The sequence below is a fragment of the Rhipicephalus microplus genome, chromosome X (assembly GCF_043290135.1).
Source record: "Rhipicephalus microplus isolate Deutch F79 chromosome X, USDA_Rmic, whole genome shotgun sequence".
Taxonomy (NCBI): Eukaryota; Metazoa; Arthropoda; class Arachnida; order Ixodida; family Ixodidae; genus Rhipicephalus; species Rhipicephalus microplus.
Window position 1 is genome coordinate 110619047 of NC_134710.1, and position 288358 is coordinate 110907404.

Here is a 288358-nt window from a genome sequence, read left to right on the forward strand (position 1 = left end):
TAATAGGTTGTATATGTGACTCCAGAAACTCGCTTACTCTTTCTACGTGTTTTTTTCTATTGTATAGGTGTCAATCAACGCCATACCTCTCAGTCGGTGGCCCGACTAGTGCAAATGTTTTTGAAAGTTGTGGAGATTTATTGTGTTGAAAACAATGAATTTCTACACAGAGAGAAAAAAAGCTTGGTCACGTGAGATAATTCAAAATGTTGCAGAATGCCATCAGAGTCCTGTTTGTCAGACTTGCAGTTTTTCTATAATAAAGGCAGATGTGAACATATAGGCTTAATTGTTTTTTGCTTCGGCGTTATGTTCGGTTGAACTTTACGCTGCAGGTTACTGCTTGCACTACTGTAATGTGGCGCGCGCGTGTATGTGTGTGTGTGTGTGTGTGTGTGTGTGTGTGTGTGTGTGTGTGTGTGTGTGTGTGTGTGTGTGTGTGTGTGTGTGTGTGTGTGTGTGTGTGTGTGTGTGTGTGTGTGTGTGTGTGCGTGTGCGTGTGTGTGTGTGTGTGCGTGTGTGCGTGTGTGCGTGTAAGTGCCTGCCGCGTCCTACTTTGTTATTTTTGGCGCAGTCTACCTACACACTGGTCTAATGCAGCTCATTCAAGACCACGGCACCTTTGTTTATCAGCTGCATGCATGCAGGTACAAGTGCAGTGGGTGACAACAGTATCTTAATTCTTCCCTGTCAGCCGCAGAGAAGGTTCATATATGCTTCTCACTGAGAACTATTGAGGCTTGAGCCAGTTGGGGATGCATATTTGATGGAATGAAGTGCTATGAACGGCTCTCCTCAACACACAAGACTAAGCGGCACCTCCTGTGTCTCTGCTTCTGTTGTCCCGTTAATTGCGCTTCATTTGATCAAGTATGCTTATTCATATAACTGTCATCGTTTCAAGGGAGTTTTTAGTGTTACACCTCACTCGCATGGGTGTAGTTTCATCCCACATCCATAGTTTAGGGGTGTTCATAAACACCTATTAAAGTAGGGTGTAACGTTTCTTTACGCCTACGGTTTCAGCGTGTTTCTGAACACCTTATTGTTTAGGGTAGTCCTAGACACCCTAAATTGGTGTTGCCCATGGAACAAAACAAATACACCACGGGTGTAAAAATTTTTAGAGTGATGTGTGGGGGGGGGGGGATAAGTGTGTACTTAAGGGCTCGTTTTTCCGTGTTTGACAAATTAATAATGCGATCTAACAGACAATAATGCCACGGTAGTTATTAAACCGAATTGTAAAGTACATGTGAAAAAATAAAAGTGGGCGAGAGATAACTAGCCGCGGGCAAGAACTGAACCTGCGACCTTCGAATAACGCGTTCGATGTTTACCACTGAGCTACAAAGGCGGCTATCCCCCCAGCCCTAATATTGGGTATATGTGAATTGGAACGCGGGAGTGTCAGTAAACGCAACCAGTAGCCATGGCGGCGAGTGTGGCACACCCTTTATGATCCTGTTTGGCGTCACTTAGCACGTGAACTTATGGCAGCTGACTAATAGTCTCTCGTATACAACCTAAAGACACCACGTCTGCCAGTACGAGACCATCGTTAATTCATTATGGAAAGAAGTGTTTAATTAAGGGCTCGTTTTTCCGCGTTTAACACAATAATAACGCTTTCTAAGAGACAATAATGCCAAGGAATGTATAAGGGTAGTTATTAGACCGAATTGTAATGTAAATGTGAAGAAAGAAATGTGGGTGAAAAAATAACTTGCCGTGGACAGGAACCAAACCTGCGACCTTCCAATAACGCATTCGATGCCCTACCATTGATCTACCATAGCGGCTATCCCTCCAGCCACATTATTGGGTATATATGTGAATTGAAACGTGGAAGTGTCAGTCAGCGCCACCAGTAGCCATGGCGGCGAGTGTGGCACACTCTTTATGAGCCTGTTTGACGTGACGGGGCAGTGAACTTATTACCAGCTGGCAGCTGACCAATAGTCCCTCATGTACAACCTACAGACACCAGGTCCAAAAGTACGAGACCCTCGTTAATGAATTAGGGAAAAAAGTGTAGATTTAAGGGCTCGTTTTTTCGGGTTTTACAAGTAATAATGACTCCTAACAAACAATAATGCCAAGGGTAGATATTAGACCGAATTTTATTGTAGATATGAAAAAAAAAGTGGGCGAAAAGTTAGCTTGCCGTGGGCAGCAACCGAACCGGTGACCTTCGAATAACTCGTCCGATGCTCTACCACTGAGCTACCACTGAGGCTGTCCCTCCCCCCTCCCCCCGCGACATTATCGGGCAAATATGTGAATTGGAAGCAGTGATGTGATGGCGTAAAGGTGACAGCATCATCCTCGCATGCAAGAAGTCCGTGGTTTTGAATCCCGGTGTCGCGCAGTTCCCAACCGGGTTTTTTTTTAAATCCCCGTGGTAACAGAACTGCATTATGAGGCCTGGAGTGCGGCCTCACCGGCGACCCGGCCGCCGGTAACGCACTCCCAAACCAGCGAAAAATTGGCCACCCTGGTGCAGTATCTTGCCACTACCTCCCACATGCATACGTCAATTAACGCACGGCTCTCAACCCCCAGTGTCTTCGAAGCAACTGACCACGGCGATGCTCAGATCTGCAACGTAGCAGAGGGTACTAAGAATCTCTGGGCCCGGAGAGGCCGCCATTGGAACCTCAACTTGGCAGCGTTTAACGCTAGAATCTCATCTAGTGAGGCAAGTCAAGCGGGGCTATTCGAGGAGCAAGAGGATGTTAAATGAGATGTAATGGGCTCAGTGAGGTTGAGAGGACAGATGAGGCCTATACAGTGCTACAGAATGGGCACGTCCTGTGCTATCTCTTCTTGACTGACAGGAGAGTACTGGGAGTGGGATTCGTTATCCACAGAAACATAGCTGTAAACATTGAAAAATACTATAGCATTATTCAAAGGGTGGTAGGTATCGTAAATAAACTCAATAAAAGATGCGAGATGAACGTGATACAGACTTACGTGCCTACATCCAGCCATGATGACGCGTCAGTTGAAAGCATTGATGAAGACGTGGAATAATTGATTGATATAACCCAAAACCACCATATGATTATCAGAGACGCCATAGTGGAGGGCTCCAGAAATTTCGACCACCCGGGGTTCTTTAACGTGCACCCTAATTTGAGCACACGGGCCTACAACATTTCTGCCTCCAGCGGAAATGCAGCCGCCGCAGCCTGGATTCGATCCCGCGACGTGCGGGTCAGCAGCCGAGAACCTAAGCCACTAAACCACCGCGGCGGGGCGAAGACGTGGAATTGAAGTCTTCTATCAGTATAGTATACTCTGTTTTTACTTCCCTCATTGAAGACCTGGATTTGGCAATGCGGAAAGTACTAATGGAGTATACTATATTGATGGGAGACTTCAATGCCAAGGTAACGAAGAAGCAGGTTGGAGGCCAGACAGTAGGAGAGTATGGCATAAGTACAAGAAATTTCAGAGGGAAGCTATTAGTAGAATTCACACAACGATATAATTAACGCATCTTGAATACCTTCTACCGTAAGCGAGAGAACCATAAGTGGACATGGAGGAGCCCTAATGTTGAAATAGGAACGAAATAGATTTTATACTGAATGCACACCCAGGCATCGTGCAAGATGTGAAATGCTTGGCAAGGTACGAAGCAGTGACCACAAAATGGTGTCGCCTAAAATTCACCTAAATTACAAGAAGGAACGACAGAAACTGTTACCCAAGGACTAATCAATGACCTAGCACTGTGAGGTAAAGTACAGGAATTCAGAGTCTCACTTCACAACAGTTACTCGGCTTCTCTCGAGGAAACAAGCCTTAGCGTTGACACAATGAATGATAATCTGACGAGTATCATTACGGAGTGTGTAGTGGAAGCTAGACAGGACAGTAGTTAGACAGAACAACGGCAAGCTGTCCCAGGAAACAAAGAACCACCTTAAGAACCAGCAACGCATTAAAGCCTCAAGTACAATGCACAAAATAGAGTTGACAGAGCTTTCGCACTTGATTAATAGGCGCATAAGCTATCCGCTGTAAGAAGCTATAACATGGGGAGAATTGAACACGCTCTGAAGAACGGAGGAAGCGTCAAATCAGTGAAGACGAAACTTGGGATAGGCAACAATCAGATACACGCACTAAGGAACAAAGAAAGAAAAATAACTACCAATATGGATAGGATAATTAAAATAGCAACGGAGCTACACAACATGTGCGCTGCAGCCGGGACAAGCATGACCAGAATGTAAGAACTAGCAGACCCTATGTGACTTCCCCCCAGTATTGACAGAAGTCACAAAAGCCTTGAAAGGAATGCAAAGAGGCAAAGCTGCTGGTGAGGATCGGGTAACATTAGATCTGCTGAAAGACAGGGGACTGATTTTGTAATAAAAACTAGCCACCATGTTGTCTCCTGATGGCCGCGGAGGGTATCCTGAAGTGTCTCCTGATGGCCGGGGAGGGTATCAGAATCTTGCAACATTGCTAACATCCTCTTGATGTTAGCATTGTTGAATGAGATGTCATGGACTTGAAAAATTCAGGCCGATCAACTTGCTCTCCGTCGTGTACAAGCTATTTACAAAGGTACATGCTAACAGATTTAAGAAAATATTATAATTCCATCAACCAAAGGAACAAGCAGGATTTCAAACAGGCTACTCAACAATCGACAACAATCATACTATCAATCAGTAATAAAGAAATGTGCAGAATACAGCTAACCACTATACATAGTCATCATAGATTACGAGAAGGCATTTGATTCAGAAGAAATTTGCGATATTTGCGTTTTCTTAGTATTAATGTCTCTTGGGTACGCATGCAGTTGCCGCTCAGTTTCATGCAGCTGCCGCTCATCTGGGAATGAGAGACGCGCTAGGTGGTGCACTCTGTTATGAACCTAAATACTTTTTCACGATCGTGACATTGCAAATACTACGTGGAATAGTTTATTTTCGTCACCAGACAGGGTCCTGAAAAAGCCTATTGTGGCGCAATGTAGCCACCAACGCAACCCTGATGTTTCGTATTTCGACGGTTTCGCAATTGTTTGTTTGTTTCCCTGGATAAATGGCACGGACCCACTTTGACCGATTGCCCAAGAATGCAACGTTGATACTGTTAAATGTTAGTTTAGGTAAGCTATCAAATCAAAAACCAGAAATAAAGAAATGAAATGGCAATAATGCGTAAAATATTCAATTTAACTACAAGTAATATCCTTTTGAGTTTGTATTCCGAACTGCCATGTTAACCTGATAGGAACAATTTTGAAAACTTAGATGTTAGCTTAATGAAAGGACGAATTGGAAGATTATTTATTCTTTTATAGATATATTTCTTCTTCTCTCTTCTGTTTGTTCTTGTGCTTTTTTTACCTCTGTACCTTTTTATTTATTCCTCTCTTTCATTTTCTAGCTCTCTAACTTTCTAAAGCTCGTACTTGAGCATTTTAAAATATTTTCGGCAGTCGATTCATGAAGAAAGAAACTACAAGAAGTCATTCGTTGATTACTTGGATAAATGTTGCAGTTGCCCTTTCAGAGATGACTGCTCAATCAACGCATTAAGCAACACAGCCTACGGAAAATAATCGGGTTTTTACCGTACCACCGATATTTATCTCTAATTCTATGAAGATTGGAGGATAAAACCAGATATTTACAGGAATGAAAGACCCACGATGAGAACAATCATTCAGCAATCTTTGATGGATCCTTCGCCAAAAGTTATGTAAAAAAACACTACCAATACGGCAGAGGACAGCACAGTAAAATGAAAAAGTAAGATGATGTGGCTGCATACGGCACTAATCATTCACGGACACGTAGTCTTTGTATTCTGCGCACCACCGTATTTCTATCAACTCTGGTTGCATGGTATTCAATACTGTCGTGAAGAAGAAAATTTTTTCTGGAACGTTTCCCTGTTTCTCCCAGACAGGTGTTTACCAATAGCTGTAACGATCTACGCCTCTCCATAGTACTCATGTAATTTGACTGCTACGATGAACCACTCGCATGTGCACTCTTTCAACCAAAAGAGCTTCCCATATGGAAGGCATTGCTCGTACAACCATTGCAGCTTCCTGACTGCCTTTATTCAGACGAATTTCATTTTAAGAGAGACAAGGGCTGAAACGCAAAAATTTAATTTTTGCATGTCCATTGTTCTTATAATAAAGCACTGTTTGGTGGGAGATCAGAACTTTTCTTTCTCCTTCTTGTGTTCTGACCCTGTTATAAGCCGGCAGAATGACAAGCGAAACCTTTTTTTGCATTCTAGTGATACAAGCGAAGCCGCTCGAGCAGACTGCAAAAATGAACGAACACCAATTTTTTTTGCGAACGTATGTAATTATGTACATGCATATGCAATAACGCTTATATGATATTAGCATATTTTTGATAAGTGCAGACGACAAATAGACGAAGATACTGCTGCACGAAAGAAACTTGCTCTTCCTCAAACTGACTCCTCTGTAGGAAACGAATGACGGAATACTGCGATTTGTCGTTATAGTCTTTGTTGGCGCGTTCGAATGCAACATCTCCACCGCTACAGTCTTAAAATCCTCATCCTAACTATCCTTAATCTTGGCAGAGCACTCCAGGTGCAGCCTTGGCATGTCTTGTCTTCGCCCACCATTTGCGCATGGCACCCGGCGCATTGGATGCCGGCGACGCATTGGCGTGCTCCGAGAACGTGCGAGGGTTGTTCCAAAAAACATTTTCGAATCCCGACAAGGACAGGTACGCTGCCGCAGAAACGGCGCAGCTGCCGCCTTTCTGACCCCATGATGTTGACACAGGAGTCGGAAGAGTCGATTCTCAAGCACATCAAGATGACGTCGATGGCCGGGTGCGAAGGTGGCCACGACCGGTCATGGTCCAGGCACTGCTTCCGTGCCCTGCCGATGCCGGAAGCTGCTCCGTCGCCGATAACGAAGGGCGAGCTTCGGCAGAAATAGCACAGCTCCAGCCTCTCCGAGTCTATGTAGCGGTCACTGGAGTTGGAAGAGTCGATGCTGAAGCGCATCAAGAAGACGCCGATGGACGGGTACCGAGTGGTCGCGGCCCGTCGTGTCCTCGCACTGCTTCAATGCCTTGCTGATTCTGTCAGCTGCTTCGTCCAAAAAACACGGCACACTTCGGTACAAATAGCGCAGCTCCAGCCTCTCCGAGTCCATGTAGTTCTCCTGAGAGCCGGGAGAGCCGATGCTGGAAAGGACGGCTACACATGTGGCTTCGTACGACAGCAGCCGCACCGATCGTAGTTTGCGCTGCTCCCTTGCCTTGCTTATTCCGGCAGCTGCTTCATCCACAAGACAGGGCACGCTTCGGCAGAAACAGCGCAGCTCCAGCCTCTCCGAGTCCATGTCGGTCTCTCGGCAGTGTGTAGAATTGATGCTGAAGGACAGGAGAGCTACGTTTTTTGCTGGGTACGACAGTGGCGGCAACCGCTCGTAGTCCCTGCGCTGCTTTCTTGGCTTGTCCATTCCAGAAGGTGACGTGTTTAACGTGTACCCTGGCCTCTGAATACGCAGCCTTGTCAGAGGCGATCAGAAGACATGTCTTCCACGGGCGTTTTTGTTCTTCTTTTTTTAGTTCGTGCACATTGCTTCATCCTTCTTCCACAGAAATCAGTAACTCTATATTTGTCTCACATAAAAGCGGTCTTTATGTCCGAAACTAAGCTATCGGCTAATAAAAACAATGCAGTGAGTGCCAGACATTCATTTTGACGAGCTTAGAATATTCACTCTTTTAATGAGGAAACAAAAGTGCGAAAAAGAAGCAGACGAGCAAAGAGAACGATGAAAAATGTGCGTTTATGATGATGATTATCAGAATGGTGGTGGGCGTTTTATTGCTGTTTCATCACCTGCGTTTCGCCTTGCTTAGCAGGGGTGCATTTTCGGTTATTTTTAGAAGTTTTATCGTTTGATGCATAAAAACTGAACCAAATCTAGCGTTTCATTTATTGAATTACACATATATACATTACGATTCCAGAGGACATTTTATAATAAAAAGAACCATGAGATAACAAAGAGTTCAAGCACTGACTTACGAATAGACAGCCACTGTCTGTATAAGCCATCCTCTCCGAGAAGTTAATTACTTTCCATATATATATATATATATATATATATATATATATATATATATATATATATATATATATCACGCTTTTTGAAAAAGAAATCAAGAGGCAAGCGGACGTGATTCTATCAATTTTAAAATTGAACTGGTAATCCTTTAGCATAAGTGAAAAAAATAAAACAATTCGAAAGATCACATGTACCGGAGTATCGACGTTATGCAAAGCATGCAGAGTACAGGGGACCGTGTTGCGATTTTCGTATTGAGTGACAGGTCATGAAATGACGCTAATTATATGTACAAATGTTGTACGCACAGGCATATTTTGAAGCGCTGTAGATATTTATACAACCAGTTGTTTGCAATTGCGCAACGGTGCCAACTGGAACATGCGTATGAGCAACACCAGACGCTGATATGAAGCGGCGCTGATGCTCGCGAGGATGCTGGCCCTGGACACTGCTACACAAATCAATTTCGGAGCATGGCAATTAACCACAATTGACGCTAAGCCGACGTGACGGCTGTAACAACAGAGTACATATGTAATGTTTATAAAATTGGGTGCAGCACTGCAACCACTATTGACGTTTCACGAAGATTAGCGTCTATTTTAAAAGTAGTTCCGAATCCTGGCATAGCTATGTGGTAAAACGATTCATTGCCACACAGAATGCTTGGGTTTGATTCCAGCTGGGACCCTGACATTTATTATTTGCATTCATCAGGTCGATGATACCGACGTAGGGTATTTCTTAACGCTCGTGCGTTCAAATTGTTCATGAGCATTCTCGTCGTTCCTGGGTAAATACTAAGTGTCAATCACCTTTGGCACATACCCGCATACCAGCGTCAAATACCCTACCTGGTGTATGTGCTACTGTCTGGCGGGAAGTGTTTGACGACGTGCGCGATTGGATTGTGGCATTATTCAAGCCTCGACCAGCGCGTCATATTCGTCCAACCATCTTACCCTCCCATGCTAATTTTGGTTTCCACCAAGTTAGGGGGGTGACCATGAGAGCGCCCAGAAGTAAGCGGCTAGATAGATAGATAGATAGATAGATAGATAGATAGATAGATAGATAGATAGATAGATAGATAGATAGATAGATAGATAGATAGATAGATAGATAGATAGATAGATAGATAGATAGATAGATAGATAGATAGATAGATAGATAGATAGATAGATAGATAGATAGATAGATAGATAGATAGATAGATAGATAGATAGATAGATAGATAGATAGATAGATAGATAGATAGATAGATAGATAGATAGATAGATAGATAGATAGATAGATAGATAGATAGATAGATAGATAGATAGATAGATAGATAGATAGATAGATAGATAGATAGATAGATAGATAGATAGATAGATAGATAGATAGATAGATAGATAGATAGATAGATAGATAGATAGATAGATACGCTCACAGTCGCCGAAGTTTGCTAAGAAATGCTTCGCATTTAAAAAAGGCACGAGAAACATTTCAGCTAGACAAGGAAAGTGCTTGCTGCTGAAGGTGTGATTCAAATTGCGATAGTGAGTCCTGTGTAACAGTTTTATCGGAGAGTTTGACTATAACATGAAACCACTACGCTTCGAGTGAACTTGGGCTGTCGCATGGCCGGTCTAGAGGCGAGCGCAAGAAGCGACCGGGTGCCTCCACACTGGCCGTATTGCCTTTAGGAGACTCTCACCGGCCGACAAAGGCAAGCCTCGAGCTCGTGTTTATGCACACCTTAGGTGACAGTGTTGCGCGTAGGTCCGCCTAGACACCACAGCTACTATCTTGAGCAATAAGAGCTCCTACACGCGAACGAACGGCAAGTAGCCTGCAAAACCGAGATAACTTAATACCGAGATGGCAAACCGAAACCGAAATGGAAAGGAGGGCGCTCATCCGCTGATTGCTGGCAGTCTAGCAGGATCGTTGCTGTCAATCAGCAGCTGATCACGTGCCATCAGCCGCTAGCAATGATAACATGAAAACAAAAATGCACCAAAAACAACTTAAGCGAATGATGCGTATCAAAATGCTCAGCGATCACCACTTATATCAATTAAAAACACAGCCTGTGCATCACGGCAGTACGCCACAGCCGATATCATAGAAGCTGCGTAGCCTGCTGAGCGATTGGTTATGGCTGTCCGCGTCGAGGTGAGCTCGTACCACTGCTACCAGCCACTGTTTTGCAGCAATGTTATCGAGGCGAGAATGTCAACAGCTATAGCGGAAGCGCACCACCCTTCTAGCTCTTCTCATTCCGGCAATGTGGGGTTCGAGGCTATTCGCCACGCGTTCGCGTATTCAAACTCATATTGCTCATGATAGTAGGTGGTCAAGCCGCACTTCCTTTTTGCCGGCGACATCCTTAGCTTGTCGTTGCTTGGCACCCATTTCTTGTCGCAAACCGGCAATAACTGGACCCGCCTTTACTAGTGTAAGTACAGCTGCATTTAAGTACGATGTCTAATACCAGTACGGTTGTTTTTCTATTTCGCCCAGCAGTGGGAAAGAACTATTCCTGAGCATCAGCTTCACCGTAATGCAAGGGTGGTGATCGGAACACAGACGCCCAAATCTGTTACCTAAATGATGATGATATGTGGGGTTTAACGTCCTAAAACCACCATACGATTGCCCCGCCGCGGTGGTCTAGTTGCTAAGGTACTCGGCTGCTGAAGCGCAGGTCGCGGGATCGAATCCCGGCTGCGGCGGCTGCATTTCCGATGGAGGCGGAAATGTTGTAGGCCCGTGTGCTCAGATTTGGGTTCACGTTAAAGAACGCCAGCTGGTCGAAATTTCCGGAGCCCTCCACTACGGCATCTCTCGTAATCATGTCGTGGTTTTGGGACGTTAAACCGCATATAATCAAATCAAATCACCACCATATTATTGTTACCTAAATGTGGCATACGTATTAGCTCTTGGCAAGTCTGGTGACCCTGCACATCCTACCGTCGGTAGTATACGTTGTGACACGAGCATATGCAGGAACACTACGCAAGTTGACGCTCGCATGGCACGTACTAAAGAATCGGCTGAGTCGGCCTTCATAGCCTTAGTATTTTACTTAGTTACATTGACGCTTTGCTGCCGATACCATAATTTTATTAGCTCCAGTATAAAATTTTAAGTGCCACAACGACTAAGCTCCTCCTTTATGAGAAGATTGTGGTTAAATAAACCGAAAGCCTCAGTGTAATCAACAAGCAATTCAGCCCATGTATATTTTCCAATCTATTTTAAAGAATTTGTTTTAATATTACCACTCTGCAGACTTTGCGAAAACCAAATTTACACTGTGTGAGTAGCTTGCATTCTTTCTTCCAACAATTTCTCATCTGTTGATACATGCTACCTTCTGAAAGACTTTAAAAAATATTCACAGTACAGGTACAGTTACATCATTTTCTTGTTCATTATACTCATCATTTCAATGCAGTTAACAAGTCAGTTCGTTGAATTTTATTCGAGGAGACAGAAATAGTTAAAGGGCAAGCGTATATATGTACACAAATTGGCACTATATTATTGTCAAAATATCTACAGCCTCATCTATATACCATCAACGTCACTATTGATATCACTAATCAAGCATCTACTTGATATTAAAATCACAGTTGACCACACAATATGAAAGATCAAAGCTTTCAAACTGGTAAATAAACGGTAATATAGAATGATACTTTCTATGTTGAAAAATATTGTTGGAAGGGTTACACTGATGCTTAAAAAATTATTTATATTATCATCAGCACTATTAAGGTTCGGGCTCAATATGTCCATCTGTGTGTGGTCTGGAATAAATAAAGCGTTTGATATGCTTGAAAAGCTTGTGTATTCTCATTTTAACATGTGAAGAACTTGTTATCGTCAGAACTTGTGCTTAGATCCGGATGATTCCGGTGGCATCTTGGAACAACATTTTCTTCATTCCCCTAAGTTAGTAAAAACCAAACGAAAGGGAACTTTTCAAAACAAAGCATGTTTGCTATTAGTCCAACATGTGCGCAGTGATCTTACCCACACACACACGCACACGCGCGCACGCATAAATAGCAACGCATTTCAAATAAACACGCAGACATACAGACACACACACAAACGAATCCCAAAGAATGAACCTCGCGAAATACTCCGCTCGTGCACGTCAACCTGCTCTTTTCTGAGAACCTAATCAGTTTATTACTTGCACTTCCAAGCCACACTCATTAGATTTTACCCTTTTGATTTCCTTTGTTCAAGGAATGGACCTTTTTAAAAATTTTCTTAGGGACATTTCCCCTCTTTATTAATGTTAGATTGGCTTGAGCCCGTTCGACCTCCTGATGGTGTGGGCCACCCTCATTTTCTTTTTAGTTATATTTATTGCGGCAGTGATCAAGCGATATAGCAGGTTCTCTGTCACTGCCCTCCTAACAGCGTGCAGACACGGAAGCTAGCTGCTGCGTTAGCTTGCCTTAGTGACAGAGCTTTTTCAGAATAATCAGCGCTTGAAAGGAGACATGATCTGTCTTCGCAAAGAAAATCAGTGAAGCCCTCTTGAACATTTTTAAGGTGATGGTCTATTATATTGACTATATAGCACACCAGACACAATTTTGTTTCGTTTTCGCGCGTCTATTTTGTTTTTCGCTTTATTTCCCATCATTCTTCCCTATTCTCCCTTCCCTTAGTGCAGGGTAGCATACCCGATGCTCCAATTTGTAGTTAACCTCCCTGCCTTTCCCTCATTTTATTCTCACTCTCTTCATTTATAGGAGGCCGAAAAGCTTGCGCATAGACACACACGCACACACACACACGCTCACAAACACGCACGCACGCAACCACTGGGTGTTTCAAGGAACGTGTCAAATTTATCATAAACCAGTAATATGCGTGATTTGTTTGATGCCTTCACGATTACTTTTTCTGCGGTCGCAGTGATCTCAAGATGGCTAGAAGCATCAATAAGGAGGGTAAATATGAATTTAAATAATTACTTTTTAATACTGCTGTTGGTAATGTCAAATGTTATAGTGTTAGGTCTTCATGCCAATAACCCTAATACAGCTTTTGAGATTTTTAATTAGCGGCATCTAGCAAGAATTGCGAAGTAATGGAAGTCATCCAAATCCCGCGGCGAATTCGCCACCGAAACGAGGAAGAGCGCAACTGCCACATTCTTCTGAAACATCCAGATTGGGTGAGTGTCGTTATATCAGCCATCAACCGACTTCACTGAGTGACTGATTTGGGCACGCTTGAAATTACAGCATGCGTGGCTAACATGTTAACGAACGCGCATGAACTAAACCTCTGAAATCGTGCTCGCGAACAATGACGCAACTCCGTTCTTCTGGTTGCCGCCGTTATCGGTGTTTCGGTTTCGTTCTCGCCGTTGAATATGGTGGAATATATTTACACCACAATAGTTTCTTGAGGCCAGTTTTTCTGTGTCTCATAGTGCGATGAATTCATCGCATATAAAACTTCAATTATGACGTTTCACATAATTGCTAAGCTCCATGAATTGAAAACATGCATTTCAACTTACACACTGCTGACCTAAAGAATATATTTAACCATCTCAATATATATATATATATATATATATATATATATATATATATATATATATATATATATATTTATATTTATATTTATATATATATACATATATATATATATAGAGAGAGAGAGTATGCGCACAGACACACACGCACAAACACATACGCTCACAAACATGCACGCACGCCCTAATAACATCTATATATATATATATATATATATATATATATATATATATATATATATATATATATATATATATATATATATATATATATATTGTTATGCCTGCGAGTCCACAGCGAACGGCCGTGCCTCTGAAAAAGGCAATCTGTGTCAAGGCCAGCCGCGAGCCCGCCTGACGCGATCAACAACTCAACGGCGTCAGCACGCCACGGCGCCTTTCTGTCGGCGCCTCTCTGGCGCCCACGTGCAGTGAGTCAGCGCACGTGCCAGCGAGCCCGTCGAGTAAACAACGGGCGTCTTCATGTCTGGGGGTCTGACGCATTGCGCCGCGACCCCATTGGAGGAGTCTGCCCTGACGACCAGCGGCGCTTCTGGTTGGACATTTGCGTTGGATTCGGTGCATATAAAAGAAGCCCTGCGGCGCGTCGCGATCGAGCGGTCCTAGGTGAAAGCTGACGTGTGTCAGAGCGGACCCGTTTGAGAGCACACCTTTGTGTTAGAGAGGAGAGCTCGGCTCTTCGAGTCTCTGTCGGCCCCAGTGCCGAATTTTTAACGCCTCTGTATATATGCTGTACATAAACCTTGTTTAACTCACCGTCGTTTCGTCCGCTCGTCTATCAGCTCTGCGCAGAAGCAGTCGCGAGCTGAGAAACCTACGCTACCAAACGGCTGGTGACCTTCCCTGCGGAGTTCGAAGCCGTGGCGCCTTCGGGACCGTATTGGCGTCGCCGTCTTTCGCAACAGTGGTTGGCAGCTGCGGGATCGGCCGGCGTCAGCGACATCGATGCGGTGAGTGCCTGATGTTTTCCCCTCAGTTCACCAGACTACTCTAGCTCAGGTTGTAGTGGTTTAGAGAAGGGCTGTGTGAAGCATTGAAGTGAGCTTTGATCGTTTCAAGCCAAGTCGAAGCGCTTTGAAACCAAAGTTAATGCAGAAGGGGTAAACACGGGAGTGTGAAAAATTGCTTGCGCGTCTTGCTAGTAGGCTTATAGTGGGTACGGCAAGTAGATTCTTAACAGGGGCAACCAGCGAGAGGCTAGTGTGAACGATGGAGAACCTTAAAGTGAAGGAACTCATCGAAATTTGTGAGGAACTCGGCATTACTTTGGGCCGTGCGAAACGAAAGCAAGCGATCCTTGAGATCATGAAGCATGAGGGAGTGTCGGCTGAGGAAGTCGATGAGGCCTGGGTGGATATCAAAGCACGCCGCGAGGAGGCTGAAGGGCGAGAAGCTCGTGAAGAAGCTGAAAGGCGAGAAGCTCGCGAAAAAGCTGAAAGGCGCGAAGCTCGCGAACGTGAAGAAGCTGTAAGGCGCGAAGCTCGCGAACGTGAAGAAGCTGAAAGGCGCGAACGTCGCGAGGAGGCCGAGAGACAGGAGCGCCTCGAGTTGAAACGAATAGAATTGGCAATCCTACAGTGTTCGCAGGCGCCTAGCGTAGCTTCTCCGACGATTCAGGTCAGCGGTTTTAGAATTCGGGACCAACTGCCACCGTTCGTAGTAGGCGAGGACATGGCGAAGTATCTCGTCAAGTTTGAACACGTCTGTGAGCGAAACGCTTTGGAGCGGTCTCTTTGGGCGCAGAACCTGTTAGCTCTTCTTCCCGTCGAAGTGTCCGACGCGATAACTTGCTTGTCGAGGGAAGCGTTTGAGAGCTATGACGAGGTTAATAAGAAGTGCTCTTGAGACGTTATAAGTTGTCACCCGAGGCTTTCAGGCAAAGGTTTCGGTATGCTAAAAAGGGGAATGAGTCACACGTCGACTTCGCGTTTCGTCTTAAAGCCGATTTAATTGAATGGCTCAAGGGCGAAGGTGTTTATGACGACCGCGATACAGTGGTGGAATGCGTTGCATTGGAGCAATTCTACCGCTGCATCGAGGAGGATGTCAAACTTTGGCTGCAGGACAAAATTGGTGAAGTACAGCTAAACAAGGCAGCAGAGTTAGCTGAGGAGTATTATACTCGCCGAAAGTTGCATAGCAGGGCAGTGCGCATTGAAAAAGATGAAAGAAAAGAGGGCTTTTTAAAGAAACCTGATCAACAAAAACCCGCTCTGCACCGTAATTTCAAGGACCCGTCTCTTACAAAGGACACTGTAGGGGAAGGGCAAACGCAAGCGAAGAAATCGAGTGTGGTTCCTAAACAACGCACTGATACCACACGGGCGTTTGAATCGCGGAAGCCGCTAATCTGCCACAACTGCAAAAAGAAAGGGCACATCGCGAGAAACTGTAAGCAAAAGTTTGCTTTCGCAACGATCCGAGAATCAGAAAAAAACATGCGGTTGTTTGAGCCGTATCTCTAAGAAATTAGGGTGAATGAGAAAACGTGCCGAGCACTTAGAGACTCAGCGGCAACCATGGACGTTGTCCATCCTTCATTGGTGTCTCCGGTTGACTTTACAGGAGAATGCGCGTGGATCAGGCAAGTCGCCGAGGAGTAGAGTGTTCGCTTACCAATCGCCACGGTTGTCATTGAAGGCCCATTCGGTAAGCTTGGCACCGAAGCGGCTGTGTCTGCCGCGCTAAATGATCGTTTTCCTTATCTTTTCTCCAACAACTCAGAGCAGCTTCTCAAAGAGCAGGGCAAATCGTTCTTCCCCAACTTAGCGTGCATGGCCCTCACGCGATCGCAAGCGCGGAAGCTTTTGCGGAAACTTGACCTTGTTCAATGCGGTGAACTCTCAAGTGACCTTGTCGGCGGGTCGACGGAACCCCAGAAAGGAAATTTTCCGCGTGAGTCATGTGAGCAGTCACGCGAGCGGCCCGTCGCGGAAGCGACCGGCGCGGTATGCGTAGGGGGAGACGACATGGCGCCACTGAGTCAGAGCGAGAGGGTTGCAACGCTCTCGCCTGTAGCGAAAAGTTGGAGCGAGCTGCCGAGAGTTGATCGAGAGACGCTCATTCGAGAGCAGCGTGAGGACCTCTCGATTGAAGCGCTAGTGGAAAGCCACAAAAACGCGGCACAAGTGCTGTCGAAGGAGCACTACGAGAAATCGGCGAAGAAGCATGCTTTTGAAGTAGGAAGTCAGGTAAAGCTGCTGCAGCCGTCCAAAAGGAACAAGTTTGAGGTTGATTGGGAAGGGCCTGCCAATGTAATATCGAAGCTCCCCGATACGAATTATGAAGTGAAATTAGGAAGGCGGCAGAACAAAATTTACAACTTGATGAAACCCAAAGTTCAACATCAAACGGTCGTAAATCAGCTGTTGAATGCTTCAGAGGAAGAGGAAGCAGAAATTTTTAGTTCTTGTGAGGTAATCGAAGGGGGATCGAAAGTAATCTGGGAGCAGATAAACCTAGAGCCTAGGTCAAGTGAAGTCCAGAAGGAGGACCTGAGAAAAATTGTTTCCGAGTTTGGAGACGTGGTTTCAGACCGTCCCGGAAACACGAGGTTGATCGAACACGATATCGAGCTAAGCGGTGAGGAGTCAATCCATAGCAAGCCGTATCGTTGTTCCCCTGTGCAACGTCGCAAGTGTGAGCCGCTCTTGGTACCGCATAGGTATCGTCGCCTAAAAGTGGCCGGTTACTGAGATGGAGCATGTTGCTCCACAGCGCAACTTTGACGTTCGCTAAAAAAAAGGAAAGCTAAACGCTAATGCAGGTGCATTGAGCAGTGCGTTCTAGCTAGTACCTTCTCAACCTTTCGGTTTCTCGCTGGCGATTCGGGGCAAAATTTTGACCTCATCATGACCTGGGCTGAGCGCTCTCGTTCAGAGTGATCTCAAGGGGCCAACTTTATGTTGTATTCTAATTCGTTACGTTGTTGTACGTGAGAAAAATTTGAGTTGTCATTTTAAGAGTCTTGTGTCCCACATGTGCCTCTTGATGTAGAGGGAACGAAATTCAGATCGACACGTAGCTAGGTATATGTTGAACTATACTTTGTCTGGTGTTCTGTCGGGTGACCGAGGGCACTTGCGTGTGTCGTGTGTTGTCTGTTGTCGACCCGTTCTTGGCAAGTTGCAGAACCATCGACCAGTGCTGAATCCGAAGGTGGTCAGAAGAGACGAGCGAAGCTGGTCGACAAGTTGTGGCGACAAGCCAGTGGAGCTGGGATCAGTCGTCAAGAATGGGATGTGTTCCCGGAACAGAGTCTCGAGCTGCATTCTCCCCATGGCCCTGGAGGCGAACCTGGAGGGACCTGGCGAACGAGCGCGCCTGTCATCCGAGCCCCGTGGAAGCAGCTCGTCTTTTCGGCGCATTGTCTGGCGGCGGGGGTGCTGTTATGCCTGCGAGTCCTCAGCGAACGGCCGTGCCTCTGAAAAAGGCAATCTGTGTCAAGGCCAGCCGCGAGCCCGCCTGACGCGATCAACAACTCAACGGCGTCAGCACGCCACGGCGCCTTTCTGTCGGCGCCTCTCTGGCGCCCACGTGCAGTGAGTCAGCGCACATGCCAGCGAGCCCGTCGAGTAAACAACGGGCGTCTTCATGTCTGGGGGTCTGACGCATTGCGCCGCGACCCCATTGGAGGAGTCTGCCCTGACGACCAGCGGCGCTTCTGGTTGGACATTTGCGTTGGACCCGGTGCATATAAAAGAAGCCCTGCGGCGCGTCGCGATCGAGCGGTCCTAGGTGAAAGCTGACGTGTGTCAGAGCGGACCCGTTTGAGAGCACACCTTTGTGTTAGAGAGGAGAGCTCGGCTCTTCGAGTCTCTGTCGGCCCCAGTGCCGAATTTGTAACGCCTCTGTATATATGCTGTACATAAACCTTGTTTAACTCACCGTCGTCTCGTCCGCTCGTCTATCAGCTCTGCGCAGAAGCAGTCGCGAGCTGAGAAACTTACGCTACCAAACGGCTGGTGACCTTCCCTGCGGAGTTCGAAGCCGTGGTGGCGCCTTCGGGACCGTGTTTTGGCGTCGCCGTCTTTCGCAACAATATATATATATATATATATATATAAGTCAAGTAGATCCTCCAAGAGAACGGTAACAACGGAAGTGTTTAATTCGACAGTTTCGGCCAGAGTCTGGCCTTCATCAGGAGTCATGGTACATTCTGTTTGCGCTCACATTTATAGTATTTTGGGTAAAAAATGAGAGGGAAGGAACGAAAAAAAAAAAAAAAAAAAAAAAAACAGAAAGAAAGAAAGAGTTTGAAAAACGAGAGAGGAAAGGATATCCAGAAAGTTCCAGGTTCCACTGTGCTTCGCGAGTGGCGTCGTCAGTGTGTATTTTCTTAGTATTGCGTTCAGTGCAGTTTGGTGGCGGTCCCTTTATTGTAGACGGGGCCTGGCTAAGGTAAGGGCTTGCGTGTCGCGAAAAATGCTTTTTTTATTATTATTTTTTATTTTTTATTTTTTAAAGACCGTCACTAATTCGGCGTCGGGGACAGCGTTCCGAGGCTCCAGGAAGTCGGCGCGGGAGAAAATGTTTCTTAAGGCGCTGTCTGTCGTTTTGAATGCTATTTTGCTCTGCGAATCCGCGTTTGGGGGTTTTAATTGTGTATGGGGTGGCCCTTCTATATGTCGGGCTTTGTTGTCGAAATGCGGGAAGGGTTTCCAAACTGCGAGAAAGGACGTTTGAAGTGATTGCTATTTTGTACTGGGAAACCGCGTTCGGGGCGTTTAGTTGTGTATGTGGATGTCGGGCTTTGTTGCCAAAATCGGGGAAGGGTTGCCAAAAGGCGAGAAGGGGCGTTTGAAGTGATTGCATTTTGTTCTGGGAATCCACGTTCGGGGCTTTTAGTTGTGCATGCGGTGACCCTTCGACAAGTCGGGCTTACAACTATTGTTCGGTTATTCAGAGAAATAGAAATAGACGACAGTGGTTCACTGAAACACGCAAAGATATTTGTAGTTGTCCAGTCCTCGTCGCCGCCACAGTGCCGCGAAATCTTGAACTGTTATGATTACAATTATAAACTTACATATACACACATACACCCCCATACATATGCGCATATGCATAAGTACATATACACATATAAATGCATATGTATATATTATAGTGCTTTGATTGCTGCAAGTGTACCCGGACTTTCATTTATGCCTTTTTCGAGGGTGTTAAATCGGTGTATGAGGTATGATTCACGTTGTTCACGTTCCCGGTTTGATTTAAATCCTGTTTCTAAAAGTGTGACTGACAATTTGTCGAAGGAGTGGCCGGGAAGGTTAAGGTGTTTTGATAGAGGTAGATTCGGCGCTGATTTCGCGTGGGCTCTGTGATTATTGAAACGAATCCTAAAGGGTGTTTCCGTTTGTCCGATGTATTGCATGCCGCACACGTTGCATTCAAGTAGATATACCACATTAGGGGAATCGCATGTTAGATTTCCTCGTATGTTAATTGAAAAGTTGGATTGTGTGCTGCTTGCCTTGCTTGTATCTCGCATCGCTTTGCATACAAAACATCGAGGCTTCAGACAAGGTCGGCATGAACTGTCGGAAGTTGAAGTATTGATTTGGGAGTTTACAAGTGTGTCTTTGAGGTTGCGTGTTCGTCGGTAAACGACGCCAGGAGCCGATGGGAATGCACGTTTTAGACGTTCACTTTGTTCCAGTATGTTGTAATGTCGTTTAAGGATTTTGTTAACGTTGGGGAAATTCGTGCTGTATGTTAAACATAGGTGTGTCTGTTGCAGGTTGTGTTGTGGTGGCCGCTTCATCAGAAGGTCATCACGCTGAAGTTTTCTAGCTTTTTGAATAGCGTCATCAATTACATGTGGAGGATATTTCTGTTTTTCGAGCACGAGTTTAAGCTTTTGTGAGCTCGCGTGGAAGTCAGTGTCTTTTGAGCAAATTCGCTTAAAACGGTGGGCCTGGCCGTATGGAATGCTGTTTTTACAATGGCGTGGATGATCACTTTGGTAATGGAGGTACTGTTGTCGATCTGTTGGTTTGCGGTAGAGGGTTGTGGAAAGTTTATCATCTTCTATTATTATGGTAACGTCAAGGAAATTTACGGTTACTTGTGAGTAGGTGTGTGTGAAGTGTATGTTTGGATGCACAGTATTGTAAGTATCGATAAAGTTTAGCAGTTCATCCTCGCTGTGAGTCCAAATAAGAAAAATATCGTCAATGTACCGCCTGTATAGGAGTGGTTTCAAGGGAGTTTGGGACAAAAATTCGGTTTCTAGTTCTCCCATAAAAATGTTAGCATAGTTTGGTGCGAGTTTGGTACCCATGGCGGTGCCGCTGATTTGTCGAAAGTACTCTTGGTTGAACTCGAATGAGTTCAGTTCTAATACAAGTCTTGTGAGGCTTGCGATGGCAGAGAAATCTGGGGTGTCAGGTTGTCTATGGTTTGTGTATGTGTTTTTTAATGCCGCTATGCCATCATCGTGGGGAATATTTGTATAAAGTGAAGACACATCAAGGGTAACTAAGTATGAGTGTTTCGGAATGCGCAGGTCTGCAATATCTCGAAGAAAATGTGAGGTGTCTTTTACGTACGACCCGAGAGTGCACGGAATGTGGCCTATTAATTTGTCTACGTACCCTGATATGGGCTCGGTTACTGTGCCTATACCTGAAATGATTGGTCGGCCTGGATTACCGGGTTTATGAATTTTTGGGAGTATGTAGAAGCGCCCTGGACGAGGGTGTACTGGCCGCATTAATTTGTGCTCACTGCGTGTTATTCTTCCCTCGTCCAACAGCTTCTTCAGTTCTGTTGCTACAATACGCGTGTATTTCTCTGTCGGGTCCCCTGGGAGGCGTTCGTAGAATTTTAAGTCGTTTAGTTGACGGTATGCTTCTTGTAGGTAGTCGGTTGTATTTAGGACTACAATTGCCCCTCCTTTGTCAGCGGGCTTTATTATTATATCAGTCCTAGATGTTAGGTTTTGCATACTCTTTTTCTCGGATTTTGTCATGTTTTCCCGCTTTCCCTTCTGTCTGTGATACTCCTGTAATATATCTTTCTGGACCGCGTTAATATATAAGTCCAGACACTTGTCTCGATGACTATTTGGTGTCCAATCGCTTGTTTGGTGGCGGGGAGTCTTTGGAATGTTAGACGGCTTGTCCAAGAAATATTCGTGCAGCCTCAATTTTCTAGCGAAGTTGTCGAGGTCTCGGAGTAAGTGAAACTCATCGAAAGATTTTCTAGTTGGGCAGAAGTTTAGTCCTTTAGATAATAGTTTTACTTCATCAGTTGATAAACTCGTGTCTGATAGGTTTATAATCGCAGCGTCGTAGTGAGTGTTGATAGGTGTTTTCTTGTTTGTGCCGTGAGTTTCCTCGTGGGTGAATGTGTTGTAGTCATACAGTGTAGCGTCTGGTAGTGTGGGGTTGGAAACATTGTCTCTTTTAAGTTTCTGTATTTTAGTTTTCTTGACCTCTTGGTATTTATTCTGTTCGAACTCTGTTAGTAGGGTGATTTCCTCGTTTGATAAGTGGTTGTTGTCGCGCAGAATGGCGTTGGTCATGTTGGTCAGTTTCTTTACTTGTTTTTCACTGTGGTTGATTGCAATTTCTGTTAGCTTGAGTGATGCTTCTAGAAGGACGTTTTGCCATGCGGCCTGGTTGTTTTCGTCGAGATTTGTGGCGGCAGGGGTGATGGAGAGTGTCATTCCTTTGGGGGCTATTCTAGCATTTAGGTATACTTGCAGCGTCGATCTATGCATTGCATGTCTGATTCGTTTATCCGTGAGTTTTCTTACTTTAAGAAAAGTGGCACTGTAACCGGAGAGCAGAGAGCTGGACTTACAGATTGGAAGTCAGTCTTCTTTTGGGCGCGGGGACGGCACTGCAGAAGTCCGCAGGTTGTAGGTGTGTTGTGTAGGCCTTCGTCGTTGAAAGGATGATCCGGGCGTCGAGCTGCTGGCAGGCGTTGAGCTCCGAGCGAGCGTTGAGGGCAGGATGTCCGTGTTGCTCGATGTTTCTTTGGGTGGGGTCGGCAATAGAGCAACACGCCTCTGTTGGTCGGCAGGTTTCACCTCTTGGGAAGGTGCGGTACTGCTGTCGATGACGGTGGGCTGTATCGGGCGTCGAGGTGTTATACTTTCAACGATCGTTGGGAACTCTGTCGTGGTGTCAGAGGTCTGCAGTGCTCCGGGAACGTGTTGGTGACTTCTGGTTCCCTGGTGATATTCTTCTGTTCGCATTTGGATGGGAGTGGTAGGTTGGGATGACCACCCCGCGGCAGGCTCGAGGTTCCCGCGATATATTGCCCCTTTCAGCGTTTGAGCAATGAGTGCTACCCCCATGAAGCTCGGATGTAGTCCGTCCGCAGCAAGGAAACGTCTGGCTGGCAGTTGGTCGAATTCATAGTCGATGTATGACACCTTGCCCGGTTTCCGGCAGTACGTCTTGATTGTCTCATTAAAGTGACGAGCTTCCCTGTTGAAGCGGTGGACGAATTTCTCGTTGGAACGTTGTAGGCGCCTGTTGGTGGATCGTGGTGGCACACATGAGACAATTAGTCTGTCAAGTTCCGGGCGTCTTTGAAGAGTGTTATTTACCAGGCGGCGACTGCCAGCCAGACGTTTCCTTGCTGCGGACGGACTACATCCGAGCTTCATGGGGGTAGCACTCATTGCTCAAACGCTGAAAGGGGCAATATATCGCGGGAACCTCGAGCCTGCCGCGGGGTGGTCATCCCAACCTACCACTCCCATCCAAATGCGAACAGAAGAATATCACCAGGGAACCAGAAGTCACCAACACGTTCCCGGAGCACTGCAGACCTCTGACACCACGACAGAGTTCCCAACGATCGTTGAAAGTATAACACCTCGACGCCCGATACAGCCCACCGTCATCGACAGCAGTACCGCACCTTCCCAAGAGGTGAAACCTGCCGACCAACAGAGGCGTGTTGCTCTATTGCCGACCCCACCCAAAGAAACATCGAGCAACACGGACATCCTGCCCTCAACGCTCGCTCGGAGCTCAACGCCTGCCAGCAGCTCGACGCCCGGATCATCCTTTCAACGACGAAGGCCTACACAACACACCTACAACCTGCGGACTTCTGCAGTGCCGTCCCCGCGCCCAAAAGAAGACTGACTTCCAATCTGTAAGTCCAGCTCTCTGCTCTCCGGTTACAGTGCCACTTTTCTTAAAGTAAGAAAACTCACGGATAAACGAATCAGACATGCAATGCATAGATCGACGCTGCAAGTATACCTAAATGCTAGAATAGCCCCCAAAGGAATGACACTCTCCATCACCCCTGCCGCCACAAATCTCGACGAAAACAACCAGGCCGCATGGCAAAACGTCCTTCTAGAAGCATCACTCAAGCTAACAGAAATTGCAATCAACCACAGTGAAAAACAAGTAAAGAAACTGACCAACATGACCAACGCCATTCTGCGCGACAACAACCACTTATCAAACGAGGAAATCACCCTACTAACAGAGTTCGAACAGAATAAATACCAAGAGGTCAAGAAAACTAAAATACAGAAACTTAAAAGAGACAATGTTTCCAACCCCACACTACCAGACGCTACACTGTATGACTACAACACATTCACCCACGAGGAAACTCACGGCACAAACAAGAAAACACCTATCAACACTCACTACGACGCTGCGATTATAAACCTATCAGACACGAGTTTATCAACTGATGAAGTAAAACTATTATCTAAAGGACTAAACTTCTGCCCAACTAGAAAATCTTTCGATGAGTTTCACTTACTCCGAGACCTCGACAACTTCGCTAGAAAATTGAGGCTGCACGAATATTTCTTGGACAAGCCGTCTAACATTCCAAAGACTCCCCGCCACCAAACAAGCGATTGGACACCAAATAGTCATCGAGACAAGTGTCTGGACTTATATATTAACGCGGTCCAGAAAGATATATTACAGGAGTATCACAGACAGAAGGGAAAGCGGGAAAACATGACAAAATCCGAGAAAAAGAGTATGCAAAACCTAACATCTAGGACTGATATAATAATAAAGCCCGCTGACAAAGGAGGGGCAATTGTAGTCCTAAATACAACCGACTACCTACAAGAAGCATACCGTCAACTAAACGACTTAAAATTCTACGAACGCCTCCCAGGGGACCCGACAGAGAAATACACGCGTATTGTAGCAACAGAACTGAAGAAGCTGTTGGACGAGGGAAGAATAACACGCAGTGAGCACAAATTAATGCGGCCAGTACACCCTCGTCCAGGGCGCTTCTACATACTCCCAAAAATTCATAAACCCGGTAATCCAGGCCGACCAATCATTTCAGGTATAGGCACAGTAACCGAGCCCATATCAGGGTACGTAGACAAATTAATAGGCCACATTCCGTGCACTCTCGGGTCGTACGTAAAAGACACCTCACATTTTCTTCGAGATATTGCAGACCTGCGCATTCCGAAACACTCATACTTAGTTACCCTTGATGTGTCTTCACTTTATACAAATATTCCCCACGATGATGGCATAGCGGCATTAAAAAACACATACACAAACCATAGACAACCTGACACCCCAGATTTCTCTGCCATCGCAAGCCTCACAAGACTTGTATTAGAACTGAACTCATTCGAGTTCAACCAAGAGTACTTTCGACAAATCAGCGGCACCGCCATGGGTACCAAACTCGCACCAAACTATGCTAACATTTTTATGGGAGAACTAGAAACCGAATTTTTGTCCCAAACTCCCTTGAAACCACTCCTATACAGGCGGTACATTGACGATATTTTTCTTATTTGGACTCACAGCGAGGATGAACTGCTAAACTTTATCGATACTTACAATACTGTGCATCCAAACATACACTTCACACACACCTACTCACAAGTAACCGTAAATTTCCTTGACGTTACCATAATAATAGAAGATGATAAACTTTCCACAACCCTCTACCGCAAACCAACAGATCGACAACAGTACCTCCATTACCAAAGTGATCATCCACGCCATTGTAAAAACAGCATTCCATACGGCCAGGCCCACCGTTTTAAGCGAATTTGCTCAAAAGACACTGACTTCCACGCGAGCTCACAAAAGCTTAAACTCGTGCTCGAAAAACAGAAATATCCTCCACATGTAATTGATGACGCTATTCAAAAAGCTAGAAAACTTCAGCGTGATGACCTTCTGATGAAGCGGCCACCACAACACAACCTGCAACAGACACACCTATGTTTAACATACAGCACGAATTTCCCCAACGTTAACAAAATCCTTAAACGACATTACAACATACTGGAACAAAGTGAACGTCTAAAACGTGCATTCCCATCGGCTCCTGGCGTCGTTTACCGACGAACACGCAACCTCAAAGACACACTTGTAAACTCCCAAATCAATACTTCAACTTCCGACAGTTCATGCCGACCTTGTCTGAAGCCTCGATGTTTTGTATGCAAAGCGATGCGAGATACAAGCAAGGCAAGCAGCACACAATCCAACTTTTCAATTAACATACGAGGAAATCTAACATGCGATTCCCCTAATGTGGTATATCTACTTGAATGCAACGTGTGCGGCATGCAATACATCGGACAAACGGAAACACCCTTTAGGATTCGTTTCAATAATCACAGAGCCCACGCGAAATCAGCGCCGAATCTACCTCTATCAAAACACCTTAACCTTCCCGGCCACTCCTTCGACAAATTGTCAGTCACACTTTTAGAAACAGGATTTAAATCAAACCGGGAACGTGAACAACGTGAATCATACCTCATACACCGATTTAACACCCTCGAAAAAGGCATAAATGAAAGTCCGGGTACACTTGCAGCAATCAAAGCACTATAATATATACATATGCATTTATATGTGTATATGTACTTATGCATATGCGCATATGTATGGGGGTGTATGTGTGTATATGTAAGTTTATAATTGTAATCATAACAGTTCAAGATTTCGCGGCACTGTGGCGGCGACGAGGACTGGACAACTACAAATATCTTTGCGTGTTTCAGTGAACCACTGTCGTCTATTTCTATTTCTCTGAATAACCGAACAATAGTTGTAAGCCCGACTTGTCGAAGGGTCACCGCATGCACAACTAAAAGCCCCGAACGTGGATTCCCAGAACAAAATGCAATCACTTCAAACGCCCCTTCTCGCCTTTTGGCAACCCTTCCCCGATTTTGGCAACAAAGCCCGACATCCACATACACAACTAAACGCCCCGAACGCGGTTTCCCAGTACAAAATAGCAATCACTTCAAACGTCCTTTCTCGCAGTTTGGAAACCCTTCCCGCATTTCGACAACAAAGCCCGACATATAGAAGGGCCACCCCATACACAATTAAAACCCCCAAACGCGGATTCGCAGAGCAAAATAGCATTCAAAACGACAGACAGCGCCTTAAGAAACATTTTCTCCCGCGCCGACTTCCTGGAGCCTCGGAACGCTGTCCCCGACGCCGAATTAGTGACGGTCTTTAAAAAATAAAAAATAAAAAATAATAATAAAAAAAGCATTTTTCGCGACACGCAAGCCCTTACCTTAGCCAGGCCCCGTCTACAATAAAGGGACCGCCACCAAACTGCACTGAACGCAATACTAAGAAAATACACACTGACGACGCCACTCGCGAAGCACAGTGGAACCTGGAACTTTCTGGATATCCTTTCCTCTCTCGTTTTTCAAACTCTTTCTTTCTTTCTGTTTTTTTTTTTTTTTTTTTTTTTTTTCGTTCCTTCCCTCTCATTTTTTACCCAAAATACTATAAATGTGAGCGCAAACAGAATGTACCATGACTCCTGATGAAGGCCAGACTCTGGCCGAAACTGTCGAATTAAACACTTCCGTTGTTACCGTTCTCTTGGAGGATCTACTTGACTTATTGCAACGCTACGGCCATTTTCGCCACCATGCCTGCCTATATATATATATATATATATATATATATATATATATATATATATATATATATATATATATATATATATATATATATATATATATATATATATATAGCATCGAACGCGTGGTCTATATAGCCCCGCCGCGGTGGTCTAGTGGCTAAGGTACTCGGCTGCTGACCCGCAGGGCGCGGGTTCGAATCCCGGCTGCGGCGGCTGCATTTCCGATGGAGGCGGTAATGTTGTAGGCCCGTGTGCTCAGATTTGGGTGCACGTTAAAGAACCCCAGGTGGTCTAAATTTCCGGAGCCCTCCACTACGGCGTCTCTCATAATCATATAGTGGTTTTGGGACGTTAAACCCCGCATATCAGGCATACCCCCCTTACACCTTGTGATACTTTCCCCCTGGGTGGCGCCTAAGTCCCCTGCTGTCTCCCCCTCCTTCGCTTTGTTTTTGCTTCTGCCGCCATCGGCGACTCGGACGCATATTCGAAAAAGTGTTTCTCTAAGTTGTGATTCGTATTGACACCGGTATGATGCTTGTGTTTACTTCAAGCCTTCGTGCTTGCACTCATATAACCGACGTCACATATAACCCGCCTCCCTTTCTTTTTCTTCATATAATGCCCCCCCCTGCATAATCACATGGTTGCTTTTGCTTGAAACTCTATCGCAAAAGTCTGTACTACGTAAGCGCAGCACGCATTCGTACACGATGAACTGTGTGCTGTCACATGCTGTTTGAACTTGGTGTGCGATGAACTGTTCTACTTGATGCACCGCACAGACAGATAGAATGGACTTTTGAAACTATTGGTTCGGGTAGCCAGCCTAAGCAGGCTTACCCCCGTAACCAAGGTGGCGCATGCCTAAATCCCTACGTGACGACTCGCTGAATTCTCATTTTAACATTGACAAATTTAAGCCTAAACAATATTAAAACATCATTAGTTTAAACGCGCACTCTTATAAAAAAAGCCTGCTTATTAAGCAATGTGCGATTGTCCAAGAAGATTAGTTAGCAGCCACTAATTACTTCATGCGAATATTTAGACACGTACGCATCACAGCAACATACATAGAAGCATGAACGAATCACAACGAAAGACACACGCAAACGCACACATAGCACATCAAGACTTAGCTTGTATCGTATACTGCATGCGGCCGCCGGTTCAAGGCTATTTATGCTCTTACTTTGAAATAGCACACCGTGTACTGGTTAGAAATTTAGAAAAATAATCGAAGTTCTGTACACATCATCTTCTGCCCTTCTATATATGTGTGTCATGAATTAGCACAGAATTCTCATTCCAAGGTAATCGACAAAACTAGGATTGGTGAAATTTTTTCACAAGAAGGTGATGATTACTCAAAGATAATCGGTGGTGTTTACTTGAAATCTGGCAACGTGTGTGACTTATTATAGTCAGCTGGTTCACAAGACAAAGAAATCATTCCTGGTTAGTAACGGCAAAAGTATCAAAATTCACCAGCTGCTGGTTGTTGTAAACTGCGAAAACATTAAACAAAAAAGACGAAGCACATGCGCTGGAAAGCATTGAAACACGTGCCCTCATACTGATAATCATCATAAACAACGCATACTTCTGGTCCTTCTTTTTGCTCATCTCCTTCTTTTTCGCAAATTTGATTTCTCTTTAAAAATGTGGATATTCTAAGCTGGTCACAACGATTGTCTAGCACTCACTGCATTGTTTTCATTAGCCTATAGCTTAGGTTTGGATGTTAAGACCATTATTCGGTGACACAAGTGCAGAATTACAGATTTTTGTGGAACGGGGTTGAAAAAAATGTGAAAGAGGTAGAAGAATAACAACAACGCCCATGAAAGACGTGTCTTCTAATCGCATCCGCCAAAGTCACGAATTCAGAGTCCCGTATACCTGCTGCCTTCATGAAACACGGCCCCCTCCGGAATTTTCAAGGGAAGGGTTGCAGTGCAAAGGCTATGATCAGTTCCGGCCACTGCCGTGTAGACCTCATGTCCTTCAGCATCGACTCTCCCGACTCGCGGGAGAACTACGTGGACTCGGAGAGGCTGGAGCTGCGCTATTACTTCTGAAGCGTGCCCTGTCTTGTGGACGAAGCAGCTGTCGGAAATGGCAAGACAATGAAGCAGCGCGAGGACTGTGATCCGGCGCGGCTGATATGGTACCCGTCCATCGGCGTCTTCTTGATGTGCTTCAGCATCGACTCTTCCGACTCCAGTGACCGCTACATGGACTCGGAGAGGCTGGAGCTGTGCTATTTCTGCCGAAGCTCGCCCTTAGTTCGCGGGGACGATGCAGCTGCCGGCATTGGCAAGGCAAGGGAGCAGTTCCTGGACCACGACCGGTCGGGGCCACTGTCGCACCGGGCCATCGACGTCATCTCAATGTGCTTCAGCATCGTCTCTTCCCACTCCCATGACAACGAAATGGTGTCGGATAGGCGGTAGCTGCGCCGTTGCTGCGGCAGTCCACCTGTCCTTTTTGGGATACGAAAATGTTTTTTGGAACAACCCTGGCACGTTTCCGGAGAACTCTAATGCGTCGCAAGTACCCATTGCCCTTGGTTCCATGCGCATTGGTTGGGTGAAGAGAAGACATGCGAAGGCTCCGCCTGAAGTGCTCTGCGAAGACTGAGGATTCTCATGATGAAGATTTCGAGTGTGTAGCGGTGTTGATCTTGCACTCGAACACAATGACGAATACTGTAACAACAAATTGCAGTATTCCGTCGTCTATTACTAGAGAGGAGCCAGTTTGAAGAAGAGCAAGTTTCTCTCGCGCAGACGTGTCTTCGACTATTTGTCGTCTGCACTTATTCAAAATATGTTAACATCATATAGTCGTTATTTTATATGGTTATAAATAATTAAATACGTTCGAAAAAATTGGTGTTCGCACGTTGTTGCTGTCTGCTCGTCCAATATGGGCTTTGCTTGTATTACTGGAGTGCAGGAAAAGGGTTGGCGGGCACTTTTATTTACATAAGGCGAAGGCAACAACGGAAGGAGGAGATGAGAAAGTTCTGATCTCCCACCTAAAATTAGTCTGTTTTAAGAACAGTGAGTCTGCGGGAAATAGCTTTTTGCGATTCAGCGTTTATACCCATAAAATAAAATATGTCTTAATAAATTGATTGATATATGAGGTTTAACATCCTACAACCACCATACGATAATGAAATACGCCGTAGTGGAGGGCTTCGGAAATTTAGACCACCCGGAGTTCTTTAACGTGCACCCAAATCTGACCACACGTGCCTACAATGTTTCCGCCTCCATCAGAAATGCAGCCACCGCAGCCGGGATTCGATCCCGCTACCTTCGGGTCTGCAGCCATTATACCACCGCGGTGGGGCGATGTCTTAATAAAGCCAGTGGGGAAGCTACAATGTGCCTGTAGAGCCAATGGCGGCGTGATAGTTAGCTCTGTTGGTCCACCGAGTGCACCTATAGTTGTCCATCGTGTGGTCGATTTACATGAATATTAAGCACAGATGGACATGGGCCGGGCATGTAGCGCGTAGACAGGATAACCGCTGGTCGTTAAGGGTAACTAACTGGATTCCAAGAGAAGGCAAGCGGGTTAGGGGGAGACAGTAGGTCAGGTGGGCAGATGAGATTAAGAAGTTTGCGGGTATAAATTGGCAGCAGCAAGCACAGGACCGGGTTAACTGGCGGAACATGGGAGAGGCCTTTGTCCTGCAGTGGACGTAGTTAGGATGATGATGATGATGATGGTGATGATGATGATGAGGAGGAGCAGGAGGAGGAGGAAGAGGAGGAGGAGCACAGATGTAGATTTTTTTTATCTATTGGCAAACACCCTCCCTAGGGAAGCGGTAAAACGTTCCATAAAAAAATTTTTGTCCCAACTGTATTCAACACTATGATCCGAAGCTGAGCTTGGAATCAATCTGCTACGGATGTGCGTAGAATGCAAACATCGGATGTGTCCGTGAATCATCATTCACCGTATGCAGCCACACAGTCTTATTTTTTTATGTTACTGTCCTGCCCTCTACCGTTTTGGCTGTGTTTATTTTATGTAGTTATTGGTGAAGCCTCAAATCAAGGTGGCTTTTGTATATTGCCACCAACATGTAGATAACCTCTTTGTAAAGACTATTTATAAAGACTATTTATTCAGGGGGACCTTGAGCCCATGAACATAAGAAAACAAATTTACACACAAAATTTTCCTCGCTATCCACACGACCATCTTTCCCTTTTTCTTCTATCACGCAACCACGCACGAGTGACAACATGAACCGTTAGTCGTCCTCTTTTAGCGTGTGGTGTGGAGGTACGCGCGGTCCGCCGGTACATTGCATGCTTTGCCTATTTGTTTGGCGGCTTTTACAAACGCAGGAAGCAGGATGTGTCGTTCGAAGATGATGAGCAACTTGTTGCACCATTCAGGAAACTCTATGCCTTTCACGTCAATGCTGCCGTGCACAACATTGCCCGGTTTTACTACGCGGTCACCGTCGTGCAGGAAAGCCACTCTTCTGTCAGCAGCACTCGCGTTCACACGGCCGAGTTCTCCTGCAGCATCTCGGCGTCCGTACAAGAAACACCACACGAGCCCAGAGCGCGTCCGCTCGCTCTGTTGCCATGCGGCGTTGATTCGGCGACCATTAAAAAAGAACAAACGTGAGCTCGTGAGCCGGGAACGCGTAGCAAGGCATCGCCTGAGAGAGGAGAGCGAGCCGAGACACGAGGGGCGACGTCGGACGCATCCGAGCGAACTCCTGCACAGAACCGAGTTTCCTCCTACATGTAGCGACCGCGAATTCACTTGTAACTTCGATATATTAAAGTTTACTTTTTTAAATCTAACCTTGCCTCAACCTATCATTTCAGACATCGCTGACACTTTCCGAATGTTGGAGTCGACGCAGCTCAGCAGCACGCTGCCTTTTCTCGCTCGTTCATAACCTGTCGCTGGAGCAATGACTTTCATTTCGAAGGAAAAAATGTAAATCTCTAATCAATATTGGTCTTAGATATTACGAGTGCTGTGGCTTGTTCGATGGAAGTCACCATAGGGAGATATTTTTTTTTTTTTTGAAATAGGAAACAAGAAAGCTGTGACATAATTTGTTTTGAATCGTGTACCCTATTGGTGACAACTTAAGTTCCACAAATCGCTCGTTTTAAGCAGGTGGCTCAATAAAACAATTGCTAGAGCTGTCCTTCGATGTTTTAGAAATAGCACAAGCAAACGATAATTTTGAGCTTATCTATACGTAGTTGTGGCATTACTGTGATCGCGGCAACTACGCAGCGCTGAGTCACGGCGCTGCACAGACACCTCCAACACTGACGTCCACTAAAAACGGAACACACAAAGCCCAATCACAACACCATTGAAGTAGTATTCAGCGGGATCTCCTCGCTGAACTGCTCACATTTCCGATGGAGGCGGAAATGTTGTAGGCCCGTGCACTCAGATTTGGGTGCACGTTAAAGAATCCCAGGTGGTCGAAATTTTCGGAGCCCTCCACTACGGCGTCTCTCATAATCATATAGTGGTTTTGGGACGTTAAACCCCACAAATCAATCAATCAATCAATCGCTGAACTGCTCGGGCAGTGGTAGGGGTGGCGCCAGTTGCGCGGTGGTCGCTAGAACCCGCGTGGCCATAAAGTTGGCTTTCCCTAAATGGACGCTTTTTGCGCACGTGAACACGCTGTGCGAATGGGGGCGTGGGCGGCAAGTTCTATCAGTGGCGCAACACTGCTACCTAAAGGTAGCATACAGAGTAACTCTAAGTTCAACCAGACAAAAATGGAACTTTTGAAACACTTGGGCACTTCCCCATAGTAACATCCGGCGGTTATTTTTTTTATGCCTGGTGTAATATCGGCAACACCACTGCTATCAGCCATGACTTACTTAATGGATGCAAGTTAATTGCAAAATATTATTACATTCCTCAATAAGACGACAAGTTTGCACCGATTGATTCAGGACACCTGCTGTTTTTTTTTAATCGATGGGAAGGGAGCATGAGAGTCCATCACAACCAGGAAATAAATTTCAACTTCACCCACTGCAATCATTGTATCACCCAGAGAAACATGTTGTGCAGGCCCCATTCAATGGCATTAGCTAATTTCAGTGAGTTCAAGAAGCTGTCGCGCATTTGATGAAGGGGAGATTCCCTTCATTTGCCTCGTTTTAGATGCACAAACTTACTTCCGGGAATTTCAGCAGAGATTTCCATATGACTGTTCAGGGAAACGTAATAATTTTAGTAGTTACGACGAAGTTTTAATTACTGCTACATGTAATACTTGCAATTTTTAGCTAAAGTATGCTTACGTTCGTAACAGGTACCACCTGTCCCGGCTCTTTTGCGCAGATTAGTGGCATGTATGCACTTCAAGCGCGAAGCTCGTATTTATTTTAAAGTTTTAACCGGCTATACGAGACGAAATTTGAGGATAAAGATGCGGTTACTAACCTAAATGAAAATGAAAACAGAAAAAGAAGGCAAGGTATTTGATCAAGGAACAAGCTTGTAGTCTTCTTTTTTCAGCAATTTTTCATGTCATGGTATGTATTACCTCCTGAAAACGTTCTTGGAAAAGGTAGAGATATATAACTTCTTAAGTCACAACGCTCACCACTTTCATACAAACTTTTACCACTTTTGGTATTTGAATTTTATTCGAGAAGACTGCAATATTTAATGCGGAAAGGTATATGTGGACAAGAATTCTTGCGAACAAATGTCAACAGCCGCATCAATACACGATCGATGTCACTACTATTTTTGTTATTCAAACATATACTTGTGGTTAAGATCTCAGTCTACGCCACAGGATGAAAGATCGGAGCCTTCACACTGCTAAATAAAGGGCCATATCGAATGATGCTTTGTCAGTTGAAAAATATTGTTTAAAGCGCCACACTGATCACAAAGGTGTTACTTACCAACAGCAGCATTAAGATTCAGACTTAAGATCTTCCTTTGTATTCGGTCTGGATTCAAGAGAGCGTTCTATATGCTCTCAAAAGCTCGCGCCTTCCCAGGGTACATCTAAAGAGCTTGCTATCGTCACAACGTTCGTTTAGATGCGAACTCTTCCGGTGACATCTTGGCACAACCTTTTCTTTATTCCCCAAACTTCGTAAAAGCAAACAAAAGGGAGAATTTTCATTCAAGGCATGTTTGCTATCATTCTAACAGGTATGCAGTGATCTTGCACACACACACACACACACACACACACACACACACACACAGACACACACACACACACACACACACGAACAGCAACGCATTTTTAATAAACACAGAGACATACAGACACACGCGCGCAAACCCCAAAGGCTGAGCATCGGGAAATACCCCACTGATGCACGTCGACCTGCTCCTTACTGAGAACCTAATCGGTTTATTTCTTGAGCTTCCAAAGCGCACTCCTTAGGTTTTACCTATGTCATTTTTTTGTTCAAGAAATTGGCTATTTTTTAATACCTTTGGACAATGCCCCTCTTTATTTATGTTAGATTGGCTTGTGCCCGTTCTACCCCTTAGTGATGAGGGGCACCCTCATTTTATTTTAAGTATTTTCATTAGTAGCAGGCCAAAAAGCTAGCGCACACAGACAGACACACACACATGCATGCACGCATGCAACCACCAAGTGTTTCAGGGAATGTGTTCAAATTTCTAATAAACCAGGAAAATACGAGATGTGTTCCATGCCTTAAAAATAACTTTTTCTGCAGTCACTGTCCTCTGAGGCTTGTCAAAAACATAAATGGGGACAGTAATTGTGAAATTTAAATAAATAACTTTTCATTACTGCTGGCATGCATTTATGTCAAACGTCGTAATGGAAGACCTTTATGCGAATAACCCTAATACAGCTTTTGAGATTTTAATTAGCTACATCTAGCGAAAATTGCGAAGTAATGTCATTTACCCAAATCCCGCGGCGACACCGCAGCTCAAACGCGGAGCAGCGCAACTTCCACATTCTTCTGAGATGTCCAGATTGAGTGAGCCTCGTTATATCAACCATCAACCGACTTCGTTTAGTTAATGTGTTGGCTGCGCTTGAAATTACAGCCTGCATGGCTAACATGGTCATGAACGCGCAAGAACTATACACCTCTGAAATCGTTCTTTCGAACAGTGATGCAACTCTTTTCTTCTATATTTGTTGCGCTCATCGGTGTTTCGGTTTCGTTTTCGCCGTTCAATACGATGGAATATTGTTACACTGCAATTATTACTTGAGGCCAGTTTTTCTGTATCTCAAAGTGCGATAAGTTCATCGCATGGAAAACTTCAATTAATACGTTTCACATAACTGTCTAGCTCTACTAATTGAAAATACACATTTTAACTTACTTATACCACATAAAATGATATATTTAATCATCTCAATATGCCTTCAAAAGAGTTGACTGTTGGCCGAGTTGATACTTTTGCCGCTTCGGTTCCTGCCCCCGGCAAGTTAACTTTTCACCTAGTTTTCTTTCTTCGCATTTACATTACAATTCGGTCTGGTAACTTCCCCTATACTTTCCTTGGAATTATTGTCTGTTAGAGCTGTCACACGTCACTACGTCTACGTGGGCAGAACGTGCGGCTTTGCGTGGCGCCCTGGAGTACATCAAATCTCAGAGACCGAATAATTGGGCTGTGTTTTCCGACAAGAAACCGGCCCTACAGAGCATGCAGTCAGTCCTTCGACGAGGTTGCCATTAACAGTTAACTTACGAAGTTATCCAACTTCACCACGTCTCAGAAACAGGCCACGAGGTCAAGTTTCAGTGGCCTCCAGGCCATTGTGGGATCCGTGGCAATTATTCTGCAGAAAACGTGGCTCACACATCGCACCAAGAAGAGCACATCCTTTCGATTCCTTTGTCAAGGACTGACGCTGCAAAGCGACTTCGTCACCTGGCACGTAGTCTGTGTCTGCAGGAGTGGAACACCCCAAATATAAGACATGCGAGACTCTACCAATTAAACCCTCGACGGACCTCCATCCGGACTTCGTCGACGTGAAGCTTCGCTTCTTTGTCGCCTTAGGTTGGGGGTTGCCTTCACAAAAGCGTATAGAACCCTCATCGGATATACCGACAATGCGGAATGCGACGTCTGCTGCACCAAAGAAGACATCGACCATCTGATATGCCATTGCCCTCGATTTGCCTCCGAAAGACAGAAGCTTTCGGACATATTGCGACAATTGGACAATCGGCCACTCAGATGCTACTGGAACACCGTCCTCGCCTTTCGTCCGCTCAAAAAGTATTCAAGGCTGTCGTGTGCTTTTTGAGGACTACAGGCCTACGTGACAGCCTTTAACTTTTGTGTAGTGCCACCACTGCATACGCGCCAGCCGTTTGACTGACAATCCTTTTTCTCTCTCTCTTTTTCTCTTCTCTTTACCCTCTCTCTCATCTGTATGCCCCCTTCCCATTCCCCCAGCGTAAGGTAGCAAATCGGGCATGTGCCTGATTAACCTCCCTGCCTTCTCTCTTGTTGTTCATTTCCTCCCTCCCCCCACCTCATTGTCTGTTAGATCTCATTATTATAGTGTCAAAACACGGGAAAACGAGCCCTTAAGTATACACCGCTTTCCCTTATTCTTTAACGAGGGTCTCGTACTGGCAGACCTGGTGCCCTATTTTCTATACGAGGGACTATTGGTCAGCTGCTGGCTCGTATTAAGTTCACATGCTACGTGACGCCATACAGGCTCATAAAGAGTGCGCCACACTTGCCGCCTTTGCTACAGATGGCGCTGACTGACTCTCCCGCACTTAAGTTCACTTATAAACCCAATAAAGTGACTGGGAGGATAGCGGCCGTGGTAGCTCAGTGGTAGAGCATCGAACGCGTTATTCGAAGGTCGCAGGTTTAGTTCCTGCTCACAAAACCTACTTTTCTTTCTTCGCATTTACATTACAATTCGGTCTAATAACTTCCCCTATATTTTCCTTGGCATTAGTGTCTGATAGATCTCAATATATATATATATATATATATATATATATATATATATATATATATATATATATATATATATATATATATATATATATATATATATATATATATATATATATATATATATATATATATATATATATATATGTGTGTGTGTGTGTGTGTGTGTGTGTGTGTGTGTGTGTGTGTGTGTGTGTGTGTGTGTGTGTGTGTGTGTGTGTGTGTGTGTGTGTGTGTGTGTGTGTGTAAGGAAATAAGTATGTACTTAAGGGCTCGTTTTTCCGTGTTTGACAATTTAATATTGCGATCTAACAGACAATAATGCCAAGGAATATCTATAGGGTAGTTATTAAACCGAATTGTAAATTACTTGTGAAGAAAGAAAAGTGGGCGAAAAGATAGCTAGCCACGGGCAAGAACTGAACCTGCAACCTTCGAGTAACGTGTTCGATGCTTACCACTGAGCTACAAAGGCGGCTATCCCCACAGCTACAATGTTGGGTATATGTCAAGTGGAACGTGGGAGTTTCAGTAAACGCCACCAGTAGCCATGGCGACGAGTGTGGCACACTCTTTATGATCCTGTTTGGCGTCACGTAGCACGTGAACTTACGGCAGCTGACCAATAGTCCCTCGTATACAACCTAAAGACATACTTGTCTACCTATACAGGGGAAATAGTATGTCTATACAGGGGACATACTTTCGTTTCTCGCGTCTGTACATTGCAAACAAATTGGCGTCCGCCGCGACAGGACAAAGTCGTTTGTTTTTCATCTGGATTTTCGGACGCGGTGCGAACCATGACCAGCACGTGGGAGATATTAGAATTGGCTGAACGCAAGGGTCTGAGGGGAAAGGAGTTCAAAGCGTGGCATAAAGAGCGGATGGAGAGAGAGCGTGAGCAACGGGCTGCATGGCGAAAGGCGGCGAAAGAAAAGCTTGAATTAGAGATGCTAGAACTCGAGTGGCGACTCGAGCTTGCGATGGCAAAAAGGGGAGAGGAGTAAGCCAGTGGCTGAGGTGTGCTCTGACAGCAGTTACATCACGAACTATTTGAATTTATGTCAGGCTGACCCTGTACCTCGTCATGACCTTTCGCTAGAGAATGAAACTAGGGAAGATGGCAGAGAGGTGGGTAGCCAAGAAACTAGGAAACTCGAGGAGCTTATTGAAGCACGGGCATGCTTCGTGGGCATGGAACAAGAACGTTCCATTCAAAGTAAAGGGTTTGTTGAAACCTGCGAGAAGTCAAGCACACTTCATGCAGAGGTAGGATTGTCTCTGAAGAGCTCCACTGAAGGAGCAGTAAAGGCCTCCTAGCTAACGCCGGCGAATGCCGTAATAAAAGCTCCGATCTATTTGCTGCCTATTGTTTTGGGCCATTTGATGTAGCAACAGTGCTACGTACACAGCTTTTAACAATGAATATAACTCACCCATACAGAAAGAGGGCTTGAGTTCTCAAGAAATTGTAGATGATGCTTCCATGAGAAAACTGGAACAAAATACAGAAACACTTGTTCAAGATCAGACAGTAGAGTTGCAATGTAGGTCAGCTCTACGTGGTAATGAGCGTAGTCACGATGACCCAGGCAAAAGGGTTGAAAGTTTTGATGAACAAGCAAGACAAAAAGCTGAAATGATGGAAAGAGAACCCGAATGCAGTAATGGTCCAGCAGGTCATTGTACGAGGAAGGATGCCACCTGGTGCGCTCTGGCATGTTCGGTTGAAGAGGTTACTTCTCTAAAAGTGTCTGAACGATTGTCCGCTTACGAGCTCAAGCAAGGCGTTCTGAGGAAGAATGAAGTCATTCAGACGTGGTTTTACTGGCATGCCTGGAGGCAAGGCTTCCGACTGGCGCACAGCAATTACAGCGTGTATGCTTGTGATTTAGAGGTTGTGCGTCTGGTTATACACAGCTTTAAGTTCGGACGAGCTTACGGTCGACAATTCTTCCACCGGCGTCAAATTTCTCACTCTTCTCAATTGTTTAGGGTCATAAAACGCCTTGTTTGGGACGCTATAACTTAAGCGTCAAGTTCGATTTCCTGTTGGTTTCTCTTGGATCTTGATTGCGGACCGCGGAAGGGTGTTTCATGTGAACAGTTGAAGACGTTACATGCAATGCAACATTGACTTGATGTGTAGTTCTTTTTTTTACCTAATAGGGTATATTTGAAAAAAAAGGTGGTGTACTAAACAGGCTAACTTGGGTATTGTCATTAAAAGCTAGATGAGTTCATACTTCTTGCTTCGTGTGTATATGGTGGTTAGTGAATGTGGACCTTTGGACGATGTAGTGAACTGTGTGAGTGTGTTTTGAGTGACTTCATCCAAGAATCGAGCAGCAGTTTTTTGTGCAGAAAAACTTTCCCAAAAGGGGGCCAATTGTGGTGTAGTGTAGTGACGTGGTGGTGTTTGTGAAGTGAGAAGGCACCGTGGTGTTATGTACAACGTGCTCGGAAGCGAAGGCAGCGGTGCTTCTCGATTGAGCGGCGGAAAGACGATGACGTTGGCGCAAAACGTCACGCATGAAACTGCGGCCCGCCAAAAGGAAGAGGAAGTTTGCGCGAAAGGTTGCACTGCCAATGCACGAGAGGGAAGAAGAGGAAGACCAGTCGGGGGGGGGGGGGGCAGAACGAGATCGAGCTGGCTGGAGTGCAGATCCTGGGTGTAGCGCGACTTCGGTGTCGGGTTCCGGACCTGACCGCGCGAAGTCAGGCAAGGTGACGTGTTCTCGACGTGTTCCGACCGCGTTCGTGCCTGCGCCTGCGTTCCTTGTTCCATCCTCAGGGTTGCGGTCAAGTAGCCGGCGGTTACTTTTATTTTATTAGATCTACCTCTTGTTCCACAGCTGTTTTAGTGCATTGATAAGTGAAAGTTCTTCTTATTTCATGTCTGTTTTTTCTCCGGGCCAGAGGCCTGCCCTCTGGTCAGCCTCTGTTCCCCCTCAAGATCTTCCTCTGGAGTTGTTTCTCCGCAATGGAACCCGTAGCGTTCCTGTCGCTTTGGTGCCGACCACCGGTGGGTTCATCCGCATGAAAAACCCCAAGACAATCCAAACGGAACTTCGTGCGATCACTCCCCACTCTCTACTGATAACAGAGGTTCGTCAGTTTGGACGCAGGGGGATACTATGCTGCTCACCAGACAAGGCCTGCATCCAAGACCTTCTGAAGTGCACTACTTTTGCATCACATCCGGTGAGCTCTTTTATCCCACCTCATCTAGCTTGCTGCAAAGGATTGGTTCGGGGGGTAGACGCAAGTCTAAGCCCAGTAGAAGTCTTGGACATCTTTTCCCCAGCAGGTGTTATTTCTGTTTACCGCTGTACCAAACAGGAAAACCAGCAGAAAGTTCCCACTGAAACTGTAATTGCCGCATTCGCTGGAACAGATCACCCTTCGGAGATCAAGGCATGGCCGCTTATCTATAAGGTCGAAGCTTTGGCTCCCCGTCCCCTGCATTGTACTAAATGTTGGCGCTTTGGGCACAGTACTAAAGGTTGTCGATCGGAGACTCGATGCCACATATGCGGGGCCATAAACGGGGCTGGTCATAGTACTGCTGAGTGTCAATTAGACAATAAGACATGCTGTTTGTGCAAGGCACATCATGCTGCAGACGATTTTAACTGCCCTGAAAGATCAAAGGAACTTCAGGTGATTGAAATCATTGAAAGGAGACGATGCTCTCGTAGAGAAGCAATTGCAGAAATTCAAAGCAGTAGTCAGGGTTATGCCGGCAAAGCAGCTCGTACACCTCTTTCTATGGATGCATCACTTTCTCAGTCCATTTCTGCTATGGTAGAAAAGGCCTTAGAAAAAGTATTAGAAAAACGTTTACTCAATCTGTTCGACTCACTTAAAATTATTATTGATTCACAGATGTCGGGCGCATCTGATCGAATAGCTAAGCGTATCCAACCTCCTAGTGCCTCAAATAATAAACCTGCCGTACATCAGTCAGATGTCTCTATCGATAATGAGGCAATGCTTTCCAGTCCTAACACAACTGAGCAGGAAGGCATATCTTAATCAGAATCAATAATTAATCGGGATGTAGATATCGATGCTCGCCTTTTGAAACGCACCAGATCACCCACTAGCAAACTTAATAATTCTTCTCATCCAAAAACAAAAAAGAGTGTGAAGGAACCTAGGACTAAAGCGGACTTCTTAAAAGATAGTATCTTAGATGAAGCAGTTGCTACTGTTTGCTTATCATCATAGGATACCTTAGAGTACTTCAGTGAAAATGCCGTTCAATTCTCTCTGCAACTACAGACTTATTATACCTAATTTCTCAACAATCTCCAGACGTCATAATTTTACAAGAAACTTGGCTGTCTGCTGATCAAAACTTCTATCTAAAAAACTATCAGTGCTTTCGACTGGACCGAGACTCACGTGGTGGAGGATTAATGTTTTTCATTTCATTCAAAATTTGCCATAAAGCACACTTAATTTACCAACAAATATCACACGATTATGAAGTATTGGTTCTGGAAATTCACTTTCCCGGATGCGCGCCACTATCTATAGTCAACAACTACTTTCCGGCTGGAATACAAGATGAAAGACCCCTTGATGTGACTGTGAGTTTTTGACAAAACAGTATACTATTTGCGGGAGACTTTAATTCCCATCAGGTTTCATTGGGATTCCGCACTCATTCATCAGGAAAACGGTTGTGTGACTGGACTAATCGGAATAACCTTATTTGTTGGAACTCCAGAGTTCCGACATTCCTTCGATGTAATTCGAGGTCCGTCTTAGATTTCACATTTGCTAGCTCAAGTGTGACAATATCGTTTTGGACTGTTCTTGATACTGCTACAAGTAGTGATCACTGCCCCCTGGTATTTGAAGTCAGCATTCCTTTAGTGACGGTAGATCGCCAGGTGCAAAGTTTCGTAAACTACTCTAAATTTAAAATGAACGTACAGTCAACGCTGTCTTCCTTGCCCAATATGGAAGCCTTTGTTCCATCCTAAAGTGTACAATTAAACAATCACAGTTCACTATATCTTCAACAAAGGGAAAATTCAAATCTGCCTGGTGGAATGCGGATTGCGCCAGAGATTATAGACGCCGCAACGCTGCATGGAAAAAACTCTTCACCAAGCGATGTCCGACTAATTGGAGAAATTATTTATTTGCTAAAGCTACCTTTAGGAGAACAGTTTCATTAGCGAAGGACGATTATGAAGAAAAACGGCACAGCTACCTATCCAAGATTGGCAACAAGAAAGCTCTATTCAGATTTCTCCGTAATCGTAAAGCTATTACAGCACACGTAAATATTGACTCAGTTATTTTTTCTCCAACTGATTTGGAAGATACATTAACGGAAATTGCAATAGGATTGGAGAAGAGATTTACATAACAAATCAAAATAAAGTGTGCAAAACCGTAATTCGGAAATGATTTTATTGAAGTAAGTAGGGATGAACTTGCGCACGTCGTTCGTATTCTGCCAAACACAGGTCCTGGACCAGATGGCGTCACTTCAGAAATGTTAAAAATATTATTCGACATCTCTCCTGAAGACCTCCTTAACGTTGTCAACTATTCACTTGAAAATAGTTGGATACCTCCTGACTGGAGACTTGCAAAAATAATACCGCTTCCTAAAAAACAGGGACTAGGAATGCAGATAGATAACATTAGGCCAATCGCTTTAACATCACAGGTAGTTAAGTTAATAGAAAGAATACTTTACATTAGAGTTACGAAGTTCATAACAGATAATGCGATACTCAGTGCGTGCCAGATTGGATTTAGACCAGGTTACTCTATATGGTGGGCGCATGTTGATTTAAAGGCTCGTATAAAGCTTGCTCGGCACAGACGACAATATGCGGCCCTAGTAACCCTTGATTTAGCCAAGGCATATGACAGTGCTGAACATCCTATTCTTATCAATATCCTGAAAAAGCTTACGTTCCCGCAGTACATAACAAATTGGATATACGAATTTTTAAAAGACATAAAATTTTATTGCTTCCAACGAGGTGTTTCCACGCCGAAGTATAGCCAAACGAGAGATGTTCCTCAAGGCTGTGTTCTATCGCCTGTGCTATTTAACATTTTGTTAAGTTCAATACCACTGAGTGATAAGGTACAAGTATATGTACATGCAGATGATATCGCGTTCTTTGCATCTGACAACGATATTTATTCACTACATTCGACTTTACAGTGTTATTTGGCAACATTGGAAACCTGGTTTCAGAAAATTCATATGAACCTGAACGTAACTAAAAGTGCTATAATAGTTTTTCCGTTGGACGCACCAGTTACTATTTCTCTTCAGTACCATCAAGAAATAATACCCCAGGTTAATTGTATTAAATATCTGGGTGTACTGTACGATCAAAAACTGAGCTGGCGTGACCACATTGAATATATTAAAATTAAGGCTACACGCGCTGTTCGAATGATAGGTAGGCTTGGCCACCTCCATTCCGGTCTTCGCAGAGATACGCTGATCATGATTCATCGCATGTACGTTCGTCCGATTCTTGAATTCGGATGTGTACTATTCTCTGGTGAACCAGCATACAAAATAAACCACCTCATTCTCTTAGAGCGGGAAGCCCTACGTAGTTGTTTAGGTGTGCCAAAATTCACAGCTAACAATGTTTTGTATCAAGAAGCTTGAATATCCACCCTTGCTTGCAGATTTCGTATTTTAACAGTAAACACCTATTTAAAATTTTCTGAATCCACTTTAAAAAGGCGACAATTTGTATTTGCCGAACCTGGTGTCTTTTTCAATGAGCATTGGTCCCGTGTATATAAACCCCAAGTGCTCTTTGTTCAAACACTTCTAGATGCTTTATATGTTAATATATTCGAGATCACACCATCTGTCAAACCAATTGGCCAAGTGCAAATAAAATTTGACGATATCATCCCCATGAACGCTAAACACTTGCCCTGTAAATATTTGATTGGTTTATTAAAACAACACCTGTCTCAATTAGGTACTAATATAGTAATTGTAACGGATGCATCTATGAGTAGCGAGAAGGCAGGTGTGCGTATTTTTTCTCTCTCATTATTCTAGTCATTTTCATTAAGCCTCCCAGATACACCAATATTTGAAGCGGAATTAATGGCCGTTATACTAGCTATTCGTAAACTTCCTGCGACTCATTCGACAGCTGTGATAGTGTCTCACTCGTATTCCGTGTGTTCATTCTTATCATCGTCGTCGACATCAGCAGTACTAGAAACTTTTAAAAAATTAATCCCAGCAAACATTCGTCTAGTGCGAATGATATGGGTGCCAGGCCATCGTAGTATATTTATAAACGAGATGGCTGTCACACTTGCGCGAACATCTCTTGATCTTCCGATTGTGCCAATCATGCCTCCTACAGCTTATGTAACAGCAGCGAGGTTTAGAAAACTTTCCCTTCTTGAAGACTCATCAAACATCATGAAACCGAATCCAGATTTCTCGCACCTGCACTTCACATGGAATAATAAATGGTGTCCCACGCGTAAATTGGAAGTCTTGATAACAAAATTACGTTTCCGTGTACCACCTCTTAATTTCTACTTAAACAGGTCTGGTCTGGTGCCATCTCCTCTGTGCTCAAGCTGTAACGAACCTGAACATATCGACCATTTTCTTATCACATGTCACCGTTTCAAAAATCAAAGAAAAAACTGCTTCGAAATTTTATTCAGAAAATTAGGAATATCACTTAATACTCCCAATATTTTGTCTTTTGGGGCCACTTCATTGGGACACAGCGACCGGAACATCTGCGGGCCTCTCTGCGAATTCATATATAACACAAGAAGATTACCTTGCTGAGTCAGCGATCAGCTCTCGAATTTTACTAGCCACACTATTACTTATTATTTAGCTGATACACTGCAACGATTCAACTTTCAGGAGAATTTCATATAACGATTCCACCTCAGATATTCAACAAATTCTATTATTTCTCTCCCCCTTTTTTTCTTTTTTTACATTGCGCCAAATTAATTTCACAGTCAAAACACAGTAATCATAGTCCCCTTGTCTAAAAATTCTATAGGTATTGACTTGCATTAACCACCGTCTTCTTGGCCAATCCCTCTTAGTGGGTGAGAGCCACAAAAGAAAGGAACAAGCAAGCAAGCAAGAGATCGAGCTGGCTGGAGTGCAGATCCTGGGTGTAGCGCGACTGCGGTGTCGGGTTCCGGACCTGACTGCGTGAAGTCAGGCAAGGCCAGGACGCTCCAGCTGCCCACGGTGTACTCAGAGCTACGCGGCCTTCCAGAGTTCTGGCCGTGACAGTTCAAGGTCACGTACCAGGTGTTCGTTCCCGCCGTGACTGTTCAAGGTCACGTCCCAGGTGTCCGGGCTTCAACTGCACTCCCGAACCACCCGAGGAGGGTGGAATCTTCCGCGTGGTGATCAGCTACTTGAAACGAGCCAGCATCGGCAAGCGGCCACAGTTCTTGCTAAGGCAAGGGCTACCTCGTCTGCTGCCAAGCGTCGCCGTGCTGGTCAGTGCGTGACTCCAGCTGCTGAGACATCGCCAGCGTCCGCCGCCCCTGTAAAGTATGTCCCCTGTATAGACATAGTAGGTCCCCTATACATACTATGTGTGTCTATACGAGACCGTCGTTAATTCATTAGGGTAAGAAGTGTATACTTAAGGGCTCGTTTTTCCGCGTTTGACACAATAATAACGACTTCTAAGAGACAATAATGCCAAGGAATGTATAAGGATAGTTATTAGACCGAATTGTAATGTAAATGTGAAGAAAGAAATGTGGGTGAAAAAATAACTTGCCGTGGAAAGGAACCAAACCTGCGACCTTCCAATAACGCATTCGATGCCCTATCATTGATCTACCATGGCGGCTATCCCTCCAGCCACTTTATTGGGTATATATATGAATTGAAACGTGGAAGTGTCAGTCAGTGCCACGAGTAGCCATGGCGGCGAGTGTGGCACACTCTTTATGAGCCTGTTTGGCGAGACGTAGCACGCGAACGTATTACCAGCTGGCAGCTGACCTAATAGTCCCTTGTATACAATTTAAAGACACCAAGATCACCAGTACGAGACCCTCGTTAATGAATTAGAGAAAGAAGTGTAGATTTAAGGGCTTGTTTTTTGGGGGGGGGTTTCACAAATAATAACGACTCCTAACAAACAATAATGCCAAGGGTAGTTATTAGACCGAATATTAATGTAAATATGAAGAAATAAAATTGGGTGAAAAGGTAACTTGCCTTGGCCGGAACCAAACCTGCAACCTTCGAATAACTCGTTCGATGCTCTACCACTGAGCTACCACTGAGGCTGTCCCTCCCCCCCAGCCACTTTAATGGGCAAATATGTGAATTGGAAGCAGTGATGTGATGGCGTAAAGGTGACAGCATCATCCTCGCATGCAAGAAGTCCGTGGTTTTGAATCCCGGTGTCGCGCAGTTCCCAACCGGGTTTTTTTTTCAAATCCCCGTGGTAACAGAACTGCATTATGAGGCCTGGAGTGCGGCCTCACCGGCGACCCGGCCGCCAGTAACGCGCTCCCTAACCAGCGAAGAATTGGCCACCCTGGTGCAGTATCTTGCCACTACCTCCCACATGCATACGTCGATTAACTCACGGCTCTCAACCCCCAGTGGCTTCGCAGCAACTGACCGCGGCGATGCTCAGATCTGCAACGTAGCAGAGGGTACTAAGAATGTCTGGTCCCGGAGAGGCCGCCATTGGAACCTCAACTTGGCAGCGTTTAACGCTAGAATCTCATCTAGTGAGGCAAGTCAAGTGGTGCTATTCGAGGAGCAAGAGTATGTTAAATGAGATGTAATGGGCTCAGTGAGGTTGAGAGGACAGATGAGGCCTATACAGTGCTACAGAATGGGCACGTCCTGTGCTATCTCGGCTTGACTGACAGAAGAGTACTGGGAGTGGGATTCGTTATCCACAGAAACATAGCTGTAAACATTGAGAAATACTATAGCATTATTCAAATGTGGTAGGTATCGTAAATAAACTCAATAAAAGATGCGAGATGAACGTGATACAGACTTACGCGCCTAGACCAGCTATGATGACGCGCCAGTTGAAAGCATTGATGAAGACGTGGAATAATTGACTGATATGTCCCAAAACCACCATATGATTATGAGAGACGCCGTAGTGGAGGGCTCCGGAAATTTCGACCACCCGGGGTTCTTTAACGTGTACCCAAATTTGAGCACACGGGCCTACATTTCCGCCTCCATCGGAAATGCAGCCGCCGCAGCCGGGATTCGATCCCGCAACCTGCGGGTCAGCAGCCGAGAACCTTAGCCACTAGACCACAGCGGCGGGGCGAAGACGTGGAATTGAAGTCTCCCATCAGTATAGTATACTCTGTTTTTACTTTCCTCATTGAAAACGTGGAATCAGCAATGAGGAAAGTTAAAACAGAGTATACTATACTGATGGGAAACTTCAATTCCAAGGTTTGGAAGAAGCAGGCTGGAGGCCAGGCAGTAGGAGAGTACGGCATAAGTACTAGAAGTTCCAAAGGGAAGCTATTAGTAGAATTCACACAACGCAATAATTAACGGATCTTGAATACCTTCTACCGAAAACGAGAGAACCTTAAAAGGACATGAAGGAGCCCTAATGGCGAAAATAGGAACGAAATAGATTTTATACTGAATCCACACCCAGGCATCGTGCAAGATGTGGAATGCTTGGCAAAGTACGAAGCAGTGACCAAAAAATGGTGCCGCCTCAAATTCACCTAAATTTCAAGAAGGAACGACAGGAACTGATACGCAAGAAGCCAATCAATGACATAGCACTGAAAAAGAACGTACAGTAATTCAGAGTCTCGCTTCACAACAGGTACTTGGCTTTTATCGAGAAAACAAGCCTTATTGTTGACGCAATGAATGATAATCTGACGAGTATCATTACAAAGTGTGCAGTGGAAGCTAGAGGTGCGGTAGTTAGACAGGACAACGGCAAGCTGTCCCAGGAAACAAAGAACCCCATTAAGAACCGTCAACGCAAGAAAGCCTCAAGTACAATGGGCAAAATAAAGTTCGCAGAGCTTTCGAACTTGATTAATAGGTGTATAAGCTATCTGATGTAAGGAGGTATACCATGGGGAGAATTGAACACTCTCTGAAGAACGGAGGAAGCGTCAAATCAGTGAAGACGAAACTTGGGATAGACAGAAATCACATACACGCACTAAGAAACAAGGAAAGCAAAATATTTACCAATATGGATAGGATAGTTAAAATGGTAGCGGAGCTACACAACATCTGCACTGTAGCTGGGACAAGAAGACCAGATTGTAAGAATTAGCAGACCCCATGTGATTTCCCGCCGGTATTGACAGAAGTCACAAAAGCCTTGAAGGGAATGCAAAGAGGCAAAGCTGCTGGTGAGTATCGGGTAACATTAGATCTACTGAAAGACGGAGGACAGATTGTGTAATAAAAACTAGCCACCCTGTTGACGAAGTGTCTCCTGATTGCCGGGGAGGGTATCAGAATCTTGCAAGATTGCTAACATCATCTTGGTGTTATCATTGTTAGATGAGATGTCATGGACTTGAAGAATTGCAGGCCGATCAACTTGTTCTTCATCGTATAAAAGGTAAATGCTAACAGATTTAAGGAAACATAACTCCATCAACCAAAGGAACAAGCAGGATTTCAAACAGGCTACTCAACAATCGACAACAATCATACTATCAATCAGGTAATAGAGAAATTTGCAGAATACAGCTAACAACTATACATAGTCATCATAGATTACGAGAAGGCATTTGATTCAGTAGAAATTTGTGATATTTACTTTTTCTTAGTATTAATGTCTCTTGGGTACGCATGCAGTTTTCCGCTCAGTTGCATGCAGCTGCCGATCATCTGGGAATGAGAGACGTGCTAGGTGGTGCACTCTGTTATGAACCTAAGTACTTTTTCGCGATCGTGACATCGCAAATACTGCGTGGAATAGTTTATTTTCGTCACCAGACAGGGTCCTGAAATAGCCTATTGTGGCGCAATGTAGCCACCAACGCAACCCTGGTGTTTCGTATTTCGGCTGTTTCACTATTGTTTGTTTGTTTGTTTACCTAGATAAATGGCACGGAGTCACTTTGGGCGATTCGTCAAGAATGCAACGTTGATACTGTTAAATGTTAGTTCAGATAAGCTATCAAATCAGAAACCAGAAATAAAGAAATTAAATGGCAATAATACGTAAAATATTCAATTTACCTACAAGTAATATGCTTTTGAGCTTGTATTCCGAAGTACCGTGTTAACCTGTTAGGAACAACTTTGAAAAATTGTTGGCTTAATGAAAGGACGAATCGGAAGATATTTTCTTCCTTTATTGATATACTTCTCCTCTCTTCTGTTTGTTTTTTCCTTTTTTTCTCTGTACCTTTCTATTTATTTCTTTCTTTCATTTTCTAGCTTTCTAACTTTCTAAAGCTCGTACTTGAGCATTCTAAAAATTTTTTTCGGTGGTCAATTCATGAAGCAAGAAACTACAAGAAGTCATTCGTTGATTACTTGGATAAGTGTTGCAGTTGCCCTTTAAGAGATGACTGCTCGATCAATGCATTAGGCAGCACAGCCTATACGGTAAAAAATTGCGTTTTCACCGTACCACCGCTATTCATCTCTAATTCTAGAAAGATTGGAGGATAAAACAAGATATTTACAGGAATGAAAGACCCACGATGAGAACAATCTTTCAGCCATCTTTATTGGATCCTTCGCCAACAGTCATTGTAAAAAAAACACTACCAATTCGGCAGAGGACAGCACAGTAAAATGAAAAAGTAAGATGATGTGGCTGCATACGGCACTAATCATTCACGGACACGTAGTCTTTGTATTCTGCGCACCACCGTATTTCTATCAACTCTGGTTGCATGGTATTGAATACTGTCGTGAAAAATAAAATTTTTTTCTGGAACGTTTCCCTGTTTCTCCCAGACAGGTGTTTACCAATAGCTGTAACGATCTACGCCTATGCATAGTACTCATGTGATTTGACTGCTACGATGAACCACTCGCATGTGCACTCTTTCAACCAAAAGAGCTTCCCATATGGAAGGCATTGCTCGTACAACCATTGCAGCTTCCTGACTGCCTTTATTCAGACGAATTTCATTTTAAGAGAGACAAGGGCTGAAACGCAAAAATTTAATTTTTGCATATCTATTGTTCTTATAATGAAGCACTGTTTGGTGGGAGATCAGAACTTTTCTTTCTCCTTCTTGCGTTCTGACCCTGTTATAAGCCGGTAGAATGACGAGCAAAGCCTTTTTTTTTTCATTCTAGTGATACAAGCGAGGCCGCTCGAGCAGACTGCAAAAATGAACGAACACCAAATTTTTTTCGAACGTGTGTAATTATGTACATGCATATGAAATAACGATTATATGATATTAGCATATTTTTGATGAGTGCAGACGACAAATAGACGAAGATACTGCTGCACGAAAGAAACTTGCTCTTCCTCAAACTGACTCCTCTGTAGGAAACGAATGACGGAATACTGCGATTTGTCGTTATAGTCTTTGTTGGCGCGTTCGAATGCAACATCTCCACCGCTACAGTCTTAAAATCCCCATCATAACTATCCTTGGTCTTGGCAGAGCACTCCAGGTGCAGCCTTGGCACGCCTTGCCTTCGCCCACCATTTGCGCATGGCACCCGGCGCATTGGATGCCGGTGACGCATTGGCGTGCTCCGAGAACGTGCGAGGGTTGTTCTAAAAAACATTGTCGAATCCCGACAAGGACAGGTACGCTGCCGCAGAAACGGTGCAGCTGCCGCCTTTCTGACCCCATGATGTTGACACAGGAGTCGGAAGAGTCGATTCTCAAGCACATCAAGATGACGTCGATGGCCGGGTGCGAAGGTGGCCACGACCGGTCATGGTCCAGGCACTGCTTCCGTGCCCTGCCGATGCCGGAAGCTGCTCCGTCGCCGATAACGAAGGGCGAGCTTCGGCAGAAATAGCACAGCTCCAGCCTCTCCGAGTCCATGTAGCGGTCACTGGAGTTGGAAGAGTCGATGCTGAAGCGCATCAAGAAGACGCCGATGGACGGGTACCGAGTGGTCGCGGCCCGTCGTGTCCTCGCACTGCTTCAATGCCTTGCTGATTATGGCAGCTGCTTCGTCCAAAAAACACGGCACACTTCGGTACAAATAGCGCAGCTCCAGCCTCTCCGAGTCCATGTAGTTCTCCTGAGAGTCAGGAGAGCCGATGCTGGAAAGGACGGCTACACATGTGGCTTCGTACGACAGCAGCCGCACCGATCGTAGTTTGCGCTGCTCCCTTGCCTTGCTGATTCCGGCAGCTGCTTCGTCCACAAGACAGGGCACGCTTCGGCAGAAACAGCGCAGCTCCAGCCTCTCCGAGTCCATGTAGGTCTCTCGGCAGTGTGTAGAATTTATGCTGAAGGACAGGATAGCTACGTTTTTTGCTGGGTACGACAGTGGCGGCAACCGCTCGTAGTCCCCGCGCTGAATTCTTGGCTTGTCCATTCCAGAAGGAGACGTGTTTCACGTGTACCCTGGCCACTCAATACGCTGCCTTGTCAGAGGCGATCAGAAGACACGTTTTGCTTGCTTGCTTGTTCCTTTCTTTTGTGGCTCTCACCCACTAAGGGGGATTGGCCAAGAAGCCGGTGGTCAATGCAAGTCAATACCTATAGATTTTCTAGGCTAGGGGAATATGATTACTGTGTTTTGACTGTGAAATTAATTTGGCGCAATGTAAAAAAAGAAGAAAAGGGGGGAGAGAAATAATAGAATTTGTTGAATATCTGAGGTGGAATCGCTATATGACATTCTCCTGAAAGTTGAATGATTGCAGTGAATATTTAGCTGATACACTTTTCTTATCACATGTCACAACCACACACATGATACACATTTTCTTACCACATGTCACCGTTTCAAAAATCAAAGAAAAAACTGATTCGAAATTTTCATAAAAAAACTAGGAATATCACTTAGTACTTCCAATATTTTGTCTTTTGGAGCCACTTCATTGGGACACAGCGACAGGACCATCTGCGGAGCTCTCTGCGAATTCATATATAACACAAAAAGATTACCTTGCTGAGTCAGCGATCAGCTCTGGAATTTTCCTAGCCACACTACCACTTAATATTTAGCTGATAAAGTGGTAGTGTGGCTATTTGTTATGTACTGCGGGAACGTAAGCTTTTTTAGGATATTGATAAGAATAGGATGTTCAGCACTGTCATATGCCTTGGCTAAATCAAGAGTTACTAAGGCCACATATTGTCGTCTGTGCCGAGCAAGCTTTATACGAGCCTTTAAATCAACATGCGCCCACCATATAGATTAACCTGGTCTAAATCCAATCTGGCACGCACTGAATATCGCATTATCTGTTATGGACTTTGTAACTCTAATGTAAAGTATTCTTTCTATTAACTACGTGTGATGTTAAAGCGATTGGCCTAATGTTATCTATCTGCATTCCTACTCCCTGTTTTTTTAAGAAGCGGTATTATTTTTGCAAGTCTCCAGTCAGGAGGTATCCAACTATTTTCAAGTGAATAGTTGACAACGTTAAGGAGGTCTTCAAGAGAGATGTCGAATAATATTTTTAACATTTCTGAAGTGACGCCATCTGGTCCAGGACCTGTGTTTGGCAGAATATGAACGACGTGCGCAAGTTCATCCCTACTTACTTCAATAAAATCATTTCTGAGTGACGGTTTTGCACACTTTATTTTGATTTGTTATGTAAATCTCTTCTCCAATCCTAATGCAATTTCAGTTAATGTATCTTCCAACTCAGTTGGAGAAAAAATAACTGAGTCAATATTTACGTGTGCTTTAATAGCTTTACGATTACGGAGAAATCTGAATAGAGCTTTCTTGTTGCCGCTCTTGGATAGCTAGCTGTACCGTTTTTCTTCATAATCATCCTTCGCTAATGAAACTGTTCTCTTTAAGGTAGCTTCAGCAAATAAATAATTTCTCCAAATAGTCGGACATTGGTTGGTAAGGAGTTTTTTTCCATGCAGCGTTGTGGCGTCTATAACCTCTGGCGCAATCCACATACCACCAGGCAGTTATGAATTTTTCCTTTGTTGAAGATATAGTGAACTGTGATTTTTTTTATTGTACACTTTAGGGTGGAACAAAGGCTCATAGCTTTCATATTTGCTTTCATATTAGGCAAGGAAGACAGCGTTGACTGTAAGTTCTTTTTGAATTTAGAGTACTTTACGAAACTTTGCACCTGGCGATCTACCGTCACTCAAGGAATACTGACTTCAAATACCAGGGGGCAGTGATCACTACTTGTAGCGGTATCAAGAACAGTCCAAGATGATATTGTCACACTTGAGCTAGCAAATGTCAAATCTAAGACGGACCTCGAATTACATCGAACGAATGTCGGAACTCTGGAGTTCCAACAAATAAGGTTCTTCCGATTAGTCCAGTCCCACAACCGTTTTCCTGATGAATCAGTGCGGAATCCCCATGAAACGTGATGGGAATTGAAGTCTCCCGCAAATAGTATACTGTTTTTGCAAAAACTCACAGTCACATCAAGAGCTCTTTCATCTTGTATTCCAGCCGGAAAGTAGTTGTTTACTATAGATAGAGGCGCGCATCCGGGAAAGTGAATTTCCAGAACCAATACTTCATAATCGTGTGATATTTGTTGGTAAACTAAGTGTGCTTTATGGCAAATTTTGGATGAAATGAAAAACATTAATCCTCCACCACGTGAGTCTCGGTCCAGTCGAAAGCACTGATAGTTTGTTAGATAGAAGTTTTGATCAGCAGACAGCCAAGTTTCTTGTAAAATTATGACTTCTGGAGATTGTTGAGAAATTAGGTATAATAAGTCTGTAGTTGCAGAGAGAATTGAACGGCAGTTCCACTGAAGTACTCTAAGGCACCCTATGATGATAAGCAAGCAGTAGCAACTGCTTGATCTAAGATACTATCTTTTAAGAAGTCCACTTTAGTTCTAGGTTCCTTCACACTCTTTTTTGTCTTTGGATGAGAAGAATTATTAAGTTTGCTAGTAGGTGATCTGGTGCGTTTCAAAAGGCGAGCATCCATACCTACATCCCGATTACTTATTGAATCTGAATCAGATATACCTTCCTGCTCAGTTGTGTGAGATCTGGAAGGCATTGCCTGATTATCGATAGAGACATCTTACTGATGTTCGGCAGGTTTATTAATTGAGGCACTAGGAGGTTGGATACGCTTAATTATTCGATCAGATGCGCCCGCCATCTGTGAATCCATAATATTATTGAGTGAGTCGGACAGATTGAGTAAAAATTTTTTCTAATACTTTTTCTACGGCCTTTTCTACCATAGCAGAAATGGACTGAGAAAGTGATGCATCCATAAAAAGAGGTGGACGAGCTGCTATGCCGGCCTAACCCTGATTCCTGCTTTGAATTTCTGCAATTGCTTCTCTACGAGAGCATCGTCTCCTTTCAATGATTTCAATCACCTGAAGTTCCTTTGATCTTTCGGGGCAGTTAGGATCGTCTGCAGCATGATGTGCCTTGCACAAACAGCATGTCTTATTGTCTGATTGACACTCAGCAGTACTATGACCAGCCCCGTTTATGGCCCCGCATATGCGGCATCGAGTCTCCGATCGATAACCTTTAGTACTGTGCCCAAAGCGTCAACATTTAGCACAATGCAGCGGACGGGGAGCTAAAGCTTCGACCTTATAGATAAGCGGCCATGCCTTGATCTCCGAAGGGCGATCTGTTCCAGCGAATGTGGCAATTACAGTTTCAATGGAAACTTTCTGTTGGTTTTCCTGTTTGGTACAGCGGTAAACAGAAATAACACCTGCTGGGGAAGAGATGTCCAAGACTTCTGCTGGGCTTAGACTTGCGTCTACCCCCCGAACCAATCCTTTGCAGCAAGCTAGATGAGGTGGGATAAAAGAGCTCACCGGATTTGATGCAAAAGTAGTGCACTTCAGAAGGTCTTGGATGCAAGCCTTGTCTGGTGAGCAGCATAGTATCCCCCCGCGTCCAAACTGACGAACCTCTGTTATCAGTAGAGAGTGGGGAGTGATCGCACGAAGTTCCGTTTGGATTGTTTTGGGATTTTTCATGCGGATGAACCCAGCGGTGGTCGGCACCAAAGCGACAGGAACGCTACGGGTTCCATTGTGGAGAGACAACTCCAGGGGAAGATCTTGAGGGGGAACAGAGGCTGACCAGAGGGCAGGCCTCTGGCCCGGAGAAGAAACAGACATGAAATAAGAAGAAATTACACTTATCAATGCACTAAAACAGATGCGGAACAAGAGGTAGATCTAATAAAATAAAAGTAACCACCGGCTATCTACCGCAACCCTGAGGATGGAACAAGGAACGCAGGCGCAGGCACGAACGCAGTCCCCGGGCACGAACCCGGTCACGCAAGCCAATCGTATCTTTTCCGCCCGTGGAAGACACGTCTTCCACGGGCGTTTTTGTTCTTCTTCGTTTATTCCGTGCACATACCTTCATCCTTCTTCCACAAAAATTGGTAACTCTACATTTGTCTCACGGAAAAACGGTCTTTATGTCCGAAACTAAGCTATCGGCTAATAAAAACAATACAGCGAGTGCTAGACATTCATTTTGACCAGCTTAGAATATTTATTTTCAAGAGAAAACAAAAGTGCGAAAGCAAAGAGAACGATGAAAATTGTGCGTTTAATATGATGATGATTATCAGAACGGTGGTGCGTGTTTTACTGCTGTTTCATCACCTGCGTTTCGTCTTTCTTTGCAGGGGTGCATTTTTGGTTATCTTTAGCAGTTTTATCGTTCAGTTTGTTACATAAAAACTAAACCAGATCTCGCTTTTCGTATATTGAATTGCAAATATATAGACTACAATGCCATAGGACATTTTATAATAAAAGGGACCATGAAATAACAAAATTGGGTAGGCAGCACTGCAACCGCTATCCACATTTCACGAAGATTAGCGTCTATTTGAAAAGTAGTTCCGAAACCTGGCATAGCTGTGTGGTAAAACGATTCATTGCCACGCAGAATGCTTGGATTCGATTCCAGCTGGGACCCTGATTTATTCTTTGCATTCGCCAGGTCGATGCTACCGACGTCGGGTATTTCTTAACACTCATGCGTTCAAATTTTTCGCCTTCGTCACACGCTGTACGTCTATCACTCAATTCACTTGAACACAGACGTACTTGTGAGCGTATCGGCACATTACATAAAATCGTGAACAAGATAATCACCCTTGACATGCCCTTTTCCTTTGCCAACTCCGTTGCAAACACTCGCAGGTCAAACCCCATTAACATCACACCCTTCATGCCATTTCTAGATTGTTTTAAGTTTTCATTTTTTCCTTTCACAGTGGAATTGTGGAATAATCTGGATGTTTCTCTCCGAAAGTTGCCTACCAATAGTTTTTTGAATGAACTACCAAACCATGTGTTTTGTTAGTTTAGTGTATATTCACTGTTATGGACCCACCCCTGCAATGTCTCGAACTGTGAGACAGCAGTATTTGTAAATAAAAAAAATTGTCCATGTGTATTCTCGTCATTCCTGGGTAGATGCTGTGTCAATCACCTTTGGCACATACCCGCATACCAGCGTCACATACCCACCCTGGCGTATGTGCCACTGTCTGGCGGGAAGTGTTTGACGACGTACGCGATGGGATTGTGACATTATTCATGCCGCGACCACACTCTAAAAGAATATCGAGTAAAAATGGTGTCTTTTTGTCCCGCAACAATAATCGTCATCAGGCTTGCGTGCGCTTCCTTTCTTGAAAACTCGGCGCTGGCCACTTTCCTATCGAGAATGCAATGTAACCCTGATAATGGGCATGTCGATCGTGACCGGAATGTACCAGGCGCGGGGCGATAGCGCAAGGATGGAACGCAATATAGATGACGATTATGGTTATAGGACCAAAATACACCCTTTTTACTCGCTCTTTTTTTTAGAGTGCAGCGCGTCATATTCGTTAACCATCTTGCCCTCCCATGCTAATTTTGGTTCCCGCCAAGTTATGGAGGTGACCATGAGAGCGCCCAGACGTAAGCGGATAGATAGATAGATAGATAGATAGATAGATAGATAGATAGATAGATAGATAGATAGATAGATAGATAGATAGATAGATAGATAGATAGATAGATAGATAGATAGATAGATAGATAGATAGATAGATAGATAGATAGATAGATAGATAGATAGATAGATAGATAGATAGATAGATAGATAGATAGATAGATAGATAGATAGATAGATAGATAGATAGATAGATAGATAGATAGATAGATAGATAGATAGATAGATAGATAGATAGATAGATAGATAGATAGATAGATAGATAGATAGATAGATAGATAGATAGATAGATAGATAGATAGATAGATAGATAGATAGATAGATAGATAGATAGATACGCTCACAGTCGCCGAAGTTTGCTAAGAAATGCTTCGCATTTAAAAAAGGCACGAGAAACATTTCAGCTAGACAAGGAAAGTGCTTGCTGCTGAAGGTGTGATTCCAATTGCGATAGTGAGTCCTGTGTAACAGTTTTATCGGAGAGTTTGACTATAACATGAAACCACTACGCTTCGAGTGAACTTGGGCTGTCGCATGGCCTGTCTAGAGGCACGCGCAAGAAGCGACCGGGTGCCTCCACACTGGCCGTATTGCCTTTAGGAGACTCTCACCGGCCGACAAAGGCAAGCCTCGAGCTCCTGTTTATGCAAACCTTAGGTGACAGTGTTGCGCGTAGGTCCGCCTAGCCACCACAGCTACTATCTTGAGCAATAGGAGCTCCTACACGCGAGCGAACGGCAAGTAGCCTGCAAAACCGAGATAACTGGATACCGAGATGGCAAACCGAAACCGAAATGAAAAGGAGGGCGCTCATCCGCTGATTGCTGGCAGTCTAGCAGAATCGTTGCTGTCAATCAGCAGCTGATCACGTGCCATCAGCCGCTAGCAATGTCAACACGAAAACGAAAATGCACCAAAAACAACTTAAGCAAATGATGAGCATCAAAATGCTCAGCGATCACCACCTAGATCAATTAAAAACACAGCCTGTGCATCGCGGCACTCTACGTCACAGCCGATATCATAGAAGCAGCGTAGCCTGCTGAGCGATTGGTTATGGCTATCCGTGTCGATGTGAGCTCGTACCACCGGTTCCAGCCAGTGTTTTGCAGCAATGTTATCGAGGCGGGAATGTCAACAGCTATAGTGGAAGCGCGCCACCCTTCTAGCTCTTCTCATTCCGGCGATGAGGAGTTTGAGGCTGTTCGCCACGCGTTCGTGTGTTCGAACTCATATTGTTCACGATGGTAGGTGGCTAAGGCGCACTTCGTTTTTGCCGGCGACATGCCTAGCTTGTCGTTGACTGACATCCATTTCGTTTCGCGAACCGGAAATAACTTGACCCGCTTGACAAGTGTCAGTATAGCTGTATTTCAGTACGATTTCTAATCTCAGTACAGTTGTTTTTGTATTTCCCCCGACAGTGGGAAAGAAAAATTTCTGAGCATCAGTATCGTCGTAATTCACGGGTGGAGTACGGAAGACAGACACGCAGCCCTCTTACTAGTACATGCAGTAGCTCTTGGCAAGTCTGGTGACACTACATATGCTACCGTCGGTAGCCAACGCTGTGACACGAGCATATGCAGGAACACTACGCAAGTTGACGCTCGCATAGCACGTACTATAAAATTGGTTGAGTCTATACCTTCATAGCTTTCGTATTTTACTTAGTTACATTGACGCTTTGCTGCCGATAGCATGATTTTATTAGCTCCAGCATAAAATCCCGGGTTCCACAACGACTAAGCTCCTCTATGACAAGATTTTTGCTAAATAAACCAAATTAGTGTAATCCACGATCAAATCAACCCATGAACAATTTTCTATCTATTTTAAAGAATTTTTTTTTAAATAATACCACTCTGTACACTTTGCGAGAACGAAATTTACACTGTGTGAGTAGCTTGCGTTCTTTTTTTTCAATAATTTCTCATCTCTTGACACATGCTACCTTTTCAAAGACTTCCAAAAATATAACAGTACAGGTACAGTTATATCAGTTCTTAAGTCATTACACTCACCATCTTCTTACAAAATTACAAATTTAGTTAGTGGAATTTTATTGCATACCATAACAACCATAGCAGGTGGTGCAAGCGGAGTAGCAGAAAGTGAGTGGTGAGGAGGAGCAAACTCTGGCGTGCACGGAGGAAGGAAAAAGGTAAGGAGATGCCCAGCCGGTGCAGGGCGTAAAAAGTGTGGCGGAAATGACATCATGGCAGCCATTATCAGTAGGCACAATGGCGGCGTTGTTATGGTTGCGTGTTGCGCAGTGAAGCTGGTCTAGTAGTGAGCGGCCGCGGCTGGCGGCGGAATGTGTGCCTCCCCAGGTTTCGTGCTGAGCCGTGGCGGACAATATCTGTGCTCTGCGCCGCGTTATTGGTTACGCAGTGTTCGTCTGGCTGTTACATTACTCTTAGCAACGTTTACAAATCTCTTTGTCCATCACGGGGTTTCAACAGTGCGTAGAACAAGTGCATATCCATGTGTCGTGCGGCGGATGACGCGGATGAAGCAGTTAGTGTTCAGCGTTGTCAGCGAGCTTCGTTGTCAGCGAGCTGTTACTCTTTGTTATTACTCGGACGAAGCGATTTCGCTGAAGGTGTCTCGCTGGCTCTGAGTGATGAGCCCAGTTCCATTAGTTTCGGATCGTCACGACACACGCGCTGCGCAGCCCACGTGCTTTCCGAGCCGGAGAGGGAGTCGCGCCTTCTGCTTCGCATTCATATGTAAACAAGAGAGGAGAATTTGCCTACTCAATATGGCCGACTTCCGGCTTCATCGCGCCTTCACAACGAGTGACGTCAGGGCCTCTCCTTACCTTTTCCTTCCTCCGTGGGCGTGTGAGGGCGCTCGCATCGCGGGAGCTCGGCGGAACTCCTACGTGCGTGCAGATAGTAAAGAAGAGGGTAGGTGCAGTGCTTAGCAGCTCCTTCTCTCGCCATTTCCTCCCTCTCCTATCGGCGCCTCACTCTCCCGTCCACTCACTCATACGTATATATAAATGTAGTTAACTGCGCAACTCACTCTCAACAATTCACTGGCTGATGAATGTGTAAATGAATGGTTACGGTACAAATTCTCGTCTCGTCATCATTTACGCCATTAAGATTACTACCCTGAGTAATCTCGGCGCAAGAAATGCATTCATGTTTGCTCCCGATTCCCTTCGAGGAGGTGGAGACAATTTTGTTGCTTAATCGCTTGTGGGTTCAGTCAGTTGCCTTAAATTTGTTCTTGCTGTGCACCAGCCTCGAAATTTATAGATGTTACGTGCATTTTATTACCTTGTAAAAGTGCATATTACATGTAGTCGCTCGGTTGCTGTACGAGTCATCATGAAGTGTTCGGCTTCGCAAATTATAGCGTCGTCACTTTATCTTGCCACCCATGTATCCACACATTGATTTGGAAATGCTTCAATCACTTCACTGTGAGTAAGTAAGCTTACGTAGTAAATACACACCGTGGCTGTATTTAGCTGCTTCGCCACTAGGGTAAATGTTGGAGAGGCTAACTTTCAAGCGATTCAGTATTTTCACCATGTACCGAGTTGCATATGCGTCCTCTCCCTCTTCTCCTGTTCATGTCTTTCCTTCACCTTCCAATTTTTGTAGCTGGAGGGATTCCATTAGAATCCCTCAGCCACAATCACAGTGTGATGACAGCTTATTGCGTGGTAGCAGCGGCACAGTTTTGCGTCACCCCTAATAAACAGACTACTCCACAAAAAAGGTCAGTACGCGCAGTATTATATGCTAAAATTTCTTAGTGAATTTCTATCTATCTATCTATCTATCTATCTATCTATCTATCTATCTATTTATCCAGCCGCCTAGGACTTCCAGCTCTCCCGGCCCTCTCGATAATGGTATCGATGGCATAACATGAGTGTATTACGAGCATAAGAGACTAGTCATAACATGAAAATTATGACATGTATCTCATGAAAGTTATGATTTACATTTCATGGTCTTGCTGCTCTTGCGGTGATCTGGTTCACATGACATGTTGCAATACTGGTATGGATTGACATGATTGCATGGAGAGCATAAGAGACAGGCCCTAAGGCGTAAATCATGACATGTTTGTGATGTAAATCATGACTACAAGATACGCTCATAGTGCGCTCACGGTCATTTCTCTAGCTTTACATATAACAAATTCGCTGTTACGTAGCGTCAATCGATGGCGAAGGTTTATGACTGGTGCAAACATGATAATCATGACATGCATGTCATTTAGGAACAAGATAACATACCACGCTCAAATTCACTCGCAGTCCTTTCGCTAGCTTCACATATATCAAATTTGATATTACGTAATGGGAATGGACGGTGTCTAAACATGATAGTCATGACATGCGTGTCATGTAAAACATGACTACATGCTACGCTCATAGCGCGCTGGCGGTCGTTCCGCTAGCTCCACATATACCAAACTTGGTATATGTGGAGGCAGCAGCTGTGGCAAGTGGTTCTTGGATCCCATTCTCATTGCTTCCTACTTGCTCTGCAGCTATCTGGATACAGCTATCTTCAGGGCACGTGTGCGGCTCATCAACTGTCAAGTCCAGTGGCCTGTGAATCGCCTACATCCACGACGTCATCATCCGAAAGAGGGCACCTACTACCGTGACGTCACAAGGATAAATAACGACGCTTCCCGTGGAAGTGCATCATTTTTTAGGCAGCAGCTGTGGCAAGTGGTTCTTGGATCCCATTCTGATTGCTTCCTACTTGCTCTGCAGCTATCTGGATACAGCTATCTTCAGGGCACGTGTGCGGCTCATCAACTGTCAAGTCCAGTGGCCTGTGAATCGCCTACATCCACGACGTCATCATCCGAATTAGGGCGCCTACTACCGTGACGTCACAAGGATAAATAACGACGCTTCCCGTGGAAGTGCATCATTTTTGAGGCAGCAGCTGTGGCAAGTGGTTCTTGGATCCCATTCTGATTGCTTCCTACTTGCTCTGCAGGTTGGTGTCCTTGTTTTCTGCTCACGTTAGTGTGTTCTCTTTTACCGCAGCTGCTGCCTCCCAGTGCGCGTTTATCTTAGTTTGTGTATTCGCTATCGTTTGTGTATTTGCTGTGATGCCATACAACGCAGAATTGGCCAAAAAAAATTGGAGCACTTGAGTCTTTGGTTCGCTCTAGTCTTGATACCCTTGCAAATGAACTAACAGCTAAAATTAAAGAAAAGCTAGCACAGGAAGGTCTCGGGGAACATGCGTCCCTCAGTGATAGTGTTCAGTTTCTGTGTGATTGTTTCGACTCTATCAAAAAAAGCAGGATGAATTGAAACTAGCTAACAAGGAACTAGTTGCGCAAAATGGGGCACTGACTAGAAGGGTTGCGGAGTTAGAGCAATACTCGAGGCTCAATAATGTTGAAATCAAGGGCGTTCCGGTCACTCAGGGTGAGGACTGTGCGGCCATTGTGATGCAGATTGGCGAAGCTATTCAGTGTCCTGTCACGCCCAGCGACTTTGACACAGTTCATCGCGTTTCAACGAAATCAGATGAAAAGAACATTGTTGCACGGTTCTGCTGCCGTGAAAAGAAAAACGACTTTGTTCGTAAAGCGCGTAAGACCCGTCCGAACACTTCTGATGTTGGCTTCTCCGGTAGCTCAAGTAAGGCAATCTATGCCAATGATCACCTGTCTCCAGAGAACAAAAGATTGTTTGCTAAGGCCCTAACTCTGAAAAAAGCACACAAATGGCAATTTCTGTGGACAGACAATTGCCAGATCAAGGCGCGGAAGTCTGCTGATGGCAGAGTATATCGCATTATCAAAGACAGTGATCTTAGCATCTCTTCATAGCCACTGAGTCCTACGCCCATTTTCGTGCTGAACACTCGTTCACTTTCATCTTATCATCATGCCTTTGCTATCCCCTGACGAGGCTAAACATATGCTAAATAATAGTAATCGCTCTTTGGTTCATTTCAACGCGCGTAGCCTCCGCAAAAATTTGGATAATATTTATAACTTTATAGATTCACTCGCGCATTCTTTCTCCATCATTTGCATCTCTGAAACATGGCTCTGCACTTATGACATCAATCTGTTCGGCCCGTCATCGTACGAAGCTGAGTACTGTCACCGTTGTTCAGACAGCTATGGCGGCTCAGCAATATTTATCGCCCCAGATCTGTCCTACACCCGCCGACAAGATCTTTCCTTAGGCATTTCGCATTGCGAATCCGTGTGGATTGAATTAGATCATTCTTTTTTAAACGATAATAACAACGTTATTCTGGGGTGTACTTACCGTTCCCCTTCTTCGAATATGAGAAATTTCATATCTCGCCTGGATACCATTCTGCATCAGTTATCATCTGAAGGCAAGCGCGTTGTGCTAGTTGGCGACATCAACATCAACTTGCTTAACACAGACAATCATGCATGCAGAGAATATGACTGCTTCAGTGGATACGGTTTTGAGTCTCTCATTTCATCTCCTACTAGATGTCCTATTTCTGGTGCTGCTTCATTGCTTGATCATGCCATCTGTAATTTCTCGCCCTCTCCCTCTACTGGAGTAATTGATGTGAACATCACTGATCATTATCTCATATTCCTTGCTTTCGATGTCATGAAGCCAGTTGATCCACCCACGCGTGTTACTTCCGTACTGGACCAGGAATTGTTTTTCAATGCCATTATTAAAACTGATTGGTCCAGTGTTACGTCCTTATGCAATGTAGACCAGGCATTCAACAAGTTTTCTTTTCTTTTCCTTAAAGCCGTAGAAGAATGTACTAAAACTGTCAAATGTAAAAAGAGGTACAAATATTCTAAGAACCCATGGTTATCTGAGCGACTGCTAAAATGTATGCGTAAAAAAGATAACCTGTACAGAAAAGTCAAAAAAACAACTATTTAACACTGCTATAGCTTCCCGCTATAAAAAATACTCAAATGTTTTTTCGTGTCTCTTGAAAAATGCCAAGAAAAAATATTATGATGACCAAATATCTAGTGAAAAAAACAACTCTAAAAGACAATGACAACTCTTAAACGAATTTCTAAATCGATCAATACATAGTTCACCTTTGCAAACAGTTATATATAAAGGCGTTACACATGATAACCCTGAAAGTGTTGCTGATGCTTTTAGTAATTATTTTTTCGGAATTTTTAGTGAAAAACATAGCAGTTCTTGCTGTAATCTACAACGTTGTAATCATTCTTTTTTTTTCTTTTCCCCGTGAGCCCTGATGATGTTTCTACAGCAATCAAGTCTTAAAGAAACCGGCCCTGGTATAGATAAAATCTCAGCACAACACTTAAAACTTGCAGTAGACATTATTTCTGAACCACTTTCTATAATTATAAACCTTGCGTTCAAGCATGGCAGTTTCCCTACTTCTCTAAAAATAGCTAAAGTCCTTCCGATTTTTAAAAAGGGTGACAAGCAATCTATTTCTAACTATCGCCCCATCTGTATTCTTTATTCCCTGAGCAAAGTCATCGAAAAACTGTTAACTCGGCTAAACAAGTACCTTAATAAATTTAATATACTGAAGCCCTGTCAATTTGGCTTTCGCGCTGGACGTTCTACTAACCTTGCTATTCTTTCCCTATCAGACTTCATCAAACACTCCATAGACGCAGGATTTGTAGTAGGGTCAGTTTTCTTAGACTTCACAAAGGCATTCGATACCATCAATCATCTCATTTCATCCAAGAAACTCAAATCATACGGTATTACAGGTCCATCCCTCAAATTTTTAAACAGTTACCTCCTTAACCGAAAGCATACTGTTTACATATCGGGCTCATTTTCTTCTACTAAAACAATAAATCAAGGGGTTCCTCAAGGGTCATTACTGGGTCCGTTACTTTTTTTTACTTTCCATTAATGACCTTCCTGACATTATACACATGGCTCACTGCGTTTTATATGCTGATGATACTACCATTTCCATTGCTGATAGATATATTGACAACGTCACTAATAAATTAAATGCTGTACTTTGTAGCGTGTCAAAATGGTGCCAGGAAAATTTCTTTATTAATCCAAATATATCTATGTTTATGGTTTTTAGATCAGCTCAACGCAAGTTAACTTCCTCACCACAGCTCACAGTTGACTCTCATTTGATTAATATCGGCGACAGTGTATCTTTTCTTGGCGTTCACCTCGACGCTAACCTTAACTTCGCTCTCCATATTGCTCACATTAGAAAAAACGGCAGCATTCGGCATTCGTGCATTACTCAAAGCTCGCTCATATTTTTCTCATAAAGCACTCCTTTCACTTTACTTCGCATTCATTCATTCTCATATCACTTATGGCATCGCATCATGGGGAAATACTTACCAGTGTCATGCGTACATCTACAAAATCGAGCTATTCACGCTATTTTTAACTGTTCTCGCGACAGTAGCGCCGCTCCCCTTCTTCAATGCAATAAAATCTTAACTGTTAGCTATCTATTCAGGTTTAATCTAATTATGTTTCTGCATAAACAAATAAGAAATCAACTTTCTGCTAATTTCATTGATCCTAAGATGTTGGTTAATACTCACACAACCAGGTTTGCGGCTAAAAATAACTTTTTACTTCCTAATGTTCGTACTAACTATGGTAAATCATCTTCTCTCTTCTGTCCCATCACCATATGGAATAATTTGCCCACTTCGCTAAAATGCAAAGTTTCTTTATTTTCATTTAAAAACTCGTTAAAAGAGTACCTGTTAAAAGTTGATCTATCTTCTTTGTGTTGTGTTATGCTGTATTATTTGTTTTTTGATTCCATGCCTTCTTGTTTTCATTCTTCTTTATATATTTTTGCTTCTACCATTCTAACAGCTGCTTGTGCTTTTATTATTTGTAATGATCACCGAGGGTCCCGTTGCAGTCTTGTACTTTGGGACCCTCTTCTGTATATTTTACTCCCTGTAACATCCTTTTATGACATAATAAACTGATTGATTGATTGGTACCACGTGATGACACGTCCAAACATAATAATCATGACATGGAAGTCATGTACGGCGTAATTTACGTCCACTTCGTAACATTGTGCTGATTTTAAAGAGACATATCAACCTTCTTCATCCGTGTTTCGCATATCATCGATTCCCCCTATACGTGGGATCTGCCAATTTTTTTTATACTCGTCATGATCGAAAATAGCAGGTAAACCACACCCTGGGAGACCAGCGCTGGATAGGTGGCGCGCCAACAAAGAGCCTCTAGCGGTGAATCGCGACACAACTCATCCGCTCGCGCCCAGACTGCCAGCCGCTGTGTACCGTGACAAAAGAATGCACGTGCACTGCTGCTGTGCTTCGTTTTAAAACGAACAGTTAGACAAGCCATTGCGCCAGTACTACTGCACTGTGGCTTAGAAAAATAACTTTTTGGAGGCTACTCTCACATAAAAAACACTAAAAAACGAAAAGAAGCCCTGCAAAGCAGGGCTTCTTTTCGTTTTTTGTTGTTTTTTTTTCTCTTCTTTTTTTTCTTTTTTCTTTTCGCTTCTTTTTTTTTTCTTGTTAAGTATACGGCGCTTGGGCCGAAAAGGGGAACGAAATTCCGGGCACTGTGAACGAGTCACTGAGGGGCTCCTTGCCTGCGGAAAGCCGTTCCAGCCCGGGCATTGTCAGTCCAAGCCACCAAGCAAGGCGCCCTGCAATCCTGCGTCGCAAAAATCAACCACAATAGGTGTCGGTCGCGACACCTTTCTTCGAAGGAACAGCAGCGTCGCTGCAGTCCCTTTGATGCTTTGGTCTGAGCATGTGACCGATCGTCACAACGACCTTGGCACGCCAGCCAGGGGACACCGTGGTGCTACAGTAGAAGTGTGGTGGCTCGTCCCCCAACCAATGACGCAGACGTGGGCGAGTGCGGGTGGCCCCGTCGAAAGAGGTGTATGTCTTTGGATTGGACAGTACAATTGTGTGCCCTTTCCCTGATCCATGATCGGGAAAACGAGACTGTTTATAATCAACCCACGCGGGCTGCTTCGAGTGCTTTTCATGCTGTTGATGCCTTTTCGGTGCAGAGCCTCCGACGAGAGCGTCACGATGTACGATGGCATCGTCTAAATGTTCGTCATGTGGCGAGAAACGTTCGCTTGTAAATAATGTAAAATAAGCCTCTGTAAATATCTCCCGAAGAATGCACCTTCCTCCCTGCAAGATGAGCTAAACGGGTCCGGTGGCGGCGGCCAGCTACCCACGATGAGACCCGCTGGACTCGAGCCGTTACAACTGGCAGCAGAGATGGTATGCTGTCGGACCCCCGGTCATAACAACTGCAGTGGCAGTGGTGGGATGCTGTCAGATCCCAGTCCTAACAATCTGCATATGGCATCGAAAGCACAGTGCTGTGCCATGATGGCGACTCCTTCGTCATCATTTTCTGTTTGCGTGCTGGGTTTTGTGTTAACCTGGTGCAGGCTGACATACCCCATTGATAAGTTCATGCTGCGACAATACCACACTGCGCACATCTGTAACAAAAAAACAAAGGAAGTGGTAGCTGCGTCAATTTCTTTTTCTGGCATCGTATGTACGCCCTGCTCGTGGTATGTATGCACGGAGACACTGATGAAGCAAACCACCGTGGCAGCATAGCGCACGTGGTAGCGCACGTGGTACCACGGCGGCCGCACTTCGATGGGGGTGAAATACAGAGAACACCCGTGAGCCAAGATATATGAGCGCACTGGACAAACCAAACGGTGACAATTAATTTTGATACCCGTGCTAGAGAATGCCTGAAAATGGTATATTGTTTGGCACATGAAAGCCTAACAATTATCAACGTTTAACAGCCACAAGGTGACACAGGCAAGCGGAAAAACGGAAACTCTGCGTTAGGCGAACTAAACGACGTGTAAACACCGAAGACACAAGATAATTCTCTAGCAAGGCATAAATTTCGATGTTACTTAGCCACAGCAGCCACTGAAAAATAAGCTCACCGCATCGGCTTACTCCAGAAAGCTAAGCCTAGAGAAGTCGGCTGCTTTGTTCATAACAAGAACCCGCCTTTAACACAAATTAAGTTAAAAAAGAGGCATCTCAGCATCAGCTATTCACCGCGAGAGTATCTCTCATAAAAGCTCTCGGGCGTAGGAAAACGTGCGAGCAAGGCAGCTTTCCTTTATATACGTAAGTGTTTACTAATAATATAGATTACCTTCCTTGTATCATTCACTTGACACGGTGTCATTCGATGGAGTTTGATGATGGTGCTCAGATACATTCGTTCGTTCTCAGGTTCAAGCCTCAACGCTCAGCTGGCCGGATGAAAATTATTACATATGCTGTATGCTGCATAAAGCGCTATTTTTATTTCCGGCAAAATGGCTTTTAAATTCGACTGTTTGGTCCTTGTTTCCACTAATGGCTTTCTCCACTATCAAATAAATCTACTAGACACGTGCAATTGGGTTTAGAAACCAGCCTGACACTACTGGACAGGATAGCGAGAGCAGAACACACTTTGCTCACCTGACCGATTGGATGCAACGTCGCCTCTTCTTTTATTCAAATGAGTAAGAAATAAAAATGTACAAAGATACGTCCTCCCTCATTTCTACATATTGTGGCACTTCTACATCAGCGCTACCACCAAAGCGCCCTTTAGTTCTGTTACAGCGATGTGCGCCCGCACAGCCTCTACCAGCCACCACTCTTGTTTGCAAGAACAGCTGAGAAGTGCGCGCTTTGACCGCCGGGGTGGCGATGGAAACTCAAGCACTGTTTCAGAACAAGCTGGTGTGCTTTACAAAATAAATGATTCAACACCAAGGAACTAGTGAGAGCGAGCTGGACTGTTGCCATGCAGTCAAAATTACGCACGGTATAGATTTTCTGCAAAAATCAAATGCTATCCCCTATAATTGAAAACATATCTAATAAGGTCAGCATGCAGAGGAAAGTATTGACAATATCGGCAACACAAATTAACATGCCTCGTACACATAACACAAATTATCCTAAGAAGGCCGCTTTTCAAGCAAACAGTTTAATTTAAGGCTTACGTGCGCACAAATATTTTATCTGGCTCTTTTTTTTTTTCACAATAAGTAGCTACCGACGCTGTTATCATGGCTGCTAACGTAGTTTGCTCGAGCCCCCGATGCCAATTATTCGAAGGCGTTCTCGCCGCTCTCATAAATCTAAATCCGTATCAGAACTTTGATTTCAGAGAGCGGCGGGAGACATAAATGCATTTTTTAACGCAGCTGGCCACGTGAGCATGCAAAATAGTGAGACGTGCACCGCTCCAGCATCGCTTATATATTAGAACTGGGGGCGCTGAGAGGGCACTCACCACGTTACCCAAAGCATGTGACTCGTGAAATCTCTAACGCCATTTTGGAGCTAACCCTAAGACTGCCGTGGAAGTTTGACATTAAAATGTGAGCTTACGGTCACGTATTGTGTTATTGCATGCTCGTGAAGAGCAACGTGAGTATTCGGGTGTCCGCTGAACATGGCGCAAAGTGAAGAGCATACTAAAACCACACTGCAAAAAATATTTTCCCTTGATTATGTAAAAGACGTAAGTAACATGCTGCCAACCACTTCCATAAAAAGAAAATAGTACACCTGCAATCCCGTACAACCCATAGAAGGTACAACCCATTCAACTTTCACGGAGATCTCCGCAACAAAGAAATAAAGTAACCACTGTTACGGCACAACATCTGCTCTGTAGGGCCATTTCTCATACATTATTCATAATACTATTGCTACATGTCCATAAATAATTAACGTGTTTCCATTAGATTCAACATGAGGCATACGTAGTCGGCAGATCTTTCTTCTGCAAATACAGGGTCATTTAAAATTTCCCAGGCCACTATTCCAACTAATCCTGTGGCAGCGTCACCTGGGAACTTTTGACTGTACCTGCACATACTAAAAAATTTATGAAGTGAATTTAAATGTTTAAAAACCAACAAGGACAAGTTTCCTATTCAATGAAATCAAATTTTATTTTTCAATGATTATAAAACAGAATACAGCACACACATGCTACAAATTGTGTGAACGAAAATATTCAAAAATTTTATTTTATTTTGGCAGCTTTGTAACTGGAATTTAAAATACGAAAAAGGAATATCATAACTTCCAGATACCCAAAGCACCTGTGTTGTTTTCCTATTGTAAAAGTATTGTGCAGACTTCTTTTCTGAAAAAGAGGAAAAACATTTTGTCAGCACAACCACACCAGGCGAGTACAGAGCAAAAGACAGTGCGAGCACAATTAATTTATTCATTTCAAGACTCCTAATAGGCCTTGTTAGAGGCACTGGCTTGCAGCACAAAAATAAATGATCACACATAATAAATAATAATACATATCATACAGAATGAAATTGCTGAAAGCACAAACAACTCCATAAACACACCAAAATATTGGCTAACAATATCAGTTGAGGCAAAAGAAGCAAAGCAGTAATTCAATGTGTCAAACGATACAACAATTAGGGTTATGCCATGCAAGATCACCCAGCATTTTTTTGACCATCACAAATATGGCGGAAAAAATTTTCACATTTCTCGAAGTTCGAAACTCATTCTGGTCATTTATTCCATTGCCAAAAATTTTGCTCCCTAGTTATGAGTCTGTATTATGGCACCAACTGAGTTAAAAGACGTCAAACAACAATTTTTTTCAAAAGTCGTTTTAGAATCCACTCAATAAATGGCATTTCCAACAAGGTAATGATGTGATCTAACTAAAAATAATGACTTACTTATGTATATCAATTCTTCGAGAGCTTTTCCCGCGAGCAATATTGAATATAGTTGCCAGGTTTGGGATTTTTTTCTGGTAACATGGCAAATTCCTAGGACACAAATAAAATATGTGCTGGTGACCTTTCTGACATACTACAAATTAAAAATAATTTACGCACTAAGTTTAGCAGATAGTCTAAAAAAAATTGTGAATTTCACTTTTTTGGGGAAAAGCTCTGTATTCGGCATCAAAAAGCTTGCTTTGGTGGTCGGACAAAAATATGCACAACATTTCATTTTGAAGCTTTGTGTACTACCTCAATATAGGTGAAGTTACTAAAGGGTATTATTTTTAAACTCGAGAAGTACTTTTTTGAAATTATGTATCTCCAACAGCTTTACCCCTACATTACTCAAGAGCCATGAAGCACTCGCAAGGGCAATCTTCAACAGACTTCCACAGACCTGAGGTACACACAGCAAGCTTGATGCGGAGCAATTGAAATTGGAATGGGGCTATCATCTGCATTCCAATGCCAACAGAGGTGCACTACAATGAATGTCGTTAAAGTGTGGAGACCAGTAGCGTAGCAAAAAAATACTTTTTGCATGGGGGTGGTGTGTGAAGGGAAGGTCACTTTGGACATACTTTATGTACATTCTTGTGTGTTTGCATGTGTGAATGTAGGTATGCACATGCAGAACCAAAAAAATCACAGCATATCTACGAAGTGAATGATGATGTGTGGGGCGAAGCTTCAGAGGGTTTCATCGGTAACCATGAATCTGTCTGTCTGTCTCTCACTCACACTAGCACCTTCTGCTTAGAATTTGATAAACTAGGCGGTCATGAACCGGTCACATTAGAAGTACAATCTACGGCTTTACGATAAAAAATACCTAGACTGTGCTGGGGGTGGGGAGAGTTAAGCAGCTGCTCCTGCCTTCCCAGCTACGCCACTGGTGATGACTCCCAGATGAGCTATCAAGCCGTTAAAAAGTATGCAGTACACAATTGTCCCTTACGCACAACATAAACAAGACTATCGCCTTGGCTACCAGTTCTTAATTTAAAGTTTTTTTCGCTTCTGCATTCATATGACAGGCTTTGGGTCTCAGGAACCAGGGTGCTCTCCTGAAAGCCAGAAAAATAAGAAACGGTTGTTTTATGATGGCGTTTATCAGTGTACTACATCAATGCTACTAGCATGCTATAAGACATATCTACTTAATATGACTAAATATTTTTATCAAGTGTATAAAACACACCTACTGCATTTGCAAAACTCTCCAGGTAAGCAGGATGTCTGACTTTATATCTATAAAGCTGCATGGCTCACCTAAAAGTCACCACACTGAACCCAGTCCTTGTAGCACCCCTTCATTAGCAATGGAATGCAGATGATAACCCTAATCCCCTTTCAATTACTCTGTATAGAGCACCAAATTCACTCTCTGTATTCCAGATCAGTGGGATTCTGCTGAAGATTGCCCTTTTGAGTATGTCATGTCGCTTGAGTTACGTAGACAAAAAGCTAGTGCAGATACATATGTAAAAAAAATATTTTTCGAATTTAAAAATAATACCCTCTAGTAATTCCACCTATAATTAGCTTGTCTATAGAGCTTTAAAATGAGATTTTGTGCATAATTATAGTTTGACCACCAAGGCATGTTTTTGATGCTGAATACCGAGGTTTTCCCAAACAAAGTGACACTCACAATTTTTTTCAGAGTATCTGCTATAACATCAGTGCCTAATTTATTTTCAATTTGCAGCATGTTGACAGGTCACCAGCACATATTTTATTTGTGTCCTTGGAACTTGCCATGTTCCCGAAAAAAAAAATCGCAAATGTGGAAACTTCATTCAATATTGCTCGTGTGAAAAGCCTGCAAAGAATGAATATACATATAGAAATCATTATTTTAAAGTTAGATAACTTCCTTACCTTGCCAGAAATGTCTTTTATTGAGTGCATTCCAAAAAATTCTTTTGAAAAATTTGTTGTTTGACACCTTTTACCTTACAAGGTGCTAAACAATAGGCTCTCATAAATAGGGAACCAAATTTTTGGCAAAAAAAAATAAATGACCAGGACGACTTTCGCACTTCAAGAAATATGTGGAAGTTTAATCAGCCATATTCGTGATGGTCGGAAAAACGTTGGATGATTTGGCATGGAATGACTCATTAGAGATAACATTAACAGATGATTCAAGAAATGTGTCTAATATTTTTAGAAGTTAGAGAAAAGAAGCATTTGCGTGCTAGATGCGACATTGCCCCTCATGTGGTAGAAGGCATCTTCAGATAGGTACAAACATTTTTTATGGCAGTAATTATAGAAATGAACACAATTACCTATTTATTCAGTGGTAATAGCTGGTTGGATTTAATGGGCGAATTGAACCCCATCCTACAAATAGTCCATAGCCAGTTTAAAATTTAGGAAAAGCGGCCACTGGTAATCACTGCAGAGCGATGCATTCTGCTCAATTTAGCTGGCGAAACGGAAACCACCGCACCAAACAGTGCATCTACTATTCACTTCGACAATGCCCTCCACGGCGACACTGTTTCTCTTGCACTGGGGGAGAAGATTAAGTGAGCGTCGATAAGTAGGCACAAATCGAAGTGTCTAAATTGACGGTTGATAACGGCTAGAGAAGCAGTGTCATCATTGAGGGCGTTGTCGAAATGAATGGTAGATGTGCTGTCTGGTGCATCGGTTTTCGTTTCGACAGCTAAATTAGGCAGATTGCATCACTCCACGGTGATTATCAGTGGCTGCTTTTCCAGAATTTAAAATTGGCTATAGACTTTTCATAGAAAGGACTTGAATTTGCTTACTTGACTCGACCAGCTACTACCACTGGTAAAAAAAGGTAATCGTCTTATTTGCTATAATTACTGCTGCAATTAATGTTTCTGCCTATCTAAAGATTTTTTCTGTCACACAAAAGGCAATGCCGCAACTAGCACGTACCTCCTTTCTCTAATTTTTGAAGAATATTGGACACATTTCTTCAAACACCCTGTATTTCATACACATGCAGACAATTTGAGGTAAAAACAAATGATGAAGAACGAGCAAGAAGAAATAACGAGCTGATAAAGAGACAGCCCGATGGCCAGGAATGTTTTTTTGGGGGGGGGGGGGGGGGGAGGGCATATGAAATGCTCAGTAGGACAACCCACAACATGTGAATTTGGGGGGGGGGGGGGGGTACAAACTTTTGGGGCACCCCTCTGGCTACAGGCCTCCACTGAGCACACTTCCTTGGAATACAGGTGATGTCACATGAGCAGAAGGAAAGTTGTCATTATTAACAGATGTAAACGGAGGTCTGCACAAAAGAAAGTCTTTCACCCAAGTGAGCAGATTCAGAGGAATGTTTTGCTGCGTTAGTAAAATATGTAGCGAGAAACCCTATCAAGAGCTGTAGAAAAATATGAATACAATGCATCAACCTGAGAGCCCATGTCAAGTAACCAATGTATACAGTCAAAAAGGCTAGCAAGTCTAGTGTCACATTACAAGACTTACGAAAACCGCACTCATATTTGAAAATTATATTAGGAACTTCCAGCTAAAGCCTTGCCTTGCAACTGGAAAGTTGCTTCTCATCACAGAATAAATTTCTTAATTGTTATACAAGTTGGCAATGATGGGTCTGATCTTACTAGCTTAAAGGTGGCCTGAGCATGCGCTCTCAAAACAAAGGTATAGTTGATGACTTTTTATACAAACTCCTTCATGGCACTGCCACAAATCCCACTGAAATAATTTAAACTTACGAACAAAATTTGGATGCCCTAGTGAGTGCTGTTTAGACTTTTTGTACTCTAGCTGACTAATTTGGTGTGATGTCAAACACAGAAACAATGTGCCAACGATGTTTACAATACTCTTGTTAGGTTGCCAGCACTAAATGTTTGCACTCACTATGGCTCGAAGTTGCCAGTGTAAAATTCAACGCAGAAATTACAACTGGGGCTCTTGAAGGTCTCCTTTCGAAGGCTATGTTTTGAATGTGCGATGTTGAAAGCAAATTTCAAACTGGATAATGACAACAAAGTAAACATCACTACGTGGTACAGGTTTCTTTCACACTCACTAACATGGAAGAACATTAACAATGAGTATGAAATCTTGACTGCAGTGCTATGGCCTCATGCAATGAAGATATGGATATGCTTATGAGCAGCTTGATCACCTGTCACTGTTCCATGCTGCTGGACTGAACGCTGAACCATCCAGAATTGGCAGTGGAGGATGCAGCAAAAATGATGGCGCTTCATAATTTGCTGGTGGTGCAAAGACACAAATTTCTGCAACATCAGGTAACCAAGGTGCTTGTGGCATGAACAGTCATAGTGGCGCTGGCATGAGAGGCGACAGCTGGCCCAAGAACAATAGAAGCAGCACCTGAAAGAGAATAAATAGTGAGTGTGACATTGTAACTGCTGTGTCATGACCCCGTGACATGAATAATGTGACATGCTTGTCTAACACAATGTCAAACCTTTTTCATCAGTCACGTGTGTGCATACCTGCACACTACTGTCTGCGGGATGTGGGTATGACCCACATGTGATTCACTGCCTATGTTAACTCAGAAACAGCAAGAATGCACTTTGGAAATCTCTTAGTAAGCATTAAGGAGACAGTACAACAGTACATCTGTTGCCAACAATAGCGGCTTCACAACGAGTGAAAATTTCAATGAAAAGATACAGTAAATATCAGTTGCGGCTGCATTTGAACCTTATAATTCCAGGTGGTGTACATAGCTACACTAGTGGTTTTAAATTTTCCAGAAAAGACTAATCAGGCATCGTATTGAAGCAATGTCGAGTGTGTTTGCAATGTTGGCTATCCTTCTTTAAAACAATGTTATAAACAATAAATATGTACTCATATATGACTCAACAAGCTAAGCACTGTTTTACCTGGCAGAAATTATGATATGCGCATCATGGCACCATGGCATGCACCTGATTTTGATAAACCCGAAGTCTGATAAACCTGATTCTGATAAACCTGAAGGCATATTATTGTACCATCAGCTACTCCCGAGACATCAGTGCGATTGACATATCTGATAAGCCGTTCATATGTTAGCAGCTCCTAAGTTTACACAAAAATATATATCAACTTAGTAACAGTAGACTCAAGGAGTGGAAGAATACAGCCAGGACAGCTTGCCTTGAATCTTTCACATGAAATCGATCTCCACAAATCATGAGATTCACTGTATTGCATTTAGATTCAGTCCAAGAGAATGTTTAAACCACACTTTTTAAAGTTCTTTTTTTGGCCTCTGCTGCACTGTGAATAATAATTATATCCCAGGTATAACACAAACAAAACTTGAAAAAAACAGTACATCTATAACGAGTGTGTTAAATCAAATATATGTAACAAAATATCAAAGTAAGTTTATATGAGCTTTAAAAACATCTTGGCACTAATCACCTGAGCCAATTATTTGCCCTGTAATATTTCAGTTCTCCCTGAAAAGAATAACAACTTTCCAACTTAGTATACAAAAGTTGACACTATCGCCACCCATCATGTAAACCATTTTACTATTTATAAGCTAGTAATGACCAAAGCACATAGACTTGAAAGTGTGCAAGAAAGGCATACCTTTTGTGAATGTAAAAGATTCTGCTGAAATAAATTGTAAGGTTTGTTTCTAATTGAAAAAAATAATTGATTCTGTTTCAGTCACAATATTGAGGTATCAACTCTGTTTCCAGGTGAACAAATGAATTGATTCTACTTCATTAACAACATTAAGATATCAACTCTGTTCCTTTTAAGGTGGAAGTGACATCAAAGATATTAAGTAACTCTCACCCTACAAACTTCAAACAGAACTGAAGAGAAAGAACACAACGTTTTAATGAAGCTTCACCTTAAAAGAATCAACTACCTTCATGATAAGTGCCCCACTATGGTTGAAATATTTTTTTCACTTTTCTAATCTTTGACCAGCAGTCTTTAACTGGAGATAATGCCAGCCATTTAATCTGTAGATAATTTGATAAACGCCAGTAGTTAGCAGTGTCTTCAAATATTTTTTTTTCATCCGGGCGTCTAAATTTTGCTGCAAATACTCAACAGCAAGTAGCACCGCATTGTCACTTTATTAGCAGGCATCGTCACTTTAATACAGCTGTATTGGTCCATGACAAAAACATATCCTTTTTTTTCTGAGTTCAATAGATCCTTTTCTTAATTGTGGTGTTCTTGCCACTTCCAAATCTTATCGCACAGGTAATAAGTTCTTGCATGTATCAGTGTCACTTACTAGTGTTGCATAAGCACACTATTTGAACTGTCAGAAGATAGCTGCATGTGGCTAAATGCACCCTAGCACGGTTTGAATGTCTCATTTACTCATGCAGGCTAGTACTAGATAGCAAACTATTAAATTAAGCATGGACGAAATTGATACGTTGTCTAAATGTTCCTCATGCCTGTGCAGCTAGTACTCCCCACTAGGACGCATTGCTTCAAGGTATAAACACGGGCAAGCACAGAGTTTAGCAACCACATCAAAAAAGTTTTTATCTCTGGCAATAAAAAGCAATTTGATTACTTTCTCTAATAGTAACCAATGAAGGTTAATACTAAATGTGTTATTTACCATAATTGGTCACTAGGACCACCTCAATGCTAAATTTACAAGCAAACATGTATGAAAACCTACAACTTTCTAACTTTTTCACCAGCTATAGAAATTATTTCGTGCTGTACACATATCGAATTACTCTTTGCCTACAGAAAGAAAACTCTGATAATCAGCTAATACAAACTATCGTATTTCACTAAATGTTATCTCTCTATGAAAAAAATCCCCAATATGGACTATATTCTTCATGTACTGAAAATTCTACGATTGTTCTATACAGCAAATTTTGTACTAACCAAATTGAAGATTAACAAATTTTTAAAATAATTCCTGGCTTTTTACGTCCCAAAATCACGATATCATTATGAAGGACGCATTACGGAGGGGCCCGGAAATTTTTACCATGTGGTCATCTTTACTTGCAAGTTCCGTAGACTGTCACGCCACCCCGCGGCTATCAGCGAAATTTTTTCAGAGAGTATCCGAGTAGCGGCGCTCCAAAGGTGTGTTTTCTTTTTTCTTCTTCGAGCCGTTATTATCTCCCCCCCCTTCCTCCTAATTGCAGCAGTTGGCATGAAATCACCAAATTTAAAGGCTTCAAAAGCAATCGAACGTGCCGCGTGCCTCATTCGCGTCGAGAAGAGTCAGCCTCCACGCCTTGCCAAGAGACGCAGCGAGGAAAAAAAGAATGAATGGTGAAGTTGAGATTCGGCAAGACACGCACGACGCCATTAAAGGGTTTTGTCAACACCAACAAATTCTGTAGCAATAGGTAAGAAAATGACAATAACTGATTTGTGTGCATGCTATCATTATTTTTATGAGTACAATTGAGGCGTTCATTAAAAAAAATGAAGTAGAGCTTGCGACAGCCTGTTGCAGTAGCACTAACATTGCGGTGGTCGTTACATATCATTTATGGTTTTGCTTGTGTCAAACCCTAGTTTATGGTCGCCGTTACATCGCCCCTCGTTTAAACCCGGCACCCGTATGCCATCACTTGAATGAGCTCGAGCTGCATAGTTGTGGTCAGCGTAGCGGGAACGAGCTGCTTAGATTATACTTTAGAAATACGTAACAGTTTGTGAATGAAGCACTTAGCATGTTGTGCTGTGAAAGATAATTATACACTTAAAGCCATTTCTTAAATATTCGTTGGTGAAGTTACAATTAGTTTTTTTTTTATGCAGACCCACAGATAAAGAATCCTGCAAGGAAGCAACTGAAATCATCAGCTGATCCTTCTGAAGGTTTGCCTAGGCGGTCTTACAAGAACTTGTCACGAACGCAAACCGCAGCGGAACGTAGTGTTCGGGCATCTGTGAGGCGTTCTCAAGGTTTATATCATTTGAAAATATGTGCATATGATAGTGGCATTACTGTGTAATATTTAGTTCATCTGGTGGCACATGCTCAATAAAGGCTGGTTTTTTTGTTTTTTTTTCGGACATTCCGAGCTCTGATTATTGCATGAAACTTACAAAACAGTTAAGAGCTTCACATGCGAAACCACCATGCATTCATGATGCATGGTGCAGGGGAAGATCCACGTTTAGTACGCGAAAAAAAAAAATGCAGCACCTTTGACTTGGGCCTAAACAAACTGATTTAGATTTTGCCTGGGCATGCATATGGGCACAGTTTTACTACATGCAGCAACCAAGAAATATTATTTTAACAAAATAATATTATATTTAAAAATGCAAAAGCCTTTGAGCTTGCCTGTTTAAGAGAAGCCGCTGCATGCACATTGCAACCATGTGCTTTCAGCGTCGTGAATTGCCTGCTCTGTAGCTATAATGGCCCTGAAAACTAAAGTGCCACAGCATAAAGAACTAGCACTGAATTCATCTCTGGACTTTTCATCTCTGGACAAGAATTCATCTCTGGAATTCATCTCTGGCAAGCAGCTGCACTAGCGAATATAAATAAGTGCTATAGTATTGTGGCATATATTCTTTAATGTGTCAAAAATATTGGCATTGCGATAACTTAGTGAAATCTTACATCGGTAAGTATTCGCTCAAAACAGAGGACGTAGAAGGAAATGCAGAATGTTGTAACACTATCTGGGTTTTTGCGTGACAAACCACGCAATGCCTTTAGTGGAGGGCAACGTGCACGGACATCGCGTGGTACTCGGCCTCTAGCATTCCACCTACATCGCAAAGCAACCGCCGCGGCCGGGATCGAACACGCGACGCTCGTGTGAGAGCAGAACATCGTAACCACCACTTTACCGTGGCACACACGTATGAAGCATTGAAGAACAGTAAGATTACTTGTGTCACCGAACGTCAGTGCACGAAAGGCACGTCTTGCAGACCGGCTTTGATTAGCACGAAGACGAAAAGTAAGCTAACATTGCTATACAGAATCTTCCAAGTCATATGTGAATTCCACTTTGTGTGGCTTCTGGCGGACATGAGACGTCTGCAGAACCACAGATGCCTTGCACAATGACAGATGGGCTACAGGCTTTCACGCCACAAGTGATGTGTTTGGCATTCAGGATCTCTTCGCCTTCAGTGAGGCATCGTATCCGAGTTTGTGAAACGTTTGGGTGGCGCATAATATCCGAGTGCAAAAAGGGCAGAGCCATCGCGAAGAAAAAAAAAAGCACTTCAGTGCAGGCCGCACATGTACTCAGCGACTGCGATACTGTCTGTGGGCGCCATATTGAACCACCCTATGCAACCCCTATAGGCGATGAAACTTGCGAATAGTGCACTGACAGTGTACAGTACACGGGCCTTCACCACTACCCGTCCATCACAACGCGGCTACCACAGCCAATTCGCACGCTGTTTTAGATTTCTTGAGTTGAAAGTTCTCTCTGGCTGTTGGCACCTCGGTGCTACCTGCCACCAGCCACCTTTTATTAAACACCGTAGAGGAGATGAACTTCGGCCCGACGGGGAGAACACGCCGGTAGGCTGCAGCGCGCCAAGATTTCACGGTAGATATCATCTCGTCTTATGCCACAGCGGCGTACCGGTACCATAAACAGAGGCTCACCTAACGCCGCCAGCATAAAGGGAGGCGCACACATTACACGGCTGCACTACGGTGCTAACAAGCCCGAACCACAGAACACCTACCAGTTTAGAGAACGGAAACTGTACCATTGGGCTGTTGTATCGAAATAACATGCAAATACGTAGAGGCGACGTACTGAACTGCAATACTACTAGGCGAGATGGCGCTGGTAGTACTATCATCATCAATAAACAGACGCATTTTTTTGCTGCAGGTGGGAGGCTTGCTGCTGGTTTGCGCTGCTGGCTTCCTCTGTTATTTTGTTTTTTTTTCTCGTTGCTAAATCGCGGTTCGCATGTGTAATTATCCCAAGGTGACGTAACTCGCCACGACTGGCAAAAACAACGACAATCAAGTAAGGTTTGCATCGTTTATTGCAAGTTTCCAAGCGGGTACAACTGATGCATATATTGAGGTCCGCACAAAACAAGTCACTAATACATATCAAAAGCTTTCAACCCATTTGTAAACACTCTTGAAAGCTAACAAGCATATGCATATAACAAAACATCGAGATCGCTGAATGACCGTCACTCTCATTGTGTTGCGGCATTGAGTTTAACGGCGTGGCTTCAAGACAAGGGTCCGATTCTACCGTCACTTGCGGTGCTTACCCTGTAGTATTTATTTATTAAATTATTTTCCTCAAGGGTCCCTAACAAAAGGAACATTACATGAGGGGTGGGCATACAAGACTTGGGTAAAAGCAAAGTTGGATGTGCAACAAAACAAAAAACAGAAATTTTAGGACATGGCAGGTGGGGGCTCGCTGCTGGTTCGTGCTGCTGGCTTCCTCTGCTATTTAGTTTTTTTTTTCGTTGCTAAATCGTGCTTCGCGTGCGTAATTATCGCCAGGTGACCTTGAATTGATCTTGAAGTGAAGTGAATGCATGATGTGGAATCGCGAAGGAAACTTGCGCATTGCCGATTGATGGCTCGTGCAGTGAGAGCAATGTAGTTTTGCTAAATTTGTTAAACGATTGCGGATGCGTGCAGTTCTGAAACTTTCTCGCTCCGCAATGCTACATTGAGTACTTTACAATTGTGCAAGGTCCCGTCCTGTCGACAGGGTAGGTACTATATTTAATTCTCAGCCGTGAGTCCATAGCATAGGTAATATATATTTAGGTGATGGGCCTGAAAAATATTTCAGGCTTGCCACATTTATTGTTAGAGTTATGTTACACAGTTACTATAGCTAGAATTTCTCGTCGCAGGTAATGACCGGTCTGCTGAGTATGCAGCTAACATGTATGCTAAAGGAACAGAGTTATGAGGTGTGTGCCTACACATCGAACAGGCCCAATTCCAAGAAAATAAGATTTATGCATGCATTGTACATTTTTGTTACCCTAATAATGTAAAAGGCTCTGCTCAGCACAATCTCTTTTTTGCATAGACGTATCGATGGAACTTGAACACTTCCTTGCAAGCAAAAACTCCCGACATCAGTTGGTAGTACATGATGTGAATCTGTCCAAATACTGAATCAATAAAGATCGCATTTATTATACACTTGTTATTGTGTTTACCTTTTCAGTATATTTGTGCTTGAAAGCTGAAGTTGTTTTCTCCCTGCTACTTTTAGAGGTTAGAACTTGAAATATGTACTATCTTACCGCGTGGCTGTAGATAAGTCAAGATCGTGCATGTTTCAACTACCTGTGTGAAATCCTAGATTCTTTTCATGACAGTAGTGCACAGAATTTCACTTCGTAGTTGTGGGCACTATACCTATGACAACTTAACTTAAACAGAAGCAGATGTGCTCAAAATAATCTGGAATGTTTCTCTGCTATATGAAAAAAAAAAAAACAGTACCACATCAAATGAACACAATCTTGCTCGTCATCTTTACGATTTAATATTTTTAAGAGCCCATTGAACGTACGTGCAAAGCTAAGGCAATTGAGTGCAGCCTTATGAGCTTTGGCACATCTTTTTGTAAACTTGTATGAGCTAAGCACAGTTGTTAAGACAAAACAGTTCTGGGTATAGTTCGTAAACTGTCACAAGACACAACTAAATGTCCGAAAGCCTGTTAATCCCGCTGATTTGGGGAAGGTTCATATTCTAATGCAATTAATAATTTCTAACGATTTACATGCCAACCACAAAGTGATCATGAGTCGTACAATAGTGGGCAAATTTAAATCAATTCTGGCTTCCACAGGTTGAAACAAATGATATTGTAGCTTCGCAGGAGACCAGAATGCTTGTTGATACATTTGTTCCGACATTTTGTATTCAGATTTTTCATATTTTCAAACTTCCATCTTTTAAGGGTCAGCTTAGTTTCCCTGCACCAATGAGAACTGGTTCACAGCTGTGCACGAGAAGTTCAGAATTTGTGCAGCCCGAGTTCAGCAGTACAGCATCACAAGTGAATGACATGGTCCTAACAAGGTGAAATCCTTATTTTTGTTCGCTTAATTTAATGAGGTGCAAACATCTAGGCAAAACACACCGCACTTGTCAAGGCGGGTACGGCACCTACGTCTAATGCTATGTTTTTCCTTTTTAAAGAAATATACTTCCTTAGTGGGCAGAGAACGTTTTCAGAAGGAAGATAGAGCCGAGAGATAGGCTCTATCTTCCTTCTGAAAACATTCCTTGCGCACTAAGAAAGTATATTTCTTTCAAAAATGCAATACCAACCAGCCCAAGTAGCCACTCTTTTGTTGTAGTGCTATGTTGTTTGTTAAGCTGTGCGTGCAGCTCCACCAAACCAGTGCCATCAGAGCAGGAGGTACAGGAAAATCATGAACTAGTTTTAGTGCTGTACCTCTCCTGCGCTTTTTTAAATAAATGGCACGGTTTAGAGGGTGCCATTGCTGCACCACTGAAACGAATGGTGAGGTACAGCACTTTATAAAATGGATCATGTGGTGCAGGCGAATCTAACAAACCCTTAAGCACACGAAGGTCTTAGCATTTCACCCCCATCGAAATATGGCCACTGTGGCTGGGAACAAACCTGTGTTGTTGAGCTCAGCAGTGCCTCAGAATCTAAATAATAGTGTTACAGTTTCAACGTTATTGAAGTGTAGATTCCATGCCACGCTAGACAGCCAATGCTCGTGGCCAATCTAAAGCACCCCTCCACGATATGCATGGTAAAGCATTCACAAATACATCATTGCATGTGTGAGGTTCGAGATGACCTGTTGTAGTGGACGTTCAGATGTTTCAACGTGCTCGCAGAGTGGACATGCGGAGGTAGGCATTCTATTGTTGCATGGCAGTCGGGAAAAACAAGTAACATTACCAGATATCAATGCATGAAATTTTCCAAAGAAATTAACTCAGTTAACTGGTAAACAACAGTACTTTATACATACATGTAATGGTACCTAGTAACACATGTATCACTCGGGGCTGCTTCTTCACAAGGCATGTCATGTTGCAGGTTCCTTCCCCATTGTACACAGCTGCTTCCATGTCAGGTAGGCCAGGAGGCTGTGGCAGAAAAAGAAGTATTTCTGATTATTGTGACGCTTTATTTGTCACACTATAGCAAAACCACACCCATAATTATGTGATGTTTCTCGAATGCGACTGCGGTAAACTATTAACTCGTAGGTTTTTCGCACTAATATATGGGCTAGCTACGAAGACACATGCGAGGCGACAGTGATGTACTTGCCTTCTTTCATCACAACGGCCTGGTTTGTATTACCTGGCCATATAATTTCAGAATTAACTCTTGAGTCAGCGACTCGTTCCTACGTTAAGCTACGCTGCAAGTAACGCACGTTCTTCCGGTGACAAATTGAGACGTTAAAAAATTTTAAAATTTAATATTGCAATGCGCTGCCGCCATGTGACATCTATGCAGTCATTGGCAAAAAAACTACGTATGTTGAAATGAACCAACTAGCCCAGCAAGCAACCGTCCTTAAAAAACTGAAGTGGTTTCTACTCACCGGCCCAGGAATGCAGCAGTGATGAAAAATAGGGCACTGTGGAATTACAATAGGTATGATGTTGTGAGAGGAATATGGAAAAGGGTCATGGTTCCTGGGCTGACGTTCGGCAATGCGGTCTTGTGCATGAGATCAGAAGTTCAAGCAAGATTAAAAATTAAGCAACATGGAATAAGTAGGCTTGCTTTAGGAGCTCACGGGAATATACCGAATCAGGGAGTACAAGGTGATATGGGATGGACATCATTTGAGGGCAGGGAAGCAGGCAGCAAGATAAAATTTGAGAAGCGATTGAGAGAAATGGGGGAGGAGCGTTGGGCTAGGAAGGTTTTCAGCTACTTGTACATGAAGACTGTCGATACAAAATGGAGGAAGCAAACCAGGAAATTGACTGGTAAATACTTAGAAAACAGCAGGTGGCCAAATCAAAAAGAACTATTGGTTAAGAAGAAAGTGAAGGAAACAAAGACTGACATGTGGAGAATTGGCATGATTAAGAAGTCCGCACTAGAGATCTATCGAACTTTTAAGCAGGAAATTGCCAAAGAAAGGATCTATGATAATACTCGGGGTAGTTCTCTACTGTTTGAGGCCAGGACGGGAGTATTGCGAACCAAGACATATCGGGCAAAATACAAAGGGGTAGACACAGTATGCAGTACGTGTGGTGAGGAAGAAGAAACTGCCAAACACTTAATAATGTTCTGTAAAGGGCTTCACTCTATAGTTCAGGATGATGGCGCAGTTTTTTTCAATGCACTGGGGTTTAGGGACAGGGAGGGCAAAATAGACTTTAAGCGGGTAGACTTAACTAGAAGGAGGTTATCTGATTGGTGGCTAAAGTCAAGGCACGAGTGCAAATTAAACCCTTCACTGCAAAGTACAAATCCTCAACCTCACTATTTAAAGGAAAAAAAAGATGAATCTAATGGTTAGTTGACTAAGTATTACGGCTAGGTGGCGTTAGCCGCCGCCCGATCTAAAGGGTACAGCCACATCCATCCAACTAACCATCCAATAGCGCGAGTGGCGAGAGAGGTCAGTAGATTCACTCTGGGTGTTTTAAGCAGAAACGCGCCGCGGTTGATTTTTTCGACCCCTACATGTGATTACTTGAACTTGAGAGTTTTCGGGGCCTGCCCGAACACTGTCGGCATAGAGTATGCAACTACTCTGGACAAGTACTCAGAGCGCAATGAAAATGTCACGCTCGAAATGTAAACACGACGAACGCAATCAATCCGCGATTTCTGTAAATGCTGTATTAACTAATCTCAGTACGCACTCCGTCTTAGAAAAAGCATGCATGATACAAGCCGTGCGAAAACGACATGGACAAAGGAGCACTGCGTTTATGGCCTCGACTTTACTCGAAGCTGCCTAATTTGAGATATTTCGACTACATGACAACGGTCATTAGTGGCACGAGCTGTAAGCCAAACGGCCAGTAAGTGAGAAGTAAGGCACTCACCTCCAAGATGCAGAACAGATAAAAAAGCATCGCCAGCCGGGTCCCGTTCCGTGTGTGCGGCCTGGCTTTTGAGGAGGGTAGTCGGGCTATGGTAGCACCATAGTCGGGCTAGTGAGTAGAGTAGTGACTGCCGACGGATGAGTGACGAAGGCGGTGCGCCCGCCGCGGTCGAATGGTTCCTCTTTCCGCGATGCCTGCCTAAACCGCCGTTTGGGAACAATACAGTTCCGTAGAATAAAAGCGGTGCAGAACACTCCGCGGCGATGGATGCAATGATGGTATGCGAGTATAAATTTCTGGAGCTCACCCGTATTGAAAATGATTACTTTGGTCTAATTTTTCTTTTTTTTTTGTTGGCGGAGGAGTAACTTGTTTTTTGCACTATTTAGTGAAACATGATTGGTAAACGTGTGCTGTATTCATAAAATTTGCGAAGTGGTGAAGTCTGATTTTTAAACGTGTGCTTTTTTCTGACGCGCCAGCCTACAAACTTCGGCCGCTCGTTCTGTTGGAAAGAGAGGCTTTACGGCTCTGCTTAGGACTTCCAAAGTATACTGCAAATGCAGTGTTATACCTTGAAGCACAAATACCAACCTTATTATGTCGCTTTAACATTCTTACTGAGCAGACCTTTTTACGACTATATGAAGCACCGTTTAACCCTGAACAAATTATTTTTATTTCCAATCCTGACCTATTCTTCTCCGTGCATTGGCCCAGATTTCACAAACCACAAATAGTATTTGTTCAATCGTTACTTGAGCCTCTAAATGTACACGTTCGTGATCTGATTCATTTAACTGAGCAAAAAATTCTCCAGAAATTGTTTACCATGATATCTTCCTAACACACGCTAAGCTATTACCTACAGGCATTTTAAGTGGTTTATTGCAGGACCATTTAAGTACTCTGCCAACAAATGTCATTATAGCAACGGACGCATCTCAATCACATGAAAAATCAGGCGTTGGAATATATTGCCCGCACTTGATTGGTCATTTTCACTTCGCTTACCGGATTTTCTTTCTGTCTTTCTGGCTGAATTCATGGCATTAATGTTAGCTTTGCGAAAGGTAAATATTTCCATTCCAGTCGTAGCAGTCATAACTGATTCATTATCAGTGTGCTCTTCTCTGACCGCATCTGGTCACTCACCTATAGTGAAACTTTTTAAATCATTGATCCCCTGTCATCTCCGAAGTATTCATTTAATCTGGACACCAGGGCACAAAGTATTTTGTTAAACGAAATAGCTGATTCTCTTGCGAAGGCATCCCTTTCGACACCAATTATTCCTATTTTCCCTCATACAGTACACATTACGGTGGCGCGATTTCGCACACTTAAAATCAGGCAAAATTTATCTGACCCTGCACTAACGGCTTCTCCAGAGTACAAACACTTGTTATTTCACTGGCGCAGTGAACTGACTAATTCAAGAATGATGGAAGTTGTCATCACGAAATTTCGTTGCCGCGTTACCTCCCTCAATTTTTGCTTGCATAGATTAGACATATTGAATTCCCCTATGTGCATTTACTGTAATCAAGAGAAACGATCAGTCATTTTTTATTACATTGTCGCCGTTTCAATTTATTCAGGCAAAGCATACTAGCACCACCTCTTCAAGGACTGGGCTTGCAACTATCACAACCTGATCTTCTTTCATTTGGAGCCTCTACACTGGGTTTCAGCCACAGGGATGTTTTATTCGCCGTTCAAGAATACATTACTGCGACTAAACGATTTTCTTGCTAAATTACTGTCTCACTATTTTTCTTCTTTTTTTTTCTGCAAACTTGATATCGGTATTTCAAATCAAAATTAAGTTACAAAAAATTGTAGGAATGACGCAATGCTGAAAGATTAGGGTAAATTCACCTTATAATCGGCCAATTCCCTTCTTTGGGTACGAGCCATTTGCACAGGGAAACAACAACAACAAACGAGTGCTATATCCTTGATGTTGGCGAAGGGGTGGAGTGTGTATATTTCCTAGACACTATGTTCGCTTTCCTGTCCGTAAATGCGCGCAAATTTTTGCAGTGCACCTTTTCGATAACTGGACCTGTAGCTATCAGCAGATGTTGTTTTTTCGTTTGGTTCCACTGCTCATGGGTACAGCCACAGGAATGTTTTCTTTACCGTTCAGGACTATATCACTGCGACTAAAATAACCTATTTTAAACTCGGCGCGCAAACCACTTTTCATTACTAGTATTTGACACTTCAAATCAACAAATATTTACAATGATTACCTACTGAATCCTATAATACCCAAATACGGTAATTATAGTGGCAATTCACCTCCCACCTGGCCAATTCCCTCCAGTCGGAGTGTGTCATGTGGGGAGAAGAAGACGTCGAATACACGCTCGTGCAGTGGAGCACGAGCCGCCACGTCGGTGATCGAGCTGCGATCCCGAAGCTGCTTCAGCAACCAGAGTAAGTCCTTTCCACGGCAGCAGCAGGATCTTCGCATCCCGGCAGCGTCGTACAACAGTACCCCAAGCAGAACTGCGAGCGCCTTCGCGAGAGGATCTATGGCAGACTTCGCTACGCCCGGTGGCAGCAGCCCTTCGCGAGGAACCGGCAATGTAAGTGCCAATTTCGAAGCCGCCGATATGACCGACGTTACCGCGTCGGTGCTGGTGACCAAACATCCTGCCGTCATCGCTACTGCCGGAATATACGCGGATTTCATGGAAGCCTACAAGGCCCATACTATCAGCAAGGACATTTTCAAGCTGATTGATAAATACGCTAGCCTGTGCGACAGTTACTTAGCCAGAGTGAGAGAAGTGACCGAGAGCTTGATATCTCGCAAGGACGAGCCGGTGTGGATGGAAGCCATGGCGTGCCAAACATTGCTCACCGAAGAGCGAAACACTTGGAAGCTCACTGGTGCCCTCCTGCGTGACCGTCTCACGGCTGACCAGTTCATTGAAGAAAGTGGTGACAACACCATCTTTTTTCCCGGATCTCGTGAAGTTAGCGACAAGGAAATCGTGGAGGCCCTCATAGCGAGAGACTCGTTCACACGCCAGGCCATACTCGTCGTCGACTGGTTGGAAAGCTGCGCGACGCATCAGAATGGCATGGACAATGACGACGACAAGCTCGAGTACTTTGCTGATGCAGGCTGCGCCTGGAAAAACACGCTGCACCATGTGCAGTCCCATGCCGACATCGGTAGTGCACTGTCGTCTTACGTGACTGAACTAGACCCGGACGCGCCCTCGAGGGAGCGGCTACCGATACACGAGCTCGACCGTGACAACGAATTCCGCCTCTTCCGCAGTATATTCTTCCACCTGCGAGCCGGCCAACTGCAGCGGGCTCAAGAGCTGGCTGCCGACAATGGTCATTTTTGGCTAGCCGCCGCGCTCGAAGGATGGAGGCCCTACCACGACCCGAACAACGGCAGCATCTTGGGCGCCAACACTATGCAACCCGCTGAAGGCAACCTCTACCGGGACCTCTGGAAGCGCGCTTGCTGGGAAGCGGCGTCGAATCCGACGTGTTCGCGGTACGAGCGCGCCGTGTACGGTTCTCTGTGTGGCAACGTACAAGCAATGCTGCCCGCGTGTACCACATGGGAGGATCAGCTGTGGGCTCGCATGCGCGCTGTGGTCGATGTGTGCGTGGAGCAGGGCCTCCGCACTGCTACACAGCAGGCTAGACGCCTCGAACCACTGCCACCGGGATACCCCAGCGACCGTGGAACCTTTGAGGCCGTTTTCCGTGACCTGCAGGTGGCTGTGGGCGCGAGGGAGACGCGAGACCAGAAGATAATGCACATCCTGCAGCGAGGTGTGGTGATGGACGATGCTGTTTCAATGGTCGAAGAGATACACGACTGGGCAACCGCTCAGGCGAACGAACCGCCGCTTCTAACCATGCGATTTCTCGCTCACATGGTACTTTTGCTACGACAAATTAGGCGCTTGACCAGCACTGACGCGTGTAGCGCTCTTCTTCGCACCTACATAGACATGCTAATCAACGAGGGCCATGCCCGCTTGGTTGCCACGTACGCAGCCACTCTACCGGCCACCGACCAAGTCGCCAAGTACTCGCAGCTTGCACAGCCTCAAAACTACAAATAAAATGAAATGAAAACTAGAGACCCCGAATAACAGAAGCTATGCCTTGGTCTGGCACACTTTTGTAAAAAAATAAAAACTTAGCAAACAGCAAGTAAATGAAGTATTTACTTGACTCCAGTGTATATTACTGCCTTCCCAGCATACCATTACTAACTAGCAGCTGGTAAAGTTTGTAACTTTTGCCGCTACTAGCCACGTAAACTTTTTTAGCTTTTTCAACTAACTACTAAGCCACCTACGTTGCCAGATCTTTTGCAGATTCTCCAGTATATTTGCCGTAATCACGAAACTTTTAAAGAATATTTTGACTGAGGTAAATTTCATTGACTACTTTAGAATAGAAGTTTCATGCTATGCGATGGTACAATGGAACACGCTGATGTGTAGAAAATATCAATTATTCTCAATTATATGGCCGCTAATCGGTACACGTTGTGCAATCTTTAAGTAGGGGCATCAATAGCCTTCATGCTGCTGCTAGAGAAGAAATCAGGTATGTCAAAGTCGAAATTCCGTGTACGTGTTTTCTTGTGTGTTCTCGCTTGTGATCCGTTCATATGAGTTCACATACGCATATGATCATATACTCATATCTCATCACGTGAGTACGATCTTAAGCGAGTATGATGGATCATATGACTATGTGATCACTTTTATGTGTGTACGTTGCTACGATGCCCTATTGCTATGGTAGTTACATAAAGTAGTTAGCAGCCATTAATATATATTTATATACGAAGGCAATGCCTCTTCGTTTTCAAAAACGATAGCCCTTCTTGAGATACTCCAATAAACAAATTTGGTCTGTCTGCTGGTGTCTGTCCAAGAATGAAGCCACCCGGCTAAAGTTCAAGGCAGGGCTCAAAGTCCACCGAGCTTTATATGGCGGATGCATTCATATATACTTGTGAATATTGTCAACCAAAAGATTATATTCCGCATATTTGAGATGCAACATCAATACGTAAGTGTATGGCAGCGTGGCCTTTTGTTTAAAAGATACATCGATACGTACGTAATTCTAAAGACCGAAGTGTTTACTATGCTGTGCTGACAATGCGAATCTTAGAAAGAAGGAGCAAGTTCTATCTTCACTAAAAAAGTCAAGATACTTTAGTTAAACTAAACATCAAGGGGCTTTAACTGAAACTAGGGTTCCTCGATGCGCGCTCTCCCCTCCGCCGCCTTGGAGGGTGGAGTCATTCTGTGAGGGGGTGAATGCCGCCTTCCGATCGGCGGCCGCCATTCGGCTCCCCCCCGCCTCGCTAGAGTGTGCTAGCCCCGTCGCGTCTGGTTTGTGTGAGACAGGTGCGCGGCGTTTTATAGCGTTTCCTCGGGCAAAATGCCCGGGTGTTGCGTGCCACAGTGCACAAACCACTCGCGAAATGGCTATAGGATGTTCAGATTTCCGAAAGATCCGAAAAGGCGACTCCTGTGGCTGGTAAAGATCAAGCGCGACAAGTGGCAACCCACGGACCGTTCGTGTTTGTGCAGCGTAAGTTATGCCATTTCAGCATTTTTGATCGCGATCGAGCCTGATGTGATTGACTCCCTTATACGCAAGCTGCAGAAGGACTGTAGTCGATGAGGGTTGCAACGTGGGCTTGTTGGTTACTCATGTGAAAGGCTTTTGGTGCAGAAGGACGCCAATGACTGTTCAGAAATCTGACCCCGATCGGGCTTAATCGCTATCACCAGTGCACCGGGTGCAATACTCGTTCATTTGCATGCTATGTACATGCGTATTGTTCATTTTGGATAGCACAAAATGCGTTGTTCTTGATCGCTTGTTGTACACAAGCTGCAATTGCGCAGAGATGTGCGCCTACGTTGTCGCTTGTTGCTACCGGTGCCTTCAACAAATTGTTTTTGTAACATCACATTGAAAGCACGCATCCCGTCAGTTCATTATCAAAGAATATTTTCTCACTGTCCCTGTTTTTTCAGAAATAAATTGACAATTTTCCCTTCTTTATTATTAACTCCAACTACAACAGGCCCTAAAATTCCCTTATCACTCTTTACGCTTGTCCCTGAAAGTGTTGGCTGTTGTGGTCTGCTTAGAAGGTTTTTGTGAAGATCTTTGAGACCTGATCATCGCGTGTTTCCGCGCTGCAGGGACATTTCGAAGAAACCGCATTTGAGCAGAACCGTGCGGACGGCTGGAAAAAATTGAAGCCGAATGCTCTGCCAACAATCTTTTCGTTCAGAGGTAGGAATCCACTTATTTTCGCGTTAACGGAAGTTTGCGAGTTTGCTTCCTAATTTTGTTCCTTGTTCCAATCTTAGTCAGTTCCACGTTTAGCACTGTTATTGCCGGCCTTCTTAAGAGTCACATGGAGGGTCTAACCAGGTGTTTCTTTAAAAACAGAAAAAAAACGCACATTACAGAAAAACGCTCTTAATACCTTCGGTCAATGAAATCGCTCATTTCCTCCATTTTTATCGAGAGGTGAATTAACCGCACCTGCCATCCAGAAGCAGGATAATGACAACTTCGCACTTTGTTTATTTTTATTTCTATGCGTAGCGACGCTCAGAGCATGTTCGTTCATAATGATAAAAGAATCTGCCAGCTGATATGCAACATATGTGTGTTTTTTTTTAGCGATGCCTAAGCACAGGAAGCCACCAAAAGAAAGGTTTTTACCACAAGGGACGCCTGCGGCCGCAGAAGAAAGTTGTTCTCTGCACAGTCAACCCCATGCTTCTGATACCTCAGCGACAGAAATTCAAGAACAACATGTCAACGACATAGCTGGTATGCAACAAACAGCAAATCAAGAATTGCAGCCACTACCGAGTGATGGCACGGAGATGTCTCGTGATCAGATGAGCAACTTACCTAGCCCAAGTGCCACGGCAGAAACTGAAGTTCCTACAACAGATGATTCTAAGCTAGTTGCATGCCCACTTTCCGCAACCCATGTTGAATTGTCGGAAGAGAAGTGCAGTAACAGGTCGTGTGCTGAAGTGAATAAACAGCTACAGGACATGAAGGCAAAGTACGCGAAACTCCGTGAAGATCATAGCAAAGCAAGTGCTAAAACTAATTCAATTAAAAAGAAGCTTCAGAAGTTGGAATATGCCAGTGGGATTTTACGAAAAAAACTGAAGTTCCTAAATGAAGACCAAATGCGAGCCTTATCACGAAACAGCAACCGAGGTACTACCTGGTCATCAAAAACAATTAAACAAGCCCTTCAGATAAAATTCGCAAGTGGAACAACAGGCTATGAAACCCTTAGAACCAACAGAACTCTTGTCCGTCGTCTTCAAGGGTTCAAGTTCCTGCCTGGGATTTTAACGGAAGTTACTGAGTTGCTCAGAGCAAAAGCAGAGGGCTTGGAAGAAGTTGAAAGAGATTGTGTGCTTTATCTCGACGAAATTGAAATTGCCCGCGGGTATGAGCTCGACCGTGCTGAAGACGTCGTGTTTGGAGGAAAGACACTCCCAGCGGAACCAGATGAACCCGCCTGTCATTGCTTGGTGTTTATCGTCGGAGGATTGAACTCAAGATGGAAACAGGTCATTGCGTATCATTTCACTGGAAGCTCGGTCGACGGCTGTCTGCTCAAGAATTTTGTGCAGGAAATCGTGCAGCTCTGCGCAGATATTTCCCTGAGAGTGCTTGTGGTGACCTCTGACATGGGAGCCTCCAACAGAGCAATGTGGCGCGAGTTTGGTTTTTCTAGCCATAGGAACTCAAACACGGTGTGCGCAATCCCTCATCCTGTGCTTGAGGGAAAGGAACTCTTCTTCACTGCAGATGCCGCGCACGTGATAAAAAATATTCGAGGCCAGCTTTTGAACTCTGTTGATTTTACACTGAGTGACGCAACTGTCTGTCACCATGGCTTACCCTCAAACAAAGTCAAACTGGAGCATGTGCGTGCTGTCGTAGAGTATGACTCCGATAAAGAGCTGAAAATTGCACCCAAACTTTCAGAAGTACACATCAGCAAAGGCCATTACACGAAAATGAAAGTCGGCATAGCGGTGCAGTTTTTCAAGGAATCCCCAGCTGCCATTCGTTGCCTAATTAGAGAGAAAGTGCTCGAACCAGAAGCTGAAACTACAGCATGGTTCCTGGACCTGATCGCAAAATGGTACAAGCTGATGTCCTCGCGACATCCGTCTGTCGCACTTAGTTGTCGAGACATGGCAAAGTACCACGAGGCCCTGGAAACGTTGCGCTTGACATTGGAGACAATACAAGGCATGCAGATGGGAAGTACATCCCAGTGGAAGCCCTCACAGGCTGGTCTCATGGTTGCAACGACAGTGGTCCTTCGTTTGCAAAATATTTTACTGAAATCGGATGGCTACAAGTTCTTGCTCACTGGGAGACTACTTCAGGACTGCCTGGAGAATCTTTTTTCTGTCGTGCGCCAAAGGAAAACCGTCCCTAACGCGTACGACATGAAATGCGCTTTAAAGCTTGTGTGCGTCAGCCAGTTTTTGCACACGCCAGCGAACTCTAGTTATGAGAATGACGACTCTGAGTACCTGGTTGACATGATTTCCCAAGGGAAAAGAGAGTGTCGAGGAGATGATGAAGAGGAAATTGATGATGGGGAAATTCTTTTCATTGAAGCGTTGACTTCAATAGAGTGCAGCATTTTACACCATATAGGTGGATTCCTTGTGAAAAGAATATTGAAGAAAACGGACTGCAAGCAGTGCAGGGCTGCAATGCAAGGCTCGGCGAGCCATGAACACGCATATTTAACTGCACTAAAGGAGTATGTTCAGGATGGTGAGAACTTGTGTTATCCGAGCGGTGAGGTTATGAGCTCGCTCATATCTTGTGAAGAACACTTTAAAGGGATCACATCCTGGACAGACAACCTGTTCACCCTGAAGTCCCCTCTCAAAGCTGTAACTGAATATTTAATCAAGAGGACCAAGTGCAGTGTGCAGGCATGCCAGCAACACAAGGTTTCTCTGGAAAAAATGTTGATATCCAGTTATGCACGAGTAAGGCTTCGCATTCACCTGCGCCAGCTCGAAACAGCGAGAACCAGTGGGAGTGGAAGCAAGACATGCGCTGCGGTTAACTTGCAGTGAGTTGTAGCACTTGTTTTTGAAATATATTAAAGTTATCGATGAAATAAACAAGCTATGGCATCAGAAATTGCCGTATATTGAACGCAATTTGCTTTCTTATTGTTGAGAAGCCGTGTGGTCGCTTCATTTTAACGATATTGACGAACGCTTTATTACAGTTACTAATTTATAATATATTCCAGCGGAAAACACGCTAAACCTGGTTTGATAGTCAGTGTCTGCGTGCGAGTCATGATTTAATGCCATAAAAGCCGTATGTAGAGCCCCAAATAGTATATGTATTGAACAATTTTTTTGCCCATCTGCTATTTACAGTAAGGTAAAAAAGATAAAAACAAAATTCAGAATACTGTGCGTTGCAGGGTGCGGTCCGTAAATGGAGTAGCTGATGAATAATTCGAAAACTAGATCTGAAAATATGGTGTGCAATCACAGTTTTTCTCTTTTCTCGTGACAGCACGTTGTTTTTTTTTTAATTCTTTTTTTGACCGGCAGGCAAACTCTTTTTTCACTTTTGTGAAAGGCACAAAACACACAGACACAATGAAAGGTTATGGGACTTGCGTGCGTGTGTTTCGCATCTTTAACCAGTATAAATAGTTACCGACTAGCCCAAGAAGATGCTAACTGAAGATGTTAGTGGCTGGCGTGGACGGTAGTATTCTGCTGCGAACAACTCCAGCTGCTAATGTCGCTTTAAAAATAAAGATTAGAGAATAGAAATCTGAGACCTTGACACTCCCGATGCGAAAACTTTGTATTTTTGTCATGTTGTTTAAGTACCACTCGTTTTGACACAACGAACTCTGCATGCAGCCGCGCGACGCCCGTTGGCTGCCTATCGTGACTATAGGTGGCCTGCGGAGAGGGCATCCTAATGGCGGACGCTGTAGCAGACGACGCTGTTGTCTCCACCCTGCAAGGGGGCGCACGCGCGCATCGAGGAACCTTAACTGAAACAACCTGGTGCTGCCACCTACCAGTGTTTCTGCGTTCTAAACAACATTCCTTTCTTCACGTTATGATCAGATGGCGCAATATTTGATATATGGGGTTTAACGTCCCAAAATCACCATATGATACGGAGAGACGCCGTAGTGGAGGGCTCCGGAAATTTCGACCAAGTGGGGTTCTTTAACATGCGCCCAAATCTAAAGACACGGGTATACAGCATTTCCACCTCCAACGGAAATGCAGCCGCAGCAGCTGGGGTTAGATCCCGCGACCTGCGGGTCAGTAGCCGAGTACCTTCGCCACTAGACCACCGCGGCGGGGGAGATGGCGCAATATTTAACGCAGCCCCTGCAGTCTGAAAACTATCGTCTTTCGGCGTCCTTTGAAGCACAACAGGGAGATATATGGCCAATGTTTTTATCCCTTACTTTTGTAATAGAATCATATTGATATGAAAAACACGCGTGTATAACAAAATAGGTGTAAATCTTTATTTAACGAATTTAAATCCACTAGAGTTAATACGGTAACTAAATGGTTACCACGATCGACTGCAATGCGTTACAAGTAATGCCATTACCGGTAATCCCTTACTTTTTTGGTAACTTAGTAACGTACTCATTACAATTTTAGAACTGTAACGGGTAACGTACATACGTTACAATTTTTCAGTACCGGGCGATGTCACGTTACTCGTTACTTTTAAATGCGAAGCATTTCTCAGTGAACTCGCGCGATTTTGAGCGTATCTATCTATCTATCTATCTATCTATCTATCTATCTATCTATCTATCTATCTATCTATCTATCTATCTATCTATCTATCTATCTATCTATCTATCTATCTATCTATCTATCTATCTATCTATCTATCTAGCCGCCTACGACTTTTAGCTCTCCTGGCCGTTTCAATAATGGCATCGATACCAAAACTCGTATGGAGTGACATGACTTTATGACGAGCAAAATTAAGTAGTCTTAACATAAAAATCATGACATGTATGTCGTGAATGTCATAGTTTACATTTCATCCTCTTGCTGCTCTTGCGGTGCTTTGGTTCACATGACATATTTCAAAGTTGGTATGGTATGACATGACTGCATGGCGAACATAAGTGAGAGAACCACTCATGAAAATCATGATATACACGTCATGTAAGTCATGACTACACGTCACGCTCATGGTGCGCTCACGCCCGTTTCGATACGTTAACGTAGTCCAAATTTCTTATTACGGGACGTGAATGGATGACGAAGGTAGGACTGCTGCTAACATGACACTGAGAAGATGCGTGTCATGTAAAATATGACTACATGCTACGCTCATGGTGCGCTCGCGGTCGTCTCGCTAGCCTCACATATACCAAATTTAGTGTTACGCGACCTCGATGGATGATGAAGGTATATGACTGGTGAAAACATGATAATCATGTCATTTAAGAACATGAAAACATACGACACTCACGATTCGCTCGCGGCCGTTTCTCTATAGCTTCACATATACCAAATTTGGCGTCACATGACGTGAATGAACGACGTCCAAACATTATGATCATGACAAGCATGTCATGTAAAGCATGACTACATGCTACGCTCATAGTGCGCTCGCGGCCGTTTCTCTATAGCTTCACATATACCAAATTCGGTGTTACATATGACGTGAATGGACGACGTCCAAACATTATGATCATGACAAGCATGTCATGTAAAGCATGACTACATGCTACACTCATAGGGCGCTCGCGGCCGTTTCGCTAGCTCCACATATACCAAATTTGGTATCTTGTGACGTGAATAGACTAAAAAGGTGAATTTTACGTTCAAACATCATAATTATTATATGCGTGTCATGTAAAACATGACTACATGCTACCTTCATAGCGTGCTCACGGCCGTTTTGCTTGCTCCACCTATACCGAATGGTATCCTGCGAATTGAATAGTCGGCGAAGGCAAATGATGCTTCCAAACATGATAAATATGATTTGAAAGTCATCTACGGCATAATTTACATCCGCCTTGTAACTTTGTGCTCATTTGAAAGATATATATGCACCGTCCCCATTCGTGCTTCACATATCATCGTTTTCTACTGTTCGTGGGATGTACCATTTTTGTTTTAACATTTTCATTACATAATTTGTTTGTGACTGGGGCATAGACCATGCTTCACTGTGACGGGTGGTGTCGGTAGCTGTGTTTATATGTATGTATATCTTCAAACTCGCTTGTGCGCGTTCTTCGTTCTAAATCAACTGCGTAGTCGAAATAACCAGGTCTAAACCGAAACATGATGCCGCTGTGCAGACTGCATAGTCAGTGGAAGAGGTGCGTTTTACGGTTGTGTACATCCACATATCATCGGGGGTTTTACGTTCCAAAACCATGATATGATTATGAGGGACGCCATCGTGGAGGGCTCCATAAATCTCTGTCATCGGATGTTCTTTAACACACACTAACATCGCACAGTATCCACGCTTCCACTATTTCACCTGCATTTAAATGTGACCTCCGCGGCCAGGGTCGAAAGCGCGGCTTTGGGGTCAGTACCCGAGGACTGTATACCAACTACATCACGGCCGCGGACGGTCGCATATATGGATATAATTGGTTTCATTACTCTTTCACGAAGAGTTATAAAAACAAGAGAAGACGAGCTGTATAGCATAGGATGCATGAAATGAAATACAGTATTTCAAACTTTTTTGATATGGGCTCTATAACGTAAATACCGCTATTTAAAGTGAAGTGTATGATTTAAAATGCTCAAATTTAGATAATGATTCAGCAATTTCGTCCCTGTAATCAATTTCGGACTTTATTTCTGCTTCTTTTTGAGCTCTCAAAAAGAGTGTCCCTGGCAGAGAATACGGCACGGCAAGTTGCCTTCACGTTATAGCGCAACAAAAAAAAACAAAAAACAAAAACAAAATCGCTTGCTAAGTGACACCAGCAAATAATAGCGACGTCAGCCCTGTCTCTGCATATTCTCAAAGCTTTGGGCTCAGTACCCGAGGACTGTATACCCACTGCATCACTGCCGCGGGCGGTCGCATATATGAATATAATTGGTTTCATTACACTTCCACGAAGAGTTAGAAAACATGAGAAGACGAGCTTCACAGCATGAGATGCACGTACTGAAATACATTATTTCATACTTCTTTGTTATGTGCTTTAGAAACATAAAGAGCGTTATTTAAATTAAAGCGTCTTATTTAAACGGCTCAACTATAGAAAATGATTAAGTATTTTCGTCCCCGTAATCACTTTCACACTTATATTGTCACTGGCAGAGAATACGGCATGGCAAGTTACCTTCACGCTATAGCACACAAAAAAAGAAACATCACTTGCTAAGTGACGCCAACAAATATTAGCAACGTGAGGCCTGGCTCTGCATATTCTCAAAGCATTATCGTTATTTCATAGGCTGATATTATTTTCTTTCTTTCGAAGTCAGCTTTTGCAGATCACAAAAACAGCAGCGGCACACGGACCTCCTACCTTTCTTCACGAAAGCAGTGCCACCGAGTATACAAACAGACGAAATATATCGAAAACGACGAGAAGAAGGGCTGCACGACCTTTCGAAATTAGAGTTTTGCAAGCACAGCCAAGTGACTTGTGCGCACTGTTTCATTAAACAAAAAAAAAAAACCACTTGATTAACAATCGAGCAACCAACCAACCGCTTGTCGTACGAGTTGCGCTTATCAGTCAGCGATCCCGGTTCACTCTTGCTCGCGATAGCCGACATCGAACTGCTTTTTTTTGTTTGTTTGGCCACTTTGTATGCCGCGCTACATACGTTATCGCGCCACTTTTGAAAGTTCTGCGCGCCAGGTGGTGTGAAAAGCGGTGTCCCGAATTCCTGGGTATGCGTGCTGCTCTTGCAGTGGTTTCGTGCACATGACATGTTGCAAAACTGGTATCCATCCGAATCACTGCATGGAGAACGTAAGTGACAAACCCTAATGTGAAAATCGTGACATGCATGTCATATAAATCTTGACTACCCGCTACGCTCATGGCGCGCTCGTGGTCGATCGTTTCGCTAGCTTTACATATACCAAATTTGGTATTACGGTACGTGAACAGATGACGAATGCATATGACTGGAGCAAACATATTAGTCAGTACATGCGTATCATGTAAGAACATAACTACATTCCACGCTCATGATGCACTCGCGGCTGTTTCGCTAGTTTCACCTATACCAAGTTTGGTATTACGTGACCTGAATGAACGACGATGGTAAATGGCACGTGAAGAAAATCGGTGAATGGTATTCTGGAGGCGCTGTGTTAGAGTGCCTCGAGCATGTAGCGGATGCGAACGAGCGCATCAAGTCACGTCACACGTGAGACATAAGCGATATCTGGCAGTTATCCTGAAAAACGAAGCGCGTGGCGTGCGCACCCGTCTCTGAGGTGATAAGGTGTAGAACGCAAGGCGACGGGTAGGTGCCACCACCATGTCATCTTAGAAAAGCGTTGGAAACACTTGCCTTTTCGTACAAGCGTTACATGGTCAGCGCAGCGTGATAAACGCTACGGTCCTTAGACTTTTTTATGTATGCCTTTTCTAGTAAAAAGACACACAGACAGAAGATTACATCAGACAGACACACATACAAAATACGCATTGAAACCAACAACCTTTGCAAACTCCTTTTTTAAAACAATTAGAGACTGGAACGAACTTCCTGAAGATATCATAAACTTGAGTGACAACGGCGCTTTTTTTCATCGTTGTGACATCGTGACATGCATATTCACTTTTAGTGCCTGTTTGCCACGTGTCATATTGTACTAAAATATTTTTTGACATGTTGTAATTATTATATGTTGTTTTAGTTTCCAGAATGTTTAAAGCGTCACTATTCACAGAAATATTAGCAATCACATTGAATTTCGTGTGTAAACCCCCTGCAGTAATGCCACTATGGCGTTGCAGGAACTCTGCAAATAAAGTAAAATAAATTGACGTGTTATGGTGCCTCAGAGATGCATAATAATTGATTTTTAATTAACAATCACACAAGTATGAATGCTGAACCTTGAACAATATTGGTGGGTGCTGCGGATGGGGTCGGTCGTTGAGAGTATCGTTTGGCCACTTTGGTGCCGTTTAGGGTACTGTTTAGGGTGGACAAACAGACAGACAGGCTAAAATTTTGCGACGAAGGTCCTCAAGAAAGACTATCGTCTTTAAAAAATTACGCTTACTCCCCCTCTCTCCCCACAAGGCATCCTGTCTTACGGCGTTTACAACCCCATCGCGCACGTGCATTCTCTCCCCCTCTTTCCTCCCCTACGCTCCCCCTCTCTCACCTGACAACGCCGATGGTGGTGGTGGTCGTGGATAGAAGAGGAAAAAGGCACCTAATTTCGGCAGCCTGGTAGGGAGCACGGCGCAGTGCCTGACCCCTATGCAGGCCACGGTGTGATGCAGGTATATCCTACGCTTACTCCCCCTCTCTCTTCTCAAGGCATCCCGCCTCACGGCGTTTATACCCCCATTGCACATGCGCTTCCCCTCCCCTTCTCCTACGCGCTCTCCTCTGTCGCTTCGCAACGCCGACAGCGTCTGTTAGCGAGTTTCTTGAGTTGAAAAACCGACTGCTCGCGCTGCACAACCGTTCACTACTTCCAAGGTAGTGCCGGTGGGAGATTTCTCCTCTGCGTTGTTGAAGTGCTCGCGCTGCACAACCGTTCCGGTGGGTGGTGGCAGTGGTTAGAAGAGGAGAAAGGCACCTAATTTCTGCAGCCTGGTCGGGGGCACGGCGTAGTTCCAATGGGAGATTTCTTCTCTGCGTTGTTGAAGAATAAAACTTCGCATCTCGCGCGTTAGCTAAAGGCAGACTGCGGGTCTCTGTGTCCAATAGGAGGCTTTTGCCTCTCATTGCCCACTAGCAGCGATTGGCATGTTCCCGTAGAAAACACCGGTTCATCAATGCGCGCTTTGCGCCTCCCCAGGTTTCACTCCTGCACAACGCCACTAAGAGCACCAGCGTCAACGCTGCCGCCAGTGTATAAGCGCCCGCGGCTTCGCATCTACACATGGTTCGCTTGAGCGGGAGATGGTGTAATTTTTTTTTCGTCTTCAGTGACGGTGCAATCGGCCCCTGAAGAACCGCAATAAAGTTCCTTCAGTGTCTGACTACCTTAACGAGTGCAGTGCACCACCAAAATGAAGAGGTCTGACAGTATCTGCACACTTCCATATTTGTGAGCACGTGTGACGTGTTTGCCTGGTCGCAACCAGAACGATACGTACGCAAAGAAAAATTTTGGAGGGGATAGGACATCCCGACCCCCTGTGTCTATGAACACACCTTTGCAAGCAGAGCTTGTACCGACGGACCTATAAAGCAGTTGGTGTTAAAAAAAAAACACCACACTTCAGAAAAAAAATTATTTCCGGTTGTTCCCAGTCCGATACTGAAAGCCTTGACCCCTAGGCAATGCACCCATGCTTGCCCAATGTGAACTGAATAGTACACTTGCTATGGCCGCTTGATTGAATTATCCGTGTTGGTGGAGTAAAAGCGATCTAGTGGAATATGTGTAAAGTTTTGGGACGTTAAACCCCACAAATCAATCAATCAACTATGTGTAAAATCTGTATCGGGAATAGCACATTTCGGTAAAATTCCGACATCGAAAAAATTTAACTTTCAAGCATTTTCCGTGGTCACGTGATGGTTGGTACGTGGGACTGATCAAGAGGAAAAGCTGACGAACACTGGAGACCATATGAGAGACACCATGACGATGCATCCTGAAAACAGCGCTCCACGGACGGCCGCTACTACACTAAGCGCTAATGTTAGGAGGGAGCATTGCACACTGAGAAAGAAAAAAAAAGAAAAAAGAAGAAGTAGGTCAGGCAGACCCACGCTAAGCTTAGCTTGCTCATTTTCCCTGATAAGGGGTAGGGCTCCTGATATCTGAGTAAGCAGTTCATGCAAGAGATTCCACAGTTGTCCTAGATCAGCTTTCCTTGACGAGAAACTGAAGAGGCACAAAACTTTTTCTTTTCTGCTCAGTCTTTATTGCATATTCGTCAGTTTCTTTCGGCATGTAAATACAAGATTTGCTGACAGAATGTAACAACCACACTTGAACGTTGTATGTGGGACTGTGCATCACAGTGGATTACAATGCAAAATGCATTGTTGCAAGGTTTGTTTCGAAACAGTAACTCTTCTTCATAAATCAGGAGTCCTAGCTCCAACAAGTTCTTCACGAACACAAACTATCATGTGGCATGGTTCTGGGACCAATACCATATTGTATGAGTGTGTGAAAGCACAGCACCAACAACCAACCTTATGATAATTAAGGCACAACACCATCACCAATACACACTTTGATCCGGAAGACAATGTCTACCATGAACGATGCCATGGCAGTGCAGAAGGAATGATCATATTAAACACATGGTTAACTGAATAGATTTCATATTGTTTAGGCAACTTATTTATCCTAATAAAATAGTTTCACTTGTTCACAGTATAAAAGAAAGAGAAAAAACAAACTTTGGTTGTAAATTAGTTCTCACTCCAGAGGAACAAGAAAGATTACAAAAATACTAGCCAAAATGTGGCACAAGTACAGTCCCTGAAGCATTTGGTGATGATCCTGCATATCTACTATTAAGCTTGGTGCAAGAAAAAGTTGCGTACAGAATGGGAAGGACCGGTAAATAATTTCTCAGCTCTCCAAGGTCAGCCCAATTACACAAATGAGTCTCGATACAAATCCTGAATTACTCTATTAGGATGACACAATCTTGAGCTCACATCAATATCTTGAAATATAGGTGTTGCCATCTGCTCAAATCGCTAATGTAGCTGGAACAGCTGTCTAGCTTAAAAATTATGTTCCATTAATGTCAATCAATCTATGCCATGCATTCCATAGAATCAATATTCCATAAATGAAGCAGTTGACCATAACATAACAGAAAGTACCATTTACTATTCCTGTGAAATAAAAAAAAGCTACGGGCCTACAGTTCTTGAGCATCACAAACTGCACACTGCACATATTAGCCTTAAAGCTGAAGAGTATTACTGTGGAAGCACAAGTAGGACGTTCACTGGTAACAGAACACAAAACACACTCAATTGGTTACCGCTGGTCATTACTCCACAGAAAAACGTGTTGAGTCAAAAGAGGCAAGATCGCTATTTCAGTGGTATAAAAACAGTGATAATCATCACATAAACAAAAATATATATGTTAAATAGGGCTTTTGAAAAATTATGAGCAGTGGAAACACAATGCTTCTAAAATATTAGTCATGCTTCACACAAATTCATGATGGCATAGTGCTACGAGTGATGCAATCATGCAAGGTATATTTCATTACCTCGATTTTCATCCTGGACAATTTACCGGCACTTCAGTTGAAGTGACTAACCATAAAAAGCATATCACCATGAGACAAATGCAGGTAAAATAAAAAAACGGATGTTAGTCAATATCACCAAAAGCACCTTTCAAGCCAGCAATGGTAAAAAAGACATTGAATGGTGCCAAACAGTGAAACATGCTGGCATACTGCCACAAGAAAATTCACAATATTTGTCAGGCTGCGAGACCAGGAAATGACTAATTTTGCTTGACAGTAAGTCCAAGTTATAGTTTTTATCTATGTTCCTAACTGCCTAAAAGTTTATTTGGGCTATACCACACACTTTTTATTCAAATCACTTGCTCGTTCTCTGTACATTACAAAATTACCAAAGAAGCACAGTACGAAATGCAAAAGTATTGGCTGTATTTTATGCATGTACCTATAGTGTAGTAGAATACAGAACAATTCTGAAATATTTAACAGCCATCTTCAAAATTAAAGATATTAATACTACGTATTCACAAAACTTTCAATAAAATCAATACTTGAGCAATTTCTATACAAACCCACAACTTCTGAGAGTACGAACATGCAGGGTAGGTACTGTATGGCTCCCCGAAAGCCATGGCTTGCTTTACTATGCGAGTTATGTTTTATGCATATTCGATGCCAATAGAAATAAAATTTATCATACTATCGCTCTAAACTTTTTTTTCAATTAGGTGGTGCACATTTTAAAATATTTGTAACCTAGTGCAAAAACTTCTACAATTCTGAATAGAAACTTCTTCATTGGTTATTCACATTAAAAAAATATGCTCACACCTCAAAAGTGCTTGTTTTCACACTAATTTCAACGCATATATCAATCCTTGGTTACTGGTTTGAGCTAATGTTACTGAGAGGGAAAGTAGGTAAATGGCAGAACTTGAAATTAAAGGCACTTCACACTTATTCAAGGGTCATGCACTTAGCAAACAAATGACATAATATATATTTACAAAAAAATTGATGTGGAGGAAAAAGCATTGTAACACGCTTCAGCCATATTACACACCTTTTCTTTCCAAGTGTGAAATTATGCATAGTTTAAAACAAAAAAAAAATCTGTAAATAGCTTTCATGACTTTTAGAACCTCTCAATGGTAGTTTTAGTGAATTTAAAGATTTATAATTCAAAGTTCGGAGAGTTTCAAACTGCAATATTTAACATACAACTAGAGAATCAGAACGATTTCGTAGTATATTCACACTAAATTTTTGTTTCTAACAGCTGATCACCAGGGTAACTTTCTTCATAATCTTTCTTCAAAGTTCAAAAGTACCCATGGCTACTAGTAAGGGCCAGTATCCAAGTGCCTTCAATCGTTTAGCACACAGATCAAACATGTCCTACTGGAAAAAGCCAGGCCTAGGCAATACTCAGCGCAGTCACAGCGAAAGCAGGAAGAGCGGCCTTTCAGAGCCTTTTCTAGATACTCTTTGGGTAACTGCTGCAAGCACACTTGCTGTGTACCAACTATGACATTATTAATCATAATTTATGGGTAGTAGGCCAGCATTCAATATGCTATCCTTCGTCATTCTTCAGAGAAGTGTGGTATTTGCGAACTCGTTCGCAAGTTTGCGAACGAGTCCTAAGCACCGGCGTGGCTCAGTGGTAGAATACTGGGCTTACACACAGCAGACCTGGGTTCGAACCCCACTGTGTCCTCGGTCTTCTTTATTTACAGAGTTTTTCTTTCTTATTTCGTGCGATAGTTGTTACGGCACCAGAGGCGGCGGCAGCCAACTACGGCATTGCGCATGACCCGTGTTGTGATCTCATAACAGCTTTTGCCCTAAAAAAGGGCTCACAGGAACCATGCGAACGCCGACCCTTACTCCTAACTGCTGTGCACACTATTGCTCTATATAAAAAAGAAAAAAACAGTGCAGCCCAAGAAAAACAACACCATTGAAGGAATGGTGTCAAGTAATAACTCAGAACATTACACTGCCATGTTTCAAGGCATCCCTTTCTAATAATGACACATATGTAACATTAACAACTGCTCCCATCAAATTTTATCCAGTCTACTTTAGAAATCAACAACCACTTTATGAACACTTTTTCAAAATGTGTCATAGATGCAGAAAACCTAGCTTTTGGTGTAATGTAGCCTTTGTTACATGTTGTGAAGAACTAGGCAATGCATCGACTAAGGAAAAAATGGGCAAAGCAACACTGTCAATGCAGTTTTATCAGTGAGCTCAATACGAAATCGCATGTTAAGCCCAATCTGAGTTATTGGAAATAATTCTTGGGCTCTAAATCTTGTAAATGTAAAGTATATGCATAGCCAAGATACAGAAATCAACATACAGTGTATTGTTTTGACTCTTTATTTAAAAAATTACAGGAATAATCATTAAAATGAAGGTGTTTGCAGTGAACTATCAATGACAGTGGCAGTATCACAAGGTTTAAAGCCTTAATTTATACATGGTTGGTGTCAGGAAGAAATAAGACACAACAGCCTTGCTGCAGGCCGGGTGTTCTTATTATGACCTCTTCTTCCTCTGTTTCTAATCACGTATCCGCGCCTGTGCCCGAGCCCCAGCGGTGCTGTCATCCTTACACTCGACCATGACTGCGTCGTTTTATTACCAGCTGCCGAAATTGTCTCTGGCGGGCGGCACTGGCTTTGTCGGAGTGATCACTGCAGCTCTCTGTTACGCTGTGACTTTGCTTGCATCCTGGGGGGCGACATTGGTTGTGTGGCGGCGGTCGACCTCGGCCACGCAGCGACATCATCTCAGCTGAATTTTGCAGCAGGTATTAACTGGGTCGTGGAGAAAACGGGGCTCGTGGCATGTCAAAACAAGGATGCCGGGACAGCACCTGAGGAACTAGCCGTATTGGCACGTTTCTCGGTGTGCCTTTCCCACATATTTCTCAAAGTCAGCTGCATTCGAATTGTGGTCATCACCAGGATTAATGAGGTTTTCCTATTCTTTATCGTCGTCCAACAGCTCTGGAGGCGCTCCTTGTGGCATGTTCAATGCGGGATCTGCCGTGCGCAACTTCGCTAAAGATGGCATATCAGCGGACTGCTCAATTAGCAAGGGCATAACATTAGTGAGCTTGTCTTGGAGAACCTCCCTGCACAACGGTGATGCATTGCAGATGGCACACTCCAGTGGGTCGGCGAGCACGGCATTGGAATTGATGGGCTCTTTGGGTACTGAAGACGTGCTAAGCACGAGAGGATCCGACATCTGCGCGTGTTCTTGAAATGGCGAATATGGGAACCACTCTTCCAACAGCACTGAATGACGAGTGGTCTCGACCTCCCTTGGCTATGTAATGACGTCTGATATAGGCTCAAAGAGGGAGACGTGTGGCGAAGAAGCGCACATGCTTTTGACATCTTGTGTAGAGCTGCCAGAGGGGCCGTCTGCTATAGGTCTCGAGGGCACCGATGGGTCATCAAAGCAATGTCCTTCATGAGCTCGACTCCCAATGGAGGGCAGGTTGGCGGACGCCCAAGCTGTAGCTTCAATGTGGAGTGGTTCCCAAATGCCATGTGTGGTAGAGACTCCACTGGCAGGCATGAAGTTGCCGGAGCTGAAAAGTGGGCAAAAGAGGCTAGTCAACTTGGCACACCATTTCGACCAGGATCACTGCCGGACACCTTCGAAGCCATGCCATGCATTGGCAGCAGTGCGAAGGCAGTCGATGGCAATTGCCTATTTTCGGTCTTCTGGCCAGGCATGTAGTGTGCCGAGCGAGTTGACTGTCTCAATTCACCCGAACACGTCGTCTTGAAAACCGTGAAACTCTGGTATCACCCAAATCGCCGGCAATGGCGGGACGGTGGGCGAGAAACCAGATTGTGCCCACGCCAAGTAACCGAGTTTTTCTGAGAGCTGCATGAGACAACACTGGAGCTTGCGGCGGCTCTCGGGTGAGCTGGCTTTGAAGTCATGTGCGGCGGTTACACCCAGCATGGCATAGATGGCGTACAATTCTGGCAAGGCTGCAGGTGAGAGCTGCAAGCTCGATGCTATTAGACGCTGGTCATGACCCGGAATCGCGCAATGGTGTGCTACAGCTCCATGACGCTGTCTGCTCATCCGGTTGGAGAGATAGGGCTGGAACTGTCACCAGTGTTCTTATGTGAGCGAAGCCCGTGTGTTGTCTCGTGCAAAGGTAAAGCGGCGTCCATGAAGCGATATTGAGCCACCGAGGAGACCTGGACACTGTCCACCGAGGATGCTTGAAGTGCCGAGAAGTTAACAGGTGACAAGGAGGCATGCACGCCGTCCCTAGGAAAATAGAGCCCATGCGCATTGTTGGCGCGAAGGAATGCGTCGCCGGAAAAGTTCCCTGAAACAACGGTGAAGGCATGGACGGCGGCCACTACTGGTGGGATCAATACTTGCTGCAACGTTTGCCTGACGGAGTAGATCAGCGAGGAAATGGCATGGCATTCCTCAGGAAGCCGTGTCAGAGCTGGGGATGCATGGACGGCGTCCCTTGTTGAGAATGGGTACGGCAGCAGTGGTGCGGAACCGCTGAGGAGGCCTGATGCCGTCCCCGCACGGTGGTGGCAGTAGCAGCAGGTGAGCAGGGGCCGAGGAGGCCTTGACGCCGTCCTCAAGCTTGGCTTATTGCTGCTGCACGCTGGCGGGTAATCGAAGCCGTAGTACTTCATTTTCGTCAACTGCGCCATTGTCAGAAAGAAACAAGACACAACGCCCTTGCTGCAGGGCGGCTGTTCTTATTCCAAACTTCTTCTTCCTCTGCCTCTAATCGCGTATCTGCCCATGCCCAAACCTGTCATCATTACATAGATACAACATCCTTCCTGACCTGGACCCAGTGCTGGAAGCTAAAAGCAATTCAATAATTTACACAACTTGCACTTATGTTTCGAGCATGTTTCATTTTGTTTACCTGTGATGAGTAAGTAGCAGTTGCCAGTGATGTGAAATAAATTTCGAAAGTGGCTTTGAGACAGCAGCAAACATACCATACAAGAAACTGGTAGGAAAAAAATTGCTATTTTGTACTACGGCAGAGTGGTATTATTCACCCAGAGATACATATTAACAAAACTTGAAAGAAAGCTCCAGACATTGAAACAGATTGTACAAGATACTTCCTTGCCTATTTCAAAGCAGCTGAATAAAACAAGTGGAACAGGTGTCTATAAGTGCCACCATACAAAACAAATCTACCTCGGGCATCTTAGGAAAGTCTAAACACCGGAAGCATAATGTTTTATCTTTTATTTCGCATTGCATATGTGACACATTAAATAAGCTAGTAAAAAATTTCCGGTTACATTACAAGTCTATCAATAAGCATTAGTTAAAAGCCCTCAACCTGAAGGTCAGTCACAAAAATACTATAACTGATCTTGAGTGGCTACATTATAAAACATTTATGCACAACAACAGAAAATGGTGCTTTAGTACAGATGTCCAAGATGGTGCCGTCATACATGGGAAACCTTGAAGCTGCACCATAATGGAGACGAAAAACACCACCACATCCTCAATGAGGCCGAGAAGTAATGATCGCTACCACATGTTTCGTACCAAGTTACGTTTCTCACTTACCTACTTTCTTTTATGTTTTGTTGATTAATGAAATTCCAATAGTTTCAGCACAATGTAAGGAACTTGAGTACCTTTGCATGAGCCAAATGCAACTTCACAACATACCAATTTAACCATGAGACTGAGCCCAGATGAAATTATAAATGCCCTAATAGCTCAAGCTACAGCCTATGATATCAGTGCAATGGGTAGCACTGTTTTTAGGACAAACAATATAAGTAGCAAATATTAATGATAACAATAATAAATAGAATAACGTAAACAAATGCTCCACAAATGCATGGGCAAAGTTGTGCCGCAGCACAAAAGATCACAATATATCCAGAGATAGATCCCACAAATTTTTTTGTTCGTGTAAAAAAAAGAAGAAACCGGACTGGGAAGGGAGTGGTATTGAGATACCAATGACTCTCAAGCTGATTTGCTGACACAAATAGATATGCTGGTATAACTTCTTGGCAGGCTAATGTGATATTTTGATGAAGCATCTAGAAAATCAAATAACATTCTGTCCTTGCCATGTCATGGAAGAGGAAGGAAGAAACAAGAGGGGAAAGGCAGGGAGGTTAACCAAATGAACGTCCGGTTCGCTACCCTGCACTGGGGATAGGGAGATGGGAATTAAAAAGAGAGAGGAGAAAAGGAAAGCACTAAGTACATAGGACCTGTCTATGTGCTACCATTAATTTATTTTTTGCATTTTGCAACAAGAAAAATGGCAAATTTTGGTTTTATTTGTTATTTTCCAGTGAAGTGAGCAGTTTTTTTAAGTAAACTTCCGCCAGACAAAAACACAAACTTGGCAGTTCAAATAGCACCGACTCTGTCATAGAGTTCTTCACTGCAGGTGCTTACTTAAAGGGGTGGTGCTATCCAATTTTGAGGCTATGACAAGCCTCTCGTAGGTTTGCTCTGTATGCAAAGACACTCCCCACGAATGGTTGAACACAGAAGACATTTGGATTATATTTGAGTTCACTTCCAAAGTGTACCTACACGCGCAATCTCCCGAACTGGGCCTATCGTTATTGCTTTCAACATCGTCGTATTTAAATCACATAGCATGAAGTAACAGCAGGTTTAACATATCATGAAGTAACAGCACAACAGATGAGGACAACAGAGGCACCCACACAACAGACACAGTGCTGTCTGTTGTGTGCGTGCCTTTGTTGTCCTCGTCTTTTGTGCTGTTACCTCAAGATTTGTTGTAATGTTCACTGGCTTCTTTCTTCCTTTGAATAGCGACTTTGCCATATGTTTCAGGAGGACCACAGAGACAGCAGAACCGATACGTCTTTGGTTTATTGTTGACAGAACGAGATTAATAAAATATACAGAGCGTGCCCCTGGCCACTTCTTCCTCGCCTCCGAGCTCCATCTTCAATTTGTTTTCTACATCTTCCCGCCGACCAGATTCAACCGAAGCAACCTTCGAGCGAATACAGCAGTTGAATCGGCCTCTTGACCAGTTTTCCTTCACGTGTACGAAGCAAGCATGTTCTCACTAGTCCATCCTTGCCTGGGAAAATCTTTTCGACCTTGCAGAGTTTCCACTGTGTTCTTTTTCGCGCTTCTCCAAGCAGAAGTACATCTCCTTCTTGTATACTTGCGTGACCCTCTATTTTTTGGCTGGCACACTTAAACTCCCTCAGGTACTCCTTTTTTCATGTTGTCAACCATGTTATCATTGCCTGTTTTCTTGCACTCCAGTAATTCAGCAAACTGTATTTTCCCATTCTGTTGCCTTCCTGCTTGTTCATTGCTTGCCTGCCTCCTATAACGTCCGCCGGTGTGATGAGTTGTGGCTCGTTAGGATCATCATACACATAAGTCAGAGGCCAGTTGTTAATTACTCCTTCTGCTTCAACAACCACAGTTCGTAGTTCTTCATCCAAAAGTCGAGCACCTATAGTTTTTACCATGGACGTCTTAAAGCTTCTGATCAGTCTTTCATAAAATTCTTCCCACCATGGAGCTACAATACATAGGCCTGATTATGACATCACGCAAGAAGCGGACAGTGATGACAACAAAAATGACGAAAAGACCGTGGCAAGCTTAACTACCACTACGAGTCAAGAAAAGATAATTGATGTAAAAAGGTTGGGATTACACAAGAAAGCGTTACGACTCTACAATAAACTTCCATTTTATTTTCAGGTTACTGGTATACTGTTGCACCCTTTCATCTTCCATCTTTAATATATTGTTCATCTCTTTCTCAGATTTCTAGTATTATCACTGTAAATTGTTTTACACAATCTTCTTCTACACACGAACCTTCGGAATGCTTGTATAAACGCTTCTGATGACATCCTCTTGACCAACTCCAGTTGTACGGCTCTTGTTACTGCACACGTAAATATCACAATGTAGAACTTTGTAATTTTGTTGCCTTTCTCCTCTCGAGCATTTAGCGGTCCAGCCAAGTCTATACCAACTATGTCGAATGGCCTCGTCTGTGTTATCCTGTCAGCCGGTAGTGGTGAAATTTTTTGTGCCATTGATCTAGAATTGACCCTTCTACATGTGATGCATTTCTTTATAACATATTTCAGCATCTGTCGGCCACACACAATCCAAAACCTCGTTCTTAGATGTGTCAATGTAGCCGCAACACCATTGTGCATGGTCACTAGATGCGCGTTCAGAACTAGGAGTTCTGAAAAGTGCCTCTCTCTTGGTAAAACAATAGGATGCTTCTCATCAAAGCTCAAATTACTCCATTGAAGCCTCTCTTTTACTCTTAGGACACCTTGATCATCTTCGAAGATGTTCGTGCTGTCACGGGGGTGAGAGAATGAATGCAATAAATATATTTACAAAATATACAGGAAGAGTCAGAGGTAGCTGCAGCCAAGATGGAAGAACAGCAGCAGCAACAACACGAGCATGGTCGCTTTCATCGGCAACGAAAGAGCATCATAGACGACGAAGACGATGAAAGCGACCATGCTCGTGTTGTTGCTGCTGCTGTTCTTCCATCTTGGCTGCAGCTGCCTCTGACTCTCCCTGTATATTTTGTAAATATATTTATTGCATTCATTCTCTCACCCCTGTGACATTTTGTGGTGGTGCGGGGTACAACACGACATAACGGAGCTAATTTTTCCACCATGGCAAACCAGGGACCGGCTCCCGCAGAGGCGACTACAACAACAACTGTTGTCCTTCTGCAGCTAAAAGATCCTGGCACGTTCTGTGGCACGGATGATGTCGACATCGAAGAATGGCTGCCGTTGTACGAACATACAAGTAAGAATTACCGCTGGATTGAAACTCTTATGTTAGCCAATATCCTGTTCTACTTGAAAGGAACAGCAAAAGTGTGGTTCGAGAACCACGAAGATGAAATTGGAAGCTGGGATGCGTGCAAAGAAAAGATGCGCGCCCTTTTCGGCAAGTCTGTGGGCAGAAAGGCAGCTGCAGCCAAGATGGAAGAACAGCAGCAGCAACAACACGAGCATGGTCGCTTTCATCGTCTTCGTCGCCTATGATGCTCTTTCGTTGCCGATGTCGTGTAACAGTGCCGTACAGATTCATGTTGTCATATATTCATGTCACTGCATTTTGTAACATTTTCTGCTCCTGCTTTATCAGCACAAACTCTGCCTTGTCCAATTCTTCTGTGAGCGAACCTGTTTTCCTTTCTTTTCGTCGGTTTCCTATATAACGTACCACCCACGTGGTAACTCGTAACGCTTCCTTGTATGATCCAAACCTTTTCACATCAATTATCTTTTCTTGACTCGTGGTGGTAGTTAAGCTTGCCACGGTCTTTTCGTCGTCTTTGTTGTCACTGTCCGCTTCTTGGGTGATGTCATAATCAGGTCTATGTTTCTCATTCTTCATCCACATGGGGCCTTTCCGCCATAAGTCACTGTTCAGCAAACGTTTCATCTTCACCTCCCTTGTCATTGAATCCACAGGATTTTCATCATTTTTAACCATAGCCCCATTGACTCTTGTTGGACTTGCTCTTGATTTCTGCTGAACGGTTGCGAACAAACAGATTTTTCGTCTTGTTTGAGATTATCCAGCACAATACAATTTCAGAGTCAGTCCAGAATTTTACACTCCTTACTTTCCTGATGAAATTCTCATTTATATGACAGGCCAATCTGACTGATATTGTGGCAGCCACCAACTCCATTTTTGCTAGTGTAATCTTTTTGATTGGAGCGACTCTACCTTTTGCAATAATTAAGTTGGCTTCATTGCTTCCATTGGAGTATTCTGTTAAAATGTATGTTGCTGCTCCATACGCCATTGAACCATCGGAGAACACGTGTAGAGTCAATGCTTTCACTTCTGCTTGCCTGTTGTCATAGCATCTGTTAATGGTGAAGTCATCTAAGTGCTGAAGCTCCTCTGACCAGACCTTTCAAGCTAATCGATGCTGGCTTAGTAACGGGTCGTCCGATTTCAGTTTCTCCATCCAAATTTTTTGCAGCAATATTGTTGCTCTAACTGAAAATGGCGTCAAAAAACCTAGAGGGTTGTACAGCCTTGCCATAGCTTGCAAAACCTGTCTTTTTGAGAGTTGTCTCATGTCCTTGTCATTTCGCCATGCAGTGTCAGGAAAGCTCAACACGTCGTCTATGAAATTCCATTTCAGTCCCAAAATCTTGATTTGTCCTTCTTTTCTTATCCCTCGATCCAGATCATTTCCTTCTTCATCGAATAGTTTTCTTAGTTCGGCGTCATTTGAGGTCCATTTTCTTAAATTCATTCCCGCATTACGAAAAATGTATCTTGCTTCTTTGTAAATCTTTGCCGATGTTGAGTATTCATCAGCTCCTAGTAGGACGTCATTGACGTAATTTCTTTTTGGAGTTGCGCCACAACTGCAGGATATTTCTCTTCGAATATATCCAAATGTCGATGAATTGTGGCCGCTAAAAGAAAGCTACTTGATGTAGTCCCGAAAGTAACCCTCGTCATCCTCCAAGTTTTTATCTTCGAGTTTGGCATATCTTCGCTGGGTACTCTTTTCCACCACATAAATCGCGATGCGTCTTGGTCATTTTCGTGTATTTTGATCTGTGAAAATGCTTTTTTCACGTCAGATGACATGGCGATCTTGTGACAACAAAAGTTCATCAGCAAACTTGTGATGTCGGGGTTAAGGTTTGGCCCATTTTCCAAGTTGTCATTCAAGGATTCCCCTGGATTCTGGCTTGACAATGCGTCAAAGACGACCCGTATCTTTATCGTTGTTCGGTCCTTCTTAATTGCCACTTGATCCGGCATGTAGTATACAAATTTGTTCTGTATATCTGATGCGGCATCTTCTTCGACGTTTTCTGCTATTTCTTGCTCGAGGTACTCTCGGATAGCTTTGTCGTAGGCTAGGAGGTCATCTTTATCTTTGTATAATTTCTTTGTCACCTGGATAAGCTTCTTCTCTGCAATGGTGTTGTTGTCGCCCAATGTTACGTTTTCCTTCCATGGTAGCCGCACTTGGTATCTTCCTGCTTTGAACTCGATTGTTTGTCGGACGTACTCTAGCACATGGTCATCGCTCATCTTTGTTGCTGGTTTCTCCTTGATTCTTGTGTTTTCCAAGTCCCAGAATTGCTGCAGTTCGTCGACAATCGTGTCTGACTTGGCACTGACCTTGAGTACCATAACCGTCGATGATTTCGTTGGCACACAATGAAGTCCTACAGTACCTTGGACCGTTCATCCTAACATCGTTTCTATTGCCATTACTTTTGGATAAATCTCGCGAACGCGACCAGTGACTACAGTCCAGTAATAATCTGCTCCAATTAATATCGAAGTTTCCATATTTTTTTCTCACTGCCAAACGAATTCCCATCAATCTTGCTCTTTTGTGTATTGTCAACGGTGGCGATAGTAGCACGTCACAGGATATAACTTCAATCTCCAGCGCCTCAATCGTAACTTGCTCCAATGTGGGGTCCCTCCTCGAGATGATTTCCACGACTTTCATTGCTAGTTCCAACTCACTTCCTCTAAATGATCCTATGGTAATCCTTTCGGATCTTTTTACCTTGCTTGGTAGTTTTCTTGACAGTCTTTTGAGGATGAATGTCCTCTGGCTCCCATTGTCCAGTAGAATCCGTGCGTAGCACTAGCAGTCTTCTACCTCTGTCCACGGAAAGGCTGTCTGCAGTAGTATGCACTTGTGTTCACCAGACTGCTGTGCGTACTAGTTGCAGGACTTGCTGGTGTCTAACCGGTCAGGTTGCACACTTATACGTATGTGCTCAACATCATCACCGCTTTGCTGCTGTGCTGACTTTCTTGCAGGCATACGTGGTCGACACATGGATGTCGCGTGCCTTCCCTTGCTTGTTTTGCAGCGTACATTAGCGTGGCATACCTTCCCCGTGTGGTGAGGTCTAGTGCATCTAAAGCACCTTCACTCCCACTGCAAGGCTTCTTTCTTCTGTTGCATAGTAATGCTTCTTCTGCAATCTTTGGTCTGTTGTCGCCTTTCTCTATCTCCTTCATTTTCATCTCAATCCTCATATCCACCGGAAGCGCAGGTTTTATAACAGGAGCTATCACTGTGGCGTAACTATCCATTTCCACTCCTAATGACTGCAATGCTCGTGTGTTCAGTTGCAACTTTTGGAAGAGTTTCTTCAACACATCTACATCTTTAGGACTCTTCACTGATTCCACGTTTGCTAGCTCTTTTATGTAGGTCTCTCTTAAATTATCTTGTCGTCCGAAGATTTCTTTCAGAAGAGCGACTGCATGCTCGTAACTCTGATCAGAAAACTGCAAACCATCTATTAGAGATGCAGCCTCCCCACTCAGAGATGCCAGAAGGTAATTAAATTTTTTATTCTTTGGCATGTTCAATCTGTTATGCACCGATGTCTCGAACTGATGCCGAAACCTTAGCCATGCTATTTTTTTTCCATCAAACTTGATCATCTCAGGACGTGGCAACTTAGCAAGCTCTTGTGTCTCCAAGATTTGGTTAGCACCTTGCACTGAGCTCGCTGTTCTGCGACTATTCTTGTAGTCGTGTCGCTTGTTCTAACTGACGTAACTGCTCCTCTATTTTTGTCGTTGCGACGAGGATCTTCATTTCATACTGCAAAAATTTTCCACATTCTGCCTCTGCGTCTTTTTCTTTGATGAGCGGTTCAATCTGTTCATTAACTTGTCTTAGTGTCTGTGACACGCTCTTCATCTGGTTTAGAAGTGTCATAAGTTGCGCTCGTTCGTTGTCTTCTTCTATTTTCTTATCAATTTCGCTCGTAAGAGTTGTCACATTTGCTTGAAGCCTCTTCCGCTTCTTCGACAGGACCTCTTTATTCATGCTTAAAACGTATTAGAAGAGCTCTTGCCTGTGTATGTGCGTCGCCAACAGTCATCGGTCATGTTCCTTCCCTTGATGGTTCGTCGTTGAGCCAGACACCGCTGTTTCGTTCTTCAACCCGTTCTTGCAAATGGGGTTGAAGTCTTTGCGTCTGTCCTCAGATATCCTGGTCATGGCACCATGTTTCATAAGGACCAGAGAGACAGCAGAAATGATACGTCTTCCGTTTATTGCTGAAAGAACGAGATTAATAAAATATACAGAGCGTGCCCCTGGCCACTTCTTCTTCCTCGCCTCCGAGCTCTATCGTCAATTTGTTTTCTACACCATAGTCATCGAAGTTGCACTCTGCTGATGTCCTTTGTAGCACAGCTCCATCGCAACCATCTTGAAAATTGTTGATTTTATTGAAATTTCTTACATCGATGTTGTCTAGCTTCGGTCTGGCACCAAGCTCTCAAAACCGTTGCAATGGGGAAGAGTGGTCCTCGTTCTCGTGCACGTCTATTTATAGGACGCATATATGAGTGCTCGTATACTGTCAACCTTGCTCCTCGAAAGATCAGGGTCCTTAAAGAGTCGACATCATTTTTGTAGGAAAGGCGATTACCGCTCTGTTATCGGAGACCCACCGAGCTTCACTGTTCTTTTCCTACCCCCCCTTGCCCCTGTGCGCAAGCCTATGGAAGTGAAGTGAGTGACCTTCAGACTTCTGCCACGTATGTACCGGCAAAGCATTGCAGCTGCTGCAGCTAGCCATGGCAACTGTTGGCGCATTTGTTTAGCAGGTGCTTGTGTGGCACAGAATTGTGTGTAACAGCCTTGTGTTGTCATGGGACCAAGTGACTGCCAAGTGGCGAAGTCACTCCCAGCGTTGGCCTCGCTCATAGTATCCACCATATAAAAAAAAATTGCTCTGCTATGTGCGTGGGCCTCAGCAGGGGGGGGGGGGGGGTTAAAGGGGGCACTTGCTCATCTTAAGCCACAGCAGCACATGCCCTCACCCAAGCTACAGCAGTGCTTCCCCTCCCCCATCCGTGAAGCAACACGGGTTTGCATGCAAAAAAAAAAAAAAAAAAATCCTGGCGATGACCATGGCTACGCACGAGTGCTACGCATGGCCGTAACTTTGCACCCCGAATTTTCGCTCATTCCACGAAAAATCGCAGTCGGCAAATTGAGAACAACACGATCCGTGTTGAATTTCCCTCGGGCTAGGCAATAGTGTTTAAGAAATCTTACATGCCGCGAGTAGGCGACCCTACCCCGCAATCGGCGTCCAATCAGTGACACTCTTCTGGCTGTCACGTCGCTTTCTCTGATTCCACTTTCAGCGTACAGCTACCACAAGCATCTATGACTACAAGGGTTTGTTAAATCATTGATGATGGACATTACCTGATGCGATACAGATGAACCACCAAGTATCAAAGTGGATACATCCACGTAAACAATTTTAAAACTGTCAATCACCAACATACATTGTGCAAGCTCTCTTATATCAATGTACAGAAAACATTCAACTTTGTACTTTTGGGAGTACAGGATTCACTTTTGTGGGATACTGATTCTTATGACAAAGGAATCAATTACATTTTTTTTTCCCAAAGGTTCTGTTCTACCATTAAATGTTTGACCAATACTCACTTTTCAACTAAGTTTTTAAAATCTGAGGCTTATTTAGGTACAGAAGTGTCATGGTGTCTTGATAAACTACCACAAAGTGATATGATCATCTGCTATCTGTGCTTATATAGGTCTAGGCACATCTTGGTGTTTCTTAAACAACAATTTCAGTGAGTTTATATTCAATCAATGACAGAATATACAAGCACATACATTTAGACACATACAAACACCAATAAAGAAAAATAAATGCTTAGAGTATAATAACAGACTCCAATAGGAATAATTCCTTTGGGAAGAAATCAATACAATGTGCAATTATATGAGATACTACAGTATTTTGAAGAAAAAAAATGGTAGAAGAACCCTAGTGTGTTTCGACAGGAAGACAATAAATACATTTTTACATTGTGCTAAAGCACCATATAAATTTGAGCTGGTGCTGACAAAATACAACATTAAATGAGCAATAAAACAAAAGACAAAATCAGAATATTCATTTCTTAAAATAAATGCTCAATTCTTGAAACAAATGCTTACACAAGGCCAACAGTAGGCATTTCGCAACATTGAAACCGGTTCTAAATGCAAATTGTACCACTTGTAAATTTGTAACAATATCTTAATACAAATTATACGTCTATAATGTACAGACAGTAGCCCAAAATATGTGAAAAAAAACATCTTAAAAAGAAAAAAAGCTGCTATGAAGCAAAATGGCAACAACATAATCACATGGTGAGTGGCCTTGTGATTACGCGTGATGAAGACAAATTCATGACACAAAATAATAATCTGGGCAAACACACATGTTGCCGTGCTTGTGAAAGACAACTTTCCAAACACTGCACAATCACTATAGTTGTCTCATAAATCTAAACCAGTGGAGAAACCTTATTTCACCATGTCTCCAACTGTTCTGTACAGGTTCCTGAGGATGAGCAGTGGAAAGATGAACAGGCAGGCACCAATACAGTAGCAGACTACAGGACCTGCCCACCAGTAGACTGAAAAAAGAAATTTTTTTAATGCATTGGACATCAGGACATTCGCAGTAGGAGACCCAACACCCTACGAGCTCTTGTTTCACTTTAATAAATACGAGCAGTGCCCCACCAATATGAATCCAGTGTAACAAGCTCACCATCATTACAGCTTGGGCTTATGGGTATGCCATTATATGTGAAGGTTTCTATTAGTGCAAGTAGAGTACTTCAATGCTCCCCTCATCACGAAACTACAGTATGCCATAATGCTACAAAAGAGCTAGCTATGCTGTCGAGCAACAGTGCCAGGAGCACGGTGAGGGCTAGACCTGGTAACGGCTGCTGCATTACAAAAAAAAAAAAAAAGAGGTGCAGCCTGCATTGTCGCATCGCCGTCAATGGGCGAGCGAATCTCGGCTGAGTTGACATTTACAGCCATTGTTGTGGCGCAGGCGCCACTACTCCAGACTAGAAAGCACAACATTTTGTTTAACAATATGGGTGCCTAAAGACTTGTGCATGTCTGTGTGCTTTTTCGTGTGCTTTCTCACGTGTTTTTCGGGTGTGATCGTGAGTGTGGGCAGCTTGCCTCATGTTTCCTGTGCTTGAGTATGGCACTTTGATGCACGTGTGTGTGGCAGACGGTTTTTTGCAGTGGTGTGACACTGTGAAGCTGTTGAGAGCTGCCGTGTAATCGAATGCATGAAAAGATGTTACTATGAAGTACGTAATCTCCTACAATCTACAGTGTCGGGAAGCATATTATCCGTGATGGAGCCCTTAATTTTATTAAAAACAAGCACTGAATTAGATGTGTGCCACGGCTTCCAGAGGACACCATCAAGTCACCATGGCGACTGTTCTCTCCTAGGGCGCACGCAACGACAAAAAACACACATCTCTACGTAGTGAATCATGACGAGAGGGCGAAGCTCTGGGTATCATATGGGTGACCGTACGTGACCCACGCATTGCCTCATACAATGTAAACCGAGTGACATAGAGTGACACAAAGTGAATAAACTTGCTGCCTAGTATAAAGGGTCTGTGCTTGTAGGTGTATGTCAGAATAATGGTTGATATAGTCTATATTTAGCCCGATACATACAAAGGCGCGTAGCGCGTATGTGTTTTGCACCTGTGCTATGACTGTGCACTACAGGATAAAGGTTAAAGCGGGATGGACATATAGATGTATTAAGGTGCTTCGCCCCTAAAAAACAAGTATTCAAGTGCGCTCAGGATGTGCTATTACCCTCTGCAATAGAGACGTCTTCTTGACAGCCTGATGCCTGTGCAGATTGGGAGAAATCGAAAAATTGAAAAATCAAATGGCGCTGACCATAGCTGTAGACCAGGGGTTCTCAATGTGGGTTCCGTGGAACCTAAGGGTTCAGCAGGCCCCTCCTCGGGGTTCCACGAGCCATTGATAAATATTTCCTGGTACCACACGCACTCACTTAGATGGCGACCCCGAGGCGTCGTCTATGTGAGGAACCTCCATTTTTCATGCCCAAGCCTCAATAAGCACACCTCAGTGGGTAACAGAAATGCGTAAGCTCCACAATAAATCCCGCCTGTAGCCAGCCATACTCTGAAAATGGGACGTACGGTGGCTTCAATCTCCGCAGCCATGTATTACTACCATGCGCATTTAGGCTATTTGAAGATAGGTGTCGCTAGTGTATGCGGAGAGTCGGAAGGTTTAAAAAAGAAAGAATTGCACATAACATGGGTTGAATTCATCACTTTTATTAAACTTTTGAACTTAATAAAAATAAAAATGAAAATAAAAAAAAAAGCTTGCCGGGGGGAACGGGAGGTTCCTCGGCACCTAATGTAGCTTAGCAGAGTTCCCTGGCACCAACATGCTTGAGAAACCCTCCCGTAGACTATAGACTACTGCAGATAAACCAGTGCAAAGAATTCCCCTAGCCCTCACTGTGCTACAACTGGCTACCCTCTAACGAAAGATGTGGAATATTTACGAAACCGGAAAGGATCTAAACGAAAAACGGCGGAGGGTAAGACGGAATGGGGAAATAGTCGAGGAAGTTATTTTGTTTGAGTTAGTCGTGTAGTGTGGTCAATTGACCTTGAAGAATCGAGTGCTGATGCCTATTTAGAAAAGACTCCTTGATGAGGCATGTCAGACCTCACTGCTCACTCAGCAAAAAAAAAAAAAGAAAAAAAAAAAACCCACCTCTCTGATTCAACAGCCTCACTGCTTGGATTGTGAAAAAAAAAAAAAAAAGAAAAGTCACAGCTTGGCTGCAAAGGTGAAGCAATGAACACGACAGCAACAAATTGGAAGGTCACGCACAGAATGGCAAGCAGATCGAAATGTGCCTCGCGTTTCTCACGCACAAATGATGCACGAAACAAACACAGAGGTACAGTTGAACGCGAATAAGCATCTCAGCTGTTACTTTGCTGTGTCTCAAAAGCGTGCCCTTTTCGCAAACAGAGGCTGTGCAACGATTACAGTAACCTTTGTGCACCCAGTAACTACAACAGAATCGTTCTGACGAAACCCCAAGGCTAGCCAAGACGTACGATTCTCCCAACTGCAAGATAAGGGTGCGCGATGAAGCGCACGCCCTCTTATTCTCTACACAGGCCAAAGTACGCGTGAGAGATGAGAGCTGCCGCATGCTCACTGCGCCATCTTGCTGATAATGCTGAAAACACGTTAGCCCCCCCCCCCCCCCCCCAAATGCCCGCCAACAGCGGTACACTGGCGAGAATAGGGAAGTGTGATGAGCAGAAAGCCGCGCCTACGGAGCACACTGAAGCCTCTGCCGAGAAGTCGCATGGGGGTGCACACAGCCATTTATACGTTGTTTGCACGTTTTTGACAGTTTCATCGGGAGCATTCGTCCTCGTTTTTTTTTTTATTGTGATGGCACTCTGACACCAATGCTTCTGTATTCAATCTCAAGGCGTGAAAACAAGGTTTCAGGGTCAGGCCGGACACCTTACTTTGTCCCGGGGTGCACTACAGGCTACAAGTCAGCTAAAAAGAAGCATGTGTTGTTTGGCATTCCAAAAAACGAAGCTATGTTTGCGCGGTGGCGGAGAGCGATCCCGCACGCTGACAAGCTGCTTCAAGAAAACTCGGTTTTGAGCGAGCTGCACTTCAACGAGAGGTACATCTACCGGCACTTGGAGCACACTGTGAACGGCGAAATTGTCTGCATTGAAAGGGGTTGGCCCATAGGCGTGCGCAATGAACCTTTGCCCCCACCCCCGTTAGGGGGGTGGGGGCAAAGGTTCATTGGAACGTCGCCCTCCCTACTAAATCAGTGTACGAGACAGATTTGACGCCCCACTTTTAGGTGACTAAAGAGTGCCCCGCTGCCTAGTCAATGTATAGAGCAGATTTAGTGCCCCCCCTTCCATGTGCCAACTCTGCCCCCCACATACAAACGCATATGGGTAGGCCTTTCAGAGAAGCTCTTCGCATTTGTAGACGCCTTTGAAATCACTTTTCCAAAGTAGTTTAGCTACAACAAGCTTCAAAGTGACAGCTTGGAAAAACTTGTTTCCTGCTTGAAAAAAAAAAAAAAGAAGATGACATCTAGGAGAGATGATATTGTCGCGACGTGAAAATAACAGGACACAGGACGTGGGTGCGACCAGGAAAAATAAGGTCTGTATTAACAGAACAAAGGAGCAGCCGTTTCGACGTCTTTCTCGAAGCAACCGTAGGTGCTGCCCACGCTCATCACTTCGTCGTCCTCTTGTCCGGCCTTTAGCCGTGACATTAGCCTCCCAATCAAGAAAGCATCGTAGTGATGCTTTATACTCAAAGTGGTTCGTACTCGCTGGAAACGCATGAGTTTATTCGGAGAAATAAGGTTTCATTTGAACAATGTGCACAACTTCTGGAGCACACCTTCGACACCTTAATGAGTGCGCAGTATCAGGAACAACCTCATAATTAATGTCACTGAGATGTCGTAGAACTTTATAGGGCCCGAAGTACCATCTTAGGAGTTTTTCTGAGAGGCCATGGCACCGAATAGGAGTCCATATCCAAACTTTCTCTCCTGGCTCGTATGAGACTAGTCGGTGACGAAGGTCGTACCGTCTTGAATCGTAGTCCTGCTGGCGACTAATACGTAGGCGTGCAAGTTGTCGGGCTTCTTCGGCAAGCTGAGTGATATAATCAGCATCCGTCTCAACGTTTTCGCACTCGTGTGGCAGCATAGCATCCAGCATAGTAGTGACTTCACGACCATGGCGGAACGACGTTGTTCTTGTTGTTTCTTGATAAGCCGTGTGATAGGCGAATGTGACATACAGCAAGATCTTGTCCCAGTTTTTGTGCTCCACATCGACGTAAATGCAAAGCATATTCGCAAGTGTCTTGTTGAGACGCTCCGTAAGACCATTCGCTTGAGGATGATACGCCGTTGTTCGTCAGTGGTTTGTGCCACTAAGTCTTAAAACCGTCTGTAATAGTTCGGCTGCGAATGCAGTTCCCCAGTCAGTTATTACCACTGACGGAGCGCCATGCTTCAGCACCACATTCTCCACGAAAAAATCGGGCTGCTTCACTTGCTGTGCCCCTCTTCAGAGCCTTGGTTTCGGCATAACGAGTGAGGTAGTCGGTGGCTACTATAATCCATCTGCGACCTGCCGATGAGGTGGCAAATGGGCCCAAAAGATCCATTCCGACTTGAGCGAATGGAGTAACAGGTACATCAATAGGATGGAGGAGGCCTGCTGGTTTGACGGGTGGGACTTTTCTGCGCTGGCAATCAAGGCACGTCCAAACATAGTGTTGAACAGTCGCCGCCAGTCTTGGCCAGTAGTATTTCTGCCTCACTCTGCACAGCGTACGCGTGTAACCCAAATGGCCGGATGTTGGTTCATCGTCGCATGCCTGTAATACTTCACTCCTTAGAGATGTTGGCACGACAAGTGAGTAGTCGTTTTCGTGTGACGTGAAGTTCATCTTATACAGGACGTCGTTGCGCAAGCAAAACGACGAAAGCCCTCTCGCAAACAGTCTAGGTACAGCTGAAGTGTGACCCTCCAAAAACGAAATATGGGTTCTAGTTCCGGGTCGTCTCATTGCAGTTGTGCAACAGTAGCCGTGTTTATAACTCCGACAAAGGCTGTATTGTCATCTTTTGTCGTTGCAGGTTCGTATGGCACACGAGAAAGGCAATCGGCATCTGAATGTCGCTTCCCCGATCTGTAGACCACTGTCATGTCAAATTCTTGAAGCTTCAAACTCCAGCGCGCCAACCGTCCTAAAGGGTCTTTTAAATTTGTCATCCAGCAGAGGGAGTGATGGTCGCTGACAACATTAAAAGGATGACCATACAGATATGGACGGAATTTCATAACGGAACACACTACCGCAAGGCACTGTTTTTCCGTGGTGGAATAATGTTCTTCCGCACGTGAAAGAGTTCTGCTCGCGTAAGCAATTACTCGTTCAGCGCCATCCTGCCACTGCACGAGTACAGCTCCTAAGCCGACATTGCTAGCGTCGGTGTGCACTATTGTCGGGGCGTCATCATCAAAGTGTGCGAGGACAGGTGGCTTCTGAAGGTGTTGCCACAGCTCGTCGAATGATTTTTGCTGTTTTTCATTCCATACGAATGCGACGTCTTCTCTGGTAAGGCGGGTCAACGGCGAGGCAATGCGCGAGAAGTTCTTAATGAAGCGTCGGTAGTACGCACACAGTCCTAAAAACCGTCTGACCGCCTTTCTGTCAGTTGGCGCTGGAAAATTCATAACAGCAGCTATTTTTTCAGGGTCAGGCCGGACACCTTCACTGCTGACAAGATGCCCCAGGAACAGAACCTCTTCGAAGCCGAAGTGGCAATTTTCTGGCATAATTGTTAGTCCGGCAGAACGGATAGCTTGAAATACTGAGTGCAGTCACCTGACGTGTTCGTCAAATGTGGCAGAAAATACGATGACGTCATCTAAATACACTAAGCACGTCTGCCACTTGAGGCCTGATAGTACGGTATCCATTAGCCGCTGAAACGTTGCCGGTGCTGAGAACAAGCCAAATGGAAGTACTTTAAATTCAAAAAGGCCATCAGGTGTCACAAAAGCTGTTTTCTCCCGATCTCTTTCATCAACTTCTATCTGCCAATACCCACTCCTTAGATCCATTGACGTGAAATAACGCGCATGCCGTTATGCCGTAGTCGATCGAGTGAATCGTTGATACGCCGAAGTGGGTAGACGTCTTTTTTTGTCACCTGATTCAGCTTGCGGTAATCCACGCAGAAACGTAAGGTTCCGTTTTTTTCTTCACTAATACAACCGGCGAAGCCCAAAGGCTTTTCAACGGCTGAATAACGTCATCTTCAAGCATTTGTCGCACCTGGTTTTCGATGGCTTCACGTTCCCGCGGAGCCACCCGGTACGGGTTTTGCCTGATGGGTCTGGTCATGTCGTCCGTTATAATTCGATGTTTCGTCAGTGGTGTTTGATGAACCCTGGACGTCGAAGAGAAACAATCTTCAAACTGGTAAATAAGCTGCAGCATACTTTGCTTCTGCGCCGGCAGCAAACTTGGGCCAATATCAACAGATAGAGGCACGGGGGGGGCAGATCATTTGAATTATCTTTCTCAAGCGTTTGGCAGTCTGTCATCTCCGCGAGCTCTTCCATGTACGCGACTGCCATGCCCCTCGTTAGATGTCGGCGTTCAGAACTGAAGTTCGTAACAAGGACGTGTGTGTGTGCACATTTTGTGCTCACGACGCCTCTTGCGATAGATAAACCATGGCTGAATAGCAGTGTTGGAATTTGCTCGGCGGTGTTTTCAGAATTGCTTGACCTGTCACATGTCACAGCCACGAGTGCACTCGACCGCGGCGGGATGGTATCGTCGTCGTCAAAGACGCGCGAAGATTTACCTCGCTGGTCTGTACAGGGCTCATCCGGAACTTGACCTGGGGCCATCTAAAACATAACCGATCTCCCAGGAATGTTGATAATGGCACCGTATTCACGCAGGAAGTCCATGCCCAAAATCAGGTCTTTGCAGCACTCCGATAAAATTACGAAAGTAGCGACGAAATCTGAACTGCCGATCGTAATTCGAGCGGTACATTTGCCCGTCGGCGTTACTAATTGACCCCCTGCGGTTTTTATGTTCGGGCCCGTCCATATTGTTCTGACTTTCTTTAGGCAGCTGGCGAGTTCACGGCTGATAATAGAGAAGTCCGCGCCAGTATCTACCAACGCTGTCACTGGGCGTCCGTCTATAAAAATGTCTAGATTGGCGCTTCGGATTTCCGTTGATGTCGGTGGCGTCGTATCGTCCTTGATATCGTCTGTCCTACGATCCGTGGTATCACCCGCCATCCCGTCGTAGTGAAGATGTTGGGGGTGTAATAGCATCTTGACGGGCGACAACTTTCCCCCCAAAGGTCGCTGCTGTTAGTTTCCCCGACGAGGGCTAGGGGATGTACCCCGGGCCACCTTGGCATAACTGCGCTGCTGCGGCGAGTTAGGTGCAGGAGAAGGAGAGCGGGGCCGGCGATACGGCACATCAGGTTGCTGTGCTTGCGGGCCTGCACTGCTGTCACGGCGGTTATCGAAATAAGCACGAGGGGAGGTTTGTAGAAAGTTCTGATGTCTATGGTCACAGTATGGGCAAATGCGAAAAACGCGGCCGGTTTCTCCGCAATGGAAGCAAAGTGGTCGACGGTCGACAGTGCGCCACAAGTCTGTCTTACGAATGCATGGTCGACTGGTGGGCATTCTTTGCGACCAAAATGCAGATGTCGGCGGAGTATACATCGGCGAAGTCTGCATAGGTATGTTAGGCTGTGGATACGACAGCGGCGGATTGGAAACTGGGGTCCACAGCTCGTTGTAAGGCTCTTGGCTGATGTCGCGATAAGTCAGTGGTGTCGAGTTGTACATCACTGGAGGGGTCGACGGACGGCCGGTGTGTAGCTCACAGACCGCTGGTCTGAAAGCGATTCGGGCAGCGAAAATGCCTGGCGGAGTTCTTGCCGCACAATTTCTGCAACGCAAGCCACAGTATTTCCTTGCGGAGTCACAAGGAGGTTTCGGATCTCCTCATGAACGACCTCATGAATGAGCTCAAGCAGAGAACACTCACTGCTGGCAGTCAAAGCAGACAGGCTGGGAGATGTGTTGTTTGGTTGGTTGTGGTATCGGCGCCGTTGCTGCAGTGCTCACTCGATTGTCGTAGCCTCTTTGATAAATTCCGCTAAGCTTGTTAGCAGGTTGCGTAGTAGATCGGCAAACAGCCCTTCTTTGACGCCCCTCATCAGATGTCGGAGTTTTTTTCCTCCAGGCATCTCGGGGTCAGCCCACCTAAATAGGCGGGTCATGTCCTCTGCAAACATGGTGACACTCTCGTTAAGTTTTTGTATGTGTGCCTCGATGAGCTGCAGAGCAGAATCCCAGCGGTCAGTGTTTCCAATGTCCCGAGAATTCACTGCCGAAATTCATCCCACGAAGACAGCGTTGACCTGTGGTTCTCGTACCACGTACAGCGCTGTCTGCCAAAGCAAAGCAAATGCGCGATAGCTTTTGTTCAGTGGGCCAGCGGTTGGCCTTAGCGACTCGCTCATACTGGGCTAACCAGTCCTCAACGTCCTCATAGACCTCACCGTGAAAGGTCTCGGGAATTTGAGGCTGCTCAAGAGTAAGGTGTGAAGGCCCTCCAGTAGCCATTTCTCCAGGCACGGTGTGTTGCTGGAGAAGTTCGAGGGGGATTGCCTCGGGACTAAGGCCTCACTGTCGGCGACTGTAGCGGTGGGCAGGAGTATCCACTGCAGGAATGGGTTGCGGTGGCGGACTCGAAGTGCCAGGACGCGGAGGTGTCCCAAGCATCAGATGGAGAAGTCCAGCACCTCCACCAATATCGCGACGTGAAAATAACAGGACACAGGACGTGGGTGCAACCAGGAAAAACAAGGTCTGTATTAACAAAACAAAGGAGCAGCCGCTTCGACGTCGTCTTTCTCAGAGCAACCGTGGGTGCTGTCCACGCTCATCACTTCGTTGTCCTCTTGCCCGGCCTTTAGCCGTGACAATATAATTCCTCTGAAACTTGCCGTTTCAAATAAAGTTGCTTCTCCCTCTTTCTCACACTGGGCTGCGCACAACATGGTCAGAGTTTCATCGATCAAGTGACCAAGTTTATTCTGCTCACCCATTTTCGTTTTTACACAAAGGCACTCCACAAGGAGCGAGCACTTTACCGTCAAAAGAGGAAGTACCTGAAGCTCAGGCACCTAGGTTTGCAGCCCAAGAGAAACAATGTTCTGTAAACTACAAAACTTTTTTTCTTGGGGATAAAAAAAGACTCGTGACCAATTATTAAGAATGCATTGCTGTAAACAGATAATGAGTCACTACTCGGAAATGCGTTGTATGACCAGTGTGCAGAAAATAACAGGTTTTCATCCCGATACCGCTCTTGAGTCTCGTCTCCGAGTTTGACGTTACAAATGATGGGGCTTTATTTATAGAGTAGTGCTTGAGAAAATGATGGTTCACTGTGGAATGTGCTGCAAGCAATGGCTCACAACTGAGTTCATCATACCACTCTTCTACTACTTCACATCGATAAGATAAATGTTCCAGCCGAGAGTGTCCATATAATTGCTATCGCAATAAAAAAAAAAAAAAACATTACCATGAATAACTAAAATGCGCGCCTGTGAAAAATAAGACATCTTCACTGCACCACAGTAGTGACCCGGGGGCAGCATGTTGCCTGCTCCTCGCTGCGTCGGCACGTCTTGATGAGACCATTCCCCCATTCTTTCTAGTAGAATAAAGACTTTAATAATGAACAGTCAGACAAAATTTTCGCAATGTTTTGGTTAGAAAACTTGATTACTAAAGCTTCGAACCGAGTTCCCGAAGTAGGCGTAGCAGGCAAGAACTCTGCCAGCAGTGCCTGAGCACAGATTGCTGGAGCAACTGGCATTCGGAGCTTCGCCAGCATTGCGAATTCCGCCAGACTGCCCTTTATTAATTTCTTTATATTCCCCGAAAGAATAGGTAAATCATGACGTGCTGATGTTGAGAGAAGCATGCGACATACTGTCTACGCGTCACCACTGTGTTGCACTGAAACATGTTCTTTTCTGCAAGCACTTAATTCAGCTGATCATGAGACCGTGTTTTTTGTTTTTTTACAATTTTGTTTTTCGCACTGGAAGTATCGAGGCTGGAGTACTTTGGCTGCCACTCAGTAGAATTGCTACCGTACATTGCCTAAAGGCTCTTAAGGGATGTCATTTCAGCCGTTTTGCGGCAAAATTGGGATCGAGAATTGGTACACTGAAGCCAGTTTTCGAATTAACCAGACTGATGCTGACTGCCCCTTCAAATTATCCCCTCAAACTTATGTTGCAAAATACGGGACCACTGAAATACTTTTAATCAAGGGGAATTTCAAAATATATGAGTTCGAATTAATGAGGTTGTACTGTACATCCATTTTAATTAAATGGAATCCCCTGCTCAAAACGGAAAGGGATATACAGAAGCTCCTTGTTGAAATTTTCTATTTTGTTCCTGCGCACAAGAAGTCTTTGTACAACTCACTCCTCAACCACTACAGTTTCGTGCCTGCATTGCATGGCCTGCTTAAGATACACAAGCTGGGTATACCATGCATCCGGTTGTGAACTTCACATGCTGTCGCCGTGCAAGCTTTTTAGCTACTTCCATCACATGTTTGCACCGCTCATCATAAAAGGCCCAAGTTAATCTGCAAATCTCATCTATGACTTCTTGCCTAGCATTATCCTGAAGCCATGCGAAAAGCCACCTTTTATGCTTCATTTCACATACACAGTCGATCCCGGATATATTGAACTCAAAGAGGATCACAAAATAGTTCAATATATCGAGAAATTGAAATACAAAATATGTGTATTGAAGGCCTAAATTGAAGCGTTTCAGGCCTCAAAAGTCGTTACAAGAGCTAACATAACGATTTTCTCACAGTATAATGAAAAACAAGGTGCAAACTCCAAGTTACCACACTTTATTTCGCATGAAAATAGTTTGTAAACTTGTCTTGCTTCTTGCACGCCGTCAAGTTCCGGTCATCCTCAATATGATTGAAGCTTTTCAAATAAACAAATTTAGCTCCTTCGACCACAATGTTCACTGACGCAGGATGCCGATGCAAGCTTTGTAGCGTGATAAAAGGTTGGTTAGCAGCGGCAGCGAAGGCGTTGGCGCATTCATAACCGCACGGCTACACTTCCACAGCACTGGCAGAGGCAGCCAAAATCTCAGCATCGATACAGTTACAAACAGCTACTATGTGGTCATCTGTACGGATGAAGTCGCTCACTGTATGACATGGTGTCTGGAAACGCTGATAAGTCGCAGAACTTTCACAGAGACACCGTACGCAGTTGTCAGCGGTCATGACGCACCTGAAGTCGTCACCTGGCCCGAAAAGAATGTTTACAACAGTGTTTTACTTGACGCCGCTTCAAGTGCAAGTTATGATTTTTATGGCTACGTGCAGGTACATTCAGTTCAGCTCGCAAATGAGGATTTATCAGGAACGAGACGAGAAGTATGCAAGACCACAAGGCGCAAAAGACACAACGCTGAGTTTGTCCGAGTTCCCAACATTGACATCTTGGTGATACAGGTGTCACTGTGGCTTTTAGCCGCTGCTTTCAGGGGCTTAGATGCGAAAAGATATTAAAAAGTGTAGCCTCCGAGACAGCGTTTTAAAACCGAAAACACTAAAAATACATCACAAGGTCTTACATCTCGAAGGCTATGCTTTTCAGGCTCACATGCCGTTGTGCGTTAACAAAGTTATCTGCACACCCTGTCAATTATGTTGTAGTGAAATTTGACTATACTATCATACATCAGTGGTTTCAGTGATGAAGTGCACTGTTGCTGACATGACTCACAGTCTACACAGGCAAATACTTCCAGAGAACTTGGCTACGGCTGTCAACATTGTGTTTTTTATTTTGTTTTTAAACCCAATTGTGTTCAAAGAGGCCCTCAAACACTTTTTTGAGTAACCATGGAATTACTTCACTGGAAAAGCGTAATGCCTCACAAATTCAATGCCACAAAAATTTTAAGAATCCGTCCAGTACGAGCGGCGTTACAAAAATGTCACACGCTGCAATCGCATTCTCTTTTCTCTCGTCCCGACGAAAGTGCTGGAAGCTAAGTAGGGAGAGATGGGAGGGGCAAACAAAAAACGTCATGCATGCCTCGTGACCTCGAGCACTTTTTAATTTTTTTTCTTCTAATATGTAGCTTTTTCAGAGCGATCGTGCGTGCACGCTGGACAAGTGACGGCCTTTCGCGGCGATCTTTGTATCAATCGAGCGTGTCATGTTCAAATTAGGCAATGGCAGATAGATGGGTAATCTACGTGTGATTTTTGAGCGTCTTCTGTCATTTGTCGAGGGAAGAGAAAGCAATGTTTAGTTGACTTTGATAACTTATTGTGAATTCCATGCCGCGAGCTGCGCTACAACATTTGGCTCGCGTGTTTTCGGGAGCCTCTACTACGGATCAGCAGCGTTTTCTGACCATGCTCAAAAAGTGTTGCAGAGCCCCTTTATCATCCCACATAGGTCCACCTTCTCTACTGAGCCATTATACTACTACATTTCAATGCTGAATACACGTGTAGCGCACTATGGGCTTCATATATGTTTCTATTTTATCAAGTAAAGGCCTCCTTTTTTTAACCATCAGAAACTTTCTAAGAGCTGTAAGATTTGCATAACACAGACATCAACATACGAGATTATTAACAGGATGATTACTATCTAATCTATCTTGACATTGTCGAGAGTGTAAGCGTACACTAAGTTTCTATCAATGCACAGTATTTTACAGGCACAGGAACGAAAGGGATGCGTCTAATGTTCGAGGCCTGCCAAAGTGATAATGGCGCATGTGTGAGCCCACCGTTGAATAACTTTCATAAAGAATAAATCAAGTGCCTGAACAGTTATATCTGATGTAGACCACCCTGAATGCTAGATTGATAGGTGTGATCATTCGGGTGGTCAACATGAGAGACAGCTGTGATAGTTATAGCCTGGCTATGTACGGACAAATTTATGTGTTCTCCTCTTTCTTGTGCCCTATGTTTTATGTTGTTTTGTTTCCGCTATGTCATACCAACAGGCCCAAGCATACACTTTAGCTAAATTTTTGTGTTTACCTTTTTTTCCCAAGGTGTGTGCCTTTTTGAGTTGTTAGACAGTGTTTGTGATGTCCTTACATCTGTCTTGCATCTGTGTTTGCACATGCAATCTTTTTACCATGGCATAAAACCTTTATACAAAACCAGAACTATTCTCCACAAATACTTACCCAATTCACTTTAAACCAAAACAATAAATATTTGCACAAGCCCATTAACGAGACTGCTTAAGAGGGTGGATGGTACCAATCCTCACAGGCATTGAAGAATTTGAAGAGTTCTGCACAACTACCCTGACTTGACAGACTTAACTCCATAGTAAGCTACCCATGTATTGAGTGGAAGCCCTTAGATTGCTGCTCGATCGATAGACTGCTGTTCAAAGGCCGTTCTGCAACATCACTACAGTCGAGCCCACACATAACAGCCCCACTTAAAACGAACTTTCGCTTAAAACGAACAATATCCGCGTGACCGTGAAAATATACATTGGTTCAATGGCACAAAATCGCACAAAATCGCACTTACAACGAATGTCTCCGAGGGCCGCTGATCTGTTACAGCGAACGGAGTCAGCGGACTGCCGACTTCCCGGGAAACCAATTTCGACCACCGATTAGGCATCGGCGAGGTTCCCATAAATTTTCATAGTTAAACACCGACCCTGCCTCCGCGACCCCCTAGTTGCCGCCCTTCACAACCCATGGAGGAAAGAAAGTTGTTTCCTTCCTCTATGCTCCGACTGCTTTTTGTTACGCACCCCTTTGTCCTTTGTCCCCCCGCTACTCTGAGCACCCCGCATCGCCAGAAGAGGCCCGTCTTTTCACACTGCCACCGATCTTCCGAGGACCGGTCGACCCTCTACCCTGTTTCTGATCACTGGTACTGCCGTTGGTGTCGCCGACCTGGAGTGACCAGACCATTTGCCACATCGTCGGCCACCGACTGTATTCGATAGTCTGCGTCTAATGCACGCACGTACGCTACCCTACCGACTCTGATAATTTGCGATTCGTTTCGTGTTTAGGACTTGTTCTCGCTTACTTCGCACTCGGCTCGGCATGCCTTCCACGCGCGTGCGGAAGCATGAAAACGGCTGTTAATTTGCACGGAATGAATCGCGAAATATCGAAGTTCATGATGCCACGCAAACCCGCCGGCGCAAGAAAACAATTTTTTGACCACGGCTGCCGATTCTTCGAACACCGCCATGCGCACCAATCCAGGCGGCCATGCTTTGACTTCTGTGCGCGCTGGCACTTTTTCCAAGTTTTTCTACGTGCAAGTTTTGCGGACCTTTTAAAAGCAAGCTACCCAACCTGCCTCCTTCCCGTGTGTTTGGTTTTTTAAGGTCGCCCTCCCGCCCATCCTCCCCTCTCTTTATCGCAACTCCTTGCCCTTCTCTCTCAAGTCTGCTCTCTTGATGACAGCCCCTTCGCCCGTCTCCACAGCTCCGCGATGCCCGCCATGCTGGCTCGAATTAGTTTCGTTTTTTGACTGGAAACGGGCCCAGAGCTGTTCCACGTGTTCCGGCATGTGTGTCGCGTGCGCGCGTCTTGCTCGCTCTTGGTGTGCGTGTGTGGTCATGATGGCTGATGGGAGGACTAGCACGCTTTTTCCTGCCGCTCAACAAAACGAAAGTGTGACCGCTTGGCTTGAGCGTAACCCGCGCGTTCGGTGCCGCGTTGCCGAGCGCTTGCTCATAGTTGTTGACCACATGGCAGCCAACTCAACAAAACGAAAGTGTGACCGCTTGGCTTGAGCGTAACCCGCGCGTTCGGTGCCGCGTTGCCGAGCGCTTGCTCATAGTTGTTGACCACATGGCAGCCAACTTGCCGCTTCGGGCATCCAGGTATTCAGCTGTGGAGATGAATATTTCATGGGCGGCAGTGACTGCATGTGCGCGAAACTGTTTTTGCGAGGCCGACTTCGTCAACGTCGGGCCTGATGCCGAGCCTAAAGCTTCCGAACTACGGTGGCGATTTGTGGCAGCGAGTCGTCAACTCCAACCTGGAAGAGCGGGTGGGACATCTGTTGCAATGGTTTAATTACGGCCGATGATGATGCCGACGCTGCAGAACCGTGCATGGATTGAAGGATTGTGAATTACGTACGTGGCGAGATTGGAAAAATAGGATTGCGAGAACGACGAAACTTTAGAGTCAGTGCCTCATGCAGCTTATGCCACGGACCATGGCGAACGAGCACCCTGCCGTTTTAAATGAACTCGAGACCGCCCTTATTGCTTGTGCTCTTTGAAACACGTGCATCACGGACTTTTTGGGGCAAAAAAAGTTTGTGTTTTCCCTCAAAACTTTTTTTAAAAGCTGTGTTTCATTTACTATGAACTTCGGGATACAGCGAACGGATGCCGCATCATGCTCAGGTTCGTTATAAGCGGGCTCGACTGTATAAGGCAGCTTATAGCAGATTGAACAAGTAAATATTTTTCTACCTGTTGTGTGTTACAGACGGCATCATGCGGATCATACTGCTTTTATCTTTAGCTGCTGTAGAGCCCAAGAGGAAATACACCAATTCCTCCTACACACTTCTAAGGACACCGTTAGAACATGCACAAAGCAAAGGTATCATAACTCACCTGTGGCTGACAGCAATGGACCCAAAGCACGAGCCAGAGCTCCCAAAGACCGAAAAATACCCAGGATTGTTCCCTTCTGAGTTGGGGCACCGTATTTGGAGACTAGCGTCGTCAGGCATGGTACTACAGTCCCTGAGGCTGCAAGAGCAGATGAAAGATTAATTTAACAACGAGTAAATATAAACCCGTCTGAAATGATATACAAGGTGACAAATCAAAAAGGAAGTAGAATTGTCATACAATGAAAGTGGACAAATGGTGAATGTGCTCATAAGTGCACCTTACAAACGCTGCCTTTTCCCCTCTATTACCGTCCCTTAAGTTTTATAGTCAACGGTAAAAAAATATTTTGGATAGAACCCTTTACTGATTGCAATAGCAGCAATACTGAATACCGTATTTACTTGCATAATGAATGCACTTTCTTCTACAAAAATTGGAGCAAAGTTAAGGATTCGTTTATTAGCGGGGAAAATTTTATAAAACCTTTTTCGGTATGAGCAAAAAAATGTGGTAATGCAAAAAAAAGTTAGGCCGCTCAGCTTCTTTGTTGCACTTCACTCATCTTCGGTTGTTGAAGGCACTATCTTCTGCAAGCTGTTCCTGCGTCGCCCATGCACGCCATAAAAGCATTTTGCAGCTATCTTTTCTCGAAATCATTTGATTGATATGTGGGGTTTAACGCCCAAAACCACCATATGATTATGAGAGACACCGTAGTGGAGGGCTCCGGAAATTTAGACCACCTGGGGTTCTTTAACGTACACCCATATCTGAGCACACGGGCCTACAACATTTAACCGCAACAGTAGAATCTGCTGTGATTTCGAGGGCGCCTAGGAGTGTGCGCTACAACACCACGACGCACTTAGCCAACTTCGTGGCAACCTCGCACGACGAGCGCAACGACGCCGCTGATATTGTAGCAAGCAATCAACATTGCAGCAAGCTACCACCAAAGCATAAAAAAAACCACCGATAACAAGATTAACGACCAAATACGGTGGCCGCCTCGCTTGCAACCAAAGCTAGAATCGGGGACCATGTTACGGAAATAGTCACTATTTTTACTGGGTGACAAGCGCGTTTTTTTTTCTGGTTTTTCAGAAACCAGTGACGTGATGGCGACGAATAGCCCTTCCTGACAGCCATAGCCACAGCAAATCCTGTCGTCGTCGCTCGAAAATTGTGTGCATGTGGTTCAGCCTTAAAGTTTCGTATTTGCGGGAAGCAATCGTCTGTTGGCGTGGGAAGTTTCGTGACGTTCACTCGCTGTGTGGTTGTCAGCTTCGATGTCTCTACACTTGCACCGTTTGTGAACCTCGCTGCGGGGCACAGATATTTAAAAAAGACTGGGTACGTGCCGCGTACAGGTAGAAAGAAAAACTACACGGCACGTAGCAGCGGGCGAAGGGGGGAGAGGAAATGAGCCGAGGTGGCTGAGGGGGTTGGCAAAATAATAAAAAACTGAAGAGATCCATTGGGCAAGGAGGCGCCAGGTGTGTGTTAGTGGGACTGCAGCAGACGAGTGTAGGTGGTGCACTTATTACGCGGGAAAAATAAAAATTCAAATATTGACGACTGAAGTTGATTTTACTAGTGCATTCATTACGCGAGTAAGTATGGTACATTTCAGCTCTTGCAGAAAATGGTGTGTACAGTTTATGACCTCCATCTCTCAGGCATCGTAGCAATGCATTAAACACAATAGGAAATGACAGCAGTGCAATATGCCAAATTGCATAATCTTATTGCAATCTATCACAAATTTCCACCCAAAATAAAGACCTTTAGAGCCATGCTTAAAAAGTCTATTCTAAGGAAGTTACTAATTTGGGGTAATTCTAAGGTACCACTTCTTCAGTGACTAAAAATGATATCCGCTTACTAGTACACATATCATCTTCTTCCAAATTTTCTACTCTTTTAACCGAAGAAGTTTTATTTCTATCTGACAAATATTAAAATTTGGGTGAATTTTTTAGAACTAGGACCTAAGTTTTCAGTTTATCTGCATATTTGAAAATGTTCAATATGAAAAATTATAAAGCACGCAACTTAACTGTGGCACAGCAGTTATAAGCATTTATGCAGAATACAAGAAAAAATAATCAGCAGGTTATCTTAGAATACATAGGAAGTAATGGTACCTAAGTAATAAAGAAAACATGGTTTTTAGATAATTGAACTTAATGTTAGGAAACAGCTACAAAGCAAACGTAGTTTTCCCCAAACACTGTTAAACTATTCCATTTAGTACTTAGAAGCTTACTAATCATTTCAATGTAACTTTTCACTTAGGAGCCCATCCCTTTCCTTGCCCTGCTTTTTTTTTTTTGTGAACTCTATTCGAAATGTATCGTCATTTATGTTCAACATTTTCCAGGAAAGTGACTGTATTTTGGCCAGGCTTCAACCCTGCGAATTATTGAATTTTAGACTGTGCGACAATGTCACCATTAAATAAAAGAAGAACATCTAATATCCCAATCCTTAATGCTCTGAAGACTAAACAAAGAGAGCAAAGTCTCTGCGACACAATCCCAATTAGCTCAACACTTTCACTGCACACTTTGCACGTGCAATTAAGTCTAATAGCATCACAAATAGTATTCCTGTCTATTACAGCATACCTGTTGCCACCCTGAACACGATTTGCCTTGAAGGATGCCGAAAAGGCTGAAAGGTTCAACGATGACGAAAAAGCTTGCTAGTTCAGCGCTCAGCACCTTAGTAACTAAATCACCGGCATTTATTCGCTTTCACAACTGTATTGATGGCTGTTGACAATAATTGCGTATGGGCGGCAACATGGAACAACAGCATAGAGGAGGAGAAGGAAGAACTTTGGCCCGAGCAGCCGCATAAATATGGAGCTCTTGGTGTAGGGCTCTGGTTTGTTATTACGCGACATTCTTTCTTGTGCTGAAATCTCTCGATCACGCTCTTTCAAGACTGCTACTTCCTATAGCGTCGTTGGAGCAACTGTGCAAGAATTGTGGTGCCGTCAGGGCCAGCGTCATGCAAACTACCACGCTCCTGATGGATGAACTGCAGGCCGCCGCTCCCGATGCCAATTAGGTCGACTCCCATGTTGTCTACCTTACTCAGAAGAATGCCAAAATCCTCACCCTAAACAAAAAAATCTTCGATGCGACTGACGACACCTATGAGGAAAAGCTCGAGGCGGCGGTAGAGTACAACCGAAGGGTCTCTTACGGTGTGTCCCGAGTGCGGTTCTTCCTCCTAGAGGCTGCAAACAAGGCGACAGTAATGAGAACTGCGAGGTTGGCGGCTGCATCACCGAACACCGACGCCGATGGTACCTGCACCTCAGCCCAGAGCAAGGTCAGTGACTCTTCTTGAGTAGCCGATGGGAGACCAGTCAAGGAGCGATGCCATGTGATCGGACAGTGGTCCTGCCCAAACTCCAGATTGCGACGTTTTTCAGCGCACTTCGCGATTGGCAGTCCTTCTGGGATCACTTCAGTACAACGATACACCTAAATTAAGAACTTCTGCAGATTGAGAAATACCTGCAGTCGTACTTGAGCTGTTCTGCCAAGCGAGCCATTGAAGACATTCGACTGAGAGAATTACAATATCGCTATCAAAACTCTGAGTGAGCGATTTGGTCGAAGCGACTTGCCCATTAACGAGCACGTTGACCATCTCCTCGCCTTATCACAGGTCAAGTCCACAGCCGATGTTGAGAACCTTCTGTTGCTATATGACGACGTCCAGTTTCGAGTCTCTGCATTGACTGTCTTGGGCATCTCACCTGGCCAGAACAACGTTGTCCTCAACCGCGTGTTAATGAAATGCCTGCTTGACGACCTCGCAATACTCTATCGCCAGAAGGTAACAGGAGTGCCACAGGATACGTCCGCGTTAGCGATCCCTGACGAGAGAGCTCACCAGGCTGTAGAAATACTTGCATTCCTGCGCATCCAGACTGAAATCAGATAGGAAGGCAGGTCAGGACGAACACCGTCAGATTTCTCGCATTTGCTACTGGAAGACATCGTTGAACATCCGCCAGAACCAGTGGGCCATGTGCCAATCACGTCTGCACTTGCTGCCGAGTGTTGCAGTTACAGAAGAAGCTTGCTTCTTATGACTGACTCACGTCACACCATCGAGGAGTGCAATATCCAGCTCTCAGCGAATGAAAAACGGGCTCGTTTGCACCGTGCTCAATGCTGCTACCACTGCAGCAGGAGCAACCACATGTCAAGTTTTGTTGACGTGTGCACAGCATTATGTGCACCAAGCGTCATCGTTGGCATTTTGCGATACTGTGTGAGTTGTTCCAGCCTGCTGCACCAACTCGTACGAACGTGACGACAGTGAATCGGGACGGGCCTTGTATCATAGTTGGAGCCCCGAACACGCCTTTAGTGACACCTGTCCCAAGCGCCCTGAGCGGGAGCAGTACAGTCTTACTGCAAACAGGACGGGTGAGGACGGAGTACGAGTCCCGAGGGCGTCTCGCGCACATTCTTCTCAACAGCGACAGCCAGCGCACATTTATTCGAGTGGACCTCTCAAGATAGTTCAGATGCCCTGTTATCAGAACCGCGGAACTTTTTTTGGTTACGCTTGGCCGCTTGAAGTCCCACAAAGTAACACACACTTGAAGGGAAGCTCTGACTCTCCGAGGCCAACGTAGCAATACACCCATAACCGTGGAGGCCTTGGATGTACGTGAAGTGTGTACGACAACAAGCCTACCGATCAACAGTACAGTCCTGGGACTCCTGCGCGAGAACTTTGACGTCGCAGACAACTGTAGTCCCGACACATGGTCACACACGAAATAAGTGTGCTACTTAGGTCCGATGTCTACTGGAAGGTAGCAACTGAAAGGATAGATCGCTTGTCCAGTGATCTTACGGCTGTGAAAACCAAGCTTGGATGGACAGTTCAGAGAACAGTAGATTCAGCAGAAAATGCACGTTCTAGCGCATTTATTTCCAAGTTGTAGCACAACTTCCCTTCATGACTGGGATGATTCTGCAATGCAGCATTTCGGAGTCGAGCCACCTTTTGAGGAAAAAGACCAGGCCCCGGTGAACCTTCAGGCATTTGAACAGGGCATCATTAAGTTGTACGGCTGCTAGAAGATTTTGCTAAAACCATAAGTTTCAGAGATACATTTAGGCAGTGATAATAGAAGATTAGGTGAAGGCTATCAACAAGTGCAATTGGACTGGTTTAAGTAACATTCTGAACTGTTGAGGAACCGTGACAAGGCAATCACAGTGGAGTTTAGCGAAAAACAGACAAGGCGGACGATGTTTATCATGCGCCTCATCGTGCAGTCTTTCACGAATATGCAGTCATGTCAAGGCTTTGTGCTGTGTCTGATGCCTCATCGCACGCACCAGACCATCCCTGCCCCAACAATGCCCTGCTGAAGGGTTCAAAGTTCAACACTGACGTTATGCAGCTGCTACTCGTCTTCCAGAGCCAACCAGTCGTCCAGTGGAAGTTCATGGGCAATCCTTGGTGGGGAGACTGGTCAAAGCGCATCATCCGCTCGACAGAAAATGCATCAAGACGAAAACGCATAGAAACCCAGCATCTTTGCGCTGCCTTAAGAATTTCATGACAATCTCCTAATACACAGCTGACTCCAGACAAGCATTGTAGCTTTCGTACATGAAGTCTCTCTCTCTCTTTTAAACAAAAATTAATTGTAAGCTAGCAATGTATGCATGGGGCTTGTCCTAGGATGCGAGGCCACTCCACCTTTCTTTCTTCACATTCACATGACAATCACGACTAATAACCTCCCCTATACTTTCCTTGGCATAATTGTCTGTTAGTCCTCAGCAGTAGCGACACCAGCATGTTTTTTAGCGCACTGAAAGAGAGGGGGCGTGCTCAAATAAAAAAAAGAAAAAGGTTTCGAAATAATGATGCATGCTGACCAAACTTCTTGCGCTTTTGTCATCTTGGTACCTTTTGAATTTTAATTATTGAGAGCCTACTACACTTAGCGAAGTGTTGCAGGGCCTTTTCTGAGCACATATTGCAAGCAAGAAAGTAGGCTGTGCTATTCTTCTTGTACACATGCCTATTCATGCTTCGAACAGAGCAGTGTGCATTTCAGCACAACCGCAATTTAGGCTGTTGTACTATATTTAAATGATGCATAAGCACAACCATGCACATGGAACACTTGATGGAAATGCCTACACTATTTAAAGTGCAAATTCCAGTTCCAACGACATAGGCCAACGACAGAAAACATGAACAGCCATACGTGGTAATTATTGCCGATTTTTTTTTGTGTGTGTGTGTAAAGTCATCTGCACACATTGAAATAATAGGCGGGGGGGGGGGGGGCACAGCAACAAACCTACGAGTGTGGGTGTGTGTGCATGTGTGCGAGTGAGCGAGAGCATCAAGCTGATTCAAAATCAAAGGGGTTGCACTTACAGAAGGCATACAACAGGAGCCCGCAGTATAAGACATATGGACTCCAGGACACACCAATGATGATGAATGATGGTATGATCATCATAATCCCCTGCAGGCAACAAAGAGAATTGTTGAAATTTGACAATAGTGCTATTTCTATTTGCCTTTGATAGCCATAATGCACCAATGTACCTGTGTAAGTACACTCAAACCTCATTATAACAAACTTGCATTTTACACGAAAATGAGTTTGTTATATCTGAAAATTTGTTGTAAAGGATTATTTTTAACACTATATCTATTGCAACAGCATTTTTCATTTATTTCGCTATAACCAATATTTCGTTATATCCGGTTTTGTTACAACGAGGTTCGAGTGCATTCCACTGTCTAGTGGCTACAAGTTTCTCACAATGCAATAGTCATGAATTTATTTCAGGAACAATCTAAGAACTTAATTTTTACTTTTGCAAACCTCAATTACTCCAACGGCTAACATGTTGCTTAAGGTCACAGCACTGAAATGATGGAGACAAGGAAAACGAGAAGACATGCACTAGCCAATAATCAAAAGGTTGATAGCACACATCCTCCCACTTTTCTTTTCCCTGTCATGTCAGTGCTGTGACCTCAATTACTGCAATGAACCAACTAGCAAAAAAAAAGTACTCCTAGATGAGACATCAAATGAACTCAAGTAGAGGTTATTGTCAAATCTTGCTACAATGAAATTGATGGGACATGTGAAAAAATTCATTGTCGCAAAATTTCGTTACAGCAAAATTTTATCTATAGACCACAAAATTTGGTGAGATCTGATGATTATGACTCGTCCTTTGGTACCAGCAAGCGCACGCATTGAACTTTTGCTAACTCAGCCGTACCTGGCCAAACACTCAGTGAATGCATTTCATCACATAAAATGTGATCAAAACATATAGAAAATTCGGAGCTGAAGTTGCGGTGTGAGTTATACCAGAATTTTGGTGTGCAAGTTGGCTTTACGGCGCGGCTTCACGGCAATGCAAAAAAGGTGGCCTTGCATCAATACATGAGTAGTTTTTTTCTTCCTCCCACGGTTTCCCTTCGGGGGTGCCGGTTGTATGAAGGGGTGGGTCATACAGAAAAAATAATGCGATATGGAATTGACCCTTGGAGTGTGCTGAGTAAACAGCGCCGCGAAGGAGCGTGCCAAAGCTTCACTAAGGCTAACTGATAACTGCAACTGAAAGTGACGAAGCTCCGCACTACTGTGGCCATAAATGAATGACAGTGAAGCCGTAACGCTACGCGTAATTTTATTGCTGTATTAATTTTAATCTACTGCTGTGTTACCTGCGCGCCTTCAAATTGTATTCGCTATCAATGAACAAGACGATAGCGACCGCGGTATCCTGTGAAGCGGTTGCGGCAAACAGTAGTTCCGTTTTCAATCTAGGTGCATTATGCTGGCCGTACACATAAATTAAGAACTGCATTGCTGCTACCTTTGTTCGCATCTTTACGGCAAGAAATGTTGGATTGAATCGGTGCACGCTGACTACGCGCGTACCTTCGTGGTCGCCCAAAATTGCGTTCAACAAAACCGCATCTGAGTTCGCAACCGTTGTGGCAGAATGCAGTTACGCCGGGACTAGGTGCACACTGCTCACGTGTATGCCCTCACGACCTGTGGTTGTCATTCACAATCGCACGGCTAGAGAGGATGAGTGGTAGTTTTGTTTTAATCTAGACGTCGAAAACATTTGGCAGGGAATGTAATGAGAAGATATGCTGAACATTAACAGCACCATAATCAAACGAGGTCATTTCGGTATCTCTAAGCACTTAAACCTCCTTGATGAAACTAGGGTCTTATAACACAACCTCAAGTAAGCATCCCTTACACACTGCCTGTATACATAAGATACTGTATATGCTTTTGATACTACTCCATTGAGAGGAAATAATAATAATGCCTGTGGCACAGACGACTATTTTTTGCTACCAAGTGTAGAACAGAACTGCGATTGGCTTAGGAAAATGTAAGAACAACTGTGCACTTTCACTTACAGCAAGACAAACTTTTATTTCCTTCCCTGGTGGAACTCTGTGGACATAGCCCCCTTGGACTGCAGCCATCACAAGGCCAACCACAAAGTACATCTTGCCTTGCTGCATGCTACAACACAAAATGAAGAAAATGTACTTATTGAGCAATAAGAATGAAAATAAGAGGTTTTTAGGTCCTATTATTCTTAAAAGCACACTATAGAGCAAAACGATTTTTCGCATATTAGTTAGGTACAATTTCACATTCCTGAAAATGCCACTCTTACCATGACATGACACTTGGTAAACAATAAAACACGCGAAAAAAAAAGAAAAGAAAGTGGAGACGCCACCACGAGATTCCTACACCAGAAAACGGTAACGTCAGGATTTTGAAGGAGCTTACTGGGTCCCATGCAGCTTCCAATTGATAAAAATGATGTACATCGTCATTTGTGGGTGCCATAGACCTATCATACAATGTTTCAGAAAATTACACTGAGCTAATGTCGCAAAAAATACAGAAAAAAGACATTTTGAAATTTCTGACCGCACGTGGAGATTTCATAGCAAAATTTAAAAATAAAACTTCAACGTTCATTTTATCCACTAATAATAAACTTATGATAGTGAAACATATGGCATTAGAGTTCTCAGAGTGCATTTTGTCAATATAAACCAAGTCACTGTTTCTCTTTAGTGTCCCTTTAATTATTTCAAAACTTGCAGGCAAGGCACAATAAAAAATATAGGTTCTTTAACATATGCCATCTCACTTTTTCAGCAATACTTCTACGACATAAAAAACACTTTTTCGGATGCCCAGAGACATTCAAGATAGATAAGTATGACATGAAGATTGTGTTAGCGTAAACTCTCATCACCAAGTAGGACTTTTGCCATAAGCTGCTTCCTATGAGTGACCTCCCTAAACAATACACCAGCTGTACGAAGGCAGAACAACCCACATGATCTTTGCAGGCCACCAGTGATTCTTCAAAGAGACACCAAGAGAAAAATGATTGTTTTCATATTAGTAAGTTACTCTTACAAGGTTCCAAAATACCACTCTTGCCACGAGAAATGAAATGGTAAAGGATAAAATTCGCAAAAAAAGAAAATGTGGGTGGCAGCGCCATCTTCATATTTTTGCACCCAATGCCGCGTTGACATAGATTTTGATGTCGCCTACCATACTGCTTCACACACTAGGTGTAACGCTGTGGAGGCTAGCGAGACTTCTTGCAGTCGGTGGGTTCGCAGCAACAAATTGTTTGTCGTTACGGATCTTAATTTCATTTTCAGACTCAGTATTAAATGAGCATGTTTTGCACCAGACAAGTACACAAACTTCAATATATGGTTCTTAGCACATGGCTCAATCGGTTAACGTGTTTATGTTTTCGTTCTCTGGTGTTTTGTTTTGCATGTCGTCGGACATGTCGCATAAAGGCACATGCTAGGTCCGCGCGAGCATTGACAGTGACAACAGCTGACCACGAGATGCGCGGAGTGATATGTTTTGCTGACAGAACTACATGCATAGCTTACAAAGCGTTGTACCTGATGTGTGAAACAGAGTATATGTAGGTCCTACATAGTCCCTAATTAGTAAAAATGAAGTACATTGTTCTCTGAGGGTGCCATAAACTTGACATACCAAGCTTCAAGAAATTCCTTTGGACCAATGTTGCCAAAATACGAAAGTGAAGTTTAAAATTCGCATGTAGATTTCTATGTGAAATTGAAAAGTGAAACTTAGACCTTCATTTGCTGCTCTATGATAGTGAAATTAACCACATAAGAGTTTTCAGAGTTCAAATTATCAATCTATCTGACTTATTGTTTCACTTTAGCGTCCCTGTAACTCCAAATGTCACAAATTATCTATAACAATGTTGTGGAGACTACAGAGGTTGAAAAAGCATTGGTATTACTAAATCAGGACACTCCCAAAACTGAAGCTACTATGGGCTGTGCCTTTTTGTGGAATAAATTATTATTTCAACTCTGCGAGAGATGGCATGACACTGAAAGTTTATTTAGGACAGGTAGAATCGCGGAGCCAAACCATAAGAGTGGTAACAAGAGTTAAATTGCATGCAGTGCAGGTCATCAAACGAGCTATCAGCAGCATTCTTGGAACGGACTACGTCCGCCGATGAATCGCCGCCACATCTACATGCTACCGATTGGAATACACGTCAGGAGCCCCTATGCAAAATAACAAAAACGCCGACCAAGGTGAAATACACAAAACGTAAAAAAAGACGTTTCGGCTCCCCACACGGGAGCCTTGTTCACAGTGACCGCAAATGGCGTAGTGCGCTCTTCTTATGCATGTTTCATCACGTGTTGCAGGCATCGCATGTAAACAGGGGGGAGTGTCCCAATATTTATGTTCAACGTATGCGCAGTAGTTTGAATGGCCAGAGATTCCATGTGCAATCGTGGTAACAAGTTTCTTTTCGTGGCAATGATGCAGGCTTTATCCCAGTCGATAGCGTGCCCAGTAGACGCAACATGTTCTGCGAGGGCATTAGAAGCTACTTTCTTGTTCTTGACGTCATTAAAATGTTCCCGGAGCCTTCTTTTGTAATTGCCCGTTTTGCCAATGTATCCGTATTCACATTCTTTGCAAGGAATTTTATACACCACGCCGGGAAAATCATATCTGTCCAACTTATCTTTGACATTTATAAGACAGCCTCGGAGCTTTCATGTCGGAACGTGAGCCACTTGGACGTCGTAGCCGCGCAATACCCGAGCGAGGGTCTCGCTGAAGCCTGGGACGTAAGGCACCGATGCGCGTTTTCTCGTAGCAATGGTGTGTGACTGAGCCAGACGCTGCAGTTGTCGCTGCACCGAGTTCATGAAGGAAAGCGGGTATCCGCAAGTAGCCAGCTCCCGTCGAACGGACTCAACATCTTCTACTGCGTCTTCTTCCTTAGAACAAATCCTCCAAGCGCGCTTTACGAGTGTAGACACAACAGAACGTTTATGGCAGGATGGGTGCACAGAATTGAAGCTTAGAAAACGACCGGTGTGTGTTTCTTTTCTGTACACGCTGAAAGTCAGGTGCCTACCGTCTTGTTTCACGAGGACGTCAAGGAATGGAAGGCAGCCGTTTGATTCTTCTTCCACGGTAAACTGTATCGCGGCTTCCACGGAATTTAGCTGTTCTAAAAATACTGGCAGGGCATCCCATTGCAAAACACAGAAACAATCATCCACATATCGAAGGAAAGTCTTGGGCGGGGCAGCAAATGAAGTGAGAGCCTACTTCGATGTTCCTGATCTGTTACGGTTGCTTAAGTTCTGCTTAGAGAACACCTACTTCATATTCAGGAGCAAATACTACAAGCAGGTGCATGGCACTGCAATGGGATCTTCTGTGTCCGTCAGTGTCGCAAACCTTATCATGGAGGCTGTTGAAAACCGGGCTCTCACTTCATTTGCTGCCCCGCTTAAGACTTTCCTTCGATATGTGGATGATTGTTTGTGTGGTTTGCAACGGGATGCCCTGCCAGTTTTTTGCCTGAAAATTTTTTGGCCTGAAGCATTCATGTTGATGTAGCCCCATTACCAAAAACGCAAGAGAGGGGGGGGGGGGGAATTGGTTGCACATAGGATTGTGGTGGTAGGATTGAAGTTTAAGTCCAGCTCGCTTACTGAAATGCAGCCCTCCACCCCCCTTTCAAAGAAAAGCATAAAAAAAAAGAAAAGCTCTTCCACTAACTACCAGTACTTCCCAAACGATTCACCGCTATGCCGCTGTTCGCCAGCAGGAGTGCCACTGCTGATGACTGGAACAGCGGCTTTTACATCAACAATCAACACCTCACTTCAAAACTAGCATGCACACAGCTCTTATGAAACTCTAAATCACTGATAGAAGATCCCTCACTGAACAGGAGCGGCATTCCCGATAGAATGCTTGATGAAGATTAAAAAAATTTTTTTTTTCTAAAGAAAAGTGCCTGGTCGGAAAGCAAACGTAATATTGTAATGATCTCACAGCGTCCCTAATTTCTCGCTTGTCATGAACTTACTGGCAGTATAAACTCAATCTCCAATCTTTAGATTTCAAGTTTAGATGAGATAGGTCAACCAACAACAGTGTAAATACAGTGCGTATAAGTACACAACCTTCAACGTATGCACTAAAGCCGGTATTCACAAATACTCCTAGACTCAAAAGTCGACTTCAAGGGATCCTTGAGGACTGTCTTGCGTTGAGATTTCCGCAACGTGAGAAGTGTCGAGAATCGTCTGAGACCGAGTATTGAGTCGAGGAGCGTCCGTGAATACGAGCTTAGAATTCCTCATCCAAAATATATACACCCAAAGAAAGCACCATTCTTTACACTATGAACCTAATGTATAGACAAATAAAGCCACCAAACAATATAGTAAATATGTTAGATAAAGCAAGACTAACAAGTGGTCAACATTACTTACCGTGTATACTGAAATCTGCTATGTGTTAAGAAGGACAACGAATACTCCAGGCCAGCGTAGAAGAGCAGGTACGAAAAATAAACCAGACCACACTGACGGAGAACCTGGTGATCTGCAATTTTCCACAAAAACCTTTAGTTGTCACATTCCAGGTAATATTTTTCTGGTATTAACATGCAGGAGAAATTTCACTAACTAAGCCTACATGGTAAACTGATTACTTCAGAGTAAAATATTCAAGAATTTTTCTAGTTGCTCAATCAATGAAGTGATTTGGTGAAGCAGTGTCATATTCGATAAAACATGTCAGGTGAACAGAGATTTTAGACAGACAAGAGCTATTTACAAAAAAAAAAGTAATTCTGGGGTTTCGCATGTCAGAGCAACAATATCATCACAGGACATAATAATTTCAACCACCGAGGTTTTTTAATGGTATCCTGCAACATCTTTCAAAGTTAACATGCGATTATTACAGGGCAGGGGCGTAGCCAGGGGGTGGGACATCAGGCATGTGAACCCCCCCAAATTTTTTTTTCCGCCGTGGCATAGAGTGCCCCTCCCGATATCAAGGTTTTCTCCCCCTCCTCCACCTAAAAAAAATTTCTAGCAACACGTCTGCTGTAGGGCTCTGTTGGCAGACTAGTCTACTGCTTCAAAACTTTTTTGAATTTCCCAAGTGTAAGTGAAGTTACAGCATAAAATAAGTGCTTTATCTTCTTCATAAATTATAATAGAAAAAAGACTAAAAACAGTAGTTACCACATAAAAAAATAAGGTTGCCAAACACTTGTGCTCTTGGTGTGACGACGTGCTACAATTGCTGCTAATATTTTGATTATATATACAGTGGAATGGGTACAAGTTGATCAAAAACTATATTTACAGTCACATTAGAAAAACTATGATAAATTGTTTTTAAAAAAGGCAAATAAAGATTTTAAATCTGCAGTAAAAGAAATCTACTTTATGGGACTGTATCTGGCAAAAGAAAAAAAGTTTGATACTAAAATTGTTGAAGCTCAGTGTGAATGTGACCAACTTAAAAGAGTTCCATGCATTGGCCAGCCCATTAATAGCCATCAAAAGGTCAGAGTTGTACTTCATCCCATTGTCAAGACACAGCAGCTTGCCGAGCTGCAGGGGTGGAAAGAGAACTTTTTCTTTACAGAGGGGAATTACCCCTGCATGCACGCATAAAAGTAACAGTACTATCACCGACGTTAATAAAACGTTTATGGCAACTGCTCAGAGCTGTCTACGATGCTGGTGCAGCCCTGAGGTTCAATGAATAGAAATGCATGCAGTTAATACTATGAGGCAATCATTAGCAGCGTGTTGTGTGTACCTCAGCTAATGAGGCTGTTAATGATGCTGACTGCTAATGATGCTACTAACGATGCCGATCGGTTTCGCGAAAGCGAATGCAGAAGACCCGGCGCATGGGAAACAAAAGAGACTCCATCGTTCACACGGCTCACGAGCAGAGCTGTCAAGGTAGCCCCCGTTTGGGACTAGAAGGGGGAAAAAGCGCGTCTCGGAAGAATCAGGTCAAGTGTGGTCGTCTGAGTTTAAGTCATTGTTGGCATTGTTGCGACGCTGCCACCACTGTTGCGAAGTGCACCTCCGACGACGTTACGAAGGGCGCTACGAATCTCACCGCTGCAACCACTGTTGCGAAAGACGGCGACGCCAACACGGTGCCGAAGGCGCCACTGCTTCGAACTCCGCAGGGAAGGTCACCAGCCGTTTGGTAGCATAGGTTTCTCAGCTCGCGACTGCTTCTGCACAGAGCTGATAGACGAGCCGAGGAGACGACGGTGAGTCAAACAAGGTTTATGTACAGCATATATACAGAGGCGTTACAAATTCGGCACTGGGGCCGACAGAGACTCGAAGAGCCGAGCTCTCCTCTCTAACACATAGGTCTGCTCTCAAATGGGTCTGCTAACACATAGCTCAACTCTCTATCACATAGCTCTCTTCTCTGACACACAGCTCAACTCTCTATCATATAGCTCTCTTCTCTGACACACAGCTCAACTGCGACACACATGTCTGCTCTCACATAGGACTGCTACTCGCGACGCGCCACAGGGCTTCTTTTATATGCACCGGGTGGATTCTTTGAATAACAAAATGTCCAACCAGAAGCGCCGCTGGTCATGAGGTCAGACTCCTCCAATGGGGTCGCCGCTGGGCCGCGTCATTCTTTCTCACCGAATCTGGAGAGGCTGCGCTGCAGGTGGCTGCACCCAAGGACGAGTGATGTCGCCGCGCATTGCGTCAGACCCGCCAGACAGGAAGGCGCCAGTTGTTTACTCGATGGGCTCGCGTGCTGGCCTTGACACAGATTTCCTTTTTCCGAGGCACGGACGTTCGCTGCGGACTCGTAGGCATAACAGCACCCCCGCCGACAGACAATGCGCCGGAAAGTCGAGCTGCTTCCACGTGGCTCGGATGTCAGGCGCGCTCGTTCGCCAGGTCCCTCCAGGTTCGCCTCCAGAGCCATGGGGAGAATGCAGCTCCAGACTCTGTTCAGGGAACACATCCCATTCCTGAGGACGGATCCCAGCTCCACTGACTTGTCGCCACAACATGCCGGCCAGCTTCGCTCGTCTCTTCTGACGATCTTTGGTTTCAGCACTTGTCGATGGTTCTGTAACTTGTTAAGAACGGTTCGACAACAGCCAACACACGACTCAAGCAAGTGCCCTCGGTCACCCGACAGAACACCAGACAAAGTATAGTACAACATATACCTAGCTACGTGTCTGTCGAAATTTCGTTCCCTCTACATCAAGAGGCACATGTGGGACACAAGACTCTTAAAATGACAACTCAATTTTTTTTACACGTACAACAACGTAACGAATTAGAATAGAACATAAAGTTGGCTCGTTGAGATCACTCTGAACGAGAGCGCTCAGCAAAGGTTGTGATGAGGTCAAAATTTTGCCCCGAATTGCCAGCGAGAAACCGAAAGGTTGAGAGGGTACTAGCTAGAACGCACTGCTCAATGCACCTGCATTAGCGTTAAGCTTTCCTTTTTTTTTTTAGGGAGCGTCAAAGTTGTGCAATTGGAGCATCATGCTCCACCTCAGTAACCAGCCACTTTTAGGCGACAATACCTATGCGGTACCAACAGCTGCTCATACTTGCGACGTTGCACATCTGTGTAACTACAATAGGGGAGTCCAGATTTCTCATAAAAAGGAACATTCCTTCTCAGCTCCTTCTTCTGGACTTCACTTAACCTAGGCTCTAGGTTCAACTGCTCATAGATTACCTCCGATCCCCTTTCGATTACATCACTAGTGGTCAAAATTTTTGCTCCCTCTTCCTCTGAAGCATTCAACAACAGATTTACGACCGCTTGACGTTTGACGTATGGTTTCACCTAGTTACAGTGGTAAATTTTGTTCTGCCGCGTTCCTAATTTCACGTCATAATTCGTATCGGAAAGCTTCTTCGCCGATTTGTCGTCGTACTCCTTCGACAACACTTGTGCAGCTTTCATGCGGCTTTCCACTAGCGCTTCAATCGAGAGGTCCTCCCGCTGCTCTCAAATGAGCGTTTCTCGATCAACCCTCGACAGCTCACTCCAACTTTCCGCTACAGGCGAGAGCGTTGCAGCCCTCTCGCTCTGATTCAATGGTGCCATGTCGTCTCCTCTTGCTACGGAAACCGCACCGGTCGCTTCGGCGACGGGCCGCTCGCGTGACTGCTCACATGACTCACGCGGAAAATTTCCTTTCTGGGGTTCCGTCGAGCCGCCAACAAGGTCACTTGAGAGTTCACTGCATTGAACAAGATCAAGCTCCTGCGAAAGCTTCCACGCTTGCGATCGCGTGAGGGCCATGTACGCTAAGTTGGAGAAGAACGATTTACCCTGCTCTTTGAGAGGCTGCTCTGAGTTAGAGAAAAGATAAGGAAAACGATCGGGAAGCGCGGTAGACACAGCCGCTTCGGTGCGAAGCTTAATAGAACGGGCCTTCAATGACAACCGTGGCGATTGGTAAGCAAGCACTCTGCTCCTCGGCGACTTGCCTGATCCACGCGCATTCTCCTGTAATGTCATCCGGAGACACCAATGAAGGATGGACAACATCCATGGTTGCCGCTGAGTCTCTAAGTGCTCGGCACATTTTCCCATTCACCCTAATTTTTTGGAGATACGGCTCCAACAACCGCATGTTTTTTGCTGATTCTCGAATTGTTGCGAAAGCAAACTTTTCCTGACAGTTTATCGCGATGTGCCCTTCCTTTTTGCAGTTGTAGCAGATTAGCGGCTTCCGTGATTCAAACGCCCGTGTGGTATCAGTGCGTTGTTTAGGAACCTCACTCGATTTCTCCGCTTCTGTTTGCCCTTCCCCTACACTGTCCTTCGTACAACAGATTTACGACCGCTTTACGGTCGGTGCGGAGCGGGTTTCCGTTGATCAGGTTTCTTTGAAAAGCCCTCTTTTCTTTCATCCTTTTCAACGCGCACTGCCCTGCTGTGCAACTTTCGGCGAGTATAATACCTCTCAGCTAACTCTGCTGTCTTGTTTAGTTGTACTTCACCAAGTTTGTCCTGCAGCCAAAGTTTGACATCCTCCTCGATGCAGCGGTAGAATTGCTCCAATGCAACGCATTCCACCACTTTATCGCGGTCGTCATAAACACCTTCGCCCTTGAGCCATTCAATTAAATCGGCTTTAAGACGAAACGCGAAGTCAACGTGTGACTCATTTTCCTTTTTTAGCATACCGGAACCTTTGCCTGAAAGCCTCGGGTGACAACTTATAACGTCTCAAGAGCACTTCCTTAACCTCGTCATAGCTCTCAAACGCTTCCCTCGACAAGCAAGTTATCGCGTCGGACACTTCGCCGGGAAGAAGAGCTAACAGGTTCTGCGCCCAAAGAGACCGCTCCAAAGCGTTTCGCTCATAGACGTGTTCAAACTTGACGAGATACTTCGCCATGTCCTCGCCTACTACGAACGGTGGCAGTTGGTCCCGAATTCTAAAACCGCTGACCTGAATCGTCGGAGAAGCTACGCTAGGCGCCTGCGAACACTGTAGGATTGCCAATTCTATTCGTTTCAACTCGAGACGCTCCTGTCTCTTGGCCTCCTCGCAGCGTTCTCGCCTTTCAGCCTCCTCACGGCGTGCTTTGATATCCACCCAGGCCTCATCGACTTCCTCAGCCGACACTCTCTCATCCTTCATGATCTCAAAGATCGCTTGCTTTCGTTTCGCACGGCCCAAAGTAATGCAGAGTTCCTCACAAATTTCGATGAGTTCCTTCACTTTAAGGTTCTCCATCGTTCACACTAGCCTCTTGCTGTTTGCCCCTGTTAACAATTTATTTACTTGCCGTACCCACTATAAGTCAACTAGCAAGACGCGCAAGCAATTTTTTACACTCCCGTGTTTACCCCCTCCGCATTAACTTTGGTTTCAAAGCGCTTCGACTTGGCTTGAAATGATCAAAGCTCACTTCAATGCTTCACACCACCCTTCTCTAAACTACTACAACCTGAGCTAGAGTAGTCTGGTGAACTGAGGGGAAAACATCAGGCACTCACCGCATCGATGTCGCTGACGCCGGCCGATCCCGCAGCTGCCAACCACTGTTGCGAAGCGCCTCTCCGACGACGTTACGAAGGGCACCTCGAAATCTCACCGCTGCAACCACTGTTGCGAAAGACGGCGACGCCAACACGGTCCCGAAGGCGCCACTGCTTTGAACTCCGCAGGGAAGGTCACCAGCCGTTTGGTAGCGTAGGTTTCTCAGCTCGCGACTGCTTCTGCGCAGAGCTGATAGACGAGCGGACGAGACGACGGTGAGTCAAACAAGGTTTATGTACAGCATATATACAGAGGCGTTACAAATTCGGCACTGGGGCCGACAGAGACTCGAAGAGCCGAGCTCTCCTCTCTAACACATAGGTCTGCTCTCAAATGGGTCTGCTAACACATAGCTCAACTCTCTATCACATAGCTCTCTTCTCTGACACACCGCTCAAGTCTCTATCATATAGCTCTCTTCTCTGACACACAGCTCAACTGCAACACACATGTCTGTTCTCACATAGGACTGCTACTCGCGACGCGCCACAGGACTTCTTTTATATGCACCGGGTGGATTCTTTGAATAACAAAATGTCCAACCAGAAGCGCCGCTGGTCATGAGGTCAGACTCCTCCAATGGGGTTGCCGCTGGGCCGCGTCATTCTTTCTCACCGAATCTGGAGAGGCTGCGCTGCAGGTGGCTGCACCCAAGGACGAGTGACGTCGCCGCGCATTGCGTCAGACCCGCCAGACAGGAAGGCGCCGGTTGTTTACTCGACGGGCTCGCGTGCTGGCCTTGACACAGATTTCCTTTTTGCGAGGCACGGGCGTTTGCTGTGGACTCACAAGCATAACAGCATGCACGTGTGTGCTATTGAAAATGCCGCAGGGAGACGACCACTGGGATAACTGAGACATGGGTGCGGCACACAGTCGACCTTATCCTCCCCCGCTATACGTCATTACTGAGTGTTGTTAGGGTGGCGGGGTGCCTCGCTGTCGCATGCACACCTGGTCAACGCACAGGGCTTGACAGTCTACTCAGCGCTCTTAAAGAGGCTTCTACGAAGGAACGTTTAATGAAAGAGCTGTCGGAGCTCAAGCGTGAGAACGGCTACTGACGGAGGCCGACGGAGGCCAGCACGGCCTGACATGGAAGAGAGTGTGACACGCTGAGAACCTATCCCCTCTCGTGTAGTATTTCGCAACGTGGTTTTTACCAAATGCAGTACCTGTTATGAAAGTGTTCTTGCGATTGGTTGTGGCGATGCAAGCCCACACCTGTGAGTGACTTGTGTGGCGACCCTTTGTTCAACTGAGGGTTGAAAAGAGGGTGTTTGAATGTGAAATAAAGAGCGGAGGTTTGGGCTTGAACCCCGGCAGATGCCTAAGTACTGCATTAAAGCATCTCTTGACCGTACTACAGCTCTTCCTTCGTGCTGCCACCGAGCACTGGAGTCATCGAGGGGCAACCATTTTGAACCTCAACACCTTCCCTCCTTAGCTGGTGTAGAAGCTAGTCAAGGACGAGGAAATTAACTTATGTGTTTTATTTTGCTGCGTCCTCTTATGTGTCATGCTTTACAAATCTCCCAAACTTCTTTTGTTGAATGAGCCTTCCCCAGTATATTTGCAGCCATAATATTTCTACATTCAAACTATACGTTCTTAAGGCATAGAGCTTAATTCCCAAAAATTAGCTACGACGATAGTTTAAAAGCAATGGAATTGTCCTCAAAAGAACGCAGCTCTGAAAATATAACACAATGAAATTATAACACAATGAAACACATTAAAGGGCTGTGGTTACCTTTGAGAGGAAGTTTTTGAACTGGTTGAAATGTGAACAGTGACACTGGGTTGACATAGGAAAATGCACCGGAGAGACTAGAAGCAACCGAATGTGCCTGAAATAAAAGCCAAATGAAACCAAAACGTAAACAGCATAAATAACACATATTAAAATATAAGCTCCATATACGCACAAACTTTCACTGCACTGCTACAGTCATAAACATACTATAAAGCTTTAGTGCAGGGTACACAAGCGCTGGGAGCCCCAAGAACTTGGGTGAATTGGGGCTGCACATGCAGGCCGCACTAATGTCGCACATGCCTGCAGGGCCATGAAACCATGTCCTGTCTGAAATTGGTTTGGATTTTCATGTGTATTTTGAAATATTAAATCAAGCAAAGACAGTGACGTCAAATTAATTGTTTTGAATAAAATAGAGTTGACTCCTGTTAAGACGAATTTTCGCTTATGACGAACAACACAGGAGGGTTTGGTTAGATTCCCATGGAGTCAATGAAAAAAAAAAAATCTTCTTAAAGGGGCCCTGAAACACTTTTTTGAGTAACGATGAAATTAATTCACTGGTTTCCAAGCCCGGACTGCCCCCTGTGTGGTGGTTATGCGGACTTCGAGCATGTACTGTGGGGCTGCGCCTCTGCCAGTCCCCCTTTCACCCAAGAGGAAATGAAGCGACTCATTAAGGCCCAGGACCAGACCTCTCAAATCCTGGCCGTCCAGAGGGCCCGCGCGAGGGCCGTCAGGTTTAACCTGATGGTCCCCGAGTGGGCCTAGCCAGGTGACGCCGAGTTTACTCGCGTCTATTGTGGACCGAATGAAGTTGTTTCACTCACTCACTCACTCACTGGAAAAGCATATTGTCTCACAAATTCAACGCCTCAAAAATTTTAAGAATCCGTCCAGTGCGAGTGGAGTTACAAAGATTTGTCGCATGCTGCAATCGCATTCTTTCTTCTCTCCTTCCGACGAAAGCGCTGGAAGCTAAGCAGAGAGGGATGGGAGGGGCAAAAAAAAAATGTCCCGCACGCTTCGTGACCTTGAGCACTTTTTTCTTTTCTTCGAATACGCGGCTTTTTCAGTGCAATCGCGCACGGATGCGTGGACAAGTGATGGCCTCTCGCGGCGATCTCTGTAACAACTGAGCGCGCCATGTTCAAATCAGCCCATGGCTGATAAATGGGTAATCTATGTGTAATTTTTTAGCATTTTCCGTCATTTGTCAAGGTAAGAAAAAGCAATTTTTAGCTGGCTTTGATCGTTTATTGTGAATTCCAGGCCACGTGCTGAGCTATAACATTTGGCTTGCGTGTTCTCGACTTCCTGTACTACTGATCGGCAGTGTTTTCTGACCATGCTCAAAAAGTGTTGCAGGGCCTCTTTAAGACGAACCACATAACAGGGCCTCTTCTGTTAAGACGAACTGTCGCACCGACCAACAACAACAGGAATTCTGTGCAACGAACACTATAGTCTTGATGGGGGCATTCACGCAAACATTAGAAAGCAAAATGAGGAAAAAAAATCTTTCCTGGCGCAAAGACTTCAAGCCAATTGAAAGCAAATAGTGACGTGGATGAAAAAAGCAAGATAGATGAAAAAGAAAGGTCAGCGCATTAAGCTGGTATCTCCCTCACCCCTTGCCTGCAAGTGAAGAAAGGGCCGGCTTTATCAGCAAAAAAAGCAACAAAAAGTGTCCGTCCTTTCGTATTCTCCTCTCATTTTTCAGTTCCCCAACTGAAGTACAGTACAGCAGAGAACAGAACACAAGAGCTTGGCTAGAGGGGAAAATGCAAAGAAAGGGTGGCAAAAATATTCCAAATAAGAGTGAAAATGGGAACAAAGATTGTCTGTACATTATAATCACGTGAAACATAAACCACATATGTGGCACTAGCACTCCCATCAGAGTAGTCAGATGCATTATCGCCATCACACAATAGTGCCTGAGCAACTCGTTGTGGTCAGTTTGCATTGTTGTGCTTAGGGCCTGTGCACGTCATATCTGTTCACAGTGAAATGCAGCAAACAGTCGTGCACAATTTTCATTATGAAAGTGCGCAGCATAGGAAGGTAATTTTGCAAAATGAATATAACTGAGTCATGTCATTTGTGTGCCTGAGTCTTGTGATCGTGAGTAGCGTAAACCGAGATCTACAGCTGCATGTCGTTCAGGAGAAGTTACTGTGAACTGAAAATGAGAAAATATCTAAAGCTCAAAGAAAAGCTTGCGTACTTTCATAAGCAACTTGGCTTATACAGCCGCCGAACGATTTTTCAGACCTGGCGGGGACTGAAAAAAAGTCCGAAAAATTGAACAGTCTGAAAAATTCGTATTTGTCAGAAATATGAACTTTATTGCATAAGGCAGGCTTAAAAAGTCCATGATTCTGCCTTGCCTCATACTCGCTTGGAAGCAATTTGGTTCGCCCATATTTGCGCCAAGGTGACATCGTCACAGCAAATGCTCGACAAAAGCGTCACTGCGGTGGCGATCTCCGCTGCCGACAGCTGCGGGCGATCGTCGCCATCATTTGAACCGCTCTCTGGCTGTGGCACAACCTGGCGAAGAATTTCTTGTCTGTGGGCTCCGCGCACGAAATTGTCATCGTCTACACGAGCGAAGTCTTTAAATAGGGAGTTTTAGAATAATGTTTGCAGGCGCTGCGAATATAGCAAACGCATTATGAGTTCTAGTACAATGCTCTAGATAGGTGTAGTTGGACGAGCGGAGAGCGAAAGCAAGCAGCGGCGGCGAGAGAAAACGCACGGAAATTTTCGTGCACGACGTGGTGGCGCCACTGTGCCTTTCTCCTGAAGCCTCTTCCCTCACAGAAACGTTGAACGTGCGTTCGGCCAACAGGCGCTGGCGATTGTAGTCGCTTGGGCGTGGTATTTTTGCTGGTGTGATTAAAGTAACGCTGAGTTAGATAAGAAAACTTTGGCAGAAGAAGTATTCTTTCGCGCCAGGTTGTAAAACTGGGTATAACAATGAAACTGGTGCCATACAGACTACACTGAATGACTGCGGTGGTTGTTTGTACCCTTCACAAAATTTGTAGAACAGGGCTGGACAGTATTGCAATGCAGTACTTTTGCCGTGCTCAGAGATACTTTTGAGTTCCTGTACCGAGATACATTTAAAAAACGTATTTGTATCGCAGTAGTGAACTACTTTTCCTTTGTATCGAATTTATCAAAATACTGCAAAGACACGGTTAACCGCTACTCTTTTGTCGGAACTAAGCCGACGTACGTGTATCGAATATCGAAAGAAAAGCTTGTATGTGCATAGCTAGGCATAAGCGCCCCGCCAGTCGACGACACATGGAGATCAGCCAGGAATCCTCCATACGCACACAATGTTCTATATGGTTAAGTTCTTGACGCGACTGACGGCAAAATCGAGGATGCAGTATTGGATCTCGCTCAGGGCCAGTGAAGCACTGTCAGTTTTATCTTTGGGGACAATTTCGGTATTTAGTAGTTATAACACAAAGTCGTGTTCGCCTACAATAATAGACAGTCTTTTCTATATATCTCCAGTCTTGAATTGAAACTTTACCGGCGCTCTGCCTACTGACAGTCTATGTTAAAAGCTTCTGTTACTTTAGTTAGCGTAAACCTTCTCGGCAAAACAGATTGATTATGTGTGAAGTAAGGGCATACATTGCTTCACATCAGCGGTTTGTTATTGAGTATAGCGATACGGCTGACAGAATTTTAATTATCTGCAGTATTATCGACAATGTTACAGTACACTTAATCAATGTACGTGCGAAACATCAATACACATGCAACTTTAAAGTAATTTAGTGTCTGTATTGTATATGTATTCCTGCAAGTGTATTCCGGGTTACCTTTTTTCATCTCTTTGCAAAACTATCTCCGTGATATGTTGTTATGTCTTCTACAGATATTATTCAATACTTGTATTTTTAGGCTTCCAGCACGTGTATTTTGATATTTGTACTTTCAGAATACTTTTATGACTGTCTCTGCCCAGACCTGAGTTATGTGCATAGACGCGCTCGATTGTCTCGGAGCTGCACAGAAACAGCATGCGTATGGTTGTGGCTCTTGTGAAGAACAACTTGCTCTGCTCCAATGGTTATTCCATGCGACACTCACAAGAGAGAGAAAAACATGAGAATTATTTCTTCTGTCTCTTCACGCATCTGCGCTTGAACAGAGAGCAAAAAAAAGCTCAGCTGAATGACCTAGAAGCCTGGGTTTGTATTTGCACATATAGTTGTGGTAGAGTGTCTTTGCGTTCATTAAAATGATTTGATACATTTTTTCAATTGTTTATCTGTCACTGTCTCTTTTTTTTTGCGTTGACGGCATCGGCTGTGCAGGGCCGCACCTATTGTGTATGAGTAGCCATGCGCAGTTCCAAAAACTTTCTCACTGACAGGCTTGTGCCTAAAATCTCACGTATTGGAGCTTCCAAGACCAAACAACTATCTTATCTTTTTGTTGACTTAGTGAACAATTTAGGCAATAATGAATCTAGCATCAACGTTAAACATATTGCACTCATCATTTGAAAGTGCGGCAAACAAGCGCCCACTGCAGCACGCTTCAGGAGAAAGACGCCGCAGCACCGCCTAGTGATTTCTGTGCAAACGGCCTCCCCTGGAGGACCGCCCTCATCCCACTACCCCTATCTAGTTCACTGTAGTTCTAGAATAGCGTTTGCTCCCCCTAGAGAAAGGTCTAAAGACATTCGCCCCGACCGCAAACTCAAATGCACGGACGCCACACACAACACTTCGGGGGCCTTGCGGGCCGAGATCGCTGCATGCTATTTCGGATTTTCTGCAGGCAGGCCGTGAACGGCGACTCGCGTTACGACGCATGCGCAGTGGCAGCGACCGCACCGCAAGGGCTTGCGGTGTGCTATTCTAAAACTCCCTAATGTCATCGTGGCAGGCATATTCACTCCACTAATGCGCAGCTCCGCCTCCTCCCTGTACGGTGCGATCACGACAGTGCCGACCACTGTGGCTGACCGAAGACGAGAAAATGGTCCCGTGCCACGTTTTCTAAAGCAAACACGGCCTCTGAAACTTGAGATATGACGTTTGCTTTCCAATCTTGGAGGCAGGAAAGCCATTTTAAAATTGAGCCACTAAGCTTAGCCAAGCCGGCAAAAAATCAAACTAGGTGGCGTCCATACAGGTTCGTGGTGCGGCTCAAAACAAGCGATTTAGTCCGAAAAATTCAACTTTAGGGGGCCAATTCATCCAAAAATCGGTCGAAAAAATGGATTAGCCCTATGGGAACGCTGATGGTGCACTTTTTGATGTTCGATATATCCAACAAGTCTGAATATTTGGGGTCCGAAAAATCGGTCGGCAACTGTAATTATGCAATGAAGGCCTACCGAAAGGTGATAGCAAAGCCAGCAGAGGGTGAAGAACCAAAAGAATAAATTTTCCCTTTTTTGAAGAAATCTGTGCTTGGCTCTCCCTTTTTATCTTTTTGAAATGGTAAAAATGTAATTGCGCTTCAGTGTTGTTAAAATGTGGTAGCAATTTATTCTTGAACTCGTGAAATCGAGTACTCATTAGATTAGTCTAAATACTCTACTAAAAGCATAGTTACTATCAAGCTTAGCCAAAGAAATGTCTTTCCTTGTTCTTTTCCTCATTATTGTAAGTATACTCCATTCAGTGTTTTCAAGCGACATATTTGGACGTACTTGGCATGTTAGCATTTGGTTTCCAAGGACTTCTGATATGACAAACTCCTGATAAGACGAACAAATTATCGTGGTCCTTTTGAGTTTGTCTTAAAGGGAGTCTACTGTACACCTAATTAATATGGCAAATCTATCTATATGAGGCAAAAATACTTTTTTACATGTAGAGACAACGACATGTAGGTGGTGAAGTGGCTGTTTGTGGTACTATGTGGTTCAGGAAGCCAGCAGCAACATTAACACTTCTCTAACTATGTACAAATGAAAAAGTATATGTAGCCGTTACTCTGTATATTTCGTTTTTGACATTGTCTCAAACATATAAATGAATGTGCAAGGATTAAAGTTGCTTTTTCTATGCCTGATAAATTGTGATCTTTGTGAAGATTGATTAGCGCATTTTACCCCAAGATGAGTAAGTTCAATAAAAAGCATAAAACCATATTCCTTGGCTGTGCAAAAGGAACAGTTCACAATCTACCTTTGACTTGTGGTAGTAATTATCTTGGTCAAAGTAGATGATGCCTTAATGATAGACACTGAAAGCGTCATCACAATGTGTGCAAGATGAGAAGGGGGTTGTTAGATGCACAATGTAGACGTTGCACTGTCATGACCACGTGTGATCTGGTTTACAATGAGTGCTCAGTTGTGAGACAATGTGAAAATCAGTTAACTGGCGAGATCATTGAGGCAGAATTAATTTATATTAGGGTAGATACCTGATAATGACGACAACGAACTGTTGACGGGAACGTGCATGGAATGCAGCAGCGTTGTACGCACTTGCTCGCAAATTTATTCTTCGCATATACTTTCTTCCCCATAACATCATTGGTGGAAGGTGCAAGGTACAACTCGCTATACAGCCCCAGGAGCTGGATCTTCGCAGAGGACGGCACATTGCAGCTACCACGATGACTGACCACGCTACTCAATGTCAACAAAATTTATCAGCCCCGCAGCCGATCGTTGTGGTGAAACCTCGTGACCCAGGCCCACTCAACGGCACAAGTGGCATAGACGTCGATGACTGGCTAGTTCTGTACGAGCGCGTCAGTAGCAGCAACCATTGGGATTTGACGCTTATGTTGGTGAACATCATCTTCTACTTGCATGGCATGGCAAAACTCTGGTACGAGATGCCTCAAGAAGAATTAACCAGCTGGGACGTCTGTAAGCAAAAACTACGCTATTTGTTTCGGAAACCCATCAGACGACAAGTGGCCACAAAGAAAAAGCTTGTGACTCGTGCCCAGACATCCACAGAGCCGTTCATCGCGTACATCTAGGAGGCTTTGTGCCGCAAGGTCGACAAGAACATGCTTGAGGAGTAAAAAGTCGGACACATTCTGAAAGGAATTGCTAATGACGCCTTCTATTTCCTGCTGTGCAAGGACTGCTCGACGGTGGAGTCGGTCATCGAAGCATGTCGTGACTTCGAACAGGCGAAAAGTAGGCGCATCGCTCACCGATTTGACTGCCTTCCCAACACGGCGGCTACGTTCTCCTGCAAGATTTGCCCACACTACATGAAGCACCAGCGCCGGAAAGCATCACCAGAATAGTCTGTCGGAAACTCGAGGCCATGGCACCTGTTATGTCTAGCGTCAGTGCTCCAGAACACAACCTCGCTGCTGCAGTCCATGCACGTTCCCCTCAGCACTTCGTCGTCCTCATTCTCAGGTATCTATCCAGCCCGTGACATTATTTTAGGCGACACCGGAGCTTCAGAACTGTCAATTGCTTTTTCTAGAAAAGAGCTTCTTCTTGCGTCACAATTGGAATTTTGTGCAGACAGTACATGATGTGCTGTGGGCTTTTCGTTATATATGTGGCTGCTTGTTTCCAAATAAAATGCTGTTGAAAGTCAGTGGTCCTGTGTGTCAAGCCTCTTCTCTGTCACTGTCTTATCACTTTCACCCAGTGTCATGCTAAACCAACTCGCCCAAACAGCTACTTTTGTCTGCCATGGTGCCACACTGCATCCGTATTTTAAAATTAGAATTGTAGAGGTTGGCCAGCTTTTTATTTTATATTCACTAATATAATCACATATACAAAAGTTAATTATGGTTTGGGGTGTGGATTCTGTTCTGTTAAAACAACTGCAAAAGAAAGCACTATCAAAAGATGCCACAGTGAATGTAACAAAATCGCCGTGCGGGTAGTATACTCACGCGTTTCTCTTGAGGCAATGACTCGGTAAACATGATGCTCAGGAACACTATGTCTAGGAGGGCAAGTATGAGGGCAAAGAGTGCAGGGCCGACATAGAACTCAGAGGAGCCTTTACTTGCCACAGCAAACTGGGCACCAATGAGTGGTCCCACAATGAACCCAATAGAAAAAGCAACACCAATGAGTGCCTGCAAACAAATGCGGCAGAACGTCAGTGCACGTTATCAAAACTACAAGAAATGTACAGCCACAATCAGAACCTACCTTAGACCTCTCTAACATTGATTAAATTGCAGCATTAAAACATTCGCACAGTGCACCCCTTCTGATACATTCAAACCACAAATAAACTCTGCACCCAAAATTATACACAATGTTTTCTTTGTTCTAGTTTCCTTTCCTACAGAACCTCATGATACTTAACCCCTTGGCTTCCGCTCTCTGAGGCCAGTCCGACCTGGTATTCTGTGGAATGATTTTCACGCACGAAGGTAGTATGGGTTGATACATTGAAATTGCAATAAAATTAGCACAAAATGTCATAGAATAAAAAATGTAGTCTTATTCTGTTAGCAATGCTTCACGACATCAACTGCTTCAGTACAATTTTTCATGCGTGAAAAACACTGAAGCTAGCAGGCATGTCAAGAGCAACTTTGCATTTCTCCAGCTCCGATTGGGTGTTGGACTGTTTGCTGGGTGGCTTGGCAACTAAGCACAATCTTGACGAATTTAAAAAAAAAATTAGTTTGGCAGAATTTGATGATGATCCATGTCATTCTTTTTTTAGTCTCTCATTTTTTTTGTCATGCTATTTATATAGAAGTATATAAACATATTTTATAATTTATATTTCCAACTGCTTTTAGTTGATGAGAGCATCGTCATTTACATGTATATGTAATTCATTTTTTAAACCTTGTATTCTCTTAGTTTCGCACTGTTGTTGCTAACCAAATACTTGTGTTTACATTTCATAGGAGGTTCCATTTCACTGTATACTACGGGACCTCCTGTATATTCTTTTTTGTACATCTTATTATGAAATAATAAAACTTCATTTGATTTGAGAAAAATGAGCCCACTGGGTGGTTTGAAGGCGCATTGGTGAGGCTGGGACAGGCGGGTTTTTGCGGGACCCCATATTTGGAAAAGGCAGGAACATGCACTCTTCACTGCTAAAAACACACACAAGCACATACACACTTACAAACGGCTCGAAGAATGGATAACTATGTCCGTCTAGCACAGAACATATTCAGCGAACATGAAACATCAAATAACATACCACCATCTATGAAACACTGTCAAAAACAACCATCACGGCTGGTGGATCAACAGCTGTGAAAGCGAATGGGTTAATAGTAATAATTGTTGGGATTTTATGTGCCAAAACCACAATATCTATGATGATGAGAGATGCCACAGTGAAGAGCTCTGAAAATTTCAACCATATAAGATCCTTTCACAAGCCTCTAAACCTAAGCACACGGGTCTCAAGTGTTTTACCTACATCAAAATGTGTTGCTGCGGCTAGGATTCGATCTCGTGACCTATGGGTGACAGTCAAGCCCCATAATCACCACACCATCCGAGGCGGATCTGATGATGCATCAGTAGAAGCAAAACGTCAGGATTATATCCTCTGATGCCTCAAGGTTCTTGTGTGGGCTAGTTGGTTAATGAACGTTGTAGCAGAACAGGGCAAAACAAGGAACAGTGAAACACGCAGGACACAATGCTGAACACACTGTGTCTAGTGCAATTCACTGTCCTTTATTTTGTGATCTTTTGTCATAATAAATCATCTGAAACTTTAGTTTGTGCCAGAAATCAGTTTTCATGCTGACAACAGCATCATTCACGGACAACTTGAGACAATAAACATGAGACATAAGGCGTGGCTTATGTTGCTTTTTTCCATTTGCTTAGGCAACGAAGCCATACTTACCAACTTTACAATGCAATACCTTGCATGTAGTAACTGATTTTTAACCATAAAATGTCTTTTTACATACAACTCCCACCTTATGCAACACAAATAAAAGCAAGCCTTTATTAATGACACTACAGGTGCACTGCCCAGCGGTTTATAAAAATTTGCAGCGCAGCTTCAACTTACATTGGGTTTGGTAGTACACAAAGGCACTGAAAAGGCGTCGACGTGGCCTACAGCATGGAAGATTCATATTACAATGAGCAAGCTCTAACTTTTTAGCAGTTTCAACTCGACAGCAACAACAGTAATTATCATGCCCTACAGCACAGTTTAGCTTGTTTTATGCGTTCCTGTGACAGCAATCCCACAACACATACAGGGCTAAAACCAAGATCTAAAAAAAAAACAACAAAGCGTACTACAAGTGTTTTATCTCTTGTATATTAGTGGCAGTCCTGTGTACATACAACCTGTATTTCATTGTAACTAAGTGCTAATTAATTAACTTTAGTAAGCCAACTTTTCAATTCTTGCTAAAACCAGTTAAATATTGACTTTATGTTGCACCTCGCTTCAAGTAACCCTAAAATCAAACATCAATTTTTTGCAGGAATGTGAATGTTCGTTTTTTCTGAGAAAAAACAAAAGATGCAAAACGAGAAATAAAGAATATACATGCAATTGTGTGCAACTCGATCACTGTACAGGGCCTCACAGTATTTGATAAATGTGCACTAACTGATGCCACTAGCACATCCATCTTCGAGCATAAAGCCTTGTACAATGTGGTGACAAACAAACGCATCTTTGTATCAACTAAACAACGTTTAGAAGTGTTTGAGTAGCAGCACATGAGCGTGTGTCCAATTTATATTTTGCATGCTTTTGTGTTTCTCTGAAAAAACAACAACAAAAAACAAACAACTAGGTCAATTGCAAAAAAATGCTTAATTCTGGGGTTATTTGTGGCGAGGTACAATATAAAGTGAATATTTTACTGATACAAGCAGGTATAAAAAAGGTTGGTAATTAAATTTAATTATTTAGCACTTAGTTTTTCATTCATAAAGTTTTTTCATTTCATTCCATTAGTCATGAAATAAATACAGGTTGCATGTAAGTATACGTGACTGCCACTAATATAAAACAGATAGAACATTCATAATACGCCTGTGTTTTTTTTTATTATTCTTGGTCCAAGTTTGCTATTACACCCTGTACGTACATCAGCTGTTTTGGTTGAAAATATTATTAGTAAACAGTAGATAGTATCATTGACAGTTCTCGGCTAAAGCAAATTGTCCATCAGACGGGCAGGGCTACAGAGAAGTCACAATGGACAACCAACTGATTCCACTAGTGATGACTAAAGCAGAATTTTGATTGGATGCAGTGCCAGCCCTCGCTGGGTGAGTGAGATGTGAATGAGTGTGTCTATTTCAGTTGTCTGGTCTATTTTGGATTTGAAGTTTAGTAACTTCTGTTTGTACCTTCAAATTTTGTCATTCTTTTGGCCTTCACTTCAGGACAATACAAGGAATGTGCTGTAAAATGTAGAAATCAGTAGGTAAGACATGGACACAGAGTAAACGCTGTGTTGTACGTCCCTAAGACAAGTTCGCCAAGATAATCATGGTAAGCTCATATGATTCAACTTGCCTTTGTCAGAAATGAATGAGAGAATATGACGGAAGCAAGTGTGCAGATTTAAAGAACATGGTTTATCGTAGGCATGCATGAGACACCTTCATCAGCATATACTCGTATTTGTGTATAAGAAAATACAACTGTGACAACTAATGCTCACCTTATACTACTACCACCACTGTGTCTATAATAAAAATTTAACTATATACTTCTTCATTTGAATAGTTACTGTAGCTTTCATTTAATAACAACCAAACGGTAGCCACAGCTTACTTGGATTGCCAAACGTCCTTGACGTTGCTCAAACTCATGTTATTGCACACTGTGGGGGGGCTGACACCCCTGCAAAGTTGTTTGCGCCGCGTGGCGCTTGTCTTGCACAACAGCCGTATTTCGGGGGTGACAACCGCCGGACGATAGATGGCATTGTGTTCGCATTGAGTACCACTGTTGGTAGCGTGGTAGCCCCGGCGGTGACCCCTGACGAAAGGCAGGCTTTGGTGGCAGGCGAGAGTTGAGCGAGGCTCTTCTGCGTGTGGCGGCTGCCGCGAACGGTTGTCTCTAGCGGGGCACCGCGGTCCTGCGGGCCGGGGGGGGGGGGGGGGGCACGTGGTAAGTCAAGCGTTGGCGATGCCGTCTTGGGTGTGTTAGCGTGTATGTCGTTATTGTGTGTTTGCCATGTTTTCGAGTGTATGGAGATTGTGTGTAAGGATGTCTTGGTGGGCTGATTACTATTGATGTATCATTCGGCGAACGATATCGTCGTTATAAATTAGTCAAATAAATGTTGTTGCTTTGTACCGACCGCGTCTGCTGTGTCCGTTCACTCCAAGAGCGTGGCATGGCGAGGCGCTCGCCTCGTCGAGACCCCACACTGGCTGCCCAACGTGGAGCTCTTCGAGTATCGGACGACGGTTTTTGCGGTTCAATAGAAGCTTTTGTTGGCACTGGGGTAGAGCAGGCCTAGGGGGACTTCTTTGCTAGCGTTGGCGGTGTGCTCTGTTGAGAAGCGAGGGGATTGGTTTTGTGACGTGTTTGAACTTGTTGGCACTCAATTTTTTTTATTTTTTTTTTCTTCTCGCAAGTGTTTTTTGTTGTTAGCTTTCAAAAACATTGTTGAATTAGGACGAGAGCCATGCGGTCTGCATCCTGGGGTGAGCAAGGCCTAGAGCACGTGGTTTGTAGGACATGCTTGAAGCGAGTGAGTACGGAAGCCTCGTGGGAGGTCCGATTTTCTGTAAATAGCTTCTATCTCTCTCTTTGGGGTCAGGGAGCCGGGCGGCGTTGCTGTCTTGTATTGCGGCTCGACGCCGGGTCGTCATGACTCTGCCCGGGGCGGTGGACGCCGATCACTCAGTCAGCTGCTGTGTGCGGCGAGCGATAGGGCCACCTCACAGAGTGTATGTCTCCTCGCGGCTGCCTCTTCTGCGCCTAGGCTGGGTGCATGCCGGTTGTTGCCGAGCGATTCACTAGGCCTAAGGCTCTGCACAGTCGCCTGTCGCACGTGGCACAACTAGGTGGATTGTGGCGTTGAGGTGTTGCGCTCTGCTTCCCTCATTTTTTTTTATCTTGCGATGCACGATGTTAGCAAAAAGTGATTTTTGTTTTATTTCGATGGGCCTCTCGGCCGCCGCCGATGTATTAGCTAGCAGTACTGACCATCGTACCACGTGGCCGAAAAGCCCGAAGCTCCCTTCCCTAGGTCCTGCTCCATTGTTTCTTTCGAGTTTTTTTGTTGTTAATGTATTCAGCGGGAGGGATGTCATCCATGGCTGGCTGTCTTCTGCACATCGTCAGCGTCGCTGGCCAGGAATGCGGTCGTGAGGTCGGGCGATGGAGATGCCTGGGACCTGCACAACTGCCTACAGTTCGGCACCCTCGTGAGTGCTGGTCGCAGCTGGAAGACGTGTTGGCGCTAGCGATAGTTTGTCGCGCCGACGGCAACGTTGCTGTTGTGGGGCCGGTAGTGAGGTGAAGTCGAGCCGGACAGTGCAGCAGTCTCGACCAGCGGCGGTGTCGTGGTGCAAGGAGATTATGGACATGCAATGTCATTTTTTTCGTTAAAGCTTGTGTAGCTTATCTTTTTGTTTTCGGGATATGGTTTGATTTAAGGTTGGGGAAACGTGGTGGTGCTGACACCCCTTGTAAAGTTGTTTGCCCCGCGTGGCGTGTGTCTCGCACAGCAGCCGTATTTCGGGGGTGACAACCGCCAGACGATAGATGGCGTTGTGTTCGCGTTGAGTACCACTGTTGGTAGAGTGGTAGCGCGGGGGGTGACCCCTGGCGGAAGGCAGGCCTTGGTGGCAGGCGAGAGTTGAGCGAGGCTCTTCTGCGCATAGCGGCTGCCGCGAACGGTTGTCTCTAGTGTGGGTCGGCTCGGCGTGTGGCACCGCGGGCCTGCGCGCCGGGGGGCCCACGTGGTAAGTCAAGCATTGGCGCCGCCGCCTTGGGTGTGTTATGGTGTCTGTCATATTATTGTGTTTGGTGTGTTACTGTGTTGTGTTGCATGTAAGGTAGCGTGTTAATAACGGGTTATGTATCAATACGGCGGACGATATTGTCGTTTTGAAATTAGGTAAATAAACGCATGTATGTTTGGTTTGTACCAACCGCGCCTGCTGTGTCCGTTCACTCCAAGAGCATGGCGTGGCGCTCGTTCACCACATCGAGACCCCACAACACTAATAAGCTGATTTTAGTTCTTCCAATCCAAGTAACAAGCATTTAGCATAGCTAAGGCTGCTTGTGATGCAGAATCCTTCTGAAATACTCTATCATGGTACAGAACCGTTCTGAAATATTCTATGACATCAACTAAAGGCTCACACACTACATATGAACACAATATGACTGCTTACATTTCCTTATATTCCCTGGATCTTCCATTCAGGTTAATAGACAAAAGCACCTACTTTAAGGAATATACAGCTGTTCTACTGTCCCTAACCCCCTACTGCCATCTCTGTCCAAGTTAATTACTAGAAAAAATGTAAGTGCTGCATACCATCCCTTTGCCTCGAAGCTTGGAATTGCAGACATCTGTAATAACTGCTGTGCTGAGGCTTATGTTACCCTTGCTGATGCCACCAATGATGCGTGAGAGCACAAATAGTGCAAAACTGTTGGACATAGCCCACAAGGCATAAGATAGTGCCACTCCACACTGAAAAAAAAAAACAAATAAGAAATGAATAACATGATTCAAGCACATTTACATAACATCTAAAAACTGCAGAAGTTTAGGGGAAGATGGATGATTAAACAGATGAAAAATTTGTGAACACGATGCGCTGCTAGAGCCCACATTTCAACAAGTGGACTTGTCAAAATGTCTGCAGCAGTACCCGGTATTTACCAATTTTTCTTTTACTCAATATCTAGTAATAATAATAATACCTGAGTTTTTACGTTCCAAAACCACAATGAGATTATGAGAGACGCCGCAAAAGAGAGCTCTGAAAATTTTGACCATCTGGTATTCTTTAACGTGCACTGACATCGCACAGTACACTGGCCTATACCACTTCACCTCCATCGAAATGCAACCACCACGGCCAGGGTCGCACCTGCAAGCTTCGGCTCAGCAGCCGAGCACCATAGCCCCTGTTCCACTGAGGCAGACTACATAACATCCAATCATGGTGACATGTGACAGTGACCTAGCCCCGATGGTGAGTAACCTTGGTCCAAGTGGGAAGCTTTCAAATGCACAGATGTTTGAACTAGTTGCTATGTCTCATATAGGATGCACCAATGCCGCAATAAGGTAAGCAAAATATGTTTTCACAAGTTTTATGTGTAAGTCAAAACTAAAGGCAAATGCGAACAGCTAAGGTAAACGCAGCTTTAAGCATACTGCAGTGCAGAAACAAAAACTGGCAGTCCGCTGAAGTTTGGCCAAATGAGATGTTATGCCACAATAATGTACACAATGTTAACAAAGCAAAGCAGTGATGTGCAACCTGTATTGTGATTTTTTTAATGGTTTTTACTATGCAAACTGCAATTTACCAATGTAAGTGCATCAAAAAATGCTCTGCAAACACTTTTTTCAAAAGACCATTGAATGGCTTCACCACAAGAGTTTATTGCCTCATGAATAGACTGCCACAAAAATTTTCAGAATCTGCCAATTACAAGAGGAGTAATAGATATTTGTTGCACGCTGTAATTGCCATCTATCTTTCCTTGTTCGGATGAGCACACGGGAAGATAAGCAAGGAGGAATGGTGCGAGGGAAAGAAGTGATGTCACAAGCATGTCATGACCTCGCGCTTTTTTTTTTCTTCAAACACACATCTTACATGCAGTGTGTTCCTAAGGGTGCTCACGAGCATGTAGCGACCTTTGGCAGTGGCTGCAGTAACTATGCAGCTGATGATCCTCAAATCAGCCAGTGACCACAAATTTGAGTATAGGGCGTGGTCGTATGGGTCATCATCATCATTCCCTGATTGATTTGATTTGTGGGGTTTAATGTCCCAAAATCACCATATGATTATGAGAGATGCCGTAGTGGAGGGCTCTGGAAATTTCGACCACTTGGGGTTCTTTAACGTGCACCCACATCTAAGTACACGGGCCTACAACCCATCATCATCATTTTCAGCCTGTGTTAGTCCACTGCAGGACAGAGTTCAGTTGTTAACATTACCGACCAGTCTGCTCTTCAAGAGGACTTGCACAACATTAAAGACAGGTGTCAACGCTGGTTAATTATTTTAAATACTGGTAAATGCAAAACAATGTCGTTTTCTCGCAGTCCTAACCTGTTAAAATTCAAATATGAAATAGCAAACCAGCAACTAGAGACCGTATGCGAATATATATACTTAGGTGTGACGATATCGAATAATCTTGACCGGTATGCGCATGTGAACAACGTTATTACATCCTCTAAAACATTTGGGTTTTTACGACATCATTTACAAAGCGCTCCACAGCATGTCAAGTTACTAGCTTACAAAACACTAATACGGCCCAAACTAGAGTACGCGTCAGTCATTTAGGATCCTCGCCAGATATTGCTCACAAACACCCTTGAGGCTTTTCAGAATCGTGCCATTCGTTTCATTCATTCCGCCTTTTCATACAATATCAGCGTAACATCTCTGAATCGGAATCCAGTTTACAAACACTTTATAATCGACGCCACATTGATAGTTTATCATTATTTCATAAATTCTACCACAAGGCGCTAAATCAAGCACCATATATTTTGCCACCATCACTTATATCCTATCGCATTGGTCACCTCTTAAACATTGCCCGTTCTCATGCTCGCACAGTCACCTTTGCATCTTCTTTTTTTCCTCAAGCAGCCAAGGACTGGAACGACCTTGCACAAGAAATTGCTAACTCAAGCCCTACTGCCTTCATTGAAGCGATCACATCACAATATACCATATAATAAAGTGTTCAACATGTTGTATATATTGTAACCCACCCCTTATGTAATACCCCCTGGTGGGGTCTTTAAGGAATAAAAGTGAAAGTGAAAGGCCTCTCCCAATGATCTCCAATTTATCCTATCCTGTCTTATCCTATCCTATCCTATATAGTTTATCCTATCCTATCTTACCCCTGCAAACTTACTGATTTCGTCACTCCATCTAAAGCTCGTTTCACATGCGAGTGACTGAGCGGTGGTGGTCGTGACAGGAGGACGCGTGGATGCGCGTTCGTTTCACATGCACTAGTGCTACCACTCCTGTTGCGCGACGCCCACTGCTCTGTCGGGCAGTGTTGTCTGCGAAAGGCGCAGGTTAACCGCTGTTTTCAGTGGTATCTAAAAGCCACGCTTTCCTCCAAGTATCCTTCCCTTGGCACCCCTTTGTTCCGAGGTTCATCATAAATAGCCGCTCGACATTCACGCATCTGTACACTGATTGAACTAAGTGTAACGTGAATCTTATAACAAATAAACAGCATTTGCAGTTGCTTTTTGTTTTGTTCTGGCTTTTTAACGTATGGTTCTTGTTGCGCGCTCATATAACTGGCCATGGAGAAGCAAGAAAAAAGTTTGCTGATATGGCCTTATTAGACAGCTTTTCCAGCTCGGTGAAGGCTTAAGAACTGCGTGCTTGTTTTATGCAGCATTTTCTGTGTTTCTCCTATTCATTGCTCTTGCTTTTAGCGATTTAACTTTACACCGAACAAGGTTTCTGTCAGCCCAGTATACACACCTCGCGAAATTCATACCTAATTTTTTTAACCTGTTCACTCGAGTCGCAATAAAAGTTTATAAGTTTATATAAATAGTCTCAGTAGTAAGCTTCGGCCATGCTTGTGTTCACCCTGTGGCACATGCGAACACACTCTTCATCGAGATTCTCCGAATGGCCCACATCTCTTCTCACGCTCAAATTTTTATGCTTCCGCCCTAAATAGTAAGCCTCTTAGGTTTTTCAATGATTCAGTAAACCACCCCAGGAAGATTTTCACCAACGGCAGGTAGCAAGAAGTAAAAATCAACCTTCTACCCACTCCCTCTGTTCCCCTGAGCAGAGCTCTCTCAGCTGCGTAGCGGCTGTTGCTGTAGAAGGGAGTGGAAGGTTGGTTTCTAGGTTCCCGTCTTGTCTTGTCGTTGCTGCTTGTCAAGGATGGAGACCAGTGCCTTTCGATACATTGCAACAACTCGACTGACACATTGCAACAACTCGACTGACACATTGCAACAACTCGACTTTATGTACAGGAACTTGTGTACAAATTTACAAGACTCTTTCACCGTTGGAACCGTCGCATGTTGCCTCGGCAGAGCCGATAGTGCAGAGCACTCTTTGCTGCGACCAGAACGACCGTGAGGACTCGGGAGCCAGGTTTTAATCCCTCGGTTGCCCCTCCCAATTCTCCTCACGGCCAACCAAAGCAATTCAGTCCGTTTATTGGACAGACTAAACATTTGTTGCCGTCCTCTCTTCTCGCTCTCCTATTCAAGCACTCGACCGCTCGGTCGGAGAGAGAGAGACGAAAGGACCGGCCTGCACACTATGTTCCACGAGCTGTGCGAACGCACACAACGGTGGCACCGTTCAGCTGCGCGCCTTTTGCCCTTACCGCGAGATGACTATGCTGTCCAGCATGACAGCCGTCCGCGGACTCTAATCTTGATAGATGGGTGTCTATATAGTGCCCTCACATCACCCGCCGGCAATCCCCTGGCCGGGGACCCCTTAGCTGGTTGTTAAAAAGTGGCGACTGACCGTGGTCTTCTTGCCAGAACGGGCGTGTTTACGCCGAGATTATCGTCTCCCGAGAATCGGCTCTTAGGGAAGCGCGCCCATTTGTAACCAAGAAGACTCGCTCCCCTGGCCTGCGACGCCAGACCTTACACGCCCTTTCCAAGATTCGCGCAAGCACTCAAATGCAGCTACGCGAATAACAACTTAAAGGTATGGCACTGAACGTCCCTAACCCTGCGGCCACACTTCGCAGTTCCTTGAAAGCCAGAGGCGTTTCTGCAACGTGTGCAATAATTTCTCTGCTTAACCCTTGGGGCCCCACCAAACGGGTGCCACGACGAAGCAATCAAAAAAAAAAAAAAGACAGAAAAACGACATGAGGTCACAGTAAACACAAGTACAATCGTACAACTCCTGCATAATAAAAAAAAAGAAAAAACGACACGAGGTCACAGTAAACACAAGTACAATCGTACAACTCCTGCATGCTTCCAGTCATACACATGCCCGAAAAACACTCCACTGAAGCACACATACCCTTCCGCACGTGGTGCTGTTCAAGTAAAAACACAAAGAACACCATAATTCCTGCATGCTTACACACACAAGAAAAAAAAAAACACTTCACTGGGACACACACATATTTCGACGCACGGTGCTGTTCAAGTGTCTCCAGGTTCGCGCACGTCACTCTTAATTAAAGGAGTGTCCACCACGTGCCTAGTCCTCTAGTGTCTCGAATCTCGGAGCACCGCTGCCGACTCCCCAGCACTCATTCGGCACCCTCGAAAGCACGTCTGCGTTGCCATGCTCGACGCCTTTCCTGTGCTGCACCACTACATGATACCGCTGAAGTGCCAAGGCCCGACGTGTAAGCTTAGCCCCAGGAAGAGTGCCCTGGGTGAGAAAAGCTAGTAGGTTGTGGTCTGATACCACGTTAACCTGTGCGCCAAAGAGCCAGAAATCAAACCTTTTCAGACCCCAGATGACAGCAAAGGCCTCTCGCTCAATAGTCGACCAACGCGTTTGAGTTGCAGAGAACCTGTGGCTCGCAAGTGCGATCGGCATCTCGGTACCATCCTCCGCATGTTGCGACAGGCAGACTCCAGCCGAGACCGCGGATGCGTCTGTAAACCGCCAATACGGCCTCTCAGGATCTGGGGTCGATAATGCTGCTGCCTCACACAGTGCGATCTTAAGCCGCTGAAATGCCCTTTCAGTTTCCACGGACCACAGAATTCGGTTCAGGATTTGCTTCCCCGTTAAATCTGTTAGGGGCCTCGCTACCTCCGCGTAATCTTTCACATAGCTTTCGTAGTAACCACACAGGCCCAGTACGCTGCGTAGTTTTCTTTTAGTCTCCGGCGCCTTTAACCCTTCAATCGCCACAAGCTTCTCAGGGTCAGGGGCGTGCCGTCCCAAGCATACCACATGTCCCAAATACCGGATCGATGGACGAGCTATCTGGCACTTATCCCTCTTGACCTTCAGGTTAACTCGCTTTAGGGACTCGGACACCCGCCCAAGGTGTTCCGCGTGCTCTTCGAGCGTTTCGCTAAAAACGGCTATATCATCCAGGTATGTACAGCAGTATCCGCTGTGCGGCCTTAGCAGTTCGTTCATCGCTCTCTGGAACGTTTGAGCAAAGTTTTTAAGCCCGAAGGGCATTACCGTCCAGGCAAACTGTCCGCGATGACACGCAAACGCTGTCAGCAGGCGCGAAGAAGACTCGAGTGGTACCTGCCAATAACCTCTTCGCAGGTCGAGCAGCGTTATGTACTTCGCTTTTCCTATGCTCATTATCAGTTCTTGCTGAAGAACCATTGTGTATGCGTCCGCCACCGTCCCCCCGTTTTATGCCCGAAAATCGACACAGAGTCGCATGCTCCCATCTTTCTTCGGAAAGCATACCAGCGAATGCGCATACGGGCTCTCGGACGGAAAGATCAACCCGAATTCGAGCAGCTCGTCTACCTGCCTCCCCACCTCGGCCTGTAAACTTTTGGGTACCCTGCGGACAAACCTGTCTTGCAACCTTATCTCGTGTGGCCTTACTGCCGCTACCGTTGGCCCTCTACCAAAGCGCTCCACATGCCTCTTGAACACTTCGCAGATCACCCCACGTTCTACTAAATGGGCGACCATAACACACGATGGAAAAACTTCTTCCCTACGCATCGCCACTGGCTGCGGGGCGCACTCTACATCACTGAAATCACCGTCCTCCTCGAACATTACTCCTACCGACATAACCCTGGACTGATACGGGCGCAGCTTATTCGCATGCACCAGTTTCTGGTTACCTGCTGGCATCTGCACAAAGTATGAATGCTCGCGGTGTCTCTCGGTGATACTGCCTGGCCCTTCTCATTTTGAAAACATTTTCCCTGGTCGTTGATCATCGAACACCAGTACTAGAGTGTACTAGAAGTGTTGAGTGGTGAGACCGCGCCTGGCCGCCCGTTCCCTTCCGTTTTGCCAAGTAGCGGCGGCACTGCAGTCGAATAGAACTGAAAGAGCCACCCGCCATGCGCAAGAACTGCTATACGCTTCCGCTCCTCCGGCGTGCTTTTTTGATGCAGATTTCTTCGTACCTTCCCATCATTCATGTCTAACACATGATGTCATAACCCTTGAAGTATGACACGCCAATCTACTGGATACGAGCTCCATAAAACCCTCGTGAGAGATCGAAAATTATTTATTCTGTTGTGGTTAAACCGTTAAATTGGTTACTGCAGGTACGAAAACGATGAGAAAAAAATATGATAGGCACAGTCAAGCTTTATAGCCTTTGCATTATTACACACGTTACCCGAAGTTAAATGTGCTTCAAATTATTTTTGTACTGTGAACATCGGTAGGAGCGCATCGTCTAAAACAGCTGGTAATGTGTTGATTAAAGAAAACATGGCTTCAGAGATGTGAAAGATCATCATTATTCAGAGCTTAACCCAAGTGAGTTGCACTACATCATAATAATGGTCCTATTTACACATAAACATTATTTGTTATACAAAAACTTGTTTTCGGAGTCCGCTGACTTGCAGTAAAAGTAATACTTATAATTAATGGACGACGAACCACTGCTAGAAGAAATAAGACACAGAAGAAACAGAAAGGGTGTGGCTTATTCTGATTTCTTCTGTCCTAACTGTTTTTTTTTGTTGGTTAGGCATCTACAATATTCAGAATAACTGAGCGGCTTAATCGGAAGTTAGATGCGCTCAGAAACCTGTGAGATAAAAAAAAATACCGTGTCAAACGCGCGCAGAACCAGGAGGCCGTAAGTAGATAGGGGAGAGGAAAGGAATCTGAACCCCCAACACCACAAAATACTTTCGTAATTTAACTTTTTAGTATATACCAAAATATTCACTCGTATTTATAGCGACCCTCAATTGCCAAAGTTAGACGTTCTGCTGCACCCCCCCCCCCCCCTCCTCCTAAAAAAAAAATCCTGGGTAGCTTTGCGCCGAACGTTTAGCATGTCTCTGTACAAATGCGCACTGTAAATGTCACCTTTTCGACAGTACGAAATCTCAAAACTACTTCAAGTCCAACATAGTCGGACGAAAAACGCACTGCGTAAAAATAGCGGCCGTATAAATATTGTGAGTGGGGCGTGACATGTGACTTATGTGCGTATACTTGCGGATGTGTGTGTGTGAGTATGTGTGTGTGTGTGCGCGTGTGTTTACTGTGTACATATATATACAAGTTAAATTTCTCAAGACAGAATGCACTACCACCTGCCTACAGCTTTGACACTTAATAAAAGAACTACACTTATATTACAAACATCGTCATGAATTTTCTGGGCTTACAATGGCCATACGCCAATAGAATACTTGGAAAGCGGCACAATTTAAGCTGTGAATACAAAATAAGAACTGGTTACAGTGAATTTATGCAGATTAACAGACGGTCTATATATACAATATGTACTTTTTATTATGTTTACGATGACCCCGCTCGCGTAGAATCTATGACTCTTAGGTACACGCTTTCCTTCAGATCGGCCTCCCGGTATTATAAGCACTTGAAGCTTACATAAAAGAAGCAGAGTAAGCACGAAAGCACGCGGTTTAAACAATACGAGCTTTTCAGAAAACATTATTTATTTTCTTCCGCAACACTGACATGACAAAACTGAGTCGTCGCCGATATAAATGTTGTGACAACATTAGTTATACTCAGGTTTCTCATGAAACAATCGAACGCATGTGGGCTCATATAAGGAACAGTGCTCTGGATATCGTAGACATTGCCGATATAGCGAGCGTATGTTTTATTTGCAATATTGATAGTTCTCCTCTCTTTGTAGTTCGCCAGTAGCCACTAATGATGTCGCAAAGCTCAAAGGGCTGCTTGAGTAAGAAGCTAGGCGGATCCAGTCAAATTACGACTTAACGTGTTCTTTTTTTTTTTTGGTCGGTAGGTTTTCCCCGTGAATGTCTTGACGCAATTTCGGCATGTCTGCGTATTTATCCGTTCACCATGGCGCGTAGCAGGTGTGCATACACTTGTGAAGGCTCAGAAACGCATTAAACGTGCTAAAAACGAGCAATTACACACTTTCGCGCTCCAAATGCAGACGCTCCTGAGATCTTCAGTACCATGGAACTACAGCGCCACCGCTACTGTCACTCGCCAGAGAATCAGCTGAGATACGGTGCGGCCGCCTCGTTCACTCCTCTGCCCCCTTCTAGTACACTGTACCAGTACCAAGTCACCGACGTTACAATCTTTTGCCTTCGCCCTTTTATTGAATTGCGCAGCGTAGGTGTTTTGCAATTTCGAGTTGACCAATTCCGCAACTTCCACCGCACGCCTCAGCCACCCTCGTAATTCCTCCATGTACGCCACTGGCGACGCTGCCAACTCTCCCGGCACTGCAGTTTCCCCCATCCAAGCCCTCCTAAGTATACTTAACGGACCCGTTGGTTGCCTCCCATACAGCATCCCAAAGACGCTACTCCGGTCGTATCGTGTGGGACTTCCCTGTACCCCAACAGCAAGAAAGGCACAAATTGATCCCAATTCCTACTCTCCTTCTCTATTATGTGGTATAACATGTTTTTAAAGGTCCTGTTCCAATGCTCGACCGCCCCGTTGCTCTCTGGGTGCCCCAGCAGGGAAAATCTGGGGGAGCAACCAAGTTTCGACAAATCTCTCTTGTCAGTGCCGCTGTAAAGTTAGTGCTGCAGTCGGACGCTATAACCTCGGGTATGCCTGTCCTGCTAAATACTGCCAGTAGGCCATCGCAGGTTGCCCTAGTGCTCAATGAACGCAAACACGCCACCTCGGGCCAGCACATGCACAAGTCAATGACGCTTAAACGGTACTTATGGCCCCGGCCTGACACTGTCTCTAGCGGCCCGATAACGTCCACATTAACCTGCTGAAATGGATATCTGGGTCTCGTAAGGGGTTCTATTGGGATGCTGTTTCCGCGACGCAAGTCTGCCCTCGCCTGGCAACCATGACAACTGTTGCAGTGCCATCGTACGTCATCTCCTATGCCTGGCCAATAAAAACTGTACTTGATCTTAGAGCTTGTTTTACGGCAACCAAAATGCCCGGCCCAGCTTGATACTGTCGACTGTGCCAGTAAAACTCAACCTTTTACCCACTCCCTTTGTTCCCTTGAGCAGAGCTCTCTCAGCTGCGTAGCAGCTGTTGCTGTAGAAGAGAGTGGAAGGTTGGTTGCTTGGTGTCCGTCTTGTCATTGATGCTTGTCAAAGATGGAGACCAATGCCTTTCGATACATTGCAACAACTCGACTTTATATACAAGAACTTATGTACAAGTTTACAAAACCCTTTGACCGTTAGAACCGTTGCAAGTTGCCTCGGCAGAGCCGATAGTGCAGAGCACTTTTTGCTGCAACCAGAACGACCGTGAGGACTCAGGAGCCAGGTTTTAATCCCTCGGTTGCCCCTCTCGATTCTCCTCACGGCCAACCAAAGCAATTCAGTCCGTTTATAGGACAGACTAAACATTTGTTGCCGTCCTCTCCTCTCGCTCTCCTATTCAAGTACTCGACTGCTCAGTCAGAGAGAGAGAGAGACGAAAGGACCGGCCTGCACACTACGTTCCACGAACTGTGCGAACGCACACAATGGTGGCGCCGTTCGGCTGCGGACCTCCTGCCATTACCGCGAGATTACTACGCTGTCCAGCATGACAGCCATCTCGTGGACTCTAATCCTGATGGATGGGTGTCTATACACTGTCCTCACATCACCCGCCGGCAATCCGCTGGCCGGGGACCCCTTAGCTGGTTGTTAAAAGTGGCGACTGACCGCGGTCTTCTTGCCAGAACGGGCGCGCTTACGCCAAGATTATCGTCTTCCGAGAATCGGCTATTTGGGAAGCGCACCCTTTTGCGACCAAGAAGACTCGCTCCCCTGGCCTGTGACGCCAGACCTTACACATGGTATACGTGATACACTTGTTGTCCCGGTTCTTTGGCTGCTGTATATACACTTGTGTGCAACCCAAGTGAGGGACTATGCAGCAATCCTTGCTTTAGGAGGAATTTGCATCCATAAATGTTGCGATGGTAAGCAGGAAAGCTCAAGTATCACATCATTTCACACAACACACTTTTGCCGACAGCACACAGTTACATAGAATTGGCAGCCTCTGGCCGTGTAATTTAGGTGCATGCCCCAAGGCATGTGTTGCTGCACTGGTGCCTGCAATGAACAGCTGTTGTTCATTATCTACACAAAGTATGTTGTGCTCATGATCGAACATCTATTTTCGCCCAGCCAGCCACGCATTCCGGCACTAAGTGTCACGGAGAGCAGCTGGCCAGTGCGGCAGGACCTGTCGGCAGCCTGCAAACTTGAGCATTGTGCAGTGCAATTGTTCCTCACGCAAAAAGCATCGCAGAGGACACGGACAAGTAAGCCCGGGTTTCAGTGAGAAATCGAAGTGTTGAAGGGGAGAACAAAAATAAAGGCCCCTGGTGAATGCCATATTCCCCAAACCGTGGCAGCAAGCTTCACGGCCCCTCCTTGTTGAGTCACATCACGAAGTTCCTTTTCAGTGGCCTGTGTGGAATGCTAATTCTCAAGTCGACTGCCGCAGCACCCATCCTTGCTCTCTTGTTTGTATGAGCTCTTTCAGCTATGCACCGTGTCACCAAATTTCATCGTTTGTTAAACCAGCAACAATTGCTGCAACATAGAAGTACGGCGTGCCTTTGGACTCCTTTACGTGGGGAGTAACATTCAATGAAAATGAAAAAAAAAAGTAGTATAATAATATTAAAATAAAAAAGGCACCGCACACGATTGTCCCTGGTGGAAGCATAGTCGAGAGAAATGAAAGGAAAACAGCACCAGTTCGACTTCACCAGTGAACATGACCAGTTCAAGCGACGACTTTTACTTTATGTTAGTATGCAACTTCTTTAAAAGCTCGGCGATTTCTTCCGAAAAATTGCTCTTCTTATGCTTGTTGCGGAAATCCTCCATCTTGATGCCCCAAAGAAAAGGACGTTTCATTACTTCTGCAATGGGCAACTCATTAAAGGCCGCGCAAGGCATTTGTGAGCCGGAAAGTGGATTGATTGATTGATTGATTTGTGGGGTTTAACGTCCCAAAACCACTATATCATTATGAGAGACGCCGTAGTGGAGGGCTCCGGAAATTTCGACCACCTGGGGTTCTTTAACGTGCACCCAAATCTGAGTACACGTGCCTACAACATTTCCGCCTCTATCGGAAATGCAGCTGGCACAGCCGGGATTTGATCCCGCGACCTGCGGGTCAGCAGCCGAGTACCTTAGCCACTAAACCACTGTGGCGGGGCGCCGGAAAGTGGACGAATGTCGTCTGCTACTCAGTCGGAGCGAGTTGTTCTGTGGAGCAAGATCCATCCTCGCAGCACGCGCGTCCCCTCTTCGACTCCGCCTCTGGCGTCATGTGTCATCCGCGGCACTAGTCGATCTGTCGTGTCTGCTGCGAGCAAATTTTTCAAACTTTGCCGATATTTCATTTCATTTTATTTATTTACTACTTTACAGAGCGGATGGCATGGGAAGAAAAAGCTCGAAGCTTGACTAGGCTTCCCAGCCGGTTACAGTCCAGTGGTTACAGTCCAGGTACAGTCTAGCGAAATAAAAAGAAATGAAAAAACTTTCATTACATGCAGAGTCATCAGCATTGGAAACAAAATAAGCACTCGGGATGCTTCATGAAGGCCACTCCACATTTGAAATACCAGATATAGGATTCATATGAAAAACACTAGAACCTCAGACCTATTCACCTATTCAGTAGAGCATCCAGTTGCTGCTGTAGGAACCCGTTTTGGGCTCGCGCAGCGGCTGCTACTTCGCTCTTGGGGCAAAATCGCTCGCATATGAAACAGGCTTATCTCTCTGCCTTCCGAGATGGTGTTTTCCATCCCTTGGAAACCATTCGGTTGCTCTTACTGCCCACAGGTTGTATGTTAAGCATTACGCGACCAGCCCAGGTCCATGTTTTCGCTTGTTGTCGGCTGGGATATTTAAAACTCTAATCTCTTACCCATTCTATTGTCCTCCTAACTGTTAATGCTATTCCTATCATTCTACATTCTCTTGCACTTAACGTGGTCATCAGATTCTGCACTAGTTACTTTGTTATTCAGCCTCATACATCAAAACTGGCAGTATGCAGTGCTTGCATACTTCTGCTCTAATAATAGTGGCTGATATCCATACATTATTTGAGAGTGCCTGCGAAAAGTGCTCCAGCCCATTCTTATTTTTCAACAAATTTCTTCTTTGTGAATAGGTTCTTCCTTGAGTAGTTGTCCTACGTATACGTATTCTTGTATACACTCCAATGGTTTTCATTCCTAAATTATTGTTTCAATAGGCCATTCAACATTATTTTTCTTTTTGTCACTTTCACATGAGGTCGGCCTACCTTAATACTTTCTCAGTTTAATTCCTCAATGATTTTTTTCGCAATTCATTGCAAAAAATTATTGAGGAATTAAGCTGATGTCATTTGGTATATGACATCATTTGTAGAAAAAAAAAAGGAACGATTCCTGACTTTGAAAATAAATTGTAAATTCCAGGTGGCGTGCTGTTCTATAATGTTTGGCTAATGTGTTCTCAGAGCCTCAACTACTGATCGGCAGCATTTTCTGACCAAGCTCAAAAAGTGTTGCAGGGCCCCTCTAATAGTGCATTTGCATGTTTTAAATTAAAGTGTTGAATGAAAGTCCTGAACCTAAACACCAGAAAAGACTTATGAAACACAGCATACCCTGAACAATTCAATATAACAGCTGTTCTACAGCCAACTTCAGTTCTGTTTTCGGGTTAACACTGCATTGTGATGTCACAGTGCTTAATGTGATTGCCACGCAACAAACAGCGATGTTTTGACACTGGCTCTGGCATGCTATACTTACTACATTAATCCTTGCAAAGAAAAGCTGCATAAAAGACTATTAAGCAAGCTGGAGCAAGAGTCGAACTGCCACAATGAGTCACTTGCAGATAATCAGCTCATGGGTCATGGCGTCATAATACAGTATACAATCCAGAAATGAAACTGAAAGGGGCTGCAGAACAGCTTTTACGTTAGATCAGTCAGAGCCTGCTGAGGCTAAGAGGTGTCAATTCTAGGGTACTGAGATACCAGACCTCCATTTAATGCAACAATAAATAATACATAAAATAAAGCCAGAAAGAAATACTGTCACAGACTTTAGTCTATATTTTTGTATTTTGGTCAAATTGAGTTGAGATTTTGTTAAACTTGCCACAATAAGCATTTAGCTCCTTTTGAACATACTGTAATTGATTTGTAATCACATATAATGTAATTATATAATAACATAATGCAATATCAACAAATTGGAATAGGATGAGCATACTTTTTGTTTTAATTGTTTTAACAAGTTTAGTTTTTCTACTTTCATGACAAAAAAAAAAACCAAGATTGTAGTTAAGCTCAAAGTAGGCTAAAATCGCCTTTAAAAGTGCACGAGGTGACGACAAAAAGCTGAAAAGTGTTCATTGCCTAGAATCCAATGGAAATTGTCCCCTGGCTGCTCGTTATTGCATTTCCCATGAGGAGTTCTGCAAAGTCGCATGCTCAAATAAATATCATTCCAAAGCTCTCCTAATGAAAGAAATCATTTTAAAGGGCCACTTACCAGGCCCCATAGTGAATTTTAGTTAGACCATGGAAGTTGTTGTGTGTCCGATGAGGAGCATTATGCCACAAAAACTTTTTCAATGGGTGCATTACGAGCTGAGAAAACTGTTTTTTTGAAGCGGCACAAAACGAGTATGAAAAGGCGAGCTTGAAATCCTTGCCGCTCCCCCACGTAGCCTTCGCAAGACAAATCTCTTCCCTACCCTATCCGGCACCCGACCAAGAGGTCCCGTGCGCATGACATGCACGAACAAGCCCAACCCCCAAGCACGCGAGCGGCGTTGTTCTGTTGACCAGCCTGATTTTGTGATATACTGTCTATTTCTGCGGGATGATTCGGAAACACTGGCTTATACGCGGTAGAATAGATGACCAAAATGAGTGCGCAAACGCGTAGGAGCGTTACTTTCGCTTCCACAGCTGTCATCTGCTCGATGCGCTGACCGCAAGAACACGAACGCATGCGAAATGCCGGCACATTAACTCCGCATCTCGTTGAAAATCACGACAAAAAAAAAAAAAAAGATGCGCACATTCCCTTCTTGCGTCTGATTATTTATTTCAAGTTTTAATAATCTCTTCAAGCAACAAAGTACAGAAACTACGCATGTCGTGTTAAATAATTTTCGCCATGTCACGTGCCACTGTTGGCAACATCGAGCATAGTCGTCTACGTAGAGGACCAACGTCACTGCACTGCCGTGTACGTAGGGCGATTCATAAGTGCGCACCATGCCCTCATTCTCTAGGCCCGCACCGGCGAAAGGAACGGGGAGCAGCATTCATCTTGAAATTTGACCCATTTACGCGGCGCATAGCATAACAAAATCTTGGCAGACGTGATAAAGAATGCCCCATCTACGCATTGCGCTTGTCAGCTCAAAATTGTCAAACCTGGTGAGTGGCCCTTTAAAAAGCACACCACTGCCACACAGGTGGGCTTTAACTTCTACACTTAAAATGCATTTTTGTCTATATGCAATTTCAGGCAACTTCTTGAGCTTGGACGTCATGTTTTTGGTATTTCTGGTGGCCAGATCAAAACGAAATTTTTGCCACATATTCCTGAAGATGTGAAAGATGCAATTATCTTTTTTAAAGTATAATATCATTTATATGATTATTGTAAACTTAAAGTGAGCAATTAGTATGGGCTGAGCATCTAACGCTTATCACAATAAAAGTTTTCTTGTTCATTTTAATGTATTATACACACTTTAATGATCGTTATTTGCATTCTATAGTTACTGTGGAGCAATATAAGCCACTAATTATTTATAATTATTACAGTTTAGTGGTGGAAAAAATCTGTCCAAAAAGAGCTATATTTAATACATTTTTATGGTACAAAACAAAAACTATGCAACTTCCTATAAATCTGATTATATATTTGAAATGAGCATTAAACTTATGAAAACTGCAAAGGCTACAAAATATATATACCAGATATATGTTTTTTCAAATCGCACCTCCCCTTAAAACAACAATTTTAATGATAAAACTAGCTAGACAGGAATAACGACTTACTTCCCTACAACAGAGGCAAACAGCACGTTTTTAATTGGAAAACAACATGCTGTAAATTGCATCTTTATGTAGATCTACATGAAAATTTTCTAAAAAGATATGCGATATTTTTATAAGATTTAAAAAAACTCAATAAGTGAAAATATTTTAATGACAAAATATAGCTTCTGTAAACCAAGTATTGATTACTTGAATATTCAGACATAGCAGGATATTAAAAAGAGAAAATGTAAACCAAGTATTGATTACTTGAATATTCAGACATAGCAGGATATTAAAAATAGAAAATGAAAGTGTGGTACATTTGAGATTATTTTCCTAAAAAAATGCAATAATATTAATGAGATTCCTAGATCTTAAAGAGATGTGCTTGATGAATGATATATAAGCAAATTTGTTATTGTCACAAGCAAAGATGCTCACAAAATAAATTCTGTGATGAACTGACATGATGCTATACAAAAGTTGGAAGGCTCTCACATGACTGCAACTATTATTATAAAATATTCCCACAACTCACTGTTATCACTGTAGTAAATAAGCACAGTTAAAAATATCATTGAGGTCATCACCATAAAAACTGGAAAATTTTGTTCAGAATGACCCCTGTCAAGTTTGCAAGATTAAACAAATCTTTTCAATACAAAATCTGCTTCACTCTTCCCCATGCACCTTAGCAACAGTACACAGAATTATTTAAGCTGACATCAAGAACAGCAGTGAAAATTACATTCTTGGAGGCAAGATGATAAATATTCTTTGAATAATAAATTATTCAAAGACACACACCGTTGTTAATGTGAGCATCCATTTTCGTCCATAGACATCCGACAATGAGCCAATCAAGGGTGCCGTAAGAAACTGAAGAAATGAGTACAAAGCCCCAATGCAACCTGCAGTCAAAAACACAAGACAAAAAAAGGCACAATTAGCTTACGATTTAAGAGAATTAGAAGGCCTGCCTACACAAACAAAAACCAGAACACACAAATGTTTTAGTTCAAAGCAAAATGTACATCAGAAACACACACAGTTCAACAGATGGCCTATGACAAAGAAACAGCCAAATAACTTATGCTTGGCCTTTCGAAAGCTGCAAGCTTTTCCTGTGTAGTGTGTTATGTTCAGCAAAATTAACATGTGAAAACTACCTTTTCTGCCTGGATAACACGAAATAGCTTATTTTGCCCTTAAGGGAGTAACCGACACAAATATTAAATATATTCAGATTGTTGCTCCCAGTAAACACACCAGTGCTGATATCTCTTAACCGAGTGTTATGGGGGCCTGGCAATGCATTGATTAATTTTTAAAGGGACCAACAACCATTTTTTATGATGCCCATTTTTTTAGCATGAAGAAAATCTTACCCATCAGTGGGTCTGATCCTGGAATGGTAATGGTAAAAGACTGCAAAACATTTGCAATCAGAGTTATTCTATCTGCAGTGAATATGAAGCGTATACTCACAAGCTTCAAACAGCGAGCACGCGGGCAATTCGTGATCAAGCGCGGTGGTTTACTGCGCATACATGCACTCGCCACACATGCGCCACGGCTCAACTTGGTCTACTGGCGGCCGCGACAGCAGTGCTACTTTTCCCCGTGCTACTCCTTTTACGTCGTAAGATGCACAGAATTGAGCGGAGCTAGATAATAATATACACACTCTAATTTTGAGGACTGGCCCGCAAGATAGCATCAAACTAAACGACCACGTTCAGCAAAGTGATCAACTCCATATTTTATGAATGGATGGATGCTATGAGCGTCCCCTTTATAATGCGGCGGTTACATGTGCAAGAAAAAAAAACGACATCTTTCTTTTTATCGATCTTACTGCAACAAAGAAAAATATAAATTTGTGTTCCATCTCTCTGCCTCTTCAGGCAGAATGACCTCGTTTTTTTCCACTACTTCCGTCCTTTATCTCTACTTTTCTGCCACCAGTACTCTAAATGTCTCTTACTTGCTTCTATCGCAGACGTGTTCAGCTGTCGATATTTGTCCCTGAAACCCAAAGCCTCATGTAGGCTTGTACCCACACGTATACGTGGGTGGATATGGCCGCATTCATTCAGAACATGTTCTATCGTTTCCTCAACTCCCCCACAGCATGTACATTGTTCTTCTTAACTGAATCTCTCTTTATGGGTACGCATTCTAAGGCAACCTGACCTCGCTGATCCAGCTTCAAGGCTCTCCCACTAGGCCGCGCAACAAAACGGTTGTTGAGAATTTTAAATGTGATTTAAAAATACAAATCTTAGTCGCAATGCAAAAAGAATGCTGGAATATGTCACTATATTTCATGCTCTCTTCATTTCTACTACGATACAATCACACGTTCTGGCCAGTTCTCGGTCTCTGTAATACTGCTATCTTCAAAAAATGTTTTCAGTTTCGATATTGATGGGGCAGTTTGACAATGACGTGTAAATGTTGTCTAAAGTCACAGGGCGACGATAACTCACGACATAAAAGCAGCAGCTACACAACCTGCTGTAAGTCGTACATGGAAGGGATTATTGTTGAGTAAATTACTGTCCAACCACTCCAACAACAACTTCTCTCGATCTCAATTCAGAATGCATAGTTATCAAACTCAGTTGAACTGTGTTTTTGATTCTGATAGTCCATCATGCTGGGCCTGGCTTGCAGATGACAAAAAGTTCAAAACTGAAGTAAAATATTTCATACGTGTTGTCCGACTCCGATGTGTGCAGTGTTAACACCGCATACCTAGGAAACTAAAAATGTCCCCTTTGCGATGCCTCAAAATTGTCTCAGTGCTCTTTTAAGAGAGCGCAACACATAAGTATTGATCAGGCCTTTAGCCAGAGGGGTTGCCCTATTCCCCCTCCCTCTTTCTCAAAATTTTGATGGAGAAGGGGTGTTTTACTGTAAAAATAATGTTTTTCTCAAAATGCCGAGGCTATCAAGTGCCCACCATAATAATGAGGATTAAAATAACAAGTACAATAGTTAAAATAGTAATTATTGCTTTAATTATTACTTGAACAAGCACCCATTTGGAAGCCCTCATTCTTCTTTTTTTAGCTCTTTAATATGTGCACAGGATACTGGAATACAGTTAAACCTCTTGATAAGAGGCATGCTTCGGGCAGCAATTCTTGTCTCCTACATGACATGTCTGTTATAAGCAGGGTACCTCCCAAGAATTTTTTTATTAACCCGTGTTTTACTGTAGGCACACTGGTGTTTCTTACACCCATTTGTACTTTTAATCAGTGTCTTTCATAAAGGGGTTCGACCGCATAAGGTATAGAGAGATATAACTTAAATTTTGCAGGTTTTCATGTCACTGAACATTATGATTATGAGCAAAGTATTCACAATTTACTCCATGAACACAATGCCTAAGGTGCTTTTCAATGACAGTGAGAACACATTGTAAATTTTTAGACCTTTACATACCTCCAAAAAGGACTTTGTTGAGGCTGCTTGGTGCTCCTATGAGATTCTGAAGATGCTTGATGCAGCCTTCTAGCCATGGGTACAAGCCATCCTAGTAAAGACAAGCACACCAATAATAGCACTGTGGCAACTTTTAGGAGATATCACATGCAGAGCATTATAACAAAAAGTGCCGCCACAACTTTCCTTTCTTTTTATTGGGAATAAAATGAACAGATAAATACTTGTCCCCATCATGATGGTTGCCAACTGTTGTGCTATTATCAGTTGATTAAAAAAATTGTAGAAAATCATTTACCAACCAAGCTTCATACTTCAATTTAAAAGGCAGCACTAATGCCAAGTTTAAAAAATAAACACTGTTGTTTTAAAAAGGAATACCGTGTAAAGAAGAGAAATGAAGAAAAGTGACAGCAAAGAAGTGTGCCAGTGTGAAAGGCAGTACTTTTTACTGCTTCTGCATTATTTGGGTTAAAAAAAACTTACATTCACTTGAATAGCACTCTCCCCCCACTTTGCAATTATACAAAGTGCATAGAAGGGTTTTAAAGATAGTGCCTTGAAAAAGCAAGTTCATTTAGTTGTGTATTTTTGCTAGAGCAATGTCTAAGTCTTCAAATGTGTTATGTAAAATTATTTTGTTGGTGTGTGAATTTGATATGTGGACTCGCGAATTGCTTGTTGTCCATTTCTCTGAAACCAATATATTGATTTTTTTTTTTTTTTTTTTGCTGTGCTCATGTAAAAGCTTATGCACTGGAACGAACTATAGAGGGACAGAGGCCTTTGCCAGGCTGTTTGCATTTAGCCCTTGCCCCTAAACTGGGTTCTCCATTGCACTTACTGTAAACAAAGTACTACTACCAATATGAAAAAAATAATTCATAATTAGACATTGCTAAAGAAGTGACTATAGTTTCTGGCAGACAAAGCAGTTTGCTGCTGACTGAGTAATGTGTAGAAATAATAATCTCTTCTGAAATAAGAACAACAGTTACACTTTCTATGTACTTGATTTTTGTCATGCAATGGCAGTTTCCAGTTTATTCTAAGTTGCATTAAAAATAGTATACATCTAGACAACCGTGAAATGTGTTTTACCAACATACTTACCATTGTAGTGCAGAGAGTAGGCATGAACAGTAGAACTACATCCATAAATTCTTATAAATTTTGTCATATGTACATTCCGTTTGGCTTTGTAACTAAATGAAATAGCAAAATGACTACACTTAGATTCTATAAATCAAAATTAAAATAAACATTCCAAGCTTCCTGGATCAGCTTTTGAATTGAAAGAAAACTGCTATAGGTTGGTTTATGGGAATGAACATCCTCAAGCGATTCAGGCTATAACAGACATGAGTGGAGGGCTCCAATCAATTTCAACCACCTAGAGTTCTTTAATTTGGACTGACACCCCACAGTACAGAGGCCACGAGCATGTCACCTCTACAGAATCGTGACCACCGCAGGTGGGACTGAGCCATTAGTTTTCGGGTCAGCAACTAAGCACTGTAACCACCACTGAGCTACCACATCGACTAACAATAGGTCCAGTTCTGCCCCTTGTATAGTAGTAGAGACAATTCTAAATGACATGCCTGATATCAGATCTGGCTATTCAATATGAAAACTTCAAGACAATAAAAAAAATTAAAGAACTAAGAAATTTATAACTAGGGTCAAAAGAAGTACAAGCTAGGCCCACACTTACTTTAAAAAATTCACTCGTTGAGGTACATTCAGTAGAAACATTTGCGTATATGTTCGTAGGACCCCACACATGCAAAGTGAATGGTTGGAAATTCAAATTAACTATGTAGCTGACAAGAGAAGAGCTTAAAGTGTGAGAACCAAAACAGTGCATGGCTACAAGGATGAACTAGTTAAAAGCAAAATTATCAGAGTTAAAATAATTTACACAGCTATGAGTGTATACGAGAGGCACACACTTGCCAATTAAGCAGCTACAATGAGAGCAACTGCTAGTCTGTTTAATAATATGTAAATTGTGCTGAAGGTGCTGTTTAACAATATAAAGTGTAAAAAATTACGTCATGTTGAATTGTTTTATTATGACTAAGCACTAATATTCTCCACTGACAGCAGTAGCTAAAGTTGAGTGAATACATTTTCTTTATGCACCAAATTAATGTTTCAGTAGCAGAATAAATATTTAGCAGCATGCAGAAGCTACCGCTCAATGTGTCCAATATCTTGTGATATACACGTATTTTTGTTTGGTTTTCTTTGCAAAAACGTCAATATAGAAGTTGCCGGCGAGACGCAAAATTCTTCGTCCCTTCAAAGTGTGAAATATACAAGCAGAGCACATACACATATAGCATCTATTTGGCACTACATTTCTCAGGTTTGAAACTAAATATGCAGGAATTGTCATGTGTATAAAGGTTGATATATGGCAAGAAAGTGTGCTAAAGTTAAGAGGTAGATTCAAGCAATGCACGGGCAATACATCAAACACTGCCTCCACTGTCCCGATATTAATAGACCCAGTCGATCAAGGAAAATAATCATTCAGTATTGCTTCACGGACCCGGCTTCTCTGCACGCATACAAATTGAATGAAGAAAAAGAAAATGCTGGATTACATCACATCATTCTAAGTGGAACGGTAAAGTAGTTACAGCGATGCACTGAATGCACGAATGTTCCAGCTACGCACACGCAGTGTATGGTAAACACTATAAACACATGGCACGCACCTTGTCGTGATGACTGTAGTAATCCAATATAGATGGCAAGAGTGGCAGGATCACGGTAAATCCCAATAAGTCGATGACAAGATATATAAATATTATGAACACAGTGCGTGGTACTCGTTCACCTTGAGCTGTCGAAGTTGTCATCTCTGTAACAGCTTGCGATTAGCGTCTACAACAGTCGACACACGTGTACAATGTGCATGTGCCTGAAGAAAGTACACAAGCGTTCCAATCTCCGTCACACGCTGGCAGTCAGTTATGAAATATGAGACTCCGTTCTACGACTCCTGATGACACCTGCAAAAACGTCTGCCGGAGTCTTCCCAGCTGACACAAGAAATGACAACAGCAGGTCAGTTGCCAACAGGGTTGCACATTGAGCACTATCGCAGAACACCTGGCACTATGAAGTAGGTTTGTAAGACAGTTACATGAGCGCGTGCTCCATCAAAAAACGGTGATGCTGGGACCAAAACAGGCAATTTGTACTTCACGCTAATCAAATTCGAAAATACGAACACGAAAATATGCGAACTGGCACACCAGCACGGAGACTTCCTCCGTGCACACCAGTGACACAACACCTTATAATGAGCAGGGAACGGACAACCTAGATGACGCTCGTAACCCAAACCATGCTCTGCTCATACCTAATCCACAACTTTTCTTTTCACTTCCTGTTCGTTGCTTCGTCCACCCCTCCGTGGTCCACCCACTGATCGGAGATCAGTGGGTCCACCCTGTGCGTTTCGTGTGATGGCGAAGTTGTGGTTCTGGTTCCGGTTTCAGAACCGCACCTATGACCCCACCGAGGGCGCTGTAAAAATGTCTATATTGGTACAGTGTCTAGAAATATTTGTAGACGCTGTAATATTGGCACCAAGGAGGTATTATAGAACCTCTGGAGTGGCAGTCCTGGCAGCCGCCAACGGGAGCAGGTGAAGCCACCGGCGGCCATATTGCTAGAGGAAAAACAGGGCGGAACTGCTGTAGACCGCAATGGAATACGCGCGTTGCATGCGTCCGTTTAAAGTTCCACGATAAAAAAAAAGTGAGATGGAAAGCACTTTTAGGTTACACCAACGAATAAATGCCGCTTCTTGTTTATGAAACAAATTATTTCATGCACTCATTGTCAGGTGCACGCTTTCAGATCAATAAGGAAGTTGAAATACTTAAAGCTAAAGTTAGAAAAGAGAGGTAATTAAGTAATCTGGGAGTCACCAGTAATTTTTCTAGAGTTATCGAAATCTAACCAATTTTCAGGCGGAACCAAACCGAAGCACCGATGTCGCGTGCAACCGACAAACTCCAGGAGACCTACTCGAGACGTACCCCAAATAAACCGTTATGAGAACGATTGCAGTGGCGTTAGTTTTGCATAATATTCATCAACTTTCGTTGGCGACGTGTGTTGTCATGGCAAGCGCAGCCTTCTGAGCCTAAAAGAGAGGTAGCTCGATGTTTGATGTCACACCACTCACTCATTTTGACAACTTCGTCTGTCGACGTTTTGGTTTCGGTTTCGTCGGCGAGATAGAACGGATTTTAAAGGTGTCTCATCTTGTTTTAGACGCAATTGCTTACTTTTGTGACAACATTTTATTGAAGCTATGTCAAGGAGATAGAAATTAACAGGTTTTTGCAGATGCGCTAGAAAAGCAGAAGATATATATATATATATATATATATATATATATATATATATATATATATATATATATATATATATATATATATATATATATATATATATATATATATATATATATATATATATATATATATATATATATATATATATATATATATATATATATATATATATATATATAGGCAACGATGCATACCAGCTTTTCAATTCGGTCTCGTCATCAAATCAACTAGCACCATCGCATGATAGCGCGGAACTTCTGGCGACACCTATCGACCAACGAGGCGTGACGTCATCAACAGCCGGGGATATAAAACAGATGCCTCACGACTACCACTTCATTGGGCACGGCGGACCCGGCAATGCCATGACGCTAAGCAGGAAACTGTTTTTCGTACTGCAGGTTAGTTCTCATTACTGTACGTTTCGAAGTGACTGTCCTGGCCTAGTGGTCCTGCCGTGCCCCAAGCGGTGCTATAGCATTGCTTATGAATGTGTGTTTATGCTGAAGCTGCTGTTGTGCGGTGACGTGGAAGTGAACCCTGGACCTACACAAAAAGAAATTTTTGAAGAGCTGCTTCAGGGCCAGAAGGCCTTGCAATGTGGCTTAAATGAATTAAATACAGAAATAGCGGACATAAAAAAGACGATAGAAAGACTTACCGATAAAGTGTTCGAAAGTAGCCCTGAACCCTTCCTTCCTTCAGGACAAGCTGATAAAGTACAGGCAAATGCTACAGTCAGTGGAGCATGTCATAAACTTTCAAGCCAAAAAACTTAACAGATCTGGAGGACCGAAGCAGACGATCTAATTTGATAGTTCATGGAATACCCGAATCATCCGATGAAACCGAAACGTCGCTTATGGATACGGTTGTGAAAGACGTGTTCGAAGTTAAACTTGGCGTGAAATGTAGATCCATTGGTCGCATTCATCGACTTAGACATCACAAAGGCAAGCGCCCAGTGATCATATATCTCCAAGATTTCAACGAAAAACAGGAAACCTTCGCTAATGTAAAAAAACTAAAAGGCAGCTCAATATTTGTCCAGAATGACTACTTCGCATTAACATTAAGAAAACGAAAACTACTGTGGGAAAGTGCTAAAAGTGAAAAGCAACTCGGGAAGAACGTCTCACTTATTTACGACAGACTAAGAATAGATAAAGAATACTTTTAGTTGGGACGAAATGCTAAACAAACGTATTAAAGCAACAAAAACCGCACAGTCCACGCACGTAAAAGGTCAGCACGATAATACATCGACATTATCTTGCGACTGACATGATGCCTTTAAAAGCCCTAAACAAGTCCGAATATTGAATCTAAACGCCCGCAGTGTGAAAAATAAAACTGAATCCTTAGAAATTTTGTTGCTACAGTATGATCCTCATGTAGCTGTCTTAACAGAAACCTGGTTGAATGAGGAGATATGGGACAATCACATATTCCCCCCTTCTTACACAGTATTTCGTAAAGATCGGCAGGCTAGGTGCATGGCTATCTTCGTTAAAGATAGTGTTCAGGCGGTTTTATTAGATGACGTAGTAGGTATCGAAAGCCTGCGTGTTAAAGTCTCTATCTGGGGTCAGAGTTTCATGTTGTACGCACTTTATAGACCTCCAGATGCCACAACGGATGTATTAGACACGCTGAATAATGAAATGTCAATGCACGAAAATAAGAAAATTGTTCTTCTCGGTGATTTTAACCTGCCGGGAGTAGATTGGCAAGGCAGTGCTGCCAGTAGCTCATATAATAAACACGTTAGCATTATGTTCGATATAATGTTGAGGTATAATTTATTGCAGGTAGTCCATGAACCAACTCGTGTACAGATTTCATCTAGCTCTGTGTTAGACCTGGCGTTCATCAGTCGTGATTTTTCTGATTGCACTGTAGAAGTGGAGCCAGGGCTCTCTGATCACCATCTCGTAAGCATATTATTACCGCTTCAACCACTTGAAAAGTATGAACACGTCCCTGCACTTTCTTTTAAAGACTTTTTTCATGCCAATGACCCAAGCATCATCGATTATTTGCAAAACTGTTTGATTGATTTCGAGGGCAACAACGCTCAATTACTTTGGAACAAGTTCAAAGACATGTGTCACTATTGCCTGGATAATTCCGTCCCTAATAAACTGAAGAAAGTTAAAAAGGAAATGCCTGGGTTGAATCGAAAAATCATTCAACTAAAACGCAGGATAAAGAGATGTAAAAAGAAAGATGCGCAGAAGGACAAAATAAAGCAGATGCAAGATGACCTCGCTAGTGCACTTCGCGCAGCAAAAGATTATTGTTTCGAAATATAGTTCCTAACTTCATAAAAAATGAGCCTGATAAGTTTTGGCACTACATAAAAGATAGCAAGAAACCAGTTACTCAAATATCAGTTGACGGGAAGCCGGTGACAGATAAGTGGGAGATTGCTCAACACTTCAACAACTATTTTCAAAGTGTATTCTCTAGCGCAACTGAATGCGCGTGTGACGGCACATTCTCCAAACAATTAGATACGAGCTTTGTATCGTATGCTGGGGTATTTAATATGCTTCTTAACTTGAAAACTAAGAGTTCTTCTGGTCCCGACAAAATCCCTAACATATTTCTCAAGTGATATGCCGAGCTTCTTGAAAACTTTCTTGTAATTTTGTTTCGTGTCTCAGTCATCACTGCACAACTGCCTATTGACTGGAAAACAGCCCGGGTTGTTCCTGTGTTCAAGAAAGGTGACAGGACACTTATACAAAATTATCGTCCTATTTCACTGACATCCCAATGCTGCAAAGTTGTGGAACATATTATAGCCAACTGTGTTCGTGAATTTCTAGAAAATAATGCTGCACTAACAGAACATCAGCATGGCTTTCGAAAAGGGTATTCAACGATAACCCAACTAATAACAGTAGTTCCCTCGTTCGCTTCATCTCTTGATTCTAATGGCCAAGTAGATGTAATATTTCTTGATTTTAGCAAAGCTTTTGACAAGGTTCCACACAATAAACTAAGCATAAAGCTTAGAATTCTTGGCGTCCCTGAACACTTCATCAGATGGATTTCTGCTTACCTGACTAACAGGAAGCAATATATTGACATTGGAGGTGAACGTTCCGAAAGTTTGGCAGTCACTTCAGGGGTGCCACAAGGCAGTGTCCTAGGCCCCCTGCTTTTCTTGGTTTATATTAATGATATTGTTATCGTAGTAAGCCCTGGTGTTCAAATTGGATTATTTGCAGACGACTGTGTATTATGCAAAGAAATTTTTCATCTTGATGATCAGGTTGAGTTAAATAGCAATTTAAATAACGTATTGCATGGTGCGAAAAATGGGGCATGATTTTGAACGCCGATAAAACCGTACTGCTCCTATAACGCGTAAAAAAGCACCCCTGTCTTTTACTTACCAGCTTGGTTCTTTGCCCCTTAGGCAAGTCGATAGCTATAAATACTTAGGTGTTACAATAACAACTACCTTATTGTGGAATAAACATATAAATATTATTTCCTCCTCTGCATTCAGAAAATTTTGCTTTGTAAAACATAAGCTTCATAATGCACCAAGCAATGTTAAATTACTGGCCTAATATTCTTTAATAAGACCTAAAATAGAATACGCGAGTGCAGTACAAAACCCATACACTCAAACTAACATCAAGTGCCTGGAAAGAATACAAAGGAAAGCCGTCCGGTTCATTTTTAACAAGTTCTCACGAGTTCTTACTCTCCTTCTGAAATAATGAAGGCCAATGACATTTCCCTTCTTAGCACACGTCGAAAACACATAAGAATTGACCTTCTTTCTCTTCTTCTGAGCCACAAACTTGCGATTGACCCATCGCCATACCTGAGATCGTTATCAACCAGACCCACAAGGCATCATCACGCCAAATCTCTAACACCCTATTTCTGCAGGACAGACGCTTATAAGTTCTCATATTTTCCACGCACGGTCTCAGATTGGAACGGAACAACTCGGGCATCCTCAGAGAATCTATTTCTCCTTCGCTCTAAATAGCATTGTCCTGAAAATTCATATTTTCGACCTTTTATTACAGCGTTTTTCTTTTCTTTTCGTTTTCATTGTCATCTTGTATGTGCTGTTGTATACTTATGTATTCATTACTTTCTTGGCTTGAACGGTGAAAATACTTGTGTTTATTATTTTGTATTTATTATGCATTTATTTTTACTTTAATCGCACGACATATGAAGTATGAATTTGTGGTTTTTTTTTTCTCTTTTGTCGGGTGCATGCGTTATTATGAAATAATTTGCTATGTCGCGCCTTGTGTTCACTATGAATGTATGAAACACTCACCCCAAACAATCTTTATGCCACTTATTGTTTCGACTATGTCCCCTTGTAACTGCCCACCTGCTTGGACCTAAAGGTCTGCAGTATGTAATAAATAAATAATATATATATATATATATATATATATATATATATATATATATATATATATATATATATATATATATATATATATATATATATATATATATATATATATATATATATATATATATATATATATATATATATAGAGAGAGAGAGAGAGAGAGAGAGAGACGTATGCATAATACATATACAGTGAGTGACGGCGACGTCTGCGCGCCAACACCGGCGGAAAAATTCATAATCCAGCCGAGAGCGTCCGTATACTTGTCGCAATAATAGAAAGTTATAGTTAACCGTTAGCATGATAGCGCAGGTTAAGGTAATGCCGTTACCGTGCAGCAAACGTTCGTTGCGGACGTCTTATAGTGAAGCGAGATAGCATTTACGTGGTTTATGTGCTCTAGCTGGGATGATGGTGCCACCTATCGGAGGGCTGAGAAGTAAAAACAATGAAAAGGAAAAGAAAACGAGAATGTCTGCCTGTGTCACCGCGCAAAGCATTGTTACAAGTGTACTTCAGTAATAATAAAAGTAAATAAAATGAACCACGTACCAAAGGCGAAAACATTTATGTTCTCGATTTGTTTTAATCGATCTTGTAGTTAGGCCTAGACACGCTCGAAATCTGAAGCTATCTCAAAGAGTACGCCAACTTATCCGTAAATGTAATACTCAGTCGTCGAAGGCAAGTGAAGCCACGTTAAAGAGTCGCTTACTGTGAACAAAGAGAATATTTCAACAACTACGCCAAAAATCACTTCGAAGTGAGCGAGATCCGCCATGTTTTACGTACACTACGTACACCTACGCTAACACGATAATGTTAAATCTGAAAAATAGTGCGCTTACGCTAAGTGGTAGGGCTAACGTATGTATCTGCTGATGCGCACTTCGATCCTGCTATCATGGTATGCCCGGAGCCCGGTATACTATAACTGTCTAATAGTGAACACTTGTGAAATAGGAAACCCACTTCCTATCGTATCAAGTACTCTAAATCGTTAACGATCTTTTCTAAACACGCCGGGACGTGTGTTTGACAACCGTATGCTGGAGAACGCGCGCGAGAGAGGGGAGACGCCCATGTCGTCGGCTACGGCGCTCATGGGCAGCGGCAACCACGAACGTCATTTCCGCGTTCAGTTAAAAATTTTTCTGTTTTTTTGCGGTCGCCGCGCCAGCAGCCAAGGCCGCCGCGGACTCGCCGGTAGCGCTGGTACTGAGAGCAGCTGCGTGTGTGGTGTGTTTTGTGAATCGGATTGCTTTTGGGTTGTTTCCGAACTACTGATACCGTAAGTAAAGTCTCAGACAAATTGCGTAGACAGACTGCCCACAAGACGTATTTGTTTGCCGCAGCGTCGCTAGCATCAGGGCTCGCCTTTTCCCGTAGATCCCGCAGCATCTTCGTCACGGCCCTTAAACGCATGCCAAGCTTTGATTGATTGATTTTTTGATTTGTGGGGTTTAACGTCCCAAAACCACCATATGATTATGAGAGACGCCGTAGTGGAGGGCTCCGGAAATTTTGACCACCTGGGGTTCTTTAACGTGCACCCAAATCTGAGCACACGGGCCTCAACATTTCCGCCTCCATCGGAAATGCAGCCGCCGCAGCCGGGATTTGAACCCGCGACCTGAGGGTCAGCAGCCGAGTACCTTAGCCACTAGACCACCGCGGCGGGGCGGCATGCCAAGTTTTAAACCAGTCGGCTTATTACGCTGTTGCAGGTACGGCCGTACGTCACCGTTCATGTATTGACCAATTTCGAGGCTACCGATGGTATTGCCTACACGATCGATGCATATCGTTAGTAATTGCGAGTTTAAACTATCATGTGCTCATAATACGCCTCAGTCAGTTTTTTACCTGCAGCGAGAGCGGCACAAAAACGTAAAACAGTTGTTCAATCACTAAGTATGTCCTGTTTTAAAATAAACTGCCTAGCTACTTGGCATCGCAGTGTTGGTTAGTGATGCCTGCCGCAGATTTGCGGACTCTGTGCAGCAGTCATTCTCCAAAATACTGCACGTGTATAACTTGCAGGAGACCGTGGGTAATATTTGAAGCAAAATCTGAGAGATATGAGGTAGTTGCAGAGCAAAACAAAAATCAGATTTGACAACATGTGCGTGGCTCCCAACTGTATCACTGTGATGGTATTGAGCAGCTTAATACAATGGCAAAAAAAAAAGATACATAGCAGGCAGATGGTGCAAAAGAAAACTGAATGACGGTTACGAGTGGCTTTAGTTTTCAATACATTTCTGTAATAGCATGTTCGTTTATGCAAGATGTTCTATTTGTATTACTTCCAAGGCACGAGGGCGCTGCAGGAAGGAGTAGGAAATTCAATGCACACAAATAAAGTAAGCATTAGTAGTTTCCATAGCTTTACAATGTTACCTATATAGTTGCTTGCTTCAGGGAGGATCAGGTGTTTTATTATAAGTAAGCAAGAACGGACAGAGAAAGTAAAAATTCAGTGAATAGTGTCATCAGGTTCCTCCTGTCTCAGCATTTTTTTTTTCATGGCAGCCAACTAATTTATTACTTCTACGCTTCCGCACTAAGCCTTCCCTGCGAGTCACTCTTGCTGCATTCATGTGGATGGCTTCATACAGGCAACATGCATATTCACAATAGGCTCCCAGCAGTTCTTCTGAACCCTGGGAACTGCTAATCTGATATTTTTGCAGTATAGCTCTTCCACAACTGTTCTAATAAACTTGACATATATTGACTTGAACACGCTGCGCTCAAGTGTAAACAGTGTTTTCCGAAGCAGAATGAAGAAAGTTCACCTACATTAGCGAACTCAACTGGGCCGGTTGGTATGTACATTAAAAAATGTTGTATTTAGACAAGTCATACCGATCTGTTTAAAACTCGCAAGTAAAAGCAAGCACTGGAAACTGCTCAAAACATGAGTGGCAGCGTACGGCCATTAGATGCGGTCGTTAGAATGAAGATTCAAACTACAACTCTGGGTGGTTAAAACTTAGGCATGCGCTAAACACGCGTGGCGAAAAACGAGCTCCCCACGCTATGGAACCCCGCGGCCACGGCTGTACGTCTCGCTCCAACGCGTAAATCTTGTCCGCCTACTACTCCTCGCAATGCCACGAGTGTGCAGATGCCACCTGTCCACGCAGTCAGCCCCGACATTGTTTACTTATGGCTTCAGTAGTTCGGAAACAACCCCAAAGGCAGTCGGATCACTGGCATATTGACACAACGCAGCACCGCGATCACCCGCTGTTCACCCCGCGAGTGCGGCGACGGCGGCGAGAACAGACGAGGGCGTCAAGCATTGCGCGGAAATGACGTTTGCAGCGGTGGTCGCCAATGAGCGCCGTAGCAGACGACATAGGCGTCTCCCTTCTCTCTCGTGCGTTCTCCAGCATACGGTTGTCAAACACGCCGCCAGGACAGCTCGCGGCTCTCCTATAGTTGCATCTATAGACCTTACACTAAAATTCCAGCCATCTGTTGGCCGTCGTGTGCATACTGCCAAGTTAGATGCTCAGCGCGGCGCAGTAGGCACAGTTCAAGTGTGTTTACGTATACGTAAGGTGTATTGATGGGAGGCGTGTATGCTGATAATCGCAATGCCGACGTATTGCTGCGTCCCTTGCTGCACACAGAGGTGAACTCGAAATGCTGAAAAAAGAAAATTTGGCAGATCCCACGTAGAGTGGAAATTGATGATATGCGAAGCCCGAATGAGGAAGGTTGATATGTCACTTTAAGATCAGCACAACGTTACGAGGCGGAGGTAAATTATGCCATACATATCTTCCATGCCATGATTATCATGAGTGCGCCTGGCATCTGTGTTCGTCGTTCATTCATATCAAGTAATACCGAAATTGGTATATGTCAGAGCTCGGCAGAGATACCCGAAAAAGTATTCCGGATTACAGATATCGAAATCCGCGGTTTGGAAGCCTAAAATACAGATACTGAGATACATTTGTAATTGACGTGACGGGATATTTCAGAGATACTTTTGCGAAAAAAAAAAGTATTGCGGAATACAGATACAGCAATAAAGATACTGAAATTCTTTTCTCTGTGTTGGGGATTCGTACAGACATTTGTTATGTGCAGCATATAATATTTAAAATGCGCAGCGCATTGAAACTTGCAAATATATTTATTACATAGTTTATCACCGTATTCTGGGTGTCATTAAAGCATTACAAAGAAGGCTTACACTGCTCATAATTGTTAATAACGACATATTTACAGATATCCATGGCATTGCAAAAAAAACTATGCGGTCTGAGAGCAAGAGTCACACGCATTGTGCACCCAAATCGGGATATATGGCGCCAACAGTATTAGCTATGCTAGAAGTAGCATAGTTTAAGCGAAGCGCTGCAACCATAAACAAATTGAGAAAAGGTGTGCTTATATTCGCAGCGGTCGGTATGTGTGTCTGACTTAAAAAAGAAAGAAAGTAAGGCTTCTCAATTCCTCGCTGCCGCTGTAATGGTGGTGCTTACTTCAACGACCTTCTACTTAGTTTACTAGCGGTTCAAGCTATAGTGGGTTTCAAGTTTTGCTAAAGTGCCCTTGCACGAAGCAGTAGGGGAACAAACAAACAATGAAGACGAGCGCTTACTTCCTGTTGAAGGTTTACCCCCGAATGCACAGATGTTACTTGACTCGTACTTGACTCGTTCTTGACTCAAGACAGTCTTGCCGGTCGCCATAAATCGTTCTCGAACTTGCGGACGACTTGAAGGCGACTTGGCTCGGTCGAAGTCAGGACAAGTTTCAAGTCAGCTGCGGGGCTAGCTTGAAAGCGACTTCACGCGTTATTCCAACAAGGCCACCTCTCGAATGGACGTCGCGTGAAAGGTGGCCGCTTTTGAATTTGCTTGCCTCGCCATAAGCGTAGCATTTTTTGAGGTGCACTGCCTGCCGAAGATTCTCGGAACCGCTTTACGTGACCAAGGAAATCCGATGGAGTTGTACGACGAGCAACAATTCCACGCTAGGTACAGATTCATGAAGAACGCCGTGGGGCAGCTGCTCGTTATGTTGCCGCTCCGTGAAAGTGGGGACAACCGAAGACAGCCCGTGCATCCAGTGTTACAGCTACTGATGGCTCTCAGGTTTTACAGCGCTGGCACATTCCCACCAGTCACCGGAAATTTCGTCCGCATTCCGTAGTCGACAGTGTGCCGTGCGGTCGGAAAAGTTACGCTACTCATCGCAAAGCACCTGTACGCGATGCTGGTGCGCTTTCCGCAGCCGGCGGACTGTTATGAAGTGGCTGAGTTCCCTTGCGTTACGGGTTGTGTCGACTACACACACGTGTGTATTAATAGCCCCGGTGTCGACAACGCCGAAGTGTTCCGTAACCGCAAAGGCTATTTCTGTTTTTCTATAACACGACGACATTTTCCGTCTCTTTCGGTAAAAAAAAAAAAAAATTGACTCGGTGCTGTGTCCGTGTGCCTCGTCTATCCTTTCGTCCCGTCTAGGGCGCTGTTTCTCGCTCAGAAAGGCATCGCTTGTAGCACAACGCTCCGTAAAATTACACACACATAAAAAAGAGGTGCCCCTATCACGTGTTTTTTTTTTTATCCGCGTCACCATCATGCAGCGATACAATGCTGCACCCCGTGAGACAGAATTCCGCTGATGGCAATGTCCTGACCCCCGCTTTTTCTCTTGTTTACCAAGCTCAACAAAAGGATACGAATCACATTTGTTCCCAGAGCTTTTTTTTTTTGTAATAACTGCGACCTAGCCCATTACAGGCATGCACACAGGCGAACACAAAGGCAAATACCGTGAAAATCGCGTCACCTCGTGAGTTAGGTCAGCACAAATACATGCAATGGCGTTTGAGTGAGAAAAAAAAAAAAAACGACGAAAGAACCCAACGCGATGCTTGTTTCACCTCCAAACAAGCAACCGTGGAGAAACGCACCGCATTTGGGTGGCCACTAAAACCAGCGGGCAACGAACGCTTTACAGAAGCAACACTGCGCATCACTGTGACGGCAGGCACCACGTGCCGCTCGTTAGCCGTAAAATGGCATGGATATGCTTGTGGCCTTTCGTTTTTATAGTTAGTTTAAAACGTACGGTCTTTTTTTGATGTAATGCATGCCTTACGCGAACAACTTCATTATTACCCTCGTTAGCAGGCGAGCAACGTGTTTCTGCTTTGAAGCTCGTTCTTGACTTGACCAAGCAAGACAGCCTGAGCATCTATGAAACGCGAAGGCTGACTTGGGCGTTTTGAAGTCCGCTGCTTGCTTCACGCCGACTTGCTCAAGTTAAGTTGAAGTCGCGAGCCAAGTAACATCTCTGCATTCGGGGGTTAGTATTTCCTATAAACACAGAAAAAAGCAGAAGCAAGAAAGAACAAAACAAAGAATGCGAAAGGAAATACAAAAAGGCATCCTTCCAAGCACCGTGGGACCACGCTGGCGTCTTCCAGAAATGCTTTGGAGAAAGAAGTATCATTAATGGTACACGGCACCAAGCACTACTTCTTTGGGTGGTTTGCGGCTTCCGCGATAAGCTCCAGTTTTCGGTTTGTCGGAAACTGCAACTGGAAAGAAAAAGAGGAAAAAAACGAGAAAAAAAAAGCACTGCTCCTTCAATGGGCATGAGAAACGCATTATAAAAACGACGCTGTTGGTTGGCGCCCATTGTGCCATATACAATGCTCCACACAATGAAAATATTACTGCTGGAATTAAAACTGCACTATAACGTTGTTGGCAAGTTCAAGCAGGCAATCATTCAGGCACATTCAAGTTCCGCCTCGAGGTGCACAATGGAATGCGGGTAGCAAAGTGGCAAAGTGACTAGCTCGCTTTCAGGAAGGGAGGAGTCAGTTTGATCTTCAGCATAAATGTAGAAATGGTGGATGCATAACTCGCCGCAGACTGCAAAGGTCACTGGATATTTTTTCCCATTGTAAACATGTCTCAGCTCATTTCCAAAAAAAACAAACAAAAGTAACGAGATACCCATGTCCTAGACGGTATCGCGATACGGGTGATACATCGTAAACATATTTCACTATAGGTACAAATACATTTTTGAAAGGTATCTCGATACCGTAATACAGATACGCAAAAGTACCCCTGAAATACAACTGCGATCCTCTTGTATTGCGATACTACCCAACCCTGGTATATGTGAAGCTAGCCAGCGGCCGCAAACGCACCATGAGCGTGGCATGTAGTCATATTTTACATGACATGCGCGTCATCATTATCATGTTTGGACGTGTGATTTACTTTCGTCGTCCGTTCGCCTCACGTGATACCAAACTTGGCATAAGTGAAGCAAGCGGAGCGGCCGCGAGCGCATCATGAGCGTGGCATGTAGTCATATTCTATAGCGTATCCACCTTGTGAAATTTGGCATCGCCATCATTCGCCAAGAGGGCCACAAATGTATTGTTATGGTTAAATAAAGGATGACTTGGTTTATTTGCAGAGTCACGAGGAGATTGGGCAATCAGAAGTACAGACGGAGTCCTCAAACTGCACAAGACAACGTGGTCTTCCTCGGCACATCGGCACATACCACAGTCCGGCTTATACCGTGGCAATATATATATATATATATATATATATATATATATATATATATATATATATATATATATATATATATATATATATATATATATATATATATATATATATATATATATATATATATATATTCCTCTTCTTGATGGTATTTGTTTTCTCACCACACAGAGCAGCACGTGCGCTCCTTCAAAAGAAGTTGGGGTCCTGTAGTGTTCAGCTTTGGGGACAGAACGCACACGCCACCCGTCCCGCCTCTCTTGGAGAAAGAAGACCTGAAAGGAGGAAAAGAATGCGGGCTTTTCGCTTTTTTCCCCTACTTTTTTTATGTCGCGGCGTTAGGAAGGAGACAACGCTCGGAGCGCCGACGAGTTGCTGAAGGGCTACCATGCAAAGTCGTCAGACGCATATGCATTGAGCAGCATTGCCTTTGCCATGTTACTAGAGGCAGCCGCGTCCCGCCGCCCAAGATTTCATGCGTACTCGTCAGGGGCAATGTTTCCTGACACATTGCCAGTTTTGTCTCCTGGAAAAATTCACTTTGATCTGTGCAACTGATGTGCCAATCCGTTAGTCTCCTCTAGCTGACGGATAAGAGTGGTTCAGGTGAACAGCTGCTGTATCAGTCGTCGTTGATCGTTTACGGGTAAGTATACGTCTTTCGTGTTTTAACGTGATATAGTTAAATAGCTCATGTCGCAGAAAACCCGCCGCCGGTGTCGGCCCTGTTGGTTGTGAGCGAAAAATCGTCTGTGCATCTGTGACCAAAAAATCAAGTTACTGAGATAGACGCGGGAGGCCGCTACTTGTCCACGCGTGCGCGCGTGATCACACTGAAAAAGCCGCGCGTGTGAAGAAAAAAAAGATGGCCCCGTATCTTCATGGTAATCTGCAAATGTCGTCGAAAGACGATAGTGTTGCGTGTGGAGAGAGTGAACAAAACATTTATTTGATGTTCTGTGCAAGAAAATTGGTGAATGGTATTCTGGAGGTGCTGCGTTAGAGTGCCTCGAGCGTGCAGCGGAGGCGAACGAGCGCGTCAAGCCACGTCACACGTGAGACATGAGCGCCATCTGGCAGTTTTCTTGGAAAACAAAGCGCATGGCTCTGAGATGGGTGTGCGCGCCCGTCTCAGAGGTGATAATGTATAGAACGCAAGACAAAGGGTAGGTGCCACCACCATCTCGTCTTAGCAAAGCGTTGGAAACACTCGCCTTTTCGTGCAACCGTTGCATGGTCAGCGCTGCGTGATAAGCGCTACGGTCCTTAAAATTACCTATGCATGCCTTTTCTAGTAAACGACGCACATGCAGAATATATACGTGTTGTTATGGTGCCCCAGACATGCGCAATATTTGCTTTTTAATTGACATTTGCACAAGTATGAACGCAAAATCTTGAGCAACATTGGTTCGTGCTGCGGATTCGGTCGACCGTTGCAAATACCTGGTGCTGTTAAAAGTGGACAAACAGACAAACGGACAGACAGACAGACCAAATGTTTGCGGCTAAGGTCCCCAAGAAAGACTAGCGTCTTTAAAAGTGCTCAAGCTCACGAGGCGCGGTAGCTGCTTTGCCCTGCCACCCATCCCAGTTTAGCTTCCAGCGCTTTCCTCGGAACGAGAGAAGAGATAATGCGATTACAGCATGCGACAAACCTTTTTAACTCCACTCGCACTGGATGTATTTAAAAAATTTTTTGCAGCATTGAATTCATGAGGCAATAAGCTCTGCTGGTAAATTCATTCCATGGTTACTTGAAAAAGTGTTTCAGGGCCGCTTTAACGCATTTCGTTTGACAGGTGTCACGACGAAAACGAGCCCATTCGGCGATAATAGCGTGCGCTGGTCCAAACTACTGTGTGCGTGTTTGTGTGCGTGCGTGTGTATGAAACAAAACATAATAATAAGTATGCACCTAGCGGCTGAAGGGTGCACTAGGGACCGGATTTCTCTATCGCGTTCAACTCTTAAAGGTGAAGCTTAAGGCTCCCCAACTTTTTTGTTCGTTTGTTTATATTGCAAGAGCATGACAAATATTGCAATTTTTTTCCATTGGGGAGCACTGCAACAAGGACTGCAAAAAGTGTGCATAGTGTGATGCACTGGTCTCGTCGTGATGAAAGAAAATTTGTTAAGATGCATGCTTCGTTCCCAAAGTTCTACGCAATTTTTTCCACGTTACATTAGGTCAGAAATGAGCGGTAAACAACTGAAAAATATCTTCCTGGCCCACTCTGAAGGTAAGATGTGTTGTCCTTTATATATCTGTTTGTTTTTTGGCGACATATTACGAGGAAATTGTGTGCTCTGGGGTTTCAAGCACGTTCCAGAATATCAGTGGGCTGACATAATTATTGTAAGCGCAGTTTTTTTTTTCTGATTTTTGTATATAACCACAAAATTGTATTGCCGAATTGTGCGTGCACAGTCGCACGCGTTCCACGTATGGGACTGTGAAACTAGTCATGTAAATAGTCTGCCTTTCTCTAAATATAATCATTCTCTTTGTTCTTTTCAGCTTTTCCCAGCAACAGAACGATACAAGCCTTACAGCTCGGTGGTAAAACGCCGCACAACGAATACGTATTCACCGCCAAGAGCACAAAAATTGACCGAAAGAGAGAAGTGATCTATCAGGAATACCGCTCCATCGACTGTATAGTTGGGTTGCACTAGGCTTGCTGCAAATCGTTTCATGCGAACAATGTTGCGTGAAAACATGTTGCATTTATACAACAGCGGAAAATGCATATAAAGTGAGGAAACTTACGTTCGTCTTTCTTATATTGCGTGTTACATACTTACGCGCTAAGTGCAGACTTTAGAGGTGTTTAATTTCGTCTTACATGTGCACTGAGCCAATGTCAAGTGCACAAATGCAAAAAAAAAGAAAGAAAAGCAGAGCAAGGAACATTGACAGCCGACCTACAGCCGTTGGTAAATCGACGCTTATGTAAGGTCGGGCCATATGGTCAACCCGCGTGCGGCACGCACTCGAACTCGTTGGCCAAAGTGGTCGGGCTTACAGTGTGTTCCGCCATCGGCCGGCGTGACGCCAATGTCAATCCCCAAGACTGGCCCAACGTTGGTTGCCAAGGTCGGGCCAACCACTTCGCAGTCAGTCACAGACCTCTCCCCGACCTATTGCCAAGAACAAATTGATGCTTGGGTTCCAGCAAGTCATAGCCGGCAAACACAGCTTCGTTCACAGAAAATAGAGCAAGCATATGACACGTGAGCCCCCCCCCCCCCCCCCCAAAAAAAAAAAAAAAAAAACGAAGCGGGCACTATTCAAATTGACACGTTGTAGTTCGAAGTCAGTGGGTGATGCTCCTGCGGCACAAAGGACATGACTCTAACACTTCTCCGAGATTTTAATTCCATTAGCGTAAAACTTCAGCTTTTAAATATTTTTAGGACGCCGCAAATGTTTGCACACGACAGTACACGGCCGCTACTGCTAGATATCTCATCACAACAACAATTATATTGTTTTCATTACCGTCAACGCAGCACATCGATAGAATACGCAGCCAGCTTTATGTCGTCAGAATGAGACTTACCTCGAGGCGTACGCCGTATACGTACGGTATTGTCGCAGACCTGATAAATGCATTTCGCAGTGACTCGGGCGTCCTTGTCTTCCGTCATCTGCTCCACATCACAAACTTGACTAACGAGCTTTACTTCTTTTGTTAGAATCACTTCTCGAAAGTTATTGTCCAGCTCGGAGATCATTATGAAGCAGCACTGCAGGCTGTACGACGCACCACGCGCTCTTTGCACGAGCATGGAAGCGAGCGGCAGCGCATTAGGGGGAAGGGAAAACGCGCGATATACATCCCCGATTTCTACTTTTCTACCAAGCTTTTAGCGTGAAAATCGAGAAAATGGTGGTCCAGGCATTCATGGAACTGCCTCTCTCTCTCTCTCTCTTTATATATATATATATATATATATATATACGCAACACGCAATTTCTATGCATAGCATTGTTGTCATACATGTAGTATTTTGTATTCTGTAATATTTTGCATTGTACTTCGAAATTTGTGCTGAAAGAAACTACTTACGCATATTAGTCTCTGTACATAGCATTACTGTACGTGCATCTTCCGACTTGTACTGCGCCAAACATCTCATGGCCTATGTTCATTGCCTATATGTTCATGGCCTATGTTTCTTCACCCATGTCCACGTTGCTTGCCATGTATTAGGGAGGCTCGGGTTCTCCTCAAATGACAAAACGTCACTTTTCTCCCGAGCCTGCCCTCATCCTTGGGATGAAATAAAATTGAATTGAATTGAATTGAATTGAATTGAAAGATGGCGCTGCCTGTCCAGAGTCACAGGTGGACACGCTAGATGTGGAAGATGGAATAACTAGGTAATCTTCTATAATATATTTTTAAAGTAAGAAGGTATACTTATAAAATGGTAAGAACAGGCATCTGAACCTATAGAAATACAACATGGGCTACGATAGGGATGCCCATTGTCATATATGCTATTTATGCTGTATCTACAGGGACTAGAAGCCAAGTTAGAAGGAAGTCGACTCGGCTTCAGCCTCTTTTTTGCCGAGAAGGGAAAACACGTGAACAGTCATTGCCAGCATTAATGTATACAGATGATATAGTGTTAATAGCCGATGACAAGAAAAATCTGCAGAGATATATAGACATCTGCAGTAATTAGGGATATAGGTTAAATTTAAAGTTCAGTAGTGAAAAATTGGCAATCATGATATTTAATGACAAGGAAGGCAGTGAGCATAAGATACAGGAAGTTACGCTAGAAATAGTGGATAAATACGAATGCTTCGGAGTATGGATAAAAAAAACGGGGCTGAGTACCTAAGGGAGCACGAAAGATACGTAATGACCAAGGGTACCAGGAATGCAGCTGCAATAAAAAATAGAGCACTGGGAAACTGCAACAGGTATGAAGTTGTGAGAGGGATAGGGAAACGTGTCATGGTCCCGGGTTTGAGGTTCGGTAATGCGGTCTTGTGCATGAGATCAAAGGTTCAAGCAAGTTTTGAAATCAAACAACGTGGTATAGGTAGATGTGCTTTGGGAAGACACGGGAACACCCCAAATCAGGGGGTATTGGCTTACATGGGATGGACCTCGTTCCAGTTCAGGGAAGCAAGCAGCTAGATAGAGTTTGAGGAGCAATTGAGAAAAAATGGGAGAGAAGCGTTGGGCTAAGAATGTTTTCAGATACATTTACATGAGGAATGTTGATACTAAATGAAGGAAGTGAACTCGAAAATTGTGAAAGCAGTATTTAAGAAAACAGCAGCATAACAAGCCTAAAAGAAACATCGGTTAAGAAGAAGGTAAAAGAAACAAAAGGGCATGTGGAAGATTGGAATGCTTACGAAATCATCAATAGAGACCTACAAAACTTTCAAGCGGGATATTGCAAATGAAGAGATTTACGATAATTCTCGGTGTAGTTCTCTGCTGTTCGAGGCTAGAACGGGAGTAATGCGGACCAAGACATACCGAGCCAAATACGAAGCCACAGACACGTTATGTAGTGCGTGTGGAGAGAAGGAGAAAACGGCTGAACATTTCATAATGTTCTGTAAAAGGTGCCACCCTATAGTCCAAGATGACGGCACGCAATGTTTCAAAGCATTGGGGTTTAGGGAAAGTAAAGGCAAAATAGACTTTCAGCGGGTAGCAATAAACAGGAAGAGGTTACCTGATTGGTGGCTATAATCAAGGCGCGAGTGAAATTCAATCCTTCAACACATAGTGATAGTATTTAACTTTATGGCTAGGTGGCGTGAGCCACCGCCCGATCTAAAAGGCACTGTACGATACATCCATCCATCCTTCTATTGCAGTGCCACAACGTTCGTTTGGCTTCCTAAATGGACCACTTCAAGAGTAGGGCGATATAGGAAACAAAACAATGATATGCATCTCTGGTGGGGCACGGCACCGCACCAGAGATGCATGTGTTTCAACCGCTCAATTTGCAGGCCACGATTACCTGGGCTGTCTGCTCCTACCTTGCTGGCACGTGCGCACTGGTCCCCGATGGCACTTCACCGGCTTGGCCTGCGTCTGCATTTTTCATGCCGACGCTGAACAAGCAAATCTGGACGCACATCTGGCCGCTAGGGGCATCGACGACTACGCCTGACGGAACCGGCTCAGCATATTTAAGGGAATCACCGGCAGATCACCTCGGGCACGGCACCGCACCAGAGATGCATGTGTTTCAACCGCTCAATTTGCAGGTCAGTGACTACAAATACGCCGTCTGTGTTAGGAGTAGCAATTACTGTTTGATTGCGGTGTCGTGCCCAGCCGAATGGTGTGATGCTTTGAAACGATCTTTGTCACGAATATCTCGTTTCTGTCTGGTAATCTTTGATATGCTGCTCATGCTGTCGGGTGATATTGAATCGAACCCAGGGCCTATGAGCAAGATCGAGTCTGAGGCTTTCGCCGCAGCTATGTTAACCATACAGAAATTAGAGGAAGGGCATGCAGCCTTGTCAGCGCAATTAAGCGAGACCATTGAAAAACTGACAGCTTCTACGAACGAAGTGGCTCGTTTGACTGAACGCATTTTAGCGCTTGAATCATCTGTCGCGTCACGTTCGGCAACTGGTACCGGTACGCCTAATAACTCCCTGCACCAAATTTCGGATCATTTGACCGAGATTACGTCCAGGTGTAACGATACCGAAAACAGACAGAGGCGGTCTAACTTGCTTTTTTTTGGAATAGAAGATGACCCTAAGGAGGGATGGGCAGCATCTGAAAAAAGAATAATCGAATTCTGCTCCGAAAAATTCAACATTTCTTTGACTGGCGCACAATTCGAGCGTGTGCACAGGCTGGGGAAATTCAGAGACAGCAAACAGAGACCTATAATAGCCAACCTGACTTTCTTTAAAGATAAGCAGCAAATTCTTGCGTCAGCTCCAAAACTAAAAGGGTCAAAATATTCTATCGGAGAAGATTTTTCTCTAGCTACGCGACAGGCACGAAAAAGCCTAATTGAATTCGCTAAAACGCAAAGAAAACCGTTTAAGCTCTCAGTTGACAGGCTACGCATGGATGGCAAAACCTACATACTTGATCATGCCAGCAAAACCGTTATTCTATCAGAAAGATAGCTCGCAACCAAAACATGTCCACCTAAACACCACCAGAAACCTAAATCACATTCGGCGACCCCTTCTTTTCTGATATCATTTACTAACATTAGAAGCATAATACCCAAGCGCGATACAATCTGCTCTTTTCTGGAAGACAACAGTTCAGATATACTCGTGCTCACGGAAACTTGGCTATACCCTGCAATCACAAATAACGAAGTTCTTGCTGGCAGTGAAAGATATAACATATACCGCAAAGATCGCGTCGACAGGAGAGGTGGTGGTGTACTTCTTGGTGTAAAAAATACAATCTCTTCGTATGTACTGAATCTTGACTCACCCATTGAAATAATTTGGATAATGTGTGTGACTAAACACGCTAAAATTCTGGTTGGCAATTGTTACCGTCCGCCTGATTATAATAACACATTTGTACGTGATCTTCGTCATAGCATCAAAAATGCCAAAGATCTTTGCCCTACTGGTGTAGTTTACCTATTCGGTGACTTCAACCTCCCGCTGATTGATTGGACAAACTTCTCATCACCATGCTGCCTTTCCACAGAATTCATTAACTTAGTCTTGGACTTTAACCTCTCGCAAGTCATTGATCAACCAACCCGTGGTTTAAATACGTTAGACCTATTACTAACTAATGCTCCTGATTCAGTGAGGACAGTCTCTTGCCTAAAGGGCTTCAGTGATCACAATTTAATCGAGGTAACGTTGGACTTACCTGTACCATTTGCAGGAATATCCAAAAAGAAAATTCGGGACTACAGCAAAGCAGAGTTTGACAAAATAAGTGCACAGCTCGAAGAATTTTTTAGCAATGTCCTCTTTCCGTCATTCTACAACAGGTCTGTAAATGAAAACTGGGTGCTTTTTAGAGACAAGATGTCTTCATTGATAAACCAATATATCCCTGTTATCACTGTTTCTAATGATCTATCTAATCCCTGGTTCACTAAATCCCTCCGTAAGCAAAGAAACAAGAAAAAACGCCTGTACTGCAATGCCAAACGCAGTGCTACGCCCTCCGCTTGGGAAAAATACAAGCAGTACTTGACTGACTACTGTAAAGCAATATGCAACGCCAAAGAAAAATATTTTCACAACGACCTACCTTCTCTTCTGCAAAATAATCCAAAAAAATTCTGGCGCCTCATATCCCCTGACCACGGTTCCAACCAGTTGTCATTACTTAATGAAAACAACATTCCGCTTTCAGACTACGAGTGCTCCACTACTTTTAATACCTTTTTTTCATCTGTATTTAGCCAAGAAGATTCTTCTGACGTACCACATATCCCTGATTACAACTTCCAATACATGCAGCCTATTGAAATTACGGTGGAGGGTATCGCGTGTCGAATTAAACAGATTAAGGCATCCTCATCAGCTGGTATAGATGATATCAACTCTAAGGTAATTAAAAATACTGTTTCCATATCTAGCATTACATTATACCACATTTTTCGACAGTCGCTATCGTCTGGAAAACTTCCAGACGACTGGAAAATAGCCAAAGTAGTACCCATTTTTAAATCCGGAGATAAGAACTCACCTAAAAATTATCGCCCAATCTCGCTCACATGCATATGTTGCAAACTCCTCGAACACATAATCGCCTCCCACGTATACAGTCACCTCGAGACTAACAAATTCTTCTTTTCAAACCAGCACGGATTCAGAAAGGGCATGTCATGCGAAACACAGTTACTAGAATTCACTACAGACATTCATTACAACATAAATAATGGCCTACAGACTGATTGCATATTTCTTGATTTCGCCAAAGCATTCGATCGTGTCGCCCATTGTCGCCTTATTTCAAAATTATCTGCCCTCCGATTAGACTCCCTCACTTTATCTTGGCTACGCAATTTTCTGTCACTTCGCAAGCAGTTCACAATCGTTAATAATTCTTCCTCTCCCTCTTCGTATGTCTCTTCTGGCGTCCCACAGGGGAGCGTTCTTGGCCCATTACTTTTTCTTATCTACATCAACGACCTCCCAACTAACATATCATCGCATATCAGAATCTTCGCTGATGACTGCATGCTCTACAGACCTATAAACTGTCCTAACGATCACTCCATCCTTCAAGATGATCTGAACACTATTTCTAACTGGTGCAGCACTTGGCTTATGAGGTTGAATACTAATAAGTGTAAAGTTGTTTCTTTTGGACGTAAACAGGTCATATCTAACTTCACTTACCATATGCAATGTGACAGGCTCTCCACGGCGACTTCTTACAAGTATCTTGGCATCCACCTTACACCAGGGCTTTCCTGGTTTGATCACATCACTAACGTTTGTGCAAAAGCCTCCAAAACATTGGGGTATTTACGCCGAAACCTTCGTCGTTGTCCCACTAACATTCGCAAAATGTCTTACCTAACTTTCGTCCGCCCGCAACTTGAATATGCCTCATCTGTTTGGTCCCCTTCCGCTCAGTATCAAATTAACATGCTGGAAACAATCCAGAACAGAGCCACCCGTTACATTTCTAGAAACTATGACATCAATTCCAGTGTGACTCAGCTTAAACTCCATCATTCCCTCCAAGCATTAAATGTTCGTCGTCACGTGTCCTTGTTATGCCTATTTCATAAGTACGTCTACAGTAACAAAACATCGTCGTTGCACCTTCAACGCCCGCTCTACACGTCACGCAGATTACATAACCATCTCAGCTTCACTCGCATTTTTGGAAACACGAACGCGTTCAACACATCCGCACTACCACAAGCCATCCGCATGTGGAATGATCTTCCCGACGATATCGCCTCTGATAGCAACCCCAACACGTTTCGGCAAAAAGTTCAGACGCATTTCCTTAATATTTCATCTTGACGTTCTTTTACTTCTTTTCCGAGGGTTTTTATGTCACGGAGTGTTCTTATATACTTCATCGCCATGTTTACGTATTGCTGACTTATTGCTTTGTTAATTTTTTTTTGTTATTACTAACCGACATTGTACCGTTTTTATTTTGAAATTTACATGCGATTTTTCACTGTAACCCCCCTTACTCAATGCCTTCTGGCCTGTAAGGTATTTTCAATAAATAAATAAATAAATTTATTCCTAACGGTTTTGGCTGGTGGTCCAGCTATAGGGAACTAGTCTAGTTCACTATAGTCCAGCCTTCTTCGGAGGATGTGAGTGAAATGGTACTAGCTCCACAACCCATAGCAGAGGGCCACCAAGATAGTTTGGAGGCCCCAAAAGAAGAAATAAAGGTGTAAAAAAAGAGAACCAATGATGCAAGTAACAGACAAGAAATACACGAAGAAGAAGAAGAAAGGAAAGACTGAGAGCCACCGGAAGCGGGCGGGTAATCTGTGTATTGTCACTATAGGTAGATTGGGCGTGCCGCCAGAGGAGGCGACCAATGAAAAGGGGAAAAGTGAAAATTATCCTCTTTCTCGCAACCCAAACATGGATTGAGTCCTAAATTTCAGGGTATTTGGTGGTTGGCTCATGGCGCCGGACCGTACACACACACAAGAGGATACGTTTGACCCGCTCCAGCTTTAGGAAAACATTGGCCCCGGTACAAAGCTAAATGTGCCCCCCCCCCCTTTTTTTTTCTTCCTTTCTCTCCTCGTCTCCCTCTTCTTGCAGAAAATAATATATTATGTAATACTCAAAATAAAAGAATGAATATTCTTCAAAAGATAGACAAACACAAGCCTAAACAAAAGAATAAAAAATGGAAACAAAAAAAACTAATCATACTAACAGCACTGGTTGATGCACGTAGCATCGAATTTGTTTATTTTCACGCGCTAGATAGATCATCCTATGTGTTCGAATTGACGTATGTATAACTAAATAAATTGAATGATTCACTTTCTGTGTTCTATGAGACTTCGTGGAGGCACGTCAGTCACCCAGGGCCCTCGTTGATTTCGTGGGCGATCGATCTGAATTTCTTTATGAAGTGTTTAACTCACGCTGTTCGCATTCCCTTATGTTCTAGAAGCCAGATTGTAGGAGTCTAACACTTACGTGCTCGAAAAAGTGACGAGGCAGGTTGTTGTGTTTGAAAACGGCAAATTAGGGAGGCCTTTCACGTGTGTCCTGTGGTTGTTGAAGCGCAAACAGAACGCGGTTTCCGTCGGTCCAATATCTTCCTGTTTGCATACCTCAGAGCGAATTTTGTACTCAACATTGGCCGTATCACAGTTAAGGTCGTCTTTAATTTTCTACACAAAGTTTGAACAGGAGGCTTCGGCCATTTCTTTCATCACCATTCAATTCAGTTTAGTTTATTTAACATGTGAGAGATGTTTGTGCCCGGACAAAACGCCTGAGAAGGCTTGACTAGATTCGTGCACCAGACTATGGCAAACAGTGGTGTGGAGACCAACAACAATAAAAGTAGAACACAGCGCATGAAGAAAAAAAAACACAAAAAAGCACAAAAGAAGTACGTACACACATCATTGAAGGAAAAACCACACATAAATATAACTACTAGAACTTTTCTGGATTACGGTTCTTAATAGTTGACATATATACACATCAGAACTACAAAAACGTATCTAGATTGCAATTTTCAGTATTTGACATATTTTATCTGTACATATAAAAAATATTGGTAATTCACTAAGCTTCAAATAAAAGTAACAAGCATATGTAGTACATTAAACACCAAAATTTTCACAGTTGCAGATACGTATTTCGTAACTGATTCAGAGGCATTGAAGCTACGTCATTACCATCTCTGGCAAGTTCATTCAATAGTGTAGGCAATGAGTACCTGAGCATTTGCTTTACATAAGTCGTGCAGCATTTTCAAACTTTCAATATCACAGGATGGCGTGTGTGGTATGCAGGGTGATTTTCAAGTCAATTTCACCAATGTTTTTAGAAGGGAAATTTTCTTTTTTGTTTCCAACTTGTGTTGCCGAAGTAATCTAAAATTGTAAACATTTTGTACGCTTACAATTTTAAGCTTTTCGAACATGTCTTGTGTGTGACTTAGGTGAGGGGCGTTAAGGACTATGCGTATTGCACGCTTTTGAAGTAAGAGAAGTTTCTTATATCTTCTTGTGTTGTCGTCCTCCAGACCAGTGCACCATAGGTCAGAGTAGAGTAAAATAGAGCATTGTATAAAATATTGTTAATTGAAAGAGGGAGGACAAAGTAATGTTGACGCATGTGGCCAATTACCTTTGCCAGCTTCTTCAGCAAATAATTGATGTGATGATCCCAAGACAAGTTACTCGAGAAAAATACGCCTAGTGTTTTGGAAGCAATCACAACTTCTATTTCAGAACTATTGAGCACTAATCGGGGCACTGAACATGGTTTGTTTCGCAATTGAAACAAAACAGCCTTAGTTTTACTGATGTTTAGCTTTAGATCATTGTTAGTAGTCGACGAGTGAATGGAATGAAGTGCTTCATTTGCCCGATCCGAAAGACATGCAGCATCCGAGCAAGCGAAACATAGGCTAGTATCATCAGCATATAGTATATTTTCTGCCATACGATAAATGTTAAGAATGTTGTTAATATAAAGAACAAAGAGAAAAGGACCGAGAATACTCCACTGGGTACACCTACATTGACTGGTACACCTCGTTGAAAGGTGTGTGTGCACACCCTTCAACGAGGTTCTCCGCACGGTCTGCAACCCTGCGGTTGAACTGCGGTTGAAATATTTACCCGTTCTGCTTGCGCGGCTTGTTTAAGCAATTGCGTGCTCTGCTCATACGAAGAGAGATTTATTGTGTGAAGCGTTTAACAAGTCGGCATTGACGGCATGAGAAGCCTCCAATTAACGGGATAGAAACACAACTGAGAGTGCGCATGAAATACGAGTGATTTGCGATTTACGTGATCGTACTGCGGATATTTATTTCATAACTTTGTGACGATGGTTAACCGGCCGACAATGGTGAAAAAGTGCCACTAATATTAGTGCGTCGAAGAGTGTGCTTCGGGAAAGTTGGTTTAGTAGTACATACAAAGTTTGAACGGAAAGGTGCCAATGGTTTCCTCCTTTTTCGTCAACATGTTTGCGCCTTCATATTCCAACTTATCAGACTGAATAAATGTGGATGGCTGTTTGCATAAATTCATTTTAAATGAAGGTGCCTAGTCCATTTTATAGTGTTGCTTCAACTGTGCTCTTGTTTCTCTCACTATTGTACTACACAACTGGGAGCCTTTTTTCCATGCCTGCCTTTTCATCTGGAATAGCACCCTTTTATCCTGTTTACCATTTGAAACTAGGAAATAGTGAGCAAGTCTACATGAAAACGCCTCTGATTATTTAGGAACGTGGTTGTGGCCCCAACAACGAAAAGTGATAGTTTCAAGATGTTGGCAGCAACTATATTCCCTATTCAGTGATTTCTCGAGACAATTAAAGCATTTTGAAACAATAGGCCAAAGTAACGTCAATCATATTTTTTTTCCTGATGGACAAGCAACAGGACCATTTCGTTCCGGATGATTTTGAGTAACCAAGAGTGGATGGAAAAAAATAAGTTGAAGTGAATCGCAGTGCCAAGCATTTTCCAGCATATATATAGACCACAGAGAAAACCAAGAAAGCCTCCATTTTTTCGCCCGGTCTCACAACCACGATGCCAGCAGCCAATGCCAGATAACTCAGGCCAAACAATTGAAACGCCACAATTTACAGACAACCAAGGTTCACCTGAGAACAGAGAGGAAACCTTGCAATGCGAGGGAGAACCTGCGAGCTCAGAAGGCAATGACGAGTCTTTTGTGGATGGAGGCACATCGATGAATGCTCTGTCGCAGGTACCTATGTAATTACGCAGTTGGAGGCTAATTCAATGCATGAAAACATTAACGAGGTGAAATCCTTTTGTATAGCATTTTAGTCTTGTTCAGGGGGAATCTGTGGTTTTCATTTTATGGAACTAGAGTTACCAGTGGAGACTACACGTGCATACAAAGACGCAAGTCCTCTGCTGCAAAACCAGGCTACTTTAGAGATTTGCGAGATGAAAAATATGCATGCCTTCTGCATTTGTTGCCCATATTCATTCTTAACATTTTCGTTTTCATTTTTCATGGTAATACACCAAGGAAACCGAAGAAATCGAAAAAACGTGAGCTTGGGCATGTTGGTAATCCACCTTAACAAATATAGCGCATGCCGCAGAGGCAGGCACACAAAGATACACGTTGTGTCCACGTTGTATCTTTGTGTTTCCATCTCTGCTGTGCGCCATAGCTGTCAAGACGGAGAAATCGAATGAAGTCTGAGTCTCGCATTTTCAAAAACTCTAGTTTGCATGGCTCCCTGTATGCTTTCAATGTGCATTCAGTAATTGCGTTTTAAGTTGTTTTGTGCATTGAGCCAAACGGCTATGGGGCGTTCCTTGTGCAAGAGCTGCCACAGCTTCCAGGTTTTTAAGCCTTTGTCACGCTCTAAGGTGTTTTCTTTGCTAAAGCAGCAATGTTTGCACGGTCCGTGTTACTTCTTCGTCCATGTTCTTGGTTCGCGCGAACGATTTTCTAGCCAGAAAAACAATGTAGAGAATCATTCAACCAATGGATTGAACAACACCTATAGCAGTTGTGTGTGCTAACTTCTATATTTTTTGTGTATCAGTTCTCTCTATTGTCAATGTAAATTTACAAATAGAAATTGGTTGTTACTATTCAATCCACTGCTTGCACGGTTTTCGTTACGTCCACAAATGAATCAATTGGTTCAGTTGAATATGCTTGTCGAAGCACTTTTTCTTGGAGATTTGTAAAGCCATCACATTGGTCATGGTGCACGTAGCCTCGAATATCCTTTAAGTGCTCTTTTTAATGCTACCCGTTTCCTGATTTTAAATTCTTGAAAGTTTTTAGTGTTGGAACAAATGACTAATGCCATGAATGGAATCGTATTTTGCAGCAGATGACCGAATGAACGAGTCGTCATCAGCGCAAGAAGATGACATGACGGGAGGGAGCATTGTTACAGACAATGACCCATTTAATGAGCTTTTGGTCTTAAAGCGGCAGCTTGATTTGGAGCACAAGAAGCGAACACAGGCCGAAAAAGAGTGCAGCAGCCTGAAAGAGTCAAATAGGAAGATGTTTGCCGATGATCAACCGCGTTATCTTGGGAAAGGAACTATGAGGGGATCTGCATGAAGCGATAGTACAGTGCAGGAATCATTAAAAGCTCGACTTACTTGTGGATCGAGAGAATACGAATACCTCCGTGACAATGTATGGCCACTGCCCGCAGAAAGAACGCTCCAGAAGAACATTAAAAAATCAAGTTCTGGCCAGGTACTTGCCTTCTTTTTCGTACAAGGAACAATATAAAAGAAACAGTCAATCATCATTACAGCAATTTATGGTACGCCTCCTTCAAGTAACCAACAAATGCGAACTACTGGGAATTAGGGTGAAACATGATACATAGCTCAGTAGGACAAATGTAAGAAAAGCCTATATCAAGCAACATTTTTACAAGGCTTCTTTATTCACCTAAAGCGGCCCTGAAATGCTTTTCATATGCATCCTGCAGCGCTGGAGTGTCTGTCGGGCTGAATCCTGAGATGAGTGCAAAAATAATGATCAAAATTGGTGCATGATAATGGAAGGTATTAGTGCAGTGTAATCGTGAACTTTTTGTTGTTGCAAATACCAAGATGCAAAACTGGTTTTGTACTAGTGGTGACAAGGCAGCATATAACTGTCTGAGTGTTCATATAGTATTTAGTTCATTCGATTGGATTCAGCATGTCAAAGAACCATAGGTGGTCAAAATTTCCAGAGCACTCTACTACGGCATGCCTCATTAAATCATGGTTTTGGCATGTAAATCCCTGGCAGTTATTATTATTATTATTATTATTATTATTATTATTATTATTATTATTATTATTATTATTATTATTATTATTATTATTATTATTGGACTCACTTCTGGCACAGTTTCGTTCCTGTTTCATTTGGTCCCAAAGCTCTTCATGCATGCCTCTCATTAAAACTGTATGGCAAGTTGACAACAGTCTGCATAAATCTACGAATCCTTGAGGATGTCTTTCCTGCACTTGCGGCAAAAGTTGCAACATTCAAGACAGAGGATCGGTGCGCTGTCATAATGCTTGATGAAATGCAGCTCACCCCAGGCCTCGATTATGACTGTACTACAAGTTCTGTCATTGGTAAGCGTTTATGCGGGTTCTGTTTCTTGCAGTTTGACCTTGGTGTAAAGGCGCATTGCTTACAATGTGTGAAACTTAAGCTAAAGATAATGAACATCATTTTTTCAGCTCAGCATAAAGTGTACTCTCAAGCTGGCTTCTTTCGTAAGTTGTGAAATCAATAGCTCACTTTTTATTCATGATGCCACATGGTAATTTGTATATGAAAATTTCCGCTAAAAGGCATGTAGGGTATTTTGTTTTCAAGTGCAAAAGACAACTTGCCACTGGTAGGGGCTGAACCTGCACACTTAGGATAATGCGTACTGTTTTGGTACTAAATGACAGATAAATAACACCTTAGAAGTAATTATTAGTACTATTTAGGCGTTACCTGCATCAACATAGCATTTCTGCATTCACTATTTATTAATTTTTATCTATTAAGTGATTACTGAAAGTTATAATGCTGTTTACAAATATATGCTTGTGCGATACATTTCAGGACATTCTACTTTAGCATCATCAAACCCAAGTGCACCAGCCGGTATCGCAACACACGCCCTGGTGTTCATGCTTGCAGGAGTTACGTCCAGGTGGAAACAGACAGTATCATACCACTTTTCAGGTAAATAATGCATTGCTGTTTAACTTCTAAAGGACAAAAGCAGTTTATCCAGTCAACAGTGACACATTCTTCTCTCTCGTAGTACACTTTCCATTTAAGTGAATCTCAGTAGACTGCAAGAGTGAATAAGCGAGCTTGTCATGAAAATTTAGGCCTCGCCGCCAAAGTGAAGCAGTGATTATGGTACTCGACTGCTGGCCCAAAAGATGCGGGTTCGATCCCAACCGTGGCGGTCACATTTGGATGGGGGTGCAATACTACAGGCCCATGTATTGTTTAATGTCGGAGCACTCTAAAGTACCCCACGTGGTCATAATTATTCAGAGCCCTCCGCTTGGCCATGACTCGTAATCATATCGTGGCTTTGGTGCATTAAACACCAGAAATTATAACATGTTTATTTCTTTTTCAGCTGACACCTTTGATGCAAGCCAGGTATTAACCACACTCTTGGATATCATCAGGAAATGTGAAGCAATTGCTCTATCTTTAGACTGTGTAACTTCTGACATGGTGAGTGCAAACCAGGCCTTTTGGAGACTGTGCAGTATAAAGGCCACGAAGTACGGGTGCCCTCGGACCACATGTGTTCACCCTTGTGATGAAGGCTCGCAACCTGCCCTTCCTTGCGGATGCACCCCATCTTCTGAAAAACTTGCGTGGTCATCCGGTGAGGCAGCAGAAGACAGTTCTGGATGATGAGACTGTGGTTAAGAACATGTTGCCAACGAATGAGGTAAAGTACAATGTTGCTATGTAAGCAGTCAGTGCATGGTATCTTGTGGTAACGTAGTCGCCAAGAGAAACTAATTCCTTTGCTTGCTTTAATGACCACGCGCTATAACACTTCAAGACATATGCAAATAAACAGCCTCCTATGTGCTAAAGTGGTTGCTTGGGCGTGTTGGTACGACATATTGGAGGGAGACAGCGCGAAAGACGGAAGAGCAGGTAGAGACCAGGCTGTATTATGTGTCCTTTTCTGCCTGGTCTTCCGTCTTTCACGCTGTTTCTCTCCAATGTTTCCTACGTGCACTTCTGTATGAAGGCTTCTGCTGGCAATTGCCAATTAACCCTGCCAGAATGTCCGCACAAGTGGCTCTACCACATTCAAATACAACTTACAGTGCATGAAAGACGAATGTGAAAGCCAAACAAAGCACACACTGTCCACATTTCTGCAGGTTTGATGGTTTACGCCTTTCAAACTGTCAACAAGACACACCAAATGGATCAGCACATTCTGATAACCCCAGGTCTATCAGCTCTATCTTATACCTGCATATTTCCTCATTTCATCGCCTCTATCCATCTGTGACCAACCAGGAAATGGACTGGTAAATATTTAGAAAACAGCAGGTGGCCGAACCAAAAAGAACTATCGGTTAAGAAGAAAGTGATGGAAATGGAGACTGAAATGTGGAGAATTGACATGATTAATAAGTCCGCAATAGAGATCTATCGAACTTTTAAGCAGGAAACTGTTAAGGAAAGGATCTATGATAATACTCGGGGTAGTTCTCTACTGTTTGAGGCCAGGACGGAAGTATTGCGAACCAACACATATCAGGCCAAATACGAAGGGGTAGACATGGTATGCAGTGCGTGTGGAGAGGAAGAAAAAACTGCCGAACACTTGATAAAGTTCGGTAAAGGACTTCACCCTATGGTTCAGGATGACGGCGCAGAGTTTTTCAAAGCACTGGGGTTTAGGGAAAGAGAGGGGAAAATAGACTTTAAGTGGGTAGAATTAACTAGAAGGAGGTTATCTGATTGGTGGCTAAAGTCAAGGCACGAGTGAAAATTAAACCCTTCACTGCAAAGTACGAATCCTCAACCTCACTATTTAAGGGAAAAAAATAAATCTAGTTTTTGGTTCATTAAGTATTACGGCTTGGTGGCGCTAGCCACCGCCCGATCTAAAGGGTACAACCATATCCATCCATCCATCTATCCTAGACCTATTGTATATGCTACCTTTAGGTAGCAGAGTTGCGCCAAGATACTCCATCTTGGGTTTAAAATCTTGCGGGAAAGCAACTCAGCACCCGCGTAGGAACAGCGCTCGAACTTCAGAGTACTAGCGTTGCTTTATTTATACTTTTCGCTTTCTTTTCCCTCTATCTTTTATAAAAGTACGAGAAAAACTCAGTTGTTCTGGTCACACCTAGAAGCCTTGATTTTATGTTTATGTGTTTGGTATGTAATAAGAAAAAAGACGTGCGTCAGCTCGTTGAACCAGTGACACATATGTATATTTATAGTAGGCCACACATTAGCTTCGGCTTCTTTTGTGCTGTTTTTCCCATGTACATGTATAAAATATTTTTCACTCTTGATCGCTAACGAGGGAGTTAGAGATGGAATATTTTTATTCCGTTGGGCTCATTCGTTAACTGTGAGGTAACAAGCTAAAGCTTTGTAGTCTCCAACTGAATCGAGCTGAATAGTGATTGAGAGTGGCCGTGCGACGCCCCCGTTTTGCGCGGCTCTCGTATTACGGTCGTATTACAATGGCGGTTCACGACGATTAATGTGAATCATTGTTCAACGACCCGGTCGTGTCCAACATTCTTTTCACTTAAAGTTTCAAAGCTGCATTCGATTCACGAAATAGCAGCAACACCTTGCCGATTCAAATAGTTCTAGTTTAAATTCTCCCTTTATGTCTAGCGTTTTAAGCGCCAGGCTAATTTGAACTTATGCATCTGACACACGCTGGCCATTTCTGCATGTATAACGTATTCACTACTGCATCTGTGGTTAATACAAATAGACCAAGTTTTGTAGTGCCACGGACAGATTTTTAAAAAAGCCAAGCGCATGGGCTTCAGCAGAGAAGTGGAAGAGGGGCACTTGCCCCCCAAAGCCACAACAACACTTGCCCTCACCCAAGCTAGACCAGTGCTCTCGCTCTCCTTAAACCACGATGCAACAGCGGTTTGCACTACCCAAAAAAAAAAAAAATCCTGCAGACGACAATGGCCAAGCGTTTATTCCTTCCGACTGAACACTAATGTTTCTATAGCAACACCCGCAGCAGCAGCGTCTAAATGCATGGGTTCTATGTAGTACAATTCAACACAAAAACATTTGCTGCCGCATTTCTCGTGACCAACAGACAGCATGGCTACATTACCGAAGAAGCGCGGCGAGAATGACAACAGCTGTAGTCAACCCCGCTTGATCTGCCCGGATTCCGCGTAGCGTTGGCTTCTACGCAGTGCAAATGAACCACCTGTGACCACGTGATGGCGCTCGGCTAATAGGGGCACTGAACTCCTGTAGGCGGAGTCAGCGGCACCCGGATAACATTGGCGCATCTCTGCTACCTAAAGGTGGCATATACAGTAACTCTAGTGGCTCCTAGAACTATCGGCGAGACCAACCAACGAGAGAGACAGTGACAATTCTGTTTTTGCAGACCTCAAGAAAAGTCTTCTACAAATCCGCGTATGAAGGCCCTAGCAGACCAACGTATTTTGCGCAATGCACGTAATTTTAGCTGCCTTGACATGGCATTTTCCTCACAGTGTAGTTTTAAATGCGCAGCATTTATTTGAGTCACTCGAATTGTAAACAGACGCACTTTGAGTGTTTCTATCTATTATTTCGTCACCTACGTACGTCTGAAAGCAGTAGTTGTCTTCTCCTTAACCTGGTATAAACGAAAATTATTAAATAAACTCGTGAGTGTATGAAAAACTCGAGTGGGAGGTCACGAACTGTATACCATGATATTATTGACGCGTACGTCGTAAAATCATTTCGCTCAATCACGTGTGGCACATACCTGCATACCCGTTAGGGCGATAGAATGCTAGGTATGTTCGCCACAAGCACATTCAAAAAATGACATCAGATGCCTGTGTCTCGGCAAATTTCAATAGACGCAATGAATGAAAATAGCGCATATATACATCCGGAGTGACCTATCCAGAGCCCTCCCGATGGTTAAAGATTCTGCGGAAAAGGATTTAGTAGTGATTTCTGGGCAATATGTCAATTTCGGTTGCAGTTTTGGCTATAGCTGCTTTGATAACAATGCAATAATTATTGCATTGTAAGTGTTACACATACACTAATATGACTCTATACTTAAGCGTTGCATACGTTACAAGTACCATAGCATGCAATTCATTCGATGAAACTTGTGTATGCGGTTTAGTGTGTAAAATTATGGGATAAGATTGTGCGCTAGCCTTTAGGTTGGAATTCACCGTCCCGCATGAGCCCTCAATTTCACAAATTACTCACTTAAACACCCACCCACCCACACACACACACACATCCATATATATATATATATATATATATATATATATATATATATATATATATATATATATATATATATATATATATATATATATGATGAGATCTAACAGACAGTAATGCCAAGGAATGTACAGGGGAAGTTATTAGAACCAATGGAATGTAAATAAGAAGAAAGAAAAGTGGATGAAAAAATAACCAGCCGTGAGCAGGAATCGAACCTATGACCTTCGAATAACGCGTTCGATGCTCTAACCACTGAGCTACCACAGCGGCCTTCCCTCCATCCACTTTTTTTTGGGTTTATATGTGAATTTAGAAGTAGGAGTGACAGTCAACGCCATCTATAAGCCAAACTACGAGTGTGAAAACACTCTTATTCGCATGTTTGGCGTCACGTAGCACGTGAACTTATTATGAGTGGGCAGCTGATTAATTGTCCCTCTTATACAACCTAAACACACCAAGTCTGCCAGTACGAGACCCTCGTTCAATGAAATATATATATATATATATATATATATATATATGAGATATAACAGACAGTAATGCCAAGGAATGTACAGGGGAAGTTATTAACATTAATGGAATGTAAATAAGAAGAAAGAAAAGTGGATGAAAAAATTACCAACTGTAAGCAGGAATCGAACCTACGACCTTCGAATTACGCGTTCGAGCATCGAACGCGTAATTCGAAGGTCGTAGGTTCGATTCCTGCTTACAGTTGGTAATTTTTTCATCCACTTTTCTTTCTTCTTATTTACATTCCATTAATGTTAATAACTTCCCCTGTACATTCCTTGGCATTACTGTCTGTTATATCTCATTAATATTGTGTTAAAAACACGGAAAAACGAGCCCTTAGGTATACACTTCTTTCCCTTATATATATATATATATATATATATATATATATATATATATATATATATATATATACTTTTCTTTTTTCTTATTTACATTCTATTTGTTCTAATATCTTCCCCTAAACATTCCTTGGCATTATTGTCTGTTAGATATCATTATTATTGCGTCAAAACATGGAAAGCCTTCCCTCCAGCCGCCACTTTATTGGTTTATATGTGATTTTAAACGCGGGACGTATATATATATATATATAGTCCAGTAGATCCTCCGTGAGCGGTCATCACGTGGTTTATTTCGACGTTTTGGCCTAGAGTCTGGCCTTCATCAGGATATATATATATATATATATATATATATATATATATATATATATATATATATATATATATATATATATATATATCTATATATATATATATATATATATATATATATATATATATATATATATATATATATATATATATATATATATATATATATATATATATATATGTTGCGGCGATGGCGTAGTGGTTAGAGCATCCGCCTCGCATGCAAGAGGAAGAGGTTCCCAACCGGATTAAAAAAAAAATCCGCGTGTTGATGGAACTGCATTAAGAGGCCTGGGGTGCGGCCTCACCGGTAACCACCGCCGGGAACGCACTCCCTCACCAGAGAAGGATTGGCCACCCTGGTGCAGTATCTGGCCACTACCTCCCACATGCATACGTCAAATAACTCACGGCCCTCAGTCCCCAGCAGCTGCGAAGCAACTGACCACGGCGGCTGTCAGATCTGCAAGGTTGCAGCGGAGGGTGCTAAGAATCTCTGGATCCGGACAGGCCGCCATTGGAACCTGAACTTGGCAACGTTTAACGCTAGAACCTTATCTAGTGAGGGAAGTCTAGCTGTACTATTTGAGGAGCTAGAGGGTGTTAAATGGGATATAGGGCTCAGTGAGGTTAAGAGGACAGATGAGGCCTATACTGTGCTACAGAATGGGCACGTCCTTTTCTATCGGGGCTTGGCAGACAGAAGAGAACTGGGAGTGGGGTTCCTAATTGACAGAAACATAGCTGGCAACATAGAGGAATACTATAGCATTAATGAAAGGGTGGTAGGTATTGTAATTAAACTGAATAAAAGATACAAGATGAAGGTAGTACAGGCTTACGCGCCTACATCCAGCCATGATGACGCTTCAGTTGAAAGCTTCTATGAAGACGTGGAATCAGCAATGAGTAAGGTAAAAACACAGTATACTATAGTGATGGGCGACTTTTATGCAAAGGTAGGGAAGAAGCAGGCTGGAGTCCAGGCAGTAGGAAATTATGGCATCGGCACTAGAAACGCCAGAGGAGAGCTACTAGTAGAATTCGCAGAACGCAATAATTTGCGGATTTTGAATACCTTCTACCGAAAATGAGAAAATCGCAAGTGGACATGGAGGAGCCCTAATGGCGAAAATAAGAACGAAATAGACTTTATAATGACTGCACACCCAGGAATCGTGAAGGATGTGGAAATGGTTGGCAAGGTACGATGCATTGACCATAAAATGGTACGGTCTCGAATTCACCTAGACTTGAAGAAGGAACGACAGAAACTGATACGCAAGAAGCCAATCAATGAGCTAGCACTGAGAGGGAAAGTACAGGAATTCATAGTGTCGCTGCAGAACAGGTACTCGGCTCTTAGTGAGGAAACCAACCTTAGCGTAGATACAATGAATGATAATCTGACGAGTATCATTACGGAGTGTGCAGTGGAAGTTGGAGGCAGGGTAGTTAGACAGGACACTGGCAAGCTTTCCCAGGAAACGAAGAACCTAATTAAGAAGCGCCAAATCATGAAAGTCTCAAGTACAACAGACAAAATAGAACTGGCAGAGCTTTCGAAGTTGATTAATAGGCGTAAGGTATGCGATGTAAGAAGGTATAACATGGAGAGAATTGAACACGCTCTGAAAAACGGAGGAAGCGTCAAAGCAGTGAAGAGAAAACTTGGGATAGGCAAAAGTCGGATGTATGCACTAAGGGACAAAGAAGGCAAAATAACTACCAATATGGATAGAATAGTTGAAATAGCAGAGGAGTTTTACAGAGATCTGTACAGTAGCCGAGACAACCACGACCTTAATACTATAAGAACTAGCAGTAACCCAGATGACACCCCACCAGAAATGATAGAAGAAGTCAGAAAAGCTTTGGAGAGCATGCAAAGAGGCAAAGCTGCTGGTGAGGATCAGGTAACATCAGACCTGCTGAAAGATGGAGGACAGATTGTGTTAGAAAAACTAGCCACCCTGTTTACGAGGTGTCTCCTGACGGGAAGGGTACCAGAGTCTTGGAAGAACGCTAACATAATCTTAATACATAAGAAAGGAGATGACAAGGACTTGAAGAATTACAGGCCGATCAGCTTGCTCTCTGTAGTATACAAGCTATTTACAAAGGTAATTGCTAACAGAGTAAAGAAAACATTAGAATTCAATCAACCTAAGGAACAAGCAAGATTTAGAACAGGCTACTCAACAATTGACCACATTCATACTATCAATAAGGTAATAGAGAAATGCTCAGAGTATAACCAACCACTATATATAGCCTTCATAGATTACGAGAAGGCGTTTGATTCAGTAGAAATATCAGCCGTCATGCAGACACTACGGAATCAGGGCGTAGATGACGTATATATAAACATTCTGGAAGAAATCTACAGGGGATCAACTGCTACCATAGTGCTTCATAAAGAAAGCAACAGAATACCAATCAAGAAGGGTGTAAGGCAGGGAGACACAATCTCCCCGATGCTATTTACCGCGTGCTTACAGGAGGTTTTCAGAAGCCTAGAATGGGAACAGTTAGGGATAAGAGTTAATGGAGAATTTCTTAGTAACTTGCGCTTCGCCGATGACATTGCATTGCTGAGTAACTCAGGGGACGAATTGCAACTCATGATTACGGAGTGAGACAAGGAGAGCAGAAAGGTGGGTCTTAAAGTTAATCTGCAGAAATCGAAAGTAATGTACAACAACCTCGGAAAGGAGCAGCGCTTCGAGATAGGTAATAGTGCACTTGAAGTTGTAAAAGACTATGTCTACTTAGGGCAGGTAATAACCGCAGAGCCTAACCACGAGATTGAAGTAACTAGAAGAATAAGAATGGGGTGGAGCACATTCGGCAAGCACTCTCAAATTATGACAGGTAGTTTGCCACTATTCCTCAAGAGGAAGGTATATAACAGCTGTATCTTGCCGGTACTTAGCTACGGAGCAGAAACCTGGAGACTTACAAAGAGGGTTCAGCTTAAATTGAGGACGACGCAACGAGCAATGGAAAGAAAAATGGTAGGTGTAACCTTAAGAGACAAGAAGAGAGCAGAGTGGATTAGGGGACAAACGGGGGTTAAGGATATCATAGTTGAAATAAAGAAGAAGAAATGGACATGGGCCGGGCATGTAGCGCGTAGACAGGATAACCGCTGGTCATTAAGGGTAACTAACTGGATTCCCAGAGAAGGGAAGCGGGTTAGGGAGAGACAGAAGGTTAGGTGGGCAGATGAGATTAAGAAGTTTGCGGGTATAAATTGGCAGCAGCAAGCACAGGACCGGGTTAACTGGCAGAACATGGGAGAGGCCTTTGTCCTGCAGTGGACGTAGTCAGGCTGATGATGATGATGATGATATATATATATATGTATATATATGTATATATATATATATATATATATATATATATATATATATATATATATATATATATATATATATATATATATATATATATATATATATACAGAGTTCTGTCGAATGGTTACATTCAATTCAATCAGCCGAGACTTCGGACATGATACCAGGCAGCTCGTCAAGCGCTACATACGCGTTAAGGAAGGCATCTCAGCCTTCAAGACCCATTTCGACTTCAGCCGCACCTGCAAAGAGAGGAAATTTGTTCCTCAAAGCCTGTGCGTAAAATGACCTGTCTCGACGTCTGAAGGCAGAGAAGTCGTCACGAGAGCCAAAAAACGACTCATCAACGCCCGACTTCTCATCAACGCCCGCCTCTCTAGCGAAAAAAGAATTCGACCTGTTCTTCGCCAAGCGTCAACTTGAGCACCGCCTCCTTGAGTTGATGTCTGCGGTCGACGCGTTCACGAACTACGTTGCGGCATTAATGGCAAATAAGCACCGGAACACCAAGGATAAGAAACGTTCCTACTTGTTGGAGCGCAGTTTTCTCCAAAGCATTCGAAATTCCAGGTTCGTCACGTATCATTCATCTCGTTCATTCACTGATCGGGAAACTTCTGTTCTGACCAAGGGACACGGCTATAACATATCAACCACGCCCCGTCTACCGAAACTTGTCACGGCTGTGAAGGAAGCCGTCCAGAGCGTGAGGTCAAGCGCCAGAGAAGAAATTAGGCTGAAATCGATTGGGGGTCTTTAGAATTACCATTATATGGAACAAGAACTTGACCGCAGAGGAGATCCAGGCACTTCGGGAACTCCGACGGGATCGAAGGAATGTCATCTTGCACGCTGACAAGGGCAATTCGACGGTGGTGTTGGACAGCGGGGACTATGATCGGATGATTTTAGCTCTTTTAGAAGGGGACGCATACACGCAGCTAAGAAAGGACCCAACGAAGCAAACCCAGAGACAGCTAAACCAGCTACTCGCGGAAATTTTCAAGCATTACGCGGACCTCACAACACTTTACCTGCGACTACTCTGCCGTAACGAATTCACACAGAGTTTCTATGAACTATTGAAAATTCACAAACTTGACACTCCCTCTGACTGATTGTAGACTTCACTTCCTCTCCATGCTGAGCCCTTTTTAATTCTCTACACCGAATTTTCGCCCCCATAACACGGAAGACACCAACTCATGTACGTAACTCCAGCGATTTCGTGCAGCTAGCGTCAGATGTGAGCATCGATGATGATGAGAGCCTGGTCTTGTTTGACGTCGTTTCATTGTTCATCAATGTGTCAGTGCCCGTAGGTGTCTCCTCTGCCCGTGCTGCACTTGAGGGCGACGCAAGCGTGAATGAAAGGACTCCTTTGGCGGTTGCCGAGCTCTGCCATCTACTAGAATTCTGCGCCCCGCCACGGTTGTATAGTGGCTAAGGTACTCGGCTGCTGACCCGCAGGTCGCGGGATCAAATCCCGGCTGTGGCGGCTGCATTTTCGATGGAGGCGGAAATGTTGTAGGCCCACTTACTCAGATTTGGTTGCACGTTAAAGAACCCCAGGTGGTCAAAATTTCCGGAGCCCTCCACTACGGCGTCTCGCATAATCATACGGTGGTTTTGGGACGTTAAACCCCACAAATCAATCAATCAATTACTAGAATTCTGCCTGTCTAGTACGTATTTCTCCCACAAAGGAACTATCTTCAGGTAGAACAGTGGAACCGCGATGGAAGCTTCCATCTCCGTCACGATGGCAAACCTTTCCATGGAAAACCTTATCAAGAGAAAGCACCCAGCTCCTTTTCGCCGCAACCCAAGCTTTTTCCTCGTTATACGGACGATTGCCTTTGTGTCATGAAGACGTCTGAAATTGAAAACTTCAGACAACATCAAAATTCCATGCACCCAGCCATACAATTCACGGCCGAGTGTGAAAGCGACCGCTGCGTGCCCTTTCTCGACGCCCACTTGGCAATAGAGCGCAATGGCCTGGACTTCTCCGTTCACAGGATGCCAACGCACACCAGCCGCTACTTTCAATGTGGTTCTTCTCACCCTTCCTGCCCCAAGGCCTCGGTTGTGACCACACTACTCCAGAGAGCTAAGAACTTATTCTTCAGTGACACGGAGCAAAAGAAAAAAAAAGACCCGCGTAATTGCGGACCTCAGAGAAAACGGATACCAAAAAACTTCATTCGAGCCGCCACCCGCCACGCAGAGCAACAGAGGATAGGAAAACCCCGTTCAGCATTAATTGGCAGCCCTTCAAAACGCATACCGGTCACATATGTTCGAGGAACCAGCGAGATGTTGGCACGGCACTTCAAAAAGAAAGCGATTCGCATTGCGCACGTGCCTTCGTGTACGCTGGGCCATCTTCTTCCAGCCCGAAAGACCAACCAACAATGAACAGGACCCTCGTTGTCGTTTAAAAATTCCCGTGCGCCGAGTGCCCTTCTTCGTACATCGGCGACACGAAAAACCTACTGGAACGACTCAAGCAACACGCCAACGATGTGCGGAAGCTCTACAAAGAGCGCAGCGCAGTCGCCGAGCATGCTGAGACGTTGGACAACCGAATAAATTTCGGACTGGAGGAGAAGGTTACTACTCGAGTCGCGGAATACAGCGGACAGCCCAAAACATCAACCACTCTCTCGGAGCCCTTCCCCCAGTGCATACACATGGACGGCACTCCACGGCAAAACGAGAGAGAGAGAGAGAGACAGAGAGAGAGGTCATTATCCGCCCCGCGAGGCCTTTGAAGACGCCGCTGCTACGTAGTCCTGCAGTCTCTCCCGAAGAAGGAACAAAGTCGGTTCCAAAACGTCGGGTTTCTTCAAAATCTTTTGGTTGGAGTTTAAATCATTTCCCTGTGTTCATACACAAGCAGACACCCCTTTGTCAAATGTTTATATTCAAATCCTTGGCTTAATAATGACCCGGGAAAATGCTCACCTACCCGCGAAAAGGCCCATGAATTGGAAAATTTACCCGGGTTTCGCGTTGAATCTCCTGTGATTTGATGGACGCCGCTTGCCAGACGTGAGGCAGCCGTGCTCGCATTGTCTCCTGCTTATTTAAATCTTTTTGGCGAGAAGTTTGAAGATTGACCTGTTTTTTTTTAGCTCATCTGAATCAGTTCATCTTTGGGATCAAGTGGATACCCAATTTGTGCGGGTAGGCCACGTTTTCACTCTTTTATTGGGGTTTTTCGCCCCGTGACACAGTGGCGCTCGGCTTGGCCTGCCAAGTGAGACGCTGCGAAGATGCCGCTCGAAGACATGGTCTTTGGCGAAGACATCTCCAGGCACGAAAATGAAGCTTTCGGATGGATTGTTGCCCACTCACGGAAGAAGCGGCGTCAGGATTTTACGCCCGGTGACAGCCCTGGTCCTAATGCCGGCAATAGTGCCGCCCGCCCAGTGCACCCGAAGGGGCCGATAAAGCTCATCGCCACGTCACCTCTGCCGCGACTGCTTAAAGATCACTACCGAGTTTTCGTCTGCCCCAAGAAGGTATGGACGTGGGCAAGGTCAGTCGACTGAAGGTTACTGAAGTTTTGGTGATGGCTGCTTGTCTCGGCCCACCGCAGGCTGAAGAGGATATTGTTTGTGCTAACGAAACGTCGAACATTTTTGTGATCAGCACGCCGCACGCTGAGAACGCGGAATCCTACGCTAAATCGAAGCGAATTTGGGTGGGAGAAAAGCTCCACGAAGTGTCAAGTTACGTGACGCCACCCGGGGATACGTGCAGAGGAGTTGTTCGGGGTATTGAACCTGACCTCTTTGACGACCAGCTTGGCGAGCTCTTCGTGCACGCAAGAAATCCGAAGGTTCTTGGAGTACGGTGCATCAAGCAAACGCCGACAGTAATCATCCTCTTTGACGAAATGAAAGATGCAAACTACGTTATGTGTGGGACGATCTTGATCCGGTGCACACTCTACCGACGACAGATCGACGCCTGTCGAACCTGTGGTAAGCTGGGGCATTGCTCGGATGTTTGTCCCACTCCTACCGTCTTCACCTGCCGGAACTGTAGGGTGTTGTCACCACCTGAAAATCACACCTGCCAGCTAACGTGCTCCATCTGTGGAGGAGCGCATCTGACGGCGGATCGGGCTTGAAAAAGGAGGTACCATGTCCCTTACATCGTTCGTCGTAGAAGGCGATGACGCATTGATTGATTGATTGATTGATTTGTGGGGTTTAACGTCCCAAAACCACCATATGATTATGAGAGACACCGTAGTGGAGGTCTCCGGAAATTTCGACCACCTGGGGTTCTTTAACGTGCACCCAAATCTGAGTACACGGGCCTACAACATTTCCGCCTCCATCGGAAACGCAGCCGCCACAGCCGGGATTTGATCCCGCGACCTGCGGGTCAGCAGCCGAGTACCTTAGCCACTAGACCACCATGGCGGGGCAAGGCGATGACGCAGAAGAGCAAACAATTAGCGTGGGGAGTTCGTGCCACAGCAAGCAGCCGGGTCTCGGTTCAACCATAGGGGTGAACCTGGTACCTCTGGGCGGGGTGCGGGTCACCGCTCTCGCTCGAAGAATCGGTCGGCCTCTTGTGTCCGGATTCAGCAAGGACCTATCTGGGCTGATCGAGTGGGTCACCAACGTGAGTCTCGCAATTTCGTGCAGCACCAGCTGCCTGAGCAAGATGCCGCTAGGATACAGCAGATTGAGCGTGATAATGCAACTCTGAGGAGTGAGCTTCAGGAGATTAAAGCTCTTCTGAGTACACTTTAACGTGGTTAGACTTCTAGTACACTCTAATGTAGTGCCCACCACCGCCGCTATGCGCAGTGTTGCTTCTGTAAAGCCTCTGCTGCCCGCTGGTTCTAGTGGTCACCCATATACGGCACGTTTCTTCACGCTTGCTTGTTTTGAGGCGAAACAAGAATCGCGTCGGGTTCTTGCGTCGTTTTTTTTTTCAATAAAACACCATAGCGTGCATTGGTGCAGACCTGGCTCGCGAGGTAACGCAATTTTCTAGGTATCTCCTGTATATTCACCTGTGGACATGCTTGTAGTGGTCTATGTCGTAGTTACATACTAAAAAACAGTTCTGAGAATAAAAATGATTCGTATCCTTTTGTTGAGCTTGGTCAACTAGAGAAGAAGCGAGGGCCAGGACATTGCCATCGGCAGACTTTTGTCTCGTGGTGTGCAGCAATGTCTCGCTGCATGAGGGTGAAGAGGGAAATACATGATCAGGAAACCCGTAATAGGGGCATATCTTTTTTTTGTGGAATTTTTTGTAGTGTTGGCTGCAAACGATGTCTGTCTGAGCGAGAAACAGTGCCCTAGACGTGATGAAAGGATAGACGAGACGCACAAACACAGCGCTCAGTCAATTTTGTACCGAAAGAGACGGAAGCGACGAAAAATGCCATCGTGTTTTAGAAAAAAACAGAAATAGCCTTTGCGGTTACAAAACACTTCGGCGTCGTCACCACCGGGGCTATTAATACGCACGTGTGTGTAGTCGACACAACTTGTCACGCCAGGGAACTCAGCCACTTCATAAAAGTCCCGCATAACTATAGAAAGTGCTTCCGGCTGCAGAAAGCGCACCAGCATCGCGTACACGTGCTTTGCGATGAGTAGCGTAACTTTCCCCACTGCACGGCACACTGTCAACCACGGAATGTGGACGAGATTCCCGGTGACTGATTCAATTTGCCAGCGCCGTAAAACCTGAGCGCCATCAATAGCTGTAACACTGGATGCACGGGCTGTCTTCGGTTGTCCCCACTTTCACGGAGCGGCAACATAACGAGCAGCTGCCCCACGGCGTTCTTCATGAATCTATACCTAGCGTGGAATTGTTGCTCATCGTACAACTCCATCGGATTTCCTTGGTCACGTAAAGCGGTTCCAAGAATCTTCGGCAGACAGTGCGCCTCAGAAAAGGCTACGCTAATGGCGAGGCAAGTAAAATCAAAAGCGGCCAACATCCGAGCGACGCCCATTCGAGAGGTGGCCATGTAGGAATAACGCATGAAGTCGCTTTCAAGCTAACCCCGCAGCTGACTTTAAAACTTGTCGTGACTTCAACCCAGCCAAGTCGACTTCAAGGCGTCCGCAAGTTCGAGAACCGTTTATGGCGAGTGGCAAGACTGTCTTGAGTCAAGAACGAGTCAAGTAACATCTCTGCATTCTGGGGTAAGCGTCTGCCACTGGCAAAAAACCATCCTCACAGTTGACTAGTCATAGCACTCACGTCAACGGGCCATCATGTCCCTTACAAAAATGAACATTGACGTGACGTATTTTGAGCAGGCACGTTTTATTTATTCATGGTGCGAATATTCATTATGTTTCCTGAAAAGTGCATCATGAAGTTTAGAAAGAGGACACTGACCATAAAAAAATGTGGCAAAAAGACGTTTCGGTGACCTTGACGTGAGCTTGCTCACAATGACGGGAGCCTTGTCGACTAAACTGCGAAGAAACCTCTCCTCAGAAGAGTCAAAACGTATTTTTCTGGAAGTTTTTTTCTTGGAACCCCTTTTTTCAACCTCATGTTACTACTTCCCAAGCAGATCTTCTTCGGTCAAAGCATTGACTTCCTAGAGAGTGAGAAATCAACATTGCTAAAATATTTTCAGCCGCAGTCTTGTTCCAAAGACATCGATAAGTACAAATATGTCGTCGCGGCGTGAAGACAGTGGTCGCATTGAACAGGTTGAGAAAGTAGCAGCAGGTCAGCTTTCTCATTTACCGTGCGCCAGAACGTTCCTCTTGTTTCTTGTCATTGCTTTATACATAAAAGCTTGCAAATGCGCGTATACGGTTTCCTCTCCGTTGTCCTCGCTGCACGCACGCGGCAATATGTTCATATCGAATAGTGTGACGGTCGATGCATGCAATTTTGCGTGGAGCAATGTCTTTCCCGAAATGAAGGTGCCCATAAAATTTCGCCTGCGTGACCATGAGTCCCCGTAGAGCTGAGCAAAAGTCATCAGCTTCATTTTTTTTACCAGTCTTCACGACGTAAGGTCGGCAAAGGTGCGCTAAATTATGCTCCTGAATGTTACAAATGGGCGCTCTGACTAGCAGCTCGGGCTGGCCCACTCCACCGTCATAATGTTGACTGCAATTCGAATGCACTGTTAAAGAAAGAGTATGATGCAACAGATCACTGTCTCAAAAAATAATTAAAAAGCGGCGCCACGCAACCAGTCAAGGGCCGGAGCTATCACAAAACGAGATCTAGCCGGTCTGCAAGCGCTACCGGCGCCATGTCTCGTCACAGAACACCTACCACTGGTCTCGTCCGTCACCTAGGCAACCTCGGTCGGCCAGGATGGCTGCGCGTGCGCAGCGGACGCAGAGCGCGGAAGAGTGAATGGCGTCATGTTACATGTAACTGCGTGCGCCGGCGAAATACCCTCTCGTGTGTGTATACGTGTGGTGTGCGACAACGCGTGGCTTCTCCATCGGTCGAGTTTATTAGTCGGTGTTTTGTTTGAAACGTGCCTGCGCTCTGTGCCCGACCTGTGTGATCTGCGAGTGCTGCTTATTGTGAAGATCCATACCAATGCCACCTAGATTTACACTTCAGGCCTGCTCACTGTGCCGGCCCACCGTCTCTGACATCACTCCGTTCTGACCAGTGTGTTTCGATGCACAGACGTGCCTACACTTACTCTTGTCGCTCGACAGACGTGGATTGCCAAGCCCGATGAAAGTTTTCGTGGCGAGCTAGTCAAGGTGCTAGTGTTCTTGTGTGCGACTTGAGAAGGCCATCTTATTCTGTGTCCATGAACTGCAGCGTCGATACGTGATGCGTTTTGTGCACTGTATATTCGAAATCTGTACGGCTGGAAATCCGAACGGTTGGAGGATGCTCCGCGGTGAATTGTCGCGGCAAAGGGACCGATGATGCGAGTGTTCTTATTTCCTGAGGGCAACCGAAGAACGAAATAGGAGCGTGTCATTCGTCAAGCTGACGTCGACATCCGTTTTCTTCTTTACCCGAAGGTACGTGTGTCCGTACTACATATTTTTAAGTCGTTCCAATGGCCCCATCACCACCATGTTCTGTTCTTGCTGCAAAATGAAGGTGTCGTGTTTGCTTCTGACTTGTTGCCGTAGGTTCTGGCATTAAATTAATAAACGCGCGTAGCAGAACTTTTTTAGAACAGACGTTTTTTTTCTTCGGGAATAGTAAACATTTTGCAACTGGCAATTAGCGCCACGGACTTGTATTACCTCTGTTCACTCGGGTAATAACAATGGAGGGAATGCTCTTGCATTACTTAGTGCATCGGTTTTGTGCATAATAGTATTTTCTGGTCGATGTTCATATTGTCACTGGGTCTAGACATGGACGAATGGAGCATACTGCGAGTAAAATAAACTGTTTATTTGGGCGAACCTGTGCCCAGTGAACGGAAAGTCGGATTGCACTGATAGCGGCGAACGGAGCATCGGGCCGTCGATCAAATGACAAGCGGCGAAGCGTGTCGGCATTTATACCCTTTCCATCGAATATTCTAGCGTTATCGCTAGCGGCGACGAACGTTCCAGAGTAATCTGTTATGTTCATGAAGTGGGCGTGATCTTAACAAAGCGATCTACTACGACCTCACAGCTTCTCGAACATCGTAGGCGCGGTTTGCACTGAACGTAGTGTAACGAGGCGATAACAAAACTTGAGGAAAGGAACGTGGCGATATATTGCTATATAAGTATTATTGCAGTCAACACCTTAGTCTAACATATTTCCTTGAAATTTAGATGCGTGTAGACACTTATGGTAAAGCGCTTTCTTAATTGGTTTTCAGGTGTGTAATCTCTACTTCAAGCTAGAATAATTAAGAACCACTACCAAAAATATACCGATCCAAGAACCGACAGTTCGGTAAAAGCGCCCACGGGGGCTACACAGTTAAATATAGACCCAGTACTAACGGGTTTCCCAGGCCCTAACTTATATGACCGACTGGGCACCACTGCGAAAGGGACCACAGAGCAAAAGAGGAAACGCTGCTTCTTGTGTCGGCCACAAGAGATTTTCGGGAAATGAAATATTTTGTTTTCTTTGGCAGTAGTAATCACCATGATATTGTGCTCAATACCATTCTTGTCACAGCAGCACACACTTTCCTCAATAACTACGTGTCTAAGAAGACAGATGTCGGAAATAGTACAAATAAAACTGCAGATACTTTGAAAATGAGTTAGGAACAATTTCTCTGCATGCTCTAGATAGTGTTTGTGCATAAGCGTGTGTAAATAAGTAATGAATAAAATGTACCGTATTTATCTAGCCAATTTGTTGGTCCATCAAAGTTCGCTGTTGCAGATCGACCACACGTTCGATAGCGTCAATCTTTGGCTTTTTTGTGGAAGAAATGACTCGCAGGTGAGTCGTCAAATGCTTTATAGCGCAATACAGTACTGAAACTAGTGCCTTTTTTTTTTACCCAAAAGGCATAATAAAGCTGGTATGCATCTAAAGCTTGCCGCGAACGCTTTATCTTTCAACGGGAGACGATTGTGGCAATGGATTCACAGACTCCCGTGCGTGTGCTCGCTCGGGCAAAATGAGTGACGTCACCGCGGCAGTGAGCGGGCCTGATAATCTCCTAAGTGTCATAGGACCATACTGAAGGTGGGACCTGCGGATTCATGTCGTTGATTGATTGATTGATATGTGGGGTTTAACGTCCCAAAACCACTATATGATTATGAGAGACGCCGTAGTGGAGGGCTCCGGAAATTTAGACCACCTGGGGTTCTTTAGCGTGCACCCAAATCTGACCACACGGGCCTACAACATTTCCGCCTCCATCGGAAATGCAGCCGCCGCAGCCGGGATTCGAACCCGCGCCCTGCGGGTCAGCAGCCGAGTACCTTAGCCACTAGACCACCGCGGCGGGGCACGGATTCATATCGTGAAGCACTCGAAGTGAAGTAGTAAGTACCGCTCTCACGTTGTTGCGTTCAGCGCTTTCTTAGTTGCGTGAGCGCGAGAATAACGCCTTCAAACAATTTTTTTCTTAAGTAGTTGACGACAAATCAGCATTTGTTCACCTAAGGAGCATATTTGTACGAACTGTATTCCCGGGATGATGGAAAATTGAGTGCGGGCAAGTTTTTATATGTATGGATTGTTTGGAGTATAGAAAGCAGTGTGCACGCGCGGCTGTGGTTCAGCGAGGAATATGAACGGAATTATTTCGGTGCCCTTTGTTGGCAGTGGTGCTTGGCACCCGACTCGTGATGAGCATCAATTTTGGTTTACTGATGAATACTTACGTGGGGACGGTGCCTGTTAGCTCTAAGCGTCAACCGTGTCTAAGATGCATATGCTTGTGCATGCTGGTAGTTCATTTGCTCTTTTTTTTTTGTTATCGCACGAAAGGACCGAGTACGGAAAACAAGGGCGTGGTGTTCATGTCATTCTTTAAGGTCTTTCTTCGTTTCGTGCGCCAAAACTACCGTGATAACTCGGGTTGATGCATGGGATGACATTGCAGCATATTGCTTCGCTTTAGGTGCTCCTCGCGAAGTTCGCCTATAAGTATACGTGCAAATACATTAAATTTTGTTAAATTCGTCTTTACCGATGTTTTCCTTCACCCGCAACATAGGTCACGTGACACTGCTGGCAGCCGTGCCTGCGTAGCGGATCGTGAAGCGGAACTTGTGTTTGAACGGACCTTTCGTCTGTGTGGGTGGCCTAATCACTGTACTTAAACAGTTTAAACGCTACTTTGAGCATTACTACTAACGTTAGAGCGCAATTTATTTTATTCCGCTTGTTTCCATCATCTGTAACGTTCATAATATTGTTTTTCAGTGTTGTATTGCCCTCGCCCCGCTTTGGTGTTTAACTTCGCTAAGTACTTCAGATGTTAAAGGAATTTTCGCAATGTGAATCATAATATTAGTTTCTTTGTTGCACGAAAAGCACTCCAATGTTATACATACGGCACAGTATCCCGGCATGTGTTCACCAAAATGTAAAACTGGGCAGCATATTTATCTCAGAACACAACACGCACAACCACTCAACAGCATATATGCTGCATCAGGAATGAGTTCTACTGTCTTAGCTGCCCAGCATCATTGAATATAAAGGCCCTAATTGAGCAGTATGCAATGCTCAATCAGTGAAAGTAATAGGGTCATTTATTCCAAACTTCCCAGCTATTTTTGTGGCCTTGGCTAATGTATTTGAAAAAAAGGGCAGATTTAATGCACTGAAAACATCGAACTGCTAGAATGTATCGGAGAGAAAAAAAATTTGATGCCGTTGCTGCCTTTTGAACTTCCCAGAATGTTGTCTGGGTGTTGTTTGTGAAAAAAAAATATTTTAAAAGTACCGCTCCTTCTTTCTATACCAAGTTTGATGTGCGTGTTAAATAAAGGGGCTCATAAAGGGCGTTTGAAACTCGGTAATATTAATGCAATTTTTCGGCCACATACGCCTCCAAGAATTTAGCCAAAATGTATATTGTTTGTATCTCCTTATTGCAGTACTGCACTTTGTATGAATGTCTGAGTTATGAATACTTATTTCACAGAAAAGATATTTTGAGGAAAAATTGAAAGCAAATAAACAGGTTTTTATGTGACAAGTTTTATCATTACAATTTCTATTTTAAGGAAGAAAATAGTTTTTTGAATTTCCCAATTGATGGCAATGGGAAACTTTAAGGTGGCAGATGCCGTATGGCCAATTGGCAAGATAGCTATTAATGGGTAAATTGAAAAAATCATTTAGGGGAAAGGCTCTTGAGGTCGTGGGTCGTTCCCTCCTTTGTAGTTGTAGTAGTAGTATGTAACCACCTTATGAGTGGCACAATAGATAGCGTTAGTGGTTTTCACAGTGTATCCATGGACAGAATGATGATCATTGGGGCTAATCGTCTGTCCATCTGTCCGTTCGTGCTTTCGTCAGTCCGTCCGTGCATCCATCCGTCTATCTTCTGTCCGTCCGTCTTTCTGTTCGTCCACTCCACACTTCCGTCCGTCTGTTCGTGCATCCGTCTGTGCATCCGGACGGACAGACGCTTCGCCACACTCATCATCGTTCACTCAGTGGATATCCTTTGATTTTTCTTAAAACTTAAATATTTATGATAAAATTTGCCACATAAAAACTGTTTATTTGCCTTCGATTTAGGTGGAAAGGTCATTCGTCATTCAACCACCGCATAATGCAAGTTGCGTCTCAATATGGTGAAAATGACTTTTGTGAAATTTGTGATTTTTTATTAAAGTTTGACAGCTTGAGAGGTCTAAAAATATTTTTTCCCTCAAAATGTACCTTCTGTGGAGTAAGTATTCACACCTCAGATATTCATTCCATGGGCAGTATTGCAATAGAACAAATGTAGATAAAGCACATTTTGGCTAAATTCTTCGAGGCGTATGTGGCCGAAAAATTGTACTTATAATACTGAGCTTCAAACACCCTTTACTTAGCATGTAGGCCAAATTCGTTATGGAAGACGGATTGGTATTTTAAAATAAATTTCTTCGCAAACAACACCCAAATGACATTCCGAGAAGTTGACGAGGCAGCCACGTGACACAAAATTATTTCTCTCCGAAATATTCTACCAGTTCACTTTTTTAATGCAGTAAATCAGCTCAATTTTTTTCGAATACATTTGAGATGGTCGCCAAAATGGCTAGGACGTTTGACGTGGAATGAACCAATAGCCAATTCTTACAATATATAATCGTGTCGATGTGAGTCACCTCAAGGAGACTAGTTTTATTCGCAATTAAACACGTAATTACACACTACTGAATTGTACAGTAACCTGCACTGAATACCTTATGAATGCAGATACCGTCATGTATGCTCAGTGGCATTGTGCTTTTGTACAATATAAATGAAATATGTATACGACTTGTTGGGCGCCGTACTGCATTGCTTTTAAAAAACTAATCGTATGAGTGCCATGGCAGATCTGCCGAAATACACTTGCACCTGTGTCGGGCATATTTAAGCATATAACTTTTTATTCACTTAGACTTGGTCGATGCATACAGCTTATGGAACACTGTCGCTTTGGAGCTGAACCTTTGTATTGGCCTGCGTGAGCAAGCTAAAAGGGTAAAGTAAGTTTCATATATCTACGTCACGAAGCACAAAAAGATTCTGCCACAGCGCGTTTTTTAAGGCGTTTATTGCTCAGCATACCCTTTCTTGTATTTCTCACTGCAGTGTGAGAAATACAAGAAAGGGTATGCTGAGCCTCCATTGGCTGCATTTTCAATGCAAGTGGAATGTTGTAGGCCCGTGTGCTCAGATTTGGGTGCTTTTCCGGAGCCCTCCGGAGTCCTCCACTATGGCGTCTCTTATAATCATGTGGTTGTTTTAGGACATTCAACCCCACATATCAATCATCAGATTTCTTGCAGTTTTCTGTAAATAAAGACAGATGTGAACATATGGGCCCGACTTTTTTTTACTTAGGCTTTATGTTCGGTTGAACCTTACGCTACAGCTCACTCCTTGCATTGCTTTGGTGTAGTGCGTGTGTGCGTGCGTGTGTGTATATATATATATGTGTGTTTGTGTGTTATGTGCCTGGCGCGTCCCACTTTGTTTTTTTTTTTTGGGGGGGGGGGACCAATATATCTACACATATATATAATGGTGTTATGCAGCTCATTCAATACCACGGCAACTTACTTTATCAGCTAAATAAGTGCAGGTATAATAAGTGGTGGGGTGACACCAGTACCCTCCTTCTTCCCTGTCAGCCTCAGGGAAGAAGGTTCATATATGCTTTTCCCTTAGAATAGTTAAGGCTTGGGCCAATCGGTGGTGCATATTTGATGGAATGAAGTGCTATTAAAAGGACAACAAAAGAGGCACACAGGACGAAGCATTTCCTCCTTTGTGTCTCTCCTTTTGTTGTCTCGTAATTGCACTTCATTTGACAAGTATGCTTATCCATGCAACCGCCACTGTTTCAGGGACGTTTTTGTGTGTTACATTCCATTAGAACGGGTGAAGCTTGATCTAACACCCATAGTTTAGAGGTGTTCATAAACACCAATGAAAGTAGGGTGTAACGATTCCTTACACCCTACGTTTCTAGGGAGTTTCTAAACACCTAATTGTTCGGGGTGTTTCTCAACACACTAAAAGGGTGTTGCTCATGAGACAGAAAAAATACACTCTTAAGTGTGTAAAAAACTTCGCAGCGCACATGGAGCGAAATTGAAAGCTTTCCTAATTTCTGACCTTTTACGGGTCGCTATTAATGCGCAATTTTATTGCGCCTTGTGCCTTGATAATTGCATGCGGGAGAGAAAAGAAAAAAAATCAAAGATTAAGGTGTCAAAGTTGGTCTATCAGCCAAAGAACGAGCTTACAATATGCACAGGAAACATCGCAGAGGCAATTGTGAGAAAACTGTTCACGAGCACAATGGCATATTAGTTCGAAAACGCCCGTTGCCCAATCGTTGAAAACCACTGCAGCGAGACAGAAGCTTTGAAAATATAGCTTTGGCAGCCGTGCAGTATAGCGTCTCGTTGCTTAGCACGCATGTTGCGCTCACCGTCACTAAAGATGAGGGCACGCTGGCCGTGCGCCAGTGAAAGCAGTCGGAAGTCACAGGAGCGGCTATCTACATAGTCTGTGAGCTAGTACAGCTCTGAAATGACACACCAGTAAAGAGCACATAAAGATAAGTTAAGTACTGAAGGATAAGTGAGCGATGCCTCGTTGACTTGGCAATGCGCCGAACCAAATAACACGCCGAACTAAAAGTATAGACTGGTAGCGAAGACTCCATAGAAGCCCATACGTTCGGAAAATGGCAGCTGATAACATAGAAAGAGAGATAAAGATGCAAGAAAAGGCAGGGAGGTTGACCAGGCGCACATCCGGTTTGCTACCCTGCACTGGGGAAGGGATGAAGGGGAGAAAAGAGGTTGCAGAGAGATGAGAAGGTACACACAATCACGAGCACACTCGGGGAGCACACAGAGTCTATAGGCGGTCGCTCAGGTTTGTTGACTTTAAGTAAAGTAGCAGTGCTTTAGTCGCTTTCTGCGCAACTGAGGCAGATGCCCAAGGTCCTAGAATCTGCTGCACACAAAATGGTCCGGAGTCAAGTTGATTCAAAACCATCCGTAGCTGGCATCGCTGTGTGTCGTAGCAAGCGCAGCTGCACAGGACGTGTTCAATGGTCTCTTCACCTCCACAGTAGTCACATGTAGAAGTGTCTGCCATACCAATGCGAAAGGAGTACACCTTTGTGAATGCAACACCCAACCAAAGGTGGCATAACAGTGTCGCATCGGAGCGGGAAAGTTGTGGTGGTAGCTTTATCTTGAGCGAAGGGTCCAGTTCATAAAATTGACACCTTTAGAAGCTGTTAGACGACCAGAACGTACGTGTAAGATCTCGAGCCAGCAGGTAAAGTTGTCTGGCGGCTGATAAGCTGCTCGTAAGGCTTAGCGCCATCTCTCTGTGGAGGGAACACTTCCGGTTGAACAAAAAATAAAGCGGATGTTATGCAATAACTGGTAAACAAGTGACGTCATTTTGTGCACGCTAGTGCAAAATTTGATCTCAAATTACTTTTCATAGGCCCCTGATCGCTAAGGACACGCGCTAAGGTAATCGCCGGCCAGTTTTCCGCGAGTGCACTTCAAGTAAGCGCCAGCTAACCTCATACGGACTCATGAATGACTAAATGACTCTTCTCACATATGTATTACATTTCTATGTTATTTTTAAGTACCATATGTTCGTGGGAAATCAATAGTGTTATTTAACATGTTGCAAGTTTCTAGTTTCAATTAAATGGTGTATTATATTTGGATATATGCTAAACATCTGTATTTATGTTGGTTTTAGTGTTACTGCTGCCATGTGAGGGCCTTCAGGCACATTCAAGTTGTACTATGCAGCTTTTCGCCTGAAGGACTCCAACAATTTCGTTGGAAAATAAAAGCATTTCTGATTCTGATTCTAAATAGTGATGTTTAAGTGTACGACTGTTCACTTTGCCTTGGTTTTACAAGGAAACTTATTCTTCAAAATTTTATGTGCTGTTCGCGGCATCTTTCGCCGATGGATTAAAGCAAACAGCTTAGCAGCGTATACATGTGATATCTGCAGCGTGCCATGGCTTATTTGTTTCACACATACACAGGTTCTTTAGTATGCACAATGCTTGTGATCTTATGTTCTAACGGGAAGGAATGACGCCTAATCACGCCTAAATGATATTTTAGTTTTATTCAATGGTGACAATAACTCAAAAATATCACACTGCACAAAATGGTAATAAGAACAAAAAATCTGCGGACACTCCATGCGTTAGGCTTTTCTTTTTTTGCATTATGCTCCGATAAATTGCCGCTACGTATGCGAATGAAGACATGCGAATTGTAACGTGATAACTTGGCAATCTGCTCACTGATATCGCGAATAGTAGGCACTGCATGCTCAAAGAGGGAACCGGGCTGCAGGAATATTGATGCATGAAAGTTCAGCGAGGATTGTATTCCGAACCGTTGTCCTTGTTTCTTATCTAGAAGACATAGATGACCGGGCATAGGTTTGTTGTTACCGTATCCTTGCACAGCACATTGTTTCCGCAGCTACCGACGAAAACACTCGCCGCAGGTGGTCGAAATTTCCGTAGCCATCCACTATGGCGTCTCTCATAATCATATGGTGGTTTTGGGACGTTAAACCCCACAGATCAATCAATCAATCAATCACGAAAACACTCCGTGTTAAATGTAATTCGCACCGTTTCGCTACCCCTTTTACACTGCACTGAAGACGTTCACCAACGATAAAACGCACCTAATAATTTCGCGCACGACAGAGAACGCCAGCCAGCGCAGAACACTACAACACGTGAGGGGTTGTGTCTTCGCAAACGAATTTTACGGGTGGGCCTTGCCATGAATACCCATGTAGTGCAAGGGCTGCGCTGAGTAATGATAGCGTGGGCAGAGGGCGCTTCAAAAAAGATTTTTCGTAATAATAAAAACCATCCCAAATTCTTCGTACATTACACCTACATTAGAGTGTTGGGGAAAATATCATTTGCAAAAGCTATTGATTGCTTCGACTTTGAATCCAACTTGTTTTCGTTCACTATTAGTGTTTGTTTCCTCCATACATAGTCGCGCTTCAATCGCAGCTCCCATAACTCCCCGTGCTGATGTCACTGGCAATAGTTTCTGAACCACGTTTCGCCAAAGTCTTCGCGACCTCTTTAAATAGACCTTGAATTTCACGAAATATGTGGCGCTATACTACATCCACTCGCCATACAATGGGTACTCACCTCAAAAACACGGGAAGAAGTAGTCGGCTCGAAGAAATCGCGCTTTACTTCTGTAATCCAGCGTTTCCGTTGGCTAGAGCAAGTCCAGAAGCGGCACAGTCTCCAGATGGTTTAGCACTGCGGCACGCAGCACCCTGGCATTTACACTTCAAAGTTCTTTACACTTTAAAGCGTGAGGATGGGGTCGTAGTGGAAGCTACGGCTACGGTGTAGTCAAACGCAGCTCATACCGGAGCTTGCACACCCGCGCCTACATGCAACTGGTGCAGTGCGGCGGAGCAGGAGCGCCTGGCCGCAAGAACCAGCAATGGCGCTTGTTGCCATAGAAACCGGGACTGACAACTGTGTTTTAGTGGGTGGCGGCAAGTGGTGGTTCAAAGGCTGACACCACCCTAAAACACGGAGACGTGCGCACATGAAGGCTCCCTAGCACCTGCGCTTATGCTACGCCTTGCAGCGGGAGAGCACCTGTTGTTTTGCTCGGCGCGCTTCTCCGGCGCAGGGAGCTTCACCGGCGACGGTGGATGCGGGCCTAAGGAGCATCGCTCCTAAATATTTATCTGTCGGAGGTTCTTTAAAGGGAGTGAACTCTCACCACAACCCACCCTCCTCCTTTTTATTTTGGTTAACAAAGAACAAGCTTCACTGTCGATGCGAAAATGAAAATGAAGCGATAACATGCTTTCTACAACGACCAGCCAATGGTACCATTTCCAGAATTAAAACTGGGACGTAAACAGCTCTTGGAATGCCAAATCAGCCGTTCTAGGCCACCGTAATAGTGAGAAAACCTATAGTCATAACCCTGCACTTCAAAACATGATGGTACCCGCCATGGTGGTCTAGTGATTAATGGTGTTCGACTGCTGAGCCGTAGGTCACGGGACAGAATCCCCGACGAGGTGGCCGCATTTTCGTTAGAGGCGAAAAGCTCGAGGCCCCAGTACATAGATTTCGGTGCACATTAACATAACCCAAGTGGTCAAATTTTTGGAGACTTATCTGATAATCAGATTGGGGTTTTGGAAGTTAAACCTTAGCAATTATTAGTAAACAGTATAACGGGACAGGTTCGACAGAGAAAAGGCGTGGGGCAGACTCGGCGGCCCCCTCAGATAATCGGGGTAGGGGGAGCGGCACATGCCTATGCTTAGCGGTACTATCAATATTGACTCAAAGTCATGCACAATGAATGGTTACTAAACAGCGTTCTTTTTTCTTCAGTTTGAGTTTTGTTCGTACAGTCATGTGTTGGCGCGAGACACTAATTAAGTAATATATAAGTCATATGCTCGCCTATACAGTACTGAAAGGATAAGAGGAATATGCACATTTCAAAGCTTACTTGTTTTCCTTGATGTGTACGTTTGGACTATAGTTGGCATTCATTGGTGCTTTTTTTTCCTGTCCTTGAATCTCTTCTATTGTTTCTGTATACGAGTTGACTGGTAAAACACGCGTCTTTGATATTCTTATTGTTACTGTTACTACACTATATGATTACTTTCACCTCATTGTTCTAAAGGCCGCTTCTCCGCCACTACCACACTTTTTCTGAATACGTGTCATTGTCTGATATCATCGTAGTCGTCTCACCATTATGACGCAATCCTATTCATGCCCTCTGATTCATGACCAAGACTGATCCCACTATATGGGTACGTGCCACAATTCTTGAAGCCCACCATCATCGTAGTCATTTGCCAGTGCTCATTGGCCCTTTTTCTTCATATTAATATTTACTACCATGAAAAGATGTCATGACATATTTTCAGTTGACAGCCTCTAATATTAGAGTTTACGCTAAAGTCGACCATCGATTGACGTAATTTTCACTAAATCATGCGTGAATGCACCGCGGATGCTACAAAGAAAGAAGAACACGTGCATCTTCGATTTCTGTTGATGTGAAAACATACGTTAATCAGGCAATGTTGAATGTCAAGGCGTCGAAGCTTCCCGAGGCGCTTCTCCTAGACGTTGCTTCCGAGTTGACTTGGTAAGTAAGCCGCTGACACACTTCTCGCTTAGACAAACCTCAAAACGTCAGTCATCTATCCGGCACAGTTCTAGCTTAGCGCCTGATACAATTCATGTACGAGGCAGGACTTGCAGCTGCGGTTACTTAATCAAGAATGGAGTCAATCGGCCACACTTCTGCGAACGTGCTTTACTACAAGTGGAGTTCCAGCGTGTTAAATATTGGGGAACATGGTTGATAAGAATTCATATATATTTCCTGCTCTAGCTACACAAGATGCCACAGATTGGCATTTGACTAGGCCTAACTTCAAAACACGCTTAAGTATAGAGCTCCCTGTAAGTGCAACTAATTGATTTCGTTCGAAAAAATCAAGCTAGTTAACGTCCCCGAGAACGCATTCGTCCTGCTATGCAGTGCAACAAGGGCCACCGCGAGTCATTGAACGTGAGATCGCAGGCGAAGGAAAGCAGGCAGAAAGCTAGCATCAGACTATAGCTTCAACAACCATTCCCGAGTTTTTAACTCCTGATAATACACACTTGAGTGAGACAAAATAGGGGCATAGCCACTATTTTTTTCGGAGGTGGTCGAAGAAATTATGAAGACAAACAGAAGAGGTAGAAATACGAAGACGAACATGTACGAAAGAAGAAGAACAAAAGATGAAGTAGAAAAAAAGTAGAAAGAAGTAGTAGCTGTAGAAAGACAAACAAGAGATAGCACCCTTGCTGCAGGCTGGCTATTCTTGTATTCTTGTTATGAACCACTTTTTAATCTTCTCGCTGGCCGAGCGCGAGAGCCGGAACTCCGTTTCCGCTTTTCATCATTGCACTTGGCCATGACTGCGAGCGTGCGCAGCTGCCGAAATTGTCTCTGAAGGTTGGCACTGGGAGTGCCGTGGTGGTCGGTCACGTGTACGTCGCGAGATGTCCTGTTAAAATGCCATACACCCAATTGAATGTGTCGCATGGACTTATCGTTGTGCACGTGTGCCGAGAGTCGTCAGTGTCTATCAATCCTAGCTGACGCTATGCGGTGAAGGATGCAAACACGTCATTACTTTCGTACGACGTTTCTCGCCTTTCGTCGCTCTCTAGAATTAGAAATGATTCCCGCCTTACCTTTTCATCCACTATTCTACTTTATAAGTCTTGCCATATATGTAATTACTGGTACGTATATTACTGGACTTCCGACTGAGAAACACCACTATATTTACCAGAGTTTTCATTACTAACCCAAGACACCAATGAAATAGGATAAAACCTTAAAGGCAGCGCCAGTCTGTTCTAGAAACTATTTGCGTTTACTTTTCATGCACTCCAACCACCCATGACGTGTACGCTCAACATAACAATCACATATAAGTAGCCAATAAATTCGCAAAACAGGAGCGCGCAACTCGTCAGTAGCTCGGAAACGCCAAAGTAGGAGTGCGACCACTCGAAATAATCAGAACTCCGACATTGTGGACATTTTGGAGCTTACAATGTCAAAATGGAGCGAGACAAGAAGTTGAGAGAGAATAAACACGTGAAGAGGAGGGTCATCCACGGCACTAAGCCTGCCTAAGCTCGCAAGGTCAGAAGTTCGAAACTGCGCAGGGTTCTTTTTAATGTAGAAAATGAACTTTCAAACACTTGAGATGACCTGGCAAGTTACAAGTCCGGTGAAGTTGATAGCTGATAGGCTGTCAGGTGGTATTCCACAGTGTTAAGCAAGTGCAACACAACCCTCTACTTAGAGATAGCGCAGCGGCATAAGCATGCAATGGCGAAACTCGGTTCGAATGTAGAAGATGGACCATTCTCAATCCTATATTTACTTTATGCGCGTGATAAAGATATTGTTGAAAAGAAAAAAAAAGATGAGGTCATGGGTGTGGCATCACTGACGACCACCTGCCGGTAATGCACTTCCTCACCAGAGCAGGATTGGCCGCCTAGGTGCAGTACTTGGCCACTACCTCCCCTATGAAAATACAAATCAACCTTTGGCCCTTCTTCCCAAGCGGCTGTGAAGCAACTATCTAAGGCGGCGGTCAGACCTAGCTGCGACTCAGCGGATGGGGCTAAGAATCTCTGGCTCCGCACAGCCACCAATAATTGGAATCTGATCTTGGCTACGTTCAACACTAGAACGCTATCTAGTGCGGCTAATTTAGCTGTGCTATTCGAGGATTCAGAGGGTGTGAAATGGGATGTAATAAAGCTCAGCGAAGTTAGAAGTGAGGCTTATACAGTGCTGAAGAACGGACACGTCCTATGCTACCATGGATTAGCTTACAGAAAAGAACTAGGGGTGGGGTTCCTTATACACAATATTATCGCTGGCAACATATAGGAATACTATAACATCAGTGAGAGGGTAGCAACTATTAGAAGGTGGTACAGGCCTGCACGCCTACGTATATCCATGATGATCCTTTGGTTGAACGCTTCTATGAAGACGTAGAGTCCGCCATCAGCAAAGTAGAAACGCAGTATACTATTCTGATGGGCGACTTTAATGCCAAAGTAGGCAAGAAACAGGCCGGAGACCATGCAGTGGAGGAATAGGGCATCGACATTAGAAATTCCAGAATGTAATTATTAGTAGAGTTTGCAAAACGTAATAATTTACTGATCGTGAATGTATACCTTCTTCAGAAAACGGGCTAACCGTAAGTGGACGTGGCGAAGTCCTAATGACGAGGCAAAATGAAAGAGACTTCATTCTGTGTGCACACCTAGGCATTAGGATGTACATGTAGTTGGCAAGATGTGATGCAGGGACCATAGAATGGTAAGAGCTGGTATTCACCTATATTTAAAAAAAAGCAAAGGCATGAACTGATACGCAAGAATCCAATTATTGAGCTCACGGTGAAAGGGATAGTACAGAAATTCAGAGTTTCGCTTCAGAATATATTCAATGCTCTAAACGAGGTAACCGATGTTATCGTTGACACAATGAACGATAATCTTACTAGTGTCATCAAAGAGTGTGCGATGGAAGTCGAAAGTATGGTCACTAGACAGGACACGGGCAAACTATCTCAGGAGACGAAAAATCTCACTAAGAGACGACAAAGCATAAAAGCCTCAAACGCAACCGATAATATAAAGCTAGTGGAGCTTTCAAAGTTTATCGATAGGCGCAAGGTAGCCCACATCAGAAGGTATAACATGGTGAGAATTGATCAGGCTGTAAAAAGCGGCAGAAGCCTGAAAGCTGCGAAGTCAAACTTGTGCAATGCAAAAATCTGCTGTATGCATTAAGAGACAAGGAAGGTAATCTCATAAATAATATGAATAGGATAGTCGAGGTGGTGGAGGAGTTCTACAGAGAGCTGTACAGAAGCCGAAACAACCAGGATGATATTGTAAGAAGCAAGAATAGCCCAGATTAATTCGACATCCCACCAGTAACAACATGGGATGTAAGAAAAGCACTAGGAGAGACAGAGAGAGATAAAGATGCAAGGAAAGGCAGGGAGGTTAACCAGGCGCACATCTGGTTTGCTACCCTGCACTGGGGAAAGGATGAAGGGGAGAAAAGAGGTTGCAGAGAGATAAGAAGGTACACACAATCACGAGCACACTCGGGGGAGCACACACAGTCTACAGGCGGTCGCTCAGGTTTGTTGACTTTAAATAAAGTAGGAGTGCTTTAGTCGCTTTCTGCGCAACTGAGGCGGATGCCCAAGGTCCTAGAATCTTCTGCACACAAAATGGTCTGGAGTCAAGTTGATTCAAAACCATCCGGAGCTGGCATCGCTGTGTGTCGTAGCAAGCGGAGCTGCACAGGACGTGTTCAATGGTCTCTTCAGCTCCGCAGTAGTCGCATGTAGAGGTGTCTGCCATACCAATGCGAAAAGAGTACACCTTTGTGAATGCAACACCCAACCAAAGGCGGCATAACAGTGTCGCAGCGGAGCGGGAAAGTTCTGATGGTGGCTGTATCTTGAGCGAAGGATCCAGTTCATGTAATTGACACTTTTGGAAGCTGGTAGACGACCAGAACGTGCGTGTAAGATCTCGAGCCAGCAGGTAAAGTTGTCTTGCTGCATCATTCCTTGATAGAGGAATCGGGACCACATGGGTTCCTTCATGGGCTGAGCGGGCTGCATCATCGGCTAATTGATTTCCGGTAATACCGAAATGTCCAGGCAGCCATTGATATGAAATATCATGCCCTCGTGCTAGAGCTTCATGATGGCAATGTCTTATTTCATGTAACAATTGTTCATGATTATTCTTACGCATGGCAGACTACAAACTCTGAAGCGCTACCTTCGAATCGCAGAATATGACCCATTTTCCTGGACGCTCTAGAACGAGATATTGTAAAGCAGCCCTTATAGCAGCAAGCTCTGATGCCGTAGATGTAGTCATATGTGACAACTTAAATTTGATCGTCATTGCTGCAGCCGGAATTACAGCGGCACCTGATGAGCTGCTGAACGAGACGGACCCATCAGTGTATATCTGCGTTCGGTCCAAGTACAACTCATGTATTAATAGCAGTGTTGCTTGCTTCAATGCTACTCTGTAGTGATTGCTTTTCTTTTTGATACCCGAAATTTCTAGACGTACTTGCGGCTGGTCGAGGCACCACAAAAGACATGCCATTCTCGTAGCTGGCTTATATCCTAATGGAATGCTGTTTAGGTGCTTGGCTATGACGTCTGAAACCGTAGCACGTGGTCTTCCGGAGTGTAGAATGGCCAAGTTGTGGTCGGAGACATGGCTAGCATGTCGAATATGCGCTCTGAGGCAATCCACAACTCTATATGTCCTGACCGGATGGTATTTGGCAAACATGATTGTGGCATAAGTAGAAGCGCATCGGGGCAGTCCTAGGCAGATACGTAGCGCCTGACCCTGCAAACTTTCAAATGAATGAGTATTGGATTTGCAAGTGTTAGTCAGTACCAGCAAGCTGTAGCGCAATAGACTCAAAAATAGGGCCCTGTACAGCTGTAGCATGGAGGCCACAGAAGTTCCCCATGCTTTCCCGCACATGAATTTCATTATATGCACAATAGATAGCAGTCTTCAAGGTACGCACAATGCGGGCTCCACGAAAGACTTCTATCGATTATTATGCCCAGGAAACGATGCGTCCGTGCATATTTGACACTCTGTCCATTGATGTAAAGAGGGTATGGCGTCATTGGTTTGCGTGTAAACGCCATCAACGCGCACTTCTCAGTTGATATAGTTAGGCCTTGTTTCTGAAGGTAGACTGTTGTGAGGGTTGCTACCCGCTGTATTCGTGCACGCACCTGAGGGCGAGTAACTGCAGCACTCCAGAGGCAAATATCATCGGCGTATATGAATAGGCACACCTACTTTGGCAGAACCTTCACCAAACCAATGAGGGCAACATTCAACAATGTGGGGCTTAAAATACCTCCCTGAGGTACTCCGCAGTAGGTGTAATGTTCAGCAGTTTTACCCTCATCTGTCTGCACAAAGAAACCCCTGCCAGTTATATAATCTTGTATTCATTGAAACATTCATCCACCAATGCCCATTGCTGCGAGAGAAGTGAGGATGGCATCGTGAGCTACATTATCATATGCACCCTTCACGTCAAGAAAGAGTACCACTGATACGCTTGCGACTTTTTTCTTGCTGAACAAATGTCGATAAGTCAAGGGCCGCTTCTTCATCCACTAGGAGGAAGGCAAAGAGGCAAAGCTGCTGGTGAAGATAAGGTATACCAACGGACCTGCTGAAAGATGGCGGAGAAATTTTGCTGAGAAAACTGGCCACTTTATATACGAAGTGTCTCTTGACGGGAAGGGTACCAGAATCTTGGAAAAATGCCAACATTATATTAATCCACAAAAAAGAAGACGTCAAGGACTTGAACAATTGCAGGCCGATCAGCTTAATGTCCGTTCTCTACAAACTATTTACTAAAAGAAGTCACAGTTTTACCGCAAAGGCGAAGCAATGAACATGATATTAACAAATTGGAAGGTCACGCACAGATTGGCAAGTAGATTAAAAGGTTCCCCACATTTCTCACGTACAAATGACGCACGAAACGAACTCACAGGTATTTATGAACACGAATAAGCGTCTCAGTTGTTACATTGCTGTGTCTGAAAAGTGCGCCCATTTCGCAAACTGAGACTGTGCAACAATTGCAGTGAAATTTGTGTGCCTAGTAACTACAACAGAATTGTTCCGGTGAAAGCCCAAGGCCAGCCAAAACGTACGATTGTCCCCACCGTGAGATAAGCGGTTGGTGTGAGGTCCACCCTGCTCCTGTTCCATGGGGCAAAGAGTGCTTGGGAGATGAGAACTCACGCCGCCGCGTCATGACGATGTGGCGACGCGCGCTCGTTGCCCCATCTTGCTGGTAATGCTGCAAACACGACAGTTCCCTCCGAGATGCCAGCCACCAGCGGTAAATGGAAAATATAAATAGCTTGTCGTTTGAACCTCGAAGGAGGTGCTCTTTTTTGGTTCAGTGGCTAACGCCTCGAACTCTCAATTCAGAGGTCACAGGTTCAATTTTGCGTCCAGAGTCTTTTTCTATCTTTTGCCCCACCGCGGTGGTCTAGTGGCTAAGGTACTCGGCTGTTGACCCGCACGTCACGGGTTCGTATCCCGGCTGCGGCGGCTGCATTTCCGATGGAGGCAGAAATGTTGTAGGCCCGTGTACTCAGATTTGGGTGCACGGTAAAGAACCCCAGGTGGTCGAAATTTCCGGAGCCCGCCACTACGGCGTCTCTCATAATCATATGGTGGTTTTGGGACGTTAAACCCCACATATCAATAAATCAAATCAATCTTTTTCTATGCCCCGCCACGGTGGTCTAGTGGCTAAGGTACTCGGCTGCTGACCCGCACGTCACGGGTTCGTATCCCGGCTGCGGCGGCTGCATTTCCGATGGAGGCAGAAATGTTGTAGGCCCGTGTACTCAGATTTGGGTGCACGGTAAAGAACCCCAGGTGGTCGAAATTTCCGGAGCCCTCAACTACGGCGTCTCTCATAATCATATGGTGATTTTGGGATGTTAAGCCCCACATATCTATCAATCAAATCAATCAATCTTTTTCTAGCTTATTTTTCTTTCTTGCGTTTTAGTGTGTATAGATACGCCAGTTTTGTTACAAGCTGCCACTCTAGCGTCGCCAGCGCGAAGTCAGCGACGGGAATGACAGCAGGTTAGTTCGTTCCGTACGCAAGCAGAGACAGTGAAGAGGTCAGAGATGTGAGAAAACAAAACAAACTTTACTCTAGTGATATTGCAGCACACGGGATCTAGTACAACACTTCAATACAACTAACAAAATACATCAACACTTGATACAGCTAAAAAAATACATATAAAAACAATAAATCAGCTTACGAGAGAAAACTATTACAAACTACACAAACTAACAACAATAGAACTACGGAGGAGAAAGTTCGAAGATATAAACAGGTGAAGGCATACGTGTGATGACCGGCAGCGTTGCGTCCCCAACGATCGGATGCGAGAAGTCGAAGAGAGTTCTGGCACGACTGCGATGTCGGCAGTGTTGCAACGCTGGTGGCTCCGGGAGGCTAGTCGCTGACCAACATGGTTTAGAAACAGATCAACAAGTATCTCTTCTAGAAGTTTTTAGTGTGGCTCTGTATCGGCTGGGCACCTAAACTTAGCCGTTCGTCTAGTTGTGACGCGATATTAACGTCTTCAACGTAGACATCGGGACTTCGTCTCGAGTTAGCTCAACCTGCCCGAGGTCACCTGCAAAGATACCTATACATATACGGTGAGTGACGGTGAGGCCGACGCTGGCGGAAAATCCAGCCGAGAGAGTCCATATAATTGCTACCACAATAAAATAATAGCTAATAGAATTAAGGCGACATTAGAGTTTAATCAACCAAATGACCAAGCAGGATTTCGTGCAGGCCACTTCTTCACAATAGACCATAGTGATACTATCAATCAGTTATTAGAAGAATGTGCGGAATACAATGAACCCCTTTACATTGCTTCATAGACTACGAGACGGTGCTTATTCAGTCGATACATCAGCAGTAATGCACGCACTATGGAATCAGGGCATCGATGAACCCTACATAAACATACTGGAAGAAATATACTGTTGATCCACAGGCACCATAGTTCTCCATAAAGAAAGCGACGAAATCCAAATGAAGAAGGGTGTGAGGCAGGCAGACACAATCTCTCCAATGCTATTCCCCGCGTGTTTAGAGGAGGTTTTCAGGGCCCTGAATTTGGAAGAGTAAGGGATAAGATTTAATAAAAAGTGTCTTAGTAACCAACAATTCACTGATGCCATTGCCTTGATGAGTAACTCAGGGGATGAATTACAGCTCATGGTTACTGAACTAGACACAGAAAGCAGAAGAGTAAGTCTTAAAATTAATATACACAGAGCTGAAGTATTGTGCAACAGTCTCGGATGAAAACAGCACTTTGTGATAGGTGGAAAGACGCTGGAAGTTGTAAAGGAATACGTCTACTTAGGACGGGTAGATTACGGAGCCGAGCCATGAGAGTGAAATAACTAGAATAATAAGGATGAGGTGGATCACATTCAGCAAGCATTTTAAAATCATGGTTGGTAAACTGCCACTAACTGTCAAGAGCAAAATATATAACAACTGCATCTTGCCGGTACTTGCCTACGGAGCAGAAACCTGGAGGCTTACAAAGAGGGTTCGGATTAAAATGAGGATGACGCCCCGAGCCTTGGAAAGAAAATGATAGGTGTAACCTTAACAGACAAGAAGATAGCAGAGTGGATCAGGCAACAAACCGGGGTAAATGATATCATATCTGAAATCGAGAAGAGGAAACGGACATGGGCCGGGCACGTACCACGTAGGCAGGATAACCACTGATCATTAAACGTAACTGACTGGGCTCCCTGAGAAGGCAAATGCACGAAGGAGAGACAAAGTTAGTTAGCCCGATCTGATTAAAAAGTTCTCAGGTAAAAAGTTTCCAGGTACATTTTGGCAGCAGAAAGCACAAGACCGAGTTGAATGTAGTGTCATAGGACCTCCACGTTAGTACCAGTGTTCTCGTCGCTTATTTTCATCATCGTTCGGCCCTTCTGGTGGTGCCCGGAAAGCATACCGGGTGGCCTGGCTGAAGAATACACCACAGGCTTCCTCGGAATTGTTAATGGCTCATGCTCGGGCAGTGTATTCAGTGACTCAGCAACTTCTTCGGGCTTGTCTGAGATACCCATTCTGCTCGGCGGAAGGTGATCGAGTGCCAACGACTGCTTTTGAATCTGTGGAAGCGGTTCTAGTTTGTCTGCGAGCGCATTGGTAGCTGTAGTAGGCTCTCCGAATTTTCGTGGCGTGTCAGGCACGAGAGAAGCTGGCACCGGTAGGTGCACCTGTAGCGGAGGTGAAACTGGGGGTCTAATATCTAAGTGAGTCAAATGAAGAGCGACAACACTGGCCGCTCTACGGTGTTGGTGAGCTCTATCTCCGAAGAAGGGCAGGTTGGTGGGCGCAAGAGCTGCACTGTCATGGTGGTGACTCGCAGAACTCCACTCCGTGGTAGAGCCTGGATTAGAAGGAATATAGTCGGAAGCATGAAAATGTGGCCGAATACATGAATAAACCGGACTCATGATTCCTTCCAAGATCTTAGCCAAACACATCTGTAGGCGTGCCAGGCTTTGACAGCACCGCGAAGGTGATCGTCAGCCACCCACAGTTTCTGCGGTCAGTCCAGGCTTCGCGAGCCCTGTCCGCGTTTATAGTCACCATGCATCTTCTTGCGTGGCCTTGAAATCCGCGCAACTGTGGTATTTCGCAGGCAAGCGGCAATGGTACGTAAGATGCCAGACGAAAGAAAACAAAGTGTGCCGACACCAGGCAGCACAGTTAGACTGAGAGCTCTGTCAGAGAACGGTGGAGCTCACGGCGGTTCTCGGGTAGCTGGCCTCAAAAGCGTGTGCGGTGGCTACACCATCATGGCGTTGATGACGTGCAATTTGGGCAAGGCTGCAGATGAGAGCTGGGAGCTGGACGCTGTTATGCCACTGGTCGTTACGCGAAGTTGCACGATGGGGTGCTGCAGCTTCGCGGCGCTGTCGGATCATCCGGTTGGAGACAGAGATGGAACCGTCGACGGCGTTCCTAGGCGAGCGGATTCCGTGTGTTTTCTCGTGAAATGGTATCGCGGCGTCTATGAAGTGATGTTGAATGGCCGAGGAGGCCTGGACGCCGTCCACGGAGGGTGCTTGAATAAGCTACTTAACAGGTGCCGAGGAGGCATGCACGCCGTATCTAGGCTAGATGAGCCCATGCGTATTGTTGGCGTGAAGTATTGCGTCACCGGACGACTTTCCCACAGCCAAAGTGGAGGCATGGACGCCGTCTGCTGGTTTTGGGATCAATATTTGCCGGGACGGTCACCTAGCTGGCTCCATCAGCGAGAAAGTGATACGGAATTCCTCAAGAAGTCGTGTCAGCGCTGGGGTTTGCCAAATCTTTTCGACGATTGGGCCACTGTCGTGTAGAAAGACTGAGGACAGCACCCTTGCTGCAGGGTGTCTGTTCTTATTGTACTTCGTCTTTGAAATGTAAATGCATTTCTTAGTCGGGGTATATCAGGCGTCCGTCGGGATCCGTCCACTGCCCTCTCCCATAGCAACAGCTACGGGCGCGCTCGCTTATCTTCGCCTCTAGCAACCGGAGCCCCCAACTCCTTGATTTGAACATGACTTGCCACCGCCTCAATGCAGTGCGTCTGAAACTCGTTTGTAGCGTTTGTGCTGCCAGCGTTTCTGTAGCCTTTGTGTTGATAAGACGCCGACATTATGACCATCACTGACCCATCAGGTACAATGACAGGTGCAGTGTTTCGCCGCTAGCTCCTTCTCCTCCGTTCGCTCTCGCTCCTCCCTGCGCCCCACTTTCTCGTTCCCTCGCGCCTCACTGTCGACCATTCGCTGGCTGGGCGTCTCTTAAGAACATTTGCTGTGAAACGCCAACGCCGAGCCGAGAACGCTGTTTGTTTTGTTGACTTCACAGTATTTTTAACAGTACACTAGCTACTAGAGCTGCAAACGCATACCACGTTTCTCGCGACAGAAAAACAACTCGTGCGGTGAATGGTGCTATTGACTGCACGGTGTAAGAAGAAGAAAAAAACATTATTCTTCTAACGCAGGGTTCTCACGTGTGAAACTCCGTTATGAACGCTACGCAATGTATTCGCATTTCCTCACGACTTCCTTCGGGGAGGTGGGGCATTTTTTTCGTCTTCTGACTGGCCGAGCGCAAGAGCCAAAGCTCTTTTGCCGCATTGCATTAATAATAATAATATATATATATATATATATATATATATATATATATATATATATATATATGGGAAAGAAGTGTATACCTAAGGGCTCGTTTTTCCGTGTTTTAACACAATATTAATGAGATCCAACATACAGTAATGCAAAGGAATCTACAGGGGAAGTTATTAGAACCAATGGAATGTAAATAAGAAGAAAGAAAAGTGGATGAAAAAATAACCTACCGTGAGCAGGAATCGAACCTACGACCTTCGAATAACGCGTTCGATGCTCTAACCACTGTGCTACCACAGCGGCCTTCCCTCCATCCACTTTTTTGGGTTTATATGTGAATTTAGAAGTAGGAGTGACAGTCAGTGCCATCTATAAGCCAAGCGTCGAGTGTGAAAACACTCTTTTATGCGCATGTTTGGCGTCACGTAGCACGTGAACTTATTATGAGCGGGCAGCTGATTAATAGTCCCTCGTATACAACCTAATGACACCAAGTCTGCCAGTACGATACCCTCGTTTAATGAAATAAGGGAAAGAAGTGTATACCTAAGGGCTCGTTTTTCCGTGTTTTAACACAATATTAATGAGATCCAACATACATTAATGCAAAGGAATGTACAAGGGAAGTTATTAGAACCAATTAAAAGTAAATAAGAAAATATATATATATATATATATATATATATATATATATATTTATATATATATATATATATATATATATATATATATATATATATATATATATATATATATATATATCGGAAACGACAGTGACTTTTATGACTTATTGATTTCTAAGGTGAGAGGCAGCCGAAAGTACAGGACTTGGTGGTTGATTGGCGGAACATGGGAGAGGCGTTTGCCCTGCAGTGAGCGTATTCAGGCTGATGATGGTGATGATCTCGAAATTGTTAATCTTCAGGTTCATTCAAAACATACATGTCTTTACAGCCTGCTCAGTTAAGATTTCTCGTTGGGAAACCGCTATAGAGGAAATACATTGGAAGCATACATCTGAGAATTATTTATTTATTCTAATAAGGCATACCAACAGCGTGATTTGTATTTCTTTTCAAACAATAAATTAACAATGGCTGAAGAGTGTCATGCGAGCAATTAAAACGGTAATGCTCGAATTAATAAACAAAAAACAAAACAGATTGACACACTATGCTCACAGGTTGCATTATATATACTAAGTAGGTTTTATTATGGTGATGCAGCAACTTAGGTGCTGCGACACCTTAGTTGTGGCCCTCAGTTGTAGCAAGCGTAACGAAATTCAGTTTGTTGGCCTTGTTAGAGCTAATAATTGGTTTAATAAACAGGTTTATTAGCATTGGTAGTTGTTGCTCGGGACGCTAACTGCAATATTAATCGTAATAATTCAAATGCGAGTGAAAATAGGAATATGGGGAATTCACAGATGAGCGGTAAATTTTGATTAGAAGTGTCATGAAGCGTCGTAGTTCCGAAGGCTCTCTTTTTGTTTTTCATCCTAATATGCTCATTGAATTGCCGCACTTTTACAGATCACGAATCACCATGGCCAAAGAGCATGCCTTGCGGACTCGGGCAGTCAATTACTGTATCTTCACTACGGCAGTCATTGTGATATGCGCTGCCGCGAACTACCCCATCGTGCGCTGGATATTCACCGTGCACACCAAATATTGCAGCACGCACACGTGCGAACGGCTCACGCGTGATATCCGCACATCCATGAACAGGAAGCAGCCACCGTGTCAAGACTTTTACCAGTTCACTTGCGGAAAATGGCAGCACGCTCATCCCGGATTCCTCAATCAAAGCGAGCACACGTACAGCAGGGTGGTGGCGGAGGTAGTGAGAAATTTGAAACGCATCGACGTTCCACCCAACAACCAGACAGCGGTTCAAAAGGCGGCCGCGGCGTTCCAGTCGTGTTTGAACATGATAAACAGCGAAGCGACGAACAGCGCGGAGCTTCTGGGCTTCATCGCGAGCCTTGACATCATGTGGCCATCAGGTGGCACCACGAGGCAGCTCAAAGCGCTCGACGTGCTGGTAAAGCTGTCCTTTTCGCTCGACATGCACTTTCTTTTCACCGTGGACACGTACGTGGACTACAGCGAGACGTACAGCTTGCGAGTATCCGTGCCAAGCCACATGCTGTACGTGAATGCACACAATTACACCACCAAGGAAGTGAAGAAGCAAGCGCTGGGAGTGCTATTTGCCAACGAAAACTTCGACGCGATGCTCACGGTGCTGACCAAGTTTGAGCAGAAAATAAAGCAAACAATGACCTCAGTGACTGCTGTGCGGCGTTTTACCGACACTATCGCATTTAGAGACATCGGCAAATACACGCCAAACCAGCCTGGCTCCGATTGGGTGCCTGCCATTAACAAGGAGCTGCCAGCCGTCAAAGCAATCACAAAGGACACGCCTGTTCGCGTCGATGATGTCGCCCACCTTGAAGCAATATCTGAACTTGTTTACGAGCTGGAAGACCAAATGTTACTGTCTTGGTTTGTCGGCTGGAATGTTTTCGAAGTGTTGGCACTCGATGCTTCCTACCAGCTGGGCGTTGTCTTGGCGGGCACAGCTGACATATTCAACGAGAAGCATTGTTTCTACGCCGTGCGCGACAACATTCATTTCGCCCTTACTACCAGAGCGCTTATATCCTTCAGTGAGCCATCCACGCGAGCCGCCATTTCGAACACGGCCAGTGCGGTTTGGCGAAGCTACCATCACTACCTTCGTGCGAACGAGTGGATGGACATGTCAACAAAAGCACGTGCTCTTGAGAAGGCGAGGCAAATGGTTTTGCTTGACGGCTACCCGCAGTTCGTTGATAATCCAGAAAGCTTAAATACATTCTACTCTTACATACCGGACCTGACTCCTGATTTCATGAAAACAATAATAGTACTCAGACAAGCCAATTTGAATTACTTGAAGTATTACCTTCACTTGTCAGCACAAAAAACTAACCTGCAAAAATGGAATTACCCTTTATTGAGTCTTGACTCCCTCAGATTTCACAACGATCTAAACAAAATTGTTGTACCGGTTGCTGCGGCAGCGGAACCTCTTTATCTGAAGTACTTTCCAACATCGTGGAAGTTCGGGGGTTTAGGAACCGCCATTGCAGAACAGATGTTCCATGCCTTTGACGTAACTGGAAAAGACTTCGACAGCTTTGGTGGCCCACTGGACTGGTGGTCCAACAATACGCGGCTTGCGAACAATAAGAGGTCTCTGTGCTACCTTAAAGATTTCGTCCAGTGGTCGGAGGGCGCAACTGGACTAACGACAGTGGATCAGTACAGGTCCTTGCTTGCCTCCATAGAAGGTGTTCGTCAGGCGTTTCGGGCGTATGCTTTGAAGACAGACGCAAACCGAAAGCATTTGCGTACCATTGACTTCTTAGCGCCACCCCAGATCTTCTTCTTGGGCTACTGCTTTCGATGGTGTTCTAAAGATGAGCCCCGGAATGTTATGAATGAGCACATGTGCAACTTCCCACTAGCCTACAGCAAGCAGTTCACTGAAGTTTACGGCTGCCAAAAAGGCGATCGCCTTTACTACCGGCGGAAATGCAAGTAACACCCCTGTTGGTGCCCATCAATTCTACAGCAACATGTTCGGCAGGTGGCCGCTCTGGTTTCATAGCCTCGCCTAAGACTGTTTTGTGTGACGCAAATAAGTGTTTTTACGAGTGCCACATTAGTCCCTTGTGTAAATAGAACATCGAGAGGCTTGCCTGCTATAGACTACTCATAGCGTAAACATTTGTTGATTGACTGCAGTGAAACGAGCCATAACACACGTGTTCACCAGTACCACTCTCACATGCTCCTTGTGAAATAACGTTCTTGTTTAGCATGCGTACACGTGTGTAGCATTTTGTGTCACATATGGCACCCGGGTCTCAAGCAGGCGTAACGAATGCGGGACTGTCAGATTCCAGCGTCTGCCGACAATGACGTGTAAACTGTTTGTGAACGCGTCGACCAGCTCATAATCCAGCAACGCCTAACAAAACCTTTGAGCCTACGGGCACCACCAAAGGTTACGCATGAAAGGTCATTCTCACTCTGTGCAACTGCATTTCAAGGTTACGCTAAATACATAAACAGTTGGCTTCGACATTAACTTCTTGTGAATTACACCTTTCTATTGCTTCTGTCGATTGAGTTCCATGTATCATTGTAGGGCATTTAGTTCACCAGCCAGAGAAATATCTCAAACTCATAAACTCTGGCTTCACGAAGGTAAATAACTAGTGTCGCTAGCAGCAGAAAACACTTGTTTTCTGCGAATCATGCAAGCATTCTGACACGAAAGTGTGGATCAAACAGCCAAATTTTTTAGAGCAAAATTTCGACTCACCGCGGTACCAGCTAAGAAGCTAGGACACTGCTTTTGAACATATGCGCAAGGTCACGTAACAACCTGCTCTACCAAACTGTTGACGAGTACAGAGTGTTTAACTTCACATCCTCACACTATGCCGCAAAGGTATAGAAATGAGAGGGCCGGAATATTATCGGTGCGTGTGTGCTTACGTGCGTCTCAGCCTGCGTAGGTGGTGTTAATAAGCATTAGTTCGAAAACGTTAGTTGAGTAATTTGCAAAATTTGCTTGTCGTCGATCCCGTAAAAATCATAGACGATCCGCACGACATTTCCGTGGGTTAGTGTCTTAAAAACTTCCAAACATTTTTATTGTATAAAATTGATACTATATTCCTTTGCACGTCGCCAGTATAGGACAGAGATAAAAGGTAATACATCATAATACCTTGTGCTGCTATTGTTTCTTCTCAAGTATGTTTGTATGTTTTTTCTCTGTCACCTTCCTTCCGTTCGTTGTGGGAAGATGCGTTTACATTTTTTGATGACAGTTAGCTCCACTAATTAAAGCGAAAGCATTTCATGCCTCATCAAGCACGGAGAATGACTAGCGTCGTCAACGCGAGTGATGCGAAAAATAATCATGATATAGCGATGCTACCTCATCTTGTCATCGTGAAGTCACAGATCTCGAAAATATGGCACGTCATCATGGCATCGTAGTAACGTAACCGGGACTTCGCAATGTGGTCCTAAACGACATCATCGCATGAAATCGTCATCAGGTCATACCCGAGCGGAACCCAAGGGCACGTGAGGTGCAAAAAGCGTCCAATGTCTCCGATCACTGAGGCCATGGAAAACCACATTATGTACAACATTCTTTCGAGGGCAGGTGCATTGATACAATCGAATGAGAAGATAATGTCTTTCGACTTCCAGTCATCTGAGGCGAATGCACAAGGGACCATATATGAGTTGTTTCGATGGCAGTATATAGATGAATCGATAAAAATACACCCCTTTTATAACGGGGCTGGCGGTGACCTGCACTCGTTAAAATATTTTTGAAAAAGTTTGTAACCACAAGCAATTGATTAGTAACAGCAGCTGTTGTTAACGTTCTTGGGCCATTACTAACTTTTTGCGACATTTCTACCAGCGTTAGCACAACCTAAAGCTTGAAATGGTTACTACCTTTTGCCCACCATTACAATATGCCATGCACCTGTTTCACGAATTCGTTGAACAAACCTTAGAGAGAAGAGAGAATTATTTTAATGGGGGAGCTGGAGAGGTTTGCCTGGTTTTTCACCTGAGAGGCAACTCCAGGTGCTGGGTAATGAGAATGATTTATACAATGATAAACACACAGCACATACAGTTACATACACGCATAACAGTCAACATAACACATACAGTTACTTACACGCACTGCACTATTTACAAGGTTTTTTTTTCAAGCCTATGGCCCGTATGAATGTCAGTAGCGCTTTTATGGAGTCTAACGCACTGGAGCTGGCTGGCATAGAATATTTTTCAACTCCAAGTTTGTGTTCTGTAGTACATTTAAGGCCATCTTCAGAGACTGTCTCTCTAATGCGTATATCGTGCACTAACAGAGGACATGATTGATGCCTTCTACGACGTTACATTGCGCACAAAATTCTGAGTTGGACAGTGCAGTTTTGTTCCAGAAGTAATTCGTATATGCAACGTTTGTTCGGATGTGGTGTAAACATGTTTCATCTTGCCTGTTGAGATTTCGTGGCATCCTGAACTGACATGATGGATCTATCTTGTACAGAGGCCCATACTGTTGGCTAGGGCCTGTCCAGAGGGATTGCTGGAGGCGCCCGGCGTGTGCCGACATTAGCATTGCTGCGTCTTACCTCGAGAAAAGTATCTTGACGATTTCTGCTGAAGTGTCATGTCCAGCTTTGGCAGCGTCATCAGCCCGGACGTTGCCTTGTATTCCGCAGTGGGCAGGTATCCTCTGCAGAACAATGCAGTGACGTAGGGCACAGGCTTTCTTGCATAGGCGTTTGATGTACGTGACGAGTTGGTCCTGTGTGCATGGAGACTTCAGCGACTGTAGCGCTGCTCTTGAGTCAGTGAAGATGACCAAGGACTCGGCTGTCTGGTCCATGATGTAATTAATGGCAGCCCGCAGTGCAGCCTGTTCAGTGGCTGTAGATGAGGTGCAGTGACTGAGAGTGGCAGAGATGGCGACATTGGCAGATTGCATCTAGACGCAAATGGCGGATGATGTAGACGTAACAGAGCCGTCAGTGTACATATGACGATGAGCTAGCTCTGTAGCAGTTTTCCAAATGCTCTAGAGTGAAATATCTGAGTGCTGGTCCGGATGTGCATCTCTTACTCTTCAACCCAGGCACGAAGGTGACTATAGTCCACGGAGGAGTTTTCCACAATGGTTCTGCATGCATTGATACTTTCTGATAGTGTAGCGGGAGGAGGCTCCGCACAGGACTACTGTCTGAAGCAAGCGGATGATCCGTATTCTGGTGGCATACCGTAAGTGGACTTGAAGAAACTCCTCCTGCAAAACAGGAGCTGAAAGGCGCCTACTTTCAGCAAGGGTTCCGATGGTTGATGTGTTCTTTGGTAGGCCAAGGCACACCCTCAGGGCCTTTGCTTGAGCTCCACTTATAATAACGAGCGTCTAACAATCTATTTACTAACGGACATTCATTCAAATTCATTAAGTCGATACATGTAATCCTATTACCCCCGTATTGGGTCTTGTATATTAGGCCATGCTGAGGTAGTACCACGCAAAATTCGCAACGTATCGTTAGCTTTGATATGCCTAATTAAAAGTCTTGCACTACGTTACGTCGCGCACTTCATAAAGTTGTAGGCATTTCAAATAATGGCGCCTAAATTAAATTATTAATTCTGAAATCATTTAGAATAGATTTATCATAAAACAGTCGCCAACCGGCACCAGCTGCGTTCCCCTAAGGCATAGCTACACATAATCCGAAAAATTAATTTTTAAATGCCGGAAAGATCAAGCTTCACGCCGAAAAGCGACAAAGATCCTCCTGAAGACCCTCCTGAAGACCCAACCTTCACCTCTTCGAACGTTTATGACGTTTTAGTGTGTGTGTTTTCGCTTCCGTCCCGCTCTAGTCATCTTATTCCCTTTTCCTTACTTTTCTGTCTCCCAGTACTCTTCCCCAGTGCAGGGTGGCAAACCAGATACTTGCTTTCCGGTTAACCTCCCTGCCTCTATTCATACCACTCTCTCTCTCTACTCCTGAAATCACGAACTGTTCGTGCCGTATAGACTTGTTTATTTGTATGTACAATATATGACCTTTTGTGCATAATTGCCCAATGATATCTGACAATATTGATGCTAGCGAGTTTGGCCGTTATAAAAAAACGCCAGGCGTGCGTGGAAGGCACAGCACAGTCACAGCAAGAGCTAGAAGAGTGGCCTTTCAGAGCCTTTTAAAACACTCATTGGGAAAATGCTGCAAGCACACTTGCTTGATACCCACTAGGTCATTAATAATAATTTCGGGGGGGGGGGGGGTAGTAGGCCGGCATTTGCTATGCTATCTTTCGTCATTCTTCGGAGAAACATTGTATCCGCTAAACACTTCGAAGGAATTCTGCGCCAATAGTTCATGCAGTGGCTGATGACAGTGATGAATTATGGCTGAAGTGTGTATGCGCCACAGTTAATAGGGTAACAAGAACAAGCTTCTGTAATGGGTTGGAGACTTGGATGACCCACTCGTTACGCTATTCGCATTGTGCGACGACTGGTTGCTCTTTCGCAGTTTTAAAACGCTTTATAAATCGTATTACCGCAATTGCTTTTCCGACATCAAGCCTGCGGAAAGCAAATTTGCCAACAAGTTCCAAGCACTGGTGTGGCTCAGTGGTAGAATACAGGGCTGGCACCCAGTAGACCCGGGTTCGAGCTCTACTGTGTCATTGGTGCTACTTTTTTTTTAAGGGGCGAAGCTCCTTAAGGTGTGGGTCTGTCCTTCTTCCGTTGGTGTACGTAGCCAACGGTGGCACTGGCGTGAACATGATAATCATGACATGCGTGTAATGTAGGCACAAAGCGACAGGCCACGCTCACGATGCGCTCACTCTCGTTTCGCTGGCTTCACATACACCAAATATGGTATTAAGGGATGCTAATGGATGTCGAAAGTATGTGACAGGTGCAAATATGATATGACGTGCGTGTCATGCAAGAACATGAATACATGCCATGCTCCTGATGCGCTCGCAGCCGTTTTACTAGCTTCACATATACAAAATTTGGTACTTCATGACGCGAACGGATGACGAAGGTAACTGACACGTCCATAAACATAATAATCATGACATGCGTGTCATGTAAAGCATGACTACATGCTATGCTTATATTGCGCTCACAGCCATTTTGATAGCTTCACATATACCAAATTTGGCGTTACGTGACGTGAGCGGATGACGAAGGTACGTATATGACTTGTGAAAACATGGTAATCATATCTGTGTCTTGAAAGAACATGACTACATTGCGCTCATGACGCGTTCGCGCCCGTTTCGCTAGCTTCATATATTCAAATCTGGTGTCACGTGACGTGAATAGATGACCAAGATAAATGACACGTCCAAACATGCTAATAATAACATGCGTGTCACGTAAAACATGACTACATGCTACGCCAATAGCGCGCTCGCCGCCGTTTCGCTTGCTTCACATATTCCAACTTTGATATTACGTGCACATGTGAATGGACGACGAGCAAAATTGCCAGGCTTGAACATGATTATCATGACAAAAAAGTCATGTACGGCACAATTTACGTCCTTCTCGCAACGTTGTGCTGATTTTAATGTGACAATGCAACCTTCCTGATTTGTGCTTCGCAGATATCATCGATTTCCACTGTGCGTGGCATTTACCAATTTGTTTGCACGGTGAAAGCTGTTAGGAGATAAGAGCACGGGTCACACGCGGCACCAGAGTTGTCCGCCATCACCGCCACCGCAGGTGTCCGTAACCATTATCGAAAGAAGAAAAAAAAACTAGGCAAATAAAAAAAACACCAAGGACACAGTGGGGCTCGAACACGTCGACTGCAGACCAGCCCAGTATGCTATTACTGAGCCACGCCGGTGCTTGCGACTTGTTTGCACAGTCGGCTTAGACAGACTTGATGTCGGGAAAAAAACTCGCGTTAATAAAGCGTTTTCGAACAGGTAATAAAGTGTTTTAGAACAGAAAAGGAACAACCAGGCGTCACACATTGCGAATAGCGTAACGAGTGGGTTGTTCAATACTCCAACTCATTTCAGAAGCTTGTTCTTGATCACCTGTTAACTGTGGCGCAATACCCACTACAGGCATAATTTCTCATCGTCGTCAGTCGCTGTATGAAGAATTGGCACTAAATTCCTTGCAAGTGTTTAGCGGATACCACGGTGCTCAGAAAAATTGCGAAGGATATCAGAGCGAATGCTGGTCTCCTACCCAGAAATTATGATTGTTAATGCCGTAGTAGGTACCCAGCAAGTCTACTTACAGCAAATATCCAACGAGTGTTTAGAAAAGGCTATGAAAGGCCACTCTTCTAGCTTTCGCTGTTACTGTACTGCGCTTTCCGCGCAGGCCTGGCGTTTTTTAAAAGTGCGTGTTTTAGCAAGCTGAAGTATTTTTTGGCGTTATTATTGTTACATAATGACCTCATCCTGTCCAGATGAATTAAGGCTGTTGTCTTACATGAAAAAAATTAATAAATGCAGAGCCTCATGCACCGTATTGCAGACTAAACTTAGTGCTCCAGTTTTCTTTTTAATTCTGCCAACTTTGCAGTCATTCAGCGGTGATTTACTTTTTTTGTTACTGACCTTATTAGCTTTCCTATGTGGGCCCCAAAACCCTCGCCTTCATGTAGGCTAGTGCCCTAGCACACACGCGGTATTTAAAGACTCCGTTTTTCTTTGCATCCGTGCTATCTAATCTAGTACATATTTTCCGCTTCTGTGAAGTGTCTCTTGACGCTCTTTGTTATCATTTCGCTTACAATGCCAGTTTTATAGCTGCTGATGAGACTCTAGTTCTTTTTTCCAGATATAAGTCAATGCTGTTCCTCAATAAATGCTGTAATGCTTTTTCTATATGCTATTTTTCATGTTTTTTACTCTCTCTCTCTCTCTCTCTGAAACTACTTTTGAAATCGCTGAAGTTGGTACCAAATTCAGCGCCACCACACGTCTGCATGTCATAATGGAAAACTTTTGGGCGTAGGGTAAACAGCTACACATACAGTGCACAACGCGACACGGCAGTAGATAGTTGTCTCAGCACTTGACTCTCGCATGAACCGAAATGAATTTAAAAAAAAAATGTTGACTGCGTTTTCTTTCGCACCTTCGCACTAATATTCTACTGCACACTTTACATCACTCTTTCGCAAAAGAACAGTCACAAGCAAATGCCGCTGCGAGAACAAAGAAAACGTAGGTGTAATGCAAGATGTTAACGAAGCAGTAGTGTTCCCTAAAGATTACGTCTTAGTTTTAGCTAATCAACATTTTTCTAGGTTTCCAACTTCTCTCTTATTGTGCTCGTTAGAGAATTAAGCTAATTGCGAACGCCACAGATAACGTTATTAAGCATAGCTGCACTGTTCACCCAATCTCACTCACTCAGTGAAATCGAATACATGTAGTGGCACAAAGAAAACCTAACAACGCGAGCGGCGACCCACTTTTTCGAGCCAAGGAACAATTTTCTCGCAAACGTGCTGCATATCATTCCAGCTTTGTTTGTTTGTGTGTGTGTGTGTGTGTGTGTGTGTGTGTGTGTGTGTGTGTGTGTGTGTGTGTGTGTGTGTGTGCGTGCGTGCGTGCGTGTGTGTGCGTGTGTGTGTGAAGCAATCCACCCAAAACAATAATACACGAAGTTAAGAGCACGAAAAAAAAAACATTTCTGCGCCGAAGAGCACGATGTGATAAATATTAGGTTAAGGCGTCAATGATGAATGCAATACGCACTTCACAAAGTGTTTATGGCGTTCGTACCTAGCAGCAGCCAAACAAGCGAAGACCACGACGCATTCCGGGCATGTTATGGCACATTCTTTATTGCGTCTCTCTGCTTATCCGTGATTCACTGCCTTAAACGCTCATGAACACGGAGTGGAACCATAGAGCAACATAAAAATGACAAGAGTGGTCACTCGAGGCAAAAAGCGGCTGAGCTACGCAGCTTCACCCCAGCCGTAAGGTGGCAACACGTCACTTACTGCTTCAATAAAACATGCGTACTAGTTTTTTATGACAGTACCTTTTCTAGTGCATTATACGTCTACGTGCTTTTGCGACTGTGATTGTGACCTGAATCCGTCTTTATCGTCTGCGATTTGGCGGTGCAATATCGTCGGGCTGGCATTAGGCATGAATCGGATGCGAAAGAAGTGCACATGGCGTCGACGCGACGACAACGTTGTCACGCTCCGTGTGCATGGGCATTTAAGGCAATGAATAAGTACGGACAGCAACAGGAAGACGCCGTAAGAGATGTCCGATAACGTGCCCGGCGTGCGTCGTAGTCTTCGCTTGTTTCGTCTGTCTCTCAGCTTGTCTGCTAGTATATGTACGAACGCAGTCAATACTTTGTGAAGTGTGTATTGCCTTTGTCATTGAAGCCTTAACCTTACATTTCTGGCATTGTGGTGTTCGGCGCAATATCGTTTCTTGGCTCAAAAAAAAAAAAAAGAAGAGTCGCTGTTGGCGTTGTTAGATTTTCTTTGTGCTGGTACATGTATTTGAATTCAGTGAATGAGTGAAATTTTGTGAAAAGTGCATTTATGCTTTTTATCGTTATCTGCGGCATTCGCAAATTGCTTAAAGCTCTGACGATCGCAATAACGGAGAAGTGGTAAATCTAGAAAAATGTTTGTTAGCTAAAGCTAGGACGTGATTTTTGTGTACACATTCCTCCCTCCTTAACGTCTTGCATTGCACCAAAAATTGCTTTGTTTTTGCTGCGGCAATCGCTTGCGAGTGTTTTCGCGAAAGAGTGATGTAAATAAAGTGTAGGAGAAAATTTGTGCGAAGGCGGAAAAAAAAACGTAACGAACATTTCCTTTTTTTTTTCGTCCATGCTGAGTGCTACGGCAACTACTGTTGTATAGCGTTGTGCATTGTATGTGTTGTTGTATGCGTTTACTGCAGTTTTACTCTTCTACAGGTCTTCTTATCATGTTGCCTATATGTTTATTTCTTATGTGTAATTTATACTCATGATATGGCAGCTGTATTACCGCGTCTTGTAGTGCAATGAACCCATCTCGTCGTGCCCGCGTTCGTCAGACACTAAGAAAGTGGGCATCTGCTTACCAAGAATATCAATTGAAAATAAAAGCTTTCGCTTCGCCAGCGATTCTCGTGTTTTATTTCAAATATGTGCATAGACACAGTGTAATCGTGGGCTTGCCGCTCTGTCGGGGTAGCTTACAATAATTTAATCGAACCATTTGAACGACCCATTTAATAATAATAATAATAATAATAATAATAATAATAATAATAATAATAATAATAATAATAATAATAATAATAATGATGATGATGATGATGATGATGATGATGATGATGATGATGATGATGATGATGATGATGATGATGGCCGCAGAGACGAGCATGCACATATAAGTGTTTTCGGAGGGCGGAGAAGGTTCCCAACGCCCGTTTGGAGCGTTGCGAACCCAAATCAGCCGCAGGAGTGTATGGGTGTGTCCTCTCTTGACTTTTTATATATTTCTATATGGCGCAACAGCATCAGGTGGCGGAAACTCCTTATACCTCCCATGTATTCGCTCTCGGCAACGGCAGCGCCGATTTTACCACTGGCGGTTGTTGGGCATCCTACTAGAAATAAATCAGGAACAGAAAATGTCTTTTATGACGTTACTGGGGACGTCCAGAAAGAGAGGGAAAGGACGAAAAATGGAGAGCAGAAGGGTTGCTGCGGAAGCCCTCCTTTCCCACTGCGGATGCAAGCGGAATGCGGTCGTGCCTTCTTTGAGGTACGCTGGCTGCTCGGGCAGTGCGTCCATTCGAACTTTTTTTTAATCTTTAATTGAAGGCAAAGCTCCTTAAGGCATCACCCGATCGTCCTCTGCAGTAACCACCTCTCTCGGGTATGTGCCACAGGAGAGTTACGTTTTTGGAATGTCCGCCAGATGGTGGTACTTGTATATAATATTCAATATATAATGAAAAGATGCGAGATGGTGGTACTTGGAGTGTTCACTAGACGGACGGACATACAGACGCACGAACGTACAGATGGACCCACGGTTGGACGGATGGTTGGATGCACGAACGGGCGGATGCACGCTTCGCCCCACTCATCATCATTCAGTCCGTCGATATGCTATGATTTTTTTATTAGATGTGCTGTATAAAAAAAAACAGACGTGCACGTAGTGTGAAAGTGCCAATTATTAAAAACAGGTTTACTTTAAAGCTTACATACGAACATAATGAGCAAACGTTGAACCCAGAATATTCGAACCAATACAAAAATTATCAACAATCGTTAGTAAGACACGTTGTGTTTGACTCAATCACGTTTCTTATGACGACGGGCATAGTTTTCTTTCAGAACATGAGTAACAAACGAGACTGAAGTTTAGAGGCACGGAGAGGCTTGAAGCGATCAGAAGTGTTTCGAGAAAAAACGTCGTTGCAAACAGTGTTTCGGCAAGGTGACTTGTCTTCGTCAGGGAAACAGTTTTGCCTTAACAAAGAAAACCTCGCTTGTGAAAATGTTTGCTTCACAACTATCTCTGTAATAATTCTTAGAAGAATTTACTCCATCACATGACACTTCAGTGACACTATTAGAAGTAAAGACATACATTTTGAAATCACGGCTACAAGAATTTTATGATCAGGAAGCAGCTTATAATTACATAACACATACTACACGCCGAAAGCAAAAGAAACTAAATCTATGTAGCCGAGTCGAATCGAATTCAAGCTTTTCAAGAAACGCATTTTCCCTACAGGAGCTTGGCGTCCATCTTCACCAATTAGTCAAGCGACACTGCTCTATAGTGCATAGAATATACTGACAAGTGTGCCATCAACGGCCTTCTAGGTGGCACAGGATTAGATGAATGCCTGTGGCTACCGCTTGGAGCGCTGCTGCGTGGGAGGGTGCCCCACGCAGCGAGGGGAGGGTGCCCCACGCAGCGGGAGGGTGCCCCACGCAGCGTGGGAGGGTGCCCCACGCAGAGCGTTGTGGGGATACAATAGGTATGAGGTGCTTCGAGGTCTGTGGAAGGGTGTAATGGTTCCAGGGCTTACTTTTGGGAACTCAGTGGTGTGCACGAGGGCAGAGGTGCAAGCGGGAATGGATGTAAATCAAAGGACTGTGGGACGCCTCGCGTTGGGTGCTCACGGGAAGACGACAAACGAGGCTGTAAAGGGCGATATGGGGTGGGCAGGTTTTGAGGCGAGGGAAGCGCAGAGCAAATTAAGGTTCGAAGAAAGGCTAAGAAATATGAAGGAGAGTAGATGGGCAGAGAAGGTGTTCCGTTATTTGTATAGGAAGAGAGTGGACACACAGTGGAGAAAAAGAACTAGAAGACTCACTAGTAAGTATTCGGCTGGTATTGTAAGCCGTATGTCAACAAAGAGCGTTAAGGGAAAAGTCAGGGAGGCGGAGAGGATTTACTGGATGGCAGCTATGGAGAAAAAACCGGCTTTGAGTAACTACCGAAAGGGCAAAAATGAAATAAGGAGGGAGGCATTTTACGATAATTCAAGGGGAAGCGCTTTACTGTTTGAAGCGAGATCGGGTTGCCTTAGAACGCGTAGTTATAAAGCAAGATTCAGTAAAGAAGAAGAACAATGCACATGCTGCGGGAAAGATAAGGAAACGGCGGAGCATGTTCTGATTGAATGTGGAGATATCCACCCAGGTGTACGTTTGGGCACGAGCCTACAGGAAGCCTTGGGTTTTAGGGACAACAATGGAAAGCTGAACACACCCGCGATTGAAATAAGTAAGAGACGGTTAGAGTATTGGTGGCAGAAAATTAGAGAGAAAGGACAAAAATAAATATTGGAAAAATAAAATATGGACAGTGTGCCGTAAATGGCAGAGAACTTAAGCTGAAAATTTACCTTTTTTTCCATTAAGATAGAATTTATCGAAGTAGAGGCATTAGGCCAACATAAAAAGAAAAAAAAGGTTTTTTTTTTTGTCGAGCCTGGTGGCATACTTGTCACCACCCCGTTATAAAGGGGACGCTCATAGCATCCATCCATTCCATCCATGCCACGGCGCCGCCCCCTTCTCATAGCCCACCGTGTTTCCACAGCATCGGCAAGGAAGCCGCCGTCCGTTTTGATGTTTGAAGGAGTATATTTTTTGTTCGGTGAAGCAACCGTAGGCTGATTTATTTTAATGAAACACAATAGTGCCGCTATACATGACGTCGCCGGAATTTAAAAGGCGAAAATATTTAATGTATCCTACTCGTGGTGTACGGCCGCAGCGTGCCTTAGCTGCTAGCATGCCCTGCCTCAAAGAGTTTTCCCACTTGCACTAGCTTCTCTTTAGCTTATGTCAGCACATATAGCTTGGGGTATTACCAACCACCACCACCACCACCTAAAAGGCATTTTAGGTGGTGGTGCAATGGTTGTGCCCCTCCAGGTGGCAGTTGCCAGCTTGCTCTCTCCCTCTTTTCTCTGTGTCCTTGGCAGGTGTGCTTAATATCATCTAAGCTAACGTAACCAAATGCAAAGTATGAGTTGCACACTTTTAAGAGATAGTGATAAAAAATCGAACCTTGCATAGACCCGCACCTAGCACACAAAAATCCTCAAGCAAGCAAAATTCTCTATTCTGACGAGATGGAAAATACAACGATTGAACCGCAGGCTGAAAAAAAAGGTTGCGGAAGTTAATCGGGAGAAGGAAAAGTATTGCGCGGAGCTTAATAGACTACAATGGGATGAGGTATGCGTGGCAGTAGACGGGTCCATGCGCACAGGATGGAAGTGGAACCTCTTGAAGCATCTCCTTGGTCACGCGCAGACTAAGGAGAATCAAAGACAATTGATTAGTAAGATCATTCACAAGCACGAACAGGGGGGCGGTACTGAAGAGTCCCTTTTGAATGCAGTTTTGGATAGATACCTTCTTATAGGGCCGACACAAGACGAAGATAATCCGCAGATCGAGTGCGTGACGGCGAATGAGCTGGATGCGCGCTTCATGGAATTAGAGATCAGGGATGTGCTGCACAATCTAAGCAGCCGGTCAGCTCCGGGGCCGGATCAGATCTCTAACAGACTATTGCGTAATTTGGAAGATAAAACAGTAGAACATTTAACTACGGAGGTCAACAGGGTATCAGGGTATAGGAGGAAGGACAAGTACATGACGCATGTAAAGCGACCACGGTTATACCCCTTAGTTTGGACACCATGAGACCAATATCGCTAACCCCATGCATAAGCAAGGTAGCCGGGCACGCAATCTTGAAAACGATTTCCGGGTATATGGAGCATAAGGACCTCTTCCCGCATAATATGGTGCCTTTTCGACACGGCCTATCAACGCAGGATGTTATGTTAATGCTGAGAAAGCAAATATTTTATAGGGGCACTTGGGACGTGCGGGGTATTCTAGCCCTGGATCTCACTAAGGCGCTTGACACAGTGTGCCATCGATACATACTGCAGGCCTCGGCGGGAATAGGCCTTACAGTCAAATTCCTGGCGTTCGTTAGGTCATTCCTTATGAACAGAACTGGCTGTATTCAGGTGGAGCAGATTCAGTCGAGCGAGAACAGATTGGGGCCTCGAGGTACCACTCAGGGATCAGTAATTTCACCACAGCTCTTCAATATAATGATGAAGGGTCTTTCAGACAGACTAAGTGGCCTCCGGGGCATAAGTCATGCGCTTTACGCAGATGACATTACGATTTGGTGCCCAGGGGGTTCCCTAGCAGAAATGAAGCAAGCTCTACAGGCGGCCTTGGACGTGACGGAAACCTATCTCGCAGACACGGGTCTCAAGCTGTCTCCCAGTAAATCAGAGCTGTTACTTTACAGACCGGCTAGACAAAGGGTTAGGGGTCTAACACCCCAAAACCAGCTAACTAGCTGAAGCATTATAAGCGAGTGGGCAAGAAATTTCTATAGTTGATTGAGTTAAGATACTAGGCCTGCTCATAGACGGAAGGGGCTGCATTGCCAGAACAATTAGCCACGTTACAGTGAAAACGGTGAACATGCTGAGGTTAATCGCAAGTTTGTCCAACCGAAAAAAAGGGTTAGGTGAGGACTACCTCCAGAGATGTACCACGCATTTTTCATGAGTCATATTAACTACGTGGCGTCTGCTCTAGTATGGACCAAAACAGAAAAGAGGGAGTTAAATACGCTCATGCGTAAGAGCATCAAGAAGGTGCTTGGCTTGCCGGTCTGTACGAGCACTTACAAGCGAGATGAATTTGGTATGCACTATAACATCGACGAGATCATAGAGGCGCAGGTCACTGCCAAGGTGGTTAGGCTATCGTCGACCCAGCACCTCCTCTATTTTTTCAGTGCCCGGCCGAACGTTCTCTTCAGGCCGTCGAACGCCCGCTCTACCTCCGCTCGATGATGCCGCATGTTGGCGCTGCACGAGTATACGCTATAGGGAGGCTACATGAACGGCCGTTTTTAGGGTGATGTCAGCCTTTGACCCACTACATGCCGCCAACGCACCGCCGCCCGCCAAAACACAATGTTGCCAGACAGCAACGCCGCGCTGTCGCCCCATCTTGGTGCCCGCACTGCGTCTACGCCCGGTTGCGTTTAGTTCTCAATAATATGGCGTCGAACGTTGCGGTAGCGTGTTAAACGCTGCCGGTGAAGCCTTAGAATGCCTGGATGCTGCGTAGCGCTCTGCACTAACCACAACAGAAAGGGGGTGCGAATGTTCTGCTTCCCAGCGAGCCCTGGCCGACGACAACTATGGCTGGCTCAAGTGAAGCGAGACGGCTGGGAGCCCACCAGTGCGTCTCGTATTTGCTCTGTGAGTACTGCGTATTTTGTTCACTGTTTTTTCCTGCGGCACACGTATATGTGTTTCGCCGTGTTCGCGAATGAGTTGATAACCGAAGTTGTCGTTGCTGCGTCCACGCATTTCGAGTAGGAAGCCCACAAACGGGACGCGTCCGCGCGTTCGTGCGGAGACGCACTCGCTAGTCTGAGCTGTTGCCACGCTTGCGTTCGTGTCAGCGTAACCTCAGTATTATGTCGCAAGTGTTTGTGTGTGGGCTGCGAATTTCTTCGTGCGCTCACTTTGAGAACTGGGTCGCTTACACGACCCTGAGAACCGCCGCTGTCAAAAGCCCAGGTGTTGTGTGTTGGCTGGCTCCAAAATGGCGGCGCACAGAAAACTATACTGAATTTGGTGGAAGCTGGCAACAGCGTGCCCCGTTGCCCGCTGGTTTTGGCTGAGTTTCTTGAAGGCACTTATTAAGATGTCTCCACCCTAAAAACGGCCGTTCATGTAGGCTCCCTAATACGCTATGAGATGATGACGCTGAACGGCCGCGCATATTAGGAAGCTCGCGAATTCGTGTTTTCATGGTAGTTGATTAGAAGTCGTGCTTCTTGACGGCTTTCAAGGATGCAGGGGGGGATGAAAAGTAACATGAACATAGCGGCGCGCTGTTTTCACTAGGCTCTGTCAGGCCGTGCTACCGGTTCGATATACGCGTTCGAGTTTTATAGCATTCGCTTTTTATTTTCTCTATCAAGCTATTGCAACCTCATTATTTGCATGCCTCAGTATATAATAGTGTTGTGTACCATTATGCATATCTGACGAAAAAAAATCAGATTGTCTTTTTTTATTTCTCATTCGTTACAAAAAAAATAAAAGCTCGCCGGTCCTCTTATAGATTCATCTGGGACGACTGAAAGGCAAAACCTATTCTCGTTTTCTTCCGATTAAATGCACTGAATGTTTCCTACTTCCCTCCGGGATCTTTCTGCACCCAACATGGTTTTCTTATTGCCTCAAGGATTGGAGACAAAGCTAGCTTTCTGCCCCTCAGTTGGTTAAGCATTGCTCTCTTGATCGGCCCATTTCAGCCAAGCGAAGATGTTATATGATGCCGTCAAGTTATGTGACCTTCCGATACGTCAAAGACATTTATGATATGTGACGTCATATGATGACGTTTTCACGCAATGATGATTTGTTGCATCACTAGTGTTTACGCCGGCGACGCGAGAAGACACCGGACGCCACCAGCGGTCAAGTTTCGCTTTCGATTTGACATTTAAAGCTATCGCTTTAATGCCCTATACGACTGTAGCTCGGTGAAATTGCAGCTTCCGCTGGTATTTGGTGTAGCGTACTTGCAGTAATCAGGCAGATCAATTGGTCTCCTAATAAATATTTGTACAGCAGTCTAATATGTAGCTGCCATTTACAAACCGACTATTTTATTGAATATAAGTAGTGGTGACTGAAGACTACCCGTCACGTTTGGCAACATGGCAATTGGTATCGCCAAACGGGAGTGCGCTGCATCCGAACAGTCAACAAATGAGTATCAGTAAAAATGCTACCTCGTCATCACTGCCGTGTGCAACGCTTACATTACGCCCCGAAGCTGAATGAGAGCGCATGGGCCCCACACAGCCATTCGGCCTCTACTCTGCTCGCTACCGAATTAAGAGGCCAGAGGGAAGGAGAAAGAAACAAAGCTGAGAAGCTGCATATTAACGCTACAACAATGCGTCCACGAATATACAGACAATCTCAAGCAACCGGCCACAGGCCGCGTTTTTCAAGCTTTTAACCTTGGCTCAAGTTGAGAGTCGGCATTAGACTTCGGACTTTAACAGCGCCTGTTCAAAACATAGGCAATGATCACAGAAATCGCATGGCATAGAGAGCTGTTTTTGTTTATTTCACGATGATTTCATTGTTTAAGCTCTCAAATGGTGAAATCACCTATCATAGTTCCTCATTTTCTGACAATTGCTTTTTCTCGGTGGCTGCACATGTAATGCTTTGCGTAGGGAACGGATGATGACCCATATCCCTTGAATCAGTCTAGTGGCATTTAGTGCTATTTAGTGGATGAACTACAGGCTTGCGCATAATGTGCTACGCCACTAGAGAGTAGCAAGCATCGGGGAACATTAGGCATCCAAGCTTTTAATATTACCCCCTTGCAAAGGCTTCTATCAATAATCGACTTTCAGTTAGTAAAAAAAAAACACCTCTCAGTCTAGCGAATGCCACGGTGACAAAACGATCTTCCGCGGATTACTAGCATGAGCTATCTGGTATTGGCCTATAGGAGAGGACGCATTAGCGCCTCGATCAAGTAGTCGTGAACGACACATGCGTTTGAAATGAGCCGGGTGTCTAAAACAACAAGTGCTTCACGATTCTCATTTCCAAGTTTCCATTACATCTTAAACAATGCGTATGCAAGAGAAAACCGAGATATATAGCAGCTTCAAATGCAGCCACTGCATTCGTTTGCGCGAGAGACGATGCGGTGGTATCTCTACTCCAGTTGCGGCGCCTGGTGGTGAAACGCCGCACTAGCACCGACGGCCACTTCCCATTGAAATCTGCTCCTTCGCCAGGGCACTGAAAAAAATAGAGGAGGTCCTGGTCGACCTCGGCAGGCAGGAGAATCCTTGACGAGGTCGGCGTGTCTCCTAGGCTTACAGAGCAACGGCGAACAACACTGAGTCGGGAAACAAGGGTGACCTACACGGTGGGGCCCTTCCGCAAAACGTAGATCCACAACATAGCGAGGGTAGGCGCAAAGCCCGTGCTCAAGCCATTCTGAAGAGAGTTAGGGATGACATCGACTCCACCGTGTTTGTCAACGCAGCGCAGTACGGTAACAGGAGAATGTTCGCGTTGTGGGTTATAGACGGGAGGAGGGTGCTTCGCTCCTCCGTTTCGGCAAAGGCGGCGACCCCGGGTATAGCAGAGCGAATCACGGTTACACCGCCCTTGTCCTTCCCAGAGCGTTGCTACATTTACACCGACTTCAGAGACGCAATTAGAGCTTACCAATTGGGAACCTCGCTCGAGAGGCGGCCTCCACTCTAGAAAATAGGGCTTGTCCAGGTTACTATGTTATCAATTGGTTCCCAGCACACATGGTGAAAAACGTTCTCAAAGACTTCCCAAACCTCAACGAGCTGGCCCATGATCGTGCGCGAGAACTTGCGCGCCGTGACAATCTGGAGGCTACAGAGGGGCAGGAAGGGACTAAGCAGAACGATGCACTACTCACATTCAATGAAATAAAATGAAATAACCACGCATTACCAACTTGGAAGAAAAATCTATCCTCTTGCTCACGTGAAGCTCAGCAGAGCACAGTAAGCTAATGTTGCAGACGGGGTCTTTCTGTAGCAGGGATTCCTAAGTAAAATATATGCGGACGTTGACCGTTGCTGCCCTGATTGGAATGAAACCTTCTGCTCTATGACTCACACCCTCTGGCGATGTCCCACGCTGCCTAACAACCTTCTCTCAAGCGAAGCTGAATGGGAGGAGGCCATAATAAGTACAGGACTCAGCAGACAAATCCAGACAGTCCAGAGGGCCCAGGAACGGGCGGAGCGCCACAATGTTCTGTCCTCTACGTCTGCGGCCAGCGGTTTTGACGGCCCCTCGTTAGAGGGTCCTGCAGTAACTCCTCCGGTTCTATTAAAGTTAGCTGTCTGTCTGTCTGTTGCAACAGAATGTACTTTGATAGATCACAGAACGTGATGACACCGGGGCCGCATGTTTCATCTTTGCATGGTTAATCATCTGTACTGTAATCTGTACGAAATGCTTGAGTGGTGAGAGTATATTGTAAGGCGCTCTCCCCCTTACATTTTGTTAGCAATCATGAGATGCCACAGAGGCGCCCGCAACAGCGCTCCCTCATCAGACGTCTCGTTGCAGAAGTCGAGTTAGTCGGATGGCTCCCGCGCGCACGCGTCTCCCCAGTATCCCGGCCACAATCCGCCCACTCAAGCAAGCTGAGGGAGCAAGACCAACCACGTCTGAATGAGCATAGGCTTTCGCCGAACACACTTTGGAAGTGTCCTTCAATATTACTGTCTTGGAGAGTGCAATACATGTGTTGTCGTGGGGGCGATAAGGGTAGGCGGAAGCGCTTTTGTGGTTTCCATAGGGGGCAAGTGTTATAGCTTCGGGTACGGGGAGGGAGGTACCCATAAGTCGCTTTTTTGCACCCTCTGCCTATTTTCTATCACCTGCAAAGATGGCACTGGTGTTCCATGCCAAACACGTGTAGCCTTTTTAAAGACGATAGTTTTTCTTGGGAACCTTCGACGCAAAAATTTTGGTCTGTCTGTCTGTCTGTCTGTCTGTCTGTCTGTCTGTCTGTCTGTCTGTCTGTCTGTCTGTCTGTCTGTCTGTCTGTCTGTCTGTCTGTCTGTCTGTCTGTCTGTCTGTCTGTTTGTGCATTCTTAACGGCACCGGGTACTTGAAACAGCCGATCATATCCGCAGAGCCCACCAATGTTGCTCAAGCTTTAGCGTTCATACTTGCGCAATTGGCAATTAATAAGCAATTATTGCGCAAATTTGTGGCACCATAACAACAGGTATATATTCTGCATGTGCATCTTTTACTATAAAATGCAAAGATACGTAATTTTAAGGACCGTAACGCTTATCGCGCTGCTCTGACCATGAAACGCTTGCACGAAAAGGTGAGTGTTTCCGAAGCTTTGCTAAGACGCGATGGTGGTGGCGCCTACCCGTCGCCTTGCGTTTCTCACCTTATCACCTCTGAGACGAGCGCGCACACCCGTCTCAGAGCCACGCGTTTCGTTTTGCAAGAAGACTGCCAGGTGGCGCTCATGTCTCACGTGTGACGTGACTTGATGCGCTCGTTCACCTCTGCTGCACGCTCGAGGCACTCTAACGCAGCGCCCTCAAAATACCATTCACCGATTTTCTTTCGCAGAACATCAAATCAATTGTTCACTCTCTCCTCACGCGAGACTATCGTCTTTCGACGACATTTGCAGATTACGTGCAGATATGGGGCCGATTTTTTAAATGGTTAACATTAGGAAGTACATTGGAATTCTATATTTTAAAAGTAAGGAATATATTATTGAAAAGTAACAACACGCAAAAGTAGACATATAATGAGCACACAAAGAATAATAATTAAGATACAATTTTTGGCAGCGGTGCCATTTGAGTAGCTTTTGCCGTTCCCTCAGAGCATTTCTCTCTTTTTTGATCCCTTTAACAACAACAACAAAAATAAATAGAACTGACAAAAGCTGCCAAAGCTGTCTTTTCATGTTGTAGGCATCCCAGCTGAGGAAAAACCATAATGTGTTGCTGGCTTGAAAATTTAACTAGACTTGCTTCATGTAGCAGATTTCTACTCAAAAAACCAGTGAAAGCTTCTTTAGTGGCCTTTACAGCGCTTGACAAGCTCTCAATAGGATACACAAGGCCTCCATAGTAAAAATGGGTTGTGAAGTATGAAGCAGTGTCGGCACTTACTTCAGCTTTACTTACACAAAGGCAGCCTGTGCACTGTTGACAAGAGTTTTTGCAGATGATCTCTCGAGCAATATAACCTGCGACATAGTATAGATAAAAGCACTGTTACTCTTTTTTTTCGGTGTACGATTGAGGGTCACTAGTCAAAAGTGAGGGAATAACATCCTTTGCGTCATTGATGCTTCCACGGTCAAGTAGGCCATCTACGCTGTCTAGAAGGTTTATTGTTGCAGAGAACTAATTTGGGCGTAGCAGCGCTTTGATGACGTCTGACGGGCAGTTGCCTCCTCTGGGTGGTCTTGCAAGGTTGTATAACGCTAGAAAATTTGCAGTCACGAGAAACTGTGAAACTTTTGGGTGGTCATATTACCTTGATGATTGTGTGATTATGCCAAACAGGTTCTCTAGCTTACCCTGGCTTGAGCGGGACGTCAAAAAATATTTGAAGCCAAGCACAGATGTCAAGTAGGACAACAAATCAAGGTTACTCTGTATGATAACTTTTAGTCCAGAAGCAGTGCTTTTTGTAAGAAAACCACAATCGGCTGGTTTTACATGCTGCTGCCACTCTTAAAAGTACTCAAGAAGACCTGTCAGGAGGTGCCTGGTAGGAGTGTCTCACATGAGTGCTTTTTCGTTTTCCCGTGACGTCTTGGCACGAATGAGGCCATTCATTGTTTCCACAGAGTCTACAGTGAGCTGCACAGTCTGATACGAAGACTGAATGTGCTCCTTATACACAGAAATCCCTTTGATGACATGGTCGCCGAAGAGCTGAAATGCGATGTCCACCTTCATTTTTTTTTTTTTCAAAACAGTTTGGCATAATGTTAGCGTTTGTAATGCTTAGCATCACTGTCAGCGTAACACTTTCCTGGTCTGCTTTCAAAGCTACTTGAATGATGCCACTGTTGATGTGTCAGGCTCGTGTCAGATATTCTTTTCCAAAAAATTATTTCTCACGTTTTTCAGTAAGTGTGGAAAATCTGATACAAAGAACAGCTGCCTCTTTGGATCGACTGGATGCTTGGTGCTGCTCCGTACATGTCTTGAAGAACCCTGTAAAAAAACAAAAATCTCATGAAAATCTACGTTTACTTTATGACAAGTTGTAAAAAAAGCTAAATTTAGTGTGCCCACTAAAGTAGAACACAATCCCAAAAATCATAACGAGGATGTTTGGGAAATGAAATTGCACCCTGTATGCCGAAGAGCTGCCATGTGCTTCTAATTCAGCTGGTGCCATCGCACGTTA

General features: G+C 44.3%; 4 protein-coding genes across 11 annotated transcripts; 3 read left to right on the top strand and 1 right to left on the bottom strand.

Moving 5' to 3' along the window:
* Nucleotides 1-89167: 89167 nt before the first annotated feature.
* LOC119186756 (nuclear pore complex protein Nup107) lies at nucleotides 89168-90652 on the top strand. The gene has a single exon (XM_037435182.2). It carries the CDS (start codon nucleotides 89168-89170, stop codon nucleotides 90650-90652), a length of 1485 nt encoding a protein of 494 aa, XP_037291079.2.
* Nucleotides 90653-100497: 9845 nt separating this feature from the next.
* Nucleotides 100498-120712, top strand: LOC142775693 (uncharacterized). Of its 3 annotated transcripts, XR_012886931.1 has the most exons (3): nucleotides 100498-100638; nucleotides 113790-113916; nucleotides 120521-120712. XR_012886931.1 is itself a non-coding variant. In XM_075877416.1 (2 exons), exons 1-2 carry the CDS (start codon nucleotides 100591-100593, stop codon nucleotides 114156-114158), a joined length of 417 nt encoding a protein of 138 aa, XP_075733531.1. In that variant the 5' UTR covers nucleotides 100498-100590. The 3 variants fall into 3 exon arrangements, 1 of the variants encoding a protein (XP_075733531.1); XR_012886932.1 differs by lacking the exon at nucleotides 113790-113916; XM_075877416.1 differs by lacking the exon at nucleotides 120521-120712 and having other exon boundaries at nucleotides 113790-114158.
* Nucleotides 103715-193953, bottom strand: rtet (major facilitator superfamily domain-containing protein rtet). 6 transcript variants are annotated; one of them, XM_075877410.1, is made up of 13 exons: nucleotides 193841-193953; nucleotides 193191-193517; nucleotides 190462-190552; nucleotides 187813-187916; nucleotides 171138-171296; nucleotides 164547-164735; nucleotides 156660-156756; nucleotides 149292-149403; nucleotides 144852-144960; nucleotides 142818-142908; nucleotides 136371-136508; nucleotides 120497-120600; nucleotides 103715-109757 (listed from the first exon to the last, which is right to left on the bottom strand). In XM_075877410.1, exons 2-13 carry the CDS (start codon nucleotides 193332-193334, stop codon nucleotides 109164-109166), a joined length of 1932 nt encoding a protein of 643 aa, XP_075733525.1. In that variant the 5' UTR covers nucleotides 193335-193517; nucleotides 193841-193953; the 3' UTR covers nucleotides 103715-109163. The 6 variants fall into 6 exon arrangements, with proteins under 6 accessions (XP_075733525.1, XP_075733526.1, XP_075733527.1 ...); XM_075877411.1 differs by having other exon boundaries at nucleotides 193775-193882; XM_075877412.1 differs by lacking the exon at nucleotides 193841-193953 and adding an exon at nucleotides 191575-191666 and having other exon boundaries at nucleotides 193191-193333.
* A 57861-nt stretch (nucleotides 193954-251814) lies between these two features.
* LOC142776949 (endothelin-converting enzyme 1-like) lies at nucleotides 251815-267305 on the top strand. Its single transcript, XM_075881264.1, has 2 exons — nucleotides 251815-251886; nucleotides 264692-267305. The coding sequence occupies exon 2, from the start codon at nucleotides 264705-264707 to the stop codon at nucleotides 266754-266756; it is 2052 nt and encodes a 683-aa protein (XP_075737379.1). The 5' UTR covers nucleotides 251815-251886; nucleotides 264692-264704; the 3' UTR covers nucleotides 266757-267305.
* Nucleotides 267306-288358: the final 21053 nt, after the last annotated feature.

What these genes read in the sequence shown, in the direction of transcription:
- LOC119186756 (XM_037435182.2), top strand. Translation starts at nt 89,168, where the DNA reads ATGACCGACGTTACCGCGTCGGTGCTGGTGACCAAACATCCTGCCGTC.
- LOC142775693 (XM_075877416.1), top strand. Translation starts at nt 100,591, where the DNA reads ATGACATGTTGCAAAACTGGTATCCATCCGAATCACTGCATGGAGAAC. An exon ending in CGAATCACTGCATGGAGAAC is followed by an intron (nt 100,639 to 113,789) that starts GTAAGTGACAAA and finishes ATGGCAAACCAG; the next exon opens with GGACCGGCTCCCGCAGAGGC.
- rtet (XM_075877410.1), bottom strand. Translation starts at nt 193,334, where the DNA reads ATGACAACTTCGACAGCTCAAGGTGAACGAGTACCACGCACTGTGTTC. An exon ending in GGATGCTCACATTAACAACG is followed by an intron (nt 171,297 to 187,812) that starts GTGTGTGTCTTT and finishes TTTTTTTTTCAG; the next exon opens with TGTGGAGTGGCACTATCTTA. An exon ending in CATTGCCTCAAGAGAAACGC is followed by an intron (nt 156,757 to 164,546) that starts GTGAGTATACTA and finishes CTTTTATTTCAG; the next exon opens with GCACATTCGGTTGCTTCTAG.
- LOC142776949 (XM_075881264.1), top strand. Translation starts at nt 264,705, where the DNA reads ATGGCCAAAGAGCATGCCTTGCGGACTCGGGCAGTCAATTACTGTATC.